Source organism: Brachyistius frenatus, unplaced genomic scaffold (genome assembly GCF_029030835.1).
Source record: "Brachyistius frenatus isolate BFR_SWC_R1_liver_20210118 unplaced genomic scaffold, ASM2903083v1 Contig_10, whole genome shotgun sequence".
In the NCBI taxonomy this organism is placed as follows: Eukaryota; Metazoa; Chordata; class Actinopteri; family Embiotocidae; genus Brachyistius; species Brachyistius frenatus.
The window spans coordinates 2,036,632-2,319,686 of record NW_027210609.1 but is presented as its reverse complement, the minus strand read 5'-3'; the positions used below and the strand labels follow the sequence as shown (position 1 = coordinate 2,319,686).

The window sequence follows — 283,055 nt, the reverse complement described above, 5'->3', positions numbered from 1 at the left end:
GTCTAATAAATCTGGTAAAATAGTGAAAATACCAGTCTAATTTTCCCAGGGCCCAAGGTGATACCTTTTAACTGTTTGTTTTTGTCTCACTAACAGTGCAAAATAGTCTCAAAAGTCTGAAATATATTCAGTTTATTATGATGCAAATGATAGAAAAGCTGCAAACCCCCACTTTATGACTCATATCGATAACTACACTGAAAAGAATAAAACGTTGTATCAGCTAAAAGCAATTTAAGTAATCAATCACCAAAATATTTGATGCCGTGTATGTCCCACTGACAGTTTATATTCTAGCCAAACAAAATGATAGGTAAAGCCATAAATGTAAATTAGAACATTTCATTTAAATGAACAGAGTTATGCTTTTCAGCTATTTTTAGTGAGATAAAAACACATTAAAAGAAAAACAGCATTGTTTTACTTTTTCAGCACAGCTGAAACATTGTTTGGCATTTTAGCTTCGAGGCTGAAAAACTATGATATCCGCTGTCGAAAATGTTTATTTATTTATTTAATCAATAAGTTATTGACAAATTGCGCTACTTCACATTAGCACATAGGAGGTAAAACGAACTGCTTAAATTATTAAAATACATAATAAACAAGCCACACAATAAAAAAAAAAGGGAGAAATACCGGAGTCAGTTTTGGATCTTTAATTGATAACAGTTACGCCAGTGTTACAGTAAACACACCAACAGGCTGAAGGTAGTAAATACCAATACAAGTTTCCCACTACTCTAATACTTCATACAGCAGAATAAATTATACCATGATAATATACACACATGCGGAACAGAAAAAGGAGTAAAGCAAAGCACAGATGTCAGAAAGCAACTAAACAGGTTAAGGGTCAAACAGACGGTAGGGGGGATAAGGAGTCGTATGCCTTAAATATCCAAATGTTTATTGACGCAAGTGTTAGAAATGGGTTTGATACACTAAAGACAATTCTAAAATTCTTCCTTTTTAAAATATACACATGAGTGAGGCGTCTAAGAGAAGCAGCAGCAGCTGCTGCGATTCAGTGCGGAGTCAGCATTACTTTGTCGTTTTCTCCTGAAGTCTTATTGGTCCACAAATCAAACGTGACTCGATTCAGTTTCCCAGAGCAGAGAGGCTGTCGTCACTAGCATCATCATCATCATCATCATCATCATGCTGAACCACTGGAATATGTCCCACACCGAAGGTTCGGGGTCCAGGTGTGTTAGCTCCGTGGTCCAGTCAGACCTGGTCTGCGCTGATAATCAGTCTGTAAAACCAGGTGGTCAAAAACACCCTCAAAATTCTCAGACACATGATGGATGTTTCATCCCGCCACCTTTCAAATATACATTGGTCCTTTGGTCCAGGGAGTCTGTGACAGCAAGCTTTTGTTTTCCTTTGAGCTCAGTTTGATCCTCTTTAATTCAATTTTAATTGGAACAATTTCAATGTAATTCCTATTTTACTAATTTATACAAATTCAATCTTGCTTGGGCCCAAAAACAAACTTTTGGTTGAAACAAGTGAACCAATTAAATACAATCAAATCAAAACCAACAGAAAACAAGCCAGCTAAGGAAACTCAAATAAAACATTTACTTCCACAGATCCCTTGCTTACCTACCACTCAACATAGTTCTGTTTTAGTATAAAACATACTCTTTATAAAGAAACAATACACAATCTGCTCCAGCTACTGTACATTTTTTCAGTTTTTAAAGGCGACGGAGGACCAAACTCTGTCTCGAGAGTTAACAATTCTGTGTACATAATCACACTGATGTCAATGGAAAAAAATCACATACATCTCGAGGGAACAGGTGGTCCTGGATCATGTCAAAAGTCAACTATGAGTGCTACACAAATGTCTCATATCCACTATTATTTAATTTTTTTTTTCTTCTTTTGTACATTTCGGTAAATGCGTCAAAGCGGAGGATTAGACAGGGCTCCGGTCCAAACCAGAGAGGGGGGCCAATCAGTGGTGTTACCTGTGCCCTTTCACAACTGACTGGATTATATGATTTTCCAGAGTGCATGTGAATGACACAGCTTGTCTACTTTTTAATCTAATAACAGAAAATGCTGGAATGCTCATAATGTATCCGTAGATGGAGCCTGAGGAATGTTGTGAAGGAATGCTTATTTAGTGGAAAACCAACTGAAGGTGCATTTACAAAATGTGCTAATTATTAAGCTATAAAAACTGAAACAATGGCTAGTAATGGAAAGGGTCACTGTGAATTAGCTTCCACATTATATTTGTGTGATTTAATCTGCTTTACACTGTTTAAATCACCCAGGATTCCCTGGCAGATGGGATTTGGGAGGAGTGGGGAGGAGGGCAGTTGAGTTAGCCCTCCTTGGCAAGGTCCATATTTCAAAATACATTAGTTTCCCCAATCCTGTTTTTGAAAACAATGCCCCCTCCCCATGGACCGCGGCTAAGGATGGGATGGAGGTTACAAGGGGGAAGCTATTGGCCACCAAAACGCTGCTTTAATTCCCTGCAGAATCCATCCAGCCAGACTTCCCACAGAGAGGCCAAGTTCTTTAGGAATGTCAAGATGAATATGAAAGTGGGAAGGTCAAATCACTCATGAACATTTGAGCTCAGGGAACAGGCAGGGGAACAGCAGCTTGGAAAACAATCATCCTCTTTAGTGTGACTGTGCCGACACGCAAACATGCACACGCAACAGACACTCACGCCCTGATCATCTCAGTCATCCACCGTGTTTTACACACCAACATCTAACAGAGAAAAGAGATACGAAGGGAATCAAAGAACAACATAAATCACATTAACCATAATCATATAACAGCAACAATAATCTTAACAATATCAAAAAGGAACAAGAATAAGAGTCGCTCAAATGATATTGGCTTTGTTAACTACTATGAACAGCAAGGTCAAAGTACATGTTGTTGATGGCTCTCAATGTGTGCTGGACTGCAGCCATGACAAAGAGGAATCCGGGCCAAGGCAGCCGGACATCGTAGGGTCGCCTGGGGTCCTGTTTGGCCCTCTGAGCAAAATAAACAGGGTTTGGGGCTGGGACAGGAGTACAAGGAGCAGGCAAAGATGCCCAAAGATTTAAAAGAAAGGGTGCAGAGCCGCCTGGTGGTTGACAGTTGTGTGGAAAGTTTAGTTCCGTTCCCCAAAGAGACGTGTCACACCCGCAAGCGCCACTTTCTCTGGTACACAGAGAAAGGCTGCGTGTCTGTGCACTGATGTCATGGCCAAGCAGCAGAGAGACGAGCTGGAGTTTGGAGTCCAGACTTGATGGAGCATGGAGGAGGGTGGTAGCGGGCGAAGCAGAGTGAAGTGCAGGGTGTCTCCCCGAGCGGCTTTAGTAGGCCTGTCCCGTCTCCACCTGCAGCAGCCCCAGCACTGCCGAGTGGTCTCCGAGTTTCATCCTCCTCTGGGTGGACAAGCTCACGTTCTTAGCCAGGTAGTCAACAGCAGCTACACAAAAACAAACAACGACAAAAAACAACAAACACGTCAGATAGGTGGTCGATTTTCGAGACATCTGTCCTATTCACTCCCATTTCATTTCTCTGATTAAGGCTGAAATAAGTTGTGGCAGAAGAGAATGAGTCAAATGAAGAACAATTCACCCAGAAAGAGTGAAAGATAAAGAACCCCTCCCCTGTCCCTTGTCTGAGGTTGGCACGCTGCTGGCACAGAGCATGTGCATCCTGGTTAAGTCTCCATGCTGTCACTCAGACGGGTCCCCGTGTGTGTTCTATGTGCCAGTCTTCATTACACTTGGCATCTCTGATTTCATGCCCTCCACACTCCACATGGCCGATCATTTTCATCCTCAGACAGCAGCTCTCTCCTCTCTCCTCCATTCATTACCCATCTACTGTGCTCAATCACCATCTTAATTAACCTCACATCAGCTCACATCCGCACTGCCATCAGTTTCTTGCTGCTGACAAAACACTGGCGCGCACACACAAAACGTGACGGATCGACACGCGCTCGCTTGCATTCACGCGCAGCACAAACACGTTTTGAAAAAGAAAAGCACCAGATGCACAATACACTCGATCACGACTGGAGCCTGTGTATAAATACAAACAAATGTCAGTGAGCTGATGCGGGTTGGCTTTTTGGGGAAGTGTGCTTCATTTTACCTCTTTATGAAGGGCTGTGACAGCATCAGTCAATTATGCTAATCTAATAAAGCAAACTCTTTCCTGCCCTAAGGGCGTGTGTATGTATGTGTGTGTATGTATGTGCGTGTATGTGTGTGCGTGTGTGTGTGTGTGTGTGTGTGTGTGTGTGTGTGTGTGTGTGTGTGTGTGTGTGTGTGTGTGTGTGTGTGTGTGTGTGTGTGTGTGTGTGTGTGTCTGTGATGGAAACAGGGAGAAAGAGGGAGAGCGAGAGGTGGGCAAGAGGACACTGTGGCCCCTGAGGGTGTGCCGTTCTTTGAAGTGGCCCTCTTCTGTCTCCCATCCAAGTGGAGTGGGGTGTGACTAAGGCAGCTCTGTATGCGGATGGCGGTGGTGGTGGTGGGGTGAAGGGGGTCTTTATCAAGAGCACGTGTCTGCCTCCACCAACCAGGGTGCAAAGGTCAGGAGGCTCTCTTGCCTGGGAGCCGGGCATCACTTCATAGGCTTTTTAAGTTTAGTCCACTTAAGAGGAGGACAGAAAAGAGTGACGTGCGCTCGTCGCGAACACACAAAAACACTTGCTTACGCAACAGCAGCAGCATTTATATGTTTGTGCAGGGTTTACTCACTCTGGCCGTACTGGCTGTACTGGTAGCCGGCAGTGACAGGGTCAACGCTGTAGCTGGTGGCGCTGTAGGTGGGGGGGCAGTATGACTGAGAGGAAGCCAGGCTGTCCACACTCTTGATGGTGTCAGAGCGCTGGCTGCAGCTGGCTGAGATGGGGTTGGAGCTCTCCAGGCTGCTGTGCAGGGGGGAAATGGAAAAGTCGTGCTGGGGCTGGGAGGGTACAGCGCTGGGGTTACTCAGGATACTCATCACCTGGGGGGGAAAAAAAAAAAAAAGGGGGGGGTAGAAACTTGGAAAATTGAGGATCAAAGCATTGACAGAGTTGAGGGAAAGTACTTTTTTTTCTGCAAGTATAGTGCCATCCTAGCACTTCACGGTGAAGATGCCAATAGAAATACACCATTTCAACTTTGAAATAGGGAAAGGGAGAAACTTCCCCATCTTTTTTTAAAGAGCAGGGGGGAGGATACAAGGAGGGTGATGAGGTTAAAAAAAGGAGAAAGGGAACAAGAGACACAGTTTCCATTAGCTGCCGTTGCCAGTAAGGGTTCTGCTGTGGGACAGAAGGGTCCCAGGGTGATAATAGACCCACCATCCTTGCCAGACAGCCCCTGTCCCGGAGCCTGAGGCATGAGCCCGAGCCTACAGCACAACAAGCACCGAGGGAGTCCCTAATCCCTCGCCCCTAGCCTACCCATCTCATGAATAGTAATGGAGTTGGAACTGGTAAATGATCCCCTCAGATCCCCACACAAAGTAGGCTTCACAAACCATACTGAGGGGGCCGCTGATACTGCAGGTTGAGGCTCGCCTGAATATTACAGTGTGTATATTACTCATAGTGCATAAAAGCTTCCAATTCAATATTCTAGATTAATGTAATAGCATGTGACATTCGTCAGAAGAAGGTCTCAAAATATGTTAAAATGGAAGAGATTACTTCTGGTGCTCCTTCAATCTGAAGCACAGTGGCCCAGAACGCTGTGAAGAATTTTGTTTTCTTATGCTGCGAGTTTCTTTAAGTGAAAAAGGGAACGTGGGGTGTGTGTGTGTGTGTGTGTGTGTGTGTGTGTGTGTGTGTGTGTGTGTGTGTGTGTGTGTGTGTGTGTGTGTGTGGTGTGTGTGTGGGAGGGAGTGGTAAAAAGGGAATTGTCCCACACATGCTTCCCACCTATAGCAGAGAAGCCTTCCTTTCAACATCAGGTTCATGTTGAGTTTCGCTATGCTGCACTGGCCTTTGGCCCCTTGGCTGCTAAACCAATTAGCCCATCATGGAGGTGGTTACACAGGGGTGATACACACACACACACACACACACACACACAGACATGTGTTTGCATGCATGCACGCATAAACGGACACATGCATAGACATACACACACACACACATTATGCAGCAACCATAGAGGCAATGCTAGGGGCAAGCCAAACAGTCCACAAATAATGCACTACGCCAGGAGTATCCCACAGAGAGAAAATTAACCATATTCTGCAAATTAATCATATCTTTAGGAAATATGAAGCACTCGAGGCACGTCAGAAACATAAAGGCTGGTTAGTCATTTCCACATGTTAATTCTATCAGTATGGAAACCCCCATCGTCCCCTGCACATCTGCGGACAAAGCATGTGACATGTATCCATAAGAAGGAGATTCATGGCTCTCTTCATGCTGGACACATGTGATGCTCCATCCCATATGGAGCTGAGCTGCACACTCTGGGGAGGATGAGGAGTACTGATGGTTTGCTTAAAGTGAAAGGGAAGTGTCCTGAGAGAGACAGCTGCGGGGCATGAGACCATTTTAGTCATTGGTTAATTGAAGCTTGATTACATCGCTTCCTTATGAAATAGAAGAGCCAACAATTGGCTCGATTATTATTCATGCTCATAAAAGTTCTTCAAAAGAAAATGACTTCTTATCATTGACATTGTTGCAGTTTTGCTATTTTAGCAAATTAGGGTGGGTCGGCCACTTTGAGTCTGACAAGTTTTGGCATCTGTGGGGATGTAGCTATCCTTATGACATCCTTACCAAAAAAGTGTAAATGGTTTAAGTTTTCCTAGAGGTGAAGAGACACATGGGGTTGTGTTCCGCTGTGTATAAATTGTGTTTTGTGTTCACTCTGCTATCACCATTATCCTCCGTCTGATGAAGGCACAGATGGAGGTGAACCTATCTATCAGGACTAAGGCTAAATTCTGTTATACTGGCCTCTGAGTAAAGTCTTCTTCCACCCACACCTACAGTATTATATGTGATCCACGGGTCAGTTTTAATTGCAGGGTTTTGCTACTTTGATGTTCCCATAAAGTTTTTTTTTTTACGTCGCATTCAAGTGTTAAATGATACTTTGTCACATAAGCTCGTGAAAACCATTTGCGGCTGGATACACTCGCATATTTCTGTTGCTGCACGTCGTATAAAACAAACTTTATAGATTTCTGGCTTGACGTCTACTATATGGTGGCGGTGATTCTAAATCCTCAAAGCCAATGAACATATACTCTCAGAAAGAAATCAAATGCTTTTTTTTTTTTTTTTTTTTTTTTTACAATTTATAAAATCTAACAACTTGATGATGTGGTAAAGGTTACGGTTGATGCACCATTTTACACAAATGGGATCCGGTGCACGAGGATGTAGCTCTAATTTTATTTTATTTAAATACACGCAAGTCCATTCTGGAGTTCAAATGAATGTAAAATTATATAATAAATCTTGCCGTCCACATTATTTTTCATACATATATACAACACACTTGTACAGAGCAGAGTTTCTCCCTCCCTCTCCTCCTTCCCTCTCTCCCCGCCTCCCTCTCTTTCCTTGCACACAGCGTCCTCAGCAGCCCAGAGTTCGTTTGTTGTTTGACGTTGTGTGAGTGCTGGTTTGGGAGATAATGTGAGCCAGGACCTAGTTTAAAGGACAATGCTCCAGGGCGTTCCCTGCCTCTCGCGCGCGCGCACACACACACACACACACACACACACACACACACACACACACACACACACACACACACACACACACACACACACACACACACACACACACACACACACACACACACACGCACCACCCTCCCCTCACTCTCTCCCTCTCCTTTTTTCCGCTCTCCCTTTCTACAGATAGATTACTTTATAAATAATAATAAAAAAGTAATTAATTCTCTCAACTTCTGAGCCCTCCAGCCTGTGGCAAAGTGAGTGGGGAAGTGTAAATTGATACAATGTGCATCCTTTCAGATAAATAAATAGCACACTTGAGACAAAAAGAGGCCCTTTTATACCTCCCTAATTTCTTCAACAGTCAAATTACATTTTTTGTTTGTTTGCCCGAATGTTTGACGAGTTGTTCTTTGTTGGATTTCTCTCCAAAATAAAACAACATGACAGAGACAGAGCTGAGAGAAGCACTGCGAGTGAAAGCATTTTTTTTAAACAGAACGAGAGAAAAATAAGTCAGTAAAGAGAGGGAATGCAAATGTGTTGCAATACGGACATTTTTAAAATGACAACAATTATTATTATACTAAGATCGTAATTATTTGTTGGTATTATTACAACTTAACTATTTAACTCGAATGCCTTATGCAATGTCGAAATGTACAGCATTTATGTCTCTATGTTTAACTATTTGGAGGGAATGCATCTCAAATTTTTCATTCACAAAAAAACATATTGCAGCTGTCGCAGTTGTCACTGTCGCACCTGATCATAGTAAAGTGTGCATTCTTGCGCAAGATTAAAACAACACATATTCACAAACGTACAGAGGAGAGGAAATGGAGCGCTGAAAATATGATAGCCTATAGAAAGAAGGCGAGGGGGGCAGAGGAGAGAGTGATACAGAGTGAGTGAGAGGAAAGTGGAGGCTTTGGGAAGTACAAAGACTCCTGTAGGACTGCGCTGGCCTGAGGGCTAGCCTGCCTGGAGAGCTGATAGGAGCCCCTTCTGTTCCATTCCCAGCGCCAGCGCCAACACACCCCACTCCACAAATACTCTTAATCTGCGCAATACTGGATTAGTTCCTCTGTCACCGATACCTCCCCGTTCTGCCCAAATCAAAATGCCCCCAAGATGTACCTTTAAGTTAGGCAGAGGTCACCGGGGCAGACAGGGAAAAATGAGCACTCCAAATGTCTGTAAGTTATCTGAGTGCTGCAGAATAGCATTGTGCACCTTAGCAGATCTGCCTGACTGATATTCGCTCCAGCAGAGAACGATTAAAGATCCACAATGATGACACTGAATTTCAGATCAATATTTGAAGGCCAGTCCTGAGGGTGTGATTACAGGAAGAGAGCAGTGTTTAATTCTGTGACCCAGAAGTCACAAAGATCCAGTGTCTGGAAAGTATCTGACTTTGGGAACAGCCAAAATATGAAATAGGCTTAATATTTAATTGATATAAAATGCAGAAAAAATTGAGAGATTTAGTTTAATAACTTGTTAAATAAAACTGTAATTTTTATTGGCTCTAAACCTTTAAAAGAAAACAAAATCTGAAACTTAATAACTTTAAATAAAACAAAAATGAAGGAGGTAAATACCCAATGAAAATATCAGGAACCCCCCTTTCCCCCCCTCCCCAAGTCAGTCGACTCCTGCGCCCACACCGTCCCACCCTTCCCCCATCCCTCACATGAGAGGGCCGGCCCAGCGGGCAGCAAGGCCCCTCATCTGAGCAGACAAAATGACTATTTAAAAATAACAGTGATTGCATAAATTGAATTAAAGCGTTTTGGTCACGGTGGAGGTGGCGCGAGGGGTGGCGTGGGGCCGCAGCAGACAGCCGGGATGGTGGCAGGCAGCAGATGACGGGCTCTGGCCTGCATGCCACTGCGTTAATTGGCTGCGGCACATTAATAAAAACTGAAAAGTGTCTTCCACTCGCACCATAGGATGAAGAGACAGAGGCAGAATGAGAGGTAGAATTTGAGGAGGGGGTTGTGCTGGAGGGAGAGAAATGGGCCTTTGAAGAATGTAATGCTTATAGGGGGGCTGGGGTGGGGTGGGCTGCTAATTGTGTTCAATTAAGTGGCTGATTGGCACTGACAGAATCTGGGCATTGACAAGTCAGGCACAGATGAGGACGATTAGCGGGCACTGGAACAAGCTGTCACTCCTCACAACATGTTAGCCATCCCGTGTCTCTTCTCTCTGCGCTCCGTGAGGTTGTTCACACGTACAAAAGAAGCTTAAACGAGCAGAAATGGAAGATAATTCACATTTATTTCCGGGGTTGTCCGCACTTCCTCTGTGTCTCTTTGCAAATTTTCATTAAGCTAAACCCTTTCTAAAATTTCTGCTCATGCTGGCCTCGGCGTTCAGGAAAGCACAGCTGCTCAAGCTGGAGGAAGGTCCCCCTCCCTCCTAAACATCCCACAGTATAAGCTATAAACTTGGCCCCGCACTAACCAGAGGTTAATATGCCGTCTATTGGACTGCAATTGGAGAACGTGTGGGGAGCAATCCTCTATTCTCTGCTAGTGATATGCTTGAGTAACTATGGGATGGATTCAGCCACTGGGAACAAGAGAGGCCCCTTCTAAGCGTGCACATACACAGGCGCGCACACACACACACACACACACACACACACACACACACACACACACACACACACACACACACACACACACACACACACACACACAGACTTCAACTCTCTGCACCTTGCACCAACGCCCCTTCTAAATTAAACGGCAGATTTTCTGATTCCAGGAGAGTGGTTTCAGCATGGGCCTGTGTGTGTGAGAGAGAGAGAGAGCAGCTCCTGGAGGAAAGCGAGGCGGATCGAGGGAGTGAAGGAGAAAAAAAGCGGGGGGGGGGGGGGCAAGAAGGAGGAGTGGGGGTTGTTTGCTAAAAACAGCAGGGGCCAGGTCTAGTGAAAAATGTCAGGTCAAATTGTTCTTGACAGTGTTAATATCTGCACCTCATAGCCATAATTACATGTAAATAAATAGTGAAATAGCTCTCAGCTGGAGACTGAGAGGGTAGAGCTGCTGCATGAGACAACCAGCTGAGGACCCAACGTCCTCCCATATTCTCATCTTATTGTCAAGGAGGAGAGAGAAACAGACACATGCAGTGAAGCTTGCTGGAAATAGATAGCCATATTTTTTTTTTTTTTCTTTTACAAAGGCTAAGAAAACTGTGAGTGTTGGATAAATTTTGCAAAGGGGTCACAGGTGTGAGTCCACAGTGACGGAGAAGTCAAGAGAGTGAAGAAGCCAGTGAGGGGCACGCAGAAAGAAACAGAAGGAAGGAGAGACCGAATGGGTGAGAGAACAAGTCAGAGAGTATTAATCACAGCTATGCACCTGTCAGAGTGGCATCTGGAACTAACAGGAACCACATGCAGCTAGACAACATCCCGAACCTCCAGCTAGCAGGGCAGGTTCACAGCCCTCCTGCTTCCCCAGCCATCTCATAACCCCCTGCACCCTGACCCTCGACCCTGAAGAGAGAGGTCACCCAGCGTACGGCCCACAGACACTTCACCTGTCCAGCAGCCTGCTACTACACATTACATTTCATTATTATTATTATTATTATTATTATTATTATTATTATTATTATTATTATTATTATTATTATGGTACAAGTCACCTTCAAATTATGTGTGTATGAGGAAGGAAATCTCCGCAGATGAGCATGTGACTCTGTGTATGCCTGTGTGTAATAGGTATTTTAGATAGGATCGATGTCTGTGCCTATACTTTAATAAAGGCAGGAGCACTCTCCACCTTATAGGCATTTCAACTGCGTGGGACACACAGCATGTGAATCAGTCTCAGTCATTTTCCTCCTTAAATCCCCATCTTCTAGGATTTACTGAAATTCATATTGGCTGCCTCTGCAAGATAAATGTAAATCACATTCCCTTATATTTACTATTTATCAGGATGCAGCAGCTCACTTTCAGCAGGAAATATCTCTCACCCGCACACAAACACCCTTGCATTTAAATAGCATTTTTATTGTCCGCCGTAGCCTTTCATCTGGGCGTAGGGAGAAGAGCTGCCTCTCCAGGGGAGAGAGTTGGAGCAAGAGAGGAAGGTGGGGAGAGGGAGAGAAAGAGAGAGAGAGAGCAAAGCACTATTGGCAAGGCATCATTGGATGACAACAAGCCAAATGGAGGAAAGGAAGGTTGGTAGGTGAAAAATAGATTATGAATACACCAGGCTCCAACCAAAAATATTTTGGAATGAAAAAGAAAATGGCTGCAACTGGGTTGCTCGAGAGACTTAAAAGATGGAGTGAGCAACAAATGGCTCAGGTATGCAGAGGCTAGAGAGCTGCAGTACTGTCTCTACTACTAGAGGAAGCGGTAAACCCACAGCTGTGACCATGACGTGCTGTGTTTCGTTTCCTAAAAGTATCATGAAGCTTCACGTTTAGACTGAGAGAGAAAATCATTAGTTATGTCATACACTGTACCAGCTATACAGATACAAGTGTCTGCAAGCGGCCAAAATAAAACCATAAAGGCCAATGCACGACAACCGCAGTGCACGCAAAGATATATTTCTGGTGTCACGGAGGGAAAATCTTTCCTCAGAGTTCAAAAGTGTTGCAAAACAACAGCAAACACTAATAATCTGTGCAGAAACAGTATAGCCAGTGGATATGATTTACAGTCCCTGGATTTTCTTGGCAACTGCCAACAGCAGGTCTCTTTTTTCTGAAAGCCTCTTACATCTTTTTTTATACTTGCCAAATTGAAACAGTATTTGTTTTAATGGGAGTTCTAATTAACCAGTATGTATTCCCCCACTTGCTCTGCGAGTGGCTGAGCTATGAATGCAGGCTATGTGCTCATCCCCTTTGATTTGTTGTCAGTGGAGCCTGCCAGCTGACACAGTGCCCGGTGAGAGGCTTAATGCCCAAGTTTTAATAATGTGGGGGACTACATGAATCTCCCCCTCTCATTGGTATTCAGGTGCAGAATGTCTTGTTAGAAGTCAGGGAGGGAGGCGGAATGAAGCCAGAGCTCCAGATTGTTCCGTACATTTTCCCCTCTCCATTTTTTTTTTTGGCAACGGCAGAGCTTGCTTCTTAAAAATAATTCATCCCATTTTTAAAAGAAGCGTCTGCGCTAGCTAATGGAAGAGCAGCAGCACAGTTTGGAGTCTCCCCTGGCTTATCTCTCTCAGACAGTTGTGGGGAGTCGCTGGTGAGCATGGTGTCAGCGTGCGTGGTACGGTGCAGCGCCGCGCGGGCAGGCAGGCCTGGGGACACAGATCAAAGGGAGGCAGGGGTGAGAGCCGCTCTGCCTCTGATCCCGTGTACGTGTGTGTGTGTCTGTGTGTCTGTGTGTCTGTATGTGTGGAGGCCCGGCCCACTCACACAGCCCAAAGGCCCTCCTCGGATACACACACACACACACACACACACACACACACACACACACACACACACACACACACACACACACACACACACACACACACACACACACACACACACATACATCCTCGTCATTCCAAAACACACAACACTTTGACAAAACTGCAAAACAGAAAAAAAAAAAGTTCCTCACAAAACTTTGTGAACTTCCTTCATCAAAACAGAAATAAAATCTCTATCCACCATACCTATCGAGTTCACAGACTTCCCACTCGCCCTATCACATCTCCTTATCGTAAGAAGATACTGGCGAACAACCCACAACAGCTCTGCATGCATTTCCCACTTTTATTCAGCTAGAGAAATGCACTCTGCTCTTTTTATTCCCTGATGTCAATATTTTGAGAAATTTCTCTGAGGAGTGAAGCCCAAGTTATGCCAATCAGCTCCTCGCGTGGCTTCAGCTCTCGAGTGAGAGCAGTTGTTTTCTTTCCTCTCCCAGCAGGTGTCCCTGTCATGCAATAATGAGGAATTCAGCCCAAATGTCTCCACACAAATGCAATGAATACTGCTTTAAAGAATCCTTTCCCTTACAGCTTCATATTACTTATGGGAAATATACTGTGCTCTTCAGAGATAATGCAATATTGCCTGTCAAAGCATGACCTCTTCAAGCTGTCTCTCCAAAACCAATTTTTGTTTTTTAGTCTGTAAAATGTAAATTTTAAATATCATAACGTTGATTTAAAAGGTCAAGACGAGGCAATATTTAATATGAAAAAGACCGGGGGAAAAAGGCAGGCGTAAAGCTTAAAACTTCAGGTAAAGATGGCTAAAAATACTGGAATGCCCGTCCTCCGTGCCCTTGCCTTTCCTATTTTCCAACACCTGCTGTGCCACTAAATGAAACAAGACCAACAACAAAACACACTTCTGGTTTCATACCTTTTGCCCAGCCATGCACAGCTTCATTCTCCCAAACCCTAATATACTGCCTCCCTCAACCAGCCAAACATGCTGTAGATCCCACAATGACAGCAACCAGTTTGAGTGTGGATGGCTTTTCCACTGCCTGTAATGGGAAAATGTGTGCTGTCGGGATAGGTTATGGGATTGGGATGGACGCGAGCTCCTGTCGGGACTGCTGAACGCTGCAGGATTCCATTACAGACTTGGCACCTCGCCACTGCAGCCCATTTACTGCGAATCAGAGAATTTTTGTCAATCTTTACAGCAACCGCAAGGCCATCAATGCCAGACACTTGAAGAAATAGCTTGCACATACCAATGCACAAGCATATCTCCCGCAAACAGATGCTGTCTGTAACTTACAATATCAAATTCTCATTTCCATCTCGATAGAGAGTCTCTTTGTGTTGCCCTTTTTCCATTACAGGGAAGGAATACCAGGAAAGAAACATTATAAATAAATGGAGAGGTGTAGAATGTCTTGATCATTTTCAAAGCTGAAACTGATCCACTTTTTGATTTAAATTTGGTTAATTGGAATAAAAAAACTAAAATCAAAGTCTGATGTGGGCAAGTTAAACTGGTGGCTTATTGTGTGAGTTTTCCGTGTTGTGAGTTTTATGTGGATAGCTGCGTGCTTGTGAAGTGAGAAGGGGAGAAAGAGATGGGGGCTGCCCAGCACAGCAGGATGCTGCACCAGAGAGTGAACTCTGATTCTGCTGTCAGTGGGAACATTCATCGCCACGCTGAGAGACTGATAGGAATGCCACATAGCATTCTGCATGCATTCAATACAATTCACTTCAGTGCAAACAACTGTGCAGTCAAAACATCCCCACTATATGCATATGTCTCCCTTAGAAAATACTAAATCCACATTTTGACTTCTAAAGAAATAAATGAGTAAAAAGAAAAAAAAGAAACACAAATAAAGTGCATTTTAGGTTGATCTTTAAAAAGACTTCCATCAAAACCACTTGATAGAGTAATTGAATACTGAAAATCCATGCTGTACAGTTGCCCAAAGGCTCCTGTCCTAATCCTCACTATGACAGGAAATGTTTAATATCCCAACACATTCTTGAATGCCTGTGAAGAGAGGGAGAGAAAGCGACAGTGTACCCCATGCCAGTATTAGAGAGAGCCATTAATGAAAAAAAAAAAAAAAACGACTCCATGTTCCTGGTGTTTTTCTGCAGGTTTGCAGTGAGAGCATTAGCAGTTAAAGCCCCTGTGCCACGATTAACAATCAAACACGCTGTGAGCCTCCATGTTATCCTCCGTCGCTCCAGCAGGAGAGAAAATCTCTTTTTTGTCACAAAATCCTTAATTCTTTCTTCTCTGAAGAAAGAGGGTAATACCAAGAATGTTTCCAATCTGCTTTGAGAAATATTTGAAGAAAAAAAAAAAAAAACTCCCAATAAAACACGTGTGAACGACGGGGTAATTGTGGACAAATGCAGCATTGAAATTCATTTTCAACTCTTTACACACCATTTCAATCTTATTTTCTGCCTGTTAACCACATCTTGTTGGTGAGGGTGGGCAAGACTGGCCAGTATTGATGGGTAATTGTGTATAATTCACTCTGTACACACGATTTGCATCAATACAAATCATTTTTCATTCTGTGCTACTTAAGGCTCAACCCTCACCATAGAGTCGCATTTAAACGCTCATTAATGGAGGAGTCCAAAGAGGTTAACATCTTAAATCCAGCGCTTTTCAGAAGCAGGCCAAACAAACCTGCACATACAGCAGCATGCAATTAGATAACAAAGGGGAGAATTTGTAGAGGAGAAATTTTCAGATCCTCTTTTGATTTAAACGTGAATTAGTAAATGTAGAAACCTATATACTCCCAGGAATTTTTTACAACAAGAGGAGCAGGTGAAGTGACCAACAGATAAAGGGAACCGTATATGTAAGAGACCCTCTGTCACTCTGTACACAGAGCTGCCTGGAAATCATGCAGTAAAGAGATGACGAAAAATCACACATAGCACTGCCGTCTTCCAGCTGCAGACAATTACGTGAAGAAGATTATGAGTCTACATTTATAAGCTTTAGCTAATTATTTCATCTGCATGTGTTCTCAGTGCGCTGTGCAGGATTTAGATGTCCCAGGAAAGTCGAAAACCGCTGTTTGGAGCAGCTTGAGTACTTGCGGTGTACTATCAAGATGAATTTTAATTTGTTGATGTTAATCCAATTGTTTTACAAATGTAGCAATTTAGAGTTGCTAAAATAAATCCAGGGCTTTGGAAGGCGAACATAAAAGCCCACACTGGCAGTTATTTTGCTGAACATGCTGTTTCTGAATTTTAATTTCAGTCAAATACAATTACTTATTCTGAACAGTGTGAGGAGGAGGAGGAGGAGGGGGGGGGAGGAGGAGGAGGAAGAGGAGGAGGGAGGTGGTAGACTGAGGACTGCTAACACTACCTATAGGGGAACATTACTTGTATGTACAGATATGTGAAGCTTGTTGGACTGACCTGTGGGGAGAGCCCGTTGCCGACAGAGTTCATGTGGTTGCTGGATGCCGAAGGGCTCATGAAAGTATCAGAGTAGCTGGAGAAACTGTGGCGATTGGACGACAGGCCATAAGCCGAGCTGCTGTCAGCGCTCAGACCTCCCTGGTGCATGGAGGATGGAGGCAGGGGTTGTGGTCTGTGCAACGTACTGCTGCCCTCTGACAAAAAAATAAACAACACAGTGCAAAAGTTAAGAACAAATCAAGGCAAAAATAATCTGTGCCCAAGAAAAATGCTCAAGTGGCCTCCAAATTTACACTCAGTAAGTCATAAGCCATACATTAAGTGTACTTTCTGCAAATCCATTAGAAAGTACAAACACATGTTTATGTATGAAAAGTGATACAGAAATGACCTTTCCTCATAAGACTTGTTTCTGTTCTACTGTGACAAAGATGTGATTGTAAAGATAACTACTTGCTGCATGGTTTTTATATGCAGCACATGATTCATACAGAATTCATAACATTGTTAGCGTGAACATAAATTATGGATGGCATACCGTAAATGAACAGGACTAATGTAATCGTTTCTAAAATTGGATTAAACTCCAAGGAAGCAGTATAATGTATGGAGACATATTAGTTGGAGTGGGAGCAGAGTCGGTCTTACCCTGCGATAGCGTGGTGCTGGGGTAGCCGGACTCTTGGAGCTGGTATGTGGGTAAAGTTGGCATCCCTGTGGGTGGGAATCCTCCAGGAAGCAGGTGGTTGAAGGCTGCTAGCTGATTGGCCCCGGCCTGTTTACGCCACCGAGCCCGTCTGTTGCTGAACCACACCTGCGAGAGAGATATAAGTCTTAAAAAGAGGCACGGTTTCAAAGTAAAATGAGGTTTGCATTTTTATTTCCAGTTTTGAATGTTGAGTTCCTGGGTGTCTGAGGCTGTTCTGTCTTCCATTCACTGAAACTTCATTTGTGCTTGTATGAGCTTTTAGCCGCAGTCTGCTGGCTCCTGTCACCTGTGATTAATCTGCTGGTTGGTGTGAGTGGTGGTGCTGTTGGTAGTAGTTGAGCGTCTACAGTCCCCGTGGGAGCTGAGCTGTCCGTCCCTGTTGTTCTTAAGTGGCTGAGGCTGTGATCTGTGTAAACAGGCTGCTTTAAGCCCCCTTCACAGGGAAGAAGTCATTTAAAGGTCAGAGGTAGGCCACTAGCCTCATGCACCACACACCTCAAGTATGTTTGCAAAGCTACCAGATGCTCTGAGAGAGGCCATCGCTTTGCTGGAGACAGAGAGAAACACTAAGTGGTGTATCAGTATTGTGCTGTTTTAATGTGGCTGTTTTTAAAGCTTAAAAAGTCCTTTTAAATAGCGGGAAAAGCGTTTTAACTTCAGGCCTGAGACGCAGAGTTTGAGGTTACAAATAGCAAAATGCTCACAAATTGAGCAGCACCAAAGCGCAGACACACAATGTCAATTCCCTGAATGAAAAGGGGAAAAAATAGGACTCTTTTGAACAGCAAAGATTTACACATTTTAAAAAGGTTTCTGCTTCAACAAAACATGAATATAATCAGCCCCCTTTGAAAAGAGCCAGCAACCTGTTCCATTTAACCAAGACAAGGCCCTGGCTTCACTGTGTGCTAAGGGTTGAAGGACATTGATCTATGCCTCGCACAGGCAATTCATCAGAGTTTAATACACTGTCAGCGCAGTTCATCTACTGTTGTGTTTCAAACGGCCAGGGCTATTGTGAGAGCACATGAAAGAGGGGGACAAAAGCCCCTCCATACGCCACAGAGAACAGTGGACACAAAGAGGGGGCGTCCCTTTTAAACAGGTCTTAAAGAAGGACACTTTCAAGGGGACTTACACAGCGACATACTCACTGCTTTTTGGGGGCTGCCTCTTTTTGTACACACAAACATACATATAAACTCGTATAGGCCTACAAGGGATCTCAGCCCAACGGAGATCTTAATTTGAATGTGATTCTTTTCCCACACAGTCACGGCCTCTGCAAAGACCTGGTCAACGTTTTTGGGTTGTTTTTTTTTGCCTATAGCTCAGTTTAGTGGTGAGTGCTTACAAGGTAGAAAATAAGATGCAACAGGCGATGGCTGTTGTCGCTGCTTTAGAAACCTCAATTATACAACTGGAAAACCAACAGGAAATCTTTATCTCAAGCCCGATTGCTTCTAAAGACCCAGTTTGAGTCCCTCAATCAGCTATTCCAAAACAAATGTGATGTGTGGCTCCAGTGAAATTTCTGCTATTGGGATGTATTGGAGCGTGGTCCAAGGTCTGAACTAAGCTCCAACCGGGCCAGACAAACAGCTGCCTGGCCCAAGGGGAGGGGAACAGGGGGGCGAGCACACCCCTTCTTCCTACCACACACTCCCAATCACCCCACCCCGCAGTGCCACTTCACCTCCGACCTCATCCACTCACCCCACCCCTCTTTTATGTTCACTTTAACTTCCTTTTTTCTTTTTCATCCAAGCTTAGGAAGGAGGTGCTCCATCTTGGCAGACCCAAAACACCTAAATGTTTAAGTCACTTCTTGCTTTCGCCATTTTCCTTTTTTTCGGTGTTGCAGTTTCACTTCCTTTCACTGCAATTTCCTTCTCCAAACTGTATTAATGATACTCACAAGTATTAATGGTCTTCATTTCTGGTACTTCAGGTTATTGTGTCCTAATTTTAGCCATGAACTGTGTCTGTCAAGTAATATTTAGCCATAAAATGTTTAATCATGCTTTAGTTGCTATGGTAAGATGGTATTCTATTGCAAACATGGTTATAAAAAAATAACATAAAAAGTCAGTTCATGTTTAGTTGATTCATTCAATGTCAACATTTTGTGACTTGGTGGATTCATTCAACAATGTTTCTTTTTTTATGTTGATAAAAAAAGCAATCCTGCCTATGCAGGGTTTCTTTCAAAATGTATTTGCTGTTGCAAATCAGAACTACAGAAAGGTTATTTTTGAGGTCAAATCACAATCAGAAAATCTCACATAAAAGAAAGTCTTGAGTATCATCATAATTCATTGGAATTTGTTGTATTTTTAGGATATGCACAAGACTTGCTGCAATGTCCTTCGCTAAAATGACCTTAACTTCCAAACAGGCTGCAGCTCTGTTAACATGCAATGGGTGCAGTGCGTCCACTTTAATATACAGGACAGGAGAGGAGCATGTGTCATAGACTGAGTGGCTTTCTCCAACAATCATCGGGCTCTCAGCACAGAATGGGATAAACATGTACTCAAGTGGCGATGCACATGCGTGCCATTGCCCATGTACGCTATCATGCGCATGCATACATTACTAGTACAGTCTTATACAGGCACACATTCACTTTCACTCGGACTAACAACAACAGCCTGAAGCTGAGGATTTGAGGCTGCGCTCTGGAACCTGATCACAAAGTCACCTTGGACCACAGATTCTCCTCTGCTCTCCCCAATCCGGTTTAATTCTCTGCAGTACAGAGAGCTCCTCCATGTCTCCCATATCAACCTACAAGTGTGCAGACGAATTCACGTGGCTCACTTCCGTTTCGTCTTCACGGACTAAAAGGTTTCCCTGCATCTAGTGTACTTGGATAGGGTTGCGCTGCATCTCTGGAGAAAGTTTTTGGGAGGGTCGGATAGCCGAGCAGGAACCCATCTTATAAAAGCCAAGCTTGAGAAACACAAGAGGAGGGAGACATAGTTGGATGGGAGTGAGCGTTGTTGTAGCGGATCGGCTGCAGATACCAACCTCAAACCTGCAATCAGCACAGTCCGTGCCGCGACACAGTTTAAGCCCCCAGTTCGTGTTTAGCTGCGTGCATCGCTTCATTGCCTTTAATCTTCCATTCTCTGTTAGCCAACAGAATTGATTCCTTGCGATCAAGTGGCATTTTGCATTTTTCTTATCGCCGATCAAGTGATAATACGCACTCACACTGACATTGTAAAGGCGTGACACTGCACTGCAGTAGAAACCTCTCTGCGTGTTGTTTCCCTTTAAATAGGATCACTCGTATTTCAGAATTCCCCGTTTGTACAATCCTCCATGAATTATTTTGTCAAAGACAAGTGCTGAATATGTGACGCCTTTCAGGAGCCAATTTGCAACATTCGGTAGATGAATACCAAGAGCTGAGATAATGACAAAACAAAATGTGCTGCTGACTTCATATCCACAAAAACACAGGGGTGATGCAACCAGCTTCAACATACAAATCCTCTTCTGTCTCATACCACGCAATACCCCCCCCTCTTCTCCTCCCCCCTCACACCTCCTCCACTCTCCTTCCCCTCTTCTTTCCCCTCACTCGCTCGCTCTCTCTCTCTGATTCCCTCCCTGCTTGCCTTCCAGACTGGCACTATGCTAATTAAAGTAGCTAGGAGTGTGAATTTGTGAGGAGAGTGGGATTAGCTTGATAAGTATCAGGAGTACAGAAGCACTGTACCAAAGTCATTTAAATTCTAATAATAAGAAACTGTTAGAACATTCACAGTGATGCATTGCAACAATTTCTCCCCTACAATCTACACAAATCCTATTTATTCCTTTATGAAAAATAAACCCATACTGGCGGGAATACAGCTGCCTGTTGGGTTTGGTTGCCGCCACTCGGCTCCATTGTGATTGCTGCTGAAACATGACTGATAGCGCAACAATCAGACAACTGTGTGTTACCTCCTTACGCCTCCCCATTAGATTATATTTCCACTCGCTATTTTGAAAACTTGCTCAAAAGCGTCAGGATGAGGTTGAATTCAGCTGTCCTGCTCTGTCGCATAAAGGCCAGCAATCAAGCTCCATATAGGCCTTTTCCCCGTGCTCGTTCCATGCATCGACAGGCCAGCACAAGCCACGGATAAAGAGAGAAACTTTTTACCAAATTGATTTGCACGCTTCGTAAAAAGCAGTGCTTATACCTTATTAGATTCCACTAACTGTAATAGCTACATGCAGAATGTTTATTGGTAATGAAAGAGGACCTATGTGACAGGTTTGGTAAAGCGAGCCGGCAGCGGCATGCTGAGATGATGAGCCACAGACGAGACGCAGGAGTCAGTCTCTTTTAAAACTTCAGCCTAAACAGAAGAGAATGTATCTTGCTTCGTCTGTGGGAGCTGATTTACAGCAGCCTGCTGCCTATTGCCTGCACATCCCCATCCTCTCTTTGGTGCGTCCCCACCCCCCACCCCCCACCCGGTCCACTCCTCGGAGGGAACGGATACAAATGATGCTCTCATGGAGTGGCTCTGCTGCCTGCTCCTGTTAGAACTGAGGGGTTATCAGATGGAAAGTGGCAGAGCAGTGGAGGATATATTGAAGGTAGACTTGGCAGTATCCCCTCCTACTGAGACAGCCTGGAACTAATTGCTGAGAGATATGGATCATATCCCTCAATTTGTCAGTTGGGGTGATAAAACCATTGCAGGGCTCGTGGTGGCGAAGAAGCGCTGGTAGCTCCGCGGAGAAGGGCAGCGGGGCTGATAAAGATAGATGGCGAAATGGTCTTAAAATGGCAGGCAAGGGCATACACGAGGGAGTTAGCTCTGTTTATGAGTTTAGGTTGTGAGTCAGCGCTAAGCCAAACACTCATCACTTCCACGAGAGTCTAGCAGTTTAATTTACAGCATAGCTTTGAGCCGGCGCAGCCATGTTTGCGGAGGTGCTCGCCGCACGAGAACAGTTTACCTCCGCACCCAACCTAAAAACTACTTTCCACATTATCACCATGTTTAATGACAAACGGATAACAGTGAACCATGACAGCTGACACAAATTCAAGTTAAAATATGAGTCTGTGAAACCCCCCTCCGACAACCCCTACCCATAGTTTCTTACTTGGCCCTCAAACATCGGTTAGTCTCTGAACGACATCTGGAAGATGCGTCATTGCAGCTGTGCTGGAGAAGCTTTGCTCTCAGGCCAAAGGGTCTCCTTTCTCCTGCCCTGTGATGGACCATTTGGGCAACTATGTGAAAGCCCAGCTGGTGGACATTTTTTAAGATCGCAGTGAAACAAATAACACGCCAGTGCTTTTACACTGAAACATTTTCTCACTTTTATATTTATTATCTAACCGTTTCAGTAGTCTTTACCAGACAAAGACTATCATACTTGTGAGGAAAAAAAAGTTATTGTTATAGAACATCTTCTTTGACACATGCTCACCAAACTGCAGCACAACTGTGGACATTATTTATTTTGACTACCCGAGCCCCTTTCTTTGTAACCTTCTCAGAAAATTAAGTTTGAGTTGACCTTTTGGGACTTTCAAAGCCTCAAAGAATTAGATTATGAGGAAAACAGCATTAACAAATTATAGCCATGACTCAAATTCCTCAGGTCATTTGACATCATTTAAGTCTATTATAACAGCAAAGAGCCGGCAGTCACTCCGGTTTATTTCTTCTCTTGCTGTCTTGTTTAGACATTTTTGAAATGCTCCATAACTACACAGGTGTTAATGAATTTGTATTTTAAACCCAAATAACTGTTGTCCATGATGACTTTGGTATGCACTACACAATGTATCTGTACAAGGCCGTTATCACAAATGTATATATAAAGCAATTGCGTGTCTATATTCATTAGATTATGATTATTTCTAAGTCAATTTACAAAATGCAGAATTGAATTTACTTTCTAAATCAATATTATCAAAATGTGTCACAGCACATTTTCTATAAAAAAAATAATTTTATAGGTATAAAAAAATAATTTTATACCTTTGACCTCTTTATTTATTTCTCATACACTAAAAACACAAAACCAAAAAACACACAACTATATTGCTTCATAAGAGCCGTGAGATAAATATCTCCTTCCCTGAGTGAGGCATTAAATACTCCGACATATTGGACATCCATGCGCGTTGGGGGGTTTCAAGATGGACAAAGACATGTGTGGAATCAGTTACCCAAACTGCATGTTTGTAGTGTGATGAACAGTTAGCATGCGGTGTGGAGTTTAGGGGGGAGGGGGGAGAGGGGGGGAGGGGGGGGGGGGGGTTAGAGCGAGTGTGAACGACTGTGGTAAGAAGAGAGGGGTGCCCCAGACTTTTTTTTTTTTTTTTTTTTTACTCGTGGCTGATTGATTAATGTTGTTGTCGGGGCACAGGGTCCCTGGAGAGGATGAAGAACCCTGTGTGATATGTGAAGGGTTTTACAAGCAGCGGCGAGCTTGAAAGTGATGGGATGAGATCCTGGCCAAAGGCCGAAATGAGAAATCCATCAGGAATGCATTCCCTTTCTCTCCTCTCCTCTTTTTTTTTTTTTCTTTCTCTCTCTCTCCGTCTTTGGAAGAACAGCTGCTGCTATAACTCTGCTGTACATATCTCCCTTCAATCTCACACACAACTGTAGGGCACTCAGGCTGTCAGGGTCTGAGGTGTGAGTGTATGTGTGTGTGTGTGTGTGTGTGTGTGTGTGTGTGTGTGTGTGTGTGTGTGTGTGTGTGTGTGTGTGTGTGTGTGTGTGTGTGTGTGTGGGGGGGGGGGGGGTCGGGTAGGATGGGGGGGGGTGGCATCTCTGTCAAACTACTTGAACATGAAGGACAGGAGTAGACAGCGAGCTCCTTTACATTCCCAGTGAAGTATGATAAAAAAGGACAACATGGTCCTGATGGATGAATCTTTAATTGCCATGATATAAAAGAAAGAAAATGTTGTTAGGGTTTTCAGATGTTTTTTTTCCAGTTTGTTTTGGGGGAATTGTGATATTTATTGTTCGTGCAGCACAGACAGCGGTGGAGTTTCTATAACAGGCTGAGTGTCAGCACTGAGCTGCTGCAGCACACTGATGTTAACAGATGGAGTTTTTACAGTTAGCAAAGATAAATGTCAATTACAGCAATTACACGTGCACTTAAAGGATCAGTTCACCCAAGTTAGAAGGAAACTAAATATTTCTCTGCTTACATTCAGTGGTTTGAAGTCATGCAGATAGTTTTGACTGAGTGTTTGAAATACTTTTACTTAGTTGAGTTTTGTTTGTGGTGTTTACAGTGTTAAAAATCACATCAATGCAACAACTTTTTACTTCACATAGTCCCCATAAAAACAATTTAAAGCATGAGTTATCCAAAATAGGAGTTTCATTGCCTCTGGAAAGAGATGTTGCTGGTTGCTCGCCCACAAAACATGGCGTGTTAAGCAAAATCATTCTTCATGGCTCGGTACTACCAGAGAAAGTTTTTATGCAAGCATAGTACAGGGCAACGTGTGTGCTCATTAATCTGTGTACTGCAAGTGTTTGTCTAACCTGTACTCTCGCCTCTGTGAGTTTTGTCCTCTGAGCCAGCTCCTCTCTGGTGTAGATGTCAGGGTAATGTGTCCGTTCAAAAGCCTTCTCCAGCTCTTCCAGCTGCTCAGCGGTGAAGGTGGTGCGGCTGCGCCTCTGCTTCCTCTTCAGAGGCAAGTCGGGCTCCGAATCTATATCTGAGCCATCGTCTGTGCGGTTACCTGGGGTAAAAAGAGAAAAGAAAAAGGGCCATCTGTATGATCATGTAATAAAAATGAGTTAGGAAGTCTTTTATGTGAATTAACAGAGTTTTTTTTTTTTTTTTGTAGAGAATGGAAACAAAAACGAGCTGAATCTGATCACAAACTCGGTCTAAAAGCGAATACTGGAATTTAAAAAGAGCCTCTTTTGTTGATTTAGCGAGGAGGCTTGGCATCATAGAGGATTCAAATGACAGCTATTCCTCTCTCAATATACAACTGGGAGAATATTATCTTAATCTGTGGATATTTATTTAATATAGAAGAGGCCCTGATATACAATCCTGCCTCTGAGAGGGGCCCCAGAGGCTGTGACGGCAGAGAGCTGAGGGGGTGTTGGTGGGTAGAGGGGTTAATCTGCACAGGCCACCTTGCTGCTCCTCACCCTGCTTTTCTCTGTCATTGGCCCAGGGCACCCAGCTCATCCACAGTACAGCCAAAGTGTATAAAATAGAACACAATATCACACCAAAACCATTCAGTCCCATGTGTTTCCATCTGCTGTCATTAAATGAATTAGAACATATTTTACATTACTTTTTAGGCATTCAACTAAGATGAATTTTTGCTCGAGGAATATAGATACAGCACAAAGCTGTACAATCCAGGCCGACAGGGAAATTTTTGACAGCAAATACGCATTACCATTGCACATTACCATTATAACTGAATTTAGAAAATTGCATCATTTTCACCTCCTCTGCATGTCTATTCAAACTCCATGGCCCTTTTCATTTCATGTCATAAAATTCATATTTTCATAATTTCCTCATTGAGACATTGACAAGGCGGCGTGATGTGCCAGTGTTGCTCCAGGCCTATTTGGATTGCATCATGCACAGTCCAGAAAGTGTGGGAGAGGGAAAATAAAGGAGATATTGAAGAAGAGGGTGCATGAAGAGATTTCTGCTTCTGACAGGGACCCTTCGCTATTCAGCTCAAACCAAAACTATAATGCTCACCTGAGTGTCTCGTCTGAGTCGAATTCATTGTTTTATGGCTCCGGTCTCTGTTTATAGCTCACTCCAGTCAAATCTTTCAACATAAGTGGACAAAAGAATACTCAAACCTAGCCTCCAAATAACAACTGTGAGAACAAAAGAGCAACAGAGCTGGCGGAGTCTCAAGGCCAGCTCCAGAGTTTAATTAAACAAGGAATTATGGGATTATATGGAGACTATCATTACAGGCCACTCTATGAGTCTTCGACGAACATTTTTTGTCCCCCTGAGCTCATGCTCAATGATTCTCTGCGGATTACATGTGGCCGCAGGACATGAGGCCGCATTCATTAAATCAATTCTTCAGTCTTATCCTTTTTAATAAAGATTGATTTTTGAAGCACAAGCTCACTCAGCTGCAGAACACCCTTGAACATACAAAGTTGAATATGTACATACACCACATATCCCTTTGTTGGTTTTCATGAGGATGCGTATATCCATTTGCCCGGTAACTTGCCATGACGACACTTGAGACCAGACCGGCAGTCTGCAGATCACTTTCCAAAGTCACCCCTCTGTGTCCTACAGGAAGACGCCGAGGCTGACACATACTCAAGGGGTTCTGAGAGAGACACCAAAGTCTTCTCCTCCTCAAATTATTTTCATGTCCTCCCCTTTGTTTGAGGCGCTTTCATCGACTTTATTTTCCCAGTAAACTGCCGTGGCAATCAGTGTCACATTTAGCATGCTACCAGGCTAATGACTGATAAACCTCAACAGACAATAGCTCGTACTGCTGCTCGTCATTAAGCCCCGCAGAGCCAACACATCTGCTCTTGTACATGAACCAGAAGCACAAGGTCAACGGCCCTGCCTGTAATGAGTAAGGGAAAATAGAACGTGGCACACACTCCATGGGGCCAACTGGGATTGGGGTTGGACGTAAAACTCATCTATATGCTGACTGTATTTGGCGAGTGGGAGACAGAAAATATCTCAAAACACATGGCTGCTGCTCTCCATGTTGATGTAAGACAGAGCCTCAATACGCATCAGTAAACACAAGCAAGTATAAAGACGGAAAACAATTACTTTTCAGGCAGTTTTCTGGACAAAATCACTTTAAAATCTAAATCACATGTCTCTTTTTTTCCCCTCATCACTTACTTGCAAATGGGAACAGTAAAAGACAAAATAAGACTGAAGAAAATCCCTGCAGGGCTGTCAAGGTCAATTCCTTTAATGGTCTGCTCGGCACAAAAAGGTACATTCTGATTAGACCTCTGCATAATACGACTGCTGTAATTTCCATTCAAAGGTTCATGGGATATTGATAAACCACTCATGCCTTGTCTCATTACTTATCGTCCAATTAGAATCTAATTATGTGCCATCCAGTGGGCATGATTAGTGCTGTGTACTCTCCTCCAGGGGCCCTCAGAGGTTTCACCTCAATATTGATTTAAAATTGTGCCCATTATAAATAGGAATTAATCAGGTTTAGACTCCGCTTTTTCAAGGTAAATGCTTGATTAAGATTATAAATAACAACGGATACGGTGTACGTAAAAAGCTACCTTAACTCACGTTTTAATGGATGTCATGACTTCTGAAAGAGATGGTTTCAATATAGAAGAGTTTAGAGATTTAACTGAAGAAGATCAATCAGCGGATCATTTAATTACTAATCCCCCCAAAAAATGACTGATCACTTCAAGAAGGAAAAAACTTCTTAATAATAAAAAAATAATTAAAATAATCCATACATTAGGGTATATTATAGAATATATACTAATTATCTTTGTGTACTACAGTTTTACAGCCAGTGTACACAAAATCAATGTAGTTAATGTCAACAGGAAGGGATGCAATTCATACAATCAGCTGTCAATCAATCTGTCCTTTTATAATTCACCTATATTTAAACTTCACAAAGATAGATACTTTTTTTTATCCAAACAATATTACTTTGCGTTGTTTGTTCCTGAAGTTGTTTCACAGTCATTGATAATTAGTTTGAAATGTTTTCCAAATGTGATAAGCTTTTCTTTCCTTCTCCAGTTTCTTTGTGCATTTAATTGTTGGAGAATAGTGTGCCTACTAAGAGTTAGGATGTAGTTTGACGTGGGGCCAAGCCACAGCAATAGGCGATCATTCTTTATCAAAATGTTCAAATATTGAAAACTGTTTAGGGAGCTATTTATGAGCCTCTCGAAAAAATAAAACAAAGTCAAATTTCAAAGTGTCTGAAGTGGAGAAACCCCCTATTATTACATAAACTATACACGGTGGTTAAACACACTCCCAATCAATATGTTGCAGTAACAATTGGTTAACTGTGTTTAATTATTGTGTAAAATTTCATAAAACAAAAGAACCCCGCAGATGTTGAGAACCACATAACATCCTTTCACCCCGGTGGGACTTTCCTTTAATGATGCTTTAAGTCTGACCAGGCCCTTTAGATAAAACCGAGTTCTTGCTCTTGAAGGACTCGAGCTTCTAGTTAATAGTTTTAAGGTTACTGTGAGGTTTAAAGTCTGCTCTCTCCCCTGACGCTCCTCTGCTGACCTTGCAGACAGACTACAGGCAGATGGGATCCTCATCACCCTGTTTCCTCAAAGCCCTGCTCCTCATGACGACCCCCCCTCCCCACCTACTCCTTCAGGACTCCGCATCTTCTCCATCTTCTCCCTCCAAGTCCTCCACCTTTACCCCTGAGACGCTGAGGTAATGCTGATTAAACAGACATCTGTCTACTCAAAACCAGCAATTAACCAAGTGATCTGTAAGGTTACAAGTTTACGATATGTAATAACGACAATAAACTTCATGTTCTACCAGGTGCTTGAAAAAAGTTGCCTAAATTTGTGCATCTGATACTTTGCGGCGGTTTTTATTGAAATACCAGACTCTTTGTCCTTTAAGTTAGTGTTAATCGTAAAGCTTTAGGAATTACAGCAAGAAAAACGTTTAAAAGGTATAAAAGCTCTATACTGAAAACTGGTAAACTACTTAATTTCTATACTTTGACTTAGAAGAGAAATAATAGTGGAGAAAAAAAATACAAAATAACTAATTAAACATCAGCAGCATTACTTTTGACGTGCAAGTGCAAAAGATATTTACAGCTAAAAAATAAGACCGTCACCGTTAGAAACACAGTAGAGCAGGTGCTTCATCCCTCATCTCACCTGTGAGCAGTATTAGGCTAAAGTAGCACTCATCCTCGTCAGACTGTCTCTGATATCATAACCCATGGCCTCAATATCAGCCATACCTTTGCAAACTATCCAAGACAGAGGGACAAAAACAGACAGGGCTTTGGCAGTGCAGCATTAGCTCATAATGGCTCATTTTGAAAAGCATATTAGTTCCAGCATAATTACAATCAGGCCTCGCGCTCTGTGTTTTGCAGGCATTCACAGGACCAGCCTCTGAGCACCGAGTCACACCAGTTGACTGTGACTGACAGCAGATTTAGTTAAAAATGGTGTTTTTTTCCTCCCTCTTTTTTTCCCACAGGACAAAAATAACACCGCGTCTTTTCTCCCTATTTATGTTGACTTGTTTATTTTGTGCCTACCTTTTGTCGTACTTGATACTGCAATTATACTTTTTGTCAGTCAGAGGGGGTGAATATCAAAAGGCCTAATTATGCAAACAGGCCTGTGATAAGAGGCATCTGCTTGAGATGGGATCTGCTATCTCTGACATGCATCTGTCTCTGTGCTGTCTTTGCTGCTCCAGGCCTGCATATAAACAACCCTGCCTGTCCCCAGGACTGCATGCGATTCAACCACCAACACTGGAGTGGAGGGATGTTTCGGGGGCGGGGGGGATCGTGCAGCAACATCAAATAACTAACAACTTCCCAATTTGCATTTCTCTGAGAATGGTGCGGCATCTCTGTTTAATGCACTTGCCTGTTCCTCCTAAAGGGGTTGCCAAGTTAAAGGAGCCATGTGATTCAAGGCATTTACCGAAGGATGTATCCGAGATAGGAACCTTATGTGAACACGAGATAGACGACAGCGATAACCATAACGGTATAAAGACAGATTCCCTATGAATAATCTTTTCCTGTAGTTATTTCCCCGCAACGTGAAAAACAAGTTCAACACTTTAAAAGTGAGCTTAGCCTCGTCACAGCTGCAATTTATTCACATTGGATTAAAATATTCAGATCAACATACCAAACAATTTGTAAAAAGTACTGTGTATGTGGCAAAATCAAGTTAACAGTTTACTTGGTTAGGTAACAAGCCAAAATGCATCATGAATTTCCTCTGGTTGTCGGTGAACTTCTCCGGGTCGCAATTTGACATTTAGTCGAAATTGACTCGGGATGAGGTGTGTAACTTTACACAAAGACATTAAAAATCCGCCGTCTATCTTTAGATAAAATCACTCTCCGCTCACCTTTATGGACAGATGTCAGTGGTTTCAGTTTTGTCTCACGCCTATCATGTCAATTACTGGTTTATAGCAGGTGGCTGAGGGCCAAGGACACTTTCTCCCAAAATCTATTTCAAGTGGTAGGAAAGTGAAAAAGGAAAGCAGAAGTGTAGGAGAGCTCTAAAATATGTGCACAACTTGCGTAGAATTTACACGCATTTTATAACTTCAAACACGCTCAACATCTAATAAATCTAGACAAGATCGCCCTGTTTTACTACCAAACACACGATCTCTCACGGCCACTGTCTCTCTGACAGTGTCTCGGTTACGTCGACATTCCTCAGGAAAATTCCAATACTTTTCTTCCCTTGTCTCTCTGACAGAATCACGCTCTTTAGAAAAGGAGTAGGGGGCTTGAAAAAGAGGAGAAAAAGGCAAGGGAGGAAGAAAGATGGGAGGCTCTATAATCTTTGGCTCTCACAACAAACAATTAGCCCCCTTCTCTCTGTTTGAGGTGGGGAGAGAAAGTGGGAGAGGGGGGGGAGCGTAAAAGAAAGCAGAGGAGACAGAGAGGGAGAAGCAGCGAGAGCGATGCTCTTTTATGGCTCTTGTCATATGGATGAAGGCGCAGCGCGTCCATGAGAGCGCACGCTCACCTTCAACAACAGGGCGTCCACTGGGCCTCCCGGCCTTTTCAGCCCAGAGAGACGAGCTCCTCAGGGGGCCATTAGAGCATGAATAGGGGCCTGACAGCCCTGTGCAGCTCCGCAGGGCATCCATAAACGCTGACATATTGACTCCCCATGCCTCAGCGCTGCCTGAGTGTGAAAGCGTGAAGGGCTCGAAGGGTGGGATTCTTTTTCTTTAATATACTGCTGACTAAAACTGGGATATTAGTGACAATATAAATGTTTGCTTTTGACTTTAAGACATACTCTATTTCTACATGAGGCAAATAGCGTACTGTTTAAGTTTGTTGCTTTTGAAATATGAATTCTTCTTTTGAAAGACAGGTACTGATGAAGTTATTCGCAGAAATATCCTCCCATCAAACACTGCAAATATGCAGTTTTCATCAACTTACACAATGGAATACATGCATTTATCATGTCCTTTTCTTCTATGTCAGTTTTTAAGATCAAAGCCAGATTACAGAGGATCTAAGAGAACCACATGGACCCTTAAAGACTTCAGAGGATACAAAACGGGAACCTTGTTAGAAAGACTCCTGCCACCTCTTGCTTCCCCACTAAGACTGAGCTTTGCACCGGGTTTTCTCTTCTGTGGAGCAGAATGTCACCGCCTGAGCTCAAGTCTTTGCTAATTGAGGTCACAGCGAAAGTAATGAAATTAACAGAGAGCACAAGAAAGTAAAAGGGAGCCCATGGGGGTTTCTACCAAATGGCACAAGAGCCCGAGTCCCGCTCCCCCAGCAAAAAGCTCTCAAAACCTACGCAGGAAATCAAACAGTTACGTCTCAGGGCTGTGAGCCGAGGTCTCCTGGAGGAACAAATCATTTTTTCAACAAAGCCAAAGAGAGATTACTGGGCACAGTATAGGAATGCACAGCGGACATTTTTAGGTGCCCGAGGGAAGTTTCCTAATTTTCTGGACAAGGATGGGCAGCAAATATTGTGGAAAAGTTTGCGTGATATAGAGGACACTCGGAAGGATAGAAGAGAAAGATGGAAACTTCAACAAAAACTACGAATTAACGTGAACAAAGTTGAAAATATTTCATACACAATAAAGATAACTAAGATTTCTATCTTCACAAAAAACACCACATTTCCAGGTCACTTTGTTGATATGATTATGACCTTTTGGCCACTGATTTGTGTTTAAATATTACATCTTTTCCTGTATTTTTCCATCAGGACGTTGGGTTTTTTTTTTTTTATAATGAAAACAAATAAAAACAGTATTGTTTGTTTTTCTGAGTAATGTGTGAAATCCTGAAAATATGTTTTCAAAAAGAATATCATGCTCCACTTTGTTATAGTCCACTGACACTTAGTGGATTGTAAGTAAACAAACTGTCACAAAAGAGCTCCTTTATATACAACAGTTTAATGAATATTTCCTGTAAAGAGCTTTTTTTTTAGCCACAGTTAGGCATTAGAGTGCTTGGCATTAATTTCGGCATATTGAGGGGTTGTAATGTGCACAGTAGAAAAGCTTTTTATACTGAGACAACATATTCCCCAAGGAGAGAATGACTGACGATGCAGAAATAAGCCCATTAGTTGAAAATAGGAGACAACATTTGAGGTTGTTATTTTGTCGGCGAGGACAGGAGCTCCACCCCACTGTTTGGACAACCGCTTTCACATTTTAACTTGGTAGGAAAAAACACATTTCTGATTTGCAACACTTAGGGAACATGTTTATTGTCTTTGTGGATGTGAAAAAAGAACATGCACAATTAAAACAAATGAATATTTCAATAGCGAAGCAGATCAAGAGCATAAAATGTGAAATGTTCTGGCCCTAAGTAGCATAGGCTAATGGCGATTTTTAAACTAGCAGACCATGGTCAATGTTATTCATTCATCACTGAGGGAGAGCATGGGCGCACTGTGCTAAACATAATTACTGTTGCACATTATGCGGGCTATTCCTGTATTGTAATAAAATTAGCCAGAAATGCTTTTTGTCTTTTCTAATGCAGCGCCATGGTAACCAGCGGATGGTCATAATGCAACACACTGTCCCCGATCTGTGCCAGCTGTCAGAGTTTGACAACCTTAGCTGGCAAGGCGAATCGGAGGAAACTACATTTCTTTCAGTAAATGATGTGGCTCTGACCTGCTCATCCATTGCACAATTTAACATGGACATAATAAAGCCTGAGATGTCCTGATGTACTGTACACTCATTTTTTTTATTGTGATCCTTTATTGTTTAGCACGATGACAATGGCTTAATCACCGAGACAAAGATCTATTTCTACTAAAGGTCCTGCTTATTATTACACTGTTCATCTTAAAATTTTTACCTCAGACAGGCAGAAAATTCAACTTGAATTGAGTTTATTCAATATTCCTCAAAGTACAGAACAATATCCTAAGAGTGGGCTTAATATAAAATTTACATGCTACAAAAAAAACATGTTTAGCGAAAACAAGTCTTAATGACGCGAGTGCAAGAATAAATTACACTATTATTCGACCATTTTTACAGATTAAAAGATATCCAATCATCACCTTCGATGTTTTTAAAATACAGAAGGGAAACAATAGAAAAACTATGTAAGACTCCATGTATTATAGAGTATTAGTCTGACACCTGCAAAAGCAGTCAGTAAAAACGGGCTGCCGAATTCAACACAAACAACGAGACGGATCTTAGTCAATCTGACCTACAAATTCAAGATGGCAAAATTTGTTTGTCTTAAATTAAACAGGGAAACTGAAAGCAAAAGCTTGCCTCTCCTCACTTATATTTGCTGCTGAATGCATAATTACTGGCAAACCTTTCACATAGTCACAGGCTTCTTCTTTAATTGTGTGACATTATCTTGTCAGCCAACGACAACTTTTATGATGTCTGGTAGATAACTTATTAGGCAAAATGACTACAATTCATTAAATTACATGGTTAATTAATTACTTCTTCAAGCGGATATTACTATAAACTCTCTGTCCCCTCTGGCAGTTCACCTAGATGAGACAAAACAAAAAGACTTTTACCTAGAGTCTCAAAATAAAATATCATCACTCTACATTTGGGGGCACGCTCTGCATGTTCTGCGATGTCCTACTGCTACAAATGTTCAGAATTACTTTATTGCATGTCAGCATTGTTATTGGTGCTTCCTGACAAAAAGCAGCATTGTTTGTGGAGGTCAAGAGGTCAGTTAATTACACATGTTTATTGCAGCAAAATGACAGCAGCTTGTCTAGTGATGTGTGCAGAACAACAGCAGCGCGATGTTTGTTTTAGCCCATGTTTCTCTTCTTTTTTTTTTTCTCTGTAGGCCAGGTGAAAAGACACCAAGAGGACATCTCAAAGCAATTAAATGAGATTTCTGTCCGATAACAACTATCATAGGTTTTCCCATTAAAACCTTTGAAACTAATCTCCCCTGCTGAGAACACTTGTCTCTCCTCGTGGCATGGCCAGGAATCAGCAGTGAGGGATAAATAAATGGCCTTTAAAAAAACATTGGCCCTCTTGTCAGGACACATACCCACTCAACAGCAACAACAGTCCACATGTCAACTCGTTCTCTTCCCATTTCCTCCGCTCTTTTCGCTAAGACACCCCTGTCTAATGAAGTAAAGGGACTGCAATCCCACAGGGGCTAAGCAGAGCTCTGTCATCCCTGAGTGTTGTTTTCCCTCCGGACAGCCCAGTCAGTGTCCACTATCGAAGGTAATACTCACCAATCAGGATTCATTACAACACCAAATCTGTGAATGAACTGCCCACTGCAAGCGCAAACACACAGCTGCCGGGGAGAAGAAATAGGCCTCACAGGGACCCCCTCCAAACTTAATTGGATTGCCAATACGGCCCACAGACGTTCGAGAAGTCGAGAAAAACAATGGAGCAGAAAATAAATACTCCAAAGCCACAATGATGACTCCACTTGGTAAACTAACACAGTATTGATCGTCTTCTCTTTTTTTTTTGTTTGTTTAGAAAAGCCTCATCCCTGCTAATAGCTGTCTGAGAGTGTAATCTCTCCCTTGTCCTCCCCCTCCTCTCCTCCCCTCCACATTCCCTATTATGTGGCTCCTTTCAGCGAGCCTCAAATAGTTTAGGTTCAGTGTCGCACTGGGGTACGGGGCATGGGACTGGGGACCAATTGTTTGCTAATGTTGACACCTGCCAGAGCAGGCTTGGTCTATTTGGGGCCCGCCAAGCTGTAAACTGGATGCTCCCCCTCTTTAGCGAGATTAAGTGCGGGTTGCTGGGGTCACAAATCACTGGACTCCCTCTGATGTTGTGAGGCACAGAGCCAGAGACTGAGAGGGCTAAAAGAGAAAGCTGGAGAGGGAGGGACAGAGGAGGGAAGAGGGATAAAGAGTGACAGTCTATTGTTTACTGAAAAGGAGGGGAATAATGTATCTTCTTGAGTCCACGTAACCAGTGTGCCCCATTCAAAAAAATATATATCAACAGTAAATCTGAGTTGCTCTGCTAGAGCACACAACAGATTCCTTTTTTTTTGGTGCATAAATGATCAGGAATTTTAAAGCTTTTTGTTTAAATTCTGCATTTACAAGAAAGTGTGTGTGCTCTTGGTCTCTATAACAGATTGTGCGTTTCCCTTAAAAAAAAAAAATTAAAAAAAAATTATAACAAAATTATAACAATAGTAGTGGTAAGTAGCAGTGTAAAAAATATGATGCTTTTATGATGATTCACTGGACAGACTTTCTTGAATGTGACTTGTGTTCCTTGAGAATAATCATAAAAATAGAGCTCCTATTATACTTGCATTTCTAAGAATATGCTCATCTATATTTTGACTTATGTTACATCTTTTTATTTCATTTAAACACAGAGTGCAAAACCAAGAGAAAACCAGTGACAAACAGTGCCCAGCTCCTCCTCCTCCCCCTTCCCTTGCAGATGTACATTAATGCAAAAAAAAAAAAAAAAAAAAAAAAGGCAGCGATCTGAGCTGCAGCAGAAGCACCCTGTCTCCCTTTAAAACTGCTGCTGTCCAGCCTGATCGTGTCAGTTTGAAGGCCCCCATTCAAAAGTATTCATGCATCTGCCTTTGAGGCACAATAGCAGCTAGTTTATAAACTGTCTGCACAGGCACCCAAAGGCTTTAGTTCTTATTGTTTTCGTCCCCTTAATAAACTTTTTGGAGGAGTTCATCAACTTGCCTGAATAGCCTATGCAGCAAGTCCCAAGACAGAAAATAACAGAAGGCCCTTTTCTCCTCCCTCTTCTTTCTCTCTTCCTTTTCTAGTGGCTGTTCATCTAACAATGGTGAGAGTAGGCTGTCAGACATCACAGGGATCTTTTTTTTTTTTTGTACCAATACAAGAAAAAAAAAGTATTCAAAAAAGAAAAAAAAAAAAGTGTGCTCTTAAAATGGGAATGGAAAACAATTGTATTATATTTGCACAGAAGCTATAAGCTAAGTTAAAATGTTTAAAATGTTTGCATACATAAAAGTAAATAGAGACAGAGAATGTACGGCCAAAATAACGTTCAGATTTTTCAGAAAGTGTGGGTAAAATGTTTTAAATTCCTGTGTGTATTTTTTAGATTAAACCAAAATACTATTAAAATATACATTTTTTCTTCACTATATCTAAATTCACAGATTTCCTGACACCTGTTAGACAGGCAGCACAGAAATGATGGGATGCAATAAAATGTAATTTTGGGTGTAAGCCATTAATCCACTGTTATACCTTTAAACTCTGCCGGAAAAAAAAAAATTAGCCAAACTTAAAAGTCTTTAATAGATGTCTGCTCTAATTAATTTCATACCTAATTAAAACAAGGCTACCGTCCATGCATGCTGGCCTGTTTAGCCTGCTGGATGGCCATAATTGAAGTAATAGCGGAAAAAAAAAAAAAAAAAAAAGGCTGCTTAAGAAATAAAAGCCCGCAGCGGTCCAATTCAACAACATCACCATCCAACCACGCTGCAACTCCCCTCCTCCCTCCACCATCTGACCCAAAAAGGCCTTATTGGCTGCCCCGGACCAACCACCTACTGTTTCCCACCGATGCACTCGGTGCGTTTTAACACCCTAATTAGATGTGACAAGTTCAACGAGCTGGTTTCAGAGGAGGAAAAGCTGGTCAGGTTATGATTTCCGAGTCAGACTCACAGGGGAATCTCTGGACAGCTGATTCCTGTCAGCCTCATTCATCTTCTTCCAGCCAATTAAACATTAATGCTAACAAAGCGCTGGCAATTTAGGGGGATACATTAAACGCCTAAAGTGGAAATGTAAATGTTTGAGGCGATGTCAGTCGGGCTGGTGAGAGTAATAATGCCGCCAATAACAACAACAATAATAATAATAATAATAATGATAATAATAATAATAATGTTGCATGTGTGGTAAAAAAAAATGCAAACAAAACTGTTGTTGTTTTTCCTGTTTTCCACAAGAATAAATGGGTAATAGATGAAATAAAAAGAGTGTCCAAGTGACAATTTCAACAAAAATACCACAAAATGAACCCCAAATTTTCTCAAGAAATTAATTAAATTCTACATGATTGATATTTAAAATTAGCGAAACTGACATTTTAAGAGGACATTGGCTGTTTAACACAACTTAACCCCCCCCCCTCCCTCCCCATCTTTTTGAGCTAAGTTACACCAAGAAAAATAAAATTGCAGAAAAGAAAAAAAAAAAAAAAAGGAATACGCCTTAGAAATTGAGGTTGCTCTATGTTTTCATTGGACAATCAAAATAATTTAAGCTAATTAAAAGTTTGAATACCCCCACCTGTTGACGTGCAAATAGGCTATGTTAGCGAGAGAGAGAGAGGGGGGGGGGGAATGAAGGTGGGGACGGAGAGAGAGAGAGAGAGAGAAAGAAGTCAAACTTGAGCAAAGAAAGAAAAATGTTGATTTTCTATTTATTTTGGCCCGCAGCCCTGCAGGCACAGCGCAGGATCCCGGAGCCCCATAGTGAAAATTGGCGGAATAAAACACAGACAGAAATGAGAGACGCGCTGAAGCACCCTACTGTTGTGACAGGATACCTGGAGGGCAACGCTTCCTCTTTAATTTGTCTCGTATGGTTTGAGACCCCCAACCAGACATTCAATCCTCAGAGTCTGCGTAAGCCTACTGAATTTAATTCTCGATGGTGAAATTATATGCTATAATTAAATATCGTATCATTTAAAAAAAAAAAATGCTCGGTGGCATAGTGGCATCTTATCGACTTGGTCTTCCTCGGCTTCGTCGTTGTTATCACATTAATAGTAACAACATCTAAAATGGGCCTATCAGCATTTGTAGGGGGGGAGAAATTGCAGGCTAAACAAAGGGCACCTATGGGCTTACCGCTTATATTCTTGATATTTTCGAGCAGGAAATGTTAACCTTGAAATGCTGCTATCTGCGTCTAACAATGTGTGATCATAACCCCATAAATGAGGGGAGAAATTGAATCCTTTTAAGTTATTAAGCAGGAAAGGATTATAAACTCGTCTTTATAAATGAGCTAGAAATCCCCATGTCTTCCTCTGTACACTTTTAAATTTCCCACAAGAAGCTGGAGAGGGAAGATTGCCCCTTTTCAAGAGCCCCACAAGAGATGGAAAAACCATTTTTGTGCCCAGATAGGAAGTCGTCCCACATGGTAAGCGCCACTTTAATTAATAGACAGCCTTGAGAGGTATCACTGTCAGCCTGGATAATGGTGACAGGGCCAGTGTTTGTGCTTCCATGAATATTTCTCATGTGATCAAAGTCAAATGCCAGCACAGAATGAATTTAAGCCTACTCCATTTTTTTTTTCTTATTTAATGCTGTCGACACTTAAAGCTCCTGACACTGAAACGTCTCGCCGGTTTGGTAGGCCTACAAGCTTAAACTGCACTCCTTAAAAAAAAAATTGATGCAATTCTCATTACTCATAAGCAATGAGTTTTGTGTTATTATGTTGCACGGATTGTTACCTTGCTGGAACCAATAGGCCAATTTGTTACACTGGTAGTAGCGCCTGTCATCAAGTCTCGCGATATGTCATTAAATAACAAATTATACTTTAATCTTTGAATTAATAGTGGTGGGAATGCTTAGACTTTATTTTTTTTTTATTTTTTTTTTTAGCTACTTCTCGTTTTTCAGTCCGAAATCTACAGGTTTTTTTTACTCATTACTGAAATTAAAAGTGAAATTTTGTCACACCGTTTTAGGCCTACTGTTAAAAAAAAAAAAAAAAAAAAAAAAAAAAAAAAAAATACTACAGTCGTTACTAAGCAACACGTTACCACGCAACCAGCGAGCTTTGAGCTAACGGGAAATTTAAGCTAGCTACATCGACTAAAAAGGGAATTGTTTTTTTAAAATTATTTTCTCGTCTTATTATTAGATTTTAAGTGTTATTGGGGAAGTTGTTGAGGCTTCACAGATAATACATTGACGCTGAGACCTGTCATCGAGAAAAAGGTTACAAGTCGCAAGCTATCATATCAAATAAACATCATTTAAAAAAATAAAAATTAAAAAAAGACACGTTTCTGCAAGAAAAGAAAAGAAAAAGTTATATCCTTTAAATTAAGAGAAACCTTAAAATAGACCCCTGTAGACGGCGTTTTAATCATTCATTTGGTTCTGTAAATGTCCCTTTTAATGTAAAAAAATGGCGAAAATTAGTCCATTACTTTGACACTATTTCTTGAACAGGCTATTTTTTTTTATAGACTATTTAAGTCTTAATAGACTATTTTTTTGTTATTGTTGTTAAGATACCTTGTATAAGTCTGAAACTGACTTTAAAAAAAAAAAACAGCATATAGGCCTATAGCCTACATATTTTTTTGCATCTTCCTATTAATTTTTATTCAGAAAAAGTAACTGAATCATCACTCATAAAAACTAGGCCAATAATAATAATAATAATAATAATAATCATATTATGATCATATTATATAATAATAATAATAATAATAATATCGATTATATCGTGTCTTTCAGCTCCTGCCCCCTTTATAAGAAATGTAGGCCTACCGATGTAAATTCCAGTGAAATGTGGCTTGAGTGGCTGCGGGGACAGGGGAGGTTAATCCGAGTTTAATGCAGTGAAGCACAGCGCAGGGTCTGGGCTATGATGGGTATGTTATCTCTGCCCAACATTTGGGTCTCCCTCAATTTCCACCCAGCCAAATAGCTGCGAGAAAGTGCAGATGGAGTCACTCTCAATGCCTGAGGAAAAAACGTTATTAATAGCTAAATAACTTCCCCATACTTTCACTGAATCTCTCTCACACACTGTTCCAGATGGATTTGTTTGAAGTGGTCTCTCGCTTCATTCCCCTGTCCTTCTCATTCAGCACGGCTTTAGACCCGAAATATAGCTACATTATATTACCATACACTTAGAGACCGGCCGTGCGTGCACGACCGTGCGTGCGTGCGCGCACGTGTGTCCGTGACGTGTAAAGCGCGGATGGGGCATCTTTTTTTTACACTTTATAGGCAAAAAAAAAACAACAACAAAAAAACTATTCGTTTTGTGTTGCTTTGTTTCTGTAGAAAAACACGGTTGTACCTGGTAATGGAGGATGAAACTGAAGAAAATTATTATTTTTTTTTTTTTAATGCGTAATTTGACATGAATTGAAATTAAATCCTGACAGCTAATTTAGAGCAACAGAAATTATAAAAGGAATATGTAGAAACAGTTACACCAAATATTTTTGAAACAAAAATATGCTCAAAATTTGCACACCATATTTATTGCATTACAAATTATTTCACTGAATTGCCGCCCCTTTTGCCCAATCCTAAACTGGATCTCTGGGCTGTCTGCCTTCCTCACACCTCTGCGCTGCTCTGTCACTCCCCCTCCCCGATGCTCTGAAATAATCCCACCTGGCATCTGTTTAATTAGACTGAGCACCTCAGGTAATCCTGCAATTTGCTGAAGTGTCCATCGCCTGTCTCCACCTCATCTGACGGTCAGTTCGGTGCATCAGTGTGGCGGATGAAAGCCGGACAGCTAACTCACCTTTCTGACCGGTGTGGCGCAAAACAAAAGGATGCCCACGTTTGTGCAGACGTGGTGCAGCCTTTGCCCCATCTTGCGCATAATTAAACGTTAGCACATATTTATAATAGCCATGCGTGACCATTAAAGTGCACACATCGGATTAGAAATTATTTTGGCACAAACTGTGGATGGACTAGGAATTCCGCTCCATTATGGAATAAACAATTATCACAATAAAAAGGGTCAGTAGCGTGAAAAAGTGGAAATATGTTGGTGAACACGCAGTAAGGTGTTTTTTTTGTGTGTTTTTTCTACTTTCCTCTCCATCCTTCTGAGAAATAACAGCTGAGTGTGTGCAGCAAAATAAAAAATATACACTGTTGTAATATAGTCAGGAGTTTAAATACACGTTTAATAAAGTTAGATTAGAGCTGGGATAAATCCGTGATGTAACCTCTGAGAAAATCATATACACAAACCTAATAAACAAATAGATAAATAAATAAAGTCTTAAAATCTGGATAAGTAAACGAAAAAAAAAAAAATCTCATGAATTTTGTGCCCAGGGCGAGCAACTGTGAGCTCCGCTCTGAGATGAAAGTGAAAAGAAATAAAAGGCTCTATTTAATCTGCTTTAAAACCCCTCTCCACATAAGGGCTGTGCTTCAAACTCGTAGAGTGAGGGGCTGATTGGGGATAAATACATTTCTTACCATGCCTGCGAGCTATTACACCCGGCACGAACACAGCCACCTATTCAGCAACCATCGTTTCCAGTGCTTACTCTAATAAGTATTAACATTATTAAATGCCATCCGGATGCTGGTAGTCTAAACTGCATTACGCAGAGGGTGCGTCTCTTTTTATAGCAACGTAATTCAATCCCAATTTAAAACACAAGCAGCGTTAAGAAAAAAGAAAACAGATGCAGGAACATTATGTAGGTATTTTGTACCATCAGTAGACAGTCGATAAATAATGCACTGATAACGCAGGGCAAGGCCAGCAAACGCGGACCTCAGTTGTGCGTAAGAACCAAGATTCTCCACATAATGTTGGTCATTTACAGTCAGCAGGGTTTACCACCCATCTACATGGACACATTTGCAACAAAATGGTGACTTTTTTTTTTTTTTTCTCCTCCTAACATTAATGCGTGGTGTGACAGAAAAAAGAGACCGTTTTCACGCTATCAACTGATTCTTCTCCAACGGGCCATTATATAAAATTACAAAACTATCTACCAGCGGGGCGCACTGAATAATTCATCTCCTTTTATGTTTCTTCTTGCCCTTTGTCCAAACTTTTCTCTCTCTCTTTTACCAGATTTTTAAATGAGAATGGACGGGTCCATACTCTCCTTTTCGCTGCGCTGCTTTCCAGGATTTGCTTTTGTCCCTCGGACTCTTCACTTTAGAATAGCATCAATAGAGGAGGAGGTTTTGCTCGTGAAGTTCATTTTCAAGTTTGAAAATTTTGTAACAGTGTCTTTTTGAGAAAAATGAGTCTTTTGTGATTTAAAAAAAACAAAATCTCACACCCTCATACGTTTGATCATCAGAAGGGGTTTGGAGGCTGTGCATCTTTCACACACAAAAAGGTCCAACGCTAAACCAATAAAATATGACAATAAAATCAGAAGCTCTTCACATCACTCCACTTTAAATTTTAAATGAACCGTAATAAGAAAATGATTATGTTTTCTAAATCTAACGCTAAATTGCTTGTTATGTTCCACGTATCGTATTTCTCACCTTATGTTTAAAATTTAATTCCATAAAATGCGCTATGAAACCGTTACACACCACAGCATATACTAAAATCTCTCAAAGCTATTATAAGATTGTAAACACTATTGACAGACACTGACAGCGAATACCTGCGTCACTTTATTTCCCCCCTATTACTAATAGAGCAAATGATAATATGAACATTGATTTCCACTTTAACTGACAAGTGGTGAAATGTCAGTGAGCTGACATCGATTGTGAAATGGGTCAACTGTCAGCTGTCGTTTAGAGGTCGTTAAAGGAGTGAATGAATGAGGAGGAATTCGCTACACAAATTAATTTTTCGGCATTTGAATACCTTCTGCCAAGGCTCTCATAAATAATTGAGTGAATGAGCAACTGCTGGCTCGGAGTTAAAAGCAGGAATAAATTCTCTGCGTTTAGCTGCAGCTCGGATGTGGGACAATTTCCCAAGAGGACGTCAAGTAGGAAGTCTATTTAAAACATTAGCTTCCTGCTTACAAGGCTACAAATTACTCGATATAATGATAATAATAATAATAATAATAATAATAATAATAATAATAATAATAATAATAATAATAATTTGTTATTTCAGACATATACAAAAGGGCCATAGACTTTCTGCTGTTAACTTACATTTATCACCGAGGATGCCATCGATGCTATGCTTTGTTTTCTTTTCTCCATCTTCATCCTTCTTATCACAGTCATCCTCGTCATCTTTTTTGCCAAATCGGGCCCTCAAAACGCGGCTGATGGAGCTCACTAATGGCAACAAAAAGGTAAATGGGTGATTAGCCCTAAAACCCATAAAAGAACCATAGTAATCCTATCATACATTTTTTTTAGAAGGATATTAAAAAAAAATAGCACAAGAAAAGTTTTACATGAAGCAGCAGCGTTGAGAAAATATTTCAAATAAAATTCAGTAATGTAAAAAACAGTAATATAAAATCTCTATTGAGCACTGAAGCCACATTTCAACAGGATGATTTTTTTTTTTTTTTTTTTATGGGTCAAACAGCTGTAGGTGTGCTGTACTGCTGAAGCATTTTATTATCAGTAACTGGGGCTTAAAACATGTTGGATTCAAAGTGATGTTCATTCAGAAGTGATGCTGCAGTGTTCGCTCGTAGTAAGAAAAAAAAGTGCAGCTTACCAGATGAAGCCTCACCTGAAGGAACTGTGCTTCTGTCGCACACCCCGTCCTTCAGCAGCTTATCCCGGATCTCCCAGCTGAACATACCCGGGTTTTCTCTCTTGTACTCTTCGATCCGCTTCTCCACGTCGGGAGTTGCCACCTGCTTTTGTTTTGAAATGTTTGAAATGGTGTAATGGGAGGGAATAAGACAAGACACGAAGCAGAGGGAATTTCAGTTTTAATTTGGAGGTTTTTTTTAAGAGGGAAAAAAAAACTATCTTACAAGACATAATGAAGTAAAATCGATATTATTGTAATTTTTTGATCTGGGAAATTACGGATTAATGGTTTCATATAGGAGACAAACAAATTGACTAATCAGTAAAAAAAAGTAACGATAAACCAACTTCATAAATCTAATATCAAAATATGTAAAAAAAAAAAAAAAAAGACCAAATATACCCAATTCTACTGTTATATATCAGTGTAGAATATAATGACAATTGTATAGGCTATACATTCTTGAGAAGTAGTCCCTGTTATAAATTTGTATTATTTATTTTTGTGGATAAATATTTTCACGAGTTTTTATGATGTGTAAAATAGTAGATATTTACATAAATATTTAGAAAAATATAACATTAAATATTAAGTTTTTCAAGAGACACAGAAAGGATGTTACAGGTGTGCTATAATGTACACGTAATTTAAATTACAGAAGACATAAGTCACAGGCTAGACAAGGCAATTTATTATTATTATTGTCATAATTAGTATTATTTTTTTGAGGAGGTCTAACATTTTTGTCGTAATAGTGTCACTCCGTCAGTAACAGACTAACACAAACATCACATCTGAGTTCACTCAGATGTCATGCGCCTCGTGCCACTCCACCCCCAAAACCGATTGCTATCCTCGTGCTGCTGTGACCCACTTTTAGGACCATGGGCCCCCACTCACCCTGGGCTTGCTGCCTCCAATGGCGCCTGGACGGATCGAGCCGGTCTCTTGGTACCGGCAGAGGATCTTGGAGACACAACCGTGAGAAACTCGCAGTTGTCGCGAGATTACACAGGGTCGGATGCCGTGGTGGGCCATCTCCACTATCTTGTGTCGGATGTGATTTGGCAGGGGCCTCCCGTTGATGAACACTCCGCCAAGCTGGTTCACCCTACCCTGGCCCAGAGGGGTGGACACTGCGCCACAATAAACAACAAAAGACTCAGAAAACAACAAAAACAACAACACATCATAAAGCTTTATCTCAATTTAGAGTCGATGAAGCAACAATTTACACCCTCATACAGTCAAATAATGTCTTATTTGCTGTGTTGCTGACTTTTAATGGGACGCAGTTTCCGGACATTGTCATATTATACATTTTCAAGAGTGCGTCGTGCCAAATTCAGCCGTCCTCAGTCTGGCTGACAGGATGTATCCAAGGCCACTTCAGGATCCAATTTCACATTCAAGAGACACTAAAGAGGGCGACACTTCCCACCTTGATTATTCCTAGTCATGCTGTACAAATATTGATGTGATCCTTTGAGCCATCTCTTTGCTGTGTGTATTATTGCCATTTCCAGCAACAGTACACTTGAACAAATCCCGGAGCTCGAGTAACTCGCGAGCTACGTGTTTTTTGTCCATTTCAGTCCAGGGTACTTGAGCACGAACTGGGTGTAATGGGAAAACTGTTTCCATAAATGAATGCAAATACAAAATGATCTTTTTTTTCCGCCCATATGTTCAGACGACTCGAGTGTAGTAGGAATCGAAGTTAAAAAAAAAAATTAAAAAAAAAATTACCAATTAGATTGCTTTTTGTGTGTGTGACAATCAAAGTTGGGGTAGTAGAAATTAAAATGTCATAAAAACGTTAATTATTTTGGCATATAAAATTGAAGGTAGGATAATATATAATATAACATTTTATACTGGTCATTTTTAATGAATGTGTTTTGAAAATCAAAACATAAATTAGAAAATAAAATTGTTATTCGGCCTATTATAAATATTTGAAGTGTACTGCAGCTATAACAAGTAGAAATTACTGGAAGAGAATTTTTCTTAAATATACTAACATCACTAATAATCTAAATAGTTGAATAAAATCCAGAGTGAATCAACATACACGAGTGTAAGGTGTTTTAAAGGTTGAGGACTGGGCTTTTCAGCAACTCTAATTCACTCGAGACCATGACTTGAGGTTAACTTTAATCAGCACTGACTGGAGGTTGTATTTGTTCACCCACCTTTATATTTCCCAGCATGTCGCCGATAACAAACTGTGCTACGTGTCACTACCACGGCACAAGCTGACAGAGTGGACAGCTGACGCGTTTTGTCAGCCACTATAGTTCAAACATCAAACGACATGGTGTTGTTGCTCTTACCTTCCAGGGGGAAGCCGGTTCGGGGGTAGTTCTGGCCTGGCGCAGGGCGCATCATCCGAGGCATTGTTCCTGATAAAGTAGCCATCCTGTAGCTACTCAGACAAACACAACACCGGACAGCGCTGCTCTCAGAAAGTCCAAGCCAAAATAAAGAGAAAAAAAACAACAACCCCGAAACGTATTCAAAATTATCAAAAAGATGCTCTGCTGCTGTCAAATCCCAATCCCAGGCGGAGAAACCGGACAAGCCCTTCTTCCACCGGGGGGGGGGGGGAAGGGGGGGGGGGGGGAATAAAAGTGATGCTCTCCTCTGGTGCGATGAACACGCCAAAATACAGAGTAAAGGCAGAAACGATTTTTTTTTTTTTTTTTTTTCTTTAAAAAAAAAAAAAAAGCCGCTATAAAGAAAAGCTAGCAAAAATAGAGGAGTTTCACCTAAAGTGTCTGCGTTGGAAAATTGCAGTGTGATTCTTTCCCCTTGGTGTTGTTTGGGTTCAGTATAATGTCTGCTGGCTGGTTGGTAGTAGTTTAAGTGGCCAACTTTCGTGCATGTCGTAGGAGGAGACAGCCGCGCGCTCCCATAGGCTCCCTGCCCTTTCTTTTATGGATGAAAGAGAGTGGGTTTAGCCAGGAGCCGGCCGACCAATCACAGCAACACATTCCACTTTTAATTCACGACTGCCTCCCTCATAAGACCCCATACACCCAAACCAGTTCAAAATGTTAATATATCTAAATGTTAGTCTAAATCCTATCTTTCCAAAAACGCGTCTGCTTCCATGACATTCAGCTGTTTAAACCTCAGGAATATTAATATTATTATTATTATTATTATTACAATTATTAAAGTGTGTTTTTTTTTTTAACCTTTCGTTCTTTCTTGCTTTGATCAGAAAAAACGGAAGAAATATAAATCTACAAAACGCACTAAGTGCGACAATAGAGCAAGAAATTAAAGCAAAAATAACTTCATTTAAAAAAAAATACATAAATTTCAAGTAGTAAAAAATACTTAATTGTCCTTAATTGCAGGTAAATATTTAAGTATTTAAAAAAAAAAAATCGTTTTTGAAAAAAATATAGAAATCTATTTACTCCCGTGTTGGATAAAACTTCTCCCAAGTTATTCAGAGCAATGCGCTTCTTTTGAATAATAATTAAAAAAAAAAAAATGTCGGGCCGAAATAAGTGAGTCAGTGACTGATGGTGGTCTCTGAATGGACAGACTTTAACTGGCCTGCTTAGCGAAGGTTACACTTCAAGATGTTTTTGGCTTGTTAACCTTTCAATTAAGTAAATGTGCGCAGCGTGCACATCTAAATCGCTCCTATAGCTTCTGTGGTAATTACAACATTTGGATCGACCCGCTATTGATGACAACAGGTTGACTTGCCCCGCTGTACGCGCAAGAGTAATTGCTTAAAGGTAATTGTGCAAAAAAAAAAAATAATGCTCGACTATTAAACTCGAATAGAAAGAGCACATATGGCAGAAAAGAAGAGGTGCATGTGTCAACTCGGTGGGCCCACCGTGCATATAAAATTGTGTGACAATTGCCGTGGAAAACACTCCTGGTGGAAGGCAATTTCACAAATAATTTTAGCAACAATTAGGGAGTGTGGAGGGGTGAAATGGCGATTTCACATGCAGATGTGCCGGTGGGAAGGATCTGGTACCCTGCCGAATAGCTATGACCCTCACTCTCCCGCTTTGGTTTGCTTCACATGGGACAGAAAGGCACAAAGAGACCGCCTCACCCTCCTGGGAAGGCGCAAAGAGCAGTGGATTAAGTCAAGCATCAATCATGTGAAATCTAAACAACAGCACATTTCTCTCACGGAAAGCGTGTTCTTTTACAAATATTTCACCTCTCTCTCCCTGTGAAGCCACAACAGGTATGTTTTTGAACAGACACGCAAATAAAACTAATAATCCCGCATTCCTGCAAATATCATTGGTTCAGCACCATCTGGTCTTGACTCTGTTATCCCAACCATTACAAGCCTGATATTCATTTGCGGTGCAGCTGTTTATAATTTCATCCAAAAGAAAATAGTTTTCTGTGTGCAGATGAATTAACATTATTATGAATTTAAGTGTAATGTTTGGTTTGTAATATTTTTGAAAACATGACTACATGTCTTTTTTTTTCTCCAACTTTTAGTTTTCAGATATCTCATAATTTGTACTCTATTTTGAATTTAAATTGAACATGCAGGGGACAAAATAACATGAACACCTCTACCGCAAGCCTGCAAACTCAAACAAACACAAACATTGTGAGCTCCTCAAAGACAAGTGCAAGATTACTAAGTTTTAATTGCACATTATTTTGTTTCATGTGCACATTTTTCTTGATGCATTGACATTTTCAAAGACATTGAAAGAGAGTGGCTTTTTAAATCATAGCACTTCAGTTTGCTATGAGCAGAATACAGTGATGTTGAAAAACAGTCTGCTAATGAAAGATTTTCATTGTTTATTTTCCAGTTTTACTTTAGATTGATTTTGGTAACATGAAACCAAGATCTAAACCCTCATTTTAATGTTGCAAAGGTCTATTTTCCATCTGTGCTTTCAAAACATAGTATTTTTTTATGTTTAGGAATAGCTTTTAAGTATTGTTGTGGTTAACAGCCACCATGTAGACGTTGGCACCATGTCCACTAGTGGGCGACTACTGCCTCACTGTTTCTAACAGCTGATTTTTGTTGTAAAAAGGGACAAAAGCCACATTTCCTGTGAGCTTCATGCTGCTCTAAACAACAGCTTTGTCATATGTATCCGAGCAGAAGTGGCATCTGACTCACACTCGTCCTCGTCACACCCTAAACTCCATTTTGCCTGGTTGTTTCTGCGGGGTTCGGCTCATATAAGTAACTCTGTCACTTAAGTTTCCTCTCAGCGGCAGCAGACAGAAAAACACTTCCTCTCTCTCTCATGATACAGTCTCCAATCTTATCTTGATCAGGACCACTCTTCAAACACTTCCCTACATAGCCTCTCATTATTTGTGTTATGGCAATTACCAAAGTTTCTTTTTTGCTTGTAGGTGAACACTTTTCTCCCCCTCCATATCTACATGTATTTTCTCTGTACACAATGTTTAGCCATTCACACTGAGGAGCACAAAGGAGAAAACACCTTTGATGAGAGCCATCGCCAATCCTGAGCTGAACTAAGGTGAGAAGTGCAGGTAATAAGTGCATATAAACATTCATTTTATTTAAATATTAACAGCTCTTTTATCTTCTATTAGTGGAGTGTGAAATGCAGCCAAGGAATATAGAGAGCTGAATATATTTGGATGATGTTTTTTAATTTCTGCAGTACAGCCAATTCACTTCTCAGAAAGATGTGTGTACTACATCCATAAAAATTGAGAAAAAGCCTTTTGTTTCTTTAACTCTTTTTAAAAAGAGCAGATGGATGGTAAAATCTAAGAGCAAAACAGGTATTATTATATAAGTTTTAGATGTTAAAAAAAAAAAGAAAAACAGAACACAGTAAACATTGTGACAAATACTCCATTTCATGAGCCCTGCAGGCTGAACTGTAAAAGTTAGAGAAATTCATAAATCTGATTTGAATATTTCCTGAAGCTCATTTTCCATTTCATGCGTATATTAACGCTGAGGGCACTGTGTTCTGTTCTTTGTTGACAATGACAGATGTTTCTAAAAATAATGTTACATCTGCACACGTCCTCAGTACATGACCCATAAGCTGCCTCCGCTCTCCAGTGATGGCTGGTCTCACTTGTATTGAACTTAAAAAAGTCTTTCATGCAAACCTGCCTGCATATAAAACAGCTGTTACTATGATAAACTGCAACCCAAAGATTTCAAGAAGGAAGTTGTACTGTGTACGAAGCCCAGGACATTATTTTAACTATCATCTTGCTTCCATTCATGGTTATAGTAGATGTTTCTTGACGCTGCTTCAACACTGACAAGGTCTGCACTTCCACCACAGCCTTGTTAACGTGTTGAGACATTTTCACATCTGCTCAGAATTACCCAAATGTGTAATCACTTCCTTATGGGAATTATTTTATCACGATAGAGAGAGAGCGTATAAAATGCGCTCTTAGGAAAAGACTGTTGAAAAGCTTACTATGTGTTGTAACTGTAATTAAAGAAAGCTGATTTGAGATATTCATCTCATTATGTGTGGCACAGGGAGGAGCTCTGAACAGGGATGTAGGGTCTGACAAGGTGATGTTTGGTTAATAAGGAGAGCAAGGAGAAAGGAATTCCTCAAATGCATTTGGAACAAGTTGGCCTGCATGTGAACCTTGCCTGAATTCTCACTGTTCAGTCTCCACCTCGCTGGTTCTGTATTTAAGAAAGAGGAAAAGTAAAACCAAGAGAGGCGAAAGCAGCAGGTTTGGAAAATGTAATAAATTCTCAACAGAGATACCCATTTCAAACAACCATAAAGACTTCACAGTCTAGAAGCATTTCGGCATTTCGAAATGCTCCTTTAGAGAAAAAGTGGCCCCCAACCTGGGAGTCAGGACTCTGATCCACAGAGACGATTTAAACATAAGGGACAAGAAAAATATTTTGCACTAAATACCCTCAAATGAGACAATCACAGATCTTTGATTAATTTACACTCAACTCACGTCCCAATCAAGTTGATGTTGTCTTATTTCAAAGCATGCCCAAGCCAGAAATGGAAACTACGGGTTTAAACCAAAGCACATCCCTCAACAACCGTGCTCATTCCCACATCGTCATGTGCACTGCTCACACACAATGTGTGGCAGGGGAGAGGAAAAACAACATATGTTATGTTGACATCTGCATCTGGTGTCTGAGTTACGAGTCTTGGAGAAATCTATAACTCAACCAGTGATCAAACACAGCTAAAGACCTCTTAGAGAGGGCAGCCCTCTCTGGATTTCTGAAGAGATCAGAGGAACAGGACATGGACACGTGAGAAACAAAAGATGGTCAAACTTTGGTGAAAATGAGAATATATCTCAGTCATATTTGGGCAAACTTTGGAGAAGTAAATGTTGCCTTCATGTTGCAGCACTATCAACCGTCCGTTGGTTCTGCAGAAATGAGTGGGGGTAGAGGGGCGGGGGGGGGGGGTTTGCGGATTACATCACACAAACAGGCGGACCCAGCTGGTTGGGTGCAGGTGGGTGCAAGGGTGGCAGCAGCGTGCTGGGGGTTGATCAGTGCCAGAGTGGGTGACATCCTGTCACTGCTCATTATAGTGTGAATTCTTTTTATCCTCAGTAACACCTTCACTTGGCACAAGCAGTTCAAACCAGCGAAGTGACACAGTAGATAGAGGCCTGGAAAGGAAAGAAACAGAGCCCAAGTCTGGTTGCATCATAAAGGAATTGATGGAGATGGTGGACAGCGCACCGCACAAAGACAGACAATAAAATTACAGTGGTCTCATTCACCGAAGTCAGGGAGGAACTAGGAACAAATGAGCAGAAAATACAAGGCACATGATAAATGGCTGATGATGTCTGTTGTCTTCTCGGTGTCTCTTGAAGTGCAACAGTGCTGCTTTATCCTCCTTGAACAATATTTTAAGAAACCTTGTCTGTGTATCCCGAGGCTCTTATCACCTCACAGCAGCGCTCACCTGCCCTCTTCCGTTTGACGCACAGAAAACCAACAAAGTGCTCATTTCTGTTTTACTGACATATGAAATCACGCTTCCACTTCAAGCGCACCAGTTTGCTTAACATTTTTTCTTACATTAGGATGTCGTGAGAGTTTAACGCGATGCCTGCTAGTCTAAGTCATGCATAAACAAGGTAGCATGTCATAGCCAACTGCTGATCTCGTGTCTTTGATGATTTGCCCCAGACCGGAAAGAACACATTGAGATAATGCAACATTTTAAATGGTGTATATACTGTCATGGCCGCCTACGATGTCCTACGATAAGGCTGCTCTTGGTTTAGTGTCAGTATCCTCAGAGAGGGGCATTTTTACCGTTACACACTGAGAAATGTCTGTGTTGCTACTGGGTGTTCAATAAACAGGTTACACTAACACCTAGACGTGAAAGATCACAGATGAACAGATTTCCCCGAAGCGTGCATGAATACGTCTCAGACTAAATCAGTCAACTAGTATTTTTAAAGCATTTATCCTTCACGATATTCGTCACTTGCTTCAAAATCCCTTCAAAGGTTTGACTAGAACACAACCAGAGGGCCTCTTCTAATAGTTAGAAAGTCGCTTATGGATCTAATTTAACTAAAATCTGCTTTTACATTTGTCAAATGTAAACTCTTCTGTGCTCTGTCCAGTATGTTGAAAATAAGGAAAATGAAGAACGGCTGTGTTACTATTCAAAAGTTTCCGATTATTTAAGATATAAAAAAGAAAATGAAGTTGTTAAAACTCCTTTCTTATGTTGTAACAACACTGGACAGTGAGTGTACACTCAAACCTTTAGTGAGTTGGGCTGTAAAGGAATACTGTGGGTTGCTGGCATCATTTCATTACAGTGGCCAGTGTTACAATCCATTTTACACGACCAGAAATGCTCTGTGTGTGTTGTACTTGTGTGTGTGTGTGTGTGTGTGTGTGTGTGTGTGTGTGTGTGTGTGTGTGTGTGTGTGTGTGTGTGTGTGTGTGTGTGTGTGTGTGTGTGTGTGTGTGTGTGTGTGTGTGTGTGTGTGTGTGAGAGTGAGTGAGTGTCAGTGTGTGTGGCATGTGATAGGACCAAAATGCTTGGGTATCACGCTCTGATGTGCATGCCAAATCCACTTGTCCTCTCACACAACCTACCAGTGTGGCTCTGCCGTTTCAGCTCTGCCAGCGGAGGTCTGGGGAGAGCAACGACACAGGAAGCAGGTCACGACCTCATAGAGCAGAAATCACAATGTGATGTGCTGACTGCGTTTGACCAAATATTACCTTCAGCCGGCTTCGGTTGCCCTGTCTGTTTCCACTGGCTGTTAATTGTTTTAGTATGTAAATGTGACTGTCGATCAAATCAGTCAGATTAAGTTAAATCAAACATCAGTATTAAAAACATAAATAGCATCTGGAAGGAGGCTTCTTTTGATCACAGAAATAAAAAAAAAAAGAAATAAAAAAAAAGGGTTAGGGTTAGGATAAAAAAATCTGAACTGAAGGACTATTTTCATTGATACTTGGGTTGGACTGAACCAATTGCTTTGCTTAAGCAAAACTAGACCTCAGTGTAAAGATATTCAATCACAAGTAAAAGTCATGCACTTAACATTTCACTTCAACACCTATTGAAGTATAAAACAATATTGTATTATCTAGAAGAACCCAAAAAATTCAACAATTTCCACACAAGCCACAGTGCCGAGGAATAACTCCCTTAACAGGAAGAAACCTCCGACTGAAACAAACAGGTTCAGATGTGGTCAGCTGTCTGCCGCGACCAGTTGTGGCGAGGGGAGAGCGGTGAGAGAAAATACCAGCATAGAGAGTCAACAAACGATATCAAAGCAAATTGAGATTAAGCTAATTTCAAGTACTTTATTTACTGTTGGTTTGTATAATCTGTAACAAAGCCTCATGTTCTGATCTGGAGTTCTGATTAAAATCTGGATACATCTTTTTTTTTGACCGTTTTCTTTTTCAAAATGGTCACAAGGCAAAAGTTGTATCTCTGCACGAGCTCCTGTTGTTGATGGAGAAATCAAGTCAGCAAAAGTCGAGAGATAGCGTAGTTTTTTTTTCCCTTAGCTGACTATGTGGACAAACAGTACAAACTATCCTATCGGTTTTCTGTTTATGAAACAAGCACAATTCTCATATTTGAAGGCTTAGATTATTTCCCATTTAACTTTTTTCAAGACCAACAAGTAGTTAGTTAAAGCTGGAATTTTTGCTGTCCAAGTGGTACACAGTTGTTTGCCAAGGTACTACAGCAGTATTTATCAGTTACTTCACAATTAGCAACAATATTAGTGAAAATCAAAGCAAAGAATTAGGATTTTAGCCTATTTGTGGAATAAAACTGTTTTTCCCACAACATTAACATCTTTATTGACTGAGGCAAGCAACCACATGCCTCAAAATTCCAAAGAACACAGAGCATTTTTTTCTTTAATCGGCGGCCGCAGTAGTGCACAAATCTTCGAAAAAAAACGAAACAGAAAAAGAAAAAGTCTCTTTGTTAATGAACATAAAAGTAATGCCTCCATTTTGCATGCAATCACAATTAGTCTCACCATAACCATCTGAGAGATCCTCCCAGAAAAGGGAGATCACTTGACCATCTATCTGTGACCAAATCCTGTCTTTCCATTAGGTGCTCGCAACCATAACATCTATCTCGGCTCAAACTGGACACAGATGCTTAAAAAAAGCAGAGGGCATTACAAAGAGCTGACAGTCTGGAAGTCACACGACCCCCGTGATTGAAAAGGTCCATTATTCTGACCGACCGAGCTGAAGAATCTTATGAATATGCTGCTCCTTTCAAAAACAAACTTAAAACAACATAAAGCTGGTTGAAAGTATAAAATACCATCATTGATGTTAAATGCCCGTTCGCTTTAAGATGCGTATAAACAGAATTATAATGTATGCTCACAACAGTTTAGGGGAACACCTGCAGTACAGCACGAAAGCTCTCCTACAACATATTTAACTTTACCTTTTTATAAGAGGAACATAATGATCGTGAGGAAGATGAAAGAAATGTGAGGAAAGTGTTAATCATTTTACACTGTTTTTCACGGCCTCCCTGGTTGTAGTGTGGTTCATGACAGGATCTAGACATTTCCCTGCACCACTTTCAGTAGCTCATGTTTGTATTTAAATACTCTCCCAGGGGCCATGTGGGTTTCTTATGCATACTCATATGACTTCATCCCACATCTCAAAGACGTCAAGCTGAATTGGAGAGTCTACAGTGCTCCAACTGTATAAATGAATGTCTACACAGTATATATGTGTTGGTACGTCCTATCCATGGTGTTTTCTTATCTCTTGTATATGCCTCAAGCGGGTCAAAACCCCCCACAAACCTGAAAATAACAGGAGGACTAAGAATTTTGTGTCTTTAAAAAAAAAAAAAATTTAGTTTTATATTCTCACAAAATATACCTAACTAATTAACACCCCATACCAATTCATATTCATGTAAAATGGGATGAAGTTTGTTCCATACAGGACAGGAGACACTGCAGTTTTACCATAAATATAGATAATATGATAGTCTCGCTCCTGTGCACTTTCTAATTACATATAAACATTTATCCCTAATAAAAATAACTGTGGATCCAATGGAATATTGAAACAATACCTGACATTTTTGGAAAAGGTCATTGCCATCTTGCTATTTAGGAGCCAGAAGTGACCATATTTGGATGAGCTGGGGAGGGTCAAGTGGTTAATCTGATTCCAGAGGACACTAAACCCTGCCCACCTATAAGCAAAAACCTGACAGCACCACAAGCCTGTCAATCAAACAAAGACTCCTTAAACATACTGCTTTTTGAGGCCTAATGTCTAATTAATCATGGGATTATTTTAAAATGGACCACCAGAAAACTAATAAGAAAGTAACTTTAGGGAAAGACACCATTGTGACTTCTTGAAAAAATGTATTGACTTAGTATTTCATGAGAGAAGCTGAATGGAAGTCTATGGAGACGGAGCCTTTTTGGAGCCAACCTCTAGCAGCCGTCAGTGGTATTGCAGTTTAAGGCACCTCTGCATTGGCCTCACTTTACAGATCCAGAAATTACATTCACTTTTATATCAAAGTCTATGATGGAAACAGGGAGAAACAACGAGCTTGGCTCTGTCCAACCAACACATCCTCATATGCCAAAATGACAGAATAGGTCATTTGCAAAAACGACATATGACCAAGAGAGAGTACCAGCGACAGACGCACTGCACCTTCATCATCATGGTAACAATAATAAACACATGATTACCGTTGTGATGCGATCACACTTTGGTTAGCTTTAGGCAGCAAAAGTACTTTGCTAAATTTAGGGAAAAGTCAGAGCTTGGGAATTCTTCTATTTGATCAGAAGGTTAGAATAAGATGATGTATTACGTAAATTACGTGATGGTAATTAATAAGTGACGTTATTAAAACCCATCTTGTTTTTACACAAACAGCAGTCTCCTGGCTGAAATTCTTCTATTTGATCCATCCAAACACCCGTAACCTCCGGAGTTTGCCACTCTTTATGTCACCTGACCTCATCCTTTGATCCTGCTGTAATTACTATGGCCACCTGAGGCCGCAATAAATGTAAATATGTCACTTGATAAAGCTGCTGGAACAGATGAGCTACACGTCTGTGTTTAAGGGCAGGCTGGTTTGGTCCGAAAATAAATCTGCTTTCCACTTTTAAAGCTCCCTAATTAATACAAGTTTTGAAACTTTGGTTTATGTATGTGTTAAACAAGTGAGATACAAAGTGTTAGAAGCGCTATTAGGCAGATTTTATTACATTTTGACGTATTTTGGTAAACGAAGCTGATTGGTAATTCTCTTTTCATTTTGCCCTCCACCAAAAACCAAATAAATATCTCTCTTAATATGTTGAACTATTCCTTTAATGTCAGTCATTTCTTTAACAGTGCATCACTAATCAAGCCAGGATGGAATATTTGTAGCTTCTGTGTGGGACAACACTTTGATGACAAAAATTGTAATTTCAAAATCACAGCACAGATTGAAGCCAACACACGTCTGACTGACAACTAGTCAATGTGAACAAATATTTCAGAACAAATCTATTTCAAATGACACTGAGAGAAAAAGACGGTATTAGTTTCCCAGAAAAACAAATACCGGTTGACACTAAAAACTATTAAAATAAATGTATAATGAAATATAAGACTATATAACACTGTAAAATGATTTGGAATGCTTTAATTCAAAATACAACGGGGGTATAAGGATTTTCAAAGTGCATAATGTGAAGGCATCCTTGTTTAGAAGATACTAGTAGCATCTTCCACATAATCAAATTAACCTCAGACATGTTTGACTAAAATGTCTGGGGCAGCCGTCTTCGTTTAAAGCAGACTCCTCTTTCTTTTTTCCTGGTAAAATATCTGGTCATCTGAGCGTCTCTAACTGAACTGTCACAGATGATTAGAGGAGGAACAACTTGCCTTGGTATCCCAAAGAGCATGGGGTCCTCACGAGAGACTGAGCCACAACTAGAATCAATGTCACCGTTCAGATAATCATGCATTACCGATTCACCATGTAAGATGCATTTTGTTTGCTGCCTAACTGTGTAAAGCCTCTATTCATTTTCAGATTTTTCCGCAGAAAAAAACATGGTCAACCCCATAATGATGCTTTCCTCTTGAAATTCCGAGGCCTGGATTTTGAGAAGAAAGTGTTCTGTGCTACGTTGTTCATCTGGTTGCTCAAATTATTTCTGTGAAAATTTTTAAATCTTTTCAAACTGCAAGCTTATAATCTTGTTATTCTTTCAAATTAAAGATGTGTGTGTTATGACTTGACAATTTCTCTTGTGATAGTCTAACTCATTTAAACTATGACTTATTAATACTCCACTGTAGCAGTGTGTATGGTTTGACCATTTTAGAAGGGAAAAAATTAAACATAGTTAAGACGAGATGCTTTCATTTGCAGATTGGAAAAGCCCTTAAAGCTACTGTAAACAAATCTAATTGACTTAATGTATAAATTGGCAATGTTATTTTTTATTGAAAGCATAATCAGGGATATTATCAATTGCATGGAAACTAAGTATTTTACAAATATTCTTAGGTAATGTCTCTTTTATCTGTCAGTAACCAGTCATAAGTCATTACTAGCTTTATGTGTGAAGAGTTACGCAGGGACAGTAGGATATTTTCAGAATGACAAACAAGGGCTCATCTCTTTTGTGTGTCTTCAGTGACCTCTCCTCGCAGAAAACCATGTGTTTGTCACACACACACAGAAAAACAAGCTTTACACAACAGGGGTGTGAAATCACCATGTTCCAAGACTGGGAGCGGTGGTGGTGGTGGCGGCGGCTATGATGGTGGTGGTGGTGGGGGCAGCCGGGCTCCCCGTGGGCAGAAATCTTTGTGCGCTTGGACAACATCAGGCAAAGCAATGACCCCTGAATTCGTGATCACTCTCAGGAAATTGGTGTTTCATCTGGGCTGGGGTCAACAGTGGAAACTGATTAGAAACTCGACGCGCTGCTAATGTCAGACACACAACACATGGACAATGTGTAGGATCGCATGACTGATAAAACACTGTTGTAACCAAAGCTCCTCACTTTGAGTGGTAGAAAATTATATTTACAAACTGTCAACCATAAATGAAACAGCTGGATTCGTCACTTTTTCCACTTTTTTGGTTTACAGTGTGTACCAGATCCATTATCTTAACTAAAACTAGAAAATGCATTGCATTTAGGTTCCTTTGAGTACGTTTGCACATTAACAGGCATTTAGCTGCATTCAAATCTGATGTATTTTTATAATGAGGAGAGTAAATATAACTACTATACACTATTGAGGCTCAAAAATCTGTTTTATGTATTGCCAAAAGCAGCAAATAAGAGCACGCAAATAATCAAGTTTAATTTTGAGGAGGTTTTCCTTACATATCTCCATTGGAAACCATTTTATACTTCCAGTCCGCTGCATTTTACAATAACACTGTATATTCCACAACATTTTTTATAAACTTTGTTTATAGGCCCTTTGTTTATTGTTTAACTTAAAAAATAATAAACTTCTAAAATAATGAACAATCTATGCTTATAAAACGCAACAACCAGATAGAATATAAAGTCATTTAAATGAGCTCCAACTCAACCAGATAAAAGAATAAAATTCTGCTCACATGTCAATGCATCAAATATATTATTTTTTACATGTTACCATTGTAGCCTATTACATTAACCCATGAGACGCTTTTGATACCTACAGTTTGTTGATAGGCCTACTTGTCTTTTCATTTTCTGAGTTTTACTTGTAACAGTAGGCCTATTTTATAACCTTTACTTCAATAAAGATTTTGAGCATCCCTGCATCTCCTGCCTAAAAGTAACCCTACATGTTAAACCTGCAGGATAAAACTTGAAAACAATGTCTGTATGTAACTACTCACATTATCTTTCTGGGGCCATTTTGAAGGCTGAAATGAGTTCCTCAAAAAGTGTCAGGAAATATTTCGGAGTGAAACACGAACGCTGACTTTTCAAACGGGAACTCTTTTGCAGTGATAGGTGTAGGCGGCCCTTCAGTTTCCTGCGGTGCAGCGGGCAGCAGTGCAACCGCGCCATCTAGCGTCACTGAGACGCAACTACGTCGCAGATACGTAACTTCCTGTTCAAACATGGCCGCGCACTGACAAATGTCACGACGCTTCTTCTCCTGCTTAAAAAAAACAAACAAAACAACCATCAAATTACTGTCGTCTGTGCGGCGAATAAAGAAGAGGCGACATCCGTAGAGATTTTCCTCCACGTCGTCTCACATCTTCAGAGGTAATTCACTTCTTCGTGCTCATTTCTAAACCGCCTATGCCATTAAGACAGGACACGCTTCGTGCTGTTAAATTTAGCACCAGCCATACTGTTGTCATTCAATGACAATTTCGGGTTTATTAGTGATGTAGTCGGGGTTGAACAGTACAAGATTCGCTGCCGGCGTGGTTTATAGAAATTCGCTTGTTTTTTAAATGATGATTACAAGTGCTATTTCGTCTGTTGCAGGATATTTCAGCGAACAACATGGTGCATTTATGTGAGTATTCAGTCAGAGCTTTTTGCTCTCTGTCAAGGTTTTTAGAAAGGACAAGTGGATATTTTACAATATTTTTTTTTCACTTGTTCTTCCACTATAACTACATGTACGTATCACTTTGAAAAAAAATAAAAAATATATATAGAAAATGCGTTTGAGATAAGAGTTCGTGTTTCATCTAAAGTGTCTTCAACAACGCGAGAGGTGCGAAAAACGGACAATCAGTGGCTCAAAGCTGTGAATCAGGTTCCTTTACGTTTCCCCCCAAAAAAGATAAATGTAGTACCGAATCTGAAGCTGTGAATCCTCGCAACAACAAAATGCCGACATGTCATCCCACAACACAAGTGGACATTTATCATCACCAGTATGAACACACTGCTTCGTCACTTCTTTCCAACCAAATCTAAATCTAAAACAAATTCCAAAACTAGTGAAAAATGTCAATTTCTGACAACAGTCCTAAACGCAAAGATGTAGAATTAAAGAATAATGTCAAAACAGATAAAGGAACAATCCACTCATTGGAGAGGCAGTAATCAGAGGATTCATTTTCTCATTTCGAGTGCATCACTTCGCTTGAGCTTCACAGTAAAGAGGAAAAGCAGCAGTCAAAACAAGATTAATACAGCTCACTTTGAGAGAAGGCAGGGTAACCTCTGCACTCTAAGATTAATATAAATAATAACAAACAAACAAAAAAACGTTTACGTTTACTCCTCTCATCTCTGCTCCTTCCTCCATTTTTTTGTTTTGTTTTGAAGGTTATTTTGATAAAAGTAACAGGACCAGAGGTATAGACAACAAGAGTTGCTAAGTAAGATATTAATCAGCTTCTGTACGAGGTTCTTTGACAGTATAACGTTAACTTGTGGGATATCAAGCAGCCACTGACACCGGGATATGTTATGTAACTCTCTTTTGTCCTCTTCTTTGACAATTCTCATTGTGTTCATTTCCTTCTGCAGCATCGCTCCTCCTAAAAAAGTACCACGGGGGTTATGTTGTCATTCGATTGGCTCTTGCAGGCCACAATCAAGCAAACAGACCCTTTTATCGCATCGTGGCAGCTTACAACAAAAGGGCAAGAGATGGTAAATATATAGAGCAGCTGGGTTCCTACGACCCTCTTCCAAACATCTACAACGAGAAACTGGTCAGTTTCAATTTCGACCGGATCAAGTACTGGATCGGTTGCGGTGCACATCCGACGAAACCGGTGGCCAAACTTCTCGGTGAGTAGTCACTTCATGAGTCGGCTCTTTTTAATGTCGTTTGCGCACTTTCATTGTCGTCCTTTCCAGAGAATTGTGCTGCTCGTAGAGGATTGTTTAATCAAGGAGGTCCAGCCGTAACATTTACCAAGAGGCCCACCCTTAGGTTAATATTTATCTCGAGATAATATCAGTATGGTTTACTCATTGAAATCTTTGATATGTTTTGTATACAATCTGCTATAAATCGTGACTTCATCATGCCCTCAAGCACCTCGCGCACCCACTGGTGCAAAGAATTGTACAGAAAAAGATTAATTCTTTATTTTGTGGGTTTAATAAGCATCTCATGCATCACTTCACTGGACCAATGGCATCCTTAGAATTAAATGTAGTATATTTAGGAGGACTACAAGAAATGTACATGGTCTTAAAGTGATCATATCGATACACTAAGTTCCAAAAGATGTTGGCAACTCCCAGCAATGTTTCTGCAATATTTGTTTGGAATAGCTTGTTGTGGAAGTTGTCATCTTCCCCCTTTCTTTTCTCTCTTTCTGCAGGGTTGGCGGGATTTTTCCCTCTGCACCCCATGACGATAACAGAGGCGGAGCGTCGGAGAGCCCAAACGGAGCTGACAGAAACAGCGACGGAGGAGGGACAGAAGCAGGCGGAAGTATGAGAGCTCAAGCTGCAGACCGTGTGACTGTCCAGTTATTTGGAAGAAGAACCGATCGATTTGTTTTTTTCACTCGTTAGCCGCCTATAGCGGTTTAAGATATGAAATGCCGTAGGATTCGTTGCTTCAGTCGGATCGCTGAAAAAGTCATCTTACAACTGATGTTTCATCAAACTCAGCAGCTTCACGCGCGGTGCGCTGCAAGCAGCAGTTGTTTGTATTTATTCTTTTATGTGACTGGATTAAAGAATTTCAATATTATATCATTTCTTTGGTGTTAAACTGTAGATATTTTTTTATGATCATGTCTAACTTTTCCTAGACTTTTGTAAACATTCCGCACAAACAAGTTTTCATGCCTTTGTGCCGATAACAGCCGCAGCTGCCAGCATTATGTCTTTGGCTTCCCATTCTCTAGAGCGGGATATCTCAGCAATTTTGAGAGAATTTCTTCAAAATTGGCTCAAACGTTGTTTTGGCCTCAAGGATTATCTGAATATAATTTGGTGGTCAAAGGTAATTTTTTGTTTTGTTTATCCTCAAGTCAAATTTTTGATTGAGTACAAATTATAATTCAACTTTATCTTAAGTACATACATTTTCTTTTGTCACAAGCAAAAGGTTCCCTAATGTAGGTCAAAACAATATGTTTTGCTTTTTTTTACCCCCTAAATTTGTACTATTAACAGCTACTGTATTTTCTATATTATAAAAGCAGACTTTTCACTTAAGATGAAACTGAAATTTTGTTACAATCAATATTACATTTTGTTTACTCAATGAACAAATACAAGAAGATTCTCTTCAAAAGACCATCTTTATTGTGATGTTTTTAAAATGTGCATCACCTTCTGTTACTTGTATGTATTAAAAAATAAAACCAAAATACACAAATAAAACCTGAGATTTGCAGTCAGTAGAGCTAGCTAGTGTGTGTATCACACATCAACACTTGAGGAAAAACACAGAATGAGTAAATGGTCTGTACTTGCACAGCGCTTTATCACCTTACGGCCTCAAAGCGCTTTTACATGTTTTTTCCATTCACCCATTCACACACGAATGAGACAGATCACCATGCAAGGTGCCGCCATCAGGAGCACATTCACACACCGATGGCACACCACCGGGAGCAACTTAGGGTTCAGTGTCTTGCTCAAGGACACTTTAGGCATGTGGACGGGGGGAGCTGGGGATCGAACCACCAACCTTCCGATTAGTGCGCAACCCACTCTACCGTCTGAGTACCGACAGAGTAAATTCTGGTCTTTGATCTGTTTTTAAGCCTTCTGTAACATCAACCACATCAATGCCAACATGGTACATCTTTTCTTTAAAAAATGAGATAGGCAATGCAAAAGCCATCAAAAGTTTCCTCTGGTATTATAACTTGGCTATCCCTTTATAAAACAACCATAACAAATGTTACCTTGTGTTGAACCATTACAAATGCGAGATCGGAAGTTAGCATCCAAGTAATCTTTGTACTTGAATATTTCTTCAGCTAGCTTTTCCAGAATATCTTTGACGTTTGACCTATACACCGCATTTCCATGTTTTAACTGCGGTTCAGTGTCATAGGAGAATGTTGGTCTCAGAAACTCTCTGATACAGAAGTTCTTGTAGAGACAGCTGGAGTAGCTCTGTGTGGTCTGACAGTAGACTCCAAATCATCATAGGCAGTGACTAAATCCTTTGCTGCAATCATCAGTTATTGGGATGACCCGTACAGTTGCCAAATCCTCACATTCTGCAGAAGATGTGAAAGTTCACTTGTGCATCTCCATAGTGTCCGTCTTGGTCCTGCAATCTTACATTTCAGTTTACCTCGCAGACTTTTCAGACTTCATCCATAAGCTGCTCCATTGTCAGGAATTCCATCAGGCAGAATGAGCCTCCTGGTGTCATCAGGATTCAGGATAACTTGCACCTTGGCTGGCCTTTTCATTGACCTGTCAGCCCATCCAAAAGGTTCTAGTAAAAACAAGAATAAAAACTGTATTCCTTTCAGTGCAAAATTGGCCATAACTTACAACTAATTCACACTCACAGATTCATTGATTCATACTTCTGGTGAATAAGAAAGAAATTTCACAATAAATATTTATTATTTATGAAATCAATGTTTGTGTATGTTAAACTGCTAAGGCATTATGTCATCTTTAAAATCGAATTCTTACATTGAAAAAGGCAGAAAACGTTGTCTTTTTCTTTCACTAGGTGAAGTGCCTGTATACAAGGAATAACAATTTCCACCATTTGCTCAAATTGATTGCTTTACTCAAAAAAGTGTTACAACTTTGGATCTGCTGTAAAGATTTTAGTGTAGAGAAACATTAAAAGGATTTCTGTTTTTGGGAGACAAGCTCAAATTCTACAAGTTCTACAGCACAAAAGGTTGTTTTTTTTTTTTGTCGTAGGTCTTTCACTTCAAGACAGTGGAAAGTGAGCCACGACCACTAAGAGAAGCGAGAATTGGATTTTATTTGACTTACTTCATACTGTTTCGAATTTATACTACATTACATATTCAACTGAAATTACATTTAAATACTACATTGGTAAACATACATCTGTGTAAGTTTGAAGCTTTTCTATTAAAGTGCTAAATTTCTATTTTGGATTTGTAGATTATATTTAAATATACAGGAAAATAATATTCACAGTTGTTCATTATGGTACTTACCAATTTCAGCAATATGTTGATAACTTTGTAATCCACAACAGCAAACCTGTGAACACAAAGAAAATGGTGAGATCTTACTTAATCACAATAGACTCGAATTGATTAACTGAGCCTCAGGTTTACTGGTGGTTCTGTACTATACTCCATTATACTGACAGATCCAATCAATCAATACTCAACACTTTAGTCAGTCCTACAACTTAATTCACCGTCGTAATTTTTGGTTATGCATCACAGAATAAAACTTGAATTCATATGTATTCATATTTGTATTATTAAATGCTGTTTAAAGAGCAAAACGGTAAAGATATCGCGCGGGGGGGGGGACCCTCTGAATTTCAAGTCTGTGGGGCACAAAAGTCAGTGAACTACAACCCCCATTGCTGCTGCACGGCTCCACCTGCACCCCACCTCTGCACCGCTAGTAGAGGTGAGAATGGCTGAGGAGAGGCTGCATTGTTTATTAGCCGTTTCAGACCGGGTATACGGAACATACAAGTGACCAGTGCGCATTTCATTAGACATGAAGCCGACACGTTTAACATCCGTCGGATTAACGATAAACGGTGCATGACTGAAACGACGACAGGCCTTTTGCTAGTTTATCGAAGCGAGCCTTTCCATAAATCACTATTTTGGTCCTTCCGTGCCAGCGAAATTGCATGAGAAACAATATTAACTTTGCACTTGTCAACCGGAGGCAACCGCAGCCTCGCAGTTAGCACGAGACAGCGAAATACACGCGAAATACAAAGATGGTCTCTAAAGTGTTTGCCCATGCTGCCACTAAGCAAAAAATTTTTCCACAGAAAACACACATTCCCTTCAAAACAAAGAATTTCAAACGCTTACCTTGTTTAAAGGAGTTGTTTGATCCTGAAGAAAGTGCTCCCTTCGGAAGCGAGGTAACGGCGGGCAACAAAACTCGACGCAGAATAATTTGACGTCACGTCACGTGGCAAGTAAAAAATACTAACAAAGTAAAAGTAAGTATTGGTGTTAATTTACTCTGAGGGGAGTAGGTTTTAGTTTTAGACAAACTGAAAAACCCTGGTGTAAACTAGAAATCACAATTTTCACTTTGACTAAAGTATAAATTCACTTTAAGTCAATGACACTGACCTTTCACTTTTTTCAGTGATGTTTGTGGTTACAACTCAAGAATTCATATGCTAAATAGAATAAAATAATGACTTGATGATATTTTGTATCCAAAGGGTCAAAGGTCAACTTCACCGATATCATAATGTTCTGCAAAAACAGCTATTCTGTTCATTATTGAAAGCCATAACTCAGCAACTAAAAGCAAAATTGTAACCATATTTTACACTTATTCAGATACTGAGATTGTGACAATATTGCGGGTGTTCACCTTGAAACTGGTGATTGTTTGGATCTTTTGTGCTATCGTGTTAAAGAGCTGTGTGAAGCACCCATGTTTTAGAAATTGTAACGCCTTTATAGCAACATCCATTTTTTAAGCATTGTCTACTGTTTGTAAGTTTGTGTTCTATCAGAATTCACTTTAGAGGCCATATTCATTCAAAGTCTTCACTACATACAGTATGTGTTAGGAGTCTGGACAGACATAAACTGCAACTTTACTGATTGGCAGAGGCATACAGCTGTGAGGTGGAAATTCTAGTTAATTAAATTAAATTAATTATTTTTCTTTCCTTTGAAATTGTCCTAGGAAGCTTGCCTTCTTTTTTTTCTTCTCATTTTTGCCTGCATACATTTGAATGGGCACACATGAACAAGTAGTGAATGTCAATCAGGTTAACTACAAGGAAATAAAGAAATCAGAAGTGGGTGGGTTTGTATACATAGGTGTTGGCGAGCTTGATTGCACTTGGTTCCCTTTTGGTTTCATAGAAAATTCTCCACCCTTGTATTTTGGCAACCTTTCTTAACTGTAAATGTACCACTTGCTGTAAGAAGTGACAAAATATTTGACACTGGAATCATGTTATAGTAAATCTGTTTTCTGTTTCAAATCAGACAATTCTTCTCATAAAATACAACATTTACAGATCAAATTCAGGATTCATTGGGGTCAGCAAACATTAACTACCAAAATGCACAATAAATCATTCATACAGTAAATTATTCTGTACAGAATTGATTTGACCTGGTTAGGATAGAAAAGAATAACAGTCACTGAAACATAAATGCCTGCCACACTTATTTCTTTAGTTAACAAACTAAGCAGGAGACATCATCATCAACAAAGGCTCATTATGCATGTTGTCTTTTGATAAATAGAGTGCAGAGGAAGCACCACATGCTGTCTATTCATTTATGTACTTAATAGTTTCTCCTCTCTTCACAAATAAATCAGAGGATGTCTGTCAGCGGTGAGACAAGAGACAGGTCTAAAATCATTTAATGAAAGAAACACTAACTCAACTGAAATACAGTTCATATTTAGATCATGATTTTTCACCAGCATGTATAAACTGCTGTCTGGTGTGAGTGCCACATGCTTATCCTTGCATGCTTGTCTTTCTGTCTTTTAACAGCTCATTGTTGCACCACAGGGGTGGTTTGCGTCAATCAGGGAGTGATAAGAATATCAATGTGAGCAAAGACGCAGTGGATGACACCCTGGAGTCCAGATGAAAGTCCAGCCAAAACAAATGCAAGACTTAAAATAGTTCTGTTGTCAATATTGTGTTTTTTCTATTATGACTGTGGACAAAAACTCTGTTGTTACTCTTGGGCGTTTCCAAGTACAGCTGTAGTTATAAAGGTAGGTAGGTAGGTATATACTTTATTAATCCCCGAGGGGAAATTAAAAAAAAAAAAAGCCAGTGCAGTCTGCAGTTTTTCTCATTGTAGTTACACATAACTTGAATTTCAAGAACATAATTGATAAAACTGTAAAAGGAAAAAAAAGTGTCCCAAATAATTTCAACATTGTTATGAAACTATATTAATCTAGCATGATGTGGTTGCCAGCATACATTATGTTTTCTGTTGTGTGGCATTTCAGAAATAATTATCTAATGAGCAAACAGAGGTGTGGAGTACTTTACCCAAATCTCATACGGCCTCAAGATCAAGAGAAATATTTGTGCTCAACCTCGTCACAGCTCATTTATCCCCAGATATATTGTCAATATGTTTCCAAATGATGCATTCCTTAAGTTAGAGTCATTTGACCTTTTCTATCATGTCCAGCCGGTTGCCACAGCATATGAATACAAGATTAAAGTAAATCTCAACAACAAAGCATATTAATCACTAGTTGCCAAATTTATAGAAAAATAACAACTAATTCAGTATTTGAAGAGAAGAACAATACATGTATTGTTAGTAACATTATATGAATAAAGTTCTATTAAAAACTATTTTAAAAGTTAAATTTACATCATGGATAAACTGCTTGCAGTAGATTTTTCACAAAATCTTTAAGAAACATGCAAAATCTCTCACCACTGATGGATAGCAACTTCATTATAAACGTATACTCCCTCAATACTGTAAGAAATTAACCTGTATATCATCAGTGTTATCCATAACTGGTGGCTTGCTTGAACAAGTGTCATTGACTATATATATATATTTTTTTTTTTAATGAAAATTACTCAATTACTAAAAAAAAATAGTACTTACTGCATAATTATTCTTTAAATAAAATGTAGTTTCAACCTTGGTAGTAGGTAGTCGAGTTTTGTTTCATTTACTGTGTTTGTGACATTTAGCAAACATCAGCAATTGCATGACAGGTGCACAGTATATTAAGTATCACTGTTGTCCCCGACAATACATAATGGGTAATAATGTAACATTGGGTAATAACTCTTTTCTTTTTGAAATTTCACCCACCCTCACTCTACCTCACCCCCACCTCACCCACTCACACCTTAATCTTTGTCCACTTCAGCGTCACTGTGAGCTGTATGAGTGTAATTTCAGGGAACTTCACAAATCCCAGCAGTGCAAGGACACAAGTTTGCAAAGGGAGGGACCTACATCAATGACAACCTCAGTTTACCAGCTGATCATTGGTGACACATGCAGTATATCTGATACTTATAGACAAATGTTTGTATGGCTTGCAACTGCCAACAGAAACACAGGAACTTACAAGTGGATACTAGTACAAGTTTACGGCAAGACTGAAATTTACAGAACAAGTGAAGTATTTAGCCTACGTGTTTCTGGAGGTATAGAAATTGTAGTACTTGAAATAGTTAACTTTAGCATCTTTAGGGGGATTATCTGAATGTCAAGGAAAATGAAAAGGAGGACTGACCTGGAACCCTGTAAATGGAGGAGGCTCTCCGCCTGTCTTATGCTCCTGACTTTTACGGTCATTCTGCTGATAACATTCGGTGTGTTCTCTGCCCATAAAAAAGGTAAGTCTGTGATTTCTGTAATTGTTTTATACATAACCAGATGTGCTGTCCTGAGATTACCTAATTGTTGTGCATGTAACACTGGGATTACCAGACATAGTGTTTATTGCCATAGAATATTGACATGACTAATTTTAGTTGTGACAATGCCTCAGGAATAATGGCAATTAATACATAAAGTAAACAGATTGACTGCTCCTCGCTGTCGACATGCATTTGGATTCTCTCAAACGTTAAAGTTTATTTGTACTCAATGTATTTGTTTTTAGAGAATAGAGAATATGTACATAAAACATAAATGTGAATGGTTATTTATTCTTTTATTTTTGTTTTGTTTTTTTTGTGTCATGTGGGGAAATGTTGTTTTTTTTTGGATGTGTTTTAGAAAGCTTTTTGAAAATTCTGTCCAAAATCCAAACTATACAGGTAGATTTCCAGTTACATAACTTTTTAAGTACATCTCATCACCAAAGTTTTCACTTGTTTAACAACTATAAAAGACTGATACGGACTGGCATATTCAGTTAATAATTGCAGAAAGTGAATGATAACTATACAAACATTACACAGACATTAGATACTGTATGTCAAAGAGATAAGTAAAATCAAACATGTTCAATGTGGGAGGAAGAGATTTTCATTTCATGTGAACTTTGTGTGATCCCCTGTTATTATTAGAGCACCAGGAAAAAGCAGGTGAACTCTGTGGAATTACAAAATATAACCATTATCAATGCCCAACATTAGTCTTCAAGTTTGAAAAGTGGTGGTGAAAAAGTTACTAAACCCTTGACTTTATCAACTGTTTGAACTTCCTAGGCAGAAAAAACCTAACACAAGCATTTCTGGCAGACCTACACAACATTAAGAAGGAATTTTGATCCATTCCCCCTGACAATTTCCCTTATATACTTGACATGTATGGTGTGAAGGTCATTCCACAGTACGAGTTAAGTTCTGGGCTCTGACTACGCTACTGCAAAGAGCAGACTTTCATTGATTGTAGTCATTCTGCAGTAGATTTACTTTGGTGTTTCGAGTCCTTGTTCTGCTGCATTACACCACTTCTACTGAACTTCAGCTGGCAGACAACAGCTGCCAAGATACCTTCATAGACTATGGAAATAATTTTCCCCTCATTTGCAAATTGTCTAAGCTTAGAAGCAGCAAAGATGCTCCAATTCATGATAGTCCTTCAATCGTACTTTGCTTTTGTGTTAATTTTTTTTACCTTAGTTTACCTTACTTTAATCAAAGCGGCAACCAACAGTGACATCACTCCTTGGGTTGTGAACGGCCGTATATCAGGCCTTGAGTTCAGATATTGGCAATTGACAATTTGCTAGTTCAGAGTGGTTTGGAGCCAGAAGCAACCATATTTGGATGAGCTGGGTCGGAGTGAGCAGTGGACTGACTCGATCTCATTGGAAACCCAACTATACTATGTCCCACCTACCGATGGTGGCAACCTGACTTCACTACAAGCCTGTCAATCAAACATTCATTTGTTCTTTGTTCTTTTTAAATATAGCGGATTCATCTTTGGTGTCATGCAATGTACATCGTAATCATGCCACAATATTTGCATACAGACTCATAAATGTGAAATATGATTTAAAAAAATATTTCAAACTGTTAAATTCATGTTACCTTAAAATTAGACGTAAAACTTTAACTGATTGAAGTTTCTCAAAAGTGCATTGACCAATTAAATGTTCATGAAACAATTGGTATTTTGAATTTTTTCCCCAGGAGATCTAACTAAAAAACGAAATCAACCTGACATAACATGGAGGAAAAGACAGTACTTCAAACAAGTACAGGAAAGGACTGAAACGTCTACAACAACTAAGTCCTCAACCACAGAACCACAATCTACATCTGTGACAACATTGATATCCACTGGAACAACACAATCTAAAGACTCAACTTCAGCGATTACTACAAACAGAGTATCAGCAACCATCAACACAGATCAGTCAGAAGCAACACTTTTCTCCACAAATACAGAGGTTGACCCCAGTTCACCATCTACATTCCCTCCTGTGACTACTCAGTTTACTCAATCATCTTCACAAAATACTGAGACTTCATCAACACCTACAAGCACAACTCAACTTCCAACAAGTAGCCCTGAAACGTTTGCAACAATCAAGTCCTCAACCACAGAACCACAATCTACATCTGTGACGACATTGACATCCACTGGAACAACACAATCTACAGACTCAACTTCAGCCATTACTACAAACAGAGTATCAGCAACCATCAACACGGATCAGTCAGAAACAACACTTTTCTCCAGAAATACAGATGTTAACCCCAGTTCACCATCGACATTCCCTCCTGTGACCACTCAGTTTACTCAATCATCTTCACAAAATACTGAGACCACAGCAACACCAACAATCACAACTCAACTTCCACCAAGTAGCCCTGAAACGTTTGCAACAATCAAGCCCTCAACCCAAGAACCACAATCTACATCTATCACAACAGTGATATCAACAGAAAATACAGAATCTAAAGACTCAACTTCAGAGATTACTACAAATACAGTATCAACAACCATCAACACGGATCAGTCAGAAACAACACTTTTCTCCACAAATACAGAGGTTGACCCCAGTTCACCATCCACATTCCCTCCTGTGACTACTCAGTTTACTCAATCATCTTCACAAAATACTGAGACTTCATCTGGACCTACAAGCACAACTCAACTTCCACCAAGTAGCCCTGAAACGTTTGCAACAATCAAGTCCTCAACCACAAAACCACAATCTACATCTGTGACGACATTGACATCCACTGGAACAACACAATCTACAGACTCAACTTCAGCCATTACTACAAACAGAGTATCAGCAAACACCAACATGGATCAGTCAGAAACAACACTTTTCTCCACAAATACAGATGTTAACCCCAGTTCACCATCGACATTCCCTCCTGTGACCACTCAGTTTACTCAATCATCTTCACAAAATACTGAGACCACAGCAACACCAACAATCACAACTCAACTTCCAACAAGTAGCCCTGAAACGTTTGCAACAATCAAGCCCTCAACCCAAGAACCACAATCTACATCTATCACAACAGTGATATCAACAGAAAATACAGAATCTAAAGACTCAACTTCAGAGATTACTACAAATACAGTATCAACAACCATCAACACGGATCAGTCAGAAACAACACTTTTCTCCACAAATACAGAGGTTGACCCCAGTTCACCATCCACATTCCCTCCTGTGACTACTCAGTTTACTCAATCATCTTCACAAAATACTGAGACTTCATCTGGACCTACAAGCACAACTCAACTTCCACCAAGTAGCCCTGAAACGTTTGCAACAATCAAGTCCTCAACCACAGAACCACAATCTACATCTGTGACGACATTGACATCCACTGGAACAACACAATCTACAGACTCAACTTCAGCCATTACTACAAACAGAGTATCAGCAACCATCAACACGGATCAGTCAGAAACAACACTTTTCTCCAGAAATACAGATGTTAACCCCAGTTCACCATCGACATTCCCTCCTGTGACCACTCAATTTACTCAAACATCTTCACAAAATACTGAGACCACAGCAACACCAACAATCACAACTAAACTTCCACCAAGTAGCCCTGAAACGTTTGCAACAATCAAGTCCTCAACCACAAAACCACAATCTACATCTGTGACGACATTGACATCCACTGGAACAACACAATCTACAGACTCAACTTCAGCCATTACTACAAACAGAGTATCAGCAACCATCAACACGGATCAGTCAGAAACAACACTTTTCTCCACAAATACAGATGTTAACCCCAGTTCACCATCGACATTCCCTCCTGTGACCACTCAGTTTACTCAATCATCTTCACAAAATACTGAGACCACAGCAACACCAACAATCACAACTCAACTTCCAACAAGTAGCCCTGAAACGTTTGCAACAATCAAGCCCTCAACCCAAGAACCACAATCTACATCTATCACAACAGTGATATCAACAGAAAATACAGAATCTAAAGACTCAACTTCAGAGATTACTACAAATACAGTATCAACAACCATCAACACGGATCAGTCAGAAACAACACTTTTCTCCAGAAATACAGATGTAAACCCCAGTTCACCATCGACATTCCCTCCTGTGACCACTCAGTTTACTCAATCATCTTCACAAAATACTGAGACCACAGCAACACCAACAATCACAACTCAACTTCCACCAAGTAGCCCTGAAACGTTTGCAACAATCAAGCCCTCAACCCAAGAACGACAATCTACATCTATCACAACAGTGATATCAACAGAAAATACAGAATCTAAAACATCATCACTCAACTTCAGAGATTACTACAAATACAATATCCTCAACAACCATCAACATCACAACAGTGATCAGTCAGAAACAACAACTTTTCTACAAATACAGTATCAACAACCATCAACACGGATCAGTCAGAAACAACACTTTTCTCCACAAATACACAGGTTGACCCCAGTTCACCATCCACATTCCCTCCTGTGACTACTCAGTTTACTCAATCATCTTCACAAAATACTGAGACTTCATCTGGACCTACAAGCACAACTCAACTTCCACCAAGTAGCCCTGAAACGTTTGCAACAATCAAGTCCTCAACCACAGAACCACAATCTACATCTGTGACGACATTGACATCCACTGGAACAACACAATCTACAGATTCAACTTCAGTCATTACTACAAACAGAGTATCATCAAACACCAACATGGATCAGTCAGAAACAACACTTTTCTCCACAAATACAGAGGTTGACCCCAGTTCACCATCGACATTCCCTCCTGTGACTACTCAGTTTACTCAATCATCTTCACAAAATACTGAGACCACAGCAACACCAACAATCACAACTCAACTTCCACCAAGTAGCCCTGAAACGTTTGCAACAATCAAGTCCTCAACCACAGAACCACAATCTACATCTGTGACGACATTGACATCCACTGGAACAACACAATCTACAGACTCAACTTCAGCCATTACTACAAACAGAGTATCAGCAACCATCAACACGGATCAGTCAGAAACAACACTTTTCTCCGCAAATACAGAGGTTGACCACAGTTCACCATCTACATTCCCTCCTGTGACTACTCAGTTTACTCAATCATCTTCACAAAATACTGAGACCACAGCAACACCAACAATCACAACTCAACTTTCACCAACTAGCCCTGAAACGTTTGCAACAATCAAGCCCTCAACCCAAGAACCACAATCTACATCTATCACAACAGTGATATCAACAGAAAATACAGAATCTAAAGACTCAACTTCACAGATTAATACAAATACAGTATCAACAACCATCAACACAGATCAGTCAGAAGCAACACTTTTCTCCACAGATACAGAGGTTATCCCCAGTTCACCATATACCTTCCCTCCTGTGACTACTCAGTTTACTCAATCATCTTCACAAAATACTGAGACTTCATCTGGACCTACAAGCACAACTCAACTTCCAACAAGTAGCCCTGAAACGTTTGCAACAATCAAGTCCTCAACCACAGAACCACAATCTACATCTATGACAACACTGATATCCACAGGAACAACACAATCTACATACTCAACTTCAGCCATTTCTACAAATAGAGTATCAGCAACCATCAACACGGATCAGTCAGAAACAACACTTTTCTCCACAAATACAGAGGTTGACCCCAGTTCACCATCGACATTCCCTCCTGTGACCACTCAGTTTACTCAATCATCTTCACAAAATACTGAGACTTCATCTGTACCTAAAAGCACAACTCAACTTCCACCAAGTAGCCCTGAAACGTTTGCAACAATCAAGCCCTCAACCCAAGAACCACAATCTACATCTATCACAACAGTGATATCAACAGAAAATACAGAATCTAAAGACTCAACTTCAGCCATTACTACAAATACAGTATCAGCAACCATCAACACGGATCAGTCAGAAACAACACTTTTCTCCACAAATACAGAGGTTGACCCCAGTTCACCATCTACATTCCCTCCTGTGACCACTCAGTTTACTCAATCATCTTCACAAAATACTGAGACTTCATCTGGACCTGCAAGCACAACTCAACTTCCACCAAGTAGCCTTGAAACGTTTGCAACAACTAAGTCCTCAACCACAGAAGCACAATCTACATCTGCAACAACACAATCTACAGACTCATCTTCAGCGATCACCACAAATAGAACCACGATACAGTTCACCACATTACTGAAAACAACTTCCAGAGATGCAACACAGACTGTGACAACTATCAGCTCTACAAGCACAACTGACATTGTCTCACCAACTTTGCCATTCACCTCTACAGTTAACCCAAACCCACATAGTACAGTTACAATCCAAACACATTTCTCAGTTTCTCCTAACACAACATTTTCAACTTCAACCTCCGAGGCTCTTACATCAGCTGAAACCTTCAGCCCAAACACATTCACGGTCAGTCATTTACCATCTACTAATGCCCCCCACTCAACTGCTACTGCCACCGTGACATCACCATCTACAACTGTTCAGTGTCAAGACTTCACTTTTGGAGATGAATGCTCTTTTGGAGCTAATGACTTATCTGCTCATATTGGTGAGGATTTTCACTCCATGATACTATTTCTCCAATTATTTTATCAGCTCAAAATAAGTTTTAAATGCAGATGTACGTTTTTCCGTTTTAGAATTACGTTCATTGTATTTGTTTAGAGTGTCAGAATTCTTTTTCCAGATGCCGAGAAAATACCAACTCGAGTGGCAAATTTTACTTTGGAAATCCGCATTGATTATCTGGACGCCTTTAATGATTTAACCTCGCGGGAATCATTAGAATTCATTAAAACATTAAAACGGGAGGTAAATAATAATTTTCTTTAATTGTTGCTTGATTTTATGATCATTTTTCAATTCCATTGCAGTGTTTAATAATTTTTCACAGCTTATTTACAAGTCAATAATTACTGATATTACACAATTATCTTTTTATCATTACTGTTTTCTGCTGCTTTTGATGTTATTATCATAAATAATGTAGATTTATTGCATTTGTTCTTTCTTCCAGCTCGAAGCCTTGTGCAAACAAGCTTACCCGCAAGCCTATGAAACAGTAAAAGTCACCAATTTATCGTAGGTTTTCAGAAATGATTACTGTTAAAATGATTTAAATCTCCTTTTTTTTACAGAAAAAAAATCAAGTATAAGTTGTTTTGTTTTTTGTAATATCTTTCTCTTTTTGTTTTTTAGACGGGGATGTGTTGTTGCACAGAGCGTGGCGGAGTACAGATACCTAAACAGTGAAACTGAAATCCAGTTTGTCAACACTCAGCTTGAAGATGTGCTGATGGATATTTTAAATGACACAAGAAACCTCAATAAGATTTCTCAGGTCTTTGGTAATGAAAGTGTTCAGCTAAATGGACTCAGCTTCCAGGCACCTCTAATTACACGTAAGTGTATTATATGCCCTCTCAAAAGATACAGCACACTGAGTGTTTCTTCATTCAGTATTTTTCAAAATTGCACGATATTGCACGGTACGATATTACAATATTATGTATAAATACATTTTTTTAAACACTTAGATATCACAGACTTGAAGCCTTTTGTCAACTGCTCAGGGTTTGCAAATTACACTCCTGGGATTAGTAATGGTCAATGGAAGTGTGTTGGTCCTTGCAAACTAAACCCTAATTACTGCAATCATCATGGAGAATGTCACAATCACATGAACAAAGGGCCAATCTGCAGGTAAGTCAATGGATTTTTTTTTTTTCAATTTCAAGGAGATTTGAATGTCAAATAATTTTGTTGGTTATACTAATTTTATTGACTTATTTTGTCTTGAACCAAGCTGCTATGAAACTAGCTTCGAGCAGTACTATGGTCCACAGTGTGAGCTCTTCCGCCGAGGTCCAGGTTTCTTTGGAGCTCTGTTTGGATCACTGGCAGCTGTCCTGCTGCTTTTGATTATCATCGTCATTGCTGTCATTGTCAAAAAAAGACATACATCCGTTTGGTGAGTTACATGCCGAATATGCATCTCCTAATATCATAATATGCAAATGATACTAAAGAAGTTCCTGTCCTTCTATTTTAGGAAAAGGAGCAACTTCTATAGGAGAAGACTGTCTTTTGAGGAGGATTTCTTTGACTTCTCTCATACAGGTGAGTCATGGTCTTTTTTTTTTTTATGGTGTCAAATCTATTTTAAAAATTCAGTAAATCATTTCACAGCAAGGACTTTAAATGCATGTTAACATTATTCATTATTATTATTCATTATTCATCTCTTTTTTTTTTTGTTGCCCAGGAGATCTAAACTTTGGATTTCTGGGCACTTACACAGCTAAACAATATTGACACTGGATTTGAGGTATACTTGTCCCTTATTCTGGTATCACATTCAGTGGTCTAATTCTGAAAGTCTAAATAAGTACAGTGTCTAGACAACTCTGTAATACACTGACAAAAAACACAACATTGTACGTAAAATGTTGATTTAAAATGATCCTTCTATTGTTTCTACAGGTCACAAAGGTTTTGAACATCAACACCAAATGAAGGCTGCAGACCAAAGAATTTTGCTTTAATCAAAATGTTTTGGTGAGAAGAAAAGAAAAGTATGGATCAGTAGGAGTTATAAACTATGTATTGCATGTTAAGTAAAATAGTAATAATTTGTTGTTGTAAAATTTATGATTTTATTTATATTAACTGTAATTTATGTAATCTCATGTGACCTCTACTAAAAATGAACATGCCAATTCTGAATATGGTGTTTTTAGTTAATTCATGTTAATGTATCAATATCACAGTTTAACACTCAATGACCTACACTGTAGTATTCATGTGACACATTTTCTGAAACATTTTATGACTTGAATATAATACAGCAACCATGCAATACTTACTGTGTCAGTGAGGTGTTGCTGTTGTATTTCAAAGTCAACATCAATAGTTTACGTATCATGTGTAAGATGATATTATTTCTATTATTATCTTATTGCTTCTGTATGCTGCTGTAGCGAAAAAATTTCCCCTCGGGATTAATAAAGTAAATACCTACCTACCTACCTACCTAAGATAATTGTTGCCCTCAGAGTCATTACAGTCCCCTACCACTAGATGGCATAATTAGCCTACATTCATTTTAATGTTTTGCTTTCGCAGAATGTGTTGAGAGACACTGAAAGGTAAGCATATTAGATTGAGGGGATTTAAAACAAATAGGCCTATATATAATATATAAAAATATATAATTATATATACATATAGCATCAGCATCACATATTGGCAGCTTCAACACTGCAATCATAGCCCAATATTATGGTTCCCGTAAATTTGACTGCTTGTCATGGTGACTTTGGAAAAACATGTATATATATATTTTAAACTATGCATCTCAAAATACTGGTGTACATCCTCGTTGCTGGCCCTTAACAGCAATAGGAAGTTCATTGATAGCTTTTGATGAGTTTTTGTCTCCACCTAGTGCCTGGAGGAGGAGGCACACTAACCAAATTCTTTACCTTTGCTTGGTGTGCTACATACCCATGTAAAATTTAACCAATTGCTCTTCAGCCTGAGTTAAATATTTACAACTCTGTCCATCCCTCCCAGCAAATGATAAGAAAAGTTACGCCTTAATAAAAATGTTATTGCAAACAATGGAAATTTTAGCAGATTTTCCAGTCTGGCTGGATGTTTTGTCTGAAAGTGGGATGGGAATCTGGAACCTTAGAAAAATCCTGTACAGATACAAGAGATAAAGGTCTGCTTTACCTGCCTCCTGAAAATACATCAGATTGCAAATTTTGCATTTTCTTGCTTGAATTATATGTTTATGTGCCAGATGCAAATGACCATAACTTTAAGGAATCAGTCATACAACAGTAACTTTACATATATGTTGTCTTACCGTATAATTTATGATAAAATATAATCTTGGCCTTCATTACAGGACAGAAGCAGAAAATGAAATAGGTAATTTGTTGAGCACATTTGATCATACTATATAAGCATTATAGATATATTTTCCCATTTTAACTCTGCAAAGGTTTTACCCAGCTTGGATTCGTTTTGTTATAGTATCATCCTGGCACAGCAACAATAACCTTTGTTGAACGTCTAATCATTTTAAGTGGCTGATGGGCATGCACAGCACAAAGCAAAACACAATACCTTGTCTAGAAATCACCTCAGCATATAGTTGAATGTAGAAAGAACCAGTAATATTAAGTTACTGAGTTTTTGAAGACAAAAACATATTTAAATCTATAATCATATCTACAGAGAAACTTCTTGTGTCCTTTCCTGATTCTAAATCAATTTGTGATTGTAAATTTGCTCTGCACCCAGAATGAGATCCACTAGTGTTGTACTCAATAATCCATAAATTGTGTCAGACGTTTTGTCATTGATCTTTTCAATTTAAGACCACAATTTAAGGTAATATGTTTGATCAGTTTCTTTGCTCATTAAGTTGTGGAATCCAATCAAGATCACCAGCACAGCATACATTTGACTTATTTTGGGTAATGGTTATATCATTACATCAGTCTTTAATTCGTGTTACAGATTTCGATCTAATGCTGACACACACTGGAGAGTTATTATGTCATAAACACTACTCCCACTATCTTTACAATTTAATGCAGTGTCGATGCATGCAGCTGATGCTTTATAGCAATTATTGGGGCAATAATCATTACTGCTGTAATATAAGATAAGATATATATAATATAAAAGGACACAAACAACTTGGGACAAAAAGGGACTGAATTTCTTACAGAAACATAGTTACCCTTTGTGCCTTTATGGCCAAGTCTGATAAAAAGTTTCACAAGTCAAGTCATGAAAATTGTAAAAGTAGAGTCTACGCAATTCACGTCTGCTCTCTGGCTCAGAGCAACAATGCCTTTTAGTGCCAGTGCATTGCAATATTGTGTTTTCCTTTTATTTCTTTTTAAAGCTAATCTCAAACAAGGCTCCTTGGTAAATCATATAGCACTTTCTCTCTTACCCCCAGCAGAGGTTTAAAATGAGCAGCCCGTCTTTCTTTAGTTGCCATAGTAGCTACCCATGCTGTCGCCTAGCAGCTCACCTGAAAGTGAACCAGGTGAAAGGGTTTGTATGTTTAGATTGTTCAAACTACCACCTTTTGTTCCATTGACAGTGTAATGCAATATGTAATCGCTGTCAGCAGCAGATCTACGGAAAAATCAAACCACTGCCTCACTGAAAGGCCTCAGTGGATGTTGTAAATGCAGCTTATTTAGTGATTATTTGACCTCTACTGCTCCGTGTGGTTCACGGTGATTTCGGCTCCCTGCCCAACTACATGGACTCAGGTCAAGAATAAAACATTTGTCACATTGTTATATGTGGGGGCGAAGCTGGAGTTCCTAAGCAGTTGAGCAGGAGGAAATCATGTTATAACCAGGAAGAGGAAGGCTATATACTGCAGACCTGTCACTCTTCTTTCTCTGGATAGAGGCCAGTCACAATAAGGCACAGCATGAGGGTGTGTGGGTGATAAAACAGGCCAAACAGCTGAGTTGAGAGTTTGATCTTGACAGATTCAAGAAACAGAACAAAGCAAGCTCATAAATAAGTCATTTTATTGTTGCTTTCTTTTTAAAGACTATATATTTATCAACTATATATAACAACAAATGGAATTGTTAAATACTGTACACAGCATACTGAACTCTCCCAGTGCATGTCTTCACCACAGCAGAGAAGTTATTTCTTGATAAACTAGTCTTCATTCAGTTTTATTATTGCTAATAAGACATATGAATACCTTAAGATTAAATAGTATTAGTGTATGATGTAAACATTTTTCAAACATTTAGGTCAAAAGCAACATTGTGTTGGCAAGGTTTGTGAGCGGGAGGGAGAGGAAAAGTATACTTCAATGACCGATTGACCTTAGCAGTTATCTGTTTCCCAATCTGAACACCGTGTTTGATAGCAAGGGTTACTTCAATATGTGCTACATTTTCTATATCATCCTGACACTTTGTGAATAATCTACAACAATAAAATTAATATATTTTCAAGGCTGCCAGCAGCCAGAGTCTTTCAGACCACACCCACTGCAATCATGTAAGGCAGGAATGCATGTGCAGAACTGGAAAGTCTGTGTCAGGTAGGTAAACCCTGCACTCTTTGTAATGGGTCTGCATTAACAGGTTAGCCTAACATTTCTGATCCAAGATCTGCCCCATCTAAAATCTCTATTTAAGGCTATCCGGTTCGAATTTACTTTATGTTACTTTTAACTGCAGTGTAAATGAATAATTTAATGGTGTCAGGTCAAATATGGAGCTGGTTACCTCATCTTTTCTGGATTGTAAATTTTACCTTTGGACACAATTTAAAGAGGAAGTTTGTGAAATACAGGATTCATATCAGAGTGAGGTAGTACTTGAGGCAAATTCGTTTCAAGCAATGACTCACAGCTTGACCAAAAAAAAAAAAAAGCTCCTTCAACTGTTTGACGGTTAAGAATAGCATACATTCATTTACGTTCGACAGACCAATTTCTGTGCAACAAAACAAACCTGGACACTGAAAGAAAGAATTCAAATGTGTGCACAAGCAGCACACAGTAACAAGTATGGTTGACACTTCTCTACTGATTGTAGAAAGTCATTCTGTACAGTATCACCGGAACACTTTTCCAACTGCTGTTCACATGCACATATGCGCAAACACGTCAACGCACATACATACACACGAATACTCACATCAACAAACAATTACGCCATATAAGCTGCACAAAACATTCTACTGGAAACATGCATAGCTACCAGTAATGTACCCACCTCTTAGTACAAAATGTACCATGACAATATGCCATGTGGGAAAAAACAAAAAATGTACATCGATATAGTCAGCCTGAGTAAACTGAATCAAGGCACGGGAAACCATATCAGTGATGATATATAAAAGAAAACAGAATGGAGATTTGTGTGCTAGCATCCTTCATTTTGTTCAGAATTAATTGGGTTTATATTTAGACTTCATATATTAAGTGATTCATGGTTACATTACTGACCTTTTGTCCCTTGAGAGATACAAAGGCGGCATCGAAAAGCCCCAGTGCATCTCACAAAACATCCACACCCATCCAGACACAAAACACTGAGCTCACAAGGTTTGAGGCCCGCTCACACCTTCTGATCGTATCACATCTTCAGCAAGAACAGCATAATATTGAATGTCATGAAATAAAAATCATATAAAAAATAACCTCTAAAATGTTGAATTTTGCCCACAATCTTTTGTTAGATACAGTTTTTGCGTAAAGTATCTTGGTTGCGATAGCTCGTCCAACATTACCAGTAACTGTATACAGTGCACACATACCCTGTGTGTTCAGAAAACATGAGGGGTAAAAAAGAAAAACATGGTGAAAGCAGCAGTTTGAGGGTTGTTGGCATCCAGTTTCACCATTTTTTTTTTTTTTTATCAAGTGTTTTTTTTTTTTTGCTCATGTACAGGAGAGTCCTCTACTACTTCCACTTTTCAAACTAAATCCACAGGTGATTTCCTACTGGTGTGGCAGTCAAAAGATGAGTCTTCGAAAGCAGACCGCTGAGGCAGAAGGTAGTAGTGTGTGGTGCTGGCCTTCTTGCCATTCTCTATGACAGGAAGGATGCAGGTGGAGCCCTCACTGTTCTGTCTCTGTAAAACCCGACTTCTCACGTACTTAGGATCCGGTGCAAAGCTTTGGGTTGGGGGCATCACCCCGTTAATGTATGTTGGCAGGCTCTTGGGGCTGGGAGTGCGGGAGCTGCCTGTGGACAAAGGGTCCCTTGGGGGCACCTTGGGTGGTTTGTCCTCGTCGCTGTAAGCCCCAGATGAGACCTCTGCTGACCAGCGGCGGTAGTCTGTCTTGATTACACGTGGAGGGATAGGGGGTGGCACCTCTGGTTTATCCATACTGTTGGTGTGACGTTTGTGGCACGAGAGGCGCAGCAGCGAGGGCTTGTTGAAAGATCCAGCTGGGCCAGAGTGAGAGCGCCGTAGCCTCCTCTGAGCCTTGTCCTGCTGTCGCTGAAAGACCACTGGCACAGGTGGTTCCTGTCGCTGCGGCTCATACTGTTCCCGCACTTCCTGCGGAGGATGTACCGGATGGTGCTGCTGGGGCTGCCGTGGGCTTTGTGGTCCCAATGGACCATCATAGTAAGCATAGTTAATCTGCCCACAGTCCCTGAAGCTCCTTCGACTGGGGACTCCATATCGAAAAGGAGACGGTTTGGAACACGGACCAGACACCAGGCAGGAGTTTTCGTCTGAATTCGTGAAAAATTCGACCTCACTGTCCATAGCCTGCTCGGGGGAGATGTCTGTTTGTGGGGGGATAGGGGGCAAAGGCTTGGAACATCTGCCTGGTGTCTGTGGTGGACTGCTGCACTCGTAGAATGAGAGCCTCTGGAATGAGGGGACCACCTGGTCGTCGTCAGCCGGACTTGGGGTGGATGGTTCAGCACTGCAGGACAGGGAGAGGTGGGAGGGCCGGGATTTCTTTGGAGGTAATCTCTGTAAGATGGGACTGTGTTTATGTCCTGTCAAAGAGGAACATTGCAAAAAAAAAAAAAAAAAAAACAGTCACATAAGTAGAACAGTATTAAAAGGCTAAAATTATTAATAATCACAATTTACTACAACTTTAGTGCATTCTTTAAAAAAGGATATAAAATGTGAATTTATGCACTGCCACAAAGACATTCGGATTGCAACAATTACTACATCAAGTATGTAAAATAGCAGATGATTCAAAGAAACAGTACATGCAATGCATAATTTGTGTATTTCAGAAGACATCTACTGTGCAAATGAAGGATGATGTACTCACTCTCATAACTTTGAGGTGGCCCCTTTGGCTGGCCTCGAAAGCTGTGATCTGTGTCCATACTGAAGTAGTGGCTGTTCAAGAAGAAAAATTACATTTTAGATTAGCAGAGGTTTAAATAATGCATGTAACAATTAATAATCTACCAAAACTCTTAAACTGACCTGAACCGTATAACTTCAACATGTCATGCAGGTCTGAAAAACATCATCCCTTTCTAAAGGTCTTCCCCTAATGAGCTGCTAGTCTTGGCACCTGAACACTCACTTGTCCAGCTCATGGCGGTAGCTGCAGGCGGGTTTGGATCCAGCCATGCTGTGACAGTAGCTGCCCCGGAGGAAGGGGTTTTCAATGGGAAAAGAGATCTCCTGGGCAGTCAGGCCCACTGTGGACATGCTCCAGGCAGAATCGGGTAGCATCAAAGCCAGGAAACACTCAGATCGTCCGGCTGGCTGCCCCTGCTTCTGGTGTACCTGTAACACAGCCAAAAGGACACTCATGAATGATGGTGAAAGGAGGCTGAAACCAAAAGCAGGTGAAACAGAACATAAAAACACTCTGAAAGCAGTGCAAACATCCTTTGGTGAAGCCCAAAAAGGAAGAAAATCCTGATATCAGATAAGACGGCAATAACAGAAATATCTGCCTCTTTTGGACTTAACAGGCCAAATATTTAGTTATTGCTTTTTGGATGATAAAAATCTGTTTTGACAGATGAATGACAGGCCCTAAGGAAACTTGTGTCCTAACACCTCCTGAGAACATGCCATTCACAGTTTTCTGGTAACAGTATAGTACAAAGGAAAGAAAAGCAATAGACTAGACTTGTGTAAAAATGTCACTCATTGCACAGATTGTTTTCTGGCCATGTCCACTGTTGAAGAGCAATTGGCCCTAAACTGAATGGGATGTAGACACACTGGTTGCGAGTTATGAAACTCAATGTAAACAGTCTTGCAAATTTTAAGAAGAGTTACCCGTTTAGAAAGATGAGTTTCACAAGGAGAGAGGTGTATGTCGAAAGCAAGTACAAAATAAAACATTTAATGTTTCCATACTCAAGAACTAATCTTTATATTTCATGTTCATAAGCCTATAGTGGGTGTGAATGCAACAACCAAAGTTCAAATTTCTATTCCTAGACACTGTGCTTCTAAATAAGTTAAAACGTAGACCGAGTTGTGCTCCAGTGCTGCAATCCTGCTCGTCTTGAACAGGAAAGAGGCTCCTCCTGTTACCAGAGATATACCTGGTGTTGCAAGAACTCCTCATGTCAAATGACCTGAATGTGCGTGCCATGTCAAGTATGCGTCAGGGCTGAGTAAACAATGCGTACAATATTCAGAGGGGGAAAACCTGGCAGCGTATTGATATTTCTGGGGTCAGCCATACACTGGAAGCAAAATCTGATCTGACTTAGGCCTCGGACTGGGTTTACATATATACTGTGTCACAACCTCAGCAGAAATGGGCTTAGAAAGAGACAAAATGTTGTGACTTTTTACTTTAAAGTAAGTGTATCATGGGTAACTGTGGGTGTCTTGTTGTCTTAGGTCCATAGGACATTATCTTTCCATTGTTGCAGCAGATCAGATGACTAAACTGCACCTGCAGAAGTGTTAAACACATTCAATCCAATTTTCTGAATTAACTCTAACGGGTGCGTCGATAACCCCAACGGCCATATCATCTGGAGACCACAAATGAGGTGCATGCACACCCAGAGACACGCTGTCCTCCTTATAAATGTACGAGTGATGAATGAGAAGAACAAGGCCCCCTCGTTCCTGGTCTCCTGTGAGCCATATTTATGTGCTGCCTTGACAGCTGGTAAGAAACAAAGGTCTAAAACAACAGGAAGCATGGGGCATCAGCCTGAGCCAAACTGCCCAACAAGGCATGCAAATCCCCCTGCCCAGGGCCGTCGATTCGGTTCGGCGGGGACGGGAAGCAACATGATCCTCGATAATGAACCCCCAGGGGCTTGTGCTTCCTCTTGCAACAGGTGCAAAGACAGTTCATCCTGGCAGTTAACCATAGGAGCATTTACAGGCAACAGGATTAAACAAATGATGTAGTCATGCAGAGCATAAACCCTCCTGAGGAGGAATTATTTTAGTCAGTTAATTCAGAACATTTGACATGAGGACGTGGGTCTTTTTTTTTTTTTTTTTAATGGTCAAATGTAACTGGTGTGTGTATATAATAGGTGGACAGGCTCAATGTGAGTGTGAAGATAACACAAGGCCCATGTGTGCTAGGATAGAAGCAGGTCTGCTGGGGTTGGCAGTGATGTCAAACATCAGCTTGCCTTTAATTCAGGCTTGTAGTAGTCAACACTCAGACCTTGAAAGAAGGAGTTCACACCCCACTCGTGACACCCCTGTAGCGGTTTCCGAGCAACCATACCCGCTCTACCTGTGCGGCAAGCAAACAGCGCGCACACCCCCTCACTTTACCGGATCGAGATAATAATGGTTAAAAGCCCTGTAGCAGGCAGGTGACTCACACCACAACACTGTAGTCAGCTTCTTGGCAAGCCCGGGTAATGATAATAGTATATATATTGAATTATGTCCTTTTGTTTAAGCGGGAAGACACAAATTGATATTGCACTCGAATTAAGAGAATCAAACCAGGTTAAAGCGTGGAATCAGACGAAAGTTATGTTATGGGATAAAGAAAATATCCCCCTAATTGATGGATTAAAATAAACAAACATATAGACATATGTTCATTAAAATGTTCCCTTCTAATTTATTTGTCGGACTTTCTTGATTTGGGTTCAAAGGCAAGTTGCTTTTTCAGTGTCTTGCCAGAAAATAAAAACAAGAAATAAAACTTCAAAGTAATTCCAATAGAATCTGAAGTTGCATCAATCACTGGTGTCGTGCTGGCACCAACATACAAAACAACAGACAGTAGCCCAAATAGGCATTTCCAATCTGAACTCACCTAAATAACTTCGCAGTTCTCCTCCGCTGACTGACCCCTAAAGTCCTCTTTGGTAAATGTATAGCTCCTCAGTTATTTTCGGGGTTTGAATTTGGAATCTATGATCTTGAGATTTCTATTGCATCAGGAACAGGACGCCAGCGAGTTGGCGACACTCCGGGTTTACTGTGACACTTTTAGATAAGTCTAGTAGGCCTGTTGTAGTGAGCCATGTTTTATAAGCTCCACCGCACTACAGACGCACTGGCTCCGCCTTGCACACTTGCCCTTAAAGGCACAGTCTTCTTTTACGAAAGTCTGCAGTGTAGCTACATTCAGCACAAGCTGAGCACATATGGACTGCAAACATCTTCACAGGGCAAATTTAATCATAACTTAACTTGATGAGATCAAAGTCTGCAGGGCCTCATCTGTCATCACGTTTGACAGAGAAGCTGTGAGCACAGTGACTCAGGCAGCTCTGAAAAAACGGTTCCACTGGGAAGGGAGACATACACTACACCTTAACAGTTAGACGTGTATAAATGAGTTCAAGTCGAGCGTTCATGCCGCCTACTCCCAGATGTTACAGAAAGAGAAGTGATGATTGCAGACAGAAGTTCTCTGCAGACTTCTCAAAAGTAAAATATAGCCCTGGCAAGTTTAGCCTTTCAAACCTTTCCATGTTATGACCTGCTTATACTCACATGTGTCTCTGGCGTGACTTCATAAACAGCATAGGCTGCAGCCAAGAGTAAGCTGCACAGATCTGCAGATAAACAGAGGCAGTAATGGGGATGGCTCCAGGGTAGAGAGCAGGCAAAGAAACACAGACAGAAACACTCTTATCTATACGGTATTCTGCTGCCAACTGAATGAAGCCCAGACCGTTTAGCTGCTTATTTATCAGATAACCGTGGGCATTTTCTTTTAGTCTGACCTGTTCACGGTTTACCTAACATAATGTTCACTTTGAGTTATTAGTTCAAAGCAACAGGCTTTGTACATACATGTTTTTCTCTTTTGGGTAATATTTGAACAATCTGGGATGTGCAGCATCTCACACCTTTCAATTCCAGCCAAACAGTCTACTAAGACCTTAAGTGGTGTTGTATTAACTATGTATCCTATCCTAACTAGGCTAAACAAACACAGCTATTGAACTGCATTGAATCAATAGTGGCAGAAAGCAGTGGTTGGTGTGTGTGTGTGTGTGTGTGTGTGTGTGTGTGTGTGTGTGTGTGTGTGTGTGTGTGTGTGTGTGTGTGTGTGTGTGTGTGTGTGTGTGTGTGTGTGTGTGTGTGTGTGTGTGTGTGTGTGTGTGTGTGTGTGTGTGTGTGTGTGTGTGTGTGTGTGGAGAGAGAACAGACTGTTCTTGTGCCTGAGTTTGTGAATCCCTTACAGCTTGCCCACCAGGGCCCCCTCAAACCCAAAAGGCTTATCATATTTGGCCCCTACATGGACCAGACTCTCGCTAATCCTCCTTTATAATTTCAGGCACATTTTTGGGATTCTTCTGGGCTAGTTGTGACCAGCAGGGGAAAGAGAGGTTTTAGCGAGCAGAGATTTACAGTTTGTTTGTGCATGAGCATAATATGACTATCAGAATCCAGAGAAAAAAAAGATTTTGTGACAAGCTATAGTTTAGTGGATGGTTCAGTAAATACAGACCTACAAAGGGAAAAGGGAAAATGTAAAAGAAGTGTTTATGTCATCGAACCAAGTTCATTTAGTAGGTGATGATGTAGTCTTCTCGCTATACTGCACTGAATCTGTTATTGAAACTCTTCACATGTTCCACAAAAGACACACATTCACTGGGACAAATAGGACTCACGTTCAAAACGTCTCTCCGCCCACTTCAGCCCTCCCTCCTCTCCTCGCCTGTGAGGCATACTGTCATCACTCACAGGAAGTTCCTTATAAAGTTAGTCAGAGAAGAAGAAGAGGAAAAAAACCAAGTTAGGGGGGAAGATAAACGGGGACAGCCACAGGCAGGACTGATGAGATGGCAGATGAAAGAACTGGTGTCAAAGAGGATATCTTTCTGAGAAATTACTCTGCTTTTTCTTTGGTACAGCCTCATAACTCACATGGAGCTTTATGGGAGTATTTCCCCTGAAAAAGTGACACCTTTGGCTCATTTTCCTTTCAGCTGCTGTTGAAACAGCAAGGAATTTCCCTTTTGTGGCTGACATTCCAACACAATGGTACAGTTACAAAGTTATGCTTCAGTCTCTCAGTTGATCACTATGAATCCCTGACCAACAGGAAGGGTGGAGTTTAGTTTGAAACAAGGCAAAAAAAACAACAACCTTGTATTATTATTGTAAATGATTTATTCAGTGTGGAGGTCACAGCATTGATTGCCCCTGCCTGCTGAGGTAATTAAATTACATGCATATCCAGCCTGCTTCCAAAGTTCACACTGATATAAACACAGCAGCAAAAGCTTTACTGTTGTAGTGAGGAGATGTCAACCCTGTTAATCCGTAGATTCCAGTGAACAGTTGTTACACTTGCAACAAAAGCCCCCTCTTGAAATTTGTTTGCAACGCAGTCATACTAGGTGCTCCTTCCTGTTTCTGGTCTCCGTAATGAGCTAAACTAGCCAGCTCCTAATCCAGCTCTAACTTGATATTAACTGCAGTGATGTGAGAGTGGTATCCATCCACTCATGTAACGATCAACAAGAATTTGGTGAATTCTCCAAATTGTTGATTTTCATCCGTTCATCCATGTTCTGCCTCTTATCCAGAGTCAGTTTGCTTTGACAGCAGACCGCAGACCTTTATGTTCCTATTACATGTAAGAAAATATGACGTTTTTTGTGAATGTTTTTTTTTTCTTTCTTTGAATTATAATAGAGTTTGTGACTTTGTTGTAGTTTGATGCTGAATGATGAGTTACGATTGTGGAGTGGCAATCGTTGCTTAATTTTACGCACAGTAATTTAACAGCTTATCATTTCAATAATTCTGGCCCTTGCTTCTCACACTGGAGATGAGCTGTGTGTCCAGTCGGTACAGCTGGGACCACCACAGCCAGAGCTCAGGCCAACACACCGCAGTGTGTTACTGCTGGATCATGGTTTTGTCTGGCAGACCCACGCACACTTGGCTCCTGCCATGGAAACAAAACACAAATCCCCAGGCAACGGGCTGTCATCTCTCACTACAATGTAAATACGACCATATTAAAGCACTTGTACTCGTTATCCATACCAAACTGCTGAGAATCCTCCAGCTGCTTCAGTTATTAATCATTTCCTGTATTGGTTTCATGACTTCGAGGAAATAGAGGGATTTCATGGTAAATTGGCTCGCACGCAGGTATTTTCTATTTTGGAGCGCAATGTAATCAAAAGCAGCAATGACGAGTCATCATTGCATCACTCCTCAACGTTGTTGTGTTGAGTGGTTCAAGTGCAGCCACAGCCTGCTGTTAGTAATAGGTGGAGCAAGCCAATCCGCCTCCTTGATGATGACAGGGTGTGTTTAGTCTCCAGGACCAGAGGATCACTTTAGACATAGACTGGGGGAGTTACTGGCAAGCTCATCCTGTGACTGAGACTGAATCAAAGTCATGTTAGTAATTATAAAGTGTAGCTAATATACTGTAGTAATAATTTTTTGAATATTGGTTAGTGGTAAGAAAAGTGGGAACATACTTTTTCGATTGCTGTGGATGGGATACATAATCCCATCCACAGACACCCACATGGTCACTTTGATTTGTGTGTGATGTTTAAGGAGAAGCTGTGAATACGACAGCTGTGGAGGACGTCACGCTGGTTCGACTTTCTCTCCAGTTGCTAGTCCACAGCCAAGTCTGCTCACAGGCTTTTTCTGCTGGAGCTCAACAGGACTGACTGACACAGATGGAAACTGGTTCCTAATTTGCCATGTTTCCGGGCTCACAACTGCACACAGCATCAGCTATTTTTTGCCTACATTTTTATTTTCTGTTTTGGCTGCGTTATTGAATCCTTAAAGGTCTCATGAAGAAATACATCATCAGTTTCCTGCAATGTAATGCCTGTATTCTCTTTCAAACGCAAAGCAGGAGTTTTTGGCATTAGGCCAACGAGTATCCCAGGTTTCCGGTGTTCCTGATGTCAGTCTGTTGAACAGGAGGTTTAAGCTTCATAGTGTAGCAATCTCTTCATCTTAAATAACAACCGATCGCTGGGGGAGTTTTCTCTTTCCCTGATTTCCTGGTTCAGCCTACCCCATGGGAGATATTGAAACGCAGCACACAGTGGGACCCAAAGCCCCCAGTTCTTCTGATAAAGATTTCAGATGTTGTCCACTTAAGAGATCAGAAGGCTTGGCATCAAAAGAGGGGCAGCTCTCATGGAGGGGGCATAAATCAATAAACACGTGGTTAAAAAAGCATTGCTCTCTAGGTACACTAAGAGGACAGAAAAACACATGTGTAATGAAGGATGCAGTCCACAGATGAGCTACAGTTAGTGAGCTGAACAAGCCCTGTTTTCCCATTTGTGTGTGTCTGTGTCTGTCTGTGTGTGTGTGTGTGTGTGTGTGTGTGTGTGTGTGTGTGTGTGTGTGTGTGTGTGTGTGTGTGTGTGTGTGTGTGTGTGTGTGTGTGTGTGTGTGTGTGTGTGTGTGTGTGTGTGTGTGTGTGTGTGTGTGTGTGTGTGCATAGCAGAGCCAGATGACAAGGACTGAGTCATTCAGGGCAGAGTATGTGCTTTGTGAGAGCGCCTTTTGTTCCATTCACACATGGATTTAGGATGCCTGATGAAATCAGCCAGACTACCTGGTGGTGCTGGGCAGCAGCCACATTAATTCCTTACAACAGCAATGCTCTGGATCACTGCTCACACAAGCCTCTTAATGAGCTGGTTCGGGAGAATAAAGATGAGGTCCAGCTCCCATTTTCCATCTCTTACAAGCAGGTTGGCTGTGCAGACGCATATGTTAGGAGCAAAATGTGGTGCTCTAGGGAGAGAGCTCTGTGTGGGTGGAAATGCACAGTCCTGTCCTAAACTCGAGTATAAGGGCGCAATCATGTCCTTGAGGCTACATGGTGAAAGCCGAGCCAGATAAATAACTAAACTGCCCTCGACTCTTAAGCACAACGTAAAATGTTCCTTTTTCTCAAGAGTGAATGTAATGTCACTCTATGTATTACATTAGAGAACAGTGAATTCTGAACACTTACAGCTTCATTAGTGTGTTTATTACAGATACTTATAGTTATTCATGCACGGTATACAGAAATGTTCCTTTTTATAATGTCATAATATACAAATTACAGACAGGTGATAAATTAAAGGAAAACCTGAACAAATTCATTTATTCAAGGAATTTTGAGTTGATATATATGTATTAAAATGTAGTCTGACATATTGGAGGCATACTAAAAAAGTAGTCATTCAAAGAAAAATAAGAATTTAAATAAGAATTTCGCCTGGTGTTTTGATGACGATGACTGAGAGCGCTGTGTGTCGGTCCAAATCTCCCATTGATTTTAAATTAGGTTGGGAATTGTGTAATTTGTCCTTTAAATTTATCGAGTGTTTGAGTGAAGCTCCCTGCTCTGGATGGAAGCAGTTCAATTTATGTTTTATTCCTCTTAAAGCAAAACATAATGCAACTTTTGCTGAGCAGCAGCAACAGCGGCGTCTGTGGCCACAAGTTGTAATTACACAAAATCTTGAAATTTTAATCCAAGCCAGCAAGCACGCTGTAAACTCATATAATGTCACAATAAATAAGGTGCCAACAGACAGAGAGCAGCTGGTCAATTAAATTAACCCTACAATACGTGGATTCCCCAGAGTTATTCATACCTGTCAAGCCAACATAGCTGGGCAGCACCTGAGAGTGCTCGTTACCAGTAACTGAGAGTGTTTGTCATGCAGGTTTGTTAACCATACCATGCCATGTTGATGAATCGACTAAACTTTTGTTAAAATGGGCAAACGAGGCTAATGATCAAAAATTTGTGAGTCGATAACTTTGCTATCAGAAAAAAACACAAAGCAAGTGTAACAACACAATGCATGGCAACCCAGCTAATAATCCTTATTAGTCCACCAGAAAAAGGGCTGGATGGGCGTCTGTCTTGAAGCCTTTTATTTGACAAAGTTTTTGCCTACAATTTAAAGCCATTCCAAAATTTACTCTAGTCCAGCCGCTTGCTCGGTCACTCATTTTGTTTCTCTTCTTACCTTTCTTTGTCAACGTCATCTTTGCCTTGATGTCCGTACAGAGCTAGCTTCTTCTTATAGCAACCTGAAGAGCCATAGTTGGTGGTGTGTGACAAAGTGGCATAAAGCATTACGCACTTTTTGTACCAAGTTGTACCTGGTCAAACCAGGTTACATGGTGCAAAAACAGTTGATTGGAGTGTGGTGTGGGAATGAAAGAGATGCCGTTCTCCTTGTATTACAGATCAGTGTTCAATCAAAATTAATTTAAGGCTGTTACTTTAAGCTCACATAGTTGCCTAATGTTGCTTTAAAGTTTGCATATTTGCAACTTAGCATGTACAAACTGTGGCTAAAGCATTATAAATATGTTTTATGATTAAACATTGGTTTGGCGTGTAGGTAGGCTACAATTACAGTTAAGCAAGCTGTGTCATCCCACCAGCAGTGTTTCACACACTTGAAGATTATAGCCATACCAAGATGCACTGGAGCTGAAACCCTTTACAATTGTTTAGTTTGTTTTTACATTTATTTTTAATCAATATTTGCGTCTTGGCCCATTCTACTCAAGAATAGGCCAAGTTTTTTGGTACTGGTACTGGTACTGATACTGATACTGATACTGATACTGATGCCAAGACAAAACAGAAGTCAAAATAGAGGCTTCATTGGAGCCACCTTCCTGTGTTGTATATTTAGCTCTGGGTGGAAAGAACATTCAGTCAAGTTCAAATAAGGGCTGTAATTATCCTGGAGGCAGCAGATTATTCTCAGCTCTGCAGAAAAATAATGGTTATCCCTTCTGTAAACCCTATTTTTAAATCATGTAGTAAATGAAGCTGAAGCAGGATTTGACATTTGGGTCATACTTTGTCCTGTAGTTTTCCTGTTAATACAGTTTAGAAAGCAGCACCGATATGCTTCTGTTTGAAGAGGAGATGAAATGTAGAATTAACTGTTGTTATACCTTGTAAATCAAACACAAATCTCAGTTTATCTTCGTCATCTTTCAGCCTTCCGGCAAACTCTGAAAACGCTGTCCTCCACACACCGCTGTGGTCCCTGGCAGGAAGTAAATCAGCCAAGGAGCCGCCCCAGACCAAACACTGCGAGGGCCTCTGGAGCCTAAAGGCGTGTGGGAGGTGTGCACCGAGCTCACGGGGCACTTTGTGCTTGTTACTTCCTTGTTAAGTAAAAAAACAGACTTTGCTGTACACACAGATGTGCACATAAACTCACACTGAGTCATGCAAAAATTTGTGCATGCATAGACGCCTGCACGAATCTGAGTTTACACTTAGGCCGTCGACAAACAGACATGCAGGCAGACAGAAAGACAAACATGCTTATACTTAACTCGAAGATTTTTTTTTCCACGCATCAAACAAAAATGTGAGCGCAACAGTCTGTACTTAACACCCTCTACACACAAATCTTTCCCAAAAGCTGTATTTACTGGAAAGCTACTGACATAATTACTCCATCATTAAAGGCTTCTATGAATCCTCATAACTGAAATTTTGTTTTTCTGATAGATCCAATACACAGGAAAAGTGTGTCATTTTACACTTCTCTAAGAGACATCACACTCCGTTTGACCTCAGACTGCCTCTGTTGAAGGACTAGCTTTAAATAGGGGCTCACGTCAAAGTGGTTAAGACACATTGTGACTGAACATGTCTGTCTTCAAAAGACGTGTCTAAAGAAATACTTTCTCTAGATTTAATACATTTGTTTTTATTTTATTAGTAATATTGTTTTCTTCAAAAAAGGTACTGTGAAAACAGCCTTAGCTCATACGCAGTTTCTGGAGATCAGACATATTAAACATCAAACAGTGACCCTCGGGCAAATCTCTCTATGACTATACAGCCTGATAATTAATCTTCCTGAATTAAAATGCTTCCATAATAGCCTGAATACATAGATTAAAGTGCAGATAATTTTCCATGAGTAACCTGTGACTTCAGAGACATGGTTATCTGTGTCCTTCATTTGTAGGCGGCAATAGCTGACCATCTAATTACCAGTCATGTTTCCTTGACAAGAACAAGCTTCGCTATCCTGACTACCAAAGATAGTCATGTCCTATCTGCTCGTGAACTCATTATTTAATCGTATCCATTTCAGTTACTATTATCTGCTGACAGAAAAGGAGCTCAATGTTTACATTAGTTCCACACTATTGCACATATATGATTTCCAAAGCCTCTCAGGCCACTGGTGTGTCATAAACTAGTCAAAGAAGAGACATGCAGAGAGGTAGACTGACTACACAGACAGCTTGTCTTTGAATGTTTACTCAAACTAAAAGGAAGTGTATCAAAATTGGTTGGCTTTTCAAACAAACACTGCTATACGTCAACACAGTTCATATGAAAAAGCATAAACTTTAAAGCAGATAATTGGCACACGAAGAATTACAGACTCTTGTTGTTTACATAAAACATCATGCTGCTGTACAGCGAGTGTGTGCTTGACTGCAGTCTTTTTTTGATGTGAGCTCGCAAAGTTTTCCCACCAGGACCTGCTAATTACGTTCATGCTCATTAAAGTGCTGAAAGTATCTCCTTTCAAATACTATCTGGAATGCTGAAAAGACCAAACAAATCCCTATTAAACCTTTCCAATCCAAGTCTCCCTTCAGATTAAAAGTTAAACAATCAGTGGTTGGAACAAGTGTTTGTACTTGGTGTGGTGAGAAAGCAGGATAAAAATCATGATGTAAAGATGTTTTTACATGAAGGTCCAGTGAAGAGCTGCTATCTTCAACTCTGCAAATTATTTACTTTTTGTACTAGAGAGGGGAAGCTCATTCTTCTAAACTCTTCCCAGCGCAAACTAGTGGATGCATTCCAAACTCAGGCCAGATAAGATTGGGAGTCATTGAAAGGGCTCCAAAACACCCAGCTCTTCCTCTCCTGTTCCAACAGCTCCTTTCAGGGATATCTCTACTTGGCCCTTTATCAGGACAGGAAGCACCGAGCCGAGAGAGACAAGGACAGTTCTGCTTCCTCTGGCCTTTCCCTACACTGGGAAACTAAGCTAATAGGAAGTAGATAAAGCATCTCAGAAATTGAAAACAGTTTTTATGTTCACATGCAGGTACAGTACGTCCACGTGCACTTGTGCCTTTGTTGTTGAAAGAGCAAGAGTTGTACAAATAACGTCAGTAGGGGATGAGGAGCAGAGCGCAGGCGACACTTCACTGGAGTATGTCAGCATGTTGTTGGCCTTCGGTGTGAGAAGAATCAGACATGACACTGGAGTGTTTTCCTTCTCCCTGGTTGCCTGTTACTCAGATCAACACACAGAGGAGGAATGGATTTTGTAATGGGAAAGACTTAATTCTAATGGACGTGCTGGCCTGCATTGAACACCTTACTTGTACAAGAGCGAGAATACCACTCCTTGTTGTCTGCTGGCCGCTTGTGTTTGCATAGGCATGTGTCCTCCTGACATAACGCAGATCCCTCATGTGACACAGCCGTAGCCATAGCTTTGCCTGTCTCCAAACCTGATCTCGTATTAGTGATATTTACACCTTCAGTCAAATCCTGGTCAGGAAGTGAGGATGATCGGCTGGATGATTCAGGCGGAAAGAGGGAGTTAGAGAGGAGGAGTGTGTGAGGGAGTTTAAGAAAGATGGGTCAGGGAGTAGTCACAGAAGTGAAGCCACCCACACTTACCACAAAGGCTTGACTCATGCGGTTCGGTTGGCACACGGCTGTGGGACAGGAATATTACACTGGGTCTCCTCCCCAGGATGCGCAGCTTTACCCTGAGCCAGAGCAGCACAGTAGAGGGGAGCACCCAAAACCCTAACAGCAGCTTTCTTGACTGGAGCCACAGTGACTATCAGCTGATTAGTAGACACACAATTATCTTAGTCATGACGCACGAACATGCAGAGAGCACACTGCAAGAGCTTATTGCTGTGCACGTTGTCATGAGTGTCACTCCTACTGTCGCATGTTTCTTCAGTGACTAACTCCTCTGTAACACGTAGTGATTCTGTTTGTAAAATCATTTAATTTACGACATCTAGAAAAAATCTCCTTAATGCGAAAAAAGTTGAATAATTCTTATTTTTCGAGTGACATAAAACCTTTTATACTGTGTTTGGACATCAGTTACACACACTGTATATAAACATATAGCCTATTTGGCTCATTGTGTGCTTACTATCACTCTTTTCTCCTCCTCATTTAGATATTGCATAACAGGACCATTTGTTTCTGGTAAAATGAAGAGAAAGACCAACATGCTGCCAGAGAGGGCTATCACTTTCATTCACATGCCAAATGTAAGACTTCTAAGAAAAGATTAGAGTGAACTGTGGTGCAATCTCCTTTCTGAGAGCATTATTGTTCTCATCAGCTATCACCATGACTGTAACACCTGGTGTTTTGCTTGTTGAAGCACCTGGCCTCTGTTTCCTGTTTTATGTTTTTGTCCCTGGTCACTCAGTGTACACTCTGTCTCCCTCCAGTTTGCATTTCCATGCTGATAAAAGCCTCCCTCCTACGGCGGCTGAGATAAGAGCTGGTGATTACGACAGGTAGAGTAGTTAGCGTGCACTGTTATGAGGCTCAACACACATGTGGTGCGTATAAATGTGTTCTTACCAGCTCCCCCAGGGATTAATGGTGTTTCCTGTTTGGATATGTTGAAATGTTGTCTTCCACGGAAGTCACACAGTCACACACAACATAAAAACTTTTTAATGAATGCGGGCTGTCAATGAAATGATAACTCAACAGCCAAAGTAACAAGCTGTGCTTCTGACCACTGTGTTGAATTAAGAGCAGGTACAAGCTCTGGTAAGAAACAGCCAGGCCAGATGTAAGAAATGAATGAACAAATGGGAAAAAACTGTGAAGTAGTGTTACCGATTCTGAATTTAAATTGTGCAATACACTTTTAAAGGCCTGTAAGTTAATCGTAGTATGTTATCGTCCTAAAAGGATTGTGCCACGTCATTGTTTCGTGCTACAGTGTTACCAAAAGCCTGGGAAAAGTTAAACAGTTCAGAGCCAGCTCATTCCAGAGTCAAATCAGCTCCTCATTTGGAAAGAGCTCAGTGAACTATGGATCCAAGCATGTTGGTTTGTTGGAATAATGTTGTGGCAAACCCATGTGTTTACAGAGCTTCCCACTGTGGTAAACATGGCTTAAAAAAAAAAAAGGTTTGACAGCTTTTAAACTCCCACCACCCACACTGTCTGTGGTTGAAAATATGTTTGAACTGGGCGCAGACCTTCTGTTCCCATTGACTCCATTTTGTGTGGCTGACTGATTTGAGTGAAGTGTTTCATACACATAAAAAACCCACACATTGTTTGTTTTACTTGTTGCCCCAGTGATAGTTGCATCTCTCAATAGTTGACCTGAATAGATCCCGTGGGGGTACAGCGGGGCACAGCTTGTTTTGCTTTGCTTCTACTAAACTTAGGAGAATACAAATGGATCAGACATATTTGTGGTCTAATATACTGCTGATATCCTGGCAAATAAACTATGCTGTAGCCTTGCAGTGTTCTTAAGATTTACTGTCAGCTGCACAATAAGCTTCAATAAGACCTTTCTCATAATTAAGGTCAGAATTAGGTCACTCCTAGTGCTGACTGTTTGACTGGTAACTACACAGTGAGGAGGAAGGCTTGAGCATCTGTATGCGGCACTGGGAGTCTGTTTCTGGAATGACAGTGATGGAGAGAGACCAAAACAGCTCATCCAGATGGAGAGGGGTCGGGGCTGAATCTTGTTTGTTTTTGGATCAACAGGCTGCTCCTTTCTCGCTCTGTTAGCTATTTCATAGGTGGAGAGATATATTACTGCTGTCAGATTGCTTTACGACTCCCTGGCACCAGACCGTCTGCCTCAGGTAGGATCTGCACCTGTGTGTCGGACAACCCTGATAGGGCACAAACACGAACAACACACAGGTTTGGAGACACCCTCCTGAAGCTTCAAAGCTGACTGTCTCCTCTGTCAGAGTCATCAGGCACTTTATGAGTAAGTGTAGTGTAGTGAATGAGATGAGCCTCAACACTTCAGTCCAACCTTTAAAACAACTTGCTACTGTTCGGACATGATGAACATAAATAATCTTGGTGAAGTTAAGTATGAAATTACAGATATTACTATTAATGTCTAAATCTATGACTCATGACTTTTGCAAGGAATCATCTTTAAGACAAACTAATGCAAGAAATTCAAGTAAGACAAAACTTTTTAGACTTTTAAACTGGCAAAATATTAGTTTTCTTTTTGAGAAATTAAAAGGCTTCAAAGACTGTCTGTTGCAGAGGGCTCAAACATTTGTCAGATAATCGTGGGGCAACACTGAGGGTTTGTCATCCGTGACTGGTTGGACCTGATCTGTCACTTGTATCTGTGTCCTTTCGTGGAGCACAGAGGGTGGGGTTTACCCCTGCCCTGTCTGTAGAGAGGAGTAAAAAAAAGAGTTGAACATTTTCTTTGTTTTTCCAAAAGTAAACTGGTTAAATATAAGAACTGAAGAAAGTGAATCAAATTTAGTGAAATGTACACACTGTGCAACTTGTAAAAGTGTATCGCGATGTGTTCTCTTACTTATTATATCAACGGGGTTTCAAGGAAGACTGATTGTTACTCTGATGCTCTGACAATACCCAGTATATAATATATAAAAACTTTGAGTTATATTTCTAGCAGCTGTGATACACTTTATCTTCACCATCTTTTATGCATGACTTGGATCTCCGCTGCATGCCCTCACTGAAAGGAAGAAAAAAACAGGTCAGCATATTGTGCAACCATTTGGCCCAGAGACTTCCATGTGTGTCAGGTCATGTAAGTAATTGTGTGCAGAAGCACATGTAAAAATTGCATTGTGTAATCTGAGTGTGCATGCAAGTGCATGACTGATTTTGTGTCTACCTACGTGTAAGATGTTTTTAAGTAGAGATTTTGGTTGATTGAAGTGCATCTCAGAAAGATTCAAACTTGGCCTCTCTGTATGTATTTAAAGAAAAACAAAAAAACTTGAAACGTCAAACAGGAAAGTCAGGATTTATGAGAGCAGAAAAATGTGTGGCTGCAAGGTTAACCCAGTGTTGTACAGGAGAAAACATACATACTGATCTCAAACTAAGCAAATCCCTTTCATGTTGCCCAACATTTCCCAGCCCCTAACCTCTGAACATAAGTGTTTCTATCACTTGTGAGCGTATACTGCGGGCCTTGTGTGTGTGTCATATGGCTACGGTTTACAAACACAGTCTGCCTCCCGTTACCGGACACCGGAGCTATTCTGGCCTCTTCTTCCGATGCACACCATCCGAGTGTCCGGTCTCCATGTGGAAGTCTGCAAGCCAAGGTCAGCGGGTCACATTCCTCCAGCTCTTTGGCATTCTGCCCCAGGGTTCAAGTAGTGTGGAAGTGTGTGTGTCTGCGCAAGTGTGTTTTTATGGTGTGTGTGTGTGTGTGTGTGTGTGTGTGTGTGTGTGTGTGTGTGTGTGTGTGTGTGTGTGTGTGTGTGTGTGTGTGTGTGTGTGTGTGTGTGTGTGTGTGTGTGTGTGTGTGTGTGCATGAGTTGTTTGTCTTTCATGCCACAAACTGCATTCTACCAGAGGAGAGGCATTGCCACAGGGTTCTGCACTGGCAATGGATAGAGGTGCACACACACATACACAGAGAGGTTGTATTTGAAATATAGAGCTTTAAAAAGAATGTGTTATACAGGAGTCTGATTAATGTTGCTGTCTCATGGTCTCGCACACATACTATCAACAGTCCCGGTTGGCTGGGAGGTGAGCGCTATGAGAAACTGCTGTTTGCTCGAGGGTGGACACTGATCCCTTGGGATCAATTGCATATAGACATATTTTAACCCTATCTGGTTGATTTAGTCTCTGTGTACCTGACACTTGAGCTCACCAGCGGAAGAGAAGGCAGTCAGTGTAGCTCTACAGTGTGAGAAATTCAACACAGTTTGCCAGGTCAAAAAAGTCCAGTTGAAATCCAACAGAGGCAGAGACTACAGGAATAAACAGGGTTGTTGTTGTTTTTTTTACTTAGAGTGCAGGGAAGTTAACAACTTCTGAGATGATTGGAGATTTTTTACAAACAATTCACAAAATGGTTAATCATCCTTATCTTCAGGTCCAGATCTTTTATGATACTAAAATATGTATCAAACTATCCTGTAAAATTAGCCCTGTATTACCAGACACAGCGTGAACATATGAGTCTGACCACACTACATTGGGAATTATTTCCAGTTGTTGCATCCTAATGAGCGGCGACCTCGGGTTAATTTTGAAACAAAAGCGAAGCCTTAAACCAATCAGCATTGGCCACCATAAACTAAATGATGCACGCTGAAACTCACCACAGCTGCCAACACTGGAACTACTTCAACATCATCACACTAAGCCACCCCCACTGGTCGCTGATTGGTCCACTTTTTAGAGTGGCTGAGCAAACCCTAACATCAACAGGGTCTCCAGACTATAATTATGGCGAAGTCTGAAGCTGTGACCAATAAGGCGGGTGGAGCCAGGCCACAATGAAATGTCCCATTCAAACATATGAGCAATATCCACGGAATTGAAAGTAAAAGAACTTCTAATGCAGCAGACCGGTCTCTGTCAGGGTTATATTCTATCTATTATTTCGAGTTGAATTTTTGTTACTGATGCTCATAAGATGCAATACATTAGCATAAATACACTCATAAATACATGTAAATACTAGATTAAAGTACTTCAAAAGTGCACTTCAACAAAGTACTATTAGAGTGAGTGTATTTTATTATATACAATAACTGTTTAATAACTGTTCAAAAACTAATGAAGCACAATTACATACATTTGTCATTAAACATCTTTGAAAGCAACAGTGGATACACGCACAGTATCAGAAATAAGTTTTTCCTCTGAACTGACTTTGTTTGTTTTAATAGCCCAGTGAGAGCAGAGAGGCCCAGGAGAATCCAGGATGAAAGCTCTCTGACCTGTCCTGGTCTTGTGTTCCTCCATGTCTAGCGTCTGGAAAGGGCGGATCCATCTGACCAGCCCACAGAGGAAGACACACACATCAGACCTCTGTCTGTCTGGAGAGGGTAAGATGAGGGGCGTGGGAGTACAAGACAAAACTTTTTCTCCTGCAGCAACTGTTATTACATGACAACACCAGTCAATCACAAACATGAAATATGTCTGATTGCCACAGACAGCCTAAATACAAACACGACTGTGAGGCTTCTTGTTGGACGACCCACTGATTTCAGTGGAACAAACACGTGCAGATTTTCAACTTGTGACCCTTAAATTTCATATTGAAATTGTGATTTTTGTGTTTAAACTTTTATCATTAAACATAGTAAAATACGATCTCTGATATTTCTTAAACCTGATGAAAACAGTGCTAGCAGCCCAATGAGCCCATGACCTGAAAACAAAAGTGTAGAATGGATGAAAACTAGAGACAATCTCAGTTAGCATTCTAGCATATTGACCAGTGGTTGGTATGCAAATTTTCCAGCATATATTATTTAGCATTTTGTTGTGTTTGTTTAATAGCATTTATTTTGTATTATAACTGAGAATATTGACATGCAAATGTTTAGTGGGTAACATTTAGCATTTTGTCTTTTGAAAATCATGGCTACCATACATTAACATGAAGCATGTAGACTAATGTTTTTTGCGATGGCAGCATCGTCGGTGAAGTGCTACATTAAAATATTATATAATAAATGTAAATAAAATGCAAACATTAGCGTATTACTGTGCTCTCTGTAAGCAAAGGACAGCTGAATCTGAGAGAAATATTTTTTGTTTGAGTCATGTTGGATGAAAAGTCACTACAAGTCACAGTTACCAAAATTGTTAGAATTAATTAGAAATAAAAGTCACATGTGCTTTCATGAGTCTACTCCACTACATACAAAGTGTTGGATTGCCAACCCACTAAAACGTGATTTGGTTCCTCTGGTTTAACTGCCTAATCTTTACATCAGGATTTGTATTATATTTGTAGGTCATCTTAAAGTAACGCCACCCACATATTAAGTAGCCGATTTGATTTAAGAAGCTTGAGATATGTAACTATTAAGTTTGAGAATCAAGTGAAAAGATAAGCACCCTTCCATTTATAAAGGCATGAATAGCATTTAAAAATAAAAAAAACAGCAACACTTAAATGATGTCAGTGTTTCATTTACTTTCTGCTTGTTCTGAATTTATATGATAAAGTATTAAACTTCTGTAGACCAGTTCAGCTCATTGCATTGATCTTTTTAAACTGAATGCCGACTGCAATTTTTATTCTAAAATTAAAAAGCATCAACAAGGCTCATCACACCAACATTCATGTATTGTACCCAACATTACAGGCCAGTTGAGGAAACCTGATATGTTAAATAATAAAGTCAAATGTGCTGTATTTACAACAGGACAGTGAAACCTGAACCCAAACTTCCTGGAGTTCTGTTCCCTGGAATTCCAAGAGTCCTGCCGGAAATCCAACATGAGGCAACAGGCTGCCCCCCTGAAAGGGTCGCAGAGTGTGAATAAGACCACAGAGCGAACATGGCCGTGGCTGACAGACGGACTGAGTCAGCGCCGCATTCCAGTGGAGTCAACTATCCACTTTACCCTCAACACACACACACACACACACACACACACACACACACACACACACACACACACACACACACACACACACACACACACACACACACACACACACACACACACACACACACACACACACACACACACACACACACACAGACATCAGCTCAATAGTTTTTTCTTGCTCAAACACACATACTGCACACTATGCAGGTGTACTTTACACTATTCACTTAACCCTGACAAAACATCTCTTCTTTACACAAATTTAAACCACAAATCTTAGAGTCTGTCTCACTCATAAAGGCACATACACACTCTGCCCATTGCACAGCACTCCTTTTTTTTCTGTTATTGCTATCATCTACTGTAAATGTGAACATCTGGTGTTTGAGATCTTTCAGATAGGAAGAGTAGTTCCTCCCTCCTTTGTGTTACTGTATAGTCTTCTGGTTTGTCTGCTTCGCACACAAACACTACACACTCTCTCTCTCTCTCTCTGCTCAACCAACAATGTACAAGGCCACATGATAAGGCCTGGTGGTGAGAAGATGGGTAGTTCACACTGTTTTGCCTCTCTCTCCCTCACACTGTGACCAACACCAGTCACACAACAGAGACTCAGCACAGATATAGATGCATCTCTCTGTGGACCTGACTGTGCAGTAAACATTATGCAGCTGCTAATGGATGTCTGAATTTTGGTCTGCCCACTCAAGGTGTTTAAGACTGACAAAAAGCTAAGTAATGTCAGCAAATCACATGCACAAAGTTATGTATTTAAGTTTTGTTAATTATGTAACATTTTTAAAAAAATATTTAAAAAAATGTACATTAAAAATAATTACATTTACCCAAATCATGATCTGTTCTGGACCGCCAACTGTCTTGCCCTGATTCATCCACTCTCAGGCTGAAGCTGCCAGTATGTTTCTTAATAACAGCTTGTTCTCTCAGTCTGGTGTTTTAAAAAAAAAAAAAAAAACAGTAATGCTAAGGATTGCCAAAAGTATGAACATTACCTGAACATGACATCTATATGGGATTTTTGAACTTCTTGTTTCAGTTTCCTCGTTCTCTTCTCAGTGTGGAGCAGTCCCCTGCTGTTTCGTTAAGGTGTGTGATTAACTCTGAGTCAGATACAGGTGTTTTGCAATTTGAGGAAGGCCTCTGACACCATCCCCCTTCCCCGGATTTTTGTACTTCATCGTTGTGAGACATCTTCACACGCAAGCCTGCTGTCAGTCAGGAGGATCCGCAGTGTACAGGTTATCATTCATCACACTGGAGACAGTCGGAGGGTCTGCAGCTAGGGTGTCTGTGTTTACACGTTGACAGATTTAGACCAGGCTTAGATATGACTGGTCTCTCTCGTGAGCCGACGCAGGTCGAGTTTGCACTGCTGCGAATAACAGCCACAGATAAAAGTTTAATTAAGCACGATAACAGAGAGACAGAGAGGTAAATCAGGTTATACAGATAAGAGATACAGGTGCTGAAGATATAAAGGTCTCTGTGGAAACTAACAGAACATTCTTCCTAATTTAGGCGAGGGAGTTTGAAGAGTTCAGGGTCCTCAGTTTAATCTAGAGCCCATCCCTGTATCACAGTACTAGGTTGTCATCACGAAGGCTATTACCACTGTATGATAATAGTGATGACTGGTATTGTCACTTGCCTGGAGTAATGCAATGTGGATTTTCCTGTAAGGTCACCAGAGTGACGCAAAACCCGTGGCTCAAGAGCACCAACTGAGTCATCTATCCAAATAAAATAGAATATACCTGGTGTGAGTACAGCGGCGTCTTTCACTTTGTATTTGAAACAGAGTTTCCGTTTTCACAGTTACAGTAAGCATGATGTAACAGCACTCTTCTCAAATATTTCAAACTGCCGAGTTTTAGGTCATGCTGTTTTTGTAATATCATGGCTGCTCGGCGGCTGATACTGCTGCAACAAGAAGGCCCTTCAAACCCAGTTTGATATTCTTGAGTGAGGTTTGCATGATCTCCTCATAGGTTTCCAATTTGACCTTCACAGGTCAGATGTGCTGATACTGATTCTTCAACAACATGATGGCCTGATAACTAAATGACAAACCTCAACAGGCTCCGGAAAACGTTTAGAGCAGTAAGCAACTCCATGCTTCGAGAGCGAAGTGTTCTGTTTGGATGGTAGAGTACTTACTGATAGATCTTTAATGAGCTGGAAGTTGAATTTTAACAGCTTTATATGCTAAGAACATCATTTTAGGGATCTGTTACAGTGTAAAAAAAATCGGCTAAAAAGTTTGAACATACCCCTGCCATTACCTTCTTTGACCCCAAAGGTCATAGAAGGTAATTGTTATGGAGTTTCAAACACATAAATGGCTCATCTGATATGATTTATACCACCTGAACTGCAAAAAGTCTTTTTTTTTTCTTTTTTTTTTTCTATTTCTACCTATTTCCCTTTCTCATCCTTCTCAGTCTTTCATTTCTCTCCCCTTCCTCTCACCTACGCGGCTGCCCTTAGGCTGGCCACACTAAAAATAATTGAAATAGTGATACACTGTCAAGCAGCCTCAATTAGCAGATGGAAACTGCAGAGTTGCTGCCTTCATCTGCAACTCATCAGTGATCTCTAGAGAATTTGGGCCAGCAACAGAGTGATAAAAGTAATCTCGTGGCTGCTGCTAAATTATGTGGCTTTGCTTGCTGATGAACAGGTAACTCGCAGCCGGAGTTTTATGTCATAGCATGGAAAGATGCAATTTTTCCACATCCTCTAAAGACAAAAGCATAAATTACCTTTTTTAAGTCAGGAGAGAAATATCAAACATATCTGAAAGTCTTGCTACCTTTTCTCAGCAACTAATGAAATCAAATGCTGAATTTGTCCACTTTAATTCCTCCAGGTGCACTGTAGGATACGGTGATGATAGTGTCTTTAATTTTCCCCGCTATAGAAGCGATGGAAAGAGAGTCGTTGACAAAGAAACTACAACCGATAGCTCAAGCTCGGTTCCTGGAAATGACTGGGCATGTGGCTGCATGGGGCAGGTTCTAACCTGTGTGGAGGAGGATAGACACCCAGAGGGTCAGACTGTGGCAGCTGGTATGTTTCTAAAAACAGGCAAACCCCCTCTTCCCAACCATTCCTCCTCCTTCTCCTCCTCCTCCTCCTCTGTTCTTCATAGCAGATGCTGATCTCTGTCTGTCTTCAGAACGAAGCAATTATTGAGTCAGAGGGAAAGACGCACCTCCTTTTAATAAAACCACATCAAATCATCCGATGACTGACAGTCTCACTGTGTGACTCACACGGTGGACGGAAACGCAGTGAAAAGGTTCAAACAATGACAAAGAGAAAGCTGAATTAGAAGACAGAGGAGAAACAGAGTCATGCAGTCAGGACAGGGCTTCCAGACATCCCCAGACAACCCCAAGCTTTCATTCCCCTTCACTTATCTCCTCATAAACAGCATTTTCCTCCTGCACTCGACCACTAGAGGAGAGAGAATGGAGAGCAGCTTGAAAGACACGGAAGGCAATTATAGGAGATAATATTACATTATCTCCTATAATTGCCTTTCGTGTCTTTCAAGCTGCTCTCCTTTCTCTCTCCTCTCCTCCTGTCTGTCTGACTATGACTCGTATCCTCTGTCCTATATAAGCTCAGCCTCTTACATAAGTTTGCCCTGGTAAAATTCCACAGTGCTTCTCTAACTTCCAAATGTTTCAGCCCGCAGTGACAACAATTTCTTACTGTTCTGATTCAGGCGCCCACGCATAGGATGTTTTTCCAGCTGCTCACAAACAGGCTACCTCACATCAATGGAGCAGAGGCTTTACCTTTAAGAGAGTCAATCATCTGAAAACACAGTGTGTCATTGTTGTGAGTGGTCTTGCCTTCTACTCGGGAGCGTCTCCTGATGCTACTCGTGAACCAGCAGGGAAGCTTTAGCTGCCACTGATCTGAAGGAAAGTGTACTTTTTTTTTTTCAGGGAATATATCAATGATGTTGGGCTAAACATCCACACAATGAATACCAGAGGCTGTATTTCTTATGGTAGAAACACTCTTTGACCTTTTTTACAATATTCAGTTAAACTTTCTTTTTTTTTAAGCTCATTTTTTACTGTGTAGCTGTAAAACACAAAAACTATAATATATACTATAAATGCTAACTATAAATGCAACCCATATTCAATCATGTTTCTACACACCTGATGGATTTAAGATCAATATTCATTCTTTAATAGAACTGCTTTTGGTTTCTCTTAAATATGTCAATTAAGTTACTGAACTCTTCATTCTGTTTTCTAGCTATCAATTAATTCTGCCTGTCTGCCATATGTGGCCCAGCAGAGACTGGTTTTTATGTCTTTATGTGGTGATCTCTGCAGCCTAAGGCATTTAAAAAAAAAAAAAAAAAATTAATTACAAAATTCTGGCATTTCTGCATGCCACTTGGCATGTGTGAGAGGGTATTTTAGAAAAGGGCGGCACGGTGGTGCAGTGGTTAGCACTGTCGCCTCACAGCAAAAAGGTTCTGGGTTCGAATCCAGTCCTGGGCCTTTCTGTGCGGAGTTTGCATGTTCTCCCTGTGCTTGCGTGGGTTCTCTCCGGGTTCTCCGGCTTCCTCCCATCATCCAAAAACATGCACGTCAGGTTACCTGGCGCCGCGGTCGTGGCAGCCTGCTGCAGCATCTCCCCCCTGAGAGCCCCCCTGCTGTAGTGAAGAAATTTCCCCTCGGGGATTAATAAAGTGTATAAAATCAAATCAAATTGTGTTTTTGGGTTGTCCATCCATATGTTCTTGTCCGTCTGTGCCATTTTCATGAACGTAATTTCTAAAGAATACCTTCGAGGGAATTTCTTCAAACTTGACAAAAACATCCACTTGGTCCCAGGGATGAAAGGTTGAAGGTCACAGTCACTATGACCCCACATTGTCCCTTTCTAGAGAATGATATCTTATGAACACCTTGAAGGAATTTCTTAAAATTTGCTACAAACATTTACTTGGACTCAAGGATGAACTGATTACATCTTGATGGCCATAAGTTAAAGGTCACTGTGACCTCACAAAAACTAAATCAAAAATCCATCCATCCATTGTAAAAGCGCTTTACCTGGCGCATCAAGGGGGTGGGCTGGAGCCTATCCCAGTTAACTTTAGACAAAGGCAGGGTATACCCTGGACAGGTTGCCAGTCCAGCATAGGGCCCAAAAAGAAAAAGAGACAGTCACTCAAGGTTAATTACCAACGGTTCTGTCTGTATTGTGTTTCATCTCAAACAAAGCCACCAAAGTTGATCGTCACTGTTCAGATCAATGCTTCATATTCCGCGGGTTGCGCCACAGTGCATGTTAGCAAGATCCCAGAAATGGGTCGGGGCTCCTCTGCGCTAAAGATAGGCCCTGACTCTATTTTTGACCGCGATCGTGACAAGCTGATATATTTGACATATTTGGAGGTGCTGGGAGGTGCTGGGGAGGATCCAGCAGTGGATCTGACTCAAACTGATTGAGAACCCACAGACACTATGCCCTGCCCACCTATAGCGGAAACCTCATTACCTACCTAATATGTAATTAATGATGGGATTATTTTCAGATGGACCACCAGAAAACTAATCAGAAGGAAAAACTTTAGCAGTTGACACCATAATGTCTCATGGAAAAAAATATTTAGTATTTTGTCACTGAAGTTAAATGGGAGAGCATGGAGCCAACCCCTAGTGGCACTTAGTGGTATTGCAGTTTAAGGCACTTCCGGAAAGGCCTCATTTTTTCAGATCATGAAGCAACGTCCACTTTTATATACAGTCAATGCTTAACACTGAAAAACTTGCGATAAAGCTCCATAAAGTTGAGGGGATTTAGATTCATGCGATAGTTCTCTTTAGGTTCGTCTTTTCACATGGTCATATTGTTTTTGAATAATAAATGTTAAACATGGTTATCATAACACAAGAGCCACTTTAATATGTTTAAACATGTATTCATGTATTTTCAATATTTACAAGTACTTGCCATAACTTGCCACAATTTTTTTTTTTTTTTTTTTTACAGCAGGAAATGGCTCACCTCAACACTTTCAGTTGGTAAAAACCGCAGGAGGAGGCTGGATGAACTCAAAGATGACAAATATCTCATCAGATGAGTCACAGATTTAAGGATGACAGATGAGACCTATCAGTTAGCTTTTCGATGTAATAAGACACCACCATAAAGGCGCACACATACAGTGACACACATACATGCACACCCACACACTTAAAGGCACACTCACTTAAATATGACTGACCTGAGATCAGAATAAATGCTCCAAGCAATTTAAATGTTAATTTGAAACCCACAGAGTGAGGCATTCAAAAAAATGTATCAGTCACATACATCTCAGATAATGCAGTGCGCAACTAAAATGAAAGAAAGCACTGTAGGTACAGTGACATCTCCTGAGCTGATGGTGTGCATGTCATGTGCAAGATAACAACTGAGCACATAAAATTACATTTTGCCTCTACTTAATATCTCTATATCTGGCATTTCATGTACAACACAGGCTGCCCAAACTGTACTTCCTTTCATTTGTCCATAATGTCACCAGAAATTACACAGCTGTGTCAACAACATGCATTTGCACAAACTTATACATTACTGAATCAATTGTTGGGTTGATGTCATTCCTCATCTCATTCCTTAATCTTTCAACTTTCTCCCTCTCACCATCTGAAGAAATCATGCAGTATTTTCAGCACTTAAAATTGGAACTCTACTTTTTGCGTGAGAACAGTACAAGTCAGCTGTCTGCCAATCCCTTTTCATTTCATAACACAGTACAAGCTTCCAGCACAAGGTACAGCACATTTCTCCTTTTCACTCAGACTAATAAAGTTGCTACTGCTTTAACCTTGCCATCGGCTGCCGAGTCAGTCAGCTACCACTGTATAGCACTGGTAGAGATAATTCCAAACACTCTTGTCCCTGATTTGAACTGTAAATGGTTTTCAGAGTCGAGCACCAGAGGCTTTTTGGTCCTGACCTGAGGGTTAGTCAATCAAGAGTGCAAACATCGTTGTTCCAGTCCTTGGGTAGTGCTAACATAGTTCTACGAGTAAGGTTGATTTTTGTGTACTTTTTGTTGAATTTAGGTTAAACCTCTGCAGAAAATGTACACAAGTTTAAATAATGGCACTGACTCTTGTGATAGGCCAAATAATTGATCTCATTGTTTATTTATAGTATCTCTGCACATGTGGATGTATGTATACATACAAGTTGCAACACTTGTGAACAGCACACAGACACAGACACACAGGTTGAAGACAAGAAGAAGAACAAGTTTTACTGCTGGAATGGGGGAGGATGGATCTTCTTTTTTTTTTAACTCTTCAATGCAAGGGAAAAACAGTTCCATAAGCATTTGTTCAGACTGCGATAACACATTTGGTAAACTCTTAAAACACCACATGGGATCTTGTCGTTCCCACATTTCCTACAGCATCACCGCCACGAAGCTCATCAAGCTGGACAGTTTTATGTCCAGAAGCACAGTTTAGTATTCTGCTGCTTAGCTGCAAAGGCTCGCTGGCTGGCTGGTTGTCCTCACTCTCCACAGAGAGGCTGGCTAATAATTTGTCAGCCCCTGTGGGGTATGAGGCCAGCATGTCAACAACGGGCCCAGTGTTTCTCAGGCCAGCAATAGAGATTAGAGAGCGAGGCTGATCCGGCCACTCTGCGGGCAAAGGGGGGAGCAGTGGGAGGGAAGGAGAGAGAGAGGAAGCAAGGCAGAACGGGTGGTATTCCTGGGTCTCTCTGAGGGAGGGAGTGCAGCTCAGACTGTGTTTTGCAACAGTCACAGTCATTTGGGACGGACAGAAGGGGCACTAGTGGCATATTATGTTTGCCAGCCACAGTAAATTAACACTAGTACAAAGACACAAAAGCACAAAGAAAAACATGGAGTATCTATTTCTTCACATCAAGACGTGCACGGTGTTCCCCTGATGCAAAGAACACTTATGTTTTCTTCATATGAGAAGTGTTGTGCAACAGCGTTTCCTCCAATGGCAATCTAAAGACAAACACAGGAAAAACGGTTGCAGACTTGCAAGACAAAACACATTTCTTCAGATTCTTAGAACTTAGAAACATTAAGATCGAGGATATCATTGCACCATTTACGCAGGTTGACTCCCTTGTTATCAGTATCTACACAATGTACCTGCCCACACAGCAGCAGGGAGCTCCTCCTTCACTCCATTACCAGCAACACAATACATCTCGTTCTCAGTTGTCTCACCTCAGGCCTCCAGCTCCTCATAACATAAATATGTTGTATCTACAAGTAAAGTGCCAGATTTCAGCAGCCCCAGAGGCAAGTCAGTCTGTGCGACCCTGTAGGTGAAGCCAATAAAATACACACATCTGACATCTAGTGGCTAAGCTACAGAAATGCCCACACTCACGGTAAAGGCAAAATACAGTAAATACATGGCACATTTTCCAGAATAACCAAGCAAATTGGTTCTGGAGACAGGTTGCTGCTTGCTATTTTAATTATATATATTTTTTTAGTACTACAGTTATTTAGCACTGTACATGACTGATGATTATGCAATAATGATTCCAACGAGCGTGTCTGGGTACTGAGAGTCTGAGCATATGTGTGACGTTGACGCAAATCATTAATGAAAGTTTTCCAGAGCAATAACACACAACAGTTCAGCTGGTGAATTCATGCTTGAGAAAGGTAGCTGCTCAAACATAAACAAGATGCTAATCTGAATCCACTGTCTGCACACAAGGACAGAAACACTGAGCCTGCACTAATCGCACGTGGAAAAAGTCAGAGACATGTAAGCAAATTTATATATTATTGCAAATAAAGTAATCCAGACAATTCATAGAGACAAGAAAACTTTGAATGTTGACTGGCGGTAAAATGAGCTGTCAGTGGAACAAGCAGACAGGGCGTACTAAAGAAAAACATTGAGTTTCATCACTGGTCTTCTGACGTCAAGATGACTGACAAGATAGAATACCTCCTTTATGTCCCTGAACAAACCCTTCCTGTAACTGATATGTCCTCAAATCATGCTCGTTCACATCAAAAGATAAGATGAACAGGAGGGCAAGGATGATGGCAGTACACAAAACATACAATTACAAGAACCTGCAGCAGTACGCTCCCAAAGTTTAAGATTGTAATGCAGAACAGAAGTAAGCATTTTATATTACCTTCTATATTATTCTATCAGTAATCAAATCGCAAACTATGCTTCGACCACACTCTTATCATTAATGTTGTTGTGAGGTGTTCATGGTAATTGCTTTGCTTTGCCCTGTTCAGTGACTATTTCTTAATCAAATGAGAAACTTGTGTTCATTTATGATACAGAAGAATACTTTTATTCAAATAAGTAGCCACTCCCTCCACTGATTCTGTTCGGGCCTTTTCATGAAAGTGAATATGCAGACATCAACAAGATTAGCATGTTCAGAATCTGCACAAACAAAGTCAAGCATGTAGTCAATTCAGTATATTTATATAGCACATAACCAACAAAGCCCAACTCTTAAGTATAATGACTCTGCTTTGCTTTCTTTCCTGGTTTCACCTTCTTCCTCTTGTTCGTCAGTTAAATTGTGCTGCAAATGAATGATTTTATAATATTTGTATCATCCGAGAAATGATTTATCTCGTTTTCCATAGTTTTGCTGAGCTCTTAAAGTCATATTTTTCCAGGTCAAATTAAGCTTCTATTGTATTGCTAAAAACTGTTTTAACTAATTAAGTCTCCAATTTATCCCTTCATGCAAGCCTGCCTTGTTTATATGCCAATTCCACAGAAATGTATAAAGATTATGTTTGATATTCTTAAAAGTGGATTTACATTACAGAAAGGCAATATATCTCATGCCACTGCAGACATATTTGCCTAGTATAAATATTTTAGGACTTCTTTTTTTTAGAGCTTTTGTCACTTTTTTTCAGTGCAATGAAGCAGATGTGTTGTTATGTTAACTAAGTATTTTGAAAGGGCAGTTTACTAATACAAATTTTAGCTTGAAATATGGAAGAGAAAAAATAATAGGGCATACAGTGGAAACACTTGAGAATAGTTCAAAGCCTGAAGATTTTCCAAAACAGCAGGGTTTTTTTTTCATTTATGCATCGTTATCCATTGAACAGACAACTGGGTAAAAAAGCTGTGTTCTAATAAAATACATATGAGGCATAACTGTGGTTTGATTGTTTGGTCACTGTCACTCTATGAATTCCTACTGGGTTTGTCTGGGAGCTCAAGTTTTCACAGATGTTCATATCAGGAAGTTTTTACACTGTCCATTGTGAATATCAGAAAACTGAAAAAATAAAAAGCTGTGTGGCTTTCTAAGTTCTGCAATCAAAGACCTTGGGAAACAGGCAACATGGACTAGCAAGAAAAGACTAAGACCAAACACCAGTTAAAGCAAGTTTAAAATTGCTATCAAAAGACTATCTAAAAGAGCATAGAGCATGTCCAATGTAGGTTTATGCAAATACCTTGGGAGGAAATATGTCAATTTGCTTTTATGGATGAACAACATTGTATGCAAATGTGCATGCAAAACAAACACTGAGGTGAATACAAAACATGATTAAAAAAAATTAAGAATATGCAATAAAACAGAGCTTAATATATGGGATATTATTACCATAAGCCAACTGCCTTTAAGTTAAACTGTTTGTGGTTTTCATAAACTTAGTAGAAGGAAAAAAAAGCATGAATATTCACTAAAACAACATTTACAAGTGAGGTTTTGCTGTAATAAGAACTCGGGGTAAGTAGGCAAAGAGACATTTACTGTATGTGCTCATCTCCTGACAGATAGTTGAAATAATGAGAATCAAAGTTCAAACCACAAGCAAATGTCAGGAAAATACTCCGGAAAGATGAACACCACCTGCACCAGGACACACAGAAACCCACACACACTCACACAAGGTGCAAAGTAGTCCCTCTTTCTCACATCAACTGCCTTAAAGTTATTAAATAGGATGCCACCATCAAGAATTAAGGCTTTATCAATTCAAACAAAATCACATAAAACACTACAGTGCAAATAATACTACAAATATTATTCTCTTTTAATAGTAAGAAAACATTTTTCATCATAATAAAAGGTAAGAGGTTGTCCATTCATACCACAAATGTAAATGTTGGTCAATATTGCAAGGATCATTTCATAGGATTTCCTGTTGCTTTAGTGAACCTTCAGGTGGCCAGATAAGGGAGGGCTTTGGCCCTTGAGTTTGCATACACGTCATTTGATGATGTAGTGACACATATTCACCCTGTTCTCGTTACTCCGGCTTCAGTCTCCAGCGTATCTGCATCATGACTTCACGTTTGACTGTGCTTCTTGTGTGCAGCCTGTTTAGACTGAGCTGCAGTGTGAGTTCACCTGAATGGTTCCACAACATTTCTACCAGCATCCTCAGTTTGTCTGGGGACATTATGCTTGGAGGGCTGTTCAATCTTAACCAGCTCACCAGCAACCTCAGCCTGAGGTATGAGCCCAACAGCATCAGATGTGAAAGGTAATGGATTATGTATAATTATACTTTTTGGCAATATTTACCTTAATATCTGAGATTCTGCACCAATGTGTATGCTTAACCTGACTAACCAGCCTTCTGCTTTGTTTTTTTTTCTGCCGGGATTCATACAGATTAAATGAATATCAACTGGGTCTTGCTTTAGTGATGAAATATGCAGTGGATGAGATTAACGGAAACCAAGTTATGCTACCTGGCATAAAGTTAGGTTATGAAATCTATGACACGTGCAGACAATCTTCCGTTGTCATGAAGCCTACCATCTCCTTCCTCACTGCGAAATCAAACAGAGCGCTATCTGTGAGGTGTAATTACACCGATTATGAGACCAGCATATCAGTCGTGATTGGCCCCTACAGCTCGGAGATGGTGTCAGTCATTGGGAAACTCCTGGGATTCTTTATGATGCCGCAGGTGTGGTTACAAATACATCTAGCAATGCAGCATATCTTCTCTTGCTTAGCAGATCTGACATTATAAGGGTGCATCGAAAAGTTCAAAGACTGCTCTTTTTGTATGCAAAATGACATGCACGAAGCAGGTGGAGGCTATAACCCTCGTAAGTAAGCATTCTTAGGTTTTGTTGCTTGATCAACAGCAGCACCTGAGTTTGGTAAGTTTTTGTGAGTAGTAGTTTGGGCACATCGGCGATTTCTCTATATTGAAAGTTGAGCAGAGAGCACAGATCCAGCTTTGTCTAAAATTTCTTGGGAAGAGAAGGAAGTCACAGGAAGCCAAATTTGGCTGGAAGGGCTGATGGGGAACAACGATTGTTTCGTTGCTGGCCAGAAACTTGAGCGTTTTCAACTCAAATGCCATTGTACCACAGTTCAGGTCGGTCGCACAGAATATATTTTCTCAGAGGCCTCAGATTATCACAGTAAACTCAGTGTTGACATTCTGACCCTGCATGGGGGAAGAATTTGCGGTAGACAACCCCATGAATGTCAAAGAAAACCTGTTGCGTTTCTTTCCTGATGCATGAACAGTATGGTTCTCCTCCTGTGAAACCCAAATCTAACTCAGAACACATCGCCCGTCTCGTTGCTTCCTTGCTGTAGACTGTCTGAAGCACTTCAAGGGTCTCTGTGGCAGATTTCCTGAGTTTGAAATAAAACGATTTGCCCTCTGTTCATGTCTATGGGGAAATCGTAGACATACCTGTTTACAAAAATGTAGGTTCTGCTTTTAATCAAGCCATAAAATTTGGGAAACTTACTCACAAAGTCCATAGCTTCCCCTGCTTCATGCTTAGAATGGTGTTGCACACCGTTTGTGCATAAATGGAGCAGTCTCTGAAGATTTTGATCCACACTTGATCCCTTTCTATTCAGGGGATGCTGTGGCTCAGATGGTAGAGGGGGTTGTCCCCTAATATTGTCCACATGCTTAAGTGTCCTTGAGCAAGACACTGAACCCCAAGTGTCTCCCGATTGCATACCATTGGTGTGTGAATGTGTGTGAATGTACTCCTGATGGCGAGCACCTTGCATGGCAGCTCAGTCTCATTAGTAGTTGAGACCGATAAGGTGATGAAGCGCTTATACAAGTGCAGACCATTTACCATATTTACAAAAAATAGTTATGTAAAAGTAAATCTTGAAAGTAAACATTTGTGAACAGAATATTATTGCATTCCTTCATTATTGTCAGTTGTTCAATTATTTTATGTTATTAAATTTCTCATAATTATACAGAAGACCACTTGCAATGCAACTTCTACTAAATTCATATTAGGTGTAGTGTATCAGTAATCGCTGAGGCTGAGTTGAGTCAGTGTTCTGTTTTAATTCAGATGTGACATGATGTGACTTTTCTTACTTCAGATCAGCTTTGGTGCCACCAGTGACAAATTCAGTGACAATGTTCTCTACCCATCATTCTTCCGTACGGTGCCCAGCGACAAATGGCAAGTGGATGCCATAGCACTTCTAATGAAGGAGTTTGAATGGAACTGGGTGGCGGTGGTGGGTAGTGAAGAGGAGTATGGACAACAAGGTGTGCACCAGTTCTCCAAAAGAGCAGAAAATATGTCTATATGTGTGGCCTATCAGGGCTTGATTCCAGTATACACTGACCCCGGACCAGCAATACAAACCATTATTAAGAATATCAAAGCAGCCAATGTCCAAGTGGTCGTGGTGTTTTCTCTCCCAGAGCCTGCTGAGACCTTTTTTAAAGAGGTTAGTGAATCACAGAATTAATGCAATCTGTGGGGAGATTAGTTCAGTACAGTCATCCAATATAATCTTTTCCAGGTTATCAGGCAGAATTTAACTGGTGTGTGGATTGGCAGCACAAGTTGGGCCATCAACAATCGAGTGACTTCTCTTCCCAACATCGCAACAGTCGGTACAATCATTGGATTCACTGACAACATACAGAACTTGAATCTGCTCACTGCCTATGTGCAGGAACTCTTCAGCAAACTGAGTGAGGAGAGGGCAAACACATCCCCTCAAGTACAACCGCCTGGCAATCCAAACAATCCCTGCCCACAATGTTGGAACTTGTCACCTGCTAATTTGAGCTTGGTTGAGGACCCCGCAGTGCAGCGAACTGCTTTCAGTGTGTATGCTGCCGTCTACTGTGCAGCGCAGGCACTGCATAACCTGCTGGAGTGCAGTACAACATCCTGTAACTGGGGACCAGAAACCAAAATCTATCCCTGGAAGGTGATTTTCTTTTGTTTTGTGTCAGTACACAGTAGGAGACTAAATTCAGTTTGGAATGAAGTTCATGAAATAATAAATAAAATCTTCTTCTGCAGCTATTGAAGGTTTTAAAGAATACTTCTGTTGACATAAATGGCATACATTTGGAGTTTGACAGTAATGGCGACCCAAACATAGGATACAATGTGATTAAGTGGGAATGGAAAGAACCATCAGGTGTAGACTTCACAAAGGTTGGAACCTTTTTTAGACAACTGTCTCTCAACAAGTCCCTCTTCACATGGCACACCGCAAACTCAGAGGTAATTTGAGTATTTCAATAGAGAATTGATATCAACATGCTGTATGATCAAATTCAGTCTAATCAGTATTCAGTTTGGGTTTCTGGAATAATATTTTTAACAATAACTTTTGCAGGTCCCTCAGTCCACCTGCTCAGCAGCCTGTGGGACAGGCCAGGTCCGCAGAGTCAAAGGCTTCCATTCCTGCTGTTTTGATTGTATCAACTGTTTGCCAGGGACCTACCAGGCAAAAGAAGGTAATGTGGTTGTTCACTCATCTCCCTGTGCAACCCTGTAAACCTTAACTCAATGAATAGTGCAATATTTTGAGATATATTAGCTTTCATTCCAAGATATTTTTTTTTATGTATAAGGCTACAGCCAACAGTTAATGCATTAAGACTGGAAACAGAGAGGAACAGTGAGCCTGTCTCTGTCCTAATGTGACAAAATCTACCTGCCAGGCAACCTCACCGATCGACACATTGTTCAATCTGTGAAATAAACGAAGTGTGAAAACAACCTGTAGTTGTACAATGATATTTGTGGAACTCTATTGGCAGGATGCAGTAACTTCCCAGAGTCTTATAATCATCATGAGGTTGGCAGGCAATCAACAAAGACTGCAGGAAGTCACTGCATGCAACCAAGAAGTAATCCACACAAAGCCCCTGTTAAAACCTAAAGCAGTGGTTTTCTAGAGGTCCTGGTAGGCGCTGTGTTACTTTCAGAGGGAGCCAGGCCAGCTGTGTCCTGCTTCCAGTCTTTATGCTAAGATAGGATAACCAACTGGTGGCTGTAGCTCCAGATTTAATACATGGACAAGAGGATGGTATTCATCTTCTCATCTAACTCTTTGCAACACAGCAACAAATCCTACTTCCCCGATGCAACATACAGCCCCAATTTGATTTATAAATGCCATACTTGCTAATCCATATGCCCTCTTTTGCTTTCTGACTTTTAGAGGACATCCAGTGTACTGAGTGTCCTGAACATCAGTGGTCCTTGATCCGCAGCACTAATTGCACTGATCCCACCTTTGACGTGTTGTCCCAGGATATATCTGTGGCCCTGCAAATGATACTGGTAGGGGTGCTGCTGCTGGTATGCCAGGGCTCGATGGGTGTTGTGTTCCTGATGCACCGAGGGACCCCACTAGTAACGGCCTCGGGGGGACCCCTGAGTTTTGTGGCTTTACTCAGCCTGATGGGAGCCTGTTTCAGTCTATTTCTCTTCCTGGGGCAGCCAGGGGATGTGGTGTGTCGTCTTCAGCTGCCTCTCACATCCATTTTCCAAACTGCTGCCCTCTCCATTATCATGTCTATATCACTACAGGTGAGAAATGGAAGCTAAAATACTTTCCTACAGTGTAGTAACTGCAGAAGCAGTTACGTTGGGAGAGATGGACTTTACGTTTTCAGGCTAGTTGAGTTGCTGTAAAACAGATGGAAAGGTTGCAATTCTCTAATTTTATGACTGTAAGTTCATCTGAATAAATTCATTTATTTTCTATTAGGCCACACTTTTGTGTGCATTGTGCTGCAAAAACTTGCAGACCCTTGCAGAATGGGCCAGATGATTGGCATGAGATAGGAATTCAAACTAAAAAGTTTATATCTATCTGAGTACTACTGTTTTTGAATTGAAACATTAAACATTAATTCACAGTTTAATACATTTAATTGTGTGATTTAAAGAAAGTTACCCACCAAAATTACACTAGACTGAAGTCTAAAGATGCCAGCTACTGAAACATGCTCAGCATTAGAAGGAGTTTAACTCAGTCGTCTTCATTTGTCTGCTACCTTTTTTTTGTTTGTTATTTATGTGGATTAACAAACCAAACAACCAAAATGTCATTCACCAAAAATTATTTTTACTTATAGATAATAGAAGTAGCCTAAGTCAATAGCTCAACTTAGCTTTATTTTTAGCTAAAGCTAGCTGTGACTATGTTCGAAGTAAGTTGTCACTTGATATTCTCGTGAGTTTAGCAGGGTTGTTTTTAGAGAAACTGTAGAATAATAATTTGATATAATAAACAAAGATATCCAAAAGCCACATACAAGTTATTACTCAATTTAGACCAAATATGTTTCAGACAAAATAAAAAGAGCTCATTGTAATCAGGCTGCAAACTCTTTTGTTCAAACAGATTTTCTACGTGACAGAGTTCCCAGAGATGGCTGCTGCTCAACTGCATGTATTAAGAGGCCCTGGAAGCTGTCTGTTTATGCTGGTCTGCTGTGCTGTGCAAGCTGGTCTCTGTGGCTGGTTTGTTCAAAATGGACCCTCGCTGTCTGAATATAAGGCAAATATGAAAATAAACTTTTTGAGGGCATTCCTGGCATGTCCAGTGATACCTTTGGAGGGATTTTCCTTAATGCAAGGTCTCAATGGTGCAATGGCCCTTGTATCATTCATGTGCACCTTCATGGCCGTGAAGCCTCTCCATCAGTATAACCTTGCCAGGGACATCACCTTTTCTACCTTGATCTACTGTGTGATTTGGGTGATCTTTATTCCAATCTTCATCGGCTTGAACACCAAGAATAGAGCCATTGTCTACATTTTTTTCACCCTGGCAAGCAACTTGGGACTGGTGACAGCCTACTACCTTCCAAAATGCTACTTCCTGATAAGGAGACCTGACTTCAATACACCAGAGCACTTCTGTACCTTCTTAGAGGGCGTCCCACCAACACCAGCTCAGGAAGAGCCACAGTCAGAGTCACAGTCACAGTCAGAGCAATAAACAGGGACTCCTACAATGTAACTTTGTGGACACAGTGTAATGATCATAAAATAAAAAAAATGCACCCATGTGCATCTTTGCATAATAACAAGGAATGTTTGTGTGTAATAGTCTACAATATACTGTAAAATTATCTTTCTTGTATTAGTTGTATTAGTATTGTTAACTACATTAACTAATTGACAAATGATGCAATTAGAAATACTGTAAGATTTTTTGTTGTTGTTGTTGTTGTATTTGCTCCTAGCGTCTGTGGAAGCAAGTTACAGATTTTTTTATTTATCTTTAGAAATTCCATTAGTGGGGGAAAGAAATACTGTAAAATAAGGATATTAAAAGCAATATTAAAGCATAGAACTTAAAATATTTCAAGCAAAGGAAAGTTTACCGCAAAAAAAGGATGCTTAAAGTATGGCATATAAAGATACTCTTTATACAAGTAAAATGGACCATGTAACATAATTGTTGATTATTGCTCATTATGATGTCTAAATATGTAAACAGATTTTTTTTTTTTTTTATTTTTTTTTTTTGCTCTAAGTGAAGCTATATACTGAGGAGCAGTGGTGGAGGAAGTACTCAGATTTTTGACTCAAGTATAAATTGTGTAGAAATACTAAAACATACAAGACATACATTCAATATGCTACTTCAGTTAAGGTGCATAGGCATCATAACACCCTCAAAGTAACCAAAAACAAACTTACTGGTCATACATAAGGGTCTCCTTCACAATAATGTATGCATATTTGTGTCACAAGCCCCCACCATTAAGTCACCTGACTGCTTTCCAGGTGGAGGAGAAATCAAACACACCTGAAAGGAACATCCCATCTCAGCTGCAATCAATCAATCAATCAATCAATCAATCAATCAATCAATCAATCAATCAATCGCTCAAGCAAACAATCAATCTACTGAAGAGGCTATATATTCTGCCCTCTTGCTTTTTTTTGTTTTGTTTTTTCATTCTTTTTGACTCCTGTATTATGTGCGTTGCATTGGATATTAATTCACGATCTAATTAAATTCAGTTATTGCATAGTTTATAATGACATGTTTGATTCTGTTTTTAGTGCTTAAATGAAATAATTTTTTCTTCCACAGACACCAAAAACCCTAAAGCATTGTGTCCCTTGAGTTTGATTCCTTGTTTTCCCCTGGATCTCTCACAACCCTCCCAGAAGTGTTAAAACTTGTATTTACTCTGGTTGCATCACTTAGCTGGTAAAGATGGGGCTAATTTCAACTGCTGGTGTAGGAGTCAAATGCGTTGCTAGAACAACCAGAATTTAATTGTTATTCACTGTGTGTACACTTGGTGCCGCTGTACTAATATCTAAACCTCAGGTATAGGAAGACCACAAATGTCATGTTTTTGACCCGGAAAGACAAGGTTTTTGCCACTGTGGGTTGGTATGTGTGTTATAATTGTTTTGATTTTTTTGCTGGAAACTGGACACTGGACATGTAAGCACTGTGGCAACTATGAAAAGGTGATTGAAACTTTGTAATGTGTAGAAACAGCCTCCAGACTCTTCACTAAACACAACGCAGCACTAACAAACAAGCGCTTTAACAAGGTCCAGGTCACTGTGGATAGACATTTCAGGATCTTGAAGCAATGATTCCTACAGCTGGTTGCCTAATCTAGCCACAATATAGGGTACAACAGGTGTGTTTATTTTGGTATTATTAATACCAAGCCACTAGCTGTCAAAAGAATGTAGATATGAACTACTATGCTTACAATGTATGCTATCACCTACAGTTGCTTATGTGGAAAAATACCTTTGAGTTAAATTAAATTAGTTAATTAATAGCTATAGTAGCGTATATATGTAAATGTAAATCGTAAATTGTGTTCCTCCCATTGTGATTGCCTGCTCCACCTTGATTTGTTCCACCTTTATTCATCTCCTCCACAGTGTCTTTCATTTGTTTGTTCTTCCTTATGAGTTCCCATTGAGTTGCCTACTTTCTTATGATTGCCTTCTTTTTTGTTTTTAAATTTATTTATTTAGGCTTTTAGGCGGCCACTTGAGTTTTCATTTGTTACTTAGAGTCTGTTATGCCTGGCTCGTCTTCTGTTTCCACCTGTTATATTATGCCTTCGGGTCCTCCTCCTTGTTAAACCTATGAAGGGGATTCGCTACTTTTTCAACATTTTCCCATTTAAAGTGGTACCTATTGAACTCAGAATAGTTGGTATAAGAAAGTTTAAATAACATTCATTGAATTAAATTATTTCCACATTGATTTTATTTTTGTCTATAATTTGCTTGCATTATTACGTCCTATTTGATATTGGACACAATGGAGTCCCGCAGCCTGCTGCCTGAAAGGCCACGCGCAGGGACTACTTGTCCCCTCACTTAGCAACGGTTACTAACAACTCAGGAGGCTGCTGGCTGCTCTCTGTCCTGAAAGAGGTTATTGTTTTTTTACTCTTCAAACTTAACAGCTGGTGAGATCATTTCCTTGTTCTAAATGGAAAAAGACTATTTTTGACATACCCTTCATAGGTTAGCTAACCAATAACCAAACTAAATATTTCAAGTTTTTCATAACAGATGTCATGAAATATGGGTGAATTTGTGTTTTAGCATATGGTAATGCTTGTAGGATTATTATTATTTTTTTATTTTTTGTGACATGATCTTAAAGCTAGATTTATAATATCAAAGTTTGAGTAATAACATACACAGGTTTAAAAACAAATGGGGGCATACTTTGCTGTTTTATAGGATGTATTATAAAACAAATGCAACAATCTCAAATCAAAACTGTATTTTTGTATATTTTTCAAGTAAATTTTAAGGATGAAAAGACAAATCTATGTAGCTTTTTGTCACGTGAACCAATGTAATTTTAAATTGTTTGGTTGAATTTTGGGTTTTCACTCTAGTTTCAAAAATTTAATATGAAACTAGCTGTTTTAATTAACTTAATGGTCAGCGGAATGATATTTGATAAAAGTCCACTATTTTCTGTACACAGCAACACTTTGATCCTGTGAAACCCGTTGTAACCATGCCTCAAGGAAGAACGTCCACGAGTGCACGTACAGACAATAGTGAGATAGACATTGATGGTACTGGTAGGTAATGTTTCTCTGTTAACTATTTGATGTCGATGCTCTCTCAGTACAGTTATTTTGCCAGTTACATGATTGAAACAGCTATAACATACATATATTGTTTAAGCAGAATCTGAGATGGCCAAACTTCAGAGACAGTTCAGGATCATGGAAGGAGATCAGCAGGCCTACAAAATCCAGGCCCGGGAGCAGATCCGCAAACAACAGTGAATAAGCGCTGCACCTATAACACATTCAACAGTGTGTGTGTTCAATTAATCTGATTAACTCTGTGTGTGTGATGTGGATGAAGGGAGGAGATAGAGAAGCTGCTGAAAGAGCAGGAGGAGCTCCATCGAAACCTCAGTGCATGTAAGAGCTTGTCCCGCCAGCTTCAGGACAGTGAGGACACTCAGAGTCTTCAGGTTCTACTCGAGCAGAGAGACATACTGGAGGAGGAGCTGCAAAGTGAGAAGCAATGTCAACGAGAGCTACAGAATAAGGTTCAATAAGTCCTTTTAAGCCTATATAATACATTCTCGTTTCATTTCACATTTAAAGTTGGTCACACAAACCATTTTCTATGTTTTTATGTTACGCATCTGTGATGTGGGCAGATCTCCAGCATGGAAGCAAAGCTGGCAGAGCTGAGAAAAGGATTTGTCGGTATTAATGACACACAAAAGTCTGAGGTGCGGCAGACTCAGAAGGCAATACGCACTTTGGAATACAAACTGGACAAAGTGAGTCATGAAAGTCATTTCAACAAAATACCCAGACAACAGAGGATCTCTAAATATTTTGTTACTGTCATATTGTTTGTCAATCAATAGTACATTATTTTAAAAGTACCTGTCTTCTCTTTATATTACATTTTATTATCATTGTTTCATGTCTAGGCCTCGACTCGCTTCAATGAGCAGTTGACTAAAAACAGCCACCTGAGAGAGGAGTTACAGACTCTTCAAATTGAGCGTGTTCGTTTTCAGCAACTACACAACAGGCTGAACAAGGTCAGAGGTCACATCATAGATGATTAAGAGACAAAGTTTAGCTTTTCTGATTCGCTTTCTTATTATGTAGCCCGCCTGTTATTTATTCAGATTTTACACTTGAATAGCACTTGTCATTTAAAAATAAGTGTCTGCACCAACACTTGTGTTGCAGGAACTGCAGGAAGGCCGTAAGAAGATAGGGGAAGTTATCAGCATTTCCACTGCTGCTTACGATGCAAGGTGAGGTTTGAAAGAGTTGTGTAACGTGGAACATGTGTGATATGCATCTTATATTTGTAATCTGTTCATTAGGGTGGAGGCTCAGTCTAAGATGATGATGATGCGGGAGAAGGCAGTGAAGGACCTGGCCCAGTACAACGCGGAGATGAAGGAACTGGAAAGGGTTATTGCACATGAGTGTATCCTCAAAGAGTTCATGAACACTAAGTGCAACGAGAGGAGCGGGCAGGACGACGTCCACGAGATGGAACCCAGACAACGTAAGAGGCAGCCATTGTATAGGAGCTGATATTACTGTTTTGGAGTATGAATAATCACATAATGACAAAGATGTTTTCAGTACTATCAGTGATGATGATTTAATCATTATTTACATGTTATGCTTTACAAGTGCTCAGGCGCTGACTCCAACAGCACTGAACTGTGTGTCTCTTGAGCACTTTCTATCCAGTCTACATGTAGCTCATATGTCTCAAGAAAATGAATTGGACAAAGTTTGACATCCTGCCGTTTTGAGTTAAGGGGGTATTTCCTTCTTCCTAACTGGACACTGAGCAAAAACAAAAGTACAGATGTCATTTCATTGTGAATATTTAGAAAATCATCTTCTGAATATATTGTCCTTGGTGAACTGTATATTGGCAAACATACAATTCTCGCAGTGTCTGTTCTAGGATTAGTTTTACCCTTAGAGAAACTCGGATGAACACTAATTACACCAACTGGTATATATTCTTCAATTTCTGCCTTACAGCACATTAATGACCTGATAATTAAAAAGTGCACAATGCTGCAGCAACTAAAGGCGAAAAGATAGTCAAATCATAGCTGACATAACACAGCACAACTTCACAACTGACCAGGCTAGCTAACAATTATTTAGGATTTTACAGAAGAAAACAGTCAGACAGAAGCTTAAGGCAATGTTGTATAACTACTAATTAAATCAATAAAACCATCACAGAAAATTGTTAACGTTGTCATTGGCTTAGAAACCAACCTAAGTGTGAAAGTACAGTCAGTGCTGCCAGTGTGTCCTTCAACGCTGTAATAGAAACTACAAATTTGCAGTACTGCAAAAGGAAAAATCTACATAAAAAGACTCTTATACAGATTTGTTGTTATGGATTTAAGTTTGTGAGCAGTCAGACTAAAAAGGAACATGCAAATGACACACATGAAAACGATAACAGCAGTTGGAGCAGCAGCTTTCAATGACCTGACGATGGAGGTGACTGTTATACAGTTTTGTTCATACTGACACAATTGTGATGGGTTTTGTTTCTGCCCAGTGTCCGAGCTGAAGGAGCAGAAGAAGCTGGATTCAGGAGAAGCGTCGCTGGACGCTCTAGAAGAGGTGTTTGAGAGGATTCAGACTGTGACAGGGGATCACAACCTGGACCTGCTGGTCACCAGGTTCATCCAGGGTAATTCCTTTATATTTTTTTTATTTTATTTTTAGACAATTACAGCCATTTCTTTTATTTGATATGTTCAAAAAACTCATAGCAGTCATTTTACTTTTGTTTATATTTGTCTACATTAAGAAGCACTAAAACTGAATACATTCAGGGTTCTATTATGATAATAATGAGGAGAATCAGTTCCAGTTAAGAAGATAAGGTGTTGAAGATTTAAATGTATCTCACTGCTTCTTTTTTTTTTTTTGCTGTTTCATTCTGTAGCTGAAGACCGGAACTTTGCACTCTTTAATTTTGTTAATGAGCAAAACAATGAGGCTGAGGCACTGAGGGATCAAATTACCCAGGTGAGTTTGTTTTTACTTCACTTTAACTTTTTTTTTTTTTTTTTATCATACTCCTACACAGTGTAATCATCTGATTGCCTTGGTCACACTAGTCACAATTCACTAACAGGCCAGGCTTCCTTTAATGAATTAAATTAAAGCAAAGAAGGCATTTTGGGAGCAGTTGGCAGAGGGAAAGCAAAGTGAGGAGAAGGATTGTCAGTTTATGTCCTTTTTTGTATGTTTATCTGTTTATTTATTATCTTTATGTGTAATTCTGTAGATCCAAGAAGAGATGGAGCAGTTTCGACTTAAAGGTGTGCAACTGGAGCAAGATCATCGCTCTTTGCTGAGAGACATTGAAGAGCAGCAAAAGGAAACTGAATCTCAAGGAGAGGATTATGAAAACCAAGCCAACATCATAAACAAAATCCTGGATGAGATTAAAAAAGGTTTAGCAATTATTTATTTTAAAGATGTACAATTTCCAATTACTGTTCAATCAAGTGTGCAATTAGTATAGTTCTAAAAAATTAATTCCGTTACATTGATAGCATAACCTGTAGTCTTTCAGCACAGAAGGTAAAAATGTGAAGTCTACAGGCTGGGTTGAATTGTATACATATTCAACCCATACGAAGAATGAGCAGTAGTATATAATGAAGGCATATTTACATTGGTATAATTTGAAATACATTAGTAACAAGAAAGACATTTTTTTTTATAAGAGAAGAAAATGACAGATCCGCAAACAACAGTTTGAAAACACGGACAACAGGTAATCCGACTCTTGGTTTTCTTCATTTCACAGGAGTAAACAGTATCTTCTCTATAACGGAGTGTGACCGGTCAGTGATAGAGGACATGCTGGGCTCCTCTACAGGGATCACCGAGAACAACATAATGTCCTACCTGGGTCTGGTGGAACAGAAGACCAATGAGCTGCTTACTATACAGGCTTTCCTCAATTCTAAAGTAATCTATCAACTTGTGATTCATCGGACTTTTGCTTTCCAAATATTCCTGATATGTGTTTTCTTCCATTTGTGCCCTTTAGTAGGCTATTATGTGTTTATAGACTTTTAACTCTTACAGGATCTGGAAAGGGACTACAATCCAAAAGACTTGGCCAAATTCCTTTTGGGTCAGAATCCGGAGCTACTTCAGCAGAATATCAATATCCAACCTGCAGTCAACAGGTCAGGTTTTTATCTGTCAATTCTGAAATCTACTTGTTTGTAATAAAAGCTGTGCATGCCTTTAAGCGCATAAGGTTGATGTCTGTGTTGGGTTGGACTCATCAGTTTGGAGTATGATGCCGAAGAGTCTCCAGTTACGGATGAGGAACAACGGCCACTTTCACAGGGGGAACTTCGTAAAAGAATCATGAAGGGGGTCAGTGCAATAAACAGATTCAGTTCTCCCCTAAAGTGATTTTTCATTGTTTATGTGCTGATCATTTTTTTTCTATTTTGTTGATCTGACTCTCTGGATATGATTGTAGGTCCTGCAGAAAGAGAGTTCTGCCCAACAGGCGGCAACAAAAGCCTCAAAGATCAGCCAGCAGTTCAATGGCAGACAGCGCTCCCTGGAAGACGCACTAATCTGACACATTGACCTGATCAGTGTTTTTAATATGCACATATTAAAAATGGGACCCTCGTTATGTACTGTAATAAAGATCAGTGGAGGCCATGACCGCTGATGGAATCAACTCGACTGTTGCAGCTTGCATATGTAAGCATTTAAAGCTTAATTATGTTATACATATGTCACCTTTTATGAAGAATCATTGGCATGGCCTGGTGTGATTTGTTTAGTTGGGACTAATTAGGTTTGGAGCTATTAAGACTCTGGTAACCAGCTGTCCTTTTGATGTGTGACCTGCCATCTGGCTTTGAATACCGTCTGGTCCCAGTACAATTCTCCCTCACTGGCAGAGCTTCAGTACATGGTGCTCGCTGCTATGCTCAAATATAAAGGTTGGGGGCAGCAGAACCTTTTGTAATTTTAATTGGCATGCTGAGACATTGATTTTGTTCCCAAAAAGGAGGTGAGGAGCTTTTAGGGTTTCAGTGTGCACACTGGTTTTTTTTAACATGTTTCTGTTTGTGGAATAATTATGATTATTTACAGAGGTATTTTGGTGAATCGCACTCAGTTATCCAGACTTCTTTCATAAAATCACTGTCATTATTTAAAGTTCCCCTCCACTAAATTAGGTTTTGGTCAGTTGTATTTCTCTCGGATGCTTCAATGTGCAGAAAAATGTGTGATTAGACACTAGAAGGCAATTTTTCAAATTCATGCTGCTGAAGGTGTAAAGTTTTTCTGCACACACCTAAAATCTTAGAATTTTAGGTTAAATCAAAACTGGTGATTACAACTAGCAGCTTACACAAGTGTGATGTGGAAAATTGAGGACTGAACTTGCAGTGAGGTCAGAGACATCTTGTCTCCGGTCGTAAAACTTTTGAAATGAAAATTGTTTATATTTTTATGTGTAGAGGTCATTTGATGAAAAAAAAAAAAAAACAACAACAACAACATTCTAACCAGGTTATTGAATATGTTTTTGCGGGGTGGGGGGGTGGGGGGGGGAATATATCGCATGCAAATGATCATTAAAGTTATTTGTTCATGTACCTCACAACCAGTTAACTTGAGTTCTTGTTTCTGCAGTCTGCTACCCATTTGTATTGATAGCTAACTTCTTACATACAAAAAATTAAATCAGGATGGGGAACTTATTTTAAGAAACATATTTTTACCAACAGCTCAATGGAACAATTAACAAAGCTTCTTACTATATTTAGGTTTCAAAGGTCACAGTGATGTCATCATACTTGTTTTTTTATTATTATAGGCTAGACAAAGGGAAGGGGGTAATTTGACAGAAGTGTACCCTTTCTAAACAAGTAAGAGACACATTTAGGTCAATATGTTAATCATCTTGAGTTCAGTGGTTTTAATTAGCTTGTCTGTTAAAGGTTGCTTTTTTACAGTGAGGTTTTGACAGCAGCAATTTTCAGAAGTGAAACTGCTACTCTGTAAACATTTATGACTGATCGACCAGTGACTTGGTTTGCTCAAGATTATCCCCCTGTGTGGCTATGAAAACAGATTATCAGAGATAAAAGGGCGCTGTGGCAAAGCAGAAGGGTGGTGCCGGTGGGAGATGAGATGGAGGAGAGGCTGCTTTCTTTGAAATTCAACTCTCACTTAGCCCCCACCACTCCCAACAAATTCTCTGTGCACACGGCTCTCTGCATTGCCATAGAAACCTTCCTTTTAGTCACAACAGAAACCTCATTTCCTGCTCCTGACATAAAGTCCTCATTGCCTGTTGAGACCGCCTGCATCAGCCATTTCCAAAGCCAACCTCCTTCTGCAGGCTGGACCTACCAGCAGCAGCCAGCCCCTCTTTTTTACCCCTCCTCTCCTTATGAGCACATTTTCCTCCCTTTTCTCCTCCTTTAGCTTAACAGTCTTCCAGTATTGTAGTGCACCCTCTTTGCACGTCATCTCTTGTCATTTTAGTCCTTCATTTCATCCGCCTGTGTGCACCACTGCAGGCTGGTGACATTGTTTAATTTAAAGTTCAACTCATCCTTATTAATTACAGACATTTCCTAGAAACACACACTCAACCATGCAAACAAGAACATGCATAAACAGGTAGTTCTTCTCCAAACTCTGGTGGTAACTCCAAGCTTGTCTGTGGCCCATTCATCTGTGCCTAGTCCAACAGTTATCAACTACATCCTGTCCTGCCACTCATTGTGTTTCTCTCAGCTCCACCCAGTCTGTTTCATGTTTTTTTTTTTTTTTTTTTTTTTAAAGCAACTACCAGTTTACTATTGGTACTTTACTCTTTGTACTTCTTATCAACTTTTTATCTCGCTAGATGCAATGTTTTGTGCAAAATACTTTTTACTTCCTGTCCCCAGTCTTGCTCTGCTTGGGGAACAAACTATGTCAACAGTAAACTGCCTTGTTCCCTTTATCTCTGACATGACTGTTATCTGGACACAGAAAATACCCCTGTCCCATGTCTCTGCTCTGTCCTCCTTCCTTCTCTCTTGTTTGTTTATTTGGGAACTTTGCCAGGTATTTCCCCAGTCTGTCTGCCTGCACCCACAAGGCTCCCTCCTCCTCCTCCTCCTCCTCCCCCCCCCCCCCCCTTTGAAAAACGCCCCACCTCCCCCAACACTCACACCCTCCCTCCCTCCCGCCCATGAGTGTTGCTGGGCAACCACCCGCCACGAGCGCTGGAGAATATCCCAGCCAATCAAATTACCGAACATATTTTCGGACAGTGTAGAGGAGGCAAAGCGGATAACACTCTGAAATGCAGTCCTCCATTCAGGTTCTCACTTTGTAAATGATTGCAGTCGTTTCATTTTGCTGCACATAAACGCTTAAGAGGTGAGCCTTTGATCATTTGCGGTGCCATTGCACCCCCCCCCACCCCCCCAGCGTGTGGTAGCAGTCCACCACTGGGTGGCAGCATGACAAGGTTTCTCTGATAACACACACACACACACAGGCTGCAAGAATTTTTTATTTTTTTTTACTGCTGTTGCTAAGCAATCCTGACTCTCATGTCTCACCTGTGAAACATTTGTGATTTTTACAGATGTCCCTGACACCATTTTGTCTTTGTTATCACCATTTTGAAATGTACCCTACTGCACGTGAAAAGGGAAACTACATGTCTGCTACACTGTGAAAACTTACTTGCATCCAACATATTCACGGATATGCCATAATAAGTCAGATCAATGCTGACAAAACCTGTCATTCTGCTGGTGAAATGAATACCCGCCAAAGTTGAGATCCAGGTTTGGGTTAAATATTAGCCTTCAACAGTTTCAGTTGACTTCATCTCATCATGCAGGAGGCAGGAAATGTGCTCTTGAGTGATTAGGCCTGCAGCTCTAGTCTTCCACTTTACCAGTAGAGGAGGGAGCCGTGTTCACTCTGAGCTGCTATGTTGTGCAGCTTCTTGTATTCCCTTTGCACAAACCTCTGAGATGTTACACTTCACTGACTGTTTTGATGTTTTAGAAATTATCCAGCTTTATTTTTTTTCTTCATCACTGATTTGTTTTGTTTTTTACACTCTCCAGGTCCCTGCCCCCCCCCCCCCCATAGCCAGCCAGCAGCCCCCCCCCCCCCCCCCCGTGTTCGGCAAGTCCCTGATCTCAGCTTTGGTTGCTGTGCAGATGGCTCTTTGTTGGTGCTTCACAATGGGTCTAAGGTCAGTGTGCCTCATGCCATCAACACACTCAAACTTCTTTACTCCAGCTGTCCCGTGGCTTTATTTACTGTTTTTTGGGGGGGTTTTTTTAAGTTTGTATCAAACATCATCACTGCTCATGTGTCAATAGTTATACTATGGTTTGGAAATAAGAGGAAGTCATAAAACCACAGATGTAGCGTGGAGATAGCCTGGATCCCCTCCGCTCCAAACACGTTAACAGTCATATTGTTTTCCACGTTTAAGCCACACCACCACACCAAAGCCCTCTGTATAATCACCAAAGTGCTTGTCATATTTTTTTAATCTTGAATGTGTCAGTTGAGGTTTGGATCACGTGATAACTCTGAAACAAACCAGACCCTAGAATATCTGATCAGCCAGAGAAATAGAAATGCAAATCTACCATCTGCTCTATGATCCCAAATCAACCCTTGTTCATAATTCAAGAGCTAATGTAATAGTTGAACAAGCTTAACCCTTAATATTTATTTAAAAGGGAAAAATACAGTTTGTATTTTCAAAATAGTAAACAAAGAAACAGCGGGCATGCTCACAGAAAGATTAGTGTAATATGACCCCTTTTTCTTTTTTTTAAATAATTTTTTTAATGCTAATATGGCACAAATAAGGAAGACGAAGCACTCTAATCTTCAGTAAGAGAAGCAAAACTATCATGATATCATGCAGAAATGTATAGTCCAATGATTGTGCAGGAAATGTAAGAAGAGGTTGTGTTTTGTCTTGGTGAGAGATAGTCATGCTTTTCATTTTACAAAGTGAAAACTGCTGGGCACCACATGGTTGAGCAACATGGCCATGAGGTCTTCAGGCCAGTATGTAGCAGGAGAGAGCAGGTAGAGAGGAAGGCGGGAAACTAGAAGGAGGAGGGGCGTTTCTTGCAGAGCAGTAGGAATTACTGGAAATTTCCACTTTTCTCTGGCAAGACAGTTGCAGGGGTGGAGCTAAGAGGTGAAATTTAAAAAAAAAAAAAGGTAGCAGAGCGCAAGTTAAAAATCAAGTGGTGTAGTAGTTTGGAGGAAACCTCTTTTTGATAGGTATTAAATCTAAAAAAAAACAAAAAACATCTTTAAACAGATCTTGAGATTATTTGTAGTCTTACAGTGTTCTAATTTATTTCAACATGAACTACACCACCATTGGCGTTTTATGTTTCTAATACCATAACAGACTATATATTAATGTCGTACATCCACTTCATCACTGACAGCTGTGTTCCAACTATCTATTAATGTGCTTGTTCAAGCTATACTGTTATGTAAGACGATGTACCAACATGTCCTGCTGCTTCACTGAAATGTGAATTTGTTGGAAATGTCTTTTGTGTTAAATTAGTGATCATTAATTAGAAAAGAAAGCAGCTTGAACATCATAGCAAACACAGATAGAGCACAGACAGTTAAACCTTACACTAATAAACTACTTATCTGTCCGGCATGGAATGAACAGTGTCACGGCCTCTGTCATGATAATACACAATACATTTACATGTAATATCTACCCATTTATTCATCTACTTATTGATTCTCTAGCAGCTTTTAGGAGTCACTGTCCCTGTGTCATCATAGCCATTAGACTACCCTAGGTGTGCTTTTCCCCCATCAGCTTCTTCCAGCACCTCCACCAACCATTCCCATGCCACCTGAGAAATATAATCCCTGTGGCATATTCTGGGTCTGTTTTTTTTTTCCAATCAGCTGTACGCCACATGCGATCCAAAGGGAACCGGTGCAGAGACTTGGTTTTATATCATTTCAGCTGCTTTTATTTACTAAATATTTATCATATTTAATTGTTTAGCTCTCTCTTCAGCACAATCACCCAGTACATTTACAGTTGATGCATTTTTCAGTCATTTATCTCAAAGACTTTTCTACCTTCATTCATTAATAATGAGACCCTGAAATATCTGAACTGCTCCACAGCATAAGAGAGCAATTAGCCTCAGTTTAGGAGAAGGTAATGCTCCTTGCATTTACGTCACACCTTTATACCAGATATCAAGGTCAGTAGCAGTCATGCTTATAGTCTAAGTGATAACAGAACAATACTACACCTTTATATACTGCCCATAATTATGATAAACAGAGACGAGACATTCATTCATCCTCATTTATTTTGAACTAGCAAATAGTTGACAGATACTGCTTCACATCCAACTGTACAGAGACCGAAAGCCTCGCAGCATTGGGAGACACTCGTACTGACATTTTCTAAATCCTCAAAGCACCTCCAGACTAATCCTTGCAACACTGAGGAGACATGTCAAACCACAACAGTTTCAATAACACCCAGAGTCACTGGATTTCAGGATCACTTGGCATCATGCCACTGATGAGCTTTGGCCTGCATTATGTGTGTTTCTGAATCACATACAGCTTTTCATTTTATTGTTTTATACTGCAAACAATCTGATGTCTTTTTTTTTTTTTTAACCTCTGATTTTAATGCTGTTAGATGCAACATTGGGCATCAATGTACTGCTATTGTTTGTACAATTAATGAATTACATTTTTGAATGTTTTACTTGTGAACAAGTCATAATGTAGACTGTTTATACTATGACAATTATTTAATTGATAGAAGTGCAGTCTATTTTTTTCCTCCAAGTTAATGAAGTAAAATGAAGATCCTTCAAGACTAAAGAATATTTTACGTATGAAACACTATTAATAGAAATTCAATTTTGTTTTTATTATCTATAGGTATGTTGAAATTAATTCTTACTATGTTAGATACAGATTACAGTACTACGACTGTGAGTCATAGATATTTTAGAAAATCGTCTAAAGTTTTGATGGGAAAATATGAAAATATATCGTGGCCTTGCAACAGCACCATTAGTGTATATGTTGCCAGTATTGTCAAGAATGACTATCTTCAATTGTGTTAATTGATCTGTAAGCACTCTTTCCCCTTCACTGTGTATTTGAGTCAAGAGTCCCAGTGAGAAGTCAACTTTATGTTGTCCCTGTACACTGCAGGACCTGCCTGAAAACCAGAAGAAGGCAGCCCGACCATGCAGGACACATGCTGTTCAAAACAAAAGAGCTCAGTTTGCCACCACCAATTCCTCCAATTATGGGACCCTTCCCCCGACTAATCCTGACCTGTGCTCTTTGATGGGCCCCAATTTGCTCTTCCCTCCAGCATTTGACATTCCACAAGTCAGGTCAGTCATTTGTCCTCAAGAAATAAAGCTGAAATGAACATTATGTACTTTGCATCTTTTAGATTTTTTTTTTTTTTTTTAGACTCCAGCAGGTAACAGCTTAACACTTAAAGAAATGCTTCCTCATGCATAGGGGAACTGCAGCAAAATATTTCATTTCTTTTCAAACATGAGTCACTGTGAACACAGCAAAGCTTTTCTTTTATACAGTATAACTTTCTGTGGACTCAATTTTCATTACCAGAAAAAGTTTTCCTGTTCCTACATCTGGAAAGTGTGGTAGACACAGTTTTTTTTTGTTTCACTGCCCTATTTGCTGCTACAATTTCGTTGCTTCTTTTACCTGAAGAATGAACAGGCTGCCCATAGATGGATTTTTTTTTTTTTTTTCCTTTGTAGCAGATTAGTGGCACATGGAAACATGTTGGGTTAGGCAAATAAGGAAAAAAAAAAAGACAGGAAATGATCTCACAAACACTCCCCCCTCTCTCTGATTGCTCCCATTTTCCAGTTACAGAAAAAGAGTGAGTAATGCCTTCTGCTGCTTTTCAGCCTGCTTTACTGTTCCCGCTATGGATTTACAGTAGGTTATGCACACGTTGAGGCCATTACATTAAGATGCCTGCTTCATTGCTCTGGATTCTTATAGTCTTAATTTCCGTTAATGAAAGGACAGATCACAATAACATGATGAATGTCCTTCATTGGTGTTTTCTAATAAAAACCACATAACACTAATGCTTTGAGGAGGCAGTCGTCTAATGTTTTGTTTATTGTTTATAAGTACATTTTAGTTTTTCACAGTATAAATCAACTGTATTTTTAAAACATCCATATACCAGGTAGAACAACAGACTCAACATGAGTGATAAACCCTTGAATGAAAAAGAAAATAAATCTCTAAGTAACCAGCTTGTAGACTGACACACAACCCTTTGATCTCTGTATGTAATTACACTCTTCATAATTATATTGCAGCTGAATGTGAGGTGAATGACAACATAGGCCCTGGAGGCTTCTTCAGCAGAACTGAGACACTAACTGAGACGATAACCGAGGCTGCATAGGATTATGGTTTTTGGAGGCCCTAAAATAGAGGGTGAAGAAATACTTATGTCGAGGTGTCCTGCTTGGGTGAGTCCGGACAAGTATTAGATACAAATATTTATAAGAATTTCTAGAAATATTTGAAATCCTGACAAAAATGATGGCGAGTGTGGAGTGCATGCAAATATGTTTTTGCATGGAGTTAAACTAGTGAAAATAACACTGTTGCTTTGACAGCTATCAGATATATATACAAATAAATACAACATGAAAATAAATGATAGACTAGCTGTGTGTGGGCGGAAACAATGAAAGACGTGGTTAACGTTGTTCAAGGTGAAATAAAAAAAAAAATTAAACTTGGGTAATCTAAATGTAGGTCAGAGTGTAATAGCACAAAATGTGGATATTTTACCTGAAATAAAAAGATGTAGCTTTGTTTGTAACTGACAGTGAGGCACTGAGCAGATGCTGCCTTAAATCACAAAGTTCAGAGACCATAAAGTTTAAATGTTGCCACTTCCTTTGGTTTAACAGTTGGATGAGTGACTGCAGTGACGAAGCTCACCTCAATGAACTTCTGAGGAAGAGGAAAAAAATAGCAGACCAGTGGTTTCTTAACTAGCAGGGACAAATGTGCCCTAAGAAATGTGACATTAAAATCAGGTTTTAGCAATTTATCAATGCCAATTAGAGACAATACTACAGTAATATTTCAGAAGTTTTTATGAGGTTGGGCAAATCACCTCAGATATATTTAGTTCAGCTCCTCTCTTTCCCAGGAAATATGAAATCTGCATTACCTCTGACAGTGTAATGAATATCACTTAACAGTGATGTAAAGATTTTCACACTCACTGTACCACATATCACACACCATTAATGTCTCTGATTGACACACAAAACACAAAGCTTATTAATTATATCCCGCTTTTTTCAAATCAGGTATAGACTAAAACCGATTTCACTTTGTCACTTTGAATAATAGAAATGCAGTTATCTAAGGATAAATTACAATTATCTGGTCATAAATATTGACAACAAATAATAGAGTCACTGCAATATATATTAAAAAAAAGATTCATTAAACCTTGAATTTGTAAAGTGGGTGCCTATTAGGTTGTGCAGGCATGATGTTGCTCTTTGGATTTTCAAGATGTGTAATTAAGACGTGTATTTAATGGACAAGTTGCACTGTTTTCCGTGACACTGATCGGGTCTTGTAAAAATGAAAATGCAAGGACACTTGAGCAGGAACCCACTTCGTTAAAAGTGTTAAATATAGAAAGGAGGTGTGGCCGCCTGCTTTTCACATCGTCACATTATTCCTTTTTGCATGTAATTTGACACCCCATCTCTGCAGAGAAAGAGCGCTCAGACAAAAGATGCTTCCTTAGACATATGTGTGGTGTAAACTTTGAACAGTTCACTTCCTTAAAACGTTAATCAGTCGTCAGCAAAATCTGATTATCATATAAACTTTAACATTAGGCTACTTACACCCATTGTTCATTTTCATTTAGAATAACAAACGCAAAGTGATGGATAGTAGAAGAAAAAAAAAAGAACTGTGGTATCAGTGCAGCGCTTTAAAAAAAATGGACCAATCAACAACGAGGTAGCCAAGAGGCGGGACGATTTGTCGAGATTGACAGAATATTCTTCCAATCGCATACCCCGGCGTCCGGGATTGTCCAATCAGGTGCGGGCTCGAGCTGTTGTATCCAACGAGAGTGGATTTTCAACGAGCTCGAGAGAAAAGCGGAGACAGGCAGACATCATTTCGCTCTCAGCGTCTCTGGACTAACCGCTCGAAGGTGAAGAGACAACGTATATACATCTTTTTTCTGAACAGGAACATAATTTTCAAAATTATTTCACAACATTAAGAATGGCCGACACAGCTGTTGAAAAACCCGCATCTGCAGAGGTTACAGCCAAGGTGAGTTTCATTCAGCTCTTTTTTTTTTTTTTTTTCTCTCTTTTTTTTTTTTCTTCTTCCGTTGAACCGTCGTGATAAAAAGATTTTGGGAACTTTTCTAAGTTGTTTCTGAATTTCTTTTTAACGGTTGGTTTAGCTTGCCGGAGTAAAACACTTGTATTCGACGGTTGCAGCCACCGTTACTCTTCACGTTACTTCGCGTAAGTTCAAACGGTAACTAACGGGAGGAAATGTGTTATCACCCAAAATGACTTTTTGTCCTAAAAAAATGTCACTTGCCGACAAGTCATACACACCACCACCCCCTTCTCCACCTCCCCCCCCCCCAAAAAAAAAGCGAGGTAATTGTAATTGTTTGCGTCAACAGTTTTATAGTTATGACAGGAAACTGAAACGTTTGCGATGTGGTTTTCTTTAAAAAATGTGCTGTTGAGCAGACAAAGCGGCACAAACGGTACAGCTGGTGAAGCGGAGCTGCTGCTGCTGCTGTGGGGCGGGAAGCCACCGCACGTTAACACTGCGCTATGTGCAAAGCACGGCATTAAAAACAAAAAAATAATAATAATAAAAAAAAACAACCGGTCAACGTTAACCGGTTAAAATATTCCCTTCCAGAGACGTCATTGAATTACAAACGTTGTTGCAAATGTTTTTTTTTAAATTAAAAAAAAAATTAAAAAAATAAAAACCCAGTCGTGGTGAGAACGTGCGGGGAACTTGAATTTTTTTTTTTTTTAACTCTTTGAACTCCGCATTAATTAAAGGCTTTTATTTTGTAGGAGCTGAAAGAGAAGAAAGAAGTTGAAGTGGAGGAGGAGAAGACCGACAACGAGGAGGCACCGGCTAATGGCACAGTGAGTGGGAGACGAGAACCAGCCTCATGGCCTTTTGTCTTAGCGCCCTCATCATGCAGGTGTCGCTTCCACCTCCCTCCCCCCCCCTCTCCCCCTCTCTCTCCTGCTCAGCTACTCTCCAACACTGTGCTTTGTTTGGGTTGTGAAATGGCACAGATGTTAGCTAGCAAACGTTTGGACGTTTCCATTGGTTTCTCTTAGTCTGTGATTTCCCAGAGCTTGGTAAACTAATCCTCTGGGGGGAGGTAATACGAGCTCCATACACATGTCTTTTCTTTTTTTTTCTTCTTTTTTTTTTTAAGTGTCCCCGGAGGAGTCTGTACATGTAACTCTCTGGGAGGATAATTTGAAATATGCTTGGGATTTTTTTTTTCCTCTCTTTAAAAAAAATATAGTCAATAATCATGTAGTATCGGGCACATGATTAAAGCCCAGACATGACATGCCTAACTAGATTGACATTTCCTTCTTTGCAGAATGGTGCTGATCACACTGACAAAGTGGAAGAAACTAAAGAGGAACACAAGAATGGAGATGGTACGCTGAAATGAAAATGTATTTGTGTTTTGCTGAAATAGACTTGAAAAGCAACATTTTTTTTTAATGTCTACAGAGTGGTTGCTTTGTTTCCTCGGATTTGTCTCATGATTGTTCCCTTGTTTGGCCTTGCATTTGAAAATCTGTTGTGCTGTTGTCCCCAGTAGAGGTAAAAATGAACTTAAACACACTGAAAGTGAAAGCTGTAATTTCTGAATTGACAAACTGTTCACAGAGAAGGCAGAGAAGGCGCCCCCTGCTGAGGAGACTGATGCACAGCCTGTGAAGCGTGCAGCAGAAGAAGAGGAGGTGGGTTGCCATCCGGCTCAAGTGTTACAATTTTCATCACTTGCATTTAATGCTTGTTGACTAATCTGGTGATATCTGGTCTTTGCCAATGCATCACATGTTTCCCTTTTGTTATTAGGAAAAGGCAGAGACAAAGAAACAGAAGACAGAGGAAAATGGAGATTCTAAAGAGGCAGAAGTGGAGGCTTAGGTTTGTGGCCTGCCACTTGTTTGGAGCACTGTCTAAACAGCCTGGTCAACATCGTGTTGTAGAGCTTGTGCTTTCTGTACCTTTGAGAGATTTCTTTTTGTTTGCTCCCATGTTATCACATTGCACTGGAGTCTTGAAACATAGTGGCCCTGCATCCTTTTTTTTAATGAAATGTTATTTATTGGTCTCTAAAATGAGCTTTTTTTCTACTTGTACAAATTGGGCCACACCATGAGATCAGTTTTTTCATTTCCTGAGGTTCTATATCAGTATGTTAGAAGCACAATCTCTTATTTCAGTGCTGACCAGATGATTCATTACATACAGGCAGCTGCTCACCTCCAAAGTTCATGTTGACCTCTCAGATACATTTAAAGGACCAAAGATAAGTTTTAAGCAGGGGATAATGGACACTTGTTAGCATTATTAGTTAACGTGTATTTTTTTTGTGTTGAGCTGCTACTTCATCCTTGGCTGCCCTGTTAACATATGGTGCAAATGAATAAAGGGGCTCTCTCTTGCACCTCCATGATACAAATTGTTTGACCTTGTTCTGTGGAGGCATGCTTTTGCAATGTTAATTAACCCCTCTTAAATCTTAAAGCTTTGGTCATTTGTTCGGTATGCATTCCACGCAAGTTTGTACCATTTATACTTTTGTTTTTCTTACATTTTCAACGAGTTTTATGTTATGGTTGGGTAGCCCAGTTTTGTGTACAAGACTGCCTTTTTCAGGACCAGAATGACATTCGGTTACTTCAGCCACTGCTTTGTATATTCTGATTATCAAATAAATTGTCTTTTTACTTAAGTATGTCGGTTCTGTGTGTGTGTTACCTGTTACTAGCTCATCAGTGATGATTTTTTTTTTTTAACCATGGTTTTATATGCGGATGATGTCACTTGACCCAATTTTGCCTAACATGGAAAATGGCTGGCTAAGATGCAGGAAGGAGCAGGAATAATATCACTCACTAAGTAATGGAAAAGGGTGCACAGACTCAATGGATCGCTGTCTTGTGTATCCTGGCTCCCCCTTGTGGTGTAGTTTAATACTTCAAGTCAACAGGACAACTGAGCTACAGAGGTAAAATGTCAAAAACCCACACAGGAGTCAAACATGTCAAAATGATTCTTTTAGTTTGAACTGAACCTTGAATAAAAGTAGCTTTTACAGTAACACTGCTAATATTGAGCAACAGGTGATACCATATAACACAAAAATGGGTTTTATTTCTTAAGCAAGCTGCAACAGCATGATCTGAACAGTTACTGTTTCCTGGGAAACATCAGCATGGTGTGCATCCAGTCAGTCCAGGAGGCTTCAATAGGCAATTATTGACATTCTGCCGAGGCACCAGGAGATCAGGGTGCTCAGTCACTGAAACCATCACAATAAAAGGCTTTATATACTAAAGTTCACCTCTTGTTTAAGCCCTGAAGTCAGGCTTGGTGCCTGTGTTGAGGCTGAACTGACAAAACATACTGTTTGCCATGACACGGCAGATGTTAAAAAAATAATTACGCGTATCATTTTGATGATGAAGATGGCTTCTTTCGGATGAAAAAGGGACAAAGTCTTAATTCTTCCAGTGAGGAACTTGGCCAACAAGTGTGATGTCATCACTATACTGAGTTGATGAGCCGAGCACGGTGGAGCAGAAGCCGACTACCTTAAGCATGCGCTTTTATGATGACAGTAAGCACTTGCTGCTGGCTCAGTGAACGCCCAGTCATTTTTTTATGTTAATGTTGTCCACCTTCAGGGTTAGCCACAGTTCACATTAGTCTTCTCTCTGTTTGCTCTTCTTCTGTTTTGTTCAGTTTCTGACCGAATGCCCCAGTTTCAACTTCTCCCCTTCCTTTCATATAATGTGTGTTTTTTGTAAAGACTGTTGTGCATTTATTTTTGGCAATGCCCATTTCTGGCAAAAAAAACCCAACCTATGTACCTTCTCTACTGAAAATATTGATGAAAGATTTAGCTACCTTATATCGGAAGAATGTATTGTTTGGTCTCCTAAATGAAAAGAAAAACACGCATGTGTGCACGATAAATCTTTATCATTATAATGGCCAAATCCCACATCCATAAAAAATTCCCCAAAATTTAGCCGCTCAGGAATCATCATCAGCATCAGGCTGTCAATGTTGATGATGGCTTCATTGAGTCTGGCCTTCAGAGAAGGCAACACATGGTGGTGGTCCGGGAAGAAAGATGGATGAAATAGTTATGAGCAGCATTTCATTCACCGTCACAGCCGTTTGCTGCATAAACAGAAGAATATACTATCAGCTGACGAGTATTTTTTTAATCGCATTACCACTCAATCCCACCGTCGCACCATGCGATTAAAAATGTGTTTTTGTTTTAGAAAGAAGAACAGAGAGGGGGGGGGGAAAAAAAGGGAAAAGAGAGGGAAAGATGGAAAATTAAAGACAGGGAAAAATAGGGAAAGATGGAGAAATAAAAAGAGGGAAAAAATAGAGAGAAAGAGAGGGAAAGATGGAGAATTAAAGACAGGGGAAAAAGGGTGAGGATCATGATGCTTACTGCTGCTTGGGACATAGCTGGTACAAATATTCACAGTTTTAGGCAAAGGTTCAGTCTCCTGGGAACACAAAGAACAAGCCCTCTAACAGCCTCTGTTCAGCCTTCCTCGAGGCTTGTGTTGTCCTTGTTGTTGCCTTTTGCTAAAGTTAGTGAAAAAAAAACTTAAAACAAAACAAAAAAAACTTAAAACAGGTTTGGGAATCTTAGTGCATTACACAATACATCACGGATTCCCCTTAAAAAAAAAAAAAAAAAAAAAAAAAAAAATTCAGAAAGAACAACAAGAACATTTTCAGCAAAGTGTGACATTGGCTCCATCTATAATCCTCACAATCTGCCCTGTCCTGTCAAAAGTCCTCCGTACTTGGAAGTGGCCACTGTAGAGCAAAACGTCCCCTTCTCGCTGTAGAGTTGTTTGTCACTCTGCAGCAAATACAGCAGATTTTCTAACTTCAGCTATTTGTGTGTGACTCTTGTTGGCCAATTGGTTCGCTGTAAACACAACGTTGATCCTGGCCAAATACAACCACCAACAACGTGTTTCGGTCGTACCTGTGAAAGGTTACACCCCCGAGATCGAGTTTGAAAAGTGCGGCGATTTGAACAATCCCAAGCAAAAACAAGCAGTACGCGACTCTGGCATCCGCACTCCGGTTGCGTCTGAGAGATGCGGCAAATTGCCCGGACCAATATGGCGGCCGCGTTGACGTACGATCCAGAGGCCAATGCGGCGCCTGCGTACAGAGATCTATGGCGCTCACGCTCCACCCGGTCGCAATTCTCAAAGGGCAGAAAAAGAAGAAGAAGAAGAAGAAGAGTGATTTAAAACGAAGCCGCCGACAGCGCCTCGTTAGATTTGCAGTTCTTAGAGAGGGAGAAGAAGCCGCAAGGACGGATGAGAGCGCATTTAGGTGTAAGTACTTTTTTTTTTTTTTTTTTTAATTAGGAACTCGTGCAATTGATACATTGATATATTATTTCTGCTCGAAGCTAAGTGATTAAATGAGTGAAAATCATTTATTTGAAAGGAAATGACCGTAATCTTGTTGTCAATGTCAGGGTCTGATAAACACACAGAAAGGCTCTTACAGTGAAGGACATTGAGGGAGAACCTCTTCACGGGGAAGAGGAATGCTGCTCTGAAAGGTTTTGAGTGACTAAAGATGGCAAACTGAACTGTATTTAGTTTGAACTTGGACATGTTGCATAATGCATTTTGTCTCTGTACTTGTGTGTCGCCTATTGTACATTGTCACTCATGATCTTTCTGTTTCTGTTCTACACAGGGACTAGGAACATAAATTAGTGTTCTTGCGATAATCTGGTATGTTGTATTTTATACTGATATCGTGAACGTCCTCTGTCCCTAAACAAATACAGTGAGAGTCTATCGCCCCAACTGTGATAACAGGAACATTATTCATTGCCGGGACTGTTACCTAATTGTTTGATGACTGGAACCCCAATAAGAAAGAGAAGGAGGGATGGGGACCAGATTTTTTGTTGTTGTTGTTTTTTTTAAGGAAATGAGGAGAAGGGAAGAGAAAAGAGACTCTGACCTGCAAGCAAAAGAAGAGCAAAGGTTGGAGGAGAGAGAGGAGGAGGCAAGGGAGGAGAGGAGAGGGAGAGGAAAGGCGGGAGGAGCAGTTTTTGTCTCTATTGGAAGCCGTAGTTAAAAAGTAAATTTGTTCTGTTTGGGTTTTTTGCGGGCATTTTTATTTTTTATTTTACATCCTTAGATTAGATAGAACCCTCTTCGGTAGACCAAATGCTGCCCGGCTGACCCTAAGGCTCCTGTGCACCGTGGTCAAAACCGCTTGCGACCCCTCTGTAGGAATCTGCATAGGCAAGCCAGTACAGAAATACTAAGACCTGTAGTTCTTTCTCCCAATCATGCTCAACCTGAAACGTTAGAGCACCTGTAAGTGTTCTTTTTGACCCGTTTGACAGGCGAAGGTCAGGGCAGAGGTCAGACATGCCATCAAAATAAAAGTTAAGCATAGGCACGTTCCTGTTCCTGCAGGTTGGACATGTTATGAGAACATAAAAATGATCAAATGTTAACCAAACAAACGATGATCACAAAAAGTCTTTTGAATTCCTGCATATTCCTATTCTGTCTCATAGCTGTTTTATATGAACTGTTTATTATTTCTTAAATATTGTTATTAAACTGTTAGGATGTTGCTAAAACAGTTACATGGTTTATTTACAATCTGAGACACAAAGCCACCACTGCAATGAGCTGAAGAAATGTTGTATTTTTTTTTATTTGATAGGAACTAATCACATACAGTTCCAAAACAGCATGAAACTGATGTGCTGCACAGAGTTTATAGCTATTGCTAATTTTTAACTCTTGAAAATAGTTGGGCTTCTACACATGCCGTATAATTAAAGCAAATGGTCTTAGCGCTTAATCACCTTATCGTGCGGTGTTAATCATCTTTTGTTTTCCATTCACACTAATGAGGCTGATCTGCCACGCAAGGTGCTCACCATCAGGAGTAAAAAAAATGGTACGCCATCGGGAGCAACTTGGGGTTCAGTGTGTTGCCCAAGGACACTTAGGGATGTGGACAGGAGGAGCCGGGGATTGACCCGCCAATCTTCAGACTAGGGATCAACCCTCTCTACCATCTGACCCACAGCTGATAGCTTCACTGTCCTAAAATCACACTACTGGAATGGAGATGCAAAGAAACATACAATGGTGATTAGAGTAAAATTTAAGAAAAAAGAAATAAAATAAGTGCAGCTTGGCTTTGCTTTTAAACAGCACTTTGTTGTAATTAATTTGATTTGAGTTGTGTTCCACAGCATCAGTGTGAAATGGGTGATGAGTTGAATAGAGAGTAATGAAGGAATATGAAATGTTTTGCTGAAAGACTTCATAAAGATAACATTAACGCCAAGAGGACAAGATAACAACAGAGAAAGGCATTTTTTTTTTCCTGCCGTGTATATTGCGTGTAACATACGTTACAGAGTAACACCAGCGAGGCTCTCTGGGTTAACCTGCGTCTCTGGAGAGCTCGGTGAGTGGATCTGTTGTGTGCCTTCATGGCGACATGAAGAGTAGCACTCGTTCCAAATCGCATCCGTTTTCTTTTCACTTCAATTTTTGCGCAATGGATCGCGACAGATATGATGAAAAAAAGTGCATTTCTATGACAAACCAGTATGTCCCAATTGTATACATTCTACATGCAACAGTACATACTTTTTAAGGGTATGTGCGGTAAGTATTAAAAGTAAAAAGAAATAGTATGCGATTCGGAACCCAGTGTGTGTGTGTGTGTGTGTGTGTGTGTGTGTGTGTGTGTGTGTGTGTGTGTGTGTGTGTGTGTATACATAAACTTAGTCATAGCTCAATGCTGATTAAATACTTAGTTAGCATTGTACTCGTACTTGGGACTTGATTAAGTCACTCACCAGCACCAAACTGTGGGGATAGCACACTGATTAAGTCTCATAATGACCGGCTTGTATGGAAAGTGTTGTTTGTATTTGCTGTTGTTGTTGTTTGCTCCGATGAGCCACAAAACTGAAAGACAGACGCAGAAAGTTTAGTCTTGTGATCAATCAAATCAGGTACACCACTGCAAACTACAATATCTTTAAAGAAAGGGCCCCAAGTTGACGTAAGTGCAACACAAAATCATCACTGTTCTTTATTCATGTTGTCTTACCTATAGCCAAGGCAAAAATAAAGGGTCTCCTTCGGCCAAACCGAGATGTACAACGATCACTCCACGCTCCTAGGAGAGGCTGAACAAGGAATCCTGCAAGTCAAAGACAGAGGACAGAGTTAGAGTCCACAGACCCATGACTGCGCATGAAAATTGCTACTCAAAATCCCATTATGGTGCAACACATGTCTGTGTGCACCAGGTGGCCAGCTGCTTTTGCTGCACACTTACCAAGAATGGGGCTAATAAACCACACCAAGCTGTAGAACTGGTCAGGTAGGCCCATCTGTAAGAGCACAGGAGTCACATAAGCTGTTTCCATGGCACAGCTAAATTCAATACCAAACAGGATGCATCCGTTGAAGAGCAGCTCGTGGAAGGTCCGTCTCGGGGGAAGCTCAGTGGGGTCTGGCTGGTCCAGGGAGCAGGTTGTGTTGGGAGGAGGAGGTGGTGAAGGTCATATCAGCTGACCAGATGATTCATTACATACAGGCAGCTGCTCACTTCCAAGGCTCATGTTGACCTCAGATACATTTAAAGGACCAAAGATAAGTTTTAAGCAGGGGATAATGGACACCTTTTGGCATTATTAAAGTGTAATTTTTTGTGTCGAGCTGCTTCTTAATCCTTGGCTCCAATTTTAACATGACAAATGGTGCAAATGAATAAAGGGGATCTGTCTTGATCTTGTTCAGTAGAGCCAGTATTATGCAATGTTACTTAACCCCTCTTAAATCTTAAAGCTTTGGTCATTTGTTCTGTATGCTTTTCAAACAAGTTTGTACCATTTATACTTTTGTTTTTCTTACATTTTCAACGAGTTTTATGTTATGGTTGGGTAGCCCAGTTTTGTGTACAAGACTGCCTTTTTCAGGACCAGAATGACATTCGGTTACTTCAGCCACTGCTTTGTATATTCTGATTATCAAATAAATTGTCTTTTTACTTAAGTGTGTCGGTTCTGTGTGTGTGTTACCTGTTACTAGCTCATCAGTGCTTCTTTTTTTTTTTTAAAACCATGGTTTTATATGCGGATGATGTCACTTGACCCAATTTTGCCTAACATGGAAAATGGCTGGCTAAGATGCAGGAAGGAGCAGGAATAATATCACTCACTAAGTAATGGAAAAGGGTGCACAGAATCAATGGATCGCTGTCTTGTGTATCCTGGCTCCCCCTTGTGGTGTAGTTTAATACTTCAAGTCAACAGAGGACAACTGAGCTACAGAGGTAAAATGTCAAAAACCCACACAGGAGTCAAACATGTCAAAATGATTCTTTTAGTTTGAACTGAACCCTGAATAAAAGTAGCTTTTACAGTAACACTGCTAATATTGAGCAACAGGTGATACCATATAACACAAAAATGGGTTTTATTTCTTCTCAAGCAAGCTGCAACAGCATGATCTGAACAGTTACTGTTTCCTGGGAAACATCAGCATGGTGTGCATCCAGTCAGTCCAGGAGGCTTCAATAGGCAATTATTGACATTCTGCCGAGGCACCAGGAGATCAGGGTGCTCAGTCACTGAAACCATCACAATAAAAGGCTTTATATACTAAAGTTCACCTCTTGTTTAAGCCCTGAAGTCAGGCTTGGTGCCTGTGTTGAGGCTGAACTGACAAAACATACTGTTTGCCATGACACGGCAGATGTTAAAAAAATAATTACGTGTATCATTTTGATGATGAAGATGGCTTCTTTCGGATGAAAAAGGGACGAAGTCTTAATTCTTCCAGTGAGGAACTTGGCCAACAAGTGTGATGTCATCACTATACTGAGTTGATGAGCCGAGCACAGTGGAGCAGAAGCCGACTACCTTAAGCATGCGCTTTTATGATGACAGTAAGCACTTGCTGCTGGCTCAGTGAACGCCCAGTCATTTTTTTATGTTAATGTTGTCCACCTTCAGGGTTAGCCACAGTTCACATTAGTCTTCTCTCTGTTTGCTCTTCTTCTGTTTTGTTCGGTTTCCGACTGAATGCTGATTCACACCCCAGTTTCAACTTCTCCTCTTCCTGATAATGACAAGAATTACTGTCATTATTACAATGGCATGGCCAGCTGTAGGGTGAAAGCTCACAGGGCTGTCCATGGCTTAGAGAGGGCCCAGACAGAATTTGCCATCAGTACACATTTCTCTGTGTTTTTGAAAGGTTGTGTACGCGTGTGCGTGTGCGCGTGTGCATGTGTGTGCGTGTGTGTGCGTGTGTGTGTATACATATCCTTAGCTCAATGCTGATTAAGTACTTAGTTAGCATTGTACTCGTACTTGGGACTTGATTAAGTCACCCACCAGCACCAAACTGTGGGGATAGCACACTGATTAAAGTCTCATAATGACCGGCTTGTGTGGAAAGTGTTGTTTGTATTTGCTGTTAAAATGTGGACAATGTGAAGCCCTTCAAGACTGTGATTGAGCTCAGTTCAGCTTCACATGAATATTTAGTATGTGTTTGCTGAATTATGCCAAAAGAGCTCTTGAATTAGCAGCGAGTGAACGGTCACTGGCAGCACATTCATTTAGTCAGAAAATCCTGCCTAAGGTGTGATGCTACTGTAGTATGCTAACTCAGAGAAACAGGCAGGTAGACATTTCCTTGGCCGTATGACCAAAACAGAACATTAACACAAGGTTTTGAGAGATTACATTGCAGCTCATGCAAGACGTTAGGCAACTGATAAAAGGAAGAAAAAGAGGGAAAAGCTGTGGTTAGCCTGCATGTAGTGATCGACATTTCTATCCTAAACACCAACAAACAAGCAAGAAAAAAGGATGCAAGATTTTACAGCGAAGAATCAGACGCGAGATCTACACTCGAGAGAAGTCACTCAGTCTCTCTCGATCACACACACATGCATTCAAAGAGGTCACACATTCGTTTGCAAAAGTTAGGAAAAAAAATGCATGGGCACACACACTGTATGAACACACTGGTCATGTATACACATATTAGAGCAGTGGCCAATGTCTGTCTGTCTGTCTGTCTGTCTGTCTGTCTGGCTAGCTCTGACGAGAGCAGTGCTGATTAGTGTAAAACAATATATGAAATTGTGCTGTACAGTACAGTGTGCGGCAGGATGTACAGTGTGTTTGTCACTATCAGTGCTGTGAAGGTCAACACACTCAGACACCAAGCGACAGTGTGAGAGAGTGCGTTGAGTGTACGTGTGTGAGGTACAGTAAATTAAGAGGCTTTTCTAAATGTGCACCAACAGTGGCTGGGTCTCGCTTTCGGTGGGCTCACCCTCAGGGGGGGGCAGCTGGTACACCACGCAGAGAGAGGAGTACAGGCAGCCTACGAATGACATCAGGCTTGCAAAGTACATCACTCCCTGGGCCCCACCCACCAGTGAGGTCAGAGGTCCCATCGCCACAGAGACCAGGATCTGAGCCAGAAAATACTGGCAGCTTAGGAGAGAGATGTCCACCCCCATCCCTCGTCTGGTCCCTTCCTCCGATGAGCCACAAAACTGAAAGACAGACACAGAAAGTTTAGTCTTGTGATCAATCAAATCAGGTACACCACTGCAAACTACAATATCTTTAAAGAAAGGGTTTGACATTTTGGGAAATTCATTTATTTTCTTTCTCCCCGTGTCTCTACACTACACATGAAGCTACAGCCATCGGCTGCTTAGCTTTGTATTGCATTAAGACTGAACACAGGAAAACAGCAAGTGTGGCCCCATCCAAAGGTAACACAATCTGGCCAGAAGCAACTCCAGACCACAAAAAATAGGCTACAAAATGACTTCCTGTAAAACTTCTGTGTCATTGTTACATTCCAGTTTTCATATGGTTTAATTTTTTTTTTTTTTTATTGAATTTGACAAGTAGTGAACTTGAAAGCTGGCAGAATTGATTACTCTCATTATTCCAGTTCTCGTACAAAGCTAAGTTAACCGGCTGCTGGATGTGGCTTTATATATATATCGTCCAGTCATGCCAGTGTTAATTATCTTCTCTAACTCACGGCAACAACAGAAATAAACTTGTTTCCCAAAATGTCGAAAACCTACTTGTAGTTGATACTTGAAAAAAAAAAAAAATCCAAAACTACTAATGAGGTAACTCTGGCACAAATCTAGATACTGACCTGAGGGCTCTGGTAGTATTCACACAGCAGAGAGTAAGGCAGCGTACATAAAGAGGAGAAGAGTACCCCGTAGGTGACACAGAGAGAAAGTACCACGTAGAGGTTGGTGGATAGTGTTGCAAGGCCAGTGCCCAAACCAAATGCCAGGTAGGCAAAGAAATATAGTGTGCGAAGAGAGAAACGCTCCTCTAGTTTCTCCAATATGGCTGCAAGTTTTTAGAAGATAAACAGAGAACAAATGTAAGACGAATTAGTACACAAATCATACCAGAGTTAGAATTTACTCTAACATGATGTGAGTTCTTACCTGAGTAGAAAGCAGCACTGAATGCATAGATGCACATGCCCCAGCAGCCCATGCTAACGCCAGCATTGTAGCGTTGGTAAGCTTCAGAGTCGTGGGGTGCTTTGGGGTCTCCTTCAAACACAACCTCCCCCATGAAGTCAGTGTAGAAGAGCAGCATCCCTTCGAAGGACAGCCATCCTGCAGCACAGTGAGAAAAAAAAAGAAGAAGACATTTTTAATGAAATTAAAAACACTGATTTTAAGGGGTTGCAGGAAAATATTTCAATTAATTAAGTTTTCTCACCCAAAAAATGATTTGTGCATAAACTCCGCAGAGAGGGAGGCATCCTGTAGATGGCTATACACAGCAGCTTCATGGACATTTGGGATTCTCCTGTTTCCACATTCTCACTTAGATCACTCTCATAGCGCACCCCATTCAGCAAAATGTTTGCAACCTTCATCAGAGAAAAAAGACAGACACTGTTTTAAAATGCTGTTGTGACTAATTTCTAAACAGCTTATGTCATTTAAAAAAAAAAAAAAAAAGTATCTGACCTGCTGGCTGAAAGTCACTGTTCTCCTGCGTCCATTCTCCAGCCCAACAATCTGGGTTGCCATGGGCTCCTCTATCAGTGCAAGACTCTGAGGTCGCTTCAGGATGCCGGCTGAAGAGTCCCAATGTGACCCTGCACCAGGCGGCGCCGCGGCTGTGACCTGAGATGCTCCATGAGTTTGTGAATCTCCCTCAGGTTGAGATGCCTCTTCACTCAGAGCATCCCCAGCAGGTTGAGACACTACATCGGCCTGGGTCTGTCCTGGGGGATTGCTCCCTGGTCCCTGTGTGAACTCATCCAGAGGAGGGGAGTCCCCAGGAGGCAGGGGCACACTGCTCAAGATGGGAGCCGGGGCCTGTGGTGTCTGTTGACCTGTGTAGCAGTCTATGAGCACACTGTCTATGTAGGAGGTTCCTAATGAGGAGGCAAACTCATTGATGCCGGTGAGCGAGCTGTCCCTACTTATAAAGCTGCCATATTTTGGAGTGAGGGGGCTTAGCGGGGATATTGGGCTAGTGAGGCCAGCACAAAGACGTGCACTGGCACTGCAAGAATGGGCCAAGGGGTCAGGATTACATGGATGAGACTTTGAATAATTGTAGCTGTAAAGACCATCCTCGTCTTCCTCATCCAGTCCCAGAGCCGCTCCAGGGGGAACAGGAGGAGAAGGAGGAAGAGGGAGGCTGGGGCTTTTCAGATGTTTTTTGGTCGAGCTTTTGTTTGGCTGGCTCTTTGGTAACGGTCGCTCAGGGATACTCATGAGAGTCATGGCTGTGGCGATCACCAAAGTGATACTCGTAAACATGTAAATGACCCGCAGCTGACCTCCCATTGACCTTCCAAACTGTGTCTGGTCCCAGTTGATGCCACCCACAATGTAGCCAAATCCACCTCCTAGTCCTGTGCAGAAAAGACACAACAGTGACAGAAAGACAACAGTTTATTTAACTTTTCCAATAGCTGACTTTTTATTATAACTTAATTCTTCATTCTGCCCGGCTGTCCTCAAATTATCTTATCAAAAGTTTTAACTTCCATCTTTTATGCCTACTGTTTTCCTACCTGCCAGTAATGCGTGGATGTTCAGCCCTCGATCCTGATCCTCTGGGCTGCACACATCCATCATGTAGGCATGGCTCGGGTTGTCTGCTGAATCAGCGCTGAAGTCCATCAGAACCACACCACACACTGTCAGGATAATTCCCCACTTGTGATTTGATGCTGTGTCAGCCACGGCCCCTCCAATGTCCCGTCCATTTAGCACTAGGGTTAGACCAAACAGTGCCCCTATAAAGGAGAAAATCAGAGGAGATGTGAGTACAAAAGTTAATACTGCCAAGTGGGAGAAACCATGCATGTGTACATGTAAAGGGCAAGGGATACTGCACTGCTACACTTTGTAGCTCTGATTGTTAAGTTTAAGAAAACTACTCAAGTGGCATTATCTACGAAACAGAAATGACCTAAAACTGTAGTCATGGAGATTGTCATGTGTGAGCATCTTCCGGAAAGGAATTGTGTTGTGATTGATTTACAGCATAGGAAGTGCAAAATCTTATGTGTTAGCGTTTTTGATTCGTGTCCTCTGATTGATTTTGTATTGCTCAGTGCAATACAAAATCATCACTGTTCTTTATTCATGTTGTCTTACCTATAGCCAAGGCAAAAATAAAGGGTCTCCTTCGGCCAAACCGAGATGTACAACGATCACTCCACGCTCCTAGGAGAGGCTGAACAAGGAATCCTGCAAGTCAAAGACAGAGGACAGAGTTAGAGTCCACAGACCCATGACTGCGCATGAAAATTGCTACTCAAAATCCCATTATGGTGCAACACATGTCTGTGTGCACCAGGTGGCCAGCTGCTTTTGCTGCACACTTACCAAGAATGGGGCTAATAAACCACACCAAGCTGTAGAACTGGTCAGGTAGGCCCATCTGTAAGAGCACAGGAGTCACATAAGCTGTTTCCATGGCATAGCTAAATTCAATACCAAACAGGATGCATCCGTTGAAGAGCAGCTCGTGGAAGGTCCGTCTCGGGGGAAGCTCAGTGAGGTCCAGCTGGTCAAGGGGGCAGGGTGTGTTGGGAGGAGGAGGTGGTGAAGGTCGTATCAGCTTCCTACGCTTTGGTTGTCTCTGGAAGTTGTTGGCTCGGTGACTGAGGTGCCGAGTGGTGGACGTTGGGAAGCTGGCAGTTTTAGGGAGTGAGCTTCTCCAGAGACCTTCCTGAGCTGTGGATAACCTCCCTCCTGGACTAGCCAAGAGGGGGTCACTGGGAGTACCCATGCCTGGAGATGTCATCTCTTTCAAGCCAGCGTACACTGCAGCAAATGAAATTGAGATAAACAATGGCAAGTTAAAACTCACACATCATTGAAACTTTTGTTTCGACTGGACTGTTCAGATTAGAGGTCATTCAAGATCAGCACAGTCTATCATATGAGCATGTGAGTAACTGTTCATGGTGGTGTGCTACCAAGAGAGAACACTGCAGTCATGAGCACACAGCAACGATGTGCACGACGCACTGCAACCAGTGCGCATGCTGTGCGCAAAGCCCATGTGCTCGGCGTGGCTGACTACAGCAGTGTACTATGCGGCACCGCTCTCATGACGCCTGTTTCCATTTTAATGTTGTATGCAGGTAGCTCGAATCGGACACAATGGACCCGTTGTGGGCTATAATAATGGCTTTCAGGACAACTACAAGGATATCGTACCATTATCACTCACACTAAAATGAAATATTTGACAAATATAAATCATATGAGGCAACGTAGCCACGGAACGATTGCTTATTATTTTTTCGGCGAATGCTTCTTGCTATTTTCCTCGACTTGACATTAGGTTTTAAAGGTGGACACCAGACAATCGACTCAACAGTGGAAGAAGATGAAAAAAAAGAAAAAAAAAAGGCGTGCAAATTGAGACGTGAAAGATGATAATTACCTTATCGGGGCTGTTCGTCATTTATTGCGGCATACAATGTAGGTAAACAGAGCAACCATTATGATGTATAAAAAACGAAGTGTGAATTACAGGAGTCATGATTGTTTTTTTGTTTTCCTTTGATGCAGTCATCCCCCTGCTCTCTCCTCCGTCCCTTCTCCTGCCCCCTCCTCTCCGCTCCCCCTTCGCCTCTTCCTCCCAGTCTCTCCCGTGACGTCACGCCCCTCCCTGTAACATCAGGACCGAGGACACATCTGTCTATCTCCATACTGTATACAGTATCCTGTACTCCAGAATACATGTTTACTGTACCTAAGTACTATTTTGTAGTACTTATTCTTGAATAGAATCAATAGTCTACTATTTACAGGCTAATTCTGCTCCACAAGCCTACATTTCACAGTGAAACATTTTGGCTCTGTTACACTTATTTGAGAGCTTAAACTAATAATTACTTCACAAATGTACATTAGGCCTGTAAATACAAATCATAATTAACAAATACATTTGGGTATATTATTATTCATGAAACTATCCAGCAATGTTTAAACTAGTTAAAATTAAACACAAATCTTTACCAACTGCAAAACATTAAAACAATAATTATATTCCACCCATTTCATGCCCATGGTGGGTTTAAATAAATTGAATTTCCCTTTTTTTGTGTGTTCTATTTAAATTCTGCATGATTTTTCTCACATAATTTAGGACAGTGGTTACTGACTTGCTGTTAAATAATTCCTCTATGTTCAATTGTGGCAACTTTTTTGTGCAAGAAAGTACAACTTCAGCATAAATTCCTGAAATGACACAAAGCAAATAAACAGCACTTCATAGCAGACATTTGGACTTTTCATTGTAGGAAAAGCACAGGTGTATTAACTTAGTATCACAAAGGGGATGACCTCTTAGTTTCCTGTCACGGCTTGCTTGGAAACTTAATGGAACTGAGCCCCCATTAATACCCCTGAGCTTTCCCTATAATGACAAGTCAAATTGTCTGCCATGAAAAAGGCTCTTTTCCTGCCTGTGATGTTTGTGTAGATCTTTGCTGAGTAGTAAAAGCAGGTGTGCACTTTTGGACCATGATTAACAGCGAGAGCACTGTGCTGAAGGAGAAGTCAAAGACCTTTGTTTCATTTCCATCAAATGTCCAGTTAGAGCTGTGACAGTGAGCCAGCACCATGAAATAGTTTATTTAAAAAGTTCAATCTTTTTAATACTGTTATACTTGCTCTTTTTCTGCTGTGACATGTCAAAATGTTTGTTGCTCTGCAGTATATGCACTCATGCCCCTGTGTGTCTGAACATTGGGAAGTGGTGATTGTCAGCATAACAGAGGGATCTTAATACTTTTTAACCAATGCATATGGGAGGCTTCACATGAGGCTGAAACGTAAAATACAACTCTCTGGTCAGTAGGTAGTTGATTGCTGTGAGGCTGCTCTCTTTAACGCATCTTACAGTTTCCTGTTGCAACTAGCATCTGCTGCCCTTGAAACGGCAACGTAAATAGGACCGGCCCCTATAGAAATCCTGAAGGGGTTTTAGGGCCATAGCATGCATAGCATGCTCATTATGTCTAACTGAGTTGCAGTAAAATAATCTGGCCTGCAGGTGTCTACTTTAATGCAGGAGAGGAGGAAACAGTGCATAAAGGCATAATAAATGCATTGTCACTGAAACACAAGGTTGATCATTTTTCATGAAATGATTTCTGTTTTAATATGGACACAGTTTTTTTTTTTTTTAAATGTTCGATAAAAAATATTTATCCTTAAAATAACCCACAAAAGCACAGATAAGTGGCCAACAGTCGAACGTACAATTGCTCTTTTGGGAATGGTGCAGAACTAGACGCAGAAAATACAAGACAAATACCTAAAAAATGTATCTGTTTACAGGTTAAGTAAATGTACAATTTTTTTTATTTTTTTTTTTACGTTTGCTTGCGTAATACAGAGTATCTCAGAGCAGAAAAACTGGTTAATAGAAAACAGACAGCTGGACAAACTAACAGCTATAAAATGCAGATGTAGTTGAGAGGAGAGAGCAAACAAAAGCCCATACAATAAAGTCCCATTACCTTTGAGCTCACCTGTACTGCAGTTTATGCAACCTACATCATAAATAACTGAATTTTTTTTTTTTTTATATTAAGTCGCCAGTTTGATTTCAAGTTAAAACGTATCATCTAAATATTCACTTGCGGTGTAAGCAGACAATTTTCTTAAGGGAAAAAAAAAAAATACTATATTAAAAAAAAAGTTGGGTAAGATTGTAATAGGATGCACGTGCTGAAAGTGATCCGTACTAAGTCCCGCCTTCGTTTCTTCAAAGCGCTCTGTGATTGGTTTAATTTTCAGTATCAGGAGAATCTGATTGGAGGATAGTGTTCAATGGGAGTATCAGGATGCAGTTGTTTTGCAACTGTTTTACGGGTGTTACAGAAACAATCGCTGTAAAATATTTACTCCTGCATGTACTTCCCGTCTCACCTGAATTTGTTAAACAGGTATCATTTCATGCGTGCGGGCCAGAAGTAGAAAATGGCAAAAGTCGACCTTGCTCAAGTTGGAAAGAATATGGTGAAGAACGCTGAAAGTGGAGAGGTGAGTTACACAGCTGTTGAATTAACAGGCTAAATGAACAGCTGTGCCATTTAACTCTTCTGTTTCAGGTGTGATTGGCTTGTTGGTTTGTGTTAAAAAGGTGCTCTGTTTGAAAGGAAGACCGTGTTGTCAGGTCGTCTTGTTCCCCCGAAGAGACGTGCTCCCTGCTGAGACTCACCGTATTAAACCTGCAATTACCTCTCAGCATTGAGACAGCTGCTGTTTAATAACGCCTCCAGTGTCACATTATCATGATCTGATAGGAATTCACGTAGAACCAAGCCACTTTATTTATATTACAGTATACATTGACCAAAATGCCCAAAAGAAAGCTTGTCAGTTTGAATTAAAACAGATAACAAAAAAAGACATATATATATAATTAGAATTAATAAGCTGAAACAACATCTTAAGATACACCGTAGCTGTTATCATTACTGTAAAAACAAGATTGGGTTTGATGTGGAAATGCTAGAGAAAATAAAAGTGTTCTCAGTATGCTATCCTGCGATTTATGTGACATTCCACTGTTTGAATTTATGGTGTATGATTTTACAGAAAATATGTGACGGCATAAGCACGATCAAGCTACAATTATTTCCCATATGTTTCCTGTGTGTCACCTGTTTTCCGCCCCCTGTGCTTCAGACAGTGGAGCTCCAGTCTCTGTGGCAGGACCAGCCAGTGGTCTTGTTCTTCCTACGAAGGTTTGGCTGCCAGGTGTGTCGATGGATGGCATCAGAGATCAGCAAACTAGAGCCGGACCTGAGGGCCAGCGGAGTAGCACTGGTGGGCATCGGACCAGAGGAGTTTGGCTTCAAGGACTTCAAGGAAGGAGGGTTTTTCAAAGGATGTAAGCAGCACTTACTCATCTGATGAAAATATTACAATTTTGTCTTCATGAAATAAAAAAACATGGTAAAGAAGAAAATAAAGTTTTCTTTTTACATTGCTTCCACTGTAACATCCCTCACTGGAACCTTGTTGCAGATGTCTGCTATGTAACAGAAAGACTGCCACGAGGATTCAGATGTGCTGATCAGCAGCCAGTTTCATTGTATGTTTGTAAAATAACAATCAATCATCTTTCGTTTTTAGCCATTTATGTGGACGAACAAAAGAAAAGCTACAAGGATTTGGGTTTCAAACGGTGAGTGTAGTAAATCCATTTTTTGTCTTGTTTTTTAGAGTATTAATCATAGTTTGCGCTGCTTTAATGGATGTAATTGGTCAAAGATGATCACCGTAACCAGTTTAGAGCTGCAACAGTTAATTAATTAATTAATTGATTGCAGTAAATAAACTGGATGTCTTTGGATTTCGGACTGTCGTCCAATTATATCAATTTTAATTGGCATTTACAGATCAGATAACAAATCAAGTAAATGACTGACCGATTCATTGATCGATCAATTGTAAAAGAGTAGCTTTTTTTTGGTGCTATTCTCTAATTGAAACTGTGTTTTTTCTTTTCTTTTCTTTCAGGTACACAGCTTTAAGCATCGTTCCTGCTGCGCTGGGGAAGAAAGTACGAGAAGTAGCTTCAAAGGTAGATATCTTCAGAGTTAAATGATTTCTTTATAGCTGTTAAGTATTATGGTCAAGAGCAGCGGTAAAGTTGCTGACACACAGATGGACATGACTGCCTGTTGTCTCTGCTGCTTTCAGGCCAGTGCTGGAGGAATCCAGGGAAACTTCTCAGGAGATCTGCTCCAGAGTGGAGGCATGCTCATTGTGGCCAAAGGTACATCCGGTGAACACCCGGGGGTGATATCAGTCAGCCTGTTTTGCTGTCTGTATAAGTGAATTAAAAATACAGTGATATTCAGAATGTAAATGACCATGTGGTATGGCGCTGATACTGGAGAGGTTTCCCCTTTTTCTTTAAATGCAGCTAAATAGAAAGTTAACATGTCATTTTTGCAGTCTCTCCTCTAGAGGGCAATGCTGCATTACGTCGATGTGGTGTGGTCATAATCAGCTCTGTAAGGCACTCAAACTCTGTATCAGTGCTCCTGCTTCTTTATTTCTTACATTCACACAAGTGTAAGGATGGAAATATTGAAATTTGTTTTCAAAAAACTACCTTTATGGGTATTTATTGTTAGAGTGGTATTCAAAGAACAATAAAAAGACATTGGGACAGCACATAAAAAAATATTTTTCAAAATAAAGAAAAATACACTACCCACTCAGAAATCACATTTTTGAGTTGTAACACCGAAAGTCTAGTTACTTTGATACTTATTTGTATTCCTCCTAAATAGTTACGTAAAATGGAAAGGGTATAGAGCTACCACTAGAAAACACTGTGTTGCGTTAAAAAGGAGAGGAGTTTCTAACTGAGTGGGGATACGTGGTCCGAAATGATTTATTTTACAACATCTAACTCTGTTGGTGCGCTGATGCTCACTGTGGTGGTGTGGTGAGACAGCTTATCCTCATGAAGAGGAATGTACAGGTCACTTTGTCCTTTAACTCGCCACAATTTTAGAAGTTTTGGCTCCTGCAAAAATTCTTCTGGGGACTTCTGGCCCAACGTTTCTTCTCTTGGAGCACCTACCCACACAAAAGAAGATTTTTTTTTTTTGGAAAGAAATTGAGTGAGGAAGAGACCACTGTGCTTTATATTATAACATTTTCTAGGTCTCATTAAAGCAAATCCGTGATAATCTTTGATTTGTAATGGATATAGTTGACAAGTTGCTTACATAATGAGATCTTCTCAATGTTTTTTTCTGCATTGCAAAGGTGGAGAAACGGTCTTACTGCACTTTATCCAGGATTCACCAGGAGACCACGTTCCTTTGGAGGACATTTCTAAGGCCCTGGCTATCTCAACTACAGCAAAAGCAGGACAGCAGCCAGTGGTAAGACATACCATACATTTCCTCACATTTTTTTTATAACGTGAGGAAATAACCTTTGAATGAATTAAGCATCGTTTAGCTCTGTAATAAAGTGTTAAAAAGAATAGAAGCAAACAGTAAAATTGTGTGTGTTAGAGCAAACTGGACTGATCTATAGGTCAGGCTTTTATTTTCAGATGACTCTGTTTTACGTCAGCAGAGACACATGCATCAGAGTAGCCTCTTCACAGACAATTTCACACTTATTACACCATCTTCATGGTCCGTCAGCGTCTGTGTCAAAGGCCTGAAAACCTTTTCAAACTTGAGTGATGATTTCTGTCTCTGAACACACACACACACAGCAGTTATCGTAGAAATCCAGACCATGTTAGTACTGTAGTACAGTCTGGGAAAACCCGGTAACATTGGTACACTATATCTTCTTGTCACAAAGACCATCATGCAGCTTCAGCAGAGCTGCACAGAATAAAACTATCATGTATATCATAGAGGTATGACTAGTTTTAGCATGTCTTATTATTATCCATTATCAATGGAACGTCTTTGCACATAATACATAAGAGCCAGATATTTAAATACTTATTTTGGAGTCTGAGATAGAATGTGCATGTTTTTAACATAACTATGAATTTGGTGTTTTAACTGTGTTTTTAACATTTTTGTTGAAGCTGTGCTGGATTCTGCTATGTAGTCTTGTAGTGTAGTGCTAGCGATTTTGTTGTTGTCATGCCAATGTTAAAAATTGGTTACCACTTAGAAACATAGTAATAAACAGCCTGTCATGTGTGGAGGATAAATAGGAATAACCAAAACAAGGACACGGCAGATATTTATTTAACTCTTAACAGTACAAGCGACTCGCGAAAGACAAGCACGTTGTTTACTTGAAGGAATAGTTCAACACTTTGAGAAATGCGCTTATTTGCTTCCTTGCTGCCGGGAGCTGCAACTCATTGTTTGTAAGGTAAATATGAAGTCACAGCCAGGCGATGATTAGCTTAAGGTAACACACAGCCAGGCTTTAAAGCTCACATTTGAACACTCTAAATCTCGTTTGTTTAATCTGTACAAAAGCCTGAGGTGTAAAAGTGAAAGTTTTGCAGGACTATTTCTTATTTCTTGGCCATTTGCAGGAAGTTACGGGTCCCGCCCCACAATATATTCACCAGTGATGTTTTTACACTTTGGTTTCTATATGGATTAAACAAAGGTGATGTAACGTGTTAGTTATTGATTATTTTGTTGCCTTTTAATAGAGCCAGGCTAGCCGTTTCCCTCTGCATTCTACTCTCTAACTCTTTATGTAGCCTGGCTACGCCAACTGTGGCTCACAGGTTCAGTTTTCTTTGCTGCTGGCATTCATTAAAATCAACGTTAAAAACACGCTGTGCTCAGGAAAACAAACTTTGGTGGATACGGTAGGTAATTACAGTGGTGGCAGAGTGTCTGCCGGTTTCGGCGTGAGCTGATTGGTATCCGAAGGAACGTCTGCAAACAATTTTCGATGAATCATCCTCAGACCCATGTATTCACAGGGTGAAATTGGGTTCTGGTTCGCACCAGGCTACTCTTTATCCTAAACTGGCTGTAGTCTTGTATTTAACAGACAGTTACGACTGGTTTCTTATGTAACCCCTGTCGTGAAGAATAGTAATTTTATTTTCAAAATGTCTCTCTTGTTGCTAAAAAACTTTTCAAAAGTAAGAACACCCCTCGTCTTATTAGGGCACAGCTACAGTGCAACAAATGTTGTTTTTATGGAACTGGAAACACGCATGCAGCTCATATTTCATATGCAGGCTATAAAAACAGTTTTAAACGGTAATGAATTTGAGATGTTTCAAGTTTCTTGTGAGTTTGTTGTAATAGGAGACATTATATAGATCTCAGACATAAAATGTAGTTATTTATTTTTCAGTCTTAATGGAGATCAACGTGTGGAAAACCCAAATGCAAAACACAAGAGATATAAGATAAGCCTGCATTAAAACTCAGTAATGCTAATATTTACAAGGCAGTGGAACAGAGATTTAGGACTGCAACATCAAAATTAGAGAATAGTTTAGACATAGTCACATTTTTGATTGTGTGTCTGTGGTGTCAGTATATAAAGGACCATAAAATAGAAATTACAATTGAAAATGTAGATTTTGTTCTATACTATAACAACTTTTTTTTTAAATTGTATATACTGTGCATTTTTATATTTAATATTTTTTACTGTTATTTCATTTCTTTCACGTATCTATAAATTCTGCTGTATCGAAAAAAAAATTCCCCTTGGGGATAAATAAAGTATCTATCTATCTATCTATCTATCTATCTATCTATCTATCTATCTATCTATCTATCTATCTATCTATCTATATATATATATATATTACAAAACAAATTGCCTACAGATCATGGACCTCATATCTAAAGTCCAGAGCATTATCGGGTTTGTACTTTGACCATCAGGGTTTTCGACACACCCATGATATCCAGCACGTGTTTTTTTTTTTAAACATTTTTGTCTCCTGGCTCTGCTGCTCGCTTCACATGAAACACACCATGTCAGAACTGCTGCAATGTGTCCCCATGATCAGTCTGACGAACAACAGATGTCATCTGCAGCACACAAACAGAATAGACCTTGTTTTCTCCAAGGGGTCAAAATATGTCAGCAACAAGTGCAAGTCACAAGCTAGCCAACATGAGTGCACATAAGAGGCTCTGACAGAGTTGAAGCTTTGTTAACACAGTGAGGTCATCGGCTGATCCGATTTTAAGGTTAAGGTTTTTCCACCGATTTTCCAGTTTAAATCAAGAAGTAAAGGTTCTCTGTTCAAACATCTGATAGACACCGTTTACTCCTTAACAAGCTCTCTTATCAGTGTCTCGAGGTCCAGATTTCCCATAAGAATAATCTGTGTCTCAACTTCAGCAATGATTTTGACGCACCACAAACAAGAAATGGTGTATAACATCCTGTTTCGGTATATAAGGCTGTCTACAGACGGTTTAAAGATGCAAAGATTTACAGTGAAACAGAGCCAAGTAGAAAAACATTTGAGGACCTGCAAACAGATATGATCTTTTTCTGATTTAGAAACATAAACAGTCATTCAAAATTGTCAAAATAGCTGTCGATCCCCTTTTTTTGTGGCCTGCATGACTGCACAGTGTTTTTGCAAAATCGTTCTGTTCATTCGTTTTATTAAGTTTTTTTTTTTTTTTTCCTCTAGAATTTTTAAAATTGTTTTTCACTTTTTTGCAGCATTATTTTGATATACTAATTAAGATTTTAAATACATAAATTGTTGCTGCATTTTTTTTTTTTTTTTTACCAACGCCCCAGGAATTGCAATTTCATGTCATCATATGCAGCTTTGTATAGTGTAACAGTAACTGTGGTGAAATGATTATAGGTCCTTGTATCCATGGAATAGATAAATCATCTGACCATTTAAGCTCTAAACTAAATGGCAAGGCAACAGGGATGAAGATGATGATGATGAAGATGGGTCAGAGAGCTGTGGTCTTATTTAATGTAAACACTAAATTAGCTGAGTGAATGTGTATCTGTTGGAGCTATGTTCAAGTGAAGGGAATATATCGCTCTGAAGAAATAACGTTTCAACATGTAGCACTGATTTCTGATTAAAGCTGTTTGCTCTCCTTTTGAAAGTCGTGACCCAGGCCTTGTTGTGTAGCTGCAGGATCTGCTATTCTTGGCTTTGAATATTTTCTTTTCAGCATTCCAGCAGGTTCCAGCAAGAAAGTCACTCGTGGTCATTAATAGCCCTTTTTCTAAAGATGGAGATCAGTTTACCTTTCAGCTCTTTTATCAAATACTCAGTCTAGGCAGTTCTAGGCAGCTTGACTGATGATTTGTTAACACTCGATTCACTTCTTTAATGTCTGGAGTCCCACAGATTTCACTGATATAAGTATAAAAATAATAATCACAAAATTTACATTTGTTCCTGTCTTTTTATTTTTATTTCTCCTGACCTTTTTTTTTTTTTTTTTTTTTTAAACTCAATGTTGAGTAAAATATCTATTAAAGTGTGAAAGAGGCAGAACAAATGGACATGGATTGTGTTAAAACATTTTACAGTTGAGGACTTCAAAAACATAAAATAAGGGATGATTTTTTTGTAGCAGACTTCAAAAAAGTTAGAAAAATATAAGTCAAGTTAGTAAGTATAAATTTGTTAAAGTATGTTTTTGAGCTCCAGGATTCCAAACAGAATATTAAACATCCAGACTGGCGCAGACCTGAAGCCCTGTGTAGAAGTAACACTTTAGCCCTGTAATTTGAGCACATATTAAATATAATGTTCTCTAAGACATATCATATTGGTGCTCATCGAAATGAAAATGCCCTGTGTTTCCTCTCATGATATTATACTCCATCACTAAGCAGTAAACACTGTGTGGGACTTCTGTTTTACTTTAGAGTGCAAACTGGAAACTTTTATTAAGTCACCACATTGATCAGTATCCTTTCAAGCCTGCTGCAGATATGTAATGATCATTTTGTAGTTTAGGTTAGCAAAAATCTTCCTTCCTTAGAGACAAAGGTTTCTGTTTTTGTTGGAGCCTACTCTTCTTTAGTAGAAGAAAACTTGCCCCTCTATAAAGGGAGTTTCCATTCAAAGTTTTGCTGAAAATAATCTGTATGAAAGTGTTGATATTAATGATCAATCATTATTTTATACACAAACAGTTTTTCTGACTGCCATTAATGACAGAGACCTTTTTTTTTTGACCAGACACCCTATAAATACATCATTGAAGCTCATTATTTGATGTTAAACTTGTGTACCTTCTCTTGCAGTGCAATGATGACGTTTGTACACGGTGATGTTGGAGCTGCCAATTGTACATGAACAGTCGTGAAGGTTTCGAAAGTCAAACGTTATTCAAATGTTAAAATGAATGTTAATCCATTTCTAATATTCCAATATCACGATTGCTTGGGATTTCTGTGACATGTTTCTTTTAATCTATTGTAAAAGCTATATGGAGCTATCCTTTGTCGTCTCCATTGCAATTAATTGAATAATTGTTGGTGTTTTTAAATGTAATTTCCAGTAAATTGCCTTTTTGTGTCTTTTCTTACACCATGCTTTAAAAGTGCATACATTCCTCTGCACGTTTTGAGGCATCATTTCATATTAAAGTCAATACTTGGCTTTAGCTGGTGAAAAGTTTCATGCAGATGTGCAGAGTTTCAATAGGACTGTTTGACATTACTAAGAGTTATTCTACCTTCATGCAAAACGAATTGTTCAATAATAATTACAAATTCTTGGAACTCAATCATTGGACTTCACACCACCATGGTTGTGATTTTTGTCTCTCCTCTCCTCTCCATCAGTTCACCCCACTGTTTTCTCTCCTCATGTGTATTTAAAGCTGAAATTGGCTGATTGTGTCACTTCAAGCATCACTTTGCTCTAGAAATTTTTATTTTAAAACCTCCTTGTTTTTTGTAATTGTAATGCTGTCACTTCATAAATTTACTTTATTTTTGCAGCAGATCTTTGGACAAAATGTCCCAGAACTATGATAAGTGTTCAGATTAAGACTGTTCTTTCATTCAGTGTATTGCTGCATCATAACCCTGCCTCTTTCCTTTTAGTTAGCTAATGTGTCACTACTGAAACTGTGGGCTAGCTAAACACTGCAACTAGTTAGATATATAAAATTTATGTTACACATGCAAAGGAGAGCCTTGAGATCGCACCATTTGAGACAGTCACTTTAATGGCAATGATTACAGATCTGAGTCACAAAAATAGCAGTCTAGATAATTACATAGCAGCAGGAACATTCATAAAACATCTGTCACATCTGAATTCTTGCAAAGCAACAACATTATTTCATAAATATTCATTTAGATAAATAAACTCCTCTGAGGGATATACATGTTCATATATGGCAAAAAATAATTTGTACTTGGCTGGTAATTTTAAAACGACACAATTTCACAATTTAAGAAAATGTGAATCTAAAACCAAGGTAAGAAAGGTACTCTTTTTTTTTTTCTTTTCTTTTATTCTTACCTGATTTTAAATCAGATTTTCTTAAGTGTAGAACATCAAGTATCGACAATAACACATTTTGTTTTATATACCCTTGGTGTTCAGTTAGCAACTTTAAACTGGTGCACTTTAAACTTTTTTTTTGTTCTTTTTTTAAAGAGTTTAACCTGTTGCTCTTCTAACAGCAGCCCAATGTTGCATCATAGCTCATGATTTAGCCTCCAGAATTTCTTTCTATCAGACATGATATTTGTGCCTTGTTGTTCAAAGGAATAGTCTGACAATTAGGGGAATGCACTTATTTGCTTTCTGGGAGAGAGTTATTTGAAGGCTAATACCACTCTTGTTGCTCTCTGTTAAATATAAAATTACTGTCAGTTGCTGGTTAGCTCATCTTAGTACAACAGCTGGAAATAGCTTGCCTTTTCAAAGCCACCTAAAGGTACACACTGTCACCAAATACTTTGTCTCCTCTAGTGAAAAAAAAAAAAAAAATCTCACTCAAGCTGTCCAAATGACCCTTCTCTCAGTTTGAATTTACGCTTTACGGGATTTAACCTTAGCCTGGCTCCACCCGGATATTGCACAGAGCCTGAAAACTCTGTTCACATGAAGGTTAGCTCACCCACTAGAGACCGGACCAACCAGTTGGGATGACTAAGTACGAGAATGTTCAAGTGATTTGTAAGCGTTTGCTTTGAAATGTAGTTCCAACAATTGTGGTGGTGGTAAAGCTACAGCGATACGAACAATTGTGGCAAAGCTAGCAACATCAAGGAATTAAAGCAGCACTGGGAGCAATGCCTAAAATAAAAAAAATAAAAATTCACACAAAAAAAAACATGTCAGTAAAAATTTACTGACATGTTCTATGGTTCTGATTGGTTTAAGGCTGTTCCATTAGTTTGAAAATTAGCCCGAGGTCTGTGCCCATTTTTAGGATGCAACGAGTGGAAACGATCCCCAATGGAGCGTAGCCAGACTACCTTTTCATGCAGTGAATTTAGGTCTGGTAAATCCAGGCTAATTCAGCGGGGCACAAATGAGCGTCAGCAGCTTTTATCACTGCAAGCGTGGGAATCCCAGTGGCCTGCTCAAATGTAGGGAAGCTCCTCTTGCATTCTCTGTGACAAGCATCTGTGATGGTCAGGACGCATTCTTCCCTTGAACGTAAATCTGGTTAAAGCTGGCTCACTCCATTTCGTCAACTCACCAATTCGGCCACTCCAGCCCCCCCGTGAGCAAACGCTTCCAGGGTTTTGGCCAAGGTTACAGCACCACCACTGGTCCTCCAGGAAGACTACGGGTGTCCACAAGTTAGTTGATTCACCTCTGCTTCCATGTTCACCGTTGTAGACCCTAACTGCTGGTTTGTGACGGTCAACGTTTCAGATTTCAGCGTGGGGATGCTCCTCTCTGTGTTGTGCTCACAACTAGAAAAAAAAAAAAAAAAAAAAAACTGGCACTGGCAGCCATGAACTACTAGCTGTTAAAGCAACCCCGGAGGAATGGAAACATTGGTTGGAGGCAGCAGAGCAGCCTTTGGTGGTTTTGAATGACCATGAGAAAATGGGGTGCATCCCTTCGGTCCAACACCTGAACTCCCTCCTGGCCCGGTGGGCTTTCTGTTTGGGTTAAACTTTGCTCTCTCCCATCTTTCTGGCACAAAACATCACACCGGACACCCCTGGAGAACCAGAGGGAATTCTTCCCTCACACCATCGTCAGAACGGTCACCAAGCAGAAGGCAAAACCTTACCCTTACTGTCTTGCTGTATTTTTGTCCCAGTTCACCTATGCTCTCAAGTTTTCCAGTGGCGCTATACCTCCCTCCTGGCCTGCCAATCTACACACTCTCTCTCCCCATCAGTACTTCTGGTGGCCCATCAGATGTGCAGAAGTTTGTGGTTGCCTGCCCTATCTGTTCCAAACAAGACCAAGGTCTTCCACGAGGCCCCTGCTGTGCTCCTGCAGCCTTTTCCTGTCCCACATTTCCCTGGACTTTGTCAACAGTCTGCCTAAATCTGATGGTAACACTGTAATTTTTACAATTGTCAACCATTTATTCACACTATGGTGCACTTCGTGCCATTACCCAAGCAATCCTTCATTAGTGAGACTCGTGTTTTTCTTTTTTTCCGCCTGCACAGCCTCCTGAGAGACACTGTCTCAGACCAGTTTTTAGAAGGAGTTTTGCAGCCTCATGAGAGCATCTGTCAGCCAGACTAAGCACAACATTGTGGATCCAGCCTTGTTGATTGGTGGAGGGAGTTGGAGTTCTAGCACAATCAAATCAATCACTAACCTTCCCAGAATTTCAGATCCTGTCACTCCCACCTGCCCTGCGATAACCTCAGCCTTTTTCTGCCTGTGTAGTACTCCATCCACCACAGAAAATTACTTTTCCATTCTCTCTAATGAGTCTTATTTGTTACCGAGCAATGACAAAACGAGGTCTGGCTTAATACAGAAACATTCTGCTGTGGTTTAAAAAAAAAGAAAAAGAAAACTGTTTATTAACTTAACCATAACCACAATCCTTTCCTAAACCTAATCAAGGGAGATTTTGTTACACTTGGTCCGAGCCACGGTAGCTGTTCCCTATTAAATTTAATGGACAGATCTGAGAGTGGTCCATTTTCTAACGATCAAGCTCTCTGGCAGAAAGCAAGTCAGTGTAATTCCCAAAATGTTAAACATTTGTTTAGGATGGCAGCACACTATCAGCACTTGGGTTCTGAAGAAAACAGTCTTTCATTAATGTGTCCTCTCCCAACCTGCTTAACACAACAGTATTTGCCAATATGTGAAGACTGAAAGACAGACTGAGAGTATAAAGCTTCAATATGCACATTCAGTTCAGCAGCCTCTGTCGAGACCTAACAGTCGTGTTCAGTTTACCCAGGCATCCTAAATGTGGCCAGTGATAGCAAACATTCAAATCCGGTTCGTGTTGTTTGTTTTTCTGCCTGTCTTTTAAAGTGCTCTTCAGCACAAAAATGGTGGCTTACTGCAGCCAGTGTGTCAATCCTCTCTTATGAGGGTCTGCTCTGCTTTGATTCCCCTATCATTACTTGTTCATAAAGGTAGAAAATAACAGTCCTGGCCCTGGCCATCTCGCTAATGACCAACTCCATTCTTCAGTGTGTCTGCCCTCGGGTTTGTGGATCGGCTACAGCGGTCACCACGCATCAGCACACTGCACTCCATCCTTTCATCTGACACGACATTGATCAATGCAAGATCAGAAGGCAAACCACTTCATCTGCTGCCTGTCCATGCTCGAGTGTATCTGAGGGGTTTTCTTCTCGCTCCCCCTTGGCATGTAATTGGCTCTGCCCAGTGGCCAAAAGTCTTGTTATCGCTGTCTGTTCAAGTCTCCTCTCGGGAGATCTTGTGGGAATGGAAAGAACAGTTGTTCCATAAATCAATAACTATTTGAGGTTAAATGAGAATACACAGATATCATACACGTGTACATTATTATTTTTTAAATAAATGCACTGTAGGTTCGTGTCATCTGACACATGCTATGTGTTAGGAACTCATGGGAACCTCTAAGAAAACCAAATCAAAGGTGATGTGTGTGGAAGCAGAGGAAGTGAGGGAGCTGACTTCAAACAAACAAACAAACAAACAACTATGATATAAACAGACCACAATCAAAACAGAGTGACCATAAATGCAGGTAATATCAATATCACATCACTCTATCTCCAACAACTGCTGGGTATTTCTCACTGGCTAGAAACTACCAGGCCACCATTAATTTTCAAAACATCTGGAATATGGTTTCTTACGACTAACTGTCATAACATACATATACATTTCTGCAGTGAGTATGGAGTAACAATCATTCACAGAACATGGCAAAGAAACTGAGAAAAAAAGATTTACAAAAAGTACTACATAGCTCTGTCAATTTTAAATATGTATCCACTCTGTAAGTGTAAAAATGCTGAAAGCTGCAGCTTTCGCAGAATGTTAATTTAAGGTTAAAGCTGCAGAGATTTAACAGTCTTAAAGTCTTTAGGTAATTTGTTTTCATGCAACATTGAATGACCAAAACTCTTAGAGTGTGACTAATTCTATTGTAGCTCTACTTCAGCAAAGTCCCCGGCTTTCATTTCATACTCTTCAGTCTCTGGTGAATTTGTTCACTATTATTCCTTCTGAAATGGCACAATGTCTTGAAAATAGCACATCGGACAAAAGATACAGAGGCTGCTCAGTGCCAGTTGTCAATGTATTAATCATAAAGATCTACAAAAGAGATTTTTTTTTTTTTTTTTTTTTTAAAGAATTAGTTCAACAAAGGTTGGGAAAGGATTTAAAAGCCAGCCATATGAGCTTTAACCTTTTCACAAGGTTTTATGTTTTCTTTGTAGCCTTTTCATTCATGTACCCCCTCGTCATCTCTTGTGGGACACAGCAAAAGTGACTTCCTTCAAACAGACAACGCTTCAAACTTGGGAGGATACTTGAGCAAGTTTCCTTCTTTTTACTATATATGTTTCAAGTTTTGAAACGAGGGTGTCCAGGCATTTCACATCAGCCATTTTAATTTCATCTCCAGTACTGTATATGCACATGTCTGTGTCATCACTCGGCCCCAAATAAACAGGAATAAATCATAGACAGAATGTCTCTGTGGCTAAAGTACAGCCTGTTCTCTTGATTTGAGTTGCCAATGTCAAGAAATGGATATGTCAGCGGTTCTACCAGACACGGCACTTCAGCTCAGGGTTCATTGGACTGCCCTTTTGGCACTGAAAAGCTTCTGAGAAAGCTTCGAAATTCTGGAGCGACCCAAGCACTCTGGGGACAAAAGAAAAACAAAACATTAAGGATGATAAAAGCTGAAGTATGTTAAGAATGTTAGAGGGGTGTTGCTTTAGTGTGAGTCCAGCTTCCCAGTCCTCATTTGGATCAGAAAATCTAGCTGCACTCATCTAGGTATGTTTATGAGTTATACAACAAATTATTTGTATGAATTTTAGGCTTAAACTTTCAATCCAGTGAATCTTTGAATTTAATGAGGCAAAACGCTACACGTCCAGCTTGAGCTGTGTGGCTGCTCTGAGGCTGGACGAACAGTGATCCAGCTCTGTCAGTCCATCCAGAGTATTATCATGAGGTTAAATTAAATTTGAAGTTAGTGATTGTGACTTTGGAAACGGCAATAATTACACCTGCAATCTCAATTTTATTTACTGCCGTTTAGGAGAAGCATTAAAAAGTTGTGACAAATTTCCACTTTTATTGTGAAACAGCTAACACGCTAGCAAACCTATTTTTTTTTTATACATCCATCAGATACAAAGTAATATCAGCATTCATTTGGAGTCATGTTTCTTTTAACCTGGTAGGTCAAAGCCCAACATTCATTCTACTTTTGACTCTGTTTTTGGTCCCATTTAACACCTGTCGAAAATATCTGGCCCTTTAGCTGCTAAATTCTCTGCCGTTTTTCTTCAGGTGGCCGCAAACTTTGTCTGTTTACCATTAGTATCAGTGGGATTTTAGAGCGCTTTTCTTCTTATTTTTTTTACAGAAAACAGATGCCTGCTCCAGTCAAAAGTGACACTAATCAGAACAATGACAGTAAAATAAAACAGTAAAACCGTCCACTGTAAGAAAACCAAAACAATAAAAGAGGATATAAAGCGCCATGTCACTGAAGGGAATGGCAGGGTTGAAAGATAATCCTGTGGGTTTATCACGACAAGTGACTCCTTAAAAAAAAAAAAAAGTATTATGAAACTGTTTGTATTAAATGACCAGTGTCTCTCTTAAATGTATTCAGTTTGGAAATTTTAAATAACTGAACACCTCCATCAATGTGAATCTCATGGATCAACTTCAAACTAACTGATAATGTAATGAGCAACCCTGAGTTCAGCCCAGCAATGTAAAGATGGTATAAATTACTAAAGATCCTGGCTTCTAAACAAAAGTTAGTGAATTTAGCAGCAAGATGGCTGCATCCCAGTATTATTTATTACTGTTCATATTTTTTTTTTTTTTTTTTTTTTTTTTTACTGCATATTTAAATTAAAAATGGAAATGCAGCATTGAACATTTTACATCAGACCAACAGTAGATTAAGGCTTTAATATTGCCAATGAAAAGTTACTTAAATCAGCAGTTATATAATGAAGTACTTAAAGACCTTTACTTGACATGTTTTACGACAGAAAAACACTTTGCCTGAAATAATAATCTGTATATGATATAGCCTACATATTTTTTTTTGAAAATAGAAGTTCAACTTTGTAGTTAAACATCCTCATCATCATCTGACCCTACTGCAGCTCCTTACCTGTATTCTAAAGGGCTGTGTGAGTCAGTCTTGATCGACTGGCTGGCATACTCAGGCCGATAAGCACCACACCACACCTAGAAAAGAACAAAGTTATATCAGTAATCTTTTTTTTTCCAGCAGATAGTTAACATTGCAAATGCTTTTTAAAAATGACCAAATTAATATTTCTTGTCAAATATAGCTATTATTACTAATTTTGAAAAATACTCATCTTGAACTTTGGCTCGCAACCCCAGATAGTTAAATTATTATCTGGCCTCTGTCTGCTTAAATGATACCTGTAAGAATAACATGTTTGCTCATAACTTACTTGGGCAAAGTTGAGAAAGAAAAGCTGCTTATAATCCATGTCTAGACCAGGTAGCTGAGGCTCTTTACCCTCCATCTTCACCCATTTTAGATAAGCCTGTAAATACACACACACACACACACACACACACACACACACACACACACACACACACACACACACACACACACACACACACACACACACACACACACACACACACACACACACACACACACACACACACACACACACACACACATACACTAACTTAAAACCGATTGTAGACTTGCATAAAGTTTATTATAAGCACTCTGGAGCTAGTCATTACTGCTAAAATATTGACGTGGTTTTGTACAGCCAACATCCGACCTTATATGCTTGACGAACACCTCCATTGTCTGCAATATTCTCTCCCAGAGTGCTGATTCCACTGACCTGCAATCACGCAGACAAAACCATGAACACACACCATCATGAAAACACTCATTCTGGTGGTCACTTAAAACATTGTATGACATCCAAAAAAACCTTCTTATTTCATACATGCCACAAGGTGCTTACATTTTGTCCACCTGCGAGCTTCCAGTTGAAGTTGCCATATTGTTGCACCATGCACTGTGACTGGTCTTTAAAGTGTTCAGCAGAGTAATTACTCCACCAGTTTAGCATATTACCATCCTTGTCAAAATTACGTCCTGCAAAGAAACATAATGCGTTAAGTACTGTATGCCAAAAATGATGATGGCAAATTGTTGTTAAAAACAAATTTGAAATAAATTATTACTGTGGAATGACAGCAAACTACAAACTGTATTTATAAGTTTAGGTTTCCGAAAACACTAACGATGAATCCCCAGTCCCTCACCGTTGTCATCAAATCCATGTGTGATCTCATGTCCAATAACCATTCCTATTCCTCCAAAGTTAAGAGCCTGGTGCTGATGTTTACTGAAGAAAGGTGGCTGCAGAATTCCTGCAGGAAACACTGCACAAACAAAAACAAGTAGGAAATGAGAACACAATAGGTACCTGCAGTGCTGTAATGAGGAGTGACTATTCCTGTAAAAAAACCACATTTAATTTATTTACAGACGCTGCCAGTGGTCTCATTGAGCCTTACCTATCTGGTTTCTGTTGGGTGAGTAGAATGCATTCACCACAGCAGCACCGATGATCCACCTGAGGAATGATGGGCATAAAGTTTATTATAGCATTGACCTGTATTTCCTGTTACAGACAGCAGCTGTGCATATTGCATAAAGCTCATTTTTTACCATGAAAAAAATCTAGGCTACCTAAACATTCACTTTCAATGTTGATTAAGTGTCATTTTATTTGGACGTAGAAGATCTCTCTTGTGACTCCAAAAGCAGCAGCAGGGCATTAAATGCACCATATCCATTTTAGAAAATATTTTTTGGGGGGATCAGCACGTTCCTGTTTATTATCTTTGAAACAGAAAGATAAAGCCAACTTGTATGACTTGACTTTGTTGTTTTGGTGTAATCAACATCAGCTAAAAGGTTTGTGTTGCCACCCTGGATGACGTTTTATGTTCTCCACTTTAGCCAAAACATGGCGACCGTAAACTTGACTTAACTGATAAGGACAGCTTGTAATGTGTGATGTATCAACCACTTACAAATCAGGATCAACAGGCTCCCTGAGCTTCTTCAGGCTCTTGTGTGCTTCAGACTTGAGGTTCTCAAGGATGTTCTCAAAGTAGTGTTCTTCACTAAAATTTAGCTGATAAGAAAAATTAGTGAAATTTGCGATAAACGCACGTTTTACTTATTTACACTGTCGCCAGGTAACGTGACTCAGTTTGAACTTACATGTGCGTATTCCTGGTCGAGCTTCTGGTTGCTCCCCTGTAGAATATGATCTGGATAGCCGATATGCTCTTTGATTGCCATGGCCTGCAAGAGATGCAGACCAAACAGCATAATTCCTCACATCTTCTGGAGAGCCCTTCTGATTTTCTCAGAACGAACTTTGCTTGTGTTATACCTTTTCTCTCGCCTTCTCTTTCGAGGGAGTGTCCATCCAGCTTAACTCCTCCAGTGTTTCTACGTACGCTTTCTGAATCTTATTGATGAGGTCACTGACCTGGAAACATTTCACACCAATAAAACGAGTGACATCAGTCTGATATAGACTCGCATTAGACCCCATAACACATACCCAATGTTGTGCATTAAATACAATTTGCTCTGACAAATGCGTTTCAGGTCACACCAAATGAATTCATCATTGTTTTGGAATAATTATAATTGCAATTTTTTACTGACATGATGCATACCAGTTCAATTTGAAATGGATTTTCAACGCATTGAATGGTTTTCTGATACATTTGTTTTTTTGTACTGGGTAAAACAGAAAATACATTTTGTGTATCTAAAGAACACGTGTTAAACTGTCAGAAGAGTATATAAATATGTCATTTGGTGGCCCATAATGCATTTTGGTGCTTGAAAAGTGACACCTGGCACCTCAGGATCTGTTTTTTTGTACATAATGCTTGTCATTCTACAAATTTCCAACAGCAATGCAACATTTGTGTTATAGCTTGCGTGTCATAGTTTTACATACACTTTTGTTGCGACAGAAACAGGTTTCAATGCTCAAAGGACAACTTGTTTCTGTTATGTTCAAGGTTAATTTTAGACTCACCATTCGTTTACTTTCTCCTGCAAAGGTTTCGCGCACGTACAGAGCTCCAACTGCGTTCTCCATGCTGCTCTGGACGTATCGGACACACTCTCGCCACCAAGCATCCTCCACAGTGGTCCCATAGAGAGTCTGACCATACAAACATAGGCAAACCATTATTTTATCTTTGAACAAGTAAATCTTAAATAGTGTTGCTCTGTTTTGTCCTGCTCATCGGACCTTTCTGTAACGGGCTCTGGCGTCTTTAAAGTGGCGGCTCAAGCTGTTGACTCGGTCAATGATGAGCTGCCATGTGAGGTAGTTCTGCATAGTTCTGCAAACATTAATGAGTATTAATATGTTGTTATTCTGCTTTGTATCTATTCTGTAATAATTTAATCTTCATCAGGATATCGTTCTTGGACTGACCTGACACTGTGTCTGGAGAGAACGTCATTCATCTTCTCAAGGTAGGGAGAGCTGTACACCACCACCTCCTCCTCCAGCTCCACATCAATGGACACACCCCACAGCACACCTTGAATAAATCGTGTCCAGTTAAAACCCTGGAAGACAAAAGAGGTAAAACATCCTCATTCAGTTTATTTGAAATCTCTGACCTGCTGGCACATTCAACATGTAGTACACAGGAAAGAACTGAAATCGCACTCACGTTAAGGCCAAATGTGCTCTGCAGTTCACCGAGAGTCATCTTGTTGTAAAGAACGGTGACATCTTGGCGTTCCTCTGCTGGTGATGTAGCCTGTCCAGCAACAGGAAGAAAAATTATATAAACTGAGTCTTGGTTATATATTTACATTTTTCTCTCATGTCATCAGGCAAGGCCCATTTGTTATGCTCTTGACAGGCATGAAAAAAAAAAAGGATGGGTTAAAGCTTGCCTAATCTATAAAGTCCACACTAAATGCGACCTGATTCTCTCATTCAAAGGAAGCACAGAGAAGGTGCTAATTTTTCATCTTGTCATTATTAATTTTCCTTTGCCCTCATCCCACAGTCCCATTTCCTGTTGTGGCTGGCACTCACGTTGGCGATGTCAATCTCCAGCTCCAACACTTGCATCATTTCCTCCCACACTCTGTCATCATCCTGAGTCAAGTTCCTGTCCTCTCGGGTTATTTTCGCAATAGAAACCATGAAATGTAGGTAGGCCTCTCGAACCTATGGTAAAATTGCATAAGCATTACCTTTTTTATTTTAGAACAATAGATTTGAAGGAAATTATATTTGCACCACTTAATTGAAAAGGATATTTGAAAAAATAAGACCTCACTGTGGACAGTTTTTATTTACATAATTTCTTCTGTGATTTGGGTGAACTGTTCCTTTAAAGCATCACCTTTTTGTAGTTTCCATCGTTGAAGTAATAGTCTCTGGAGGGCATTCCAAGTCCCGGCTGGTCAATCTAACCAAAATACAAGAATAAGAGCAGCAGTTATGCATTTTTGCATTCCCATAAACCTTTTATGATATTTACATCTATGTGTTTTAACAGTCAAAAAACAGTGGACTGAACTAAACTAATAATTGTTTAGTGTTATATTGTATGGCTTGACTTTGTTTTAACATCTTGGGACCATGTTGCAGATTGTAATTTTTTTTTTAGTCTGCAATCTATAAATAATCATATTAAATCATATTTGATCATATCTCTGTACAAAATTCATAATGCCATTGCAAACATGTGGAAGTATATTGTTTACCATGTTCACCATCTCAGTTTGGTGTATTAGCATGCCAACATTTGCTGAGATTAGTGGGAATGTTGCAGGTATTTGGTCCTAAATCAAAGCAATTAACTGAGCCAGAAGAAGATTAAATGGGGACCACGAATTTCATGGCAATCCATCAAATAGCTGTTGAGATATTTCAGACTAAACCAAAATAGTAGCTTGGCACTGCCATGCTATTAGTGTGCCTAAATAAAAACATCAGTGAAAAACAATGTTGCATTGGTAGACACATGCCTTCATTACCATGAGCATCACTATTGTAGTTTTTTTTTCAATGAAGCCTTCTTTTTTTTTTGTCCTAGGATGGTGACAGATTAATTTTGCCTTAAGGGAGAGAGTTAATGCCTTAGCTTGCATATATCTGTGATTGATTGTAATGTTGTGGAAGGGTCAACGTTGGGGTTAGGGACCAGTTGCTTGACAGTGAAACAATCAGCCACAGCAGCAAAGAGTTCAAAGTGTGCATCCCTACAACAGATCCAATCTAGCACCAACCTAGCATCAGGATTAGGGGACAGTAAAACTCAATCATGGCATGGTCAGTGTAAAATAGTCTGTCACCATCCTAGAAAAAAAAAAATCTCGCTACTTGCTCTGTCCTTTTGCCCAAAATGCTGTGTAGAGCAATAAATACATATTCATCTGCAGCTGAAAATAGTCCCCCCCCCTCCCCAAAAAAAAGAAGACCTGTTTTGTTTTTCATTGGCTTTGTTGATAATGATAAAAAGCCATATCTATAATAACTTTTATTTGTTTGTGTAGGATAAACTATCATCTCACATAAATGATATGGCGCAGAGAGTCTCGGTCATCCGTCCACACATACATGTCCAGCATAACCTTCTTGTGGAAACGAGCGGTAAGTTTTGCCAGTGTGTCCTCAAGGCTCCACGCCTCCTCTGCAATTAAGGGAGAAATAAGCACTCAATTTAAAAACATTTGTTTCGCTACAAACAAACAAAATTCAGTATGGTGGGCTGCAGAAGTCTCTGTGTTCAGATGCAGCTATGCGCGGCTAATTCTGTTTGAGCCACCGTCCATGATTACATTTAATTACAGTGGAAAGAGTCAAGAGGATGGGGAAGAGCAGCGTAGGCTATTTAAAGCATCATTCAGTCCTGATTGAGGACTTGCTCCTCTACCCACGCTTCACCCTCCCAAACTCCCCACCTGACTGCTCAGCTGAAAAGGCTCGACCGGCCTCTTGATCCCGCCAACAAAGCTTATACTCAGCAATTCACTGGGTGCAAATATAGCTTCACCAGCTCTGTGTGAACACTAGTATATGAGGAGGCACAGTGCTCGTTTGTGTGGACGTGTTGCATGCGCTCACGTTCCTGTTTGTATAGACAGGACATTAGACCATATTCAGAGGCTTCAGTACCTGTTGTGGTGTTCCAGTCCTCTGACGCCACGGGCCAATCTCCGATGCTGTCAATGAGCTTCAGGAGGGGCTGCGAATCACGCTGCTCTATGAGGCCTGCAAATAGTACACAAGCACGACTTAGAACATTTAACAACGCTGTGATGTGACTACTCTTCACACGGTAAGACAATATGCAGCTGGAAAAAAAGCTGAAAAAAAAAAATCAAGAATGAACTCAGGAAACATTACAACTGAAAGCATTATTGGACAGGAGGCTTTTTTCAATCCTGTTTTGCGTAGCTTTAGTTAGCTGCATCAGACCTGTTGCAAGCACTCACTAACTCAACAGGCAAGTTCTCCTCTTTAGCAAAAACTAAATTGAACTTAAATGAATTAATCATTGTGACTGGGTAATCAATTCAACCATTTTATGCCAGTTATCCATTAATTCAATAAATTAGATCATTAGAAATTCCTGAAATGGATAGTTGGTAAGAACTGAAAATAATGGGCTCAATAATGAATAATTGTATGTCAAATCACCCCTACTGGGTTCTCATCGTACGTTTCTACTTTACTTCAAATGATCATGACAATATTGAATGTTAAGGTCTTAAAAATTCTAAAGTTAAACTGGTGAACCTTGTGGATACCCTGCCTGAGGAAGACTAGCCTCTTTTTTTGAAAAAAAAAAATATACAAATAATTAGACATATAGTAAAGAGTGTCTTACTTTCATTCATGCAGGAGCTATACAGGATTTTGGCCTTCTTGATTGCATCTCTGTCCTCTTCATTCTTTGTTTCAAGAACACCTGCAACAACAAAACACATGCAAACAAGTCCTTTCTAAATGAAGCCCCCTCATGTGCTCCGAATACTGCGGCCCACTGACCACTAAAGACAAAACCCGAGCTGACCTTTGAGGACAATCTCCAGCTTGTCCCTCAGAATGTCAAAGACGCTGTGGCGGGAGCTGGTCTCCGGGATGACATGTCGCTCCAGCCAACCCCCGCAGGCGTACTGGTAGAAATTATCGCAAGGCTTCACAGACTTATCCATGTTCTGCAAGAGCCGAGCAGCTTTAAGATCACAGGGAAGAAGGACAGCATGGTCAAGGCTCACATGGGGTTGTAAAGCATGTGGTTTTCTGTCTAAGATGGACTGACTTTGTTTGCAAAACAAAACAGCAGAGGAGCAGAGGGAAAAGCAGCTCTCCTCACCTGCAGTGACACAGTCCGCTGTTGTGCACACATTGCTGAGGTTGGAGCGAAACAGCTGGCCTGCAAAAATGTGTGAACAATAATGAGAAAAAATATGGACTTAACTCCAACTGGGACAGGAGAGACGATGCTGTGTAAATCACAGAGCTTATTCTAAGTGGCTTAGATCTGTGGTTTGTGTGTGAGAGACAATGTCGATGTCAGCAAAGACTGTGTTGTTTCACCTTTGTGCGGCACTGCTGATCAGGCAGTAAAGAGAATTACAGTGTTACAGTGTCTATCAGAGGCACATGCTGGAGCATGACACATGCCAACCCGCTAAGACCACAGTGCATCTTGTCTTCAGTTTGCTAAAGAGACTCACCTTGCCCTGTTGAGCTCCTGGACAAACTCGGCCTGTTTGTTTGTTCTGAGAAAAAAACAGGTTCAAGAACACATTAGACAGTCTGGATGACTTTATTCTAAATTTGAATGATTTCTGCAATTGTTTTTATTGATTTCAAGCAGGAGAATATATAATTAAGTCTAATGTAGCCTTGCAACTTTGTTTGCAAGCCCACAAAAATAAAAGATTTCCCCTTGAAAATATAGCATTATTTTGTTAATTTTAGTGTCATATTAACTGCAAAAGTTTGACATATGTGCATCAGTATTGTGAAAAGCAGATCGCGGTCATTTTATGGAGATATCGCAAGTGTCAAATGTTGGCTGACAGTGAAATAGAGTCGGGAGACACCTGCCATCACTTGCTGCCATCTGTAATATCTGGTTCTTTCCACAGTGATCCTGACAGAGCCATTACCTTTCACAGCCGACGTGTAGAGGACTACCAGCCCGGCCAAGGCACAGCTGACCAACAGCAGCAGCACGGACAGACTGATTTCTGCAACAGTCCAATGACGCTTCCCAGGTTTACTTGATTTCTCCATGATGTCCATTTGGCTTTCGGATTTGCCCATATTCCTCCTGACTGCCGGCTCTGTGGAAAAGACACCGTTGGAGTGTGGGATGGTCCAGGCAGAGAGCTACCACTGAGCATGTGTGTGTGTGTGTGTGTGTGTGTGTGTGTGTGTGTGTGTGTGTGTGTGTGTGTGTGTGTGTGGGCTGTGCAGTCATCCAATGGTAAACTGTGCCAGCTGACCTGCGGTGAGTGAGCTTCAACTGCTGAACACCTACAACAACTTCACTGACAGGAGTTGTGAAACTGTTTTTATTTTATTTTTTTTGCACAAACACAGTTTGGTACTCTTTTATAAAGTGATAGAAAACATTTATTTTCTGTTTCAGAGTCCGCTGAATCCGCAAAAATGTTTTTCTTTCACACCTTAAAAAAATGCTGATAGTTTCAATGCAATTAGCAAGTAGCTAGTGGAATTACATCTCCTCTACACATATTTATTTAAATCAGAGGGGGAAACCAAAATTATGAATATACATAAATAAATTACTTCAATTTTCTTGCTTTGATTTACTCTGCTGCCAATTTATTAATTAAAATGTCATGAGTTTCCAACAAATGGGTGGGGAAAAAAGGGGAACCAGGATAATTGTTTTGAGTCACATTTTAATTAAAGGGATATGCACTATCAGAATAATATATTATGTTATGTTTATTTGTTTTCTGACTGTGACGAACACATTTTTCAAGGGATACATTTCGCGCTTTAGTCCTTTACATGAAACAACCCAACATGATAAAAACACAGTTTGCTTGATTTGACATCGCATATCTGCTCCAAAACAAAGGTCTGTGACATGAGGTCGCCACTAGATAAGCTAGATGTAAATGAGTCTTGAGTACACTGTCTCTCACAGTGTATAGAAGACACAAACAGACTGCGGGACTTTTGCAGCAGGCCGATATCAATATGATTTATTATCTATTTTGTAGAGGTAATTTGGTACCTGTCTTTCATCAATCAATCTATTTCTGAATATGGCCTGGCCCTAATGTGTCACTGATTAATGCATTGGTTGTTAAAATGAGTATTTTACTGTATTAATGGCCCACCTGCAGCACACCTGTTTTAAGAACTTTACTATACTCGTGACATTTTGCACATCATGGAAGTTCATTTCAAACATTATATTTGGCTTTATCATTGAGTTCCATATGTTGGTAAGCTAGCAGGGAGAGAGAGTCATTATATATTTTAAATGTGCCATTCATGCTGGAAACAATTAGGAAAACGGTACATTTTCCATTAAACTTACTTACTCTGACCATTGTTGTTTGAAATATGTGGCCCCACCTTACCCCCCCCCCCGCCACCCCTCCCCCTCCTCCCACACACACACACACACACACACACACACACACACACACACACACACACACACACACACACACACACACACACACACACACACACACACACACACACACACACTTCAAGAGAGCTAATTTCTATGCACAATAATTATGTACGCGTGAACACAATATTGCAAATGAGCATTTGAGCAGGGGACAAAACAACAATCACCCATGGCTTTCAGCAGCATTACTTTGCATCTATTCACTCTGCAGCACCTGTTTCTTCCATAACCATCCCCATTGCCCTATCATTAGGCCTGACAGGGAACAGGCTGTAAATCAGAGGTTCACACTGCTGTGCCCCATTAGCCCTTCCTGATGAATACTCATGGGCGCATATCTGGCACTGCGGTGATGAAGGGCAGACAGGGGCTTGTTAGAGTTTCACTGCCATCCGCAGACCGAATCAGCATCAGACTCCACAGAAACACTCTCTGAGGCACAATCTGGCTATAATGCATTATAGGCAGGCCTCATTTTATGGAAAACTGTGCAGTGATGTGCAGTGTGCTGCATCATTTTGCTGGCCAGTACAAAGAGTTATTTACATCTTTAAGCAGCAGATAGCTGCGTTCCGTTGATGTTCATTCCCTCTCTCTAACAGGATACAGACAGAATTATGTTTTAAATATCTAAAGTAGCATGCAAACAAACACGAATAGAGAACATGAATATCAAGTCCATGGCTCATTTCCAGCTCAATACCGCAAAATGGATTTGGAATTAAAAGTTGGACAATGAGTCTTAAACCTTTTAATCCTTGATGAAATGGCTTACATAAGGATTTTTCTAATCATAGGAACAATACAGAAACTCCAGCCTCTTAGAAATGTCAGTAGGTTTAAACAGAGAAACCCCAACATATCAGTGAACAGTATCTGAAATTTTAAACATATTTTAGACATTCAAATTATGATAAAGGCAGATTTTATTATGACTGAAGCAGTTTGTCAATCTGAACAAAGAGTGCATCTATACGTTGTTTTGTTTTGTTTTAATGTTTTTATAATATAATTGTTCTTCATGGGTTTTATAACAGTCTACAAAAGTCTACAAAATGAAAGATTAATTTAAAAGATTATTAAATCATGTTTTATTTCTGCATAGTAATATGCACTAACTCTACTGACTATTGTGTTTTGTTTAAATCAAGGAGGCATGCAACTTATGACAGGAGAAAGGAAGCTCATATTGTATTTGCAAATTTGACAACAAATACAGTGGTGCTTTGGAATTGTCTATATTTCTGTATAAATTTACATAAAGTGAACCCAATTACATAGATAAGATAAAAACATTATACTCATTTATTTATCATGGAAAATTAACCAATATCTGAGTGGTAAAAGCATGTGAACCTTCAGGGTTAGGTTAATTTGAAGGTGAAATAAGAGTCAAGTGTTGTCAGTCACAAAGGTCACTTCAAGAACAAGATGTGCATGAACTTGTACACAAGGTCACAAAGGAATTATGGGTAATGTCTATGCAACTAAATTCTCTCTCACTGACTAATATTAATGTTCATGAGTCCACCATCAGGATAACAGTGAATAACAGTGGTGTGCATGGCAGGGTTAAAAAGAGAAAGCCACTCCTCTCCAAAAAGTACATTGCTCCCCATTTGCAGTTTGCCACAGATCACAAGAACAAGCCAGAAGCCAATTGGAAATATGTTTTGTGGACAATTGAGCCCAAAATAGAAATTTCTGGTTTAAATGAAAAGCACAATATTTGGAAAAAATACTGCCTTCCAGTATAAAAAACCTTATCCCATCTGTGAAGCATTGTGGTCATAGTAACATGGTTTGGTCCTGTTTTGCTGCCTCTAGGCTTGAACTGCTTTCCATTACTGATGAAACAATAAATTCTGAATTATACTAGCATATTCGAAAGGGTAATCTCGCCGTAAACTGAATATCAAGACAGATGGGGTCAAGCAGCAAGACAACCACACTAAGCACATTTGACCAAAGAATGGTTAAAAAGAAATAAGTGAATAGTTCAAGTGAGGAACCAACGTCTCAGACTTGAAACTGATCCGTACAAAGAAATGGACTGAATTTCTCCGAGATCATGCGCAGGACTGATTATCAGTTACTGGAAAATGTTGTTGCAGCTATAGCCGCAAACCACGTTGAAAGCAAAGGTTCACATTTTAGCTACTCACAGATATAATATATTGGATTATTTTCCTCAATATGATGTACAATATGACCAAGTATAATAATTCTGTTTATAATTTTAATTTACTCAGCACGAAGCTTCTGTAAACAACATTATCCACAACAAATGTTTAACAGAGAATTTTCAAAGTGAGATAACTAACCTGAAACACTATTGTCACTGAAGTGAATCACTTGCTTTCAGCAGTGGAGCTCCACTTCAGAGCGCAGTGCATTACTTCCTCGTGCTTAAGCTTTTTAGCTTTTGGTTGCAAAAAGGTGGCTGCAGAGCTGTTGACCACATAAACATTTAATACCGCAATTGATGGTAGGCAACATACTGTATTTACTCCGAGTAGAATCAGCACTGAATATCAACACGTCTCAACGGAGATGCATTTACTTACTAGAGTGAACTACATTTGAATTGCGAAAATCAGCAAACAAACCACAAATCTTTAAACTGAACTCAACAAAACTATTAGAATCAGCAAAGTGATTTATGAATTTCCAACCGACTGCTGAGTGGGAGAGGGACAGAGTTACCATTGAAAATGATAAATATCTTTGTTCATTCAAATCATTTTGTTTTGTTCAGTTAAAAGATTCAAATGACTTTATACTAAGAAATCACATAATGCCGTGACATTACAGGGTTCACTTTAGTACAAAACTAAACCTTTATGAGCATTCTTTTAAGAGGTCACAGCTCAGAAAACACCTACAGTAACTGCAACTGGACTGTTGCATCAACTGACTTTTAGCAATGAAGCGTAATACTGCTTGTCACAGTTGAGCTGTCATTTCCAATGTTCTCTTCCTCTGTTTGAACAGGTAAAAGACGTCTTGAGATATTTTTTTTTTTTTTTCAGGGGAGATTTGGCTCAAGAGAGCAGCATTTAAACCTTAAATTACCAAACAACACAAACCAGAATAAGACAACACACTGTATAGACAAAATGAGTGAGTGAAAACAATACTTTAAAAGCATATTAAATTCAAAGTGACTTAATCTCATAACATTCATTAACAGCTCTGAAAATGTCAAGTCCCACACACCGGTCCAGTAGAAAGGGGCAGCTTTTTTTGCTCTACTCTGTTCAAACGTAGAGAACCAACATCTGTAGAAAATTGTTAGAGCGCAAGCCATATTGCTTTTATTTCTGTACATTGTGAATGCACACAGGTAACGAAGAACAACCCTAAGGAGAGATTTATATATTTAACACAACGGTACACTCAGTCAGCAGTGAGAAGAGCATCAATGCAACAACCAACTGATTTGATGTGTGACACTGATCAATGAGTTCAGTTTAAGGATTTAAAGTTAAGATTGTTTTCCCTCATGTGGTGAACACCTCTGCTGACTTCAAATCAGTTTCTGAAGCAACAAGACTAGTAAGTGACGGAATAATCACATTATATGATGCATAAAACTAAGTCTTAACATACCAGGGCTATGGGTGTAATCTAACAGGTCAGTGGTTCAGTGTGTCAAAAATAAGATCCCCTCTGTGAAACTGAGACTAATCTGTGCTAAATGTTTTCAGGTCTACTTGTTTTAAGCACATTAGAACTGTTCAGTGACTGGTACTGTTCTTCCCTAAACTTTGTGTTCCAAACAAAACAAGAATTAACTCACAGGTCTGGCTGCACCAACAAACAATCTGCACACTTAGTACAGTCTTATTCACTTGGACACTGATAACATGTCCTCAGGTGTTTGATAGTGTTTTTTTTCCCCGCATGTAAAGATGTGCGAACAGCTTGGAATGGAAGTGAATGCTATGTTGTAAATCTGTTATGGGACTGACATGAGTGATAACTAAAGGCTGCAGTTTCAAGTGGCTAACTTTAACCACTTTCACTTTGGCACTTGACAGCAAACAGGAATGTAATCTAAAGGATCCAGAGGCTTACCTTGTAGGTGGATGATAGAGGTCCCTGAGCCGTTCCCCCACAGCGCGCTAATATCTCAAACACCCCTGCTGAGCATCCACTCAGAGCTGGTGTGTAGAGAAAAGAGTCTGTGCTGCGGGTTGAAGGAGACGTTATCCAGCTCAGTGTGCTGCTCAGGGAATGAGTGAGGCAGCAGAAAGGGAGGGAGGGAGGGTAAGAGAGAGAGAGAGAGAGAGAGATAGAGAGAGAGGGAGGGAATAAGAGAGGGAGGAAGAGGAGGCAGATGGGAGTTGATAGCACTGGATTGTTTTTAATTACATGGCTGTGATAAGAAAAAAAACGTTAGGAACATATGAAGGGTTGAGGTTGATATGGGTGTCAGTGCGTATCTAAGGGGTCAACAGGATACTGGATGTGTTACAGTGAGCATCAATTTATTTTTCTCACTGTGGAGTGTCCCCAGCTGTTTGAGCGGAAAAGAGCAGAAAAATCTGGAAAGCTTGCTGGGAGATAAGACAAACATGATCTTGAAGCACTCCGCTGACAGATAATCCAGCAACACACTGTATCTAAACCTCTTTTTTTTTCAAAAGGCTACAGATCTATACTCTCCAGTTATCATCAAAACAAACACCACTGATGCCCTTGACGTCCCTCTGTCCTTTGGCGTCTAGGAAAACTAAACTTCAGGGAGGTCTCGGATGCCCGTGGCGCGCCTGGTAGGGGTCTGAACCCTTGCCTGGTGTCAGATTGAAATGGCATGGCGCCCAGGCTCATTATCAGCCTGATTAACCACACTAATTAGCTGATAATAAAGAGAGAATGGGGACCGCAGTGTGTTTGGCCGATGTCCGTAAACACCCAGTTGCTCAGGTGTTGCTGTTGCTACCAAGGACAAGAGAGTTCACAAATTAGGAGATCTCGATCAACCCCCCCCCCCCCCCCCCCGCCCAATAAAAGAACGTACGCTGAAAATGCCCTTATATGATTATTGCTCACATGCAGCATCATTTTAATTTAGAGAGGAACCTTGCAAAGATGTTTATTAGTAATGGGGATACATTCATTGAACATGACTGATGGAGTGCAACACGATGGGGAGTTGGGATTTGCCCTGAGTTAATAATTTATTCATGGGTTTTATTTAGCAGAAAATGTTTCCTCTCGTATATTCATTGCGTCAACTGTTACTTCAAATGTACAATTAATTTACTTCAATGTTGATCTTGAATTTGATAATTAGGGTCACTGATATTCAGAGATTGATTTATGAAGTATAATAATTTAAGGATACTTGTAAATGCTTTAATGTATAATCCATGTGTTTTGGAGGTATTACCACTGATGTCTTGTATACTTAAGCTAAAATAATTTGTTGAACCCTGTTTTCAATTAAAGGTTAAGTACTAATATAATAATCCTACAGAGAACCTACTCCACCAAAGGTCCAGAAGTATGCATTTTAGATATATTTTCCAAACCCATCATGATTTTAATCTATTCACTTTCCGTAGTACATGTGTATTGACTGCCTGGGTAAAATCTACACGTTATTCCTGCAGGAGAGCACTGAGATGCATTTCTTACTCACAGAAAAGGCCATGAGAGAACATGTAATCAGGCATAAAAGTGTTGGGTCATCTTTCCTCTGAACTATGAAGTCATCCCACAAGCACGGAGGTGGGTACTCTGAAAACAGAGGTCTCATACATCTGTCCATTTGAGTGTTACAAAGAGCGAAAAAGTGTGAAAAATTGACATTTATGCTTCTGAATATCCTAAATGAAATCTGTTTTGTCTTAGTCCCTGTTTACAGAAATAAATCTTTATGACTAATGTCTTTCTCTTCATTTGAGCTTCGATTGAGAGTAGACAAACATAATTGGTCGGCTACTTTGGTTGACCATGCTTTTTCTTTTCATCCCCACTTTCTACTCTGAATAATGCTGTGCTGGTAAGATTTCCAGGAGTCACAACCCCTTGCTTTTTTCTAGTTGTGTTTTTGCTCTCTGCTCTGTCAGCTTGTGTTGCATGTTCCATTTTGTAATAATACCCACAAACTGTTTTTCTCTCATCAAATCTTTTATTCTGCTGCAGTTTCCAGTCTGGGTATTGCATGTTATATACTTGGGTGCAGACATATCCTCGGTTTTCAGTCTAATTACATTTAAGTAAGGAACCTCAAATTCGATTATTGGAGATTTATGTGCTGTAAGCCCGCTTGTTCTCACGGAGGCCGTAAACAAATACTGGTCTGTCTCAGTGATTAGTGGATCTGAAAAACAAACTTGAAAGCTTTTTAATTAGGCTATTGTTGATGAATGCTACTGTACGTATTTGATAGAGAAGGCTGCTCAACTTTGCTAAAAGCTTGTGGCAGAAAATATGATGTGTGCTTGGAAACTCTCAGACTAAAAAGAGGGAAGGAGAATGTTGTTGTTGTTGTAGAATGACAGTTTTAATTTTTTGGCAAAAAATAAATAAATCCTCTAATACCTATAAATTATATATATATAAAAAAAAAAATGTGTTGCATAATTTGGATCAAATGGTAATGTTATTCTCTTTCAGACAACCTAGACAAGAAACAGCTTGTAATTATTGAAGATGGATTAATTAATAAGCGTTCAACATGCAGTTTTTCATTTCTACTGCTTCTGTTTTTGTCTAAAATGACACATTTTAGAGCTTGCTATGTGACAATAGAAGCAATCAAGGCTTTACGTTCCCCTCTCCCTGTATACGTCCCGTGTTAAATGTTGTTGGATTAGGCATCAGTCAGCATGAGTTTAATCGGCTCAGAAAATTTTAGTTTTTAACACCTACAACCAAGCCATCATGAGGAGAAAAAAAAGTGGTTATATGAGGATGGTTTGCTGAGAGAGGCAGAGATTGGATGAGATAGTGGCATTGATTCTTGCTACACAGGTGGCTGCTGAGGCAGTCCGTCTGTCTGACATGACAGTTTTAGTTGTCCTCATACAATGTTCGTCAGCTCAGTGTCATTCAGTTAGATTCATTGTGTTCTCTCAGCCTGAAACAAAGGCTGTGATTAACTGGCATGTTCCTCCACTGTTGATTTACCACATGTCTTTAATAGGCCTCAGAGATGGCACACAGGCCATTAAGCACAGCGCTGACATAAAAGCCCCAAAATGAGGTCCTGCTGCTGACTAACTCTGAGGAACCGAACATGAAGCAAACCTCATTGTCTCTGTCCTCCTCCCACAAATCAGTGTCCTCTAGATGGTCGTGTCTGTAACATGGTAAAATACGAATGGCTGGAACAAGACTTTTCACTGGTACCTTCACTCCTCAGACAAAACACAAGCATGACCGGGCATAATTGCTTTTCTTTGGGAGAAAAAAAAAATATTAACAGGCCATTTAAAATTAGAGAGTAATCTACTTTTGCAGACCCTGCAATACGAAAAAATGTTTAAGTGTGTATTCGTGTTGTTCTCTCTTTCTGTACATGTTTGTTATCTGCATATGTATTGTGCTTACGGCCTTCCATTAACTTGCAGCAATATAAAGTATATTATATATGGCACATGCGCTGATTTCTGCTCTTTAAAAAGCCTTTTCGTTGTCTGGTCTCTGTTTGTGAATATTATCTGCAGCGTCCCAGAGACAGTGGCAAGAACAAATAATTTTTTCCTTAAATGATTTTGTAAAACAGATGAAATGCCCTGAAATAATCTGAAAAAAATAACAGTGAGAGTAACATTAAGTCTGTCTAATTTGAAATAGACAGCACTACTATATTCAGACAAACAGTCTTAAACTTAATGTAACTTAAATAGTTTTTTATGCCTCTTTTACGCCAGCAACATCCATCTCGGTGCACTATGTTTTTGGTTAACTGATACAATTTTTATGGACAAAGGTCAAAGGTCAATGCCACTGGGGCTTCACATCTATTACAATATTGCAAATGCGATAGTTCCACTTCGAGGGAATTTCTTCAAATGTGGCACAAATGTTCACTTGGACTCGGAGGACACTGCAACCGCCCACCTATACAGGAAGCCTGACCACACCCCAGGCATGTCAATCAAATGAGACACCCCCCCCCCTCCCCAAACATACCTCTGTTTGAGCCCTAACATCTAATTAGTTATCATTTTCAGATATACCAGGATGATCAGAAAAAGTGAATGACACCTTAATCACTTGAGGAAAACCTTTATTGACTTTGTATTTCATGAGAAAAGTTAAATGGGAGTGTATGGAGCCAGTCTTTTTGGATACAGGCCCTAAAGCCATCAGTGGTATTGGAATTCACCCTATTCTTGTAAATGTGATGTCTGCAACTTGATTGTTGGCAGAGGCATGCAAAAATGAGGCTGTAATTTTAGTTGCACAATGTTGTACTTTCTACTTTGTCACATTTGTAGCTCTAGTTTTAGTTGCTTTCCAAACTTTTATATTAAAAACACTCAGCTCTGTACCATTCTTTCTTTACCAAGCTTATAATTTCCAGTGTTTGTATGAGAGGTGTTAATTCTCCTAATTTATTTCTGAGCTAGTAGTTAGTGGTGTTATTGTTCTGCACAGCATGAAACTAAAATGTGTTTCTATAATTCTTCCGTCCTCATATACTGATTGAAATTGTGGAGGAAAAAAATAAGAAATAATTCTCTATATAATGTAGTCCAACTCAACACCACTGCAAAGTACAATCTCAATAATAAACATATAATTAAATTAATATCCATCCATCCATCTTCTTCCGCTTATCCAGGATCGGGTCGCGGTGGCAGCAGGCCAAGCAAGTTGGCCCAGACTTCCCTCTCCCCCGCAAATTAATATCTCATTGACAAAATCAATCAAAACTGAACATTTATATCTTCATAAGGGTGAATCAATGGCTGAACTGTTGTGATATGGCGCATTGTTTTAGACTCCACTACGACAATGATTCAATTTCCCTGGTCACTGAAAAGGTGAAGTTACTCTCCACCTGTCTCTAAGGTTGTAGCAGCTACAGGACAACATTGTGGCAGGTCTAATCTTCCTTATCTTAATGGCATCTAGCGCTATCACTAGAGCAGCAGGGACAATCGACCCTCTCTTATTCTTCATCAGCAAAAAACACTTCCCCTCACCAACCCTGTTGGTCACCCCTTCAGTCAGACTCTTTGAACTCTCTCCATCAGCTGGTTTTCCACTCTTTGAAATTACCATTATATTCTTGCGCTTTGTCACAATCGCAGCCTTATTTATGTGGAGATGCCTCTTTCCAGGGAAATATGAAAGGCTTGTTGGGAGATGGTGTTGCTTTTGAAAAGGACAAATGGCCCATGTGTTTATAAGAACAAAACACATGCACACAGAACACACAGGCTAGATGTTTACCTTGGCTCTGGGTTGTTTTCCTTTGTCTTCTCATATGCCACTCTGCAACAGGGGAGTCAAGAGAGACTTTTCAAATCAGATTAAAAAAAAAAGAGCAGAAATAGCTGCAAGCAGCGGATCATGTGGCAATACCATATTTTCTTTTCAAAACCCTCACACAGTGTGGTTTGTGTAACCACAAACTCTTATTTCCCTGGATAATTGCTCAACTGAAGATAAGGGTAGAATTATGTTTTAACAGGCATACTTTGTAAAGTCATGTCAAACTTTTATACCGCATGGACAATGAAACTCTGAGCACTTCATTTTAAAACAATATTTACTCAGCGGGATCTTGATTTGAGCTGAGTATAACCAACAGCTCAACCTAAATCAGATTTCACTGCTTTGTCTTAGTGTGTCCATCTCTTTGTCCTCGACTCAAAGCTGGTGAGCTAAATGTCAATCATTTTCATTGTCTAATGACAACAGACTCATTGCACCAGGGATTATAATCTGCTCTGGAAAATAGTTACTGATGATTTAGGTTTGATTTGATCGTTTAGAAACATCTGTGACTGCCATGAATACTGAGCTCTAATTGCACAATTGGCCATGCTGGAGAACTGGATGAGGATCTTATCCAGTGGATTCACATCATGTTGCTTAGCAACTAGTTAGCTTAGCTTAGCATAAAGTCAGGAAACAGAGGGGAGCAGATAGCATATGGCTCTGTCCAAAGGTAACAAAATTCTACCATCACCTCTTAAATTTATTAATCAGTTGAGTTATATTCTGTCTGTTCAATCCATTTATCAAGTGTGAAAACAATAATTCACCTTTTATGAGGGTTACTTAATGGACATTGTATATGTTATTATGTCACTTTTTTTTACATCACACCATTATTATTGCAACTTCTTCTATCCTTATTATTGTATACATATTGCATTATAACATATTACATATAGTGGAATTGCTCTATGTTGGGAGTCAGCCTTGCACATACCTCATTATTGCACATTAATGACACAACACAATCCCTCTACAGCGTTTTATGTCAACTTGTGATACAGTTTATTTATGACAAGTTTTCCATGTTATTTTATTTTATCTTATTTTCCTTGAAATATGGCATATAAGTTGGCTGCCTTGTTGTCCAGGTCACCATTGTAAAATAGATTTGATCTCAAAAATGTTTTTACCTGGCTAAAATAAATAAAAAAATATTTTTTTAAAAGTCAAAATAGTGTTAATCACTACCTTTCACTCTTGTATGCAGATGACTATTGTTCAAATAAAAACGTTTTCAATTATTTGAAATGGCTGACGTTAAAATGATTACTGATTCTCTTTAATTATAAAAGTATATAGTATTATACCATTGTTGTGTCAGCATACAGTTTCAAAAAGTCAGCTGTAGAACTATTTAGACTACAGATACTTTCTTTATTTACAAAGTGATAGTTTTTTTTTTCCAAGTGAGGTCTATAAGCCACATAAATATACATTATAAGACCATCATTACAGATACCTAAACAGAGCACAGGACACCAACATGATCCCCATGAAGACGTAAAGACAAATATACAGGTGTCTTTGGGATATGGGACACATTTTCTTATAATTGCACCACCTTTCTGCTCAACACATTGTTGGTTTCCTTAAAATAATGACATCAGAATTATTTTCCTTCGGTGATCTTCTTGTTTTTCCACGTTTTCTTTTGTTTTTGTTATTGATGTGTCTGTTATCTGTGTCTAATGAACAATGAAGCGTTCTGGCGGCAGGCAGTAATTGCTTGGAGCCCAACAGTGGGGGTGCGATTAGAGAGACAGGGAGGAGTATATGACTTCATGACCGGCAACGTTTAATGATAATGAGGTGCAATACCACACCACTGTGGTCAGCTAATCATACTGGACTGGCCTGGACAGCTCTCAGTGCAAACGAGCCGTGACAAGAATACTGAACAGCAGCTTACCCACGCAGTTCCACACCATTTGCTCCACAGGGGATCAGGCACATGATTATGGCTGTGACCCTGCAACCCCTGAAACACTGTCATTACTGCCACCACAGATGGACAGGTTTAATGTAAATAAAGTAATGTCAAAAAGCCAACCAGCAGAGAATGCATGAATACCACTGTCGACACTTTTACAAGGACAGGTTGTCCTTTCAAAGTGAAAATTTACATGTTGATCTATTAACATATTGTTTTTTTCTTTTCTTTTTACTGCAATAAAAACTGCAGTTTAAAAAGCAAACAAATTTCCAGGTGCATGTTCATTTGTTGTGGCATGTTGCATTACAACAGGGGGCCAAAACCATCAGTTAACCTGGGTTTACATACATTTGGGACCAAAAAATGCCAAACCGCTTGTGTGTTGATGAAAATATTTGATATTACACATAAATATACATGTGCTTGCTACTTTATTAGGTACACCTGTAAACTGGAATGCAATACAGTTGTGCAACCACTTATTGTACGTTTATGAAGCAACTAAGCACCAGTTATTGTTAAGACTTACAGAGGAGTGTTAATTCAAATTTACGTTTATTAATGAGGCTGCATTATATTGAAATGTGTTTCTAACATTCTTCCCCATTCAGTTTTGTAAATATGGCGTGCAAAACATATTAAAGACATCCCAATATAACACAGCAGCACCACTGCAAACGAAGACCAAAATAATAAGGCTCAACTAGGCTACCAAGGCTTGTTACGTCCTCAACAGTCTATTTTCTTTTGTTACCCTGAGCTTTAGTTTGAATTCAACTCTTTTGCATCACTTATTTGTTGGGCTCAGTTTTTGTTCTGTTCTCTAAAACATGCATTCTGAAGGGCTTTCTGAATTAATTTGACCTGACATGACATATTTTGTATGTAGAGACATATTTTATATTTTACATTAATCAAGGTGCTTCTTAATAATAACAATGGAAATTAGGCTACATTTATTAAAATACTAAACATAAGAGCAATTTTGAGATTCTACAAAAAAAACATTTGTATGGTAAAGGGGAACGACACAAGAAACAAATGAATACAATTTACTCCACTCTGACCAGCTGCAGCATTCAAATGCTGCTCACATTTATCAACACATCAGTAGCAATAACATATTACTATAACAGTATAACATGGGCCAGACAATTGCATTATTTTTTTTGATACATCTTTTTTGATACAAGCTGAAATTTTACAAAAATCAAATACATAGACATTTTGGTAGGTTTTACAATGTATGGCTGATTATTTTTGAATAAGGAGGGAAACAAATAGGAACACCAGACTTATCCTTCAATGTAGTATGATTTATAATCTCGTAACTATGCAATTACTTAAGGATCTCAGCACTTCTTCCACCATTGTGTTCTCTGTACTGGGACCATAAACTGTCAGCAGTGTCTCATGGTCTCTGATCATAACATATAGCGCCCCCTGTTGTTCAACACGCCGCCCTGAAAGCTTTATTCAAACTCGCGTCTGTCACTTTAAGAAAAACCTCGGACGGTTGCTATGAATCATGGGTAGAATGTCCACAGCCAATCAAATCTCCGTTGTCAACGCGTTGTTATGGTTGTTAGGTGGATTCTGGTTTAAAACATAAAGGAGCACACTTCCGTGTTTGTTTACATCGAGATAAAAGTGATTTTTTTTTTTTTTTAACACACTCACTGTTTGTGTTAAAGATGTCCACAGATCGACTGGACGTTTTGCGAGAACGTAACAAACATCTGTTGAGCCAGCTGAGGCAGCAGAGAGAGATGAGCCGCAAGAGGGAGAGAGAGGATGAAGAAATGGTGACTCTGACCGACGGAGACCGCGGTCCTGCCCGGGCAGCCCTCTCCAAGCCCTCCGTGAGATTTGCCGGTAATTAAATTAAAAATGTTTAAACTTTTAAATGCACTAAAAACTCACAGAGTAAGAAATAGTTATTGCTGTGAAGTTGACCACATCAAATTGAACTCAAAGCTGGGAAATACGATGTTAAACATGTGTTGCAGCTGCAAACCCAGGTTCAATTGCCTCAAGCACACATGTAAAAACTCTCGTCGTTATAAAGCAGTTGCATTGCCAATTGCTACATAACATTTGAAGGTACTTTGTCAGTAAATAACTTTCACAGCAAATCGGGGTTTTTTTTGGCCAGTTGTTAAAGGAGATAAAGACCATTTGGCCACATGATAATTTCACCTTTAAATAATTACTGCTATGTGATCAAAAATGAAATAAAGGAAAATTAAATACTTAAATTTTCTTGTAATTTGAATAGATATATACACATTATGTTGTTGTTGTATGTTGCGCAGCCTTGTCACATCGCTGTCACTTTACATTTCACTGCCATCCGGTGACGAGCATGTGATAAATAAAATACTGATTGAATGACTGATGTGTTCGTCTCTGTCCTCATCAGATACTCGCGAGCAACCAACAGCCATCCAGCAGATTATTTCCATACCATCTGTCACTTTCAAACACAGTGAAGGAACTGCAGAACATAAAACAGCACCAGACCTCTTGAAAGGCAGCCACGGACATCCTCGAGCAGACAGCAGACTACGAGACGCGGGGCTACTCGACACCAGGTCCTGTCTGGTAAATCACAGCAAAGAACAGGTAACTTATTCCCTAAAACTCATCGCAATGTTACTGAAAACCCCCAGGACCTCATTTGAAGGTGTTCTTTTTACACCAAAAAAAAAAAAAAAAAAATGTTCTTCAGCTGTCTCAAAATGCATTCAACATAATCAAATTTCAGTGAAGCAGAAAATGGCAGCATGTGTCCAAATGTACAATATCTATGTTATTGCCAATCTTTTTCTTGCTCAAAGTCCTTTCAACCTGTAAGAAAGTGTAGGAAATGATTCAGGAAATATCAAACTTTGCACCTTCAAGTGCCAAATCTATACAGCTCTTAAAGATTAAATTGATTTTTGAAGCAGTTTTGGGAGGTTAAACTATATAACTATATAGTTATTCCTGAGTAAACTATATATCTCCCAAATTAACAACATGATGTGTGCTCACTTACCAGTGACAGTGGACAGTGGACAGTATCTAAAATTAGGAACATGCTTATTACTAATAGCACTATTTGTTTGCTTTTGTAGAGAGAGGTGCTGAGTCAAGTGACATTTCAGACTGATGAAAGTGAAGACATCGCTGCCTCTGACAGGCATCATCTGCAGCCCTTACTCGGATATGACTGGATAGCAGGTACACCTTATTGTTCTGCCTGTCACACATAATCATCACATGGACTGCTGAAAGTGGATGTTTGTTTCACGCTGCCAGGAGTCCTGGATGCTGAGGACTCCCTGATCGAGCGCTCTGACGAGTTCTTCAATGAACTGCGCGTGTTTCGATCGCTCAATAAAGACGAGTGTGTCCACAGCGCACAAGCCCAGTGAGTGCTTCTCACTGTGTTGCAAGTTAACCCGTGATTGAAGATGGCTTCATTAAATGACAATTACCTGACTCTGCTCATAGATTTGTTGAGGAAAACCATCCAATCCCACCACCGCTAACACACAAGAAAGACCCAGAAGCCAACATGGACACTCATCAGTGTAAGAGGGGTCATTTGTTTGAATGAGCCACTCTCCCTTTCCTTTCACTATAGACTCAACTAACAGTTGTCTCTGCTTGTTCACCTTTTGTCCAGGTACCTTCTCTTACAGGATTAACAGCAGACTGTTCCCCGTCCCACTCCACTCACACGAGAGCTGTCCTGTGTGCAAACAGCAGAAATCCTCCAACCCTCACACTATGTCTGAACCAGCTCTGATCAGGTACTGATGCCGTGCACTTTAACTGTGTTTTAAAACCACTTATGAACAACGAAGCACTTAATCGGCACCGGCAGAATGACATTCACACTCGTTTTTTTTTTAATTTGACACACTCTGTTGCTCCCGTGTGAATACAGGAGGCAACAAGTCACCTCGGTGCAGCGGAGACCGAGACCCTGTGTTATTTCTCTTCAGTCTATTAATGTTTTACACCTTTAAAACCTGTACTGTTTCTAGCTTTACTTGTATTTCATCAAGGAATGCTGTCAAAAAAATGCCTGTACTAAGTTAACGTGTGGTAAGAGGCATCCTCTAGGGTTTCCAATAAAATAGGTTAAAGTTTCTAATAGCAATAGGAATAGTCGAGTTCAATTGATTCACATTTATTTTCCAGCAATTTTCCCTATTTGATAGCAACTAATATGTGATCAGTTCTAGTGACACTTTGCATTACTCAACAAAATTGGGTTCCTTGGTCTAAAACTTGGTTGAAGTAAATTGATGTTGTGATATCAACCTATGCGACTTGCAGTTCTCTGGGAATTCAACCGAGAAAGTGTTTTTTGCGTCACATCATTGCACAGGTTAATGTGTAACAGTGTTGGCCTCCTTTGATACAACCACAGATATAAAAGTCATGTTTTTATATCAACAGTGCAGCAAAATATATGTCACTAACAAACTTTTTTCACCTCACAATAGAATTTTTCAAGTTTCTCACTTATCTTCGTACTCTTTTAATTCTAAGGGTCAGCATCCCTCGCACCACCCTCCTTCCACCTCACAAGTACAAAGCTCACCGGCGATGCAGCTTTGACCCCTCTGACAGTTTGGGGTTACCATCAGTGAGTAACACATGAATTCAAGTGACCAAAATCCCTGCATGATTTGACTGATTAGACATTGTCTCACAACGATAAGATTGTTGTTTTGAATCGACCATCTGTTGCCTCTCTGTGTGGAGTTTGCATGTTCTCCCCACTTTCCTCTCGCAGTCGGAACACATGCAGGAAAGCTTAATTGGCGATTCTGAATTCACCATAGGAGTCAATGATAGCATGAATGGTTGTCTGTCTATGTAACTGACTTGCAAACTGCCCAGAGTGAACCTCGCCTCTGTCCCAGGGGCAGCTGGGATCAACTCTACCCCCTGTAACCGTCTAACAGGATAAGATCTGGATTTTCTTCATCTTCATGGATCTATTTGTATCTTTCCAGCACTGTCTGTCAGGCTGGTCAAACACGGGTCAGAGCACCCTGCCACCACCCGGCAGCCTCGACTTGCGCAGCAGTCTGAATACAAAGAATTCATCACTGAACAAAGAACTGGAGGTGAGACGCTGCAGAGTTACTACTGTATATATATGTGGTGTGTATATTCTGTACATACAATATATATTAAGCATGCCTACCAGGCAGTTTGTTAGGAGCACCAGTGAATACGATGGAAGTACATAGAAATATTTGTCATGTTCATTAAACCGTTTTGAGACGACTGTTGCTTTGTGACATTGCGGGTTGTCGTGCTGGAAGTAGATATTAGATGATGATCGGTTGTGCACATCAAATGACGCATGTGGTCCGCCACAAACCTAAGACATGCTGTGGTATTCAAATGATGACTGATTGCCACTTCATCTGTCAAGTTTTGGTGAGCCGGTGCCCACTCAGAGGACATGGTCCCCTGTTTTTGTAGCCCACCTGCCCTCAGAGTTGATATCATGTGCATTCGGTGATGCTTTTGTGGCCACAACGAGTGGTTATCTGAGTTTCAGCAGCCTCTCTGTCAGCGCCAACATGTCTGGCCAGTCTTCTCTGAATTCAAGAGGGCTTTTCTGTCCGCAGAACTACTGCTCACTGACTGTTTTCTGTTTTTATTACATTCTGTGCAAATTCCAGAGACGTCCATGAAAATCTCACGAGGTCAGCAGTTTTTGAAATACTCAAACCAATCTGTCTGTCACAAACCATCACGTGACAGTGAAACTATTTATAATCACATTTTTATTTATTTATTTTGAAGTTTGATATGAACATTAACTGACGCTCCTAACCTTTAAACTCATGGTTTTCTGAATTTCACAGCTGCCACATGATGCCTAATTGCATAATTGCACAAATACGCGGGTGCACAGGTGTTTCTCATAAAGTAGTCAGTGAGTGTGAGAGATATTTGTGTACAATGACATTTAGTGTGTAGTGACTTTTTGCCATGTTTTAAAATGTGTAGTGTGTAAAATGTGTAACACCAATTTCACTCTACCATTAACATACTTTTGGAGACCAATATGCAGGATACACATTAACTGGTGGTTCTATTATTTTTCAGGCTCTGTCTGCACCCAAAGTGTCCAGCAGCCACGACCAAAACTTGGATGTGTCTCGACTGGCTCGTCACTCCTTTCAACACTTCTCCCCAAAGAGAAAACTGGGGAGCACATATCACCCTGTGTGCTGACAAGCCATCTAAATCTATTTTGTGATCATTGTAGATCCATTTGTCACCACTCACAATGATTTAAAAAAAATTATTATGAATATTTGCATTAATTTATTTTGATGTTTTTATAGAAAACAAACGTACATTGGTCTTAAGTGCCTGATTTTAACTAGATTATTTGGAAAATTAAATAATACATTTTCAAGAATATAGTGAAAATCTAAATTTTATGCCATATATTTGTCTGTGTGAATAAAAACATTCTGGCTTGATACAGTTTAAATAGTTTAATCTACGTTATTGAACATTTTAGTTCTTTTTTTTTTCATTTGAGTCAAACCTGAACAGATTTATACTCCATGTGACTGTCTGAAGCCTCAAGGATGTGAAGCAAGAGTTTAGTGTTACGCCACAGCGAAAAGGGAACACATTAACTGTTTTAGGATTACATAGCGAAGGTTAAATCTGCACTTGGTTTGTTAGTTACTTTAGTTACAACTTTAGGGAAGTCACGAAATGATTTTTGTCTGTCAGGCATGAGTTTGTGTTTCCCTTTTCAGCTGTTTATTTTGGCCACCAGATTCTTGCTTACTTCTGTTTTTAAACTACCTTTAAGACTTTCTTTACTGTGGGACCGAGAGCACTGTAGAACCAGAGGCAGCGGCTGATGTACTGTACAGGAGCTGTAGCTCACAGGAAACCACAACCACCTATGTTTAACGTCACACGCTGTTGCAATCCCACCAATGACAGTTTTGTTTTTCCAGTTTGTTTCTTGCAGGCCAATGTCTTTTTAGAACTTAGATTGTAAAATGTATTGGGGCGTGTTCGATGAAATGATCAAAAATAAGCAGCAGCTGTTATCTGGCAGGCAGACTGATAATTGTGATCTTAGAGCTGGGATGCCGGGCCAACAGGGAAGCTTTGTGTGAGATGTGACTTTGTAATATGATTTTGGTAAAAAGAGTTGTCAAGAAAAGTAATGCAACTGAAGCCCATGTCATGTCCTCACGGTTTACCTCAAATTACAACATCTTTATGACGTATAGTTTGTAATCCAACACTGAAGATTTGTGGTCGGAGGCTGAACTTCACAGAAAATGTATGGTATTTAGTTCATGATTACTATCAACCATTTCTTTACCACTTAGAATAAAAATGTGACATAGGCTGTTTTTCTTCCTTCAGGCAGCCATTAGTTGCCATGGAAATAAATAGGATTTGACGCTGAATAATAGACACAGTTTTTGATCTGAAATGTCAGCACGGTTGACACTACAGTGAGAGTAACAACATGAAAAAATAAGTGCAGACGGCACGTTCATTCCTAACTCGAAGTTTCAAGTCTGTTATTTAAAAACTACAGAAATTACTCATCAGTTCAGTATCAAAAATCGATGCTCATAAAGTGAGCCAAAACATTAAGCCATTTTAAACAGGCTTCACTTCTACTGCTCACGTCTTATACAGTGGTATCATACTCTGGTAAAAACTGAAGGTGTCATATTTAAAATATACTCAGATTAACATGACAAAAGTAATTTAATATAGATAAACTATAACAAGACTGCAATGGACAACAGGGCTGCTACTGCTGTATTGAGCACCAGAGAAACGCTGAGAATGTGGGAGGGGAAACTTTCTTGTGAAATGTCAATTTTCACACAGGAACAAACAGTGAAGCACAGGGGCATTAAACTGGGCACAGAATGAGCGGATGCAGTCATGCAGCTAAAGATAAGTTTTGACTACAATGAAGCAGTCATTAGGGAGGAGATTATGATAAAGGGAGACAACCTCACCTCCATCTGAAAATGGAGGTGAAATTGGCAGGCTTCAGAGTCTTGAGCAAAGCCAACTACGAGCAGTCACCGAGAGCTAAACCTGTGTTTCTGGTGAAAAAGTGGATTCTTGATCACTAATACAGAACAAAAAGACCTCTGTTATGTGACTCTACGCTACAATAGCCTGCAACAGCATAGAAACCCAGCCGCATGTGTCAGTTCTTTAGTAAATTAGGTCGATACCCTGATTATTGAAATTTTGTAATAACTAAAACAAACCTATTATAGTTACCACTGCACACCAAGCTGGTCTCACAGCTGCAGAGCATCTGGACAAATAAACAACAAGAAGAGAAAATAATGTGAATCCACTTCATTTTTTTTGGCCAAAAAGTCAGCACTGCCCATTTACCATCAACCCACCCACATGAAATGAGACACAGAGCAGCACTAATCTTTGCACAGTTGAATTTTTTTTTACAGCCTCCATATGACTCGAGTTCATTTACACTGAATGATATGATGAGATAATTTGATCCAGAAAGATTTTGTTACTGGTTTAGGATTAAAATGATGTCTCCACACAGAGGTGATCTCCATTTAACATATCGATCAATGGATTAGGTGTGCTCTGTTAAAGTGGGTAAATACTTATGTTTTTTGTATTTTATATTTGTGGAGGTCTGTTTTTACTTTAACATTAGTGTTTTTCTGTCTATCAGTATCAAACTAAGGAACATGAATTACATTATTGTTAATCAGGTAAATGTGATAACTTACAAGAGGGAATTTCTTTTTACAGACCAGATACAGGTAAAGAAAAGACAACTTCAAAGTATGTTTATGCTGTACGTAAATAATATATATATATCAATGTGTGGTTGTACAGCATAAGTTTTTGATCTTATTTCAACTCTGTCTAACCTCCTTCTAGTTTTTTACCTAAGATCAGAGAAATTGGGTTACAGTCTGCCTGCTCATTTCCTTCCTTCAAATACTTGACTCAGTTCAAGGAAATCGCTCCCATTTGCACAGAGTTGACCCGCCCTCATGTAATGAACAACACTGCTGTATCCTCCCCTCTGCAATTTGCTTTAAAGAAGCAATGAAGGACATACTTATACTGCTGGTTCTGCTTACTGCCCAAATCTCCAAGGTAGGCTTTGTGTCTGTGTGTAGGTCAGTCACGCTGTCTTTATGAAGGAATGTAGACAGTCGGGATTCAGCCGATGACCAACACATTGCTTAAATGCAATGGCAACAGTTAGTTTATAGAATCTATTATATGACTTAGTTCCAGAAAGTGTGAAGTTAAACAGACTTTAAGAAAAATCTAAACTATGTTTGTGTCAAAATTCTAAAATGTAAATTGTATATTGTCTAATTTTGTCACCTGTCCTGAAGTTGTCAAAGGGGAGTTTTTTTTATTTCTTATAAAACATTTTTGAAACTGTCCCTCTACAACTATATATGTTTTGATGTTTTGTCCTCAGCGTGACAATGTTACACTCTGTGAGTTTTTAATGCATAAGTTGTGGTGTGGTATGAATTGTTGGTTTCAGTTTGAATGTCTCATTGCTGCAATTCTTTCTACTGTATTCCACTATCACTGCATTTCTGGTTAAAGACAATGAGTTAGTTCAGGCATGCAGCCAAGAGAAAAAGGAAACAACACAATGTTCTCTGCCAAACTACCAGCAATTAATTTCATGAAGTCTCACAGAACATGTTCATCATCACGCCCTGTAATGTTGGCGGTCACACCACACACGAATTTAGTGCTCTGGAACTGAGGGCCTCTATGTTGTCGCCTCCGTTTCCTGTAATACGAGAAACACAAGGCTGCAGTCAGCATATTTTTACTTTTGGAAGTCATTGGAGGGCACGGTGGTGAGGCTCTTTCAAGTCTTTCGCACAGGGCAGGGGTATGAACAGCTACTGTGTCATGACTTCTTTCAGTGTTCCAACACTGTGTTTGCTGTTTATAATATTTGTGCAGTGCTTGGTTTTAGAGGGCCCCACAGAGAGGAGAGACACTTTACAGGTGAATAAACCTTGTACAAATTATAACAAAGGCTGCTTGTTTGACCAAGTCTCCAGCTCAGGCCAGCAGCGTTACTAGAAGGAAAAGGTGGGAGCAGGTGTGGGTGGTCAGCATCATTTTTAGCTCCTATTCAACATATTTTAAAAACATAAATAGTCATTGGTCACAATGTTTCCCTTATCAGCCAATGACAATTTTTTTGGTTTTGAAAATATGATGATTACTTGGTTTAAGCTTGAATGGAAAAAAAAAAGAAAAAAAGTCCTTCAGTATAGATGCAGTTACAAGAAAAATGTGTGAATGGGTTGCAAAAAGATACCAAAATCATAAAATGTACCTGCCTAATAGGTTGTGCGTCAGAGGGTTAAAACAAAAGGCTTTTATGTTCTTGACAATCTCAAAATGAAAAGCAGAAAATTAATTACCTTCTCTTTCCTATAGGTCTTCTCTCAGCCATATCAGGCGGACTCAGATGGAAACTGTCACGACAAAAAAGGAGAGTTCTGGCTGGATAGTTCTAACCTGTGCTGCAAGAAGTGCCACCCTGGTATGTGCTATCCTGTAAACACAGCAAGGGCTGCAATTTTTCTAAATTTCATAATAGTATATACCAGTGGTCAGACACTGTGTCAGTAGAAGAAATGATAAAAGCTTCTTGATGACACATGTCAGTAAAAGCTTGAGTGTGGACAAAGATAAGCAACATCTACTGTAGCTGAAGACAATTATAAGCCATTTTTTTCTTGTGTCATCCTGAGACAAGGACACAAAGCGAGTACACAATTGTGTATCCACCCACTGATGTTAGCAGATAAGTTATGAGGAATTTCGCTGGCTCTGTCTCACCCTCTTATGCTGCCCAAACAAATTGGACACCTAATATGAGGAAGCACCTACTTCATGAAACCTGAATGAAAATGCAGTATCAAGCTGAACAGGCTTTTCTTTGCATGCAGAGCACATTTAATTGTTTCTCTTGGTCCCAAGTTTAAACTGATTTGATTTTAGAGGTCAAAGGTGAAGGTCTCAGCAACCTCATGTCTGCCCTATTTTTCTAAATGTGATATCTCAGGGTACGCCTTGAGGGAAGGTCTTTAAATTTGGCACAGATTTTCAATTGAACTCTACAATAAACTGTTTAAGTTTTGGATGTCCAAAGGCCCAATGTCAACATCAATGTGACCTCACATCCTGCCATTTTCATGAAAACAATAGCTCAGGAATGCCTTGAAGGCATGTCTTTATATTTTACACAAACTTTGTTTTGGACGCACGAAAGGATGGACTGATAAAATTTTTGTGGTCAAAGGTCACTAAGACCTCACATCCATTCCATTATTGTGAACTCCGTGCCTCAGAAATGCATTGAGAGAACACCCTGAAATGTGGCACAAATGTTTACTCGGATGAACTGATTACCCTTCTGTGGTTACTTCATGTCTGTCCCATTGCTATGAATGTGATCCCATACCTCAGGAACAGAACAGAACCTGTAGTTAGATACTGAATTGGTGACACTAATCTTGGGTATTCACCTTGAAACTTTGCTGATTGTATAAATCTTCTGTGCTGTCATGTTGAAGATATGTGTGCAGCATCCACATTTCAGAATTTGTAGCTTCTTTGCTGCAAGATCCATATTTAGAGCATTGTCTACTGTCATGGGTAGAACTATGTGTTCTATCAGAATCAGACATAATGGCCACGCATGTTAACGAATACAGACTCCTTCAAATACTTCACTACACAAAGTATATAACATTGTGTCAAACCAAGTTGACACAATATCGAGTATTGAGTCGGGACGAACATGGATGTCAACTGCAACTTGACTGGTTGGCAGAGGAATACAACTATACATAACTACAACTGTAGCTAATGCGTGATGCTGTGTTTTGGCTTTGAAAAGCAGTTGTGACAACATGATTTGGGTCGTGAAGGGCAGGAATGCAGTTTTGATTGGAAGCTTTTTCAGCAGCTTTGTCCTCTCCATCCCTGCTCAAGTAATAACTTGATCTCATGTGCCTGCTAATCTGATCTCTCCCACTCAGTGTGGAGTTGTTTTCCATCCCACTTATGTATGAGTGAGCGAGGGTAGCAACCTTGGATTGGCTGTGAAATGTGTTTCATTTCATGCTAGTTAAACATATAATAACAACACATCTCCTGTTTCACTATTTCATTGTTGACTGTGCTGTGTTTTAGAAATGTGATCATACAATGAGGAGAACAAAGTCAAGCCCAGATGACCACATGCAGCCTAATGTAGAATGAAAATGCATGAAAAGTAATGTGAAATTTAACTTTTTATGATTTCCTCCGTTAGTGAAAATTGTGAAGTCACACAGCTATTGCGTCATTATAAAATGCATGTTCAACGTATTTTACACATGGATTCATAATCACAGGTATGGTCACATTACCTCGGTGCTTACCTTTCTACACTGGATCCCTGTTGGATTTTTGATTGATTAAAAAATGTTATTGCTAAAATTTTGGCATTAAATGGCCTTGCTACAAAACTCAACAGGTTTTTTTTTTTACCTTTTGCCATTAAAAATCATAGACGGAGCCCTGTTGGCTACTTCCAGGTCGCAGCTGTTAACTATGGTGATCAGGCCTTTGCTATCAGAGCCGCCACACTGCGGAACTCTCTGCCTCCTGAAATCAGACACACTAAAGCTCTACCTATAAACTTTAGTGCAAGCTTTTGAAAATGTTTAATATTATTTCAGTCTTAATTTCAACTTTTTTTTAATGACTTTTTATTGTCTAATACATCTTATTGTATTTCTCTTCCTGTAATGTCTTCTGGCCTTATTCTCATTTTATTTCCTTTTTGCAAAGCACTTTGTAACATTGTTCAGAAAATTGCTTCATGAAAAATGTTTATTATTATTATTTCACCATTATTCATCTTTGTCATTGCATTTTATGAGTAACTGTATAATAACTGACTGTATTTTATAACAGGGTACCGAGTTGCACAAGAATGCTCTGAAACCAGTGAGAGTGTATGTGAACCATGTGGACCAAGCCAGTACATGGAGAGCTGGAACTACTCACCAAACTGCTTCTCATGTGCAAAATGCAGATCAGGTCAGTAGCTGCACTGTTAATCTCCATGTTAATATTCTATATTTATCCATTTATTGTTTTGTTTTACATTTTCACAAATGGTCCATTTTAGCAAAACATATATTTCTGTATTTAATCAGACAAGGGTCTGCAGTATGCCCAGAACTGCTCCTCTACGAAAAGGTCCAAGTGCATGTGCCAGCCTGGGACATACTGCCTCCTGGATTTCAATGATCCGTACTGCACAGATTGTAAAAAGTACAAACGATGCAGAGCTGGTTTTGGAGTTTCTGTGCCAGGTACAGGCTTTCAGTATCTTTCAGTATACTTTACATGTGATCTTTAAAATATTTGACTTTAAAATGCAAAGATAAGCCATTTGTTATAGATGTGCCATCTTCTTACCATAAGGGACCCCTTCAATTAGTGCCAATAGATTTGAATAGAATTACAGTTTTAATAGTGTGGACCCCAATATAACGGCCAGTTCACACAAACTGTGTCCCACTGAATTTCAATCTACCATTTATTTTACATATAATGTTATTATACATTCTATAATACCTATGTGATATAACTAATTGCATCATATCTTTCATGACATTGATAGAAATTATACCAACAAAGTATACTGTAAGACTTAATTATGAGTCTAATCCAAAGTACAACATGTTTGATTTAGTAAATATTAGTAGAAAAATGGCTGTCATGAAATGAAATGTGACTTATAATGGGGAAATGTTTGGGTGTTGTTGTCAGGAAAGGCAAACTCAGACGTGAGGTGTGAAAGGTGCACTAATGGGACGTTCTCCAACACCGTCTCCTCTATTGACCCCTGTAGGCCGCATACACGGTGAGTGAAGGAGGGACACATTTGTATCCAGCTGTGAGTATCTCACTCTGACCTCTTTCTTTATTGTCTGCAGCTGTTTTGGGAGGGCTGTTGTTACAAAAGGTGATGCTACCTCAGACACTGTGTGTGAAAGACAGCCCTCAACAATACTCGCTGAGAGTGCGATTACACCTGCAAGTACAGTGATGAGTACAGTCATAGCAAACTCAGACTCGACGACTGCACATGGATCAAGAGTCTCCACACAATCTGTCACAGCTTTGGTTTTGCAGGAAGCATTGAACGCTTCTACAAAAGGCCCGACACCAACCACAGAATCTGATAGTAAACTGGGTAACTGACTAACTTGGTGTTTCTAAACAATCATAATTAAACTTTGAAGTATGATCAGTGTTTCAAAATGTCTTTGTCTCTTTCTTCTTCTGTGTCTGTTACCTCTCTGTTAGCTGCAGTCATTAGCGGTGTCATTGGATTCCTTTTATTTTTCATCACTCTCATGCTGCTGTTCCTTTGTAAACGAATTCAGATGAAAGGTAACGGCATCCTGCAAAGAAGTGCATAAATCATATTCTTGTTTTGTGTAAAAGTTATGCTTTTTTCTATATTATATTTATCTTCAACTTGAAATACAGAATAAAAATGACCAATGGTGGTCAACATCTTTATCAGACACTGTTTGTATCACATTTTCACGACCTCACTTGCCATCACTGTTTCTCTTTTCCTAGACTCTGCAGAACTACATCCGAAAGTGGATGCAAATGGAAACTGCGAGAGTGGTGATGAAGTGAGTCTTGGCTTTTTCGTATTTGTCTGCATACACACTCAATTTATGAATTACACCTCTACAGTAAATTGTAAATTCAAAACAAGAGCTCTGCCATGAATACGTTTATAATGTTCAGGTTTTGAAAATGCCTAAATTCAACCCTCTTCTTATTCAACTACATTGAATTGAGAGGGGTTAAAATTGTGTCCTTTCCATTTAAAGGCAGAATGTTATAAACACAATTATAATGCAGTCCACTATAACACCACCACTAACTGCAACTGCTGTAATAAATTAATTTACAGTTTCAACAAAAACGTAACAATTCAGGCACCATAAAAGTGAACTATGAAGGTATTTTTGTGTCTTTATTATGCAAGCAAAAAAATTAGTTTTAAAAGCAAATTTCTTGCACTGCAATAAAATTTAAAAAAAATCAAGTTTGTAAGTAAAAATATATAAACTGAGAATAAAATTATGAAACTAGACTTTCTGGCTGCAAATTGAAAACCTTTGCTCTCAAGTCAAAAGCCTACGAGTTGAGTTGGATGTAGTTGCTGGAGACGGAGTTTCTATTGGTATATTGTCTCAGACTCACAAAGTTTGGAGACACGCCGCTGCTTCCATAAACACCCGACGAGGAGAGGACTGTGTTTAACTACATGGAGTTATGTTTGTGTTATATTTATCTTTTTCTATTGAAACGCTTTTAACTTTGGCAGCACAGCTTTCACTTTGGTTATATTTCCTGCTGCCAATGCCATCAGCATGCTGATCGCCTCAGTTGGGACACACAGCGGGATGCTGCTCGTATTTCCACCGGTACATATTGTTTCCTATCCCGCTGGATGAAGATGCAGCCTGTTAGGAAACGTTTGTGTCGGTGAAAAACGAGCAGCACATGTCACTGAAAGGATCAGCACCACTTGTGGAAAACTGCACTTGTAGTCTTGTTAACTTTAACTACGTCGGAGACGTGGAAATGCGGGCAGCCTACCACCATACATCCGCCCACTAGATCCAAACTCAACTTGCAGACAAAAAGTCTAGTTTCATTAGCAAAATTCTCAATTCTGTGACCAAAACTAACAAAACTGTAAGAGCAAAGTTGTTTGCTATGCAAATAATTTATTCTCAGTTTATATATTTTTACTTACAAACTTGATTTTTGATTGCAGTGCGAGAAATTTGCTCTCGAAACAGTTTTTTTTTTTACTTGCATAATAAAGACACAAAAATACCTTCAGACGCACACTACATCCAACTCAACTCGTAGGTTTTTGTTTTGAAAGCAAAGGTTTTCAATTTACAGCCAAAAACTCCAGTTTCATAAGCAAAATTCTTAATTCTGTTACCAAAACTAACAAAACCGTAAGAGAAAATGTGTTTTCAATGAAATAATTGTATTCTCAGTTTATATATTTTTGCTTACAAACTTGAATTTTTATTGCAGTGCAAGAAATTTGCTTTTAAAACTATTTTTTTGCTTGTATAATAAAGATACAAAAATACATTCCCAGTGAACTGTCTGCCAGAACAACTGTATTCAGTGCTCAAATTGGGCCAGTACTCACTGGTACAAAGTATTGGTTCCTCCACATTTTACTCCTTGGTCATTTGTTTCCGTTCTCACCTGCCTACGTTTCCCTGTTTGCAGACAGTATAATTATGGTTAGATTAAGCTGACAGAAATTTAGGCCTGGCTCCAAAAGAGAACAAGAACAGAGTCAGACGTTCACACAGCAGAGCTTCGAATGCTGGGAGCAGCGTGTTAATATTAGTGCTACTGCTAACAGCGGAGGTCTTGTTCATGTTGCGGCTCCAATTTAGTTGAACCCAAGAACCTACTTTAAGTATGTGAATTATGGAACTGTCCTCCTAAACATGTTGAGGGTTAGCTGAATTTATCTTACCATCCAATATTCAATCACATAATGCAACATAATTGTCTGCTGTCTATCAGAAGACAACAGCTGAAGTCACCATTGATCGGCCAAAATTCTGCAACTTCCTCCATTTTAAATTAAAAGCCCTTTCGTGTTTCAGACACTTTCCTTCAATGTACTTGGTTTTGACCATGTCTTGTGACACTAATAGTTGCCTCTTGATTTAATAAATGGATGTTGTCAACAGCAGTACATCCAAATATATTTTAATCACTGCAGAAATTCACGATTGTCTGATACCGGCCGATATACAGGCCAACATGTGAATAAGGGGAACTGTTTTGTTTTTTTTTTTAAACCTGAAAGTAATACTTTGTATTTTTTCCTATTGCAGATCAGTCAGAATTATTTGAAGGAACCTCAGGTGACTTCATTCACAGTTACCGTACCAGAACGACAATACCTGCTGGAGAGAGGGGAAGCCAGCAGTGGCCACAGTCAGTGCAGTAACAATACTGAATCTTTAACTAGAGCAGATGGTCACAGCAGCCATGAATCCATCAGCCCTTTACAGTCCACTTTAGCTCTTAACAATCCCAACTCTGCTCTGTCGGAGCCGATGACTTTACAGTCCACTTCAGCACTTAGCAATCCCTACTCTGCTCTGTCGGAGCCGATGACTTTACAGTCCAACATGGAGCCCGTCACTCCTCAGCCCACCAGCTTCACACAGTCCTCCTCTCAGCCCACCAGCTTCACACAGTCCTCCTCTCAGCCCACCAGCCTCACACAGTCCTCCTCTCAGCCCACGAGCCTCACACAGTCCTCCTCTCAGCCCACCAACCTGCAGATCACCAGCCCCGTGACAACCAGCCCCCTCTTCAATGTCAACATCACTTTGAATATAAGGAACGGGTCTTGTGGGACATCGCCTTTCATGCCCACAGACCTGATGCAAGCAGACTGTGAACTGCCCTTTGGCGAGGAAGAGGCGTCCTTTAGCACCCCACAGCAAGAAGATGGCAAACAGTCGCTGATGTCAGTGCAGGAGAGTGACAGTTTCAGTACATGAAAAGTCATTTGACTAAAAGACTGATCAATATTTTCTATTTCATGATACAAGACTGAAAACAATCTGACAAGCTCATGAAATGCACTTGTACTGAAGGTATGGCACGTATTCTGTTTCCATATTAAATTTGTTAACTGTTGTTTAGTCTGTTTATATGTACTATATGTACTTATATGTATACATGTACTGTAAATAAAGATGTCAATATTGTCTTTCCTTTAGTGATTACCAAGCAATAGCACATACAAATGGCAAGAAAATGATGACCTGTCGTCTGCAGTCATCATAACAAATAATAACACAGAAACCTTATCTTTACAAGTATTTAAATTGCTACCCAAACTACAACTTATCCCATATAAAAATATATAAATAGGTCATAAGATATTTTATCGTACTATGATGTAAGACTAGATATCGACTTACATTTTGGATACTGTATTATTTTGATATGGCATAATTGTCTTTTCCTTTAGTTTAAAGTAAAGTAATGTCATTTTCTGAACTTACCAGCCTATTCTAGCTGTTCTGTTATTTGCCTTTATCCACTAATTTATTATATCCACATTACTGATGAGTATTTATCAAAAATCGCACAAAAATTGTGTAAGGACAAACAGTCATCCCTACAATATCGATATAAAGGTATTAGGTCAGTTATATTGGGATATTTCACTTTGTTTATATCTCAAACCTATCATAAAATGTATGGTTTGTTTTACTTGATTTCAAATTTACAAAGTTGTGTATAATTAGCAAACAATGTGTACATTTTGTGTGAAATGATAATGGCTACTTTAATTTATTAAAATATCACACCTCATCATGCTCAAAGTGTACAGTATATTGTACAGTGGCCCCAAAAACCTTTTGGATACCAATGCCACATTTATAACTGTATGAAGTTCATTACATTAGATTACAAAAAGATAGAGCATACAACTTTCACAATACAACAAAATAACATATCTTATTACATACTCTTGACTGCCCACTTCTCCTCCTCACTCAACTCACCATTAACCTTATACTGTAACCGTATTTCCCTTCCTCGCCATAGAAAATAAAGGGTTAGGATAAGATAAAATAAGATAATCCTTTATTAGTCCCGCAGTGGGGAAATTTACAGGATTACAGTAGCATAGTGGATAGTGCAAACAAGAGACATAGTAAAAAAAACAACGATATATCAAAAGCATCAGAAATAAGTAATACAGTAAAGAATAAAGACTATTGAATAATAAAAAGTAAAATCCACAATAAATAAAATATAACTACTCAAGACTGAAAAAATATGATATATACAGACAGAATAATTGTAATATCGCACAGTGTATTTATATTGCACATATTTTTTTGTGTGTTCGGACTGTTCCTCATTAGCAATAAATTGAACTGATTGAACTGTTTGATTTTAATATCATTGTAAACTCACCTTTGACTCTTCCATAACCATAAACCTCTATCAGCATGATGAGTGAGTGATTAGTTTAATGGTTTGATTCCCTCCAGTAGTGTACGTCACCTCTACTGGAAGAACTGGAGTGTTTTTCTGCGGTCGCTCCTGACACCAGCTGGCTGAAGGGGGACACTGCAGCCGTTGACAACCCTCTCCTTCGGCTCTTTAAAACGTCCTCAACGAGCTCTGGTACTCACTTTTATGGGCAGTTCTTGAATTAAAATGTTTTAAGTTAAATGATTTCTTTCATGTCGGTGTATTTAAGTGTATTTATAATAATAATAATAATAATAATAATAACTTTATTTATATAGCACCTTTAAAAACAGAGTTTACAAAGTGCTCTACAGAGAAGCAAAGAATAGTCAAACATAACGTCAATACTGGTAAACATTTAGGAAAACAGGAGGCAAAAAAAAAAAAAAGATCATACCATTAAAAGGTAATGAATACAACAAAACCAAACAAATAACCAAAACGAGCCAATCGAATAGAAAACAAACAAATAAATAAATGAATAAAATAAACAAACAAAAACAGGGGAACAAAAGAACTGCATAAAAGGACAATTTGTTAATTGCAATCAACTAGCAGCGGCAGAAGAGAGAGGAGAGGAAGTCCGGACCACTTTATTATAAGAGAGGGGGGTGAAACTTTTACGTAGTTATTTTTTTAACACTCGTACTCCTCACCAAATCATGGAAATTGATAAATTAAGAATTTCTCAATTCGGGTTAACTTCTGCACTGGCTCCCTGGACGAACTGTATGCATCTTGTAAAAACGATGTTTGATAAACCTCCCCCCCCCCATCGTTCAGTACACTTGGTTGCATCTGTTGCCGCTGTGAGTTGCTCTTCTTCCTGAAAGACACTTGCACTGGAGCCGCTGATGTCGCTGTGGAGAGCCGGGTGAGTTGAGGCTTTTTTGTTTGTTTGTTTCCTCCGTTTTTACACCTTCCCACTGCTGAGAAGCGTCACATTAAGATACTTTTACGTCTCACGTGAGACTCCCAAAATACACCTTTCGATATGTAACTTCTTTAATTGGTGTTGCGCCTCTTTTGCGTCCCTGCCTCCTCTCATCATCCCGCTGTGGTCGGTGGTGTCGTGGTCCTGGCTCGGTTATGTTTACAAATCCAGCTAGCGACCAAAGGTGGATAAAACCGGCTAAATGGTGTGTGTGTGTGTGTGTTAAGCACAAGTGTTGGCCCAATAGTTTGTGGTAGATGGTTTGAATTAAAAGGCTCAGTCCGGGGCTGCTGAAAGGCCCCCCCCCCCCCTTCCTCCCTCATAAAGGGAATTTAAAACTGAACACCGGCAAGACAGCAGCGGAGATAATACTGCTGCAGGTGTGTGCCTGTTGGTTTGGTTGGCTTGTGCGGGCAGTTACCAGATTAGAAGTAAATAAATAAAAACTCCCTTTCAAAGAGAAAGAAAATGTAAATAAAATAAAATAAGTATTCTCGTAAGAAAATCAATATGTTCAGATGTTTCTTCAGGTAAGGAGGAAGCTGACAAAGTGAAAGCAAGTTTCTGCTGCTGCTCCTATGTCGGCTCAATTAAATGGCATTAAAATGGAGTTCAGTGTTTTGCTCAACTGTTAAGGTGAAGGTACTTTGCAAGTTCTGCCTCCTCTTTACAGGCTCATCACAATTGACACACTTCGTATATATATATATTTTTTTTTTTTTTAATTGTTGAGAGTAAAAAATACACCAAAGCCTTGTGCCTTGGCTTTTTCTATTGTGGTCCTCTCGTGCGGTACCAGATCGCAGACTGTATACAAAAGAGTCAAGCAAGAGTGACAACATTTTTAGATTTTTTTTTTTATTTAGTCTAAAACGCAAATATATTGTGTCATGAAATAAGACTAAACAAGAGCTAATATTTAGGTTTCATTTTGTTTCTCCCGGACTAAGCTTTTATCAGAATTGTTGTTTGTTTAATTAACTTTTTTTGTCAACTAATCAATTAAACAACTAATTGTTATAACTCTATTTTTAAACCTCTGTTCAGCCAATGTTAGCAGTGTGAAGTGGGACACAGCTACGACAGATGCCTGTTATTGTCTGTTTGAAAATTAGCTGCATCTCATTGTTGCAAATTGTCTGTTATTTCTTGTTTTTCAACAGAGACAGTAACGTGCAATCCTAAGATTCCTGAAGGTCTTGTCAACTCCCACACGGCAGTCACTCACAGATTAAAACCAAGTGTACTCATCTCCAGAACATTGCGCTCTTAGATGCCGCTCAGTTCCTGGCTTTGCAAATGGCTTGCTGTCTGAAGGACGAGCTCCTCTGTTCCATCTGCCTCAGCATCTACCAGGACCCCGTCAGCTTCGGCTGCGAGCACTACTTCTGCAGGAAGTGCATCACCGAGCACTGGAGCAGGCAGGAGCCTCACGGAACGCGGGACTGTCCCGAGTGCCGGAGGACCTTCACCGATCCACTCCTCTCGCCCAGTCTCAAGTTGTCCAACATTGTGGAGCGCTACTCGGCCTTCCCACTCGACGCCATCCTTAACGCTCAGAGGAGCTCCTATCCCTGCAAGGACCACGAGAAGGTCAAGCTCTTCTGCCTCACCGACAAAAGTCTGGTGTGCTTCTTCTGCGACGAGCCGGCGCTGCACGAGCAGCACCAAGTGACCACTATCGACGAGGCTTACGAAGAGATACAGGTCAGTCGTAGCGCACGCACTCACAGCTCATTAGCAAGGGTGAGGCTGGCATTTTCTTAAAACCCATCAGCACTCTGCATCACATTCAGGCAGTTGCACTCATTCACCCCACGGGAGCTGCCCAATCAGTTCACCATGAAGTCCTCTGCTCCCACAGAGCAGCTCCACTAAAGCAGTTTGGGGGTTTTGTGGTGCTGTGCTCATGAGTATTTCAGGTGCTTAGGAATGAGACACATCTAATTTTCCCTGATGCCTGCATGACTCCACTGACCTAAGATCATAATTAGATTCCAATTTGTAACTCGTTACGATCAGAGGTCAGTGGATTCGTTTCTGTGGTGTGGACTGCACTGGATGAAAAGATGTTTAGGTATGCAGCCCCTGTTACCTGGGATGACTTGCAAAAGGGCTTCAAGCTGAAGGAAGGAGTCACCTTAGGTGAATTCAAAGAAATTTTGAACATCAAAGAATTGGACTTAATTGGAAAGTGGAAGTGTGTTCTTAACTGGACCTTTTTTTTTTTTTTTTTTTTTTTTTTTTTTAATGTGTGTGTGTTTTAAAGACACTTAAAAACAACAACAAAAAAAAACCTCCAATTAAAATGAAGGTGTTAACGTTGTTAACATGTCCATGGGGAGTTTTTTTTTTTTATTTGCAAGAAGACTGATTGCGAATAAAATAAGCAGTCAACGCCAAGGCTGAACATTTCCCCTTTGGGACTGCTATGACAGCCTGACAGTCTCAAAAACACTGATTCACACAGCCAGAGATTCATACATCACATCTTAGGAACCAATCACCTCCACCTGCCAGGTGGGACTTTATATATCATCAAGCTGAAGGCAAGAGGCAGAGTGGTGGGTAGAGATAGAGGCGAGGACTTTTTGCATTTTCATAAATACGTGTGTTCATGTTGAGTTACATCTAAACCACTTTAAGGCATTATGTTTTTTGGAGAAAGTTTTAAATATGTAATTTTCATGAACAGAGATGAGTTAAGTCTAATCAATGCCATGAGCTGTGAGTTTTGGGTTTAGGCATACATTATATGGGTGCACTAAGTGTATTTGTTTGTTGCTTTTTTTCCCCGTGTTGTTTATCACCAACTTCATGTCATGCTGATGGTTTTACTCGATCAAAAACTCGGCCCAAAATCTGAACAACATTTGCATAGTAAAACAAAGTGGTTAGCAGTGCAGCCTCACAGCAAGAGGGATCTGGGTTCAACCCGAGGCAAGGGGTCTTTCTGTGTGGAGGCTGCATGTTCTCCCTGTGCTCCTGTGCTGTGTTAGGTTAATTAGTGATTCTAAATTGACCATAAGTGTGTGAATGAGAGTGTGAATGGTTGTGTATCTCTGTGATAGACTGGCAACCTGTCCAGGGTGTACCCCACCTTCACCCAAAGTCAGCTGGGATAGGCTCCAGCCCATCTGTGACCCTGTTCGGGATTAAGCTGTCATAGATGAGGGATACATGTCGCACTCTCTTGTAAATCTCTCTTTTAAATTAAAAAAGTAATTCCTGGAAAAATTCCAGGAAAAGTACAAAGACTTGCACATCACTGTGACAGTAATAATCTACTGTATTTGATCATATTTTCAAACCCGTTTAGATAAATTGGAAGACATGCAACATCTACAGTTTACGTCTGGTAGGGTGCTTTTGTTGCATGTCAACCCCCATTTATTTTCCTCCACATTTTCCTGCTATCTCTAAAATTAAAAATTAAAGGGAATTTGGTTTGTTACAGTTCAGAGATCTTGACTCTGCAAGGAATTATATTTAAATGCACCAGCAGATACACGTGTTTGTTGAAATAAAGGGAAAAATAACTCCTCAATACCTCATTAATTGATTACATTTTAGATCCAGGCTACTTGTCAGTTTTTGGCATTGACTATAAAGATATGAACTTCCCTACTAAGCTGAATGTGTCATGCGTGTTCACACCGAGTCATGATTTCCACATTAACAGGAACGGTTCAGTGTTTGCTTTCTTCTCACTGTTTGGATAATTCCATTCCCACGCAGCCAAAATCCAATAACTGTGAAACAAATCTCCTAATCCTGTTCCTTCTTTGCTCCAGTATGCACAGCAACACATTCCAGTGTAATATACTGTCTCAATTCTCATGTCTGCCATTACCAATGTAGATATTAATTTGCTCCATGTAACATACTATGCAAACATTTGGTTTCCAGTTTTCTTGCCAGACAGCACGGTGAAGTTTCTGATAAGGAACTGATGGTTAGCAATCAGCTGTGAGGTTTTTAAGGGTTAACATTCTCGCACTGCAGCTTAGACCGACACTCAGGCTGGTTTGGATGTCACGCGAACATCATCTGTGCTTTTGGATTTGCAGTTTTGACCAAATAACAGCTTTGAGTTTAATGTTATGCCATAATCTTCGCTGTACATATTTGTTTGATTGCTACAATACAAAGTCATTCCTTGCTGCACAGACTGTTTCAGTGAGATGGCATGAGCCTTTGACTGTTCATGACACCAACCTCTTACACTCTGCTTAGAATATATCTGAAGCTCTGTCTGAACCAGTGAGACACAATCACTGAATATCAGACATGTGATTAGGCCTCTCGATTATTTTATAATCACCTGATTGCAAATATTTGATCTGACCGCAGTCATTTTGCATAATCGTTAGAATCGTCCCCCTTCATCTGTTTAAAAGCAGTTGGATGAAACTAACAGAAATGTCACCTCTATTTTCTCGTTGTTTTCCACCGTGTGAGGTTTGACTTTTGCTTTGTTAATGACGCCATCTTGTTGTGCCACCTTCTTCAGCTGTGCTTTAATGGCACATGAGGGGAGAATTAGCACCACCATAGTCAATTTTAATATGTTGATTTTTGGTACCTGTTTTCTCAGTAATTTCTCTGTTTATGTCATTATTAAGCTTTTTATATTTAAGGAATTATTTATGTCATATTTGCCATGTGCAATTTTTGTGTACAAAGATAAACAAATATATTATTTTTATTTATATGTTCCAATCTTCAGCAACACTAAATTGCTCTTCCTCTCCATAAGGGATATGTGTATTAGTAAACTATGATTAGGGTTAGGCTAAAATAGGAGCATATAATAAAAAATAATCTCAAACATATATGTGACAAGTAATTGACAACTAAATTTCATGATCCAGACAACCCTTCATATGATCTCATATTTTAAAATCTTTCAAATTTACCATAATTGAAAAATAGTTCAATTAGTTGTAGATTTTTGTGTGTTTTGTTAGTAGCAGCGAGCCTCAAGCAGAGATGAAGCAGCGAGCTAGAGATCGAGTAAATCCACTTCTTTCCAACTCCCAGAATTTCTCATTTTCAAACTGTCTTCAACTGACTCAAATGGCATCAATTGAGGCCATTTATCAAACTTTGTACAGCTTCTGCTGTTGATACAAATGGCTGTTTTCTACTGTTTTTTTTTTTTTTTTTTTAAACTGTAAAAATACTTTGATGTGTAACATCTGTGGAGTTTCTCTTTAACTGGAAGAACTGTTAAATTGGATTACAAAGAATTTGTACCACTGAGGTGTTAGTGAGTATTAAATAAAGGATGTAAACATGGAATTAAATAGTACAAGTACAACTCATTTTATTATTTGATTACATGTAAACATAGTCACTAGTTCAGAGCTACAATTGATCCTTTCTTCTTTCTGCATTAAATATAATTAACAGAGCTGTGAACATCAGTGCTGTCCTCCTCAATTTCAAATCATGCTCTGTGCTGGAAGCTTGAGAAAGGTCAAAACTGTGTAATCTTGGAGCAGAAGTAATTAGGGACAGCACAAGATGTTTCTCTTTTCTTGGACAACAGCTTGTCCCTCTGCTTGGAGCTCTTTTCAAGACGGAGATCTGGCATTTTGTATTCTGGCAGGAGCCTTGGAGGCTTCCCAGATCCACAATACTGAAAGAGAGCACGAGTACACAGAGGCCCCATCGGAAACAACCTTGTCCCACGATGAGCTTGGCACACTCGCCGTTTTACATCTACAAGTGGGGTGGTTTGTTACATAATGTCTCATCCTTACCAGACAAACACAAACATCAGAAAGAGGCAGCAGATGGTGTTGCAATTATTTTCTGTTATGTTCATTTGAGATCACAAAATAGATTTTCTTTGTGAGATGTGTATACCGCAGCTGAACTTTATTCTCTGAATTAATCATTTTGTAGGAAGGAGCACATGTAAGCAATGCCCAGCCATATTAGGGAACTTAAGTTTTCCAATTATTTCTTTGTCTTTGTGTGTCGGATCAAAACAAATGTGTGGGAGGTATGTCTGCAGGCACAAACTTCACTTTTACCACGAGGCTCAATGATGCTTAACTAAATGCCAAAACAACAGGGTGAGGAAGTGTTAAAGTGCAGCAGCAATCAGCTCCACTGTTTTGACTATCTGGGCCAGAGGGGCACATGTCGTGCCAGCTCTGTGGCCTCTTTAAAAATGAACCTTCGAGTTTTTGTAGGGTGGGAAAGTTTGTAAATGAGGGGAAAAGGATTTGGTAGGTCGAGAGCCAAAGCTTGGCCACGTTGTGTTCAATTGTTTTGTAGCTTGGCAGGTGAAATTCAGGACTGGCTTTAACTCTGTCTTCCTCTGCCTATTTATTTTTGTTGAGAGAGCGGAAGGAGAACCTCCGTGGTTTACTTAAAATTGGCAATTGTTCTGTGGAGACTCATGATTTTGTTCTTGGGGCAAAAAAGAAAAACATATTGATGTTGTCAGAGTAATAATAGTTTACTCTTAGTCTATTTTCCCAGCAGTTTTTCTGTTTACGTTTACGTCCACACACTGTATATAAAAGTGGATGTAGCTTTTGGACCTGAAAAATAGTGCGAAAGGGCCTTAAACTGCAATACCTCCCATTCAACCTCTCTCATTAAATACAAAGTCAATACATTTTTTCCGCACATCATTATGGTGTCAATCACTGAAGTCACCCCTTATTAGTTTTCTGGCAGTCCATCTGAAAATAATCTTTAATCATTTATCAGACATGAGGCCTCAAAAGTGGCATTTGTGGGGGAGCGTGCGTGTTTGATTTACAGGCCTGTGGTGGAGTCAGGTTATGGTTATCGGTGGGGAGTGCGAAGTGTCCTTTGGTATCAGATCGAGTCAGATCCACCGCTCAATCCCCTCCGTCTGGTTCAAACACAGTTGTTTTTGGCTTCAAAAATAGCAAGAAGGCAACGGCAAAAATTGTAACTCAAGGCTTCATAACGGCAGTTCACAAACCAATGTGCTACGTCCCTGTTGGTTGCCGCTTAGTTACACCATCCCTCCCATCACCTGCGTAGAGGAAAAGGTTGACATCAGCATGTCCTCCATCACCTGTTTGTTAACACACCTTTCTCAGGAAAACAGAAGAACATAGATGAATGTTTCACAATCAGTGCTTCAAGATGACAAAATCCAATTTCAACATCTACAGTGGTCACGTGTTTGGACCAAACCCTACAATGGGCCATCATGATGAAATCCAGAAATCTGAGAGCATTCTGACCCGTAACCGCTGTGAGCCTGCCAGATTGTTCCCTCTGATCTCTCTCTTGCAACTTGGATCTCAATAAGATTTGTAGAATAAATAAACCAAAAGTTTGGTGACTCACGAAGCAACAACCCACCCTTTCTTAACGCCTGGAGTCTGGCATTTTTGGCTGTCGTCATCTTGGTTTTTTTTGGAGCCAGGAGTGACCATAAGTCAGATGAGCTGGGGAGGTGATGAATCTCACTAGATCTGCCTGTCAACCCAAGGACACTAAGTCTGCCCACCTATACCAGCAACCTGACTGCACCACAGGCGTGTCAATCAAACAGACAGGCCCCCAAACATAGCTCTCCCTAAGGTCTAATATCTCATTAATTATGGATTATTATTTTTTCAGAAGAACTAAAATAACACTGATCAAAGGTTAGAGTTAAATGAATGACATAATAATGCCTGTTGACTTTTTCTTTCATGAGAGAAGTTGATGCTCTTGGCTTCACTTTTTAAACCAGGAGATTTTGTCCATTTATGCAGTCTTTGTGACACACATGAGGAGTAGCACTCAGCCTGTAAATAGATCATTTCACAGATTTCAAGATGTATGCACCCGAGAACACATTTTAAGTATTTAAAGCCTTTGAGTTCATATTTCCCAAGTCACAAAAACATGTTTTGTATGTCATGCCACCGCCGCCTTAACCTTGTGTTGACAGTGTTTTTGGCTGACCACTGTCTAGTGACAAGTGCAGCCTTTGGTTAGTCTGTGGCAGGATGTAATCTCCTTAGCCTGGCATGTCACTGCGCTGACCTCAGGCCCTGAGTCTTGTTGCTGTGTTGAGAGCTTTACCTCCTGCTGATTTGCATCCTTTCCCCCCGTAAATGCTTCTGTGGGCAAATCTGTAATGCACAAACACATCCAGCACCCAACCATCACATGGTGATGCACACACATCTGGCAAACATTTACCCGGCCCATAATTGCTCTCTTGCACATACTTCTCCCCATAAAAGACATTTAAGGTGGGATCGAGGAGGATTTGTCTGCGGCTCTGCCATTTGCTTCAGGGGGCAGAGATTTCACAGGCAACTAATGCATTCTGATTAGGAGCCGTTTTATTCCAGCAATGCGACGGCATGGAACACCATTTAGACCTAATGTACAAGCACAGAAAGAACTCTAAATGCCAAATTATTTCAAACGTCTTGAGAAATAAAACGTTGGAGAGCCACAAGCAGCGTTTTAAATAACCAATTTTTGTATACACTCTATACAAGCATTATTTTTTAATCCTCTGATATTTGATTTACAAAAAACAATGGTTATTTATTGAGCCCCACTCACTCACCCGGTAAAGTATGTGCTTTATGCTAAGGCAAATAATACCGACGTGTTTAAAGGTGATGAGATTACAGTTAGTAGTCATGCTAGAGCACTGGCGCCATCCTAAATACAGGTTGGCCAGATTGCTGCAACCCTGGTTGGCGCTATGCACTTATTATCACCCCACGGTGGCCTAAAGTTGGCAGTCAACTCCTGTGGAGGACAAAATGGAAGCCACAGCAACCGCTGTACTTTACTTGTGATGATGGAGACCGTCAGTGGGCTGTGTGCAACCACACCATTGCAGGGCTGGACAGACTCTTCCTGCTCTCATTTGCCCTCGGGACTTGTTTCCGCTTTACTTGACAGCGGTTTAAGACCCGATAAGAAGGGGAATAGACTGCAGCCCCTGGTTATCCATTCATATTTGGGGACTTAACTTTGTTCCAGAGACTATAGATACTGTGGACAATATGTGCATGAGGAATAACAGCAGGCAGTTGTGCAGTGATGCTGGTCTCAGTTTGACTAAACCCCACGCTTCAGAAGAATTAAATGATTGTACTGTGTTGTTGAGTCACCCACACAGACCTGTCACTCAGTGTCCAAATACACCTGTGCGCTTTTCTCTATTAACACCATTCCCATACCTAGTTATTCTTTTCTTATCAGACCACAAACAGGGGGTTAGTCATGAAAATGTATTAGCATTTTTCTCGTCTGCCTCGCTCTAATGCAGGGCAATGTTTGATAATGGTGAATGAGCATGTCAGCCTTTGAAGTATTCCTCTGGTGGTTTAAAAAAACAGGGCTGTCTTTCACTCTCCGACTGTCAACGCCTGGCCGAGAGCTCTTTCTCTGAGCCTGCCATCACCACGCATGGCCGTGCTGCTGCAGTAATGAGTCAGGCAATTTCAAGGGCACCCACGGCTGCCATCTCCCCTGTGGCTCGGCTCAGTCTGCTCTCCCTTCCTCTAGTAGCTACATCTTTCTCTCCCCGTGTCCCCCCCCCCCCCGCCCGTCTTCTCTTTCTATATTCTTCCCTTTTCTGTAATATGTGGTTTATTAAGTGCCACATATCTGTTGTGGTAACCAGTTCTTCTGAGGAAACTCGTTACCAGCCCTCTCACCCACTAATTTCAAACCACGCTGCCACCCACCCCAAACAAATGAGTTTGTCCAGCTTGGCGGTCAGTCATGGTGGTCTGGCAGTGAGGCTTCGTTCATGCAGAAACCGGAGCCATGGGGAAAGACAGAACAGTCATGTTCCATTAGAGGAGCCCTGGCATATTATCCTCATCCAGAGAGAGGCGGTAGCTTGTGCTGCACTTATTACCGATACCCCTCATGATGCTTGAGGTAGGAGAGAGCCAGGCTGCATGTTTACTTCATGCTGTTGTTAGATTACCACAGAAACAGCTGCATTGATTGAAAGAAAGTGAGCTGGTGCGGCGTCCATCGCACAGAACATTTTGTCTTGTTTAGATGATTACTTTGGCTCATGCTTTAGTTAAGTGAGTCAGATGTCTGTAACATCTGTTGTGCATTAGAAATGTTCATGTACGCCTTCTGGACAGAGAAGCCGATTTTGCAATGTGCCATATGTGTTTCTACCGCGTAAAAATGTCACATTTCAGTGAAAGATAGAAAACATCTAGGTGAAAGGTGGTTAAAAGACGAGGGCCTTGTTTCTTTTAAGTATCTTAATGATTGAAAAATGCACATTATGGATCCTCTTAAGCTTAACAGGTGTTTCTCAAATCACCATACTTAAGACACACTTGCAAATGATTTTTAGATTGAATTGCCCCTCCTTTACCAACATGGTCATGTTTCCTGATGATTCATTGTGTTTAAATCCACGGTACGACATCAGTACTTGTTCGTATGCCTATCAGCTCGTTCAACCGCCAGGTCACAGGAGTGCCATGCGTGCTGGAACTAGTCTGGCAGGCCAGAGAGGGAAGAGGAAGGATCACTGAGGAAGGGAGATTTTCTGGTCATCTTGGTGACTGAAAAGGGAAGTGCTGTCCTGAAAGTTTTGCGGCTTAATGCTCAGCCCTGGTCTCCCTAACGTGAGGCAGATCAGCAGGGAGAGCAGCCTGCACACCAGTGACACTGCAATAAAGATTACCTTAAATATAAAAGACCCGCAGTGAAAGGTGTTGTGTGTATATACGATAACTCTTCTTCAAACTCGGAGGTAAAATAGGCTTCAAAGGGCGGTGAATTTGAAATGACGGTTTGAGGAAGATGGTTTTAGGCGGAGACGATAACGTTACACATTTTTGAGTGGTGAGTGATCGTGGAGGAATTAGTATTCGGACTTCTCTGCTTTTAGTTTTGTCTGTGTCAGTTTGATATTTGGGTGGATGTGAAGTGCTGTTCCCTGCAGCCGTGAGACTCTGAGCCCTGGTTTGATTAGCTGGGGAATTGAAGCAGATTACAGGCCATTGTTCTCAGGGGGGGGTCCGGGCTGGGGCCGTAATCTCTTGTAATTCTCCTTGTCCGTGATTTGCTGCAGATGATTTAATTAGACCTAATGCTGATAGGTGTCCTCATTTTCAGCTCTCAATCAGTAAAGGCCAGTTCATGGTTTCCGAGTCTGCGTGCACCCACCAAGGTGGACTTTGAACGCAGAAAGTGGAGGCGAATGCAGTTGCATTAACACTACAATTAGGGCACACGTCAGGCTGCTGGAGCTTCCTCACTATCTCAAGCACAGTGGGTGGTTGTAGCACAGGATTTCTGGAATTTAGAATTTCTCCCCGTGTTGTTTTGGCACCAATCAAAGCACCGTAGCGACTCGGAATGGGCCGACTCCATTGTTCTCATGGCTACATGTGATCATTATTATTTCACAAAAACTGCGGACAATGGGCCTACAGTTGTGAAATGGGTGGCGACATGCTTTCACCTGCGTTTCACACATTCTGTGTGTTGTCGCGCTCTTTTATTGATGGATTGTAAAGGTTTGGAACAGTGAATGTCTTCGCGCAGCCTCTCTGCAAAACCACCGTCCATTTTGTTGTCAAAATGTCCATCACACTGATCCACTCGGCATTTTGTGTATGTGCAGACATGGTAAGCATTAATTGGCCCCTTTTCATCAGGTTAAGCACTCACTGGGAGGGAATCCAAAGCAGCCTGGAGATGTTCACCTGTTGAATGCCTCTTTTGTCTCAATGAGAGAGTCAAGCGGCATCTCTATTTACCTTCAAACCTTCTCACCGCAGCCCAGGTGCAGAGAGGCGGGGATGCTTGTCTCTCACGTGATCAGTCCAGTGTTAGCTGTTGGATTAGATGTGTCATTATCAGAATTGTGAGAGCCGCGCTTGTTAACCGCAGTTTGAATCATTATCTATTGAATGGAAAACACTCTCTGAAAGTAAACCTGCACTGTGGCAAGTTTATAGTCCCAAGTTTTGGAGTACTGCCCCGGGTTGGCCTCAGTTTGATATCTCAATTAGCTAACTCCTAATGGAATATTTGGCCAGTTTAACTATAAATCGCCAGGAATTGTTAGACCTTGTTAATGTACCTTACGGCAGTCAGCAAGGTTCAGTCTAGTCAGTGAGGAGCAGCCAGCTGTATTGTCTTGCTCCGCTACTCATCTTCACCTTCCTTCTGCACATTAAGGGGAGGCTGTGGCTCAGTCGGTAGTGGGTTGCACACTAATTGGAAGGTTGGTGGTTCAATCCCCAGCTCCCCCTGTCCACATGCCCAAGCGTCCCTGAGCAAGACACTGAACCCTAAATTGCTCCCGATGATGTACCATCGGTGTGTTGTAAGTCACCTTGGATAAAAGCGTCAGCTGAATGTAATGTAATAATTAACAGCAGTTCCTTCTCCAGCAGCAGCTGTTTACAGTTTAGGGACATAGGCAGGCACGCTTATCCACAGTGACCTATAATAACTGCTGCTGTAAAAGAGGTAAGCATTCCTCAAGCATCAAAAGTGTTGTGAAAGGTGTTGGACGTTTAATCAGAAAATGCAAGTGAAAACATACTTCTTATCCACAGCGCCATCTTTTGAAGTGAACGAGAAAACTCCTTTATTGAAATACAGAGTCATTGAGCATGTTATGCAATCAACAGTTCATTTGACCTTTACTCATGGACACTTTGGTGGTGGCTTGAATAATACTGTTTCATTTAAAATGGCATTAAAGCCATGTAAAATATTTGCTTCATTCCATGGACTGTCAGACTGTGTCCACAATCCTGAGGACTGCAGCTCTGGAGCCCACACAGTTGGTTGTTTAGAGCAGGATGTCACACAAACTGCTCAACATAATGGACCACACATCCCATCCCCTGCACAAACTACTGTTGAGACAGCAGAGAGTTTTCAGTCTGTGGTTTCTTCAGCTCAGATTTAATAAGAACTGCTACAGGAAGTCATCCCTGCTCACCACAATAACAATGCTTAACGAATTCCCTCTGTGCCGGGAGGTGAGAATCATCGTCTGTGCAGCGGTGCACTTTCTACTTTTAATTGACACAGTTAGAACTACATCTTGAATTCTGTTTCCCTCTATTATTTGATCGAGCATAGTTATTTTTGTGCATATAATTGTATATACATAACTGGACAAAATACTGTGTTGTTGTTTTTTTTGTCTCCAGACTCATCTGCCTTGTAAGTTACTTGTGTTTTGTGATTTTATATGAACTCCTGCTGCAATACTGTAATTTCCCTTCAGACATTAAAAATGATTTTATCTACTAAGAGATGAATCTTTTCAATTTTTTTAATCTTTCTGAAAGCCAAAAAAATAAATAAAAATTGATTTTCTGTCTAATTTGGTATCTACTGGTCAGTAACATTTGAGCATCCTGTCACTACAGAAATAAAATGAGAAATGGATCATTCGGCAGTTACAGTTCTCTTTGGTCTCATTAGGGATGAACAGTAAAAAGGTTTTTATTCTTGGTTAAAGCAATTAGATGCTCACATTGCAGTACATTTAATGCTGGCCTGAGCATACAGACAGAAACCCGATTGTTTTTCAATATTTCTGAAAGAAACCCTTTTTAGGAAATTAAAATGTCTAGCTGAGTCAAGTGAGACAGAAACTAGCAGGAATAAGGGTGTTTGACTTTCTTTCTCTGAGGTGGTGGTTACTTAAGTGTACTGATAAACAATTGACTGTTTATTCTTTATTTCATGTGTTGTTTTCACAACAAAGTACACTGTACTTTACTTTACATGGCCTCAATTTCTCTATAATTAGGAGTAAAACGGTGCCTGCAGACTCATCTGAAGCAGATTCCATGTATAACATTGTGTGTGCCTGCTGAAGACCCGTGTGGGTTGAAGCTGGTCATTATTGTACAAACATGATGTGCATTATTTGTTAACGGTTTTATATTTTGCTGCTCCTTGCACAAGCATTTTGTTTTTTAATACGATGGTCCGGGCTACAGTATGTCGATTATTGGAAATCATCGGGGGATTTACTAACATGCAGACCTGACTGGAGGTTATACTTAGAATTCAGGTGACAGTACCGCTACTGTCCACAGAAACAGTTATTTTACAGTGTGATTTATCAAAAGAGGTGTACCTACCAAATATTTATTTGATGTCAGGAATACTGAGTGAAAAGAGAAGCAGGCACACACTTTATTTGGTCAGATGGAGCTGTTGGCGAGCTCTAGCCTGTACGATGCATACACATCAGCTACAGCAGTCACACCCATGCTGATAAGCATGAAGTAGAGGCAAACAGATCCGTTTGTCATCCCTGTCATGTGGTGCGGGCTGGCGTGCAACCAAATCATGTTTTTTTCACAAGGTGATTTGTGCGCCTGACACGTACTACATGGTTTTATATTAACAACATGCTGACTATTGGAGGTCTGACTAATCCTAAGAAGCTTTTTCCAAAAGATGACACAAGCTCGTGTTTGGTTGTGGTGAAAATCCGCTGGCAGTCAAACATATCCAAGGGTCATTTTCAGGGTGTGTTTACCCACTGTGGCCAAAGAGTGAAGGCAGAAAAGAGATCAACTGTGCTGCATTTTAATTCCGTTTCTGTTTGTTTGGTGTCTGCAGGTGGAGTTTTAAGATGCAGCTGTTGAAACTTGCTGAAACATTGCAATCAAAACATTTGAAATAGTTTAACGCTAAAACACAGGAAGTTCTAGTGGAAATGACTGTGAAATTACAAGTTGAAGCTGTAAACTCTCATGAAATTGTACCACTGCAGGTCCATCCATCCTTTTGCAATGGCCGCTAATCTTTTAGAGGGTCATGACAATCCCAGCTGACATTTGATAGGTTACACTCTGGACAAGTTACTGGTCAGGCTGACAGATAATCATTCGCACTCATATTCGCACCTATGGGTTGTTTAGGGGCACCAGTTAATCCAACCTGCCGTTTTTAGATTGTAGGAGGAAACCGGAGCACCCAGGGAACATACAAACTCCGAGGGTCATTTTCAGGATATTCTTTCTAACATATCCATTAAAGTCACAAACTTTGTTTTATAGTAATCTTTCTCCTACCAGATTCACCATGGCCTCCTTAAGTTTTCAATGGACTCGTCTCTTTTTTCAAGCTGTGATGTATTACTGTTTTTTGGGGGTTTTTTTTACATGTGATTTCTTTTTAACCAAACCACTTTCACACTTCTGACCTCACTTCTCTTTTTTGGAACAAACTCCTCCACCATGGTAAACTGCATATAAAAGTGAATGTATTTTCTGCCTCTGAAATATTTGGTCAGTGAGGAAATGCCCTAAACTGTAATACCACCGAGAGAAGCTAGGGGTTGGCTCCAAAAAGACTCTGGCTCTGTAGACTCCCATTCAACTTCTCTCATGAAATATCAAGTCAAAATATGTATTGACAAGTCAAAATCAAAGTAACTCTTTCTTATTAGTTTTGTGTTAGTCCATCTAAAAATGATCTCATCATGAATCAGATTTTAGGCCTCAAAAATTGGCTTTTTTTTTGGGGGGGGGGGGTATTTGTTTGATTGACAGGTTTTCTAGTGGGGGTTGTTTAATGCAGTGACAATTTAGTAGTTTCAACAATGGCGGCGGTGGAATTTCGACGCGCAACATATTGTTTCAAAATGAACCCTAGGTCTGCGCCCATTATAATGCAACGAGCGGAAACAATCCTTAATGGAAAATGGCCAGACCCATATTTTCACAATGAATTTGCGTCTCGTAATAAGCGACCACTGTGGAGCCGCTTTCAGCCGTGCTTGTCGTTGCTGTACGCAATGGTACGCTCATAACGTGCGTCATACCGTCACATTGCATAAGTCAGATTATAGCCACTATCACAATAATTTATTTTTAATCATAAACAAATTATACCGATATTCTGGTGAACGATATGATATGGCACACCTTTAGGCTGAGCTTTTAGTTTTCTGATATTATTACAGATGCCTTTGGCATTTTGAATGAGGTTTTGCTTCCACTTTGATGAAAGTACAACTTCCGTTTGCACACACAAACATTTTGTTTTCTACACAACCATGTTCCCCTTATTTGGAAATAATTTTAGAAGTCAGTGAGTTTTGAGAAGTTTGTGGTTTGTCTCAGATTTAATCATTCCAAACGCCCAAAAGAAGGATTTTTTCTTTTTATAGCATGTTAATGCTTTTTTTCCCCCCATCAGTTGCCTGTTGAGATGATGTATAGCCTTCTCTGAGATTAGCGTCTTGCTCCTGACAGGGCTGATTGATACAGCAGTTCTTCAGAGAGGAACTGAAACTGGCTGCCGCAGAGATAAGTATTCTGAAAATTCGCACAAGGCTTATAAACATTTAAACTGGCTGTCTGTCAAATAAGTGTCCAACTTGAGCTATGAAAATGTTTAAATCTTGGACCTCCTATTTACATATCTGTACAAAAGCTAGTGGTGCTCATCAGTCAGGAGGAGATGAGCTATAAAAGCCTCAGGGCTGAAGGTGAAGCACTGAGTAGTTTCTGTCAGGCTGCTGAGTGACTTTATACAAGCAGCAGACTCGCTGGTATCAAGCAACACCTCTCTGATTTCCACTCTACTGCCAACAACATCCCCCTGCTCCTCTTTAATGGCTTGTCCTATACTGTGTAGAATATCAGACTTAACATCAATAGGTCTGAGATCTGTTTGTCTTTCTTATTACCCTCACACATCCACCTACTGTGTTGCCTTGGTGATGCCCCACACCTCCCTCAGCCTAGTGTGTACACTTCGTAGACCTTCGTTATCAGTTTAAACACCATGAATCTTTTTTCATTTGAGTGATTCATATATTAGATTTGATTTTCAGTGATGTGTTTTTTTTTCTTGGCTATTCTTATGTGGGGCTATACATTTGCATACGCTGTGCCCTTCCTTGCTCCAGGAAGTGGAGCAGCAGCCTTTGAGCATTCATCATTTCCATGACGTGTCCTATATTCAGAGGACTGGCGGAGGCCGCCAGCGTCAGCGCTTCCACTCAACTCACTGCTATTACTAAATGTTGCTGGTAATAAAGAAGTAGTAGGAGAGGGGGTCATCACAGATGAGAATAGGTCCTATATTTTTGTCAAATAGTCAACAGCTTGTCAGCTAAATCAAAAATATTGAACAATGTAAAATTAAAAAGACAGTAGAAAGAGCAAAATAATTGCCGAAACATTTAGTTGATCAGTCAATTGGTGAAAAACTTACTAAAATGTTGCCATATTAATACTAAGGTCATTTTCAAGCTGTTTCCAGAGAAACCAATGTGAGGATTTGTGACTTCTTTTTTGGCTTAGGACTCAGTTTGCCCTTGAATCTGAGAATTAGTGACGGTGTGGCATCTGGCATTTTGTAGACTATACACAGTTCAGTTGTCTTTTATTTTGTCTATTTTTCAAATGATTGTTTAGGTGTATAAAATCAAAATTCTTACAGCCCAAGGTGATGTCATCAAATTGGCTTGTTTTGGCCAACTAATTTATTTCACTTTCATTTATTTATATACACAAGTCATCTCAGGGCACTTGGCACGGTAAAGTTGAGACCCGATAACATTAAGGAGGGAAACCCAACAATTCAACAATCGCCACATGGACAACAACTGTTTGTTAACAGGAAGAAATCTCCCAACCAAATCAAACTCGGAGGTATGCGATCATCTACCTCAACCGACTAACAGCACAGGACCCAAAGATAATCAATTACTTTCCAATTATACTAATTATTTAATACTTCATCATATTGGTATTGGTGGGGCTCTACTTGATACGCATATTATGTGATTATTCAATTATCAAATTTGTTGGCAATTGATTTTCTTTTAAATGACTAATCGATTAAGCTACTCTTTTCAGTAAATTGCTTAGAAAGCAATATAAATGTTATGAAATCATAATTTCTCACTAAAAAGGATTTACTTTAAGCTCAAAGGGGAAAACGTCTTTTATATCTTCTGTCGGTCCAAACTGAAATAGTTGCTCACGCACCCATCTAGTATCCAGGCCGCTCAGGGTGCCTCTGTCTCACTAGGACAGATGTTGGACGGGAATAGTGTCTCTGTCCTCCAGCCTTCTCTGGCAGGCCTGCTCAGTCAGCTCAGCTGGCCTCTGCCTGCTCTGCTGGCTGAGCTCAGGCTGCTGGGACGCACTCGTCCCTCTGGAGAGGTTGCAGGCTCTGCTGACGCTAGAGGAAAACCAGGCTCTGGAATGTAAGGCACAGCTTGAGCTCAATTTGATGTCTTGGAACAAATACACCAGAGTTTGCAGCCTGAGACAGCATTTTTGTGTTCCTGCTTTTTTTGTGTGTGTGTGCTAGTTTTTGTTTTGGCGCTGGCGGGGGGAGGGGGAGAGACGGGGGAGGGAGAGGTCACACAGCTGTCACCCCAGACAGACGGGTGTATCCAACCATTTATATGATTGGCCTTAAGTCTTTTGGCCCACAGTTTAACATTAACTTTGCACACAGCTCATGTAAACAAGTATTACGGTTTCACCCGCTAAAATGATGACCTGCTCTTGCTGTAACAGAACATTTTGGTTGGTAAGGAAACATTTTAAACGGCTTTGTGCTGACACAATGCGTTGTAATCCCAGAGGTCGTTGGTCTGCATTTTGATATTGCACTGGCTGGCAGCTTTAGAGAAGAACGTTGCGTCAGAGATGTCCGAAATATTTTTAAAATATCTTGCACCTCGGAACACAAAGGTCATCTCGCAGCGAGAATTCCTGCGGTTGTGACATCAGTAGTTGTTGCCCTCTCTTAGCTCTCTCTCTGCAGCCGGCGTCAGTGTCTTCAGGCTGCACTCGGTCTGGCATTGAGTGCTGTGAAAGGGTCCTCGCACCGTGTAGACGGGACCACACACCGGCTTGTCACTTGTCATCAGGTCATCATCAGGATGAACTATTGATGAGCAGAACTGCTCTGAACTTTCACCTGAACTTAGTTTATAAAAAAAAAAATAAAACAAATGCAGCATTTTCATCTACTAGCAGAACCTTTCTCTGTTTACTGTTTTTCTGACCTTTTATTTCCGATTGCTTGTATCATGTTACTTTTACATGAGCAGTGATGTTCAATCTTTCCACTTGCCCTTGTTTTTCAGAGAATTCCTAAACTTGTTTGAACGGGAATGATTATTAGAAAATTATACACTTAGGCCACCTTTTTTCCAGTCAACCAGCCCTTTAATTAAGGTGGGTTGATTTTGTAAATAAAGCAACAATTGTTTGGAAAAGGCTTACTTTGTGCCAGAATGCCTCCTGCAGAGCTTCAATTGAGTATTGAGAAATCACAGGAATTCTGTTCAATTGCAGGCTTCCACAAATATTTTAGATTGGTTCCATTTGCATTCATTATTTTAATCCCAGGGTTTGAATTTCCTGGAGGAGCTGCTTTATATTTCACCTAGAATATACAGCACTGCACTACTGTCTTTACCTCCACATCAATAGCTTCCTTTGTAATGTCCACACAAATAGCCTTGAGCACGCAGCATTCTGCTGCCACTGTGATTTTTATACTGCGCATAAAGACGAGATATTTCTGACCTGGTCATAGCAACATTACAACGAGCCCATGAAGCTCACTGGCTGACCGTGATGGCTGCGGTGTGTTCACCGCTGTGTCATTGGCTGACGTCCTGTTTACCCACCCTGTCTGCTACCTGACAGAATTACACCCTCAGCTCCATGAAGGTTATGCCAAACTGTCCTTATGAAAGTCGCTTGCAACACATTGAGTTATTGTGGCCTCTACTGGAGTTTGCCCTGGCTGCCTAACTGTAAACAGATCAATAAGATTGCACTGTAATTAACGCTGCATTCTGTACGTCTTCCAGTGAGAAGATTAAATTGCACGTTTTTGTTGCATTTCATCTCTGTCGGTTCACTTGAATGAAATGGCTGGAAGCGACTCTTGTCTGCGCGCGAGAGGAAGTTCTCCATTCTGCCAGCTTTTTATTATTCATGCCGCGACACTGTATGTTGTTTTGTTTGTTGAGGCTCGCAATAACGCTCTTTAAATCCTGAACGCGCCGCTGAATATAATCAAGCTCGCAGCTGTAAAAAAGTTTGAAGAATTCTAAGTGTCAAGCACAGTTTTTTTTTTTTTTTAGGTTTTTTTTTTAGAAACACTGTTGTTTTAATAATGTATCCACTTGTATAGTGTATATCTACCCAAGAGCTGCTAACCTGACAGGACAGGAAGAGGAAGAAGGGAATGACAGCAGGATGAAATGAGTTTTAGATTTATAATCCCCCAGCCGTGACCCCTATTTCCTGCAACTTGACGTCCTGGGGAAATGTCATGTCAGACTTGTGTTGGCCAGATTCGATGGACAGGAGAGACACCTCCACACGCACAACACGGAAAAACACACACAACCGCAGTCCTGCACACACGCACACCTCGATGTAAGAGCGGCTGCTTACACCAGCATTCATCTACCTGCATTTGTTTGTTTTTGTTTTATCACACAATAAAGGCTTTCTTGTCATCGTGCACACTTTTTCTGTAGATACTGATATGTTCCAGCAATTTCAGATCTGTCTTTTCGTTCATGGGTAGAAATGGACACTACGGCTGTGTTTTTTTTTCTGTTGGAAATGTAATGACAGAAAATCTCCATTTAAAGCATGGTCTTCGCATCCAGGAAGATTTAAGAGGATTATGTAATTGCACGTTATAGAGGAGGTTTAGGGGCTAGAAGTTTATGAAGGTTAATTTTTGCTGTTTCTAAAATGCAGCTTGAATTAAGTTTAACAAGTTCTCCGGTGCATTTGATTTTTAATGGCTCCTAAGTAACAGGAACAGGGTGGATATATCCAGTTAGTCATGCAGAGGATGATGCAAGACTCCCAAACAATGTGAATCTATAATTGTATGCATTTAATAAAAAAAAAAGCATTCGGCAGATGATTTGGGGCTATCGGAGATGCGTGGGCTTATGTTGACACATCCATCTATCGTGAGTGATGGCAGCAACAGTTAAGACTTGCCCTGCCTTGATCAGTCAGCCAGTGCGCAGCAGAAGAGTGGAGGTACGTGTTTTCTCTGTCAGTGTCGGTCTATCTCATTGTGTGGGAGGAGCGGCCTTTGACCTGCTGCAGAAAAACGCGTAGCAATGAGGCGGAGAGCCTGCCGAGCCTGCCGCACTTACTATCATTAACATGGAGAGTCACGCTCCCCCTCTGCACCAACTATAGTTTTCCGTTGCTGTCCTTGAGATGAAACATGCCTCATTACCACAGCCTTACATTCGCTCCTTTTAATTTTGCTGCCAATAATCAAGCGCCCCCCCAAATAGATGCTTTTTTTTTTTTCCCATTCCACCGGTACCTTCACCTTTTTTTTATTTTTTTTATTCCTTGTGGACTATATTGTAAAATGATATGGATTTTTTCTTCTTCTGCCAGACAAAATCTGTTTGGCATTCATTTCAGCCTCACACAGGAGCTGAGTGATGGTTGTTTTATTAGCCCCGCTAAGCTGACAGTTCCATTTGGTGGATTTTTGCTGCAGTCGGTGTTCAGAGGAGGTGACACTCGGTGGATCACAGAGCAGGCAACGCGCGGGTTACTTGAGCAAATACACCAGGCAGCAGGGTGGCTTATCAGGGGGGGCTTGAAATAAATGGAGCTTGTGTCAGGATGTTTCCTTAGATCTTCTTTTTTTTCCCCTGAATCAAACCAAAGGAAATTATGCCATTTTTCAACCAGTGCACACATTCTGTTTAATTTGTAGCTGTTTGTGTCAAATTTCAGCACATTTGTCTGTTTACATTTTTGGGAGGGGTGTTGATAAACTAAAATTCAAACTTTTGTCAATGAGCATGAAAAGAGTTTTGGTTTTCCAACAAAAAGGCTTTGTTATTTTTGATTTCCTTTTAATTCATAACAAAGCCACGGTGAAAGTTCATGTTATAATATTTACACACAGGCTTATATTGGTTTTTAAAACGGCAATCAAATTCGTTTGACAAAAGTCAGGTCCATCGTGCCGTGCATGTTTTTATCCTTTCGAGAAAAAGGGTCTTTTGAATGTAGTTATTTATTGTAGTAACAGAAGTTTGTGATTCCCCTATGAATGCTTTTTCTCTGTTTGCCAAAATGTGTCACCGAAAGAGGTATTTGGGAGGTTTTTTTTTCGACTGCATTTATCTCGGTTCATAAGTCAAGTCAGATTTTGAGTGTTCATTTATGTATGGAAGTCCATACTTAAGGGAGTACATCAGCTAGGCCACTTTTGTGTTCAAATATAAAACACCGGTGTTGTTGGCACGGGGGACTTGCTTAAAACTCTGCAGCATTCGTGACAGGAGCCATCCCAGCCTGCTCCCGCAGAGCCTCCCTCCTGCTGTAGGGAGACTCGGAGGTGGCTGAGCGGTGCGGGTTCTGCCAGCATGTGCCTGACTAGAGATGAGACCCAGTTTTTTCTGACGGCGCCCAGCATCTCCAGAGATTTCATTTTTACCCCTTTCATATCTCGCTCTCCGTCTGGCTTGTTTGTTTCGTAGCTGAGGCTTAAATCTTTACTGCCTCATACCCAATCATAGAGCCTCGTAACACAAATAACACAATACAATTTAGAGGAGGGAAAAATGCTTGCCTGCCAACAGTATTAGCATTAACTTAACGTAAGAGGCCGTGGTTCTGAGATATCACGGGGGCAAAGCAGAAGGTTTGTGTTTCAAATTGAAGGGAAATCCTCCAAATACATTTCCTAATGGAATTTAGCTCTGCTGTTCTGTCATGTACAAGTCTAATCACCAGTCGCTGCTCTGTGTCTTGTTGTTTGTGTTGCAGAGGGAGATGAAGGAGCAGCTTGCCACCCTGCAGGACAGTGAGAGGGGACACACCGAGGCCCTGCAGCTCCTGCAGAGACAACTCACAGAGACCAAGGTGGTACTTTTTTTTTTTTTATTAAAAATTTTGTTTTTCATAGAGCTGCACCAGCAGCAACCATTTTCCCCGATGCTGCAACTGAAGATCATTTTCGTTATCAATATAGTCAGTAAAAGGTTTTTCAAATGGTGAGTTGGAAATTTGCATTAGTCATTTTTGTTGGAAAACAAAATACATCCACCATAATTCAGCATGAATTATAAATTTGGTCTTTTGATGAAACAGTTTGTCAGTTTATCAATCTAGTAATAATACAATTGTTTCTGTAGAGCTGCAACTCAGTTATTTTCAGAAGCGATTAATAAGTCATTTAATTCTCACCTTATCCTTTAGTCTAAACAGTTGTTGGAATAGTTGGAAATAGAAATGTACCCGAAGTTATGTGTGCAAATCAGTTCAATGTCAACATTTGAGAGCTAACAATATATATATATTTATTTTTTTGGCTTGTTTGCTTTAATAACAAAACAACTTAAACAATCCATTAGCAAAAATGTTGTTGCTGTGAACGAGAAGCTTGCTCCTTTTTCAATGACGTGGCACGTTGTCATGTTGCAGAACAAAGTGCCATCGCGGCGCAGTTCAAGTCGTTTGCACTGAATGTTTCCCCTCAGACGCCTCAGAAGGTCTCGGTAAAACTCGGTGTTGACAGTCTGACCCCGGTGGACAGATTCGCGGTGCACAACCCCGCGAATGTGGAAGAAAATCGTGTTTTTACCGGTCTTGGACAGTGACGTTCTGCCCATCTTGAAACGCCAATGTCACTCAGAACCTCTCGCCCGGCTCATTGCTGCGGGCGTTCTGAAGCGTTCAAAGGTCTCTGTTGCCGATTTCCTGAGTTCGACACAAAACTCCCAAAAGTTACTGCTTCCCCCTGCTCTGTGCACGTCGTGGTGTTGCGCAATATCCACCCGCGAAGGGGGTAGTAGCTGAACTTTTTGATCCACCCTCGTAAAGAAAGAATGTGTCGGTGAGCAGAAACATCAAGGGCAGACCTGCCTTTGATGTGTGCAGTGTTTCGGTCACTGATTATCCAGATTCCTTCTTAACTGCTTTCGATTGACTGTTAAATTCCAACACGTAAATTGGCTTATTGAGAGTCTCTTCGACACCTTGTTTTAATCATCAAACCATCAGCATTGGCTCCTCATGTCACCTGTTTTAAACACACACACACAGACACACACGTCTCTCAAGTAGTGACATCGAAGCTATTGACCAGGGGAAAGTCTCTGGCGATGTCACAGCCGTCAGCGGTATTTGTCATTTAGGGAGTACATTTCTCTTTCTCTCGTATTTTATGAATTTATTTATTTATTTGTTTGTTACTTGCTGTCCGATGTTACTGCATCACTCACCTTTTGTGAACGAGTTCCGCACTGCAGGACACTTCACTGCCAGCCAGTCAGCCCTGTCCAATTCATCAACTCACTCTAATCGCTGGAGCTGCCCCCACTTCTCATTGGAAATGAGCTGATCTCATTAGATTTACATCCATTGGCAGTGAGTGCTCCTCCTGAAAGAGGGTAACACCGGGACTGTATTCATCCGATACATTTAGGAAACTGACAATGAATTGTCTCCCTGCATTAATGCCTTGTTTTGTTAGATTGTAGGTTACGGTGTAGGCTAGTACGGTGGCGCCACAAACACCACACATTTTCACACGTGCAGTTGTACTCCCTAAAGCCTGTAAACAAACTTTGCCTTGTAAAATGAGTGAAATTCCCCCACAGACTGTAATTAAAAAATGGACTTATTTTTTGATCAGCCGGGAGTCAGGCCAAAAGGTGGAGTTGAGACGGTCCAAATGAAGACTGATTGCTGAAACTAGCGCTGTAGAGAGTCTCTGTTTGGCTGCGGCAGACAGTCGATAGCTAAAACCTGGAGGTAGCAGCTTTCATACTGAGGGCACCCACCTGTCGATCAAAACGTCCCCCTCGTTTATTAAACGCAACTTTAAGCCTTAATACTATTTATACAGGTGAGTCATTAAAAATGCATACCCCGTTGAGCTGTTAGAAATAAATTATAGAAACCAAAACCGAATTTGTACGAGGCTGTAAACATATTTATCTCAGATTTAAAGTTGGTCCTTTTAAAAAAAAAAAAAGAGAGAGAGGGGGGTGTCGATGAGGATTGACTCCCGTTTGGAGCCAGCCTCAAGTGGCCATTCGAGGAACTGTCGTTTTTGTTTGGCACTTTGGACATTTGCTTCATTGGTCTGCCGCTTGAATTTACCTTTTTTGTTAAACAGACCTGGAGCTCAGTGCTGGTAATAAAATGGCGAACAATTCACTGCAGCAGCTCGGCTCTCATTTGAACTAATACGTGGCTGCTTGGCACTCCAATTTGAGTCATTGGCTCGTGTGTGCCGGTGGAGGGTCTCCGTCTGAAGGGAAGACATTGCGTCCTATTCATGCGCCCACCAGGGATTCACTTAATAATCACATGCTGCCATGAAAAGTATCCAGCCTGCTGTCTCCAAGGGCAGCAGACTCCCTCTCAGTGCCATCGCAGCCTGCTGGGCCAAAACAGCAAACACCGTCAGTGTGACTGGTAGCTGGGCTGCTGCAGACCTCCTCCTCCTCCACGCCATCAGTTTTTCAACTCTTAACTATGCAGGAGGGCTGTGTTGCAGCAGCCCACCTTAATGTCATAGCTCTCATGCTTGCTGAGACATCGTCATCTTAACAGGTTCTCACAGGCAAAGTGAGAATACCTGTCCCTCGCTTGTGAAAGAAGAAGAGAAACAGGCCTGCTGGGAGAAGAAGATTGATTGAATTTGTAGGCGAGTGTAATTAAACCACAGATCACAGTTCCTAAATCCAGCTCCCCCTGTAAAGATCAGAGGAGCGTCTGAAATTCCCTTCTGACAAAATATTCATAGACGTTTCATACAAATGTGTTTCATCTGAAATTCTGGTGTGGATTACTGTCATTAATTAATTATTCTGAGTTGCATTTTAATGGGATATCTTCTGAAGCTGTGTACAAACACAAGTTCATTAAAATGACAACAGTCACGGGAAAAGTTTTAATTATATGTCTAACTGTCCGGTCTGAGGTGCTTCAAACTGAAAGTCTTCTGCTCACCTCTGAGCAATCTTTGCAGGGTTTTCACATCACACATCTCTGTTCTGTCTTTCTGACACTCAGACTGCTCACACGTAGATGATTAATTCTCTTTGATGTCCAGCTTCACATTTTCCCTCCGGAGCTACAAATCATTTTCTTCAACTCTTTAGCTCCCGGGCTTCTGTTCTCCGTAAATTGCTCCGGTCACTGTAAAAGCTTCAGATTTTCTCTGCCTTTCCGCCGGTCTTGTAATCTGGCTTCCCACACCGGATGGCCTTTGTGCCCCCTCCCGGTCATCTTTTAAGGTTATTTCTGCTCCAGTATACTCATGTGTCTCCTCAGTGGTGTGAAAGCTTTTTTTATTTTCTCCATGAAGGGTTGTACAAACACTGCTCTCAGGGAGCCTCTTAAAATCAATACATGTGAAAGGTGAATCAATGAATGACTGTTAATGTAATATTAACACCCTTTAGAGTACTGTGTAAACCCTTGAATAATTGACCCATGTCTAATTAAGAGTTTGGCTACTATGACTGAAACACTCAACCAACTCCGCTAACTACAGTATTGAGACTGTTTTACAGGCGTTTATAAACGCGCGGCCGAGAGACGTTTGCCGTTTCATCTTTTGTTTCCGTTTTCCAGTCTTCGGCCAAGAGCCTGCGTGCAACCATCGGGGATGCTTTCGAGCGCCTTCATCGCTTCCTGCGCGAGCGTCAGAAGAGCATGCTGGAGGAGCTGGAGATGGACACGGCTCGCAAGCTGGCTGACATCGAGCACAAGATCCAGCGCTACAGTCAGCAGCTGCGCGATGTCAAGGAGGGAATCCAGATCCTGCAGGAGCGCCTCAACGAGACGGGGCGACACGACTTCCTGGAGGGTGTAGCCGTCACATCTGAGAGGTGCTTCACCTGAGCTGCGTTTTCTCTTAACGGCATCATCACCGTAGTCCAATCAAAAAAATGTTGTTATAAATACATGTATTTTGAGAAGGATTAGGTATAGTTTAGGCAGAACGGCAGAAAAACGTGTATTATAATACCTCCCAACATGCCAAATGTGTGTTGTGCTTGTGCTAGCAAAGGCTGCTGAAAGAGAAAAGTACAGATTTGAGCAACAGCATTAGCTAATCCCTGAACAGATGGAGTATTAGGCCTGAAATACACCAGCTGTATATTAATCTGGGAGGAGGACTTGAGGACAATTTAATTGAACAGTTTAATATCTTAATGCAGCTTGATGAGGTTTGCTATACAGTTGGTGAAACTGACAGATTCTAACATCACTATATCTTTAATTTGATTACGCCAAAATTGTTTGGCGTAAGTATTATTTAATTAAAGCTACAGGTGGCCAATGTCTTATTGTTTGAGAGGAAATGGTTTGTGCAGATTTTGTGGCCATTTAAATTTTTTTCAATCAGACAGAAAAGTCCCAGGAGATTAGTAGAGTACTGAAATGTAGCATCTGTAGCCCTGAGAATCAAAAAAGGTCAAGTATCAAATGAATGGATAAAGTCTTGTTTTCATTCGCTACTTTTTTTTAAACCCCAAAAGGCAACACGTTTAACAGATTCATGTTTTAAAGAGGTTTATGTAGAAATGTTAACAATATCCAAAAAGGCAAAAGTATTGAAAAAGGTTTATTAAGACGCTGATATGCCCCTACATTGTTGTGCACAGCTCTTACACTCGGCTTGTCCGACACGGAAACGTGCAAACGGGCAACCCAAACATGCGAGAGATTTAAAAATACAAAGATTACAATGTGAAAGCATCAATCTGTACACGTGCAGATCCGTTTATTCTGGAGAGAAGAGTTCTTTCCTGCTGTTCGGCAAATCCGCCGTCATGATACTGATCCGTCAGGTTGCAAGAGCACCTGGCTTTTAAAGGGAATGGGAGATGATGCTCCATTTGTTTTATTTTATGTTACGCACAAACCACACCTTTGATTAAGTAAGCGATTAAGTATAGCCCTGTTGAATCATGCACCTTACTTTATCCACGTTTAAACTAGCAGAAGTGGTTTTGGACACGCGCTTAATACAGTTGCACCATGTGCTATGGATTTTGTGCTTAAATCATTACAAACCAGCTCATTATGTTGTTTTTTTCCTTTCATTAGTCACACATCTGGATTTCTACAAATTATAGTCATTTGGACGTGTTATTATGTCTTGTGGGGAAAGACCTTAAAGTCGCAGTGAAACAGCAGTTAAGAGTCTCTTTTAGCTTCAGTGATGTGACATATTTCTAACAGCACATGAGGGCGTAGTAAAGTTTCAAGAGCATTTTTAAATTCAACTTTAAGGTTGGATTTCAGAAAAGTTGTCATCGAGTAGAAGGAAGGACTGATAGCCTCCTTCCGCACCTGCAGCCTTTGATCAGGAGGAAATGGAGAGAAAAATGACGAGACTGCAAACATGCACTTCTTGCTGACTGAGATCGAGCTACCTTTGATCAGATCAGCCATAGAAATATTTAAGTCTTATAAAGAAACAGAAAATAGTGTGATTTCTGATAATAAAAGCACTCAGGAATTTTTATTTTTTATTTTTTTGATTTCAATTTATCCTTTGAAAACCACAAATAATTAAAGACTTTTAGCTAAATGGGGATTTCAATATGTTAACCAACCCAGTCAATGTCTTACCTGAACTCTAACCTTTATTTAAGTGCAGTGAGTGATTCATGTGGGCGCTCATATTCAATCAAACTGTAATGGTGTTGGAGCCGAGTCACTGATCACTGTGGCTCGAGATTTATAAAGCAGTTTGTCAGCTGTTTAATGTCAATGATGGCACATTTCAAATGCACAAACCAGATTAACTCGGTGAAGGATCGACGTTGTGGGCTGAACAAGAGGCAGCACTACATGGAAAAAAAAAAAAAAAAAAAAAAAAGCAGCAAATTAGATTTAGACTGTTATTGATCTGTTTCTCTGTCCCAGGATTAAAGGGAAGATACATGAGACCAATCTGACGTATGAGGACTTCCCGACTTCCAAGTACATGGGGCCCTTACAGTACACAATATGGAAATCACTCTTCCAGGACATTTCACCAGGTATGTTACCACGTCTACACCGTGAGATGTACGTCACTCAGACATGTGGATAAATATTCAATACGTTTATGGCACCGGTAAAATTGCTTTAAAGTTTTTATCTAGTATCGAAAAATGCCATGTCTTTCGGTACCAAATTTTAAACAACTAAGCTACATCCGTGTTTTTATTTGAAAAGCACAGCTTTTCTACGTTTATGCTGCGTTATCAGCGCTAGTGAGACCACAACGTTTCCCATACGCAGCCTCGCGTAGATAAAATCACTCGTTTTTAACTTCAGTAAATCACAAGTTAAAACACCTTATTTCACTCTTTTCAGAGTAATTTTGTGTCTTGAGTTGACTTAGCTGTGTGCCCTGCAGTAACCGAGGGAGGACCCGATGCATCTCTGTGGGCAACCGGCTAGCTACAGTCTACCGATCTCAACCCGCGTTCAGAGAATATCAGTAAATTGTGGCATCCACTCGGGGACATCTGGGAATTGTAGCTACAGAAAATAACCTGGGTTACACTCTTCCCCTCTAAACTGCATTAAAACTAAAGATTTGTACCGCAATGCAAATTCTAATTATCTATTTGTTCAAATGGATTTTAGGAAATTGATATATGATATGACCAGGATTGTTCAGGAACCGAAGTCAAGATAGATTCAAAACAATTTGAACGCTACTCAGCCCTACATGTAGGTTAGCGAATATAAAGATTGGAATCAAGTGTAAAGCACCACAGGCACTAAAGAAAGAGTTACACATTTAAAAAGTATGGTTATTTGCTCTCTTGACCAGACTCGAATAAGTAAATCAATACCACTGCCGTGTCCTGTCATTAAATATGAGGATATAGCTAGAAGATGGTTAGGTTAGCTTCTCAAAATATGGGAAACAAACAGCCTGGCTCTTTCCCAAAGATCCCTTAATTACATGTTACACCATGTTTGTTGGATTGATTTGAAACTGGGCTAAAACCACACCAGTTTTTTTTTTTTTGGTGTCTGTTTATTGGTTTTGGTTTGTAACAATAGAACTGCAAATTGTTGTTTACACTTTGGTGTTTGTGCAAATTAAACAAACAAGTTATAATGTGTCGGTTAGAGAACTTTCGATGAGCTGGCTGGTGGATTTGTTTACCTTCAGCGAGAGCCAGGTGAGCTGTTTCACCCTGTTTCCAACCTTTATGCTAACTGCCTTTTTATTGTAGCTTTATATTTAACGATATCAACTGCCTCATCTAACTCTTGGTAAAAAAAAAAAAAATAAAAAAAAAGTAAATAGCTATATTATCCAAAATGTCATATAGGTCGACTATATGGCTGCAAGTAACAATTATTTCCTCTATCATTAACCTGTTCATTACTTTCTTGCATCAATTAGCTGTTTGGTTGACCAGTGTTTCCCCCAAATGTGCCGCTTAATATGTCTTGTTTTGTTCAGACCAACCGTTCAAAACCAAAAGATGATCTGTTTATCATCATGGACAATGAAGGGAACCAGAAAATATTCACATTTAAGTTTTGTTTTTATCCCAAAAAAATGACTCAAAACGATCAATCGGTTATCAAAGATTTGGCTGTTCATTTCCTGTTAATCAGCTAATTGATTAATCGACTAATCGTAGCATATCAAGTTAATAATATAATTGTATGGAGTGTACCAGCATTGATATTGCTGCCATGCTTCTGAGCTTCCTTCTTTTGTTGGCGATCTGACCTGGAAAGGTGGTAATGTCCTTCAGACGAGCTCCACTCCCTCCTCCGCCCCACAGCCATCACTCTCTTACAGAAGATTACTTAAAATAATGTGGCCGGGATATTTTAACTCCCTCAATCAATTCTTCCATTTCAGCCTGCTGCCGGCTGAGGGGAGGCCAGGCAGTTTCTTGGCCTCCCTTGACTGGCTGCCAAATGGAACAATTGGTTACGATCCATCACCAGCAGTTGCCAGAGATGCAACAAAGACATTCCTCCCATCATCCCTCATTGCTCGCTGTCACTGACGGGTTAGCGGGAATAACTACAGGAGAGCTGTGCTGCTGTTTTTTTGTGTGTTTTTTTTCCCCCTTCCGTCTCATGTTCAGCAGAAGAAATGGAACCTGCTCCGACGTGTGTACGCCTCCATGTTTTTTTTTTCATCTTACACAAAGAGGCATTCAGGTGATGAAATTTTAATGACCAGATTGTAACAAACACTGGAGAAGGCATTTTCCTGTCCACTGGCCGTCCTCCAGACACTTCACCTCCGTTTATCCCGGCTCATATTAATACAGAGGGACTAGATATAAATGCCTTTCCCACTCTTTCCTGAATCTCCTTTTAAAAGAAAGCAAAGGATCAAGCCTTTATTGTTTAGGCTCATATGCTTCCCTAACAACTTGCAGATCCTCCCAAAAACCACATAACTGCACCGAGAAGCGGCCTCCTCCTCCTCCTCCTCCTCCTCCTCCTCCTCCTCCAGGCCTGTAAGCCTGATCTGAAGCTGCTCCTCCCATCCCTGTAATTACTGCTTCACTGTATTGTTTGCACTCCTGGCGTGGTCTCATGTTGCTCAAACTGAGCCACCTTATCGAACTTAGGAGAGCACTCGACTTAGAAGGTTTTACGCGTAATGATAAAAAATAAAAAAACAGATTATAAAAAATAAATGATGGTGTACTCGCAGTCACACACACACACACACACACACACACACACACACACACACACACACACACGTTTCATTTTCCTGAAATAAGAAAGTAGCTGTTGGATTTGCCGTATAATAACAAGCCATCAGTCATCTTTTACCACAGGGCATGACTTTGATTACCTCCTCGAACTGTGGCAGTACTGAAATATTGTTTTATATTTTGAGTGCGCGTATATAAATACTCAAAATATAAAACAATATTTTCTCACCTACCTCCAGTGGTGTCTTGGAGTGCAATCGGCTTGCCAGCAGTACTGAAGGTACAGGACAGCTCACTGACGGCAGAATGTACCGTACAAGATTGCAGCGGAGTTTTGTTATTTGGTTAGTTGATTTTTAATAGTTGATTAACTGAGTTTTGTTTCCCATCGTAGTCGATGGGGCTAAAACTGAAGTGTTTCTGTTCTGTGAGTCAGATGTCAAAAATACTTCCGCTGTTTCCCAAAAATCACTCCATGAATTGTTTTGATTTATCAAATAACTTTAGATACATACAAAGTTTTATCGGCACTGTGACTTAAAAAAAAAAAAAAAAAAAGACTCTCCTGCCTGTTTCTTCATGCAGTCCCGGACTGACTCCACGATGTTGAGGTCAAGGCTCTGTCGGGCTCGGACTCCTTGTTCCTCTCATTGCTGAAGACGGGTCTTGATGTATTTATATGTTTACGTTTGGGGTCGTTGTTGTGCTGCAGAATAAATTTGGGACTGATCAAAGGCCTTCCCGGTGGATAAGAATCTAAAATATTTTATGCACAGTGCTGTACCGTGTATCAAAATTTGGTCGAATAAAACCGAAGCAGCCATCGGTGCACGTTTCCTAACCAGACGGCAGTTTGTGACGAAATCCGTGGGAGCATTTCAGAGATCCATTCATCACCTCGACCCCACCTCTCCCGTAAAGTGAGCCTGGATGGTATTTACTTACTGCCTCGGCATAAAACCTTTCACACTGCAGCTGCATGACACCGATAAATGAGATGCAGAGAATGACACTGCTGTCCTCACTTTTCTGTTTGGCCAAGCTGAGTCAAAACATACTGATGTGTTTGGTTGTTTTTTTTTTTTTTTTTTTTTTTTTTTTTTTTTGGGGGGGGGGGGCTTTCTTATATTCGTATCTATGACTAACCCCGTTCAGATCTGGACCGTTGTTCTCTCTACGGTGTTCAATCTAAAATAAAGTCACTATCGGTGTAAAAAACGTCTCTTCCCTCGCCTTCCGTTTTGTTTTGTTCCTCAGTGCCGGCAGCGTTGACCCTCGACCCCATCACAGCCCACCAAAGACTGATTCTCTCAGACGACTGCACCATCGTGGCCTACGGCAATCTCCATCCGCAGCCCCTGCAGGACTCCCCTCGCCGCTTTGACGTGGAGGTGTCCGTCCTGGGCGCAGAAGGCTTCGTGTCGGGCGTTCACTACTGGGAAGTCATGGTGTCCGAGAAGACGCAGTGGATGATCGGCGTGGCCCACGAGACGGTCAGTCGCAAGGGCAGCATCCAGATCCAGCCGAGCCGCGGCTTCTACTGCATCGTCATGCACGACGGGAACCAGTACAGCGCCTGCACCGAGCCCTGGACCCGCCTCAACGTCAAGAGCAAGCTGGAGAAGGTGGGGGTGTACCTGGACTACCACAAAGGCCTGCTCATCTTCTATAACGCGGAGGACATGTCCTGGCTCTACACCTACCGGGAGAAATTCCCCGCCAAGGTCTTCCCCTACTTCAGCCCCGGTCAGAGTCACGCTAACGGCAAGAATGTGCAGCCACTGCGCATCAACACTGTACGCCTTTAGGAGCTCGACACGTCTGTGCTCGGCTCTGACGGATTCATCCGGATTCACCCGTCAGAGCGCTCGTGTGTTTCAAAAGATGTTTAAGAAATTAAAAATGTTTAATAGGGTGTTTGAAATGTTTCTCTCTTTCAGTTAACTGTTAGGAATTCGTGCTCGATGTCGCTCTTAAAACTTACGCTGTTACTTTTCTTTTTTTTTTTTTTTCCCTTCACTTGAAACGACCATACAGTGACAGCCTGCACTTCAGCCTGATTTTGCATTTTGAATTGAAAAGATGACACTAAATGGAGACGAGGGACCCCCCCCCCCCCCCCCCGGGCTCCTCTGGGGTCTGTGGCAGCAACGGAAGAAAAAAAAAAAGTGATCCTCCCTTTTTAAAGTAACTGTCTTAAGACCTACCTTGCACACTCCCAGGGGCCGCTGCTCTCCGCGACAGGCGAGGGCACTCGCCGTCCCCCTCGCTCTGTCCAAACAAGTGGACAGTGAAGGCCGGTCATTCGTCCTCTCTGTGCTGTACAGTCGGCTTAGCTTTGTTTGTGGACCGTGATCGACAGCACTCTGCTCCCGTTTCGGCTTTCGGTCGGCCGGCGGTCCACTCCGAACCCGTCGAGCCTTTTGGCCCTTTCCACTTCTTTGTGAGACTGCGACCTTAGTTTTCTCCTGCCGGTCACATCCGCACGTGTCTGTGCAGTCTTTAGCGTTGCGAGGAAAGCTCCCGTTCTTTGTGCACCAGCGATTATCCGCATCACCTAAAACACTGAACGAACGAATGAGGAGTGGGCTACCCGTTGCCCAGCGGAAGGTCTGTTTAGAGGGGGGGGGGAGGTTGTGCAGAAACATGCTGCTATTGGTGGAGTAAGGATTGTCAGACTTGTATATAAAGCATCAAGGGTAAAAAGGAATAAGTCTCTCATCGTGCTGGCTCATGTTTTTAACACTGCACCCGTGTTTTTTTTGTGTTTTTTTTTTTTTTGTCCATTTAAGTGTTGGATTTAAATACATTTCTGCTTCCTGTCATGATGTTTGATCCCTTTGTCTCGATAGAAAATGAATATTAAATCCTAGCGTGTAATTGTATGAGGCAGAGACCTCTGGTTGTAAAAGCAGAACATTTCAGATGTGAAAATCTGAGGAGTCAAAAGAGACAACAAGAGACCAACTGTTCTTTCTTATTTCAAATCACATCATTTATGGAAATGATTTTGAGCCGTTATATTTTGGGGAATTGCAAATGGTGAATGGACAAGCAGTAAATATGTTATTTCTCCGCAACTGGCGTTCCCAAGGCTGCTGCTGCGTTACGCAATGATGAAACCGCTGATAAATCCTCTGAGGCTCAGTCATGTTTGTGTTCTCGCTCCTCGTGCCTAAAGTGCTCTTGTTTATCATGAGTTGTACACAAGTCCTGCAGAATCTGCTCTAAGAGGCTCTTGTCCTTCAGCCAAGTCCAACATACCGAGAGATGTGTGTGGTTGGGGGGGGGGGGGGGGATGTTTTGGACGTCCTGGTTCAGCTTTGGTTGTGGTTGATTAAGCCCGTCTGGCCCTCCAAACAAACACGTGCAATGCCCTAGTGTTCATTTCAAAATACTTTGGGATCAAGTAGAACTCGGCAGGTTTTTCTTCCTTGGAAATTCGCAGAGGGGAAAAAAAAAAAAAAAAAACTTTGACCTTCCTTCGCCACTGTACATCTTTGCATTTGTATGCGTGTCGTCTGTGTTGTCCATTTTAAAAGAAAATCAGGGCAGTGCCCTCGTTTTTGTTGGAAGTGATTCCTTAACGTGCAGTACGCTGCAAACTGGGGTCAAATTGTGAGCATCTGCAAATTATTCCTGGTGTTTGTTTTAACTTGCACAGATCAGCAGGAGCCTGCGAGTTATTCGGACGGAATAAATGGTCCCGAGCGACACCTGGCACAGCTCATTTTCCAGCCAAATGTATCCAGACAACTCTGTGAACCTGCTCTGTGGGTGTATTTAGTAATGTGTGAGAATAATAAAGAGCAACATACGGTTCAGACAATCACTTTAGTATTCGGTAGTTTTTATGTCTACAAAATAATTCACACGCAGCTGCTGCTTGATGCAGGTAAAAGCAACATTTGACCCCGGGTTTGCTGCGTGGCGGACCTCAGTGCGGTCTGCTCCATTAAAACTTTCTGTTTGAATATTAAGAAGGAGATTATTGTGAGGTGGTGCTGGGTTACTGGTGATGGCGATGCTTACGGTTAAAAATGAGAGTAACGATGATGACTATGACACTTTTACTGATTATAATGATTATTGTGTCTTTTGATGATGGCCGCTGTGCACCCATCATTGTGTGAACACACTCCAGTGCGCTTTTGCTGCTGGAGGTTTGTGGAAAATGTTTTAATGTCCAATAAATGACTGCGAAAATCAGACGGTTTCGTTAAGTTTGTCTCGACTTCAATGTGCATCAACGCTAATGCTGAAGAGCAGCGAATGAATGCAGTTGTTTTCTCGCACGATATAATGTCTGATACCTCACCTCAGGGAATCTATAAATCTGTATACCTCACTGTGTGGCAGTATAGACTGAATGAATGAATACATTTTATAATGGCGTTCAAAAAACAAGTGCTATTCGATGTCGATCTTAAACTTCACAGTCAGTATGTGGCGTTAAACAGCTTCCGTGTCGCGCAAATTTAAATAGATTTTATCTGCTCTAAAAAAAAAATAATTATTATTTCATTTCATTTTTATTATTGCTTTTCTTGATGAATACTGGGTGGTATTATCTCTTCAGGCCTGTTAAATCTTTTCAAAACAACACTCAGTCCACAGCTGCTTGAAAGACTGCTTAGATACAGGTAAAGACAGATGGCTTCATCTATTGGAAACCACAAATGTCTGTACAAAATTTCAAAGTAATTAATCTAAAAGCGGTTCAGAGATATGAGTCCAAATCAAACTAGTGGACATTTCCATCTAAAAAGTCTCTGCTAGTGTTGCTAAAAACCATCTGGGGATAAAAAATCGCTCTTCAAGTGCTCATGGCTCATAAAACTGTACCCTTGAAACGGGGTGACAACGTAACTTCATTTTGAAGGGTCACAGGCTGAAAGTCGTTGTGAACCACAGCTGTAGAGGACACACATGATGTATTACTGGTGCAAGTTTCATTGAGAGTAATTAAGAGAGTGAACATGAGCGATCGCACTACAATGAAAACAATATCAACATAGATCACGCATTGAAGCCCTCAGAATGAAACCTATCTGGGAGGCAGAGGGATCCTATTTGAAATGTAGGAAGGCCTTGCCTCTGCTTGTTAATACCTGCTCCAATTCAGTGAGAGTTTCATGCCAGACACTTTAGTTGAGTTGTGCCAAACTCTCAGCTCTGCCGAGCTCTCCAGCAGAGAGGTGGGAGGCTGCGCACTCTTTTTCATTACCGTTCCCTATTTTGGCATCGTCGGAGTCTCTGACGTGTGACACATGATGAATAAAAAAAGACGTCTGCCGGAGTTCAGTGTTCCCTCACTGCGAGTGAGCCCCAGCCTTCAACACGTCCTGTTCATTTGCCATCTGTGAAACATCTGAGTGCAGGGTTGTTAAACTGCAGAATATTTTGAAATCATGATAGAAAGTGAACTTCTGAGTTAGGATCTGCGTCAGAAACCCAAAAAGTCGTACTTTTTTTTTTTTCCGTTGTAACTTTTAGCGTCTCTGTTTTATTATCCCACCCTCCAGAGCAATTGAGTCGAGTTGCATCATGATTACAGCTGTTCCCCCAACAAACTGTGCGGTTTGAAGCCGAGTGACATTCGTTCACAGCAGACCCTCGGGACAAGTGGCTTCATATTTTCAGCTTTGATGCTGGGTACTTTTCTCTGCTCACTCCTGTGATTAGAAACATTTTTATCCAAGTAGGTGTCCATCCTGTAATAGGCAGTTTTACCCGAGGGGAAAGTGTCCATTAGAAAGTCACAGAGCTCTCCTTTGAGAGACCCGTATCTGATTCCAGTCAGATGTGGCCCTCCCGAGGCGGCAGAGGAAGCTTTTTAATCTTGTAAGTAATGGGAAAAGCAGAAATGAGGGCTCACTTTTGTCATCATTTCATTTTTTTTTTCTGCTAAAGAACAAGAAATGTAGTTACAATGGCGGTGGCATGAACAGATTTATCATCTGTATCATTATACAGTACATGATTATGTACTATATCAAATTAAACAGGACTTCAGGCTAGTGATCATACTCTTAAGTGAAAACTTAACAAAAAAAACATTCTCGATTAGTCCACCAACCCTTCTGATATTTAATAATTGAGGTAATTTATATAGCACAAATTCACAACAGTGCCCGCTTCCTGCTTTTCTCTTGTTATAGTGATTTTCTTCTACATGAACTATTTTATTGCTTTTGAACACCGTTGTTGAGGCAAACTTAAGCATTTTGAAGACATATTGGATTCGAGAAACACTGTATGCAGATATTTTATAGGCTAAACAATTATTCAGTCTAATCAAACAATAGTAAAGTAATATAAATAATAAACGATTAGTTTCAGCTAAATGTACATTAATATTTTTTTTTCCCTATATCTTTCTTTGGTTTAAATTAATAGACTCCAGTAGTTTCTCTCTTTGATTTAAGCACAAACTGCAGTCCAGACCTTATTAAATTAAATGTGTTCCGTTCAACATCTACAAAATACGATGTGGTTTCATCCTGCCTCAGAAACTGAAAGCAGAAAAGAAAGAAGTCCTGTGTGATTAGTTATCTGGCTGCGAGCAGCTAAATCACGTGTGGGTGTCTTGTTAAAGTAATAAAATTTAACACAATTAGGAAGAAAATTATCTCAACTCTTATATTACCATAGCCAGCAGTTCTTGATCTTTTTTTTTTTCCTTTCTTTCTTTCTTTTTTTTTTTTAAACCACAATGCAGCACGGCTCCTGCACTGAATTGTAACAACTTTGACTGAGGAAACTTAAAGCAACTATTCCTCTTAATGTCATCATGCCCTAATTTAAAATACAATCCTCAAACACACGCAAAGCCTCTGCACTCATTAAACCTTTGTCTGTAATAAACACACAGAGGAACGTGGCCTCCTTTAATCTTGCCAAAGTCAGCGTGAGCTCCCCAAGTTTCTGAACCACACTTTGAAAGAAGTGAGCAAACCTGTGACTCAATCAAAGGTGAGACTACATAAAACTTTTTTTTTTTTTTTTTTTTCCCTGAGTCCCTTCACATCCGCTGTTACTTTGTGTGTCGTTGTTGTACCAGAGTGCCCCCTGGTGTTCACACGTGTCCCTGCTCACCTGAGACTGAGCTGCCACACTTGTCTGTGCAGGTTTGATGAGGCGTCCGTAAACACGTGAGTGGCTCAGCGGCTTGTTTTCTTACGTTCATTTTCTCCAGTTCCAATAACAATATATTTATTTGTATCATCTTAAAGGCGCGGTATAAACCTCGAGCACAAACCATTCTTTGACTGGTCTGCAGAGATTAGTCCAACATTTTCTCTTAGGTTAGTCTGACGTAAACTAAAAATGAATGGAGCCCAAGCTAAACTAAAACCTGACATCAGCTGCTAAAAAGAAATCAAATATGACGGCTCGTCACGTGATTTTTGCTTGTAATATTGTGGAACAACGACATGGAAGAGTTTTCCAAAAGTCGATAGCAGTTTGCATATTATATCCAAATCTTTATTTTTTTTTTATATAATTTTTTTTTAAATGTTTTTCCTTTTTGTGTCGTTACATTGTGTCATTTTTCTTCCAAGTAAGATATCTGTAACTGTTAAATTCGTTAAGGAGGCAGCAGGAGGAGCTAAGGTCTAATGTCGGTTTTTCCAGACAGCCATGTCTGACTTAAAATGGTCAAAAGTTAAATAAATGTATAAGTCTAACTGAAGTCTGACTATTAGTGTAACTATTGTATTTTGAGAAACCGGCCCCAAGTATTGTAATTTAAAGAAAGAGTTTTGGGAAATACGCCTGTGCATTTTTTTTGTATCGAGAGTTAACCACACTGATGGATGTCTGTTAAACATGGCGAGACAGTTTTCTGTTTGAAAGTAAGAACATCTGCCGACCAATATCTCTAAAGCTCACTTATCGGCACCTTGTATATTCTGTTAGGCTAATCCACGGTTTTATGTACCAAACTATTTTTTGTTATTAGCAGTAGGCCAACTTGGTGCCCGACAACCACGAGAGACTTAAACAAGTCACCAACAGGGTTTTTGTATTGATTAAACAACAGAAACGATGTTCATTTGTGAGATTTAAAGGCGCTGGTAGGCTGATTGACTTTTTGGTACCTTTGGAAGGAGCCAAGCCAGCTTCTTTTCTTTTTTTGTTGTTATTTAGCATGGTTGAGTGTTGCCAGTTTTAGCAACTTTAAATGCACTTATATTGTTTAGTTCAGTGGTTCCTAACCAAGAGCCCATGAGACGATGAACTGCTCAAGCCCGAATACATTTTTTTGAAATTTTCTGTTGAAAAAACATTCCAACCTGTATTCAGTAAAAATGAGAAATCTGGAAGGCCAATCTGAGCAACCTCGGGTTCTATGGATAAAAGACACTTTGGAGAATTTTGAAATACAAAAACAACCTTTAAAAAACAACAGCTAATTTAAGAGTACAGACGACAACAACAAAAGAATCTGGTGTGCCCTCAAATTACTCAGTATTTCTTTTTAGACAGCTTTATGCAGACTTTAACTTGTTTTATAACCCACTGTGTGTTGACAAATAGCTGCAGATCCTAACGCTCTGAACAGTAAAAGGCCTTCCAGCCATCTGTTCCAGTCAGGTTTAATGTCTCCATCAAAAGCACGCCTCAACCTGCCTCCTCATCACCTTTCAGAAGTTTCCACATATAATTCCTCACATGCAAATAACTGCTCAGAAAAGTTTACGTACACTCTATTCAAACCGGTAGACCTGTCAACAGGTAGACCTGCTGTCTGCACCAATTTAATACTAATTTGACAATCCTGTTGCAAACTGCCACCAATCAGCCTCCACTTCTTCCCACGAGTCCTGTTTTAAACAAGTCTTTCAATGTTAGGGTTCGATGTGTCTCTTGTGTCTGCTGCAGATAAAACTAGAGATTTGACGCACAGCTCCAGCAGCGTCTCTATAGTCCTGATCAGAAGAATATTCACGCTGAGGTGGAAAGGCAGCACAAAAATGGAGAGCGCACTCACGAACCCTATCATTACATTCACCCTGAGGCAGGGAAAACCCCACTGCGGCCACCCACACTGGCTGCTGTGCCGCGAGTCCACGTCTTCCTCTGAGATAAATGTCAGAGGTATACCTCTCTTTGTCCTTTCGTGCTCCTGTCCCCCCCTCTTTCCAGACAAACACTCGGGGGAGATGAGGACAAAGTCTCCATGGTGACGTGTCGACATCTGCACGCTGTTCCAGGAATATGCTCTGTGAACGGTGCAGCTGCTCTCTGTTTTCTCTGGGTCAACACAGAGTACTAGCTCTGACACCGACGTCCCAGGATTCACAGGCTTGAAGGGTGCAGACGACTCTGGAATGAGGTCTCGCCGGCAACCGTTACCTTTACTGTAAACTTCAGGTCTCTGTCTGTGCGTCCTCTCCGTGGGTGCAGGGGCCCCGTATCGTCTCTGCAGGCCTGTCAGGAGGAGCAGGAGGAGGAAGAGGAAGGCCATGCACCAGCAGAGATTCACGGCGTGGGGCATGTCGCTGAGCAGGTTGGGCAGACAGCTGACAAGGGAGTTGGTTGTATGCAAACAGGCAGCAGTCCACACTTCCTCCAGTTTCCATTGCCACCTGACATCGACAGTGACGATGAACCACACTGACAGGCAGCAGAGGTAGCCGACAACATGGGACACCCTCTTGTCTTTATCTTCATCTGAGCTATTGCTGCCCTCCTCCTCCTCCTCGTCCTCGTCCCCGACATTTACCTTCCCAACATTACAATGCTGTCCATCAGTGCCCACTGCGTGACTCTGTTTCCTGTGAGCGAGGGCAGCCTGATGCCCCAAACATCTGATCAGAGTCTCCACAGCGATCAGAGGGATGGTCAGGAACAACACCGCTCCATATATGTGGCTGAGGAAGAGCAGGAAGCGCAGGGCAATGACATCACCTGATGGGTTCAGTTCAGTCAGCCAGGGCTCAAAGATGCAAAGAAAACTCAGAAAAACTGAGAACACAAAACAAAGTGTCAGTGAGTTAGAAGTGATTGGAGAGTAACAAAAATGACAAGAAACTATAGTGATATCAGTTAAAAATCCTATCCCCATTTTTCCTGCTCCAAAAACGCTGGATCCCAATATTTCCATTATGAAACTCAACCCACACCTACTGAATAAACAAAAAACATGCGTTAGGATATCTTGTGGATTTATATCTTGTGGAGCTGCAACTTACAGTTCCTTTTATCGTCAATAAATTTGAATAATATGTTATAGTTTGGGCTGTAAGATGCCAAGAAATTGTAAAAACAAGTTCCAAAAGACATCTTAAAATATCATGTTTTTGTTAGCACAACACTCCATAACCCAAAGATGGCTTATGTTGAATTAATTAGACAGTCAGTTTACAATCACAGAGACAAAGAAAAGCAACAAATCCTCAAACTAAGAAGCTGCAACTTGTTGCTTGCGGCAATCATTTAGTTGCTGTTAATTCAGACCATTAATTGATTCGTTGTCTCAGGTCCACAGGTCTGTCTGTAAAAAATATCTCAACAATGTCCACCGTTGTATCATTAATAGTATTAAATAACACACATTTTTAAATATATTTTAATTAAGTGTTGGAAAATTTCCAAAGTACATTTACTCTGTATTTGTACTGTATTTAATGTAAATTGCATTTTGAGGTAATTTACTTGAGTATTTATTTGAACAACTTAATACTTTCACTGAAGCTATCCTTCGTTTAACTGATATTGTTACAAGTTCATTTTTTAATTTGATTTTGCAAACTAAACCTGCGTTAAAATGACCATTTAGATATAATACATTATGAAAGATTAAAAGCCACACCCGAACAGGTAGTTTGAGTTATTATGACAGACCTGCTGAGGCTGAAGTTGTGCAAAACTACCTTTGCTGTTTTTTTTTTTTAGCAAAAGTCTGAACAATAACCAAACAATAACCCACCATCACTGCAGAGAGGCGAGATGTTAAACCACTGGAAGTCAGATCAAAAATAAGATATTCAGGGAGAGTTAAATTACTCCTAAACAACAGGAAATGGGCCATTCAGATAATTAGTACATTGACTTTGATACTTTAGTAAAGGTATTTAAGTATAACCAGCAAAACGTTCTTAAAGTAAAACTGTGGATGAAGGACTTTTACTGAGAGCTGTTAGTTTTGATGCTTTTATTGAAGTGGAGGATCTGAGGATCTGAATTCTCAGCTCATCTGATGAAAAGAAAAAAAAAAAAAAAAACACTGGATTTGAGCACTGTGGTGAGCAAGATAGTACGCCTAGTCATGTCCTCACCTGCGACCAGGAAGTCGGTGACTATCAAGAGGCAGCAGCAGCAGAAGCTGACGGGACTGTAAGAGGCAGCCAGTGAGGGCAGGAAGAGAAAACTGCAGGCCAGTTTGCATACACACAACGCCGCTGCTCTCGCCAACACACCGTCCATGGCTACAACAAAACAACACATGCGAGCCCACATATCAAAAAACAGGTTTTCTGTTTTGCCTCAGGGTTTGGGTTCTGAGGAATGCCAGGCACCCTTTCTGACAATAAACTCTCCCAACAATGGTAAATACTTCTGCAGATTCTATCACATTTTATAATCATCACTCCACTTCCAGTGAATGTTTCTGTCATGTGCTTCCAGATCAATATTTCATTGTGTACGTTAGTAATGAATCTTGGACCAGATGGCTGTTTACAAGTGATTAAAATGGAGAAGCTCAGGAATAAGTTCATCTGTCTGCCTGTGTCAGCGTGCATGGCATTTAAATTAATTTCAAAAGTGATATTCTAACAGCTGCGGTAAACAAATGGAACTTGTAGTAATGTGATAAATACAGCAGACTTGTGTGCGCAGACTGTGTTGTTATAACCTGACTGGGAATAAATAAATCCACCTCATGACCATGACACTGTAATCAGACTGGTTCAGCCGTTAAAAACATTACCATCATCTCTATATCGCATGGTTGTAGAAGAAATTTAAAAATCATTCACGTTAAACATGTAACAGAAAAATATAAATCTAGATTTTTTTTTTAAAAACCCAAAAAACCTGTCATGAAGTTAATTAGCTCTTACCTGTGCTCACAGGAGCCCACAGAGCAACATGTCTATGCGAGCTTCAAGCGCTTCATCCGCTTTCTTCGCCTCCTCCTTTGCTCCACCCTCACGGGGATAATGTCCCTCCCCCTCCCCCCGGCTCCCTCCCTCCCCCCACACACACTCCTCTGTGCTCCCTGCACCTGGCCTGTGGAGGTGAGAGGACATGCGAGTCTCGGAAGGCGTGGCACTGTTTGCACAGGCAAGAAAACCAGTCCGACAACCAACAAGTAGTGAGAGATGCAAAGTTACACTTGTGCATGTGTAAAGAGAAACCCTGTTGATATTAGTGAAGGACATAGAAGATGTTTAATTTTCAGTGGGAGTGTCCCAACAATTCTGTGTTACACCCAACTCATGCAAATTCACGTTATTTCAAAGGATTCCGTGAAAATACACACACGTCCACACATTGTCTTATAAAGCAGGATTAGACTGTAGCTCACATATCTGTGAAGGAGCTGATGCCGCAGTATATTCTGTTTACAAGTTTAATATCAAGTACAGAAAAATAGATTCATGATTTAAAAATGCTCCGTTTGAACTTGTTTGCGTTTATGAATCACAAATGACCGTGTATTGCTTTAGTTATTGACGAGATGTTCCTTTTTAACCAACAGAATAGACTTTCACTGCATATTCATTATCTACAAGGCTTTCCGGGGGAAACGGCCTTAATACCTCTGTTCTCTGGTTACGTCTAAATACAGTAATTGTGATTTTAGCTCACAGGATAGTTTACTGTAACTTTAGTTGTGCCTCATATTCGAAATGGGCTAAGAGAACCTGTTTTTTAATTTGCCTTGTAGATGGATTGAGTTGTGAAAGATGTTACTTTTTTGTTGTTGTTGTTGTTAAACTTCCAATCTCATCTTTTAAGCCAACATGGACCGGAAGTCCTGATGGTGCTCAGAAAAATTTACTTTTCATTCTCATTTCTGAGGGCCATCAGGACTTCTGGTCCATGTTGGCTTAAAAGATGAGATTGGAAGTTTATAACATTTTCAAAAAGTCAAAAATGTAACTATTTATTGAACTTTAAAGCCAATATTTACGAGAAGTCCTTGAGGTGACCAGAAAAATAGGAAGCTGAATATTTGCCGTTCCTAGAGAAATTTGACCTGCTCAGTAAGATCATGTATGATCGAAAACTCTTTTTATGCATGTAGCTCTGTGTTTAAATAGTCCTTGTCTACATCTTTATTATACTTTTCTATTTGTACTCATACACGGACCTCCTGGAAAAAAAAGATTCAAATCTCAATGAAACATACCTGTTTAATTAAGTGTTAACTGCAGTTTTCATGTGTTTAAACGCCACCCAGTGAAGCTTTGTTAAAAACAGGAATGTCAGAAACATGTCCTGCGTGTTCTATTGATTAGAAAAAAGTCAACAAACCACACTTTTGTTATATGTTTTATTGCCTTTTTCTCTGCTATAATGCTGCTGGAAGAAGCAATATACCGCATGCCGGTTGTGATTTGTCTCTGGATTTCTAAAAACAATATTGTCCCAGGGTTTTGGAGGTTTCAACAACTGCTTCATCAGACCTTGTTTAAGCACATAAGAAGCTGAGAAATTAATTTCTTGAAATTACGTAAAATGATTGGAAACATTGTAATTGTGTCTAAATAGCAGTGTATTTAAAGTTTTTGTACATTTATCAGTTTACTTTTCCTTCACAAGGTTTGAAATATCTCATAAATAGTATTTTTTAAGCCAAATGTAAACTGATCACATTTACTTTCAGCCCAAGTAATGGCCATCTGCAGTCTGACAGAGTACTGCTTTCCATGTGTGCCCTTCCTCTCTAATTACACTGCTTATAAGACTTTCTCCAATGAAAAATACCCGTTTCTTGTGTATCTTTGCATACTGAATGTGAATATGTTTTCTCTGTCACCCATAGTTTTTAGGTGAGAGTGCACTCACATGGACATAAAAATGCAGTACCTAGGAAAGTGAAGCCCCTCCATGTTGGCAGACTACTGCTGGACTCTAAAGATGGATGCTCCTGAGGACAAATATAGGTGAAAATTACACACTTGGACATTTGAAAAGCAAGTTCTTACATATCTTAAGAGTAATAACTTATTTATGAATAAGTAACACACTCTTTCACAAAAAATGCCAGATAAATAAATCCTAATGACAGATTAGATATGAGATGGAGTCCTGCAGAGGTTTGCATTTTATGTGAGCATTTATTTGAATGTGTGTGTGTGTGTGTGTGTGTGTGCGTGCGCGCGCGTGTGTGTGTGCCAACACCACGTATTCTAATAACAATGCAGGAAAGAAACCAGCAGTGCAGACATTAGCTGACATCTGTTAATGAATTTTGTTAGAATCACTTGAAACAATCAATTGACTTCAGAGTTCAGTTATTTTAGTGCAATAAAATTAGTCCTTAAGTCAATTTGGATGACAACAGGTCCACTATTTTGCTGATGGTGACACTTACCACGATGGAAACTGAATGGTCGGTTAAACACAGTTGCTCGTTTATTAGGTTCACCAATGCTGTCTAATATAATAGTCCTGCAATAAATCCTACCTCCATTAAACTTAGTTTTTGTTAAAACATGTTAAAGGGGGATTCAACTCTGTGGTTATGGAGGCTATAATTTATGCTACTGTTGAATTTTACTGCACTAACCTTTCAACATTCAGCTTTCAATGTTTTTTTTACAAAAAGAGATAAAAAAAAAAAAAAAAAAGCCTGCAATCATTGTGCGCAGTAGTATGCACAAATAATTGTCCTTGCAGAAGACAGGAAAAAGGTAAGAAACTACTTTTTACAAAATCAACCATACCACAGCTACGACTCTGGTATCTTAAAATGATTTACACTATTTTAACTGTGAGGATTTGTGTTTTCAAATGATGAACCGTTTATCAAATTTGAACTTACTTTCATTGATATCAGTGTGGATTATTGTATACTATTTACATACAGTAGAATAATTTAAAATCACAGACAATAACCTCCAAAACAACCATCAAGTTGAATTGATGCCAAGTAAATTTGTAATTGAGTGTATCAACCAATTATTAAACATTTTTATACAAATGAGTATAACAAATATTAGAGTAGGCTATACCATGTCAGTGCTACTTTTTGAGTATCTCGTGTTTTCAGCTGTGATGAGGCAACATGTTATGGCCATCAGCTGAAGCTCTCTGGGTCTGAGCTGTGGCAGCAGTGCCATCTCCTGCTGAGCTAAGCACAGAGCATATTAGCAGTCAAGCTGCTGCTGAGAGGATTACACTTCATATTTACTGCACATGACTGTGATGATGATGTGGGACAGACAGGCAGCTTTTATACAGACCGTGAAGATGTCACCTGCATGCAACAATCCCCACTATAACACACTTAATGTTTAAACTCTCTCTCTCTCTCTCTCTTCTCTGGTGGAAAAAAATAAAACACGTTTTATATGCGTGTTCATTTCAGAGTATAATCAGGGATGATGCATGTAAGAGAAAGTGAGCCTCACGTGCAATAATATAGTACTACCCCAGCAGTCACTGTGCGGTACTGCCCTTATTAAAATATGAACTTGCCATGCATACGCACGGATTTATCTAACGCTACAGCGCGCGCCACAACATCTGCAAGAAAAATAAGCTGCGTTCAAATTAGAAGCCAGAAAATGGGTTAAACATCATTTTTTCCAGCGCAGTGTTTTTACACCGAAAAACTGCTCGCCTGCAGCACCCAGAAGTGAACAGCAGGCGACCCGGAAGGTTTGAAGTCCGACTGAGAGCGAGCGAAAAGAGGAGTAATCCTTTATAAAATATTTCTCCCATCGCTGGTTCAGGTATGTTGGCGACTCGATGCAAATTCTCTGCTTCATTTTTTCCTCTTTTCTCCCTCACAGCTGCTCTGTGCCGCTCCGACGCCGTTTCTATTCAAGTCATGCAAAAGTTAGAATTAAAAAAAAGAGCATCTGCAACGCATACATGATAAAGAATGATTTATTTTCGGCTGCCGAGCGACTAAAAGCTTTTCATAACGCGCGTGTATCCTCATCGACGTTTGGATTTACGGCTCGCGAGCTGCAGAGCATTCACCAAAGGCATGATGATTGTTGTAGGAAGTGTCAGGGTTTTTTTTTTTTTTTTTTTTTTTTTTTCTCTCCCCCTCTAGCCGGGCTATTCAAACCTGCATATCAAAGTAAACAATCATTCGTACGCTTAATGCAAATATGCCACATGCAGGCGCGTCGCAACGGCGTTTAATAACATCCGGAGAATCTGCTTATAATATTCGGATCTGCAGAATATGGCGTCCGGTGCTTATAAAAATAAGACAGGGCTGCCATTTTTGTTTTCCTTTTGTCTGAAAATTTTTTAATAAACTGTCTGAGAATGTGGGAGAGGCGGCGGACAGACCGAGGCGCTGCGCAGGATCGTTTTTGTGTGCAGGAAATGCTCTTATTTAAAGCTGCCCAGGTTAACATTTACACATCAGCCTCTGTCTCGTTTTGTTTCTAAATAGAGGAATAATTCAGCACAGCAGGTCCAAAATAAGAAAAGTTAACCCCAACTTTAGTTTCAGCGATGAGTTGTCTTTTATTTCAAAGGCGATCTCAGAGCAATGACGTGTTTTGAAGCTGAAATAATGAGATTTAAAAATATTTTTCTGCCTGTGATGGACTGGATCTGCACACCGCTGTCACAGTACCTGACCCAGACTAACTACTAACCATCTGTAGGATTATTATAGCATCTAACACGTCACAGAAATCGATCAATCTACTTAAGTAATGATAGCAATTATTTTCTAATTAATAGGTCTTTTTAACCCCACTCTTTTAAAATGCACCTTTACAAAGGTTTTAAAGGTTGTAACAAGTTGTTTTTTTTATTCATGAATGATTGACTGATTATTTATATATTGACTTTGATAAGACTATTATCCTTTCTGTTTTGTAAGATAAGGCTATATTTATAATATTTGCTCATATAAATTGTAGTAGTTTATTTTCGAATACTCGTGGATTTTCTTGTTCAAAAAAAGTCATAAAGCGTCTATTTACACATTCAAAAGTTAACCTGTACGTTAAGAAATTGTTAACATATAGGTAAATGAGGGTTTATCCTTGAAGTCTGCAGTTGTACATTATTACAAATTATTGTTCTGTTAGGTCAGTCTAACCAGTCAAATATATATCACACTACCTGACAACTCAGTAGTTATTATTTTGAATGGCATGTAGCCGATATAGTTGGTTACTCAGTTAGGTGTCCAGCCAAGTCAGCCCATATTTGCCAGAAAAGAACAAATCAGCATCCATTACTTTTGAAATACAACAAACAGAAATGGCCTTTTTTAAGAACAGTCTTTCATAATCACATCCTCAGAAATGACAGGGGTTTATTTAAGTGTTATGTCTTTATTGATTAACTGAAAATAAAGCCATTAGTCACAACTCTAAACCATTTAAAAGGGACAGCTTATTGTAAAGAACTCTTACTTGCCAGTGAGTTTCAGTTTAATTACTTTGTAATGAATAAAACTTTTGTAAAAAAAAAAGGGAACAAAACTTAGTTTGATCAACTGATTAAAGTTTTGAGCGGTAGAGCTAAAAATGTTACCAAAGTAATCCTGAACGACAGGAAACCGGATAACTTTTTATTATCACTTAATGTTTTCCTTTTCTTCTTTTTCTCAAAACATTCTCTGGTTCCACCTTCTTAATGTGACAATTTGATGCTCTTCAATGGCAAAATGAACATTTCTGGGGTTTAGACTGTAGGAAATTATAATTTTAACTATTTTATGACATTTTATGGACTTCGCAATTATTTCATTAATCGACAAAATGATTGCATATTAATTGATCATGGAAATAATTGCCATTTGCTGCTCTGAAAAGTAGTGTGAAGCAATCTTTGTGCCAGATGCTGAGCTCCTCTCTAAAGCACCTGCATCAGTCTTTTTCATACCTCCTGGAAATAATTATAACCCAAAGAACTTCTTGTGAAAGCTCAGCTGCTTTTTGTGTTCAAAATATAAAACACCATTCTGGTGAAAGTGGTACAAGCGGACCTTAAGTCAGTCAGACAGTGCGATCCTGCTCTACAGGTTGCAAACGTTAACTTGCTGACTGGCAGTTTGCTGTATGGTCTGAAGAGAACACACATCAAACACAGCAGCAAAAAGGAACTGTGAGTCGTATCAAGTACCTCGCTGCCACATGACTTCTCAGTGTCATTTCAGAAAGTGCCACAACGATGTCCAGCAGCAGTGAAACTTTCCCGAGCCTGCTCTCTCTCTCTCTCTCTCTCTCTCTCTCTCTCTCTCTCTCTCTCTCTCTCTCTCTCTCTCTCTCTCTCTCTCTCTCGGCACAAAGCCTTCAGGAAGTGAAACTGAGCCCCACTGGCATCATTAGAGAAATATTTTGTGGGGTGTACTGTACGCTCGTACCCCTGGACGTATCCATTTTGTTTCTCTTGGCTTGCAGATGTGGACTCTGTTATGCCTCTGCTAAGCCAAACAGACTTAGGAATGGTGAAGTGTGCCAAAGCATGCAATGCAACATTTTTTTTAAAGAACTTCATACAGGGTTGAAAAGAGAAGTTGTGGAAAGAAAGGCCTTCAGATCACAACTTGAAAGCAGCTCTCGCTCTCTGCCTTAAAAATAGGAATGTTTCTGTCCATCAAACAGTCTGTGGAAAAGCATTGTTCTTATTTTCGAGCCTATGCAAATCAGATAGTCTCCTTTAAAAGAGTATTTCATGGTCTCATTGTGCCATCACAGTCAGAGATGAGAGGTAAATATATAAAAATAACTACTGTGTCACTTACATGTGAGTGCAGGCTGGGATTTCTGTGCATCCTCTTCAGTAAAATTGTTCCATATAGTTTTTAGTTGGATAACAGACCTTTCAGCTCCTGATAATGGATACGTTATTTATGTCTTTCTTCACTCTGCGGAGTGGCTGCAAAGTTTTCCACCCGACTCTGAAGCAGTTGAGGGCCACTTATATCGAGGAGGAGACAGAGAACAGCAGATTAGGATCAGAGCCACATCACTTTTACCATTTCTGTTTTCTCTGATAAAATGTTTTGAAGAGTTCCGTAACTGGCTTTTGTAATCACGTGAGGGCCTATCTCTGCAGGCAGCATGCCCATCATGCAAACTTGTGGTTGAAAATCCTAAGAAAAAGCTACCGGACTTGACATCACATTTCTTGCCGACTTCACTCACCGTGGCTGTTCAGAAACATGCTCCCAGGACATGAAATCTCCCAAGCAGAAACACTAATACAGAATGCCTTTGAAAATACACTATCACAAGGCTGAAAAATTAGCTCTTATTATCACATCAAACAGTCAGCTGCTGTCTGGGTGCAGAGGTACTGACACAACCGCTGTTTTCTACACTAACAGCAGACCCACACATAAACATACAGGGCACAGTTTTGAGGAATATCTTACAACAATGGTTCTTAACCTCGGATAAACTAGATTCAGTCAGGGAAAAAAAAAAAACTGTGATTAACAGAGTTACACTTATTAAATTACAACTATGTACTTAAGAAAACATAAGTGGGACATTTAAAAGAAAACACTCATCTATATGTGCTTACTAATTGTATTGATTAGCATTTCGCCGATAGAGAAGCTGCCTTCATCCTGTGTGCTGTGTGTTTATTTCAGAATGGCTGAACCCCGCTTTAACAATCCATATTTTTGGCCTCCACCTCCTGCCATGCAGGGCCAGGTGAGTGATTCTGGTATTCACACTTGTTTTTCCACACAAACACCAGACTGTGAAATTATGTGATTGTACATTTTCTTATAATATTTTAACTTTTTTTTTTTTTTTTTTTTTAAGATGATTTTAAATAAATCGTAATCCAAAGCACTAGTTTGACTATTCAAGAAATAATCGTATTTGCTTTCTTGCTGTGGGTAACATGAGAAGATATCTGGCTGCTAAATATGAGGCCAGAGCCAGCAGCTTTTTTATATTTGGACAGAGCCTGTCTTGTTTTTTCCCCTTTTTTTTTTTTCCAGCGTTTATGCTAAGCTAATAGCTAACCATCTGCTACCCTTGGCTACATAGATAGCGTCCAGATAGAAGAGTGGATATCAATCATTTCTTCTGAATCTTCATCTGGAAAAAGTGAAAGTGTATTTCTCAAAATGATACTGGTTCCCATCCTGGAAGTCTGGCAGGATCATCAGATGATTCATTTCTTTCAATGATTTTTCTCTAAAACTGAGGCCTCTAAAACCTTAGCATAATGGAAATACAGGACCCTTTCACCTTTCTAAAAATTCTTAAAATAACACAAATCTGAGAAAGAAAAAACAAAAGATGGACTCACAGGCAGATGTCTTTTCAAGTCAAAAGGCAGGAAGCCTGTGTAAATACAATCATCGGCTTATTAAGGGAAGTTTTGGCTACAATGTCGTGTATCAGCCATTAGAGGGAAACGTTGCCTCATAAACTGACACTGACTCAACTGATGATGGCTGTTCTCTTGTCACAAATGTTGTTTCCTGGCGGTCAGCTGGATAACCTAGTCTTGATCAATAACATCAAGGAGCAGCTGATGGCGGAGAAGATCCGACCGCCACATCTGCCCACTGCCTCAGCCCCTTCCCAACAGCCCCTACTGGCTTCCCACAGCCAGACGGAAGGCGGCCAGCACGGCATGTCCAAAGCCCTGCAGATGCCTGTTCTCCACGGCCACAGCCCCTCTCAGCCTGATATCGCCCTGCACGCCCGTCCCGCCTCCAGCTCAGTCACAGGTACTTTAACTCTGTCCGCTCGCCAGCTTCCTCAGCAAACACTGTGTTTGTTAGGGTTGTTGTTACAGCTGGGAAAAGCTTTGAGGTCACCAATAAAAAGCACGAGATGCTTTGTGTAAATATTGGTCCATACAGGAAAGCTTTGTCTATAAATTTGAGATAAGGAATTGTGAATGGTACCGTCAAACACTTCTGCTAATTAAAAAGATGTGCAGGGTAAAGGATCCATTGTACCATGTGCAGTCAACATTATGAAGAAGCAGTATTAAAATGGTCATTCAGGAAATTTCCACTGCACGGTCTGTATCAACTGTTTGTGTGTGTGTGTGTGTGTGTGTGTGTGTGTGTGTGTGTGTGTGTGTGTGTGTGTGTGTGTGTGTGTGTGTGTGTGTGTGTGTGTGTGTGTGTGTGTGTGTGTGTGTGTGTGTGTGTGTGTGTGTGTGTGTGTGTGTGTGTGTGTGATCATTTGTGACATTTGATTATTGTGCTGGTTATTATTTTTATTGTTTTTTTTAGTCTTTATTGGTGAAACAATGACCAAATTGTCTAAATTGGTACCAGCTATCTGTAATCTTTCCCCTTATTATATTGCTTTAAGATCATCTTGACACAATATATAAAATAAATAAATAGATTTTGTCTTAGTATCATAAGATGTAAATTTGTGTGTTGTGCACACTTGTATTTTAATGTAATTTTTTTTTTTCCATTTTTACCAGGTCGTATTCTGGGAGATGTAAACTTAAATCTGGATGATAAGGCAGCTATAAAAGCCAGAGGATTATGGGAAGACTGGCATCTGCGTCAACTCATAGATCATCCTTCCAGGACAAATCACGTCTCAGGTAACCATGCAGCTCTCAGCTGGCTGTCGTGGAAGCAAAGATTGTCAAAGTCTGCAGGTTTTGAGTTTCATTCATTTTTAGGGACTACAGGATTTGGACATGAGGTGCACACTGTATGTCTAGAGATAGAATATACACTAGAATTACTCATCCCCTTTGCTCTGTCATTATCTTAGCTGTGTTTTAAGATTTATGTGGCGACAGCCACACAATCACTTACTGTGTCCAGTTTAAGCTGCACCCGTGCTTTAGTCTGAACCTGGTGTCTGTGTCCTGCAGCCTTTAACTGAGGTTTAAGGTCACAGAGTTTTGTTTAATGACATTTTATTAGAGGTCTGATCATTTTAATAATTTCAGAAATGTCATAGGTGTCACTATTTTTGATGAAAAAAAGGTTAAGGTTTAATCTGAATTTTTGAATCACCACATGTCTGTGCCGTGTGTGCAAGGAGGGACTGTGGTCAGTTTGTCCTGTGTGTGTTTTTTAGAGCCATTCCCAGAGCAGTTTTAATGTAAGATATTTGACAGCTTATTTATACTGCGGGAGAGCTTAACAGAAACAATGTGCTCTGATATCATCTACATTCGATTGAAATATGTAAAATGATAAGACTTAATGGTGCAGGTAGACAGGCCTGAGTCCAAATTTAATTTCAGAAAGGAAAAAAATTAAGGGAGGCAATTTGTTAAAATTATACCATATCATCAGGTCAAATATAACTAGCTCTGTGCATGCACAATCACTCCTCAGGATATCATTCATGTCTATTGACTCGTGCATAAATATATGGGAATGTGAACAGTAGTAGAAAATATGGCTGGGCAATACATGGATATTATATCGTATCATGAGATGAGACTAGAAATACTCTTTTTGGATATTATAATATGGTGATATGGCATTACTTTTGTCTTTTCCTGGTTTTAAAGGCTGTATTACAGTAAGGTGAGGTAATTTTCTGAACTCCTACCTGTTCTGTTATTTTATTTCACCCACTTGGTCATTATATACACATTACTGATGATTGTTTATCAAAAATGCAAGCACTGAAAGTCATCCCGACAATATCCCTGTATTTTCGATAGAGATATTTCGTTAGAAATATCGTGTTGTGAGATTTTGTCCATATCGCCTGGCGCTTGTGGAAATGTTGCAGACCACAGTAACCATGGTAACAGCATAGCAACACAGACAAACCGATAACACTGATGATTCCTCCAGCTCAGAGCACGCTTGAATCCGTTCCTGCAGTTTGGGCACCATTTGGAGTGGCCAATTTATTGGGTTTTTGTTATAAAAGTGCTTGTTTGTCCAGCATTTGTTTAGCTGACGGATGCTGATACGGATGCTGACTCCACAGCTAAACTGCTGTTAAACTGGAGGGCTGAACCGCCCTGTGCATGTGTGTCAGCATCATTTGAGCATCATCATGTTTTTTATTTATTTGATTGTGTTACTTCTGACGAAGAATCAGTAACTCCGTTTCTGGTGTCGTAGAGAGAAAATACACGTTTAAAGAGAAAAAAGTTAAACTTCAGAAAGAGTGAGCTTTAGAGGAGTGTAGGAGATTTCTGCAGAAAACAGCAATCAGATTCAGTCTAAACCACAGGTGCAGTTTCATCTGCAGCTTCTGAGGACACAGCAGGAAGGTGATAGTGTGACTTTGACAGCAGGTTTGATGGTGAGCTGTCTTTTTAAATCGAATTTGTGATACAGTTGCCCTTGTCATATTAACTGACTTTATAGTTCTCTCAGTTACTGACATATCAAAGTCTGATGTCCCGTTAGCTATTAGGGCAATGCCTTTTTTGCAGCCATAATTTAAGATAATATAAGATAATCCTTTATTAGTCCCGCAGTGGGGAAATTTACAGGATTACAGCAGCATAGTGGATAGTGCAAAGAAGAGACAGAGTAAAATAACAATATATCAAAAGTATCATAAATAAGCAGTACAGTAAAGAATATTGACGAGGAAAAAGTACAATCTACAATAACTAAAATATAACTAACTAAAGACTAAAAAAATATAATATATACAGACATAATAATTGTAATATTGCACAGTGTATTTATATTGCACAGATTTTGTTTTTGAAGTGGTGTATCATCACATTTATGTCACTTCACAGTTTAACTCCTTTACTATGAATCTGTCTTGTAGCAGGATATGCAACGTATCTGGTTCCAGATCTCTGAGTTGTTGAGGAGTTTGATGAATGCAATGGCAATTTGATCTAATTTTCAGGTTTACGTGTAAATTGGTCATCTCAAAAGCTACAACATTTGACACTTTCTAATAAATTCATCCACAAGCTGACTTTTAATTGGAAAATAATTTCTTCCTTTTATTCCATTCCAGAGGTGATCAAAGCGATGCACTGAACTAAATTTCCTGAGCACCACTTCCTACTGCAGATATCGACTAATTTTATCATAAAACAAAATGGCTAAATTACAACAACACCTGGTTCAAAACCAAAGAATACATTTACATCTCTTGCTAGATGTGGCGCCACTAGGTGGCTGAATGGCCATCTCTGATTGCTCTTCAGGAATTGAATGGTTTGCTTGACCTGTCACATTCAGCGTTGTCACTTAACACTATAAACTTAATAATAAAAAAAACTCCTGGCCGTTCCAAAATTCGACTCATATCACTTTGTAAAATTATCGACCGAGTAGTCAGAATTGGACTGTCTCAAGGTAACGTTAGCATTATGCTATGTTCACCCCTGCGTGGCTTTAACAGGGAAATAAAATTTCTAAAATAATCAAACAATTAAGCTAATTATTTAGCTTAATCATTGTGATGTGTGTTCAAAACCTGTTGTTTGTAATAATATTAAAGGAAATGACAACATTTTGGACTTCGGCCACTAGTGTTTGGCAGCTCGGCACCTAGATACCATCAGTGGTACACGTACCGCACTTTGGAAATCACTGATCTACACAGTTACGTATAAATGCATCCTTCTATCATACGTTTCAAATCTGTCTGATCCCCTCAAGAGGCAATATTCATGATATAAGGACCTCTAATTTAGGAAATATATACAAATAAATACAGCATTATCCTCTCTGTGATGTTATTTTTTATCCTTTTAGGATTAATATCAGTTTTTTTTCTTTTCTTCTGTATTTTAATGGTAATTTAAGTCCCCCCCCCCAGTGATAATTTATTGCAATCATGTCCTTGTCTTCACTTTTGCACCCATCAGGTGTGGCGCTCGCATCGAGAACAGGCAACCTCAACACCTCAGAGATCATAACCCCCACCACGCCCACATCAAGCAGCCACAGCCGGCTGGGTGGAGCCCCCACCCCTCACCTCATCTCAGGGTTAGCCGGGTGCCACGGGATGGAGCATGGGAAAAACAACGGGGGACTTGTGGGACTTCTCGGTCCTCCGCCAAAGCAGGAACGAGGGCGTAAGAAGATCAAGGCGGAGAATGGGTCGTCTCTTTTGGTGATGCCCTACCCGATTCTAGCCTCGGGCAACGACCAGTCCTGTGTCACCATTACTACAAAACAAGGAAAAACCTACAGGTAAGAAAAGTCATTTTTTTATTCAACTACTCTTATTTCGCTCTCATTTCTTCATGATCAATTGTGTTGCTAACCAGTTTCGTTCATATAAAGGTAACCAAGGTGGCTTTAACTCATCTTCAGATGTAGGAGTTCAGTAGATACAGATGGTTTCAAATCTCCCTCTGTATTTCTAAAAATGAGGAAATACAGTGATTAAATCTACAGAAAAGAATTAAATAGATCTAAATACGCAGCTGTAACATATAGAACAGAATTGGTAACAGAGCACTACTGGAACATAACATTTGTGAAGATATAAATTAAATACTTAATGCGAAGCATCAAATAATAAAGAATAAAATACAGTGGGGCCAAAGGCATCCTGTCGGATATATAGTCCTTGTCAATACTGCTTATGGACATGCATCTTCATTATGGCCTACTTTCGTGTTTGATATAGTGACTTAGTTAGTGACCAAATCATACCATTGTCATACTATTACCATGAAATCAGTGTAATTCAGTGTAAAGTGTAATTATTATTGAATTGTGGCATTTTACTGTATTTTCTGTGTTTCAAAAAAAAAAAAAAAAAAAAAAATTGCAATAGAGAACAGATGTGCAGACAGGAAGAAATTGTGTTTAAAAATTGAGGGCCACATTTGATATTTTTCAATAATGCTCCTGGAAAATGCTGTATAGGCACCGTGTGTGCTTGTGTACGTGTGTCCATCCACTCGTCCCTCCGTGCAGCTTCTTAATGTATGACCCCTGTTTCACCGTTTCGTTCATACAGGTGTAAAGTCTGTCCGCTGACGTTCTTCTCCAAGTCTGACATGCAGATTCATTCCAAAACGCACACAGAGGCGAAGGCTCACAAGTGTCCTCACTGCACTAAGACCTTTGCCAACGCATCCTACCTGGCGCAGCACCTTCGCATACACCTGGGCATCAAACCTTACCGCTGTTCCTACTGTGAGAAATGTTTTCGCCAGCTCTCCCACCTGCAGCAGCATACCAGGTCTGACCTTTGAAACAGTTGTAATGTGTAAACAGATTTAACTTGTAGCAGTAGAGGCTGTTTTTCTTTTCTGGTCAGTAGCTCCCTTTGTACTTTTCAGCACTCCTGATTTACTTTTTCCGTGACAAGATCAATATTCTGTTAAAAAAAAAAAAAAAAGGAGCAACAAACCTCCAGCGTGTTTAGTCATCAAACTGTAAATTTAAAGACGATCCGATCAATTTTAGATTTTATTGTCCTGAGAATTGTGTGCAAGAAAATTATTTCAGTCTACTCCTCTTGTCTTTTAGCTTCCTGTCTGACATGTTTCACCTCTCTTGTTTCAGAATCCACACAGGCGATCGGCCATATAAGTGTGCTCACCCAGGATGTGAAAAAGCTTTCACTCAACTTTCTAATTTGCAGGTAAACATGAATGTTTCTCTCCTCTGCCTGTTTCACCGCACGGTCCTACACTGCTCGGATTTATGACAGAATATGAACCAACACGTTCTGCAATGCTACCCGAAGATAACTCGGTGTGTTTTCTTTTCCTGCTGAAGTCTCACCAGAGGCAGCACAACAAAGACAAGCCCTTCAAATGCTCCAATTGTTACCGTGCCTATTCAGACTCTGCCTCGCTGCAGATCCATATGTCTGCACACGCCATCAAAAACGCCAAAGCCTACTGCTGCAGCATGTGCGGCCGGGCGTACACCTCAGTAAGTTGGAAATCCAAGTGGAGTTACAGTTTTTAAAACTGGATTAACTGCAGCAATGATATCTAAATGTATTTTTCCTCTTCTTCTTTCCAGGAGACGTATCTTATGAAGCACATGTCAAAACACACAATGGTGGAACATGTGGTGTCCCATCACTCCCCTCAGCACAGGACAGAGTCTCCCACCATCCCTATACGGATCTCCCTCATCTGAACTTCTGTCCTGTCTCCTGCCCTCCCATCAGAGACGTTTCCTGTGATGACGCCGCTCTGGTCCTCTGATGGACCATAACCCATAAACGGTTTCCAAAAATGTGCCAGATTGCCAGTATTTTGTGAAGAGGTGCTCTTTTAATGAGTATATCCTCCTTTCCTTTCTCGCTGACCAGATAGTATTATCGGGGACATCCAAAGATGATTTCTCAGCACTTTCAGGCCTGAAAACGACAGGCCTAAAATTTCTTTTTCTATGTGACGTCACAGGAAAAAAATATTGCTCCAGGCAGCTACATGGAAAATCTTTTTAAACTTTTTGTGTTTCATGGATTACTTTGTTTTTTATCCTATACTTTTTTTGTTCAAGTCTTTGCAAAAAAATATATTTGCATCAGTAATAGTCTTCCATTAGCTGGGTGGCCAAGTTAACATAAAGGGGAATGCTTATATAATGTGTGTTCATGTATATTGTGCCACTTTCCATGTCAATGTTTGCCAAGTTTCATCAATCACATGGCCATAACGTGCACATTGATACTGTTTCAACATTTGTATTGCAGTTATTTTAAACCTGTTGCCCAACCTCACCGTGACCAGGATGAGTGTCCCATAATCACACGGATGTGTTAATTTTGCAGTGTTGGAAAAATATGCTCATGGCAATCCTTCATTTCTCAGTTTAATTGGGTGAAGTTTTAAAAGTGCAGAATTAGGAGCACTGGTATAAAGTATTTCACAAAAGAAAAAAAAAACACTAAATAAACCACTGAAAAACTGCATTTAATCTTTGACACAATGAATGTGAGAGCTTCTGCATTCAATAACTCGCTACAAGTGAATCAAAAGTGTTTTTCTAAAATTCAGTTAAAACTGAAAATATGGTTTATATTCATTTATCTTGCCAAATTTATATTTATGATCATGTTTTTGTGTGTGTTAATATTACAACAAATGCTGCACTTGCAGTATTTTGCATTTAATTTAATTTGGTGTGCAAATAAACAAATGACTTGCAAAACTGGTCTGCTGCTGCCACACAGACAGACATGTTACTTTCTAGGAGAACACTTAACAATGAGCTTCCTCTTTTGGGTTCCCACCTGTAATATGTGATGGCAGTGTCAACCTTATTTGAATATTACATTTTTTCCATTGATTTATGAATTAATTCTTTGCCATTTTATATGCATTTAAGCCTTAACTTTGTTACAATTCAATGGTTCATTCTGTTGTTCACTTTACATTTGCCTTTTATGTCATAGCATGATGTAAACTGTAAATATATTATATTAACTGTCAACCCATTTTATAATAAATAGTTATATAATTATGGGTTTCTTATTAGTTTTCTTATCTGTAAATGAACAAATCAATCCCTGTATGCAAATAATCTGAAACTCTGTCACACACTAGATGACTCTGAAATTTCAGACATTGTTTTGATGCATTTTTGACAAAGCGGGATTCTTCAACAGGCTTAAATTATTAAGATAATTATGAAATTATGAATCATTAATGGTAATTATTAATGATTTAATGGTGCCACAGGCTGTCATTTCAACCTACCTACCCACAGGGTGTGTTTATCAGAAAATGTAATTCAAAACTGTGGACTCATCTTGCTTCTCACCTTTATGTCGACTACTGAGAGAAACAAGGATAATGTTTCCATTCCCATCAGTAAAGAACGAGACGGATTTAGTGATAAAGGGAAGCGTGTGTGCCATCAGACAGACTGGCATTTGCATGCAGCCATCCATAAGTGAGAGATAAAATGTGGTGTCCTTTTGATTAAAGTTAAACAGGAAGGTGTCAGACTATACACAGCATTTTTATGTAAACAGACTAAATAAAGAGCTTACTATAACTATCAAAAGTAAAAAATACTCATTGAAAAATAGGATGTTTGACGTTGTTAATACTGATAAATCAATCTGTAAACATCATTTTACTGTTGTAGTTTGTTCAGGTGTTGCTAGTTTTAACTACTTTATAAACAGTTAGAGTGTTTCATCCCTTTACTGCTGTGGTGTCCAACCTAGAGGTCAGGACCTTCTAAAAGGTCACAAGATAAATGTATGTGTTCTTGAAATGATTCATGAGAGAAGAAAGATGAAAACTAAATTTGAAAAACCTTTGCATTCATTGTCAGGTTTTCTCTGAATATTTTTTTTCCTCTTTTTTGAAATAAAAAGTATCATGTCTTTGGGCTTCCACCAGTCATACTAATTAAACCATGTGAGAGGTTTAAAGGGGAATTGTATTTTGGTGGAGCTCGGAAACAAGTCACTGACATCAGAAATGTGATAAGATGTTCTGACTGCACACTTCATTTGGAAGGTCACAAACCAGAAATGTTTAATCTTTAACAGCACTATTCTATAAGTTTATGTAAAATCTTAATCTAAAAGTAGCTTTAATTATGGCTGTTAAACATATGGAGCACAAAGTACAATATGTCCTCTGAAATATACTTAAGTATTAAGTAGCATAAAGACTACCTCAAAAGTAATTGTGTTTTCCAACATTTTTAGCCACTGGAGTTGTTTCTGACCACCTAGTCAAGTCAAGTTTCAGTTGTCATTTTATCTCCAAACTCACTTTGGTACAGACTCACTGTAAGAACAGGTAAAAATATGGATGCGTAACAAAAAAGGTGTGTTTACGTCCATCTATATCAAACGGTGGGCCTGGAAATTTGGCTCGTGCACATGAGTGTGGTTTCACAAGGATGGAAACATGTTTCTGTCTGCGTGCGTACGTAGTTTCAGTCGTCAGGGGTGTTTAATGTATCTTGCACCTCTGACATTGCTGACATTAAATCACACTGTTTTGTAAATGTAGTGACTGTGTGTAAATCAATTGATGGTAGTTTTCATTTTTTTTGTACCTTCTAAACTGAAGTTAGTCAGTAAACTAATTTGACTTTATTTTTTTAAAAAGCTAACTTAAAATGCTATTTTCCTTTTTAATTGTTGTCTTTTCTGACCCTTACAACATGCACTTGAAGAGCAGTTTCAACACAGACGAAAGAAACTAAGGGTATCTGAGAGCACACAGGCAGCAGCCATCAGTGTGATGATATCTGCGTTTCCTCTATCGCCCCTTGTCGAGCAGCCAGACCAATGCAAGGGAAACTGAAACGAATGTATGAGAAACCATGGGTGCTTTACCTTTAAACTGAGCCACAGAGAGGAGCCACTCCCTTTTTTTTTAAGGATCTTTTCAACCTGAGGACAGGGCGGGTCCACAGTTTGACCGACCGAGCTTATGGAAGAACCTTACCCAAAATGTAGTTGCAATCATTGAATCTGACGAGGCTATATTTTAGAGGAGTTATTGGAATTTACAGGTGACAGAAACTGAAAGGTGAGTTATCTGTACATTTTATCTCATTTTTAAGACTTTGTACAGTTTGTTCAATAACGTATGTTGGTATGAAACTAAATCAGTTTGATTTTAGTGGGATGTGTCAAATAACACCAACACAGGATAAACTACAATTTCTAATTTGAACAACAATGAATCTATTTGGTGAGGTGTAATTGACAACGTTACAAGGAATTTATGAAACTACTGATATTATTTTGACAAACATGGATTAGGGTATTTGTCTGACTCTTGGTTCCTACATGTTTTGCTTGCTTACACTTGTGTCTTTTTCTCATTTAATCAATGACACATGATCTCAGAGTATGTTAACTAACCTGATCTCTCTGGTAACTCCACCAGAGAATCAAAAGACAGTTGAAACATTAGACCTAACTTGAGCCTCCATGCGATACGACAAACAAACCAGTTTGGCTGTGGGCAGCGGTGGAAAGTAGGTTAACCAAGTGCATCTACATAACGTGCCTACATAATAAACAATGTTGAGGTCTTTGTAGTTGAGTATTTCTCTTTAATGCAACTTTAGATATTCCACTCTTCTACATTTTAGAGGAAAATATTGTTGGCACGTCCTACTCCACTGCAGCTTTAGTTAGCCTACTTTTAATATAAAAAGCTTTTTTTATATGTATATATTTAAAATACAAGACATTGTCAAAGTTAAATATGTGGTTTCCAGCCTGTTTTTGGCTTTTCCTGTCATACAAAAAGCAGTGTGTAGTTGGGGTCACACTTAAGATGCCAATCAGCTATTAATAGCCACACCAAACAGAGATTTTTTTACATACATATATATATGCAAATCAACTAAACCGATATTTAATTGAAAACAGAATGAAACTTGTTGCTGGCATCAAACTCAAAATGAGCTGTATTTTTTGAGAAAACAATATAAATTTCTGTTTCAACATTAGATATTTTGTCTTCTATTTCCAGTTAAATACTGGTCAATTTTGAGATTTGGGGCTATTGTACTTGTCCAAAATACACATTTAGTTGCGTATTTGTAAGACAGCAAATTTAATCAATGACAAATATGAGTGACTGCCCAGTCCTACTTAGGGCTGTGTGAATTTGAAAAAATAACTTCTGTTGAATTGTACTGAAAAAGAGTAAAGCATGTCTTCCTCTTTTCTCAGAATTCCCATTTGATTGGCTACTAACACTCTTGTCATTGCTCATGTTATACTGAAGTTGAACACCAGCTTTTTTCCAACTATGGGGTAACTATACATGTTCATACAAGTACTTTATTGTTTATACTCTTGTGCCAAATGACTTTCTGAGCATGCGCTCAGAAACATTTGCTCATTTGTACTTTGTCTTGACTGTATAACTGCAGAAACATACAAAAGGTGAAGAGCATTTTAAAATGCGTGCTTTGCGTTCCGGCTGTGCTCGGAGCGCTCTACTTCACGTTACCATGTTTGAGGCAAGTAACAAAAGAAATGTGCAATAGATACAATATGTTTACTCTCAGTTTAATGCAATCTGATACAACAGTCCTGCAGTAACTGTTGCTGAATTGACAGTAGGATTAAATGACTAACCCCTTGAACAGCTTCAATAAAAACTGAACATTGTTTAAATTTGGAATTTATTGCAGGACTGTCGAACTAGAACCATCCGCTTCAGCCGGGTGCACATACTAACTGACAACTCAGCATAGATCCATTTATTACCTGAAACGCAAACATTATATCACCATACAATAATGTGATTTTTATTTTTCTAAACTATGACATGTTTTTATATCAGACTTTTAATAGGTCTCTTACCGATGGGAAAATGCCGTTTGGAAAGTGCAAAGATCCTGAGTCTGGACAACAGCGCTGATGCCAGCCTAGACCTTTTGTAAGACCCTTCAGACATGAAGTTTTGGCTTCACAGTCAAAATGCATTTGGTCCTCGGGTTCTCAGTCAGATCCACTCCTCCCTTCTATACCTAGCTCTTACAAATATGGTAACTAATGGCCAAAATGCTAGAGAAGAAGCTTATAACCACCACAGAATGACTTGAAATACTTGCTGAACCACATTCTATGTGTTGAAATGGTTTTCTTCTGTTTCAGGTCCAGACAAGATGTGCAAACATGCACAACTTGGAACGCCCCCATCATCTGGGAGGGAATGTTTGACCCTTACCTGTATGATCAGATGCACAAGCAGAAAGAATCATCTGTTGCCCTCACTGTATTTGCCGTGGGCAGGTTAGTTTTTACATTAATACTGTAACGGTCTGGGTGACATGTTAGGTTAACTATTCAAAAGTGTTCTATCTTGTTGTTGCTGTATTTAGATAAGTTGTGAGACCTGTCAGTCATCCCTGTACCTATGACAGTGAACAGTGTGGGACAGCCGCCTGTGATTGCAATGCTATAACTGTTTCCATAAACTGTTGCCATGCCTTAAATGACAAATTCGCCACTTTTTATGAGTCCAATCTGTATTGAAAGTAAATGTAGCCAATTTAAGCAATACACACAATTTTCTGTGTTTCTGGGAAGCAGCCAAAAAACCTGTTGGTCGTCCAGCACTAGCCAAGCGCCACCATTTGACATGTACAGCAATGTTGTTGGTGGCCAAAAGAACTACAGGTTAATGAACCTGTCTGGCTAGCAGGTAGGGGTCCTTCTCTAGATCCTGCCACAAAACAAAACCTTGTTCTTGAAACTTGTACTACAACTAATTACGTTTCCAACAGCAAAAAATGGCCTCCCAAAATATGAGAAGATGTTATGTATGGGGGATAAACTTTATAGTGTATTAGCTAATGTATTTATTTGAGCCAGACTACATGGCTGAAGAAATGCATCAAAGAGAAAGAATACTACAGATAAACTGGAAAATACAACTAAAACCAACAAGGGCAGAGAGATCAGAGGGCCACTGAATGAAAACTTTTGTCACCAGTTTTGGCCAAAAAGTGGGTGAGACTGGTGATACGTGGCAATGTCGGACAAGCACTTTTTTCAACACGTGGTGTTGTTTGTATTTACATTAGCTGTTAACATTACAGAATATGCTTAATACCAGTATCTTCCCTGATGAATAACCTCTGTCTTTCCTATCTTTTTCTCTGAAAACAGTATCGTCTGGTTGGTTATTGTTTTGTTTTTTTCTTGAGTGGGTGCTGCAAGAGCAGAGACTTGTATGCAATGCATCCTGGTACATGTAGGCATTGCCAGCACGGCTCGGGAACCAGGAGAACTCAGAAAACATTGACAGAAATCTGTTAATGTAGCAGACACTAACAACTTCCTGTATGCTGCTGTAGCGAAAAAATTTCCCATTGGGGATTAATAAAGTAACTACCTAACCTAACCTAACTTTATTGCTTTAATGGTCTACATCTGACTGGTCTTGTGTCCACTACCACAGGTACCTGGACGCTTACCTTGAGGCTTTCCTGAATTCATCAGAAAATCACTTCATGTTGGGTTTGCCTGTGTCATACTACGTGTTTACGGACATGCCAGAGAAGGTGCCGAACATCAAGCTTGGCCCTCGGCGAAACCTGAAAGTGATCAAAGTGGAACGACACTCCAGGTGGCAGGACATCTCTATGATGCGAATGAAGACAATATCGGACATGATAGAGTTGGACATTCGCTACCGCTGCACACACATCTTCTGCTTCGATGTGGATCAGGTGTTTACTGGGAGATTTGGCTCAGAAGCTCTGGGAGACTCGGTTGCTTTGCTTCACGCCCACTACTACCACCTTCCGAAAATGTTATTCACCTATGACCATAACACAAAGTCCAAAGCGTACATGAAAACTGGGGATTTCTACTACCACGCTGCCATCTTTGGAGGCTCGTGGAGAAGCATAAAGGCGTTGGCTGACGCCTGCTACCAAAGCATCATGGAGGATAAACAAAATAATGTGGAGGCTTTGTGGCACGATGAGAGTCATCTAAACAAATATTTCTGGCTTCACAAACCAAGCAGGTTGCTTTCACCAGAGTACTGCTGGGACACCAGTATCGGCTACAGGCGTGACATTCGAGTCACCCGACTACTGTGGGCAGCAAAACATTACGATACACTGCGCACACTCTAGTGTGCTTTGGCGCATGGACGAATCTGCATAATCACCATCTATATTTCATTAATTGCAAAAACCGAAATATTTTGACAAACATGTCATGAACAGCAAAAGTGGTAACATAATGTATTCAGTGTTTCTGTCACTTATGTTGATATATCCGGCCATTCATTATCTATACCCGCTTTATCCTGAACAGGGTCACGGGGGAGGGGGGGGGGGGGGGCTGGAGTCTATCCCGGCTCACTTTGGGCTAAGGCAGGGTACACCCTGGATAGGTTGCCAGTCTATCACAGGGCTGTTTATATATATTGTTATTGTTTATTCATGACCTGAATAACGTTCTAGTTTATTCATTTTTGTGTTGTTTGACTGTCTAAGTTGATGTATATGCATTTTTAAACCCTCGACCGTCTTGCAGTAGTAGATCCAAATGTCATTTAAAGCTTCCCCCTTTTCTGATGAACAATATTGATCGACCCTGAATTAAATTAACAAATCTCTTTTATTTTGACAGGGAATTTTCTATGTTAGTAAAATACTTGATTATGTCCATCTTTCCTCTTGAGGAAGGCAGTTAGCTTTTTCCTCATTTGTAGCCACAGTATTGATATCAAATGCACAATAATATTTTTTTTGGAATTGTTTTAGATTTTCATTTTCTTTTAGCGTTTCAGATGGATAGATATGTCATCCCTAGATTTAAAAAAAAAAAAGTATTAAAATGTGGGCAGTTGACATGCCATAGGAAACCCTGTAGAATCCCATCTCTGCGCTCCTGTTAAGTATTACCGGGTAGAGTGTGCACGGCATGATTGGCATCTTTGTTTTTTATTTAGCTGGCGGGCTTAGAGATAGGACCAACTGCCACATTCATTTTCATTTTCCAGGTTCTTGGGTTTTGAACCCTGTCAAAGCTTGGGTAGCAGAAAATACAACTGTAAATTCATGTAAAAAATGAACTGTAATTATCAGGTTTAAGTTTCACTTGTCTGCATTGAGAAATCTATATTATTTTTCACTTACAATGCAATAATTAATAAACCTTAAGATTCCTGTTTATTTGCAGGTTGCATCTCATACTGCTCATGTACGTTAAAAACGTTTTATGACCTTGTTCTGTTTTTGTATGTATGCATGTATATATATATATACATAGGCAAAGTATATATACATACATATGTATACATACATATATATGTATTCATATACTGGTGAGAACTTTTTAAGAAAATGTTTGGTGCTTGATGCTTCAAGTTACTTGAATGTATGCATGTATGCATGTATTGATGTATTGATGCTTCAAGTAGCAATTTTGACAGGTTCATACATTGTCATGCCTACATTGAATGCCTTTCTACAACAGTGATTGCTGTGCTTGTTTTTGTTTTTAAATTTGAATGATACAAAAAAAGTACATTTGTAAGACTGTTTCAAGGCAAAATACAATATACTGTACTAAAACCACCTTGTTCCAGAGAGGGGTTTTTTTTTAGGGACAGTGCCTTTAAAAAGAACATTCAACTCAATTTATCGATTGTAACAATGACAGTTCTGTTAAAAACAAGCAATTATTAACACTGGTGAGGGTATTCATAACAATCATTAAACTCTGACAATATGTAAAAGACTGGTGAATGCTGCAAGCTTCGATCGAATAAAGGTCAGACCACCATGCAGCACGTGGTTTGATTTCCTTAAAGGACGTTGTTAAGCAAAAGTTCCTTTAGCTTTGTGTAACACATTGTGGTTTGACATCACTGCACTTCAAAGACTCTACAACAGCAACAATTCTCAAGCCATTTATTTAGCTCATGTTTTTCCGATGCTGTCTGAATACTTATGACCATGTGATATTTCAGTTTTTCTTTTTTAATAAATTTGCACAAATTTCTACATTTCTGTTTTTTTCTGTCAACATGGGGTGCTGAGTGTACATTAATGAGAAATAAAATGAACTTTTTTGATTTTAGCAAATGGCTGCAATGAAACAAAGATTGAAAAATTTAAAGGGGTCTGAATACTTTCCGTACCCACTGTATGTTAAAAAAGTTTTATGACCTTGTTCTGTTTTTGTATGTATGTATGCATGTATGTATGTATATATATACATAGGCAAAGATGCTAATCATGCCATGCAAAAATATATACACACATATTTTTATATATATATATACACATATATATATGTATATACATACATACATACATATATATGTATTCATATACTGGTGAGAACTTTTTAAGAAAATGTTTGGTGCTTGATGCTTCAAGTTACTTGAATGTATGCATGTATGCATGTATTGATGTATTGATGCTTCAAGTAGCAATTTTGACAGGTTCATACATTGTCATGCCTACATTGAATGCCTTTCTACAACAGTGATTGCTGTGCTTGTTTTTGTTTTTAAATTTGAATGATACAAAAAAAGTACATTTGTAAGACTGTTTCAAGGCAAAATACAATATACTGTACTAAAACCACCTTGTTCCAGAGAGGTTTTTTTTTTTAGGGACAGTGCCTTTAAAAAGAACATTCAACTCAATTTATCGATTGTAACAATGACAGTTCTGTAAAAACAAGCAATTATTAACACTGGTGAGGGTATTCATAACCATCATTAAACTCTGACAATATGTAAAAGACTGGTGAATGCTGCAAGCTTCGATCGAATAAAGGTCAGACCACCATGCAGCACGTGGTTTGATTTCCTTAAAGGACGTTGTTAAGCAAAAGTTCCTTTAGCTTTGTGCAACACATTGTGGTTTGACATCACTGCACTTCAAAGACTCTACAACAGCAACAATTCTCAAGCCATTTATTTAGCTCATGTTTTTCCGATGCTGTCTGAATACTTATGACCATGTGATATTTCAGTTTTTCTTTTTTAATAAATTTGCACAAATTTCTACATTTCTGTTTTTTTCTGTCTACATGGGGTGCTGAGTGTACATTAATGAGAAATAAAATGAACTTTTTTGATTTTAGCAAATGGCTGCAATGAAACAAAGATTGAAAAATTTAAAGGGGTCTGAATACTTTCCGTACCCACTGTATGTTAAAAAAGTTTTATGACCTTGTTCTGTTTTTGTATGTATGTATGCATGTATGTATGTATATATATATATATATATATATATATATATATATATATATATATATATATATATACATAG

General features: G+C 40.1%; 16 protein-coding genes across 24 annotated transcripts; 11 read left to right on the top strand and 5 right to left on the bottom strand.

Moving 5' to 3' along the window:
* Positions 1–644: 644 nt before the first annotated feature.
* pax7a (paired box 7a) lies at positions 645–46,863 on the bottom strand. Of its 2 annotated transcripts, none has more exons than XM_069690861.1 (9): positions 46,355–46,863; positions 44,919–45,154; positions 43,977–44,121; positions 43,454–43,582; positions 24,822–25,021; positions 17,220–17,385; positions 16,569–16,765; positions 4,749–4,998; positions 645–3,460 (listed from the first exon to the last, which is right to left on the bottom strand). In XM_069690861.1, exons 1-9 carry the CDS (start codon positions 46,437–46,439, stop codon positions 3,345–3,347), a joined length of 1,524 nt encoding a protein of 507 aa, XP_069546962.1. In that variant the 5' UTR covers positions 46,440–46,863; the 3' UTR covers positions 645–3,344. The 2 variants fall into 2 exon arrangements, with proteins under 2 accessions (XP_069546962.1, XP_069546963.1); XM_069690862.1 differs by having other exon boundaries at positions 43,992–44,121.
* Positions 46,864–59,662: 12,799 nt separating this feature from the next.
* Positions 59,663–62,243, top strand: mrps16 (mitochondrial ribosomal protein S16). Its single transcript, XM_069690859.1, has 4 exons — positions 59,663–59,825; positions 60,054–60,084; positions 61,053–61,319; positions 61,862–62,243. The coding sequence occupies exons 2-4, from the start codon at positions 60,072–60,074 to the stop codon at positions 61,978–61,980; spliced, it is 399 nt and encodes a 132-aa protein (XP_069546960.1). The 5' UTR covers positions 59,663–59,825; positions 60,054–60,071; the 3' UTR covers positions 61,981–62,243.
* A 7,701-nt stretch (positions 62,244–69,944) lies between these two features.
* Positions 69,945–77,434, top strand: LOC138616377 (mucin-4). The gene is made up of 11 exons (XM_069690618.1): positions 69,945–69,970; positions 73,151–73,275; positions 73,998–74,143; positions 75,605–75,668; positions 75,807–75,931; positions 76,137–76,201; positions 76,319–76,521; positions 76,657–76,822; positions 76,926–77,090; positions 77,172–77,239; positions 77,385–77,434. The coding sequence occupies exons 1-11, from the start codon at positions 69,945–69,947 to the stop codon at positions 77,432–77,434; spliced, it is 1,203 nt and encodes a 400-aa protein (XP_069546719.1).
* Positions 77,435–80,682: 3,248 nt separating this feature from the next.
* Positions 80,683–87,066, bottom strand: errfi1a (ERBB receptor feedback inhibitor 1a). Of its 2 annotated transcripts, XM_069690856.1 has the most exons (4): positions 86,895–87,066; positions 84,207–84,412; positions 83,943–84,013; positions 80,683–83,652 (listed from the first exon to the last, which is right to left on the bottom strand). In XM_069690856.1, the coding sequence occupies exons 2-4, from the start codon at positions 84,356–84,358 to the stop codon at positions 82,610–82,612; spliced, it is 1,266 nt and encodes a 421-aa protein (XP_069546957.1). In that variant the 5' UTR covers positions 84,359–84,412; positions 86,895–87,066; the 3' UTR covers positions 80,683–82,609. The 2 variants fall into 2 exon arrangements, with proteins under 2 accessions (XP_069546957.1, XP_069546959.1); XM_069690858.1 differs by lacking the exons at positions 84,207–84,412; positions 86,895–87,066 and adding an exon at positions 84,104–84,184.
* A 27,994-nt stretch (positions 87,067–115,060) lies between these two features.
* tas1r3 (taste receptor, type 1, member 3) lies at positions 115,061–120,995 on the top strand. Its single transcript, XM_069690587.1, has 8 exons — positions 115,061–115,263; positions 115,395–115,695; positions 117,108–117,464; positions 117,540–117,956; positions 118,052–118,258; positions 118,374–118,494; positions 119,205–119,575; positions 120,396–120,995. The coding sequence occupies exons 1-8, from the start codon at positions 115,061–115,063 to the stop codon at positions 120,993–120,995; spliced, it is 2,577 nt and encodes an 858-aa protein (XP_069546688.1).
* Positions 120,996–123,425: 2,430 nt separating this feature from the next.
* On the top strand, positions 123,426–129,385 carry odad1 (outer dynein arm docking complex subunit 1). Its single transcript, XM_069690586.1, has 15 exons — positions 123,426–123,462; positions 123,996–124,095; positions 124,205–124,301; positions 124,388–124,577; positions 124,692–124,817; positions 124,974–125,087; positions 125,242–125,309; positions 125,382–125,569; positions 126,602–126,736; positions 126,995–127,077; positions 127,340–127,508; positions 127,868–128,031; positions 128,152–128,255; positions 128,361–128,451; positions 128,561–129,385. The coding sequence occupies exons 2-15, from the start codon at positions 124,029–124,031 to the stop codon at positions 128,663–128,665; spliced, it is 1,701 nt and encodes a 566-aa protein (XP_069546687.1). The 5' UTR covers positions 123,426–123,462; positions 123,996–124,028; the 3' UTR covers positions 128,666–129,385.
* Positions 129,386–138,310: 8,925 nt separating this feature from the next.
* LOC138616506 (parathymosin) lies at positions 138,311–141,202 on the top strand. The gene is made up of 5 exons (XM_069690855.1): positions 138,311–138,501; positions 139,281–139,355; positions 139,832–139,892; positions 140,128–140,201; positions 140,320–141,202. The coding sequence occupies exons 1-5, from the start codon at positions 138,451–138,453 to the stop codon at positions 140,389–140,391; spliced, it is 333 nt and encodes a 110-aa protein (XP_069546956.1). The 5' UTR covers positions 138,311–138,450; the 3' UTR covers positions 140,392–141,202.
* A 6,701-nt stretch (positions 141,203–147,903) lies between these two features.
* slc45a1 (solute carrier family 45 member 1) lies at positions 147,904–154,713 on the bottom strand. 2 transcript variants are annotated; one of them, XM_069690854.1, is made up of 10 exons: positions 154,532–154,713; positions 153,463–153,903; positions 153,232–153,324; positions 152,643–152,867; positions 151,582–152,480; positions 151,328–151,481; positions 151,045–151,221; positions 150,738–150,943; positions 149,886–150,111; positions 147,904–148,655 (listed from the first exon to the last, which is right to left on the bottom strand). In XM_069690854.1, exons 2-10 carry the CDS (start codon positions 153,881–153,883, stop codon positions 148,627–148,629), a joined length of 2,430 nt encoding a protein of 809 aa, XP_069546955.1. In that variant the 5' UTR covers positions 153,884–153,903; positions 154,532–154,713; the 3' UTR covers positions 147,904–148,626. The 2 variants fall into 2 exon arrangements, with proteins under 2 accessions (XP_069546955.1, XP_069546954.1); XM_069690853.1 differs by having other exon boundaries at positions 147,904–150,111.
* A 2,235-nt stretch (positions 154,714–156,948) lies between these two features.
* Positions 156,949–165,102, top strand: prxl2b (peroxiredoxin like 2B). The gene is made up of 7 exons (XM_069690873.1): positions 156,949–157,143; positions 157,792–157,996; positions 158,242–158,293; positions 158,629–158,692; positions 158,812–158,887; positions 159,895–160,013; positions 164,842–165,102. Exons 1-7 carry the CDS (start codon positions 157,081–157,083, stop codon positions 164,866–164,868), a joined length of 606 nt encoding a protein of 201 aa, XP_069546974.1. The 5' UTR covers positions 156,949–157,080; the 3' UTR covers positions 164,869–165,102.
* A 659-nt stretch (positions 165,103–165,761) lies between these two features.
* Positions 165,762–186,196, bottom strand: mmel1 (membrane metallo-endopeptidase-like 1). Of its 2 annotated transcripts, none has more exons than XM_069690851.1 (24): positions 186,059–186,196; positions 180,465–180,641; positions 180,027–180,071; positions 179,663–179,722; positions 179,360–179,521; positions 179,174–179,254; positions 178,459–178,554; positions 177,855–177,973; positions 176,681–176,746; positions 176,368–176,502; positions 175,994–176,083; positions 175,750–175,886; positions 175,561–175,654; positions 175,342–175,470; positions 174,679–174,777; positions 174,504–174,587; positions 174,311–174,414; positions 173,789–173,847; positions 173,534–173,653; positions 173,230–173,363; positions 173,038–173,103; positions 172,687–172,782; positions 172,374–172,450; positions 165,762–170,869 (listed from the first exon to the last, which is right to left on the bottom strand). In XM_069690851.1, the coding sequence occupies exons 2-24, from the start codon at positions 180,619–180,621 to the stop codon at positions 170,770–170,772; spliced, it is 2,310 nt and encodes a 769-aa protein (XP_069546952.1). In that variant the 5' UTR covers positions 180,622–180,641; positions 186,059–186,196; the 3' UTR covers positions 165,762–170,769. The 2 variants fall into 2 exon arrangements, with proteins under 2 accessions (XP_069546952.1, XP_069546953.1); XM_069690852.1 differs by lacking the exon at positions 186,059–186,196 and adding an exon at positions 184,303–184,364.
* Positions 186,197–194,989: 8,793 nt separating this feature from the next.
* Positions 194,990–200,857, top strand: miip (migration and invasion inhibitory protein). Of its 2 annotated transcripts, XM_069690583.1 has the most exons (9): positions 194,990–195,260; positions 195,808–196,010; positions 196,505–196,610; positions 196,689–196,800; positions 196,884–196,963; positions 197,059–197,185; positions 197,934–198,030; positions 198,404–198,517; positions 199,515–200,857. In XM_069690583.1, exons 1-9 carry the CDS (start codon positions 195,080–195,082, stop codon positions 199,641–199,643), a joined length of 1,149 nt encoding a protein of 382 aa, XP_069546684.1. In that variant the 5' UTR covers positions 194,990–195,079; the 3' UTR covers positions 199,644–200,857. The 2 variants fall into 2 exon arrangements, with proteins under 2 accessions (XP_069546684.1, XP_069546685.1); XM_069690584.1 differs by lacking the exons at positions 196,689–196,800; positions 196,884–196,963.
* A 1,440-nt stretch (positions 200,858–202,297) lies between these two features.
* On the top strand, positions 202,298–211,505 carry tnfrsf1b (tumor necrosis factor receptor superfamily, member 1B). The gene is made up of 9 exons (XM_069690850.1): positions 202,298–202,565; positions 203,895–204,000; positions 206,427–206,552; positions 206,672–206,830; positions 207,291–207,384; positions 207,458–207,717; positions 207,831–207,917; positions 208,113–208,171; positions 210,434–211,505. Exons 1-9 carry the CDS (start codon positions 202,515–202,517, stop codon positions 211,109–211,111), a joined length of 1,620 nt encoding a protein of 539 aa, XP_069546951.1. The 5' UTR covers positions 202,298–202,514; the 3' UTR covers positions 211,112–211,505.
* Positions 211,506–213,442: 1,937 nt separating this feature from the next.
* Positions 213,443–247,486, top strand: trim62.1 (tripartite motif containing 62, tandem duplicate 1). Its single transcript, XM_069690849.1, has 6 exons — positions 213,443–213,480; positions 214,704–215,247; positions 236,349–236,444; positions 240,171–240,427; positions 242,478–242,593; positions 246,512–247,486. Exons 2-6 carry the CDS (start codon positions 214,840–214,842, stop codon positions 247,060–247,062), a joined length of 1,428 nt encoding a protein of 475 aa, XP_069546950.1. The 5' UTR covers positions 213,443–213,480; positions 214,704–214,839; the 3' UTR covers positions 247,063–247,486.
* Positions 247,487–253,962: 6,476 nt separating this feature from the next.
* Positions 253,963–257,380, bottom strand: LOC138616500 (uncharacterized). Of its 2 annotated transcripts, XM_069690848.1 has the most exons (3): positions 257,329–257,380; positions 256,543–256,692; positions 253,963–255,229 (listed from the first exon to the last, which is right to left on the bottom strand). In XM_069690848.1, exons 2-3 carry the CDS (start codon positions 256,688–256,690, stop codon positions 254,091–254,093), a joined length of 1,287 nt encoding a protein of 428 aa, XP_069546949.1. In that variant the 5' UTR covers positions 256,691–256,692; positions 257,329–257,380; the 3' UTR covers positions 253,963–254,090. The 2 variants fall into 2 exon arrangements, with proteins under 2 accessions (XP_069546949.1, XP_069546948.1); XM_069690847.1 differs by lacking the exon at positions 257,329–257,380 and having other exon boundaries at positions 256,543–256,795.
* A 3,496-nt stretch (positions 257,381–260,876) lies between these two features.
* znf362a (zinc finger protein 362a) lies at positions 260,877–274,641 on the top strand. Of its 3 annotated transcripts, none has more exons than XM_069690844.1 (9): positions 260,877–261,174; positions 265,023–265,086; positions 265,922–266,123; positions 266,843–266,968; positions 270,191–270,518; positions 271,297–271,521; positions 271,848–271,926; positions 272,064–272,222; positions 272,316–274,641. In XM_069690844.1, the coding sequence occupies exons 2-9, from the start codon at positions 265,024–265,026 to the stop codon at positions 272,433–272,435; spliced, it is 1,302 nt and encodes a 433-aa protein (XP_069546945.1). In that variant the 5' UTR covers positions 260,877–261,174; position 265,023; the 3' UTR covers positions 272,436–274,641. The 3 variants fall into 3 exon arrangements, with proteins under 3 accessions (XP_069546945.1, XP_069546944.1, XP_069546943.1); XM_069690843.1 differs by having other exon boundaries at positions 265,916–266,123; XM_069690842.1 differs by having other exon boundaries at positions 265,883–266,123.
* Positions 274,642–275,715: 1,074 nt separating this feature from the next.
* LOC138616499 (alpha-1,3-galactosyltransferase 2-like) lies at positions 275,716–280,073 on the top strand. The gene is made up of 6 exons (XM_069690846.1): positions 275,716–275,806; positions 276,967–277,050; positions 277,170–277,259; positions 277,586–277,681; positions 277,900–278,037; positions 279,209–280,073. The coding sequence occupies exons 2-6, from the start codon at positions 277,046–277,048 to the stop codon at positions 279,891–279,893; spliced, it is 1,014 nt and encodes a 337-aa protein (XP_069546947.1). The 5' UTR covers positions 275,716–275,806; positions 276,967–277,045; the 3' UTR covers positions 279,894–280,073.
* The last annotated feature ends 2,982 nt before the right edge of the window (positions 280,074–283,055 follow it).

Bases quoted from the DNA above. Each gene is read 5' to 3' on its own strand.
- pax7a (XM_069690861.1), bottom strand. From the start codon at position 46,439: ATGGCTACTTTATCAGGAACAATGCCTCGGATGATGCGCCCTGCGCCA. The intron at 45,155-46,354 runs GTAAGAGCAACA...ATTGTGGCGCAG, and splicing joins AACCGGCTTCCCCCTGGAAG to TGTCCACCCCTCTGGGCCAG. The intron at 4,999-16,568 runs GTCAGTCCAACA...TTTCCCCCCCAG, and splicing joins GCAACGGGCTCTCCCCACAG to GTGATGAGTATCCTGAGTAA.
- mrps16 (XM_069690859.1), top strand. The intron at 61,320-61,861 runs GTGAGTAGTCAC...CTCTTTCTGCAG, and splicing joins ACCGGTGGCCAAACTTCTCG to GGTTGGCGGGATTTTTCCCT.
- LOC138616377 (XM_069690618.1), top strand. From the start codon at position 69,945: ATGTATGGTGTGAAGGTCATTCCACA. The intron at 73,276-73,997 runs GTAGCCCTGAAA...CCTCAACCACAG, and splicing joins CACAACTCAACTTCCACCAA to AACCACAATCTACATCTGTG. The intron at 76,202-76,318 runs GTAGGTTTTCAG...TTTGTTTTTTAG, and splicing joins GTAAAAGTCACCAATTTATC to ACGGGGATGTGTTGTTGCAC.
- errfi1a (XM_069690856.1), bottom strand. From the start codon at position 84,358: ATGCTACCCGATTCTGCCTGGAGCATGTCCACAGTGGGCCTGACTGCC. The intron at 84,014-84,206 runs GTGAGTGTTCAG...CTTCTTGAACAG, and splicing joins TACCGCCATGAGCTGGACAA to CCACTACTTCAGTATGGACA. The intron at 83,653-83,942 runs GTGAGTACATCA...CCTCTTTGACAG, and splicing joins GCCACCTCAAAGTTATGAGA to GACATAAACACAGTCCCATC.
- tas1r3 (XM_069690587.1), top strand. From the start codon at position 115,061: ATGACTTCACGTTTGACTGTGCTTCTTGTGTGCAGCCTGTTTAGACTG. The intron at 115,696-117,107 runs GTGTGGTTACAA...TTCTTACTTCAG, and splicing joins GATTCTTTATGATGCCGCAG to ATCAGCTTTGGTGCCACCAG. The intron at 118,259-118,373 runs GTAATTTGAGTA...TAACTTTTGCAG, and splicing joins GGCACACCGCAAACTCAGAG to GTCCCTCAGTCCACCTGCTC.
- odad1 (XM_069690586.1), top strand. From the start codon at position 124,029: ATGCCTCAAGGAAGAACGTCCACGAGTGCACGTACAGACAATAGTGAG. The intron at 126,737-126,994 runs GTAATTCCTTTA...TTCATTCTGTAG, and splicing joins GGTCACCAGGTTCATCCAGG to CTGAAGACCGGAACTTTGCA. The intron at 128,256-128,360 runs GTCAGGTTTTTA...TGGACTCATCAG, and splicing joins ATCCAACCTGCAGTCAACAG to TTTGGAGTATGATGCCGAAG.
- LOC138616506 (XM_069690855.1), top strand. From the start codon at position 138,451: ATGGCCGACACAGCTGTTGAAAAACCCGCATCTGCAGAGGTTACAGCC. The intron at 138,502-139,280 runs GTGAGTTTCATT...TTTATTTTGTAG, and splicing joins CTGCAGAGGTTACAGCCAAG to GAGCTGAAAGAGAAGAAAGA. The intron at 139,893-140,127 runs GTACGCTGAAAT...AACTGTTCACAG, and splicing joins GGAACACAAGAATGGAGATG to AGAAGGCAGAGAAGGCGCCC.
- slc45a1 (XM_069690853.1), bottom strand. From the start codon at position 153,883: ATGACATCTCCAGGCATGGGTACTCCCAGTGACCCCCTCTTGGCTAGT. The intron at 152,868-153,231 runs GTAAGACAACAT...TCTCCTTTATAG, and splicing joins TATTTTTGCCTTGGCTATAG to GGGCACTGTTTGGTCTAACC. The intron at 151,482-151,581 runs GTCAGATACTTT...TCTCTGATGAAG, and splicing joins CAGTGACTTTCAGCCAGCAG to GTTGCAAACATTTTGCTGAA.
- prxl2b (XM_069690873.1), top strand. From the start codon at position 157,081: ATGGCAAAAGTCGACCTTGCTCAAGTTGGAAAGAATATGGTGAAGAAC. The intron at 158,294-158,628 runs GTGAGTGTAGTA...CTTTTCTTTCAG, and splicing joins AAGGATTTGGGTTTCAAACG to GTACACAGCTTTAAGCATCG. The intron at 158,693-158,811 runs GTAGATATCTTC...TGCTGCTTTCAG, and splicing joins TACGAGAAGTAGCTTCAAAG to GCCAGTGCTGGAGGAATCCA.
- mmel1 (XM_069690851.1), bottom strand. From the start codon at position 180,621: ATGGGCAAATCCGAAAGCCAAATGGACATCATGGAGAAATCAAGTAAA. The intron at 179,723-180,026 runs GTGAGTCTCTTT...ACATTTTTGCAG, and splicing joins CAGGAGCTCAACAGGGCAAG to GCCAGCTGTTTCGCTCCAAC. The intron at 173,104-173,229 runs GTAAGCACCTTG...GCGTGATTGCAG, and splicing joins AGCTCGCAGGTGGACAAAAT to GTCAGTGGAATCAGCACTCT.
- miip (XM_069690583.1), top strand. From the start codon at position 195,080: ATGTCCACAGATCGACTGGACGTTTTGCGAGAACGTAACAAACATCTG. The intron at 196,611-196,688 runs GTACACCTTATT...TCACGCTGCCAG, and splicing joins CGGATATGACTGGATAGCAG to GAGTCCTGGATGCTGAGGAC. The intron at 197,186-197,933 runs GTACTGATGCCG...TTTAATTCTAAG, and splicing joins TCTGAACCAGCTCTGATCAG to GGTCAGCATCCCTCGCACCA.
- tnfrsf1b (XM_069690850.1), top strand. From the start codon at position 202,515: ATGAAGGACATACTTATACTGCTGGTTCTGCTTACTGCCCAAATCTCC. The intron at 206,831-207,290 runs GTACAGGCTTTC...TGTTGTTGTCAG, and splicing joins TTTTGGAGTTTCTGTGCCAG to GAAAGGCAAACTCAGACGTG. The intron at 208,172-210,433 runs GTGAGTCTTGGC...TTCCTATTGCAG, and splicing joins ACTGCGAGAGTGGTGATGAA to ATCAGTCAGAATTATTTGAA.
- trim62.1 (XM_069690849.1), top strand. From the start codon at position 214,840: ATGGCTTGCTGTCTGAAGGACGAGCTCCTCTGTTCCATCTGCCTCAGC. The intron at 215,248-236,348 runs GTCAGTCGTAGC...TTTGTGTTGCAG, and splicing joins AGGCTTACGAAGAGATACAG to AGGGAGATGAAGGAGCAGCT. The intron at 236,445-240,170 runs GTGGTACTTTTT...TCCGTTTTCCAG, and splicing joins GACAACTCACAGAGACCAAG to TCTTCGGCCAAGAGCCTGCG.
- LOC138616500 (XM_069690847.1), bottom strand. From the start codon at position 256,723: ATGTGGGCTCGCATGTGTTGTTTTGTTGTAGCCATGGACGGTGTGTTG. The intron at 255,230-256,542 runs GTGAGGACATGA...TTGTGTTCTCAG, and splicing joins CACCGACTTCCTGGTCGCAG to TTTTTCTGAGTTTTCTTTGC.
- znf362a (XM_069690842.1), top strand. From the start codon at position 265,024: ATGGCTGAACCCCGCTTTAACAATCCATATTTTTGGCCTCCACCTCCT. The intron at 270,519-271,296 runs GTAAGAAAAGTC...TCGTTCATACAG, and splicing joins AAACAAGGAAAAACCTACAG to GTGTAAAGTCTGTCCGCTGA. The intron at 271,927-272,063 runs GTAAACATGAAT...TTCCTGCTGAAG, and splicing joins CTCAACTTTCTAATTTGCAG to TCTCACCAGAGGCAGCACAA.
- LOC138616499 (XM_069690846.1), top strand. The intron at 277,260-277,585 runs GCAAGTAACAAA...TTTTTATATCAG, and splicing joins TTCACGTTACCATGTTTGAG to ACTTTTAATAGGTCTCTTAC. The intron at 277,682-277,899 runs GTAAGACCCTTC...CTTCTGTTTCAG, and splicing joins GATGCCAGCCTAGACCTTTT to GTCCAGACAAGATGTGCAAA.